We start from the raw sequence: 288,358 nt of genomic DNA, 5'->3' as shown, positions 1-288,358 counted from the left end.
TCCGGCAGCAGCGCGGTTAGGCGTGGCCGCACGTGCCTCCGCTGTAATTGCGCAGAGTATCATGCGGGGCGAGGCGAAGCGCTAAACTCTCGACTCCCGACCCGCACGGGAATGATACACGTGAGAGGTTTTTGCACTCACTATCAGACAGTTTACTACACTCTGGCAGTACTCGCGGCATTGTTTACACTACGGACGAATTTCCGCTGATAGTTACTGTCTGATAATTTCTTATGGGTACTTTGTGTAACTGTCTGAGAGTTATGCGAGAGCAGATGTCGGATGCGTTTACACACAGCACGCTGAGAATGTCTGTGACAGCTGCGAAAACACTCCCCGCGAGATTTTTCTGTCATTTTCCTTGCGTGAAGGAATAGGTTGAGATGTAAGAGCGTAGGGCTGCAGCTGCACACTTAATACTTTTAGGAGCAAAGAAAAACGTAAACGACCGTGTTCATGTTGGATAAGAAAGCGGATAGGCGCCGAGATTTTGGAGCATGCAAGAATCTCATTGCAGAGACTGCGATGAAAAATACACTTTATAACTGGATCCAAATGCCAGTCTAGGTAATATTATGCATAAAACCATTACGTTAAAGACAGACTGCTTGTGACACTAATATTTCTAACATCAGTTAGGTTTATTCTCTTTAATATTTGGTGAAATAACATTACACCAGATTTCATCTCGATAACAAAGACATTCAAAAGCCAAATAGAGCGGATATCTGATAAATGAAGCATTTTCAGACATGTGTTTATTTGAACGTTTCTACTTGTATTGAGTTAAGGGTCCACACGAAATTCCTGAAGGTCTGTTCTACGAAACCCAACATGATAATATAATAAATAAACGCCACGTCATATAAAATTATAGATACAGCTGTATTACTTGAAGTTAAACGGCGATTTTCCGAGTTCAAAACGATTGCTTCAAACTTAACTTCACTTGTTTCTCTATGTTAATTAACCTGTGTTATACAACAACTTTCCCTAACTACTTGAATTGTGGATATTCTGATAACTTTCCACCGGACGTTGTGGCCGAGAGGTTCTAGGCGCTTCAGTCCGAAACCACGCTGCTGCTACGGCCGTAGGTTCTAATCTTACCTCGGGCATGGATGTGTGTGACGTCCTTAGGTTACTTAGGTTTAAATAGTTCTAAGTCTAGGGGACTGATGACCTCAGATGTTAAGTCCCATAGTGCTTAGAGCCATTTTAACCACTTGATAAATTTCCTCTGTAGAGATATTAAAAACTGTAGCTATTCCAGCCAACAAATTTTGCTTCTGATCTCACTTCCTGTAGTCCAGTAACTGTACATTCCGTAACGCCTGCCTTTCCTCGTACAAACTAATTAAATGCCCAACTTCGTCCTGAGTACACTTGCTGGCAGCTTTCTTCATTAATGTTTCTGCCGACACATTGCTGACATTTACTCAATGTGCGTATCATCGCGACAGTAGTCTCAACTGTCCCAACAATGCCAGTGCACGTTTATAGAGCGGCTCATGGCGGTGTTGATGTGGTGAAGTGGGTAGCGCTCTAGACTTCAATTCATCCTTTCAAATTAACGTGGGATCGAGCTACTTCGGTGGCAATGTTTTGTTTGTTTCTTAATTGTGTATAATACATCTATGGTGTTTTTGTATGTTGCTTGCTGCATAGCACTGTCTAAATCTAGAACTTTCGAAATAGCCTAACTATTCGTGGTTTTCGTTTAGGAATTAAAAGGGAGATTTATTCGCTCAAAAACATGCCACGGCCACATATTATGGTTCGCACCACACAGTTTCGTGGATACTTTCATTTAATGTGTGCATGAGTACAGCAATATATATTGCCAAGATGTCGTAATGTACAACGTCTGAAATATGACACATACGCGTATCTGGGACGTAATATGACTGCTCAGCACTCTCCAAGTACTCTTAGCTCTTCCGACAATGCCGGTATGCTTTTTTTTTGCACAAGGGCAACAGTGATAAACTCTCAGGAGATGGAGGTTGCCGTCTACATGTGAGGTCTGAACTAGCAGAGCGCGACTATCTGACATCTTGCCCCACTCTCGGACACTGCTAGCGAGGTGACTCCCGGCGCTGTTTACACGACACGTATTACTCTCAAAAGCTCTCTTCAGAGTCCGTTGATTGCTGGTATCATCCTTTGTTCCAAACGATCTCACGCATTTTATCTGGGATAAATATCGAGAAACTTCACGGGCCAGTGGAGTAAGGGATACGACACCTGAGTGTTCGTTAAACCAGAAACGTATGCATGCAGTCGAGTGAACATGAGTATTATCGCCTCGCAAGAATGGGAGCATCCACAGCATACCCACCATGAAGTTGCACAAAAAGGGCAACACTTGATTACCGAGGCTGATGAAATAAACATCCTGGTTCATGTTCACGGTAGCCTCAATATGCGGACCTTTGTGATGGTACAGAAATCTTCCCCGAAACATCACAGAAAGAGCTCAGGCCTGAATTACACTCCCTACATACTGTCTTTTAAACGTCTCACTTGTCCTTCGGTGCACTCGAGTACCACTGCTTGTAAGCTGTCTTACATGACTACACGTGGTACACCATTCCTTGTATACACATTTGTCAATCCATGTTACTGCACATCTTCGTTCATGGTATGCTCTTGGGCACATCTTTAAACGATGGCTCCTTTCTGCCATTCTGTGAGGTCTCCACGGTTCCATACAACCAGCTGTCACATACACAGCACTTCATTGCCAACACTTTGTGGAGGGTCACATGCCAGCCTGGTAATATTTCTACACTATTTACAGGGGTCCAAAGTGACCAGTGCGCTATTTTAAGGGGTGACTTACATGTAGGTCATTAAGATACTGGACCAGCATTCTTCAGGATTGGACTTCAACTATCGCCAACCACAGACCCACATGTGCAGTTCCCGTGGCTTCTCTAAATCGCTGAATACCTGTGTAGTTTCTTTAAAAAGTCGCATACGAATTATTTCCCGAGTCCCAGCTTTTCTCTTATCGATATTTATATCGATGGGGAATTTTTTCACGATGTCGGTTTCCTGTTTACAACTACTTCGTCTGCTAATAGCCTCGTAGAGCTAGAGACGTCACTCATACACAGCAAACTTCAATCCAATATCGTATTTGTTCCTGTATTCAGTTTGCACTTTTTTTTTTTTTTTTTTTTTTTTTTTTTTTTTTTTTTTTTGTACGAAGCAAAGGATGGGACTGAATGGAATGCGTTCTGGTACTCGAGAGACAGGGGATCAAACTTACTTCCGCTGTTTCTTTCTGGGGCTTCTGAATAAACAGATTAATTTGGTTTTTGTACTATCTGTGCTTGCAGAGCCTGCCGGGGTTGCGGAGCGGTTCTAGGCGCTACAGTCTGGAACCGCGTAACCGCTACGGTCGCAGGTTCGAATCCTGCCTCGGGCATGGATGTGTGTGATGTCCTTAGGTTAGTTAGATTTAAGTAGTTCTAAGTTCTATGGGACTGATGACCTCAGAAGTTAAGTCCCATAGTGCACAGAGCCATTTGAACCTTTTTTTTTTTTGTGCCTGCAGAAACATAAATTCCTATGTCTGAATTATCAGAAAAGTCGTAGGCAATCGCGCCATAAGCTCCATTATTCTATGGAAATTCGATTATAGCGCGCATATCTTCAGCCCCTTCTGCAACTGCACTACAGCCTCTCCCCAAGTTAATTTATGGGAGGAATGTATTGCAAATTTGTATTTTGCTACACTTTTAATTATCCTTTCTTTATCTCATTTCTCAATGAAAATGTAAAGAAACTGTTGTATTAATTTGTAATGCGATTCCCGGAGTTAATTAATGGAAAAATTAATTATTTTGCGGAAGCAGATCAGTTTCAGTGGTGCAACGCGGAGGAGCTTAAAAAGATTACAGAGATAGTGAGTGGAGAAAGAGAATGCTCTAATAACGTGATAACATGGGAAAATCTCATCGGTTTTTAGAACATCACTGCTTTGCTACTGTTGCAATACTTCACCAATATTTTGTGAAGAAGATTAATTTCGAAAGTCGACGCAAAGATTATTTCATAAGATTAGAAGAATTTTGAAGAAAATAAGAACACATGAAGCCAAGAATTTCAAGAGGAAAGATTTTTCTCTTTTTTCAAGATTAAGTACAGAAGGCGTTGGTACGCAGAAGCTATTTCAGAAGCGCCCTTGAACAGTGTATGGACCAAAGGTAGCGATATCGAAACGTGGAACTAATAAAAGGGATGACTTGCCAGTAAACACAACATGACGCAGTAGTTCATTGTTACACTTAGAACTGTGTGTACGTTAACCAACATGACATAATCGAGTCCCGCATCCCGTTCGGAACAGTTCAAAACTTTTACAGTGTGTTCAGCCACGAGGCGGCGTGTCAGAGTAGTAACCGAAAATTATTTGCGTTTCGTTAGTTAATTTTCCTACTGACAAGATAGCATCCACCATTTTGCTGTGGTCTAGCGATTACTATAAAAGCAGTCGTACGATGGGAACCATGTGTATTCATGACTGCGAGCAAGACTCAAAATGAGACATATGAATGTTGTGGTGACTTCTACACCATCATCATCTTTGTTTAGCAATGTGCGAAAACAGAATTTTATTGAACTATTACATAAACGTGGACAAAGACATACGAACAGTATTTAGTATTTTTCTTAAGAAAAGTAACGGACAGAATTTCATTGTATGTCGTTACATTAGCAGCGTAAAACGCTCTATGTTTCACTCAGAATTTACAGTTATACCATTAATAAAAACTGTGAAAAAGTTAGAGTTTGAGTATAGAAATTACTAGACTAATAACCTTACAACAGCTGATATTTTGAAAACTCATTAAATACTTTCGAGAGTAATGAAAATAAAGGATCGACATACTTTTTCTAATAAAAAACGAGATTAAATGTAGACTTAACGCAATATACACCACAATGTAGCTAAGAATAGCATTCACTTATAGCTATTTTGCTTCAGTTATTATTCAGAAGTGATTTCAACAATCCTTACTAGATATTTATCATAACTTAGTCCACGTTATGTTTTGCACTTTCATACACAATCGATAATTGTTTAGTCGGCATCCTGTCAATAAATTCACATCAGTTAAAATGATGGCCTTTAAAAATTGCAGCAGCAGGAAGGAGAGCAAATAAATGCAATTTTACTTACTGAGCGTATACAGTATAGTGGAAAGATCACTTAATTTGTAGGTGACTTTAGGGTATAAAGGATGCGAAATTTGGTGTAAACGGAACCGCACCCTCAGGCAGCAACAACAGCATTAAGCCGACCTGGCATCGAGTCGAACACGGTAGATAATGGTATGTGTTATTCAGTGCTGCTGTAACTGTGTGCCAAAGTTCGACGGTCGTAGTAGTCTGTGAGCGGTGACGTGGCAGTTTTCTGGAAACCGAGGACGGGATGTTTGAGTGGGTGCTGGAGTACGTGCCGGTCAGGGCAACAATCGAACACCCTCAAAATCGAGCCAGGTCAGGACGGTGCAGGCACCATACTGTTTGCGGTAGTTTGTCGAAAAATCACGAAGGTAGGGTACGCACAGTAGCCTTGACTCGTCACAAATATACCAGCTGTTGTCCAAATTACCCGCTATGTGAGCCAGACATAGTCTTGTTGTGTAAACAATGGCGGCGTATATCATCATGCTAGGTTCTTGTCCCGTATGAGGGTGATCGACGTAATCTGTCAGATTTCGTTCTGCTCTGAGCTTCCACTCACAGATACGTTCGTCGTAGTGCTGTAAGTAGTACTGAGGCTCGCCTTAAAAGCGACGAGGTACTAGTCTAGGGTTCAGTGTTGTCGGTGGGCCACCACTATTGGCGCGCACCTGTCTCTGCTACCACTTCATGCGAAGCCGCAACAGAGGTCGCTCTGCTCAGTCTACGGTGCTCCGAAAGTCGTCGTACTATGCGTGTGGATGGTTCTGCTGCTGCAAACAAGCCAATTTCATGACTCAAGGTATGCGAAGTGGCCTTACGAACTTGCGCTGCCGAGGAAGGAATGTCTGTCCTCAAGCGCGGTAGTAGCGTGAGGCCGTTGAGATTCTGCGCGGCGGAGAGTACGTTTCCTCTGTAGCCAAATATGTCATATACGCATAACAGTTGTTGGATCCTCACCAATACGAGCAGTAATGTTGTGGAATGACAAACCGCAATGTCAATAGTCCACGATCCTGCAGCTGTCGAATTCTCATACACAATCCAGTCACGTCAATGTGACTCCGCCTACTAGCAGTGCAGGGGATATAAAGGTTGTTGGGGAGACGCCTGAAACAGTGCACTCCTTGAAGAATGAGATTTTCGCTCTCCAGCGGAGTGTGCGCTGATATGGAACTTCCTGGCAGATTAAAACTGTGTGCGGGACCGAGACTCGAACTCGGGACCTTTGCCTTTCGCGGGCAAGTGATCTACCATCTGAGCTACCCAAGCACGACTCACGCTCCGTCCTCACAACTTTACTTCTGCCAGTACCTCGTCTCCTACCTTCCAAACTTTACAGAAGCTCTCCTGCGAAACCTTGCAGAACTAGCACTCCTGAAAGAAAGGTTCGCTGGAGAGTTTCTGAAAAGTTTGGAAGGTAGGAGACGAGGTACTGGCATTAGTAAATTTGTGAGGACAGGGCGTGAGTCGTGCTTGGGTAGCTCAGATGGTAAGGCACTTGCCCGCGAAAGACAGAGGTCCCGAGTTCGAGTCTCGCTCCGGCACACAGTTTTAATCTGCCAGGAAGTTTTAGTGCACTCCTTGTTGTAATGAGAAAACAGAGCGATTTAGCTGACGTCCAAAAGGGCATGATCATTGGCTTTCAGACCAAGAGTGGAAGCATTTCCAAAACGGTTCAGTTTGTAAACTGTTCGTGTGTCAGCCGGCCGCGGTGGTCGTGCGGTTCTAGGCGCTCCAGTCCGGAGCCGCGCCGCTGCTACGGTCGCAGGTTCGAATCCTGCCTCGGGCATGGATGTGTGTGATGTCCTTAGGTTAGTTAGGTTTAATTAGTTCTAAGTTCTAGGGGACTGATGACCACAGCAGTTGAGTCCCATAGTGCTCAGAGCCATTTGAACCATTTTTGTTCGTGTGTCGCTATGGTTAAAGTATAGCGTGCGTGGCGAAATGGCGCTATCCAAAACCAGAGCCGAGCCAACTGTGGCGCACCACAAGCCACAGATAATAGGGGCGAACGACGGCTGTGGAGCTGAATCCGGACGAATAGCCGTGCAACTCTAGGGCAAATACCCGCTAAGATGAACCAAGGGGCTACCAGCAGTGCCTCCTCAACGACCTCTCAGTGAATGTTGCTGCGTGTGTGCCTCCGCAGCAGGCGCCTGGTTCACGCACCCGTGCTCACGGCTGTTCATCGGCGACGATAGCCGGAATTTGCACGCCAGTACCGCAGCTGGACGTCCACTGAATGGCGAAAGCTAGCCTTTTCAGACGAGTCACGTCTTATGCTCCATCAGACAAACGACCATTGGATCATCGGAAGGGTTCAGATCGGTGGAGGGAGGATTACGGCTAGGGGAATGTTTTCGTGGCATTCCCTGGGTGATCTCGTCATTCTGGAAGGCACAATGGATCACTGAAGTATCCATCTATTATAGGGGACGATGTCCACACCTAAAAGCAGTTAATTGTTGAATCTCTTCCTGCACTTGCAGCGGTCTGCGCTGCAAAAGATGGTTATTCAGGCTTTTGACAGCTGGTCACATTAACGTGCCTGGACACTGTATGTGCTGTTAGACGTTTCCTCTTCTTATACAGGGTGTTACAAAAAGGTACGGCCAAACTTTCAGGAAACATTCCTCACACACAAAGAAAGAAAATATGTTATGTGGACATGTGTCCGGAAACGCTTACTTTCCATGTTAGAGCTCATTTTATTACTTCTCTTCAAATCACTTTAATCATGGAATGGAAACACACAGCAACAGAACGTACCAGCGTGACTTCAAACATTTTGTTACAGGAAATGTTCAAAATGTCCTCCGTTAGCGAGGATACATGCATCCACCCTCCATCGCATGGAATCCCTGATGCGCTGATGCAGCCCTGGAGAATGACGTATTGTATCACAGCCGTCCACAATACGAGCACGAAGAGTCTCTACATTTGGGACCGGGGTTGCGTAGACAAGAGCTTTCAAATGACCCCATAAATGAAAGTCAAGAGGGTTGAGGTCAGGAGAGCGTGGAGGCCATGGAATTGGTCCGCCTCTACCAATCCATCGGTCACCGAATCTGTTGTTGAGAAGCGTACGAACACTTCGACTGAAATGTGCAGGAGCTCCACATGTTGTGTTGTACTTGTAAAGGCACATGTTCTAGCAGCGCAGGTAGAGTATCCCGTATGAAATCATGGCGGTGAAGCGAGGAAGTACAGTACATACTGACGAAACTAAAATGAGCTCTAACATGGAAAGTAAGCGTTTCCGGACACATGTCCACATAACATCTTTTCTTTATTTGTGTGTGAGGAATGTTTCCTGAAAGTTTGGCCGTACCTTTTTGTAACACCCTGTAGAGACAAATATGGTATTCTCACATACAACCACTATTCAAAAGCGATTTATGAATAAGAAAACCAATTTGAAGTTTTGCCTCGTATACAAAATGTAGATGACATTTCTGCTACCAACTACGTGCCGTTGCTAATCTTTTGCGTATCAAAGGATACAGCACACTTAATATCAATTTGATGTTTCTTGTATCCCGCTTTCATAGTGTTGCCATTTTAACGCCAGCATAGTAAAGTCTACTGTTAAGTAAAAATTTAGCTTCTCAACCATCTGGTAGCTCATTTCCTGTTCAGCTTGAATAAATCGATTATAAATGTGTAATTTTTAAAGAATTTTTACGTAACCGCACTGGAGCATAATCGTGACAAATCTTTCTCACACTTCGTGAAATAACACGTGCGGCTCGGCTCCAGCGAGGCGAACCTGGCATGAACGCGTCGCAGCGGACTGATCGCTGTTCGTTTTCCTTTTCACGGATGCGCGGACTTCAAAGCGCAGAGGCGGCTGCTCGCTACACGCCGCGCGGCGGGCCTCTGCCTCACGTAAGAGGCTTTCCGGGCGCTGCGGCGCTCGTCTCTCTCGCATCCCCCGCCGGCTGTGGCTGTCTGCTCTGCGCTCTGTGCTTAACGTTTACCTTCCCGGCGCGGTCGATCGTTTGGAGCTCTACTTGCCACAAAACCGAAGCAGATGGTTTTAGCGAAGTTACTGGAATTTCTCCACAGCCGATGATTGTACAACTCAGATTGTCGTCAGGAAAAGAATATCCACAGAAAATGCACTTGTGTTTCAGGTACTGACAGGACTAAAACGTAGAGTATGGCTGTCCACGTAAGAAATATGTTCTCCAAATGTAACATTGTTATTTAGTAATTATTGTAAAAGTTTAATTAGAAATGGGAAATTCACAGTTTATTGGTTTGTAGCTAAGAATATGAAACAAATCATTTACATACGCACTGAGTTTCGCCGTAACCTGATATTATTTATTATTACGAAACGTGTACAACCACGCAAAAGAAAGAACGAAGCCATCAGGCCTCTGGGAGGCTGAGCCTTTTCCGTTCTCCAGTTCGTCTGGTGTACACCTTTTCTACAGAGGAAAAGGTGCAGAAGGCAGACCCGACAGACAGCGCTGAGATAGGGCTAACAGGTGGTTTTGTCAAGTTCCCTTTAGGGGAACATGTTCTCTGTGGAAAAACGTCTACCGCAGACAAACTGAGCAGTGAGGGGTAGTCAGTCAACAGTAATAGTGAGAGGTCGTGTTTTAGAGTGCTCAGCAAGACAGTACTACTTTGTGCTAATATGAACACATATTATTAGAAGAATACGTCTGTTATTGCTTCTGCTTAATCAGTATTCTTTGATAATTATTAGTCGTGTTTGCAAGATTTACCAGTCTAAATTATTATGTTGCAAAGTCTGCACTAATCAGAGACGTGAGAATTTGCAAGAAAGTTTTGGCATCATATCCTCAAATACACTGATCGTTATATGGAAAGCTACAGACTGTTTTATTCTTGTAAAAGGAGAACCAGACTTAATTCAACACATACTCTGATCAAGCTTGTCTTTGGTCAATGTAAAGACAACGTAAAAGGAGAATCACGCTTAATTCAACACGTACTGGGATCAAATATGACTTTAGTCAACATGAAGATACTTATAAATATAGCTTGTAACTGTATGATTTCAATTACCCACTTCATTTTATTTAAATCATACATTAAAATTTGTCAGTGACGGGTGTAACACCTGTAACAGTAACTGAATGTTATAGTCAGATTTAATCAGAGTATTACACATCTTAGATGGCTCGCTTTGTTGCAATATCTGAGTAACCTTTATTTGCATGAAGTCATTTGAATAAAATTCATATATTCCTGAAGCTTTAACAATAAAGTTTGAACAGTGTATTAACTTTATGCAAATGAAGTACATTAAATTTAAATGTTTATTGAAAAGACAAAGTAACGAAAGGAAGTCGATAAATATCTTTTCACTTTCATTCTGGTTCTAAAAATCAAGTTTTAACTTTATTAAAACATAACTTAAAAAACTGTTCCAAATTGAATGAACACGTTTAACTTTAAATTTTCATTTCTTTAGAATGTGACGACGGTAAACAGCAAATAGCAGAGTTGAATTTTAGGAGAAATTTCTGAAAGTGACTTAAGTCACGCTTTCTGTTCCAGTGATGAATCAAGTTATATGGAAAACATAAGTTATCATAACGATAATCCATGGTAAGCAGTGAAGTGCTACGAATACTTTGTTGCTAAATACAATGATCCAGTAGTATGTTTACTAAACGCTTCCGAAGATCATCGAAATCTACATTAAAACTGAGTCAGGTAAATACGCGCTCATGATTATTCAATGAGTGCCTTATAGTTTAATGCAGTCTTTAAAGTATTAGTGTTGTTGCATGGATTCGCAAGTCCAAATTTAGACGCTACGGAAGTCGTAAGAAGGACACGCTGTTTCACAGACGCGACCAGATTCTCGAAAAAACAGACGTAAAGAGAAATTTGAGAATATGAAAGAGAGCGACAGGGTCGTTACAAGCTACTTTCCTTGATTTAGCAAAAGAATTTGATTGTGTGAATCATTCAATACTTTTTAACAGTTGAAAATTAAGTGATTAAGGAAGAAGCTCAACAATGGTCCCTATCTGGAAACCAGTGAACAGAAGGTTGTCCTTAAGAGGGAAAGGATTTGAATCTTACATGTGAGGGGAAGGGGTAACGGTGTTTACAGCATACAGATAAACCAAAATATTGTGACCATGTGCTTAATAGAGAATTCGTCTCCTTTCGAACGCAATGAAGCCCTGAGTCTGCGTGGCACAGGTTCGACAAATCTTTCGTAGGTTTCCGTAGGTATGTGTACGCAGAAGTATCACAGTACATGTAAAATACGGGCCGTTGGTTTTTGGGTACCGAGCTGGAGTCGGATAGCGTCGCAGATGTGTTCCAGCATTTTGAGATCAGGCGAATTTGGTGGCCGAGATATTAAACCGCAATCGCGATAGGCTACAATCCGACCTTTATCAAAGTCGGAAATGTGATGGTACGCATTTCTCCTCCTTACACGAGGCATCACAACAACGTTTCACCAGGCAACGCCGGTCAACTGTTGTTTGTGTATGAGAAATCGGTTACGCTCCTCAAATCACTGAACCAGGAATCAGGCCTTCTGACACGAGCAGTCAGTCTGCTGAAAGACATTCCTCATACCATAATACTATCCTTACCGGCCTGGTTTTGAAATGCAGTGCGTTTCTAGCAGCCGTTCGCATTGATGATGGTCTGTAAGGAGATGGCCATCGGCTAGTATAACAAGAGCAGGGGACACGTTTCCATTGATCCATGGCCCGACCTTGATGATTCCATGCTTACTGTAATTGCAACTGGCTACGTCATTGGGTCGACATAGGGACGTCAGCTGTGGAGCAACATGTTCAAGAAAGTGCGCCGAACAGTGTGCTCAGAAACATTTGTGCCTGCACAAGCACTGTAGTCTGTTGTCATAGTAATAATAATAATTTCGTGTGGTTCAAGAACCTGGTACAAGCCTTTAAATGGCACCCCACTTTGGCAACCTGCCCCAAGAATTGTACTGGGGGAAGGGGATCAACAGATTAACGTGGGATCGGAACCACGTGTTGCTCCTGGCGCCTCTGATTATCCCGTTTTAGAGGGCGGCCCAGTCTCCGACTTCCACGTTCTGTGATGGGGCGTGGACGATACCACCGCGCGGGTGTGAAAGTTGACAACGGAATTGCAAGTTTCCGTCAGACGCCGGTAGCTTTGGTGCGGGATCCAGCGGACCCACTGGAGCACGCCAACTGAGCCACGCCTCCAGCGGCTTGGTACAATGGGAGCCCTCTGCCGCCACAATATAGGACGACCGGAGGCAGCAAGACAGCCCACTTGCAAATTGAGCCTCTTTGCTACGACATGCTACTCAGACGCAGCCTGGTCGCAGCTCCGACTCCATCGTTCGTGCTTAGTCGAGGACCCTCATCCTTATTGACATTGTGATAGGCGGACTCCGTTTCTTGCTGCATTATTTGTAATGAGTCTTATTAAGCTTGAAGAAATACATGTTAAGTAAATCTTCTGTTTACTGCGATAACTTGTCGTAAATAATAGTGTGACAAACGTAGAACGTAACGTAAATAATCTAGCTAATAGGGTAGCCGTTAAACGTGGCTTTCAGAGAATAGTTGAAGGCGTAACTGCAACAAAATGCACTGCATACAGTTTCCGACTCAGTACTCTTGTAAAAGAGAAATTTCACTGTCTAATTGTGCTCAAACAGTCACTGAAGTCAACCATTTTAAATTATTAGGAAAATCAAATGTTCAAATGTGTGTGAAATCTTATGGGACTTAACTGCTAAGGTCATCAGTCCCTAAGCTTACACACTACTTAATCTAAATTATCCTAAGGACAAACACACACACCCATGCCCGAGGGAGGAGTCGAACCTCCGCCGGTACCAGCCGCACAGTCCATGACTGCAGTGCCCGAGACCGCTCGGCTAATCCCGCGCGGCTAAATTATTAGGACTGAGGGTTGATGAAAAGCTTTCTTGGAATTATCACATACAAAACCTTGCGCAAAAATTGAAGGCTATAATCTTCGCTATGAATATAATGTTCGTGGTGTCTTGCACCGATACGTGAAACTACTCTTTAGCTTAATTTAAATGTATTATCAAGTATGGTGTCATGCACTCGCCATCATGAAAAGACTGAACCCAGAAGAGCAAGGCGCAGTGCCATAATTTCTAGCAGATAGGTACATGGTACCACACATACAAAATGATCACACTCTCAACTCTGAAGGACCAACATGGCTATAAAACGTACAAAAGTCATGCTAGTATGCCATCGTTGTCAATACAACCGCCTAGACGTCGCCGCATGGGGTAGTACAGGTCTTGGATTTAGTCCTGTGATACTCCATCCCCTGCCACTTGCACCTAAGCGTGCAGAACCTACAGACTGCAGAGGGATGGTGGAGTCATGATGACGAGCTCCATCGTAACACACACATTCTCGATCGGGGAGAGATTGGGCGTTGCAGCTGGTCATGGCAGAGTATCCACAGATGCAAGGCACTCTCTGGAAGTGGTGAGTCTATAAGGACGTGAGTTGCTCTCCTGAAATACGACATGGGCGTGGGCGTTCATCAAGAGCTGAAATGTTCAATATGTGTGAATTTCTAAGGGACCAAACTGCTGAGGTCATCGGTCCCTAGACTTAAACACACTACTTAAACTAACTTAAAGTAACTTATGCTAAGAACATCACACACACACATACCCGAGGGAGGACTCGAACCTCCGGCGGGAGGGGCCGCCCAGTCAGTGACATGGCGCCTCTAACCGCGCGACCACCATCAAGAGCAGAGCTACCGCCGGTAGGACGTCATTCAGGTGCCGTGCGGCTATCACGGAGCCCGTTAGCAACGCTCTCCTGCCATTCTTCACTGCGCCTCCAGACAAGGGCCCAGTGGTCGTCGCCTCCAAGATAAAAGCGGAACTCGTCGCAAAAGATGATCCGCTGCCACACTGCAAGGCCTCACGTTCGTCGTTGCGACACCAGCCGAGTCGAAGGCGACGCTGCGTGGGTGTGGGTGACAGGTGTCGCAAAGGTAGACGTGCGGCGGCCCTTGCGTCTTGCTACCCCTGCTAATGGTACCAGCACTTACAGAACGTTGCATAGAATGCAGGACAGCCCCATAAATGGCTCTTATCGCTGCCGTTGGGTCTGCTCGCGCATGGCGGACAATCTATCTGTGCTCCCTCCTTGTGATACATGTCAGAAGTCCAGATCCTACGTATCGTGCCTTCCTGTACCCACTGCCACACAACGGGCAATGGCGGCGTCCGTACGACCAGTGTGGTGTACAGTACAACGATAGGAGCAGCCAGCCTCCCGCAGCGCCACGATGCCGCCCCTGTCGAACTCGTCTAGCTGGACAACCTACCATCGAACGTGTCTCCTGGGCATAGTGCGCGTCCAGGTGATGCTCCAGTGAGGCTCCCCGCTGTTGTACTGTTCAGCACGGCCATTTGGGGTCGCCATATAACAACCGGTGTACACGGCGTCAGGGTCCCACCCACGCTTGCCGAGTGTGCGGCGGACCGTGCAACACCAATCATTGACCAAGCTGACAGAGTGCAACATACACACCCAGTCTGTAGTAGATCGGTCGGGCCCTTCTGGGTGCAGCTATTTTTATAACGATCAATGTACACTCCTGGAAATTGAAATAAGAACACCGTGAATTCATTGTCCCAGGAAGGGGAAACTTTATTGACACATTCCTGGGGTCAGATACATCACATGATCACACTGACAGAACCACAGGCACATAGACACAGGCAACAGAGCATGCACAATGTCGGCACTAGTACAGTGTATATCCACCTTTCGCAGCAATGCAGGCTGCTATTCTCCCATGGAGACGATCGTAGAGATGCTGGATGTAGTCCTGTGGAACGGCTTGCCATGCCATTTCCACCTGGCGCCTCAGTTGGACCAGCGTTCGTGCTGGATGTGCAGACCGCGTGAGACGACGCTTCATCCAGTCCCAAACATGCTCAATGGGGGACAGATTCGGAGATCTTGCTGGCCAGGGTAGTTGACTTACACCTTCTAGAGCACGTTGGGTGGCACGGGATACATGCGGACGTGCATTGTCCTGTTGGATCAGCAAGTTCCCTTGCCGGTCTAGGAATGGTAGAACGATGGGTTCGATGACGGTTTGGATGTACCGTGCACTATTCAGTGTCCCCTCGACGATCACCAGTGGTGTACGGCCAGTGTAGGAGATCGCTCCCCACACCATGATGCCGGGTGTTGGCCCTGTGTGCCTCGGTCGTATGCAGTCCTGATTGTGGCGCTCACCTGCACGGCGCCAAACACGCATACGACCATCATTGGCACCAAAGCAGAAGCGATTCTCATCGCTGAAGACGACACGTCTCCATTCGTCCCTCCATTCACGCCTGTCGCGACACCACTGGAGGCGGGCTGCACGATGTTGGGGCGTGAGCGGAAGACGGCCTAACGGTGTGCGGGACCGTAGCCCAGCTTCATGGAGACGGTTGCGAATGGTCCTCGCCGATACCCCAGGAGCAACAGTGTCCCTAATTTGCTGGGAAGTGGCGGTGCGGTCCCCTACGGCACTGCGTAGGATCCTACCACCACCACCTAAAGAGAAGGCCGCGGCGCGCTCTTGTGACGTCACGCAAAGCGGGCCAGGGTTGGCTTGGCGCTGCGCTTAAAGAATCGAGACGCACGGCCTGCAAATCTTTGTCAAACGAGTTTACAGAACCTATTCCGTAAAAAATAATTAATTTCTGAAATACTTTTAGCTTTATATGGCAGCTTCATGATGAAGTGCCAATCATTTCGATAATGGTCATAACTATTGTGGTATTTCACAGATGAGTATCAAATTTGAGAACGTTGCCATCAAAAATAGGGGTCGCTATGAATTTGTGTTTGATGCATATTACACATTCTATTGCTGAGTATGAAATACAGATGAGGTTTTGAAATTTTCGTAAAACTTTGGATCAATATCTGCTTCCAATCTCGAAAAAATTGAGCGTCTGCAGCAACTTCACTTCCGATCGCAACGCGCGGGAATGAAATATTCATAACGCCTGTCATATCTCGTAAACCGCTGGAGATAACGAAACGAGATCTTGGCAAATGATACCACGCAAAGAGGAGAGTACTTTGCCGAATGGTTAAAATAGGTAACTTTATCAATCGCGATATAGCAGAAACTATAGTTCATAATTCTTTTTTACCGGTAATGTAATTGCATAAGACTTATCAGTAGCCAGTGAAAACGTATGAGTGCGGGATGTAAATAATATTGCGATATACATGATAAAACAAGGTACATTTGTGAAAAATGCACTGTAATAAAGTACATTCTTTCAGGACCAGACAACTATTATTTACACTCACTTGAAAAATTCTGCACTAATACAGTGTATAATATTAAATTCCTCTGCCTTCAGTATCCTAAATAAATATTGTGTAACTGTTTATACAGCTCCCTCAGGAAAGCTGAGTACATTCCCCAAGCAAACAATCACTTTTAACTCACCTCACCAAAACAATTATGCGTTGTTATTGTAATGTAAATTTTCTTTCCTGTAAAAATATGGCAATTTTGAGCATAAGTCAACAGTGAAAATCTACAAACCTTCAGCAGACATTTGCAGCAGTTGGAATGAGACAATGTGTCAAGCTAAAAACGTCAATAATAAATTTAACCTATTTCTATATTAATTTGTTCCATTGTTTGACACATCGAAAAATAACACAGATATGCTTCATACAGAGAGATCGCTTTTTAAACATGAAAACAGCAGTTTCAGCATTCCTTAGCACTCATGCTAACTAATGCGAGAGTGAAAAACAACACCCCCTCACAAATAGAGAATAAAACGTATCGGTAATGCGTAACAAAATACGAACTGCAGAGAAATTTAAACACGAATAAAAAGTAACACGAGCCACAAATTTATATTTCGTTTTCAAAATCAAAATAAAGCCACTAGATAACGAATACTAGGCCTATTTACTGCGAACTTTTGCTCACAATTTTAGTCAAATGTATCCAAAATGCAAGATATTCGACCAGAAAAAAATAATAATTGTACTAGGTATATAGTTTTTACATACCTTCGTGTGCTCAGTGGGTTGGAAATTGTCCCGATGAATCGCTGAAAGACATTTCCAACGCAAATTCGCATCTTTCGGAAAGGAAAACAACATTACTTTCGGTCGAGTTCCGTAATTCCCACGACACCTTGGCACACAACACTTGTAAACCATGTTCACAGTAGCTTCACTACACGTAAACACTGTAATCGCTAGTTTTAAGCACGAATATAGCACTCGATCCAACAAACGTGTAGATAAACAAACGCTTCGAAACACAACATGGTGGCCCGCTTGGAGTGACGTCACGACCTGCTATGAATTTCGCGCCGCGGCCTTGTCTCTAGGTGGTGGTGATCCTACGGTCTTGGCGTGCATCCGTGCGTCGCTGCGGTCCGGTCCCAGGTCGACGGGCACGTGCACCTTCCGCCGACCACTGGCGACAACATCGATGTACTGTGGAGACCTCACGCCCCACGTGTTGAGCAATTCGGCGGTACGTCCACCCGGCCTCCCGCATGCCCACTATACGCCCTCGCTCAAAGTCCGTCAGCTGCACATACGGTTCACGTCCACGCTGTCGCGGCATGCTACCAGTGTTAAAGACTGCGATGGAGCTCCGTATGCCACGGCAAACTGGCTGACACTGACGGCGGCGGTGCAAAAATGCTGCGCAGCTAGCGCCATTCGACGGCCAACACCGCGGTTCCTGGTGTGTCCGCTGTGCCGTGCGTGTGATCATTGCTTGTACAGCCCTCTCGCAGTGTCCGGAGCAAGTATGGTGGGTCTGACACACCGGTGTCAATGTGTTCTTTTTTCCATTTCCAGGAGTGTATTTTCTGCTAACTCTGTGCAGTCGCAAAGACTCAGTCCGGAAAGGGCACTCAGACGAATCTATGGTGAACTTCGTGTAAGCCGTTGTTCAGACGACTCGGAACTCTGCCATCCCTGTGCATCTATTCCATCATAGGATTTGTTGTTAACAATATTTACTCATTCAGACGAAACTGCATTACTCAATGAAAAATAAAAGGAAGGAAGATTTGCTTTTAGCAGAACACCTCTTTAGGCATTGTACAAGAATTATTTTTGAAAATATTGTTGGATAAAGTCAGTTATCACCATATAATATTTGAAACTAATTACGAAGCCGTCTAGATCGTGTGGGCTTTCCAATAACTACGCACCCTCCGACTAAGTGTTGCAATATTAAAAGTTTTGGCTGATTTCGTTGTCTAGGGGCTGCGATACGTAGTTGCCGCATTACAGGACAAATACTGCTGAGTCTACAGTATACGATAAGAACACACACAAAAATCGAATGGTCTAAGGTTTCTATCACTCGGAAATTGCGAATGATGAACGTAACGTATAAATTTATAGATGAAAGATTGCAATTAAATAAAATCTGAAGGTACTATCTTAACGACTTTAAATGATGAGTACGACAGTAGAAGTACTTTTGAGAACGCGGCATATTTCTGCAAAACACTTATTGGTGTCGATGGTCCAGCAATTAAATAAAATATGATTTAAATGTCAGGAAGTCATTTCTGAAGGTATTTGTATAGAGTGTAGCCATGCATGGAAGTGAAACGTGGACGATAAATAGTTTAGACAAGAAGAGAATAAAAGCTTTCGAAATGTGGTGCTACAGAAGAATGCTGAAGATTAGATGGGTAGATCACATAACTAATGAGGAGGTATCGAATAGAATTGGGGAGAAGAGGAGTTTGTGGCACAACTTAACTAGAAGAAGGGATCGGTTGGTAGGACATGTTCTGAGGCATCAAGGGATCACAAATTTAGCATTGGAGGGCAGCGTGGAGGGTAAAAATCGTTGAGGGAGACCAAGAGATGAATACACTAAGCAGATTCAGAAGGATGTAGGCTGCAGTAGGTACTGGGAGATGAAGAAGCTTCCACAGGATAGAGTAGCATGGAGAGCTGCATCAAATCAGTCTCAGGACTGAAGACCACAACAACAACAACAAGTTGAATAACAGGGAAACAATAGATCCCTACTTCACGTAATTAGTTATGAACAACAACATAGTTAGCGAGATATTCACTTCCCAACTCGTACTTCGTCTTCGCTGCAGAAACAACGGAAATCTCACAAGCACACAAGTCGGCACTCCGACGTATCTCTGTCTCTCGCGATCACGCGCAAACTGCACCACTCCAAGTCTTTCCCTGGACTTTCCGTCCTGTGCGACTGTCCCTCGCGCCGCACTGTTCCGAACTACCCCCGTGTCCTCTCTCCATTCACTTCGGTAGTCGCCTCCCTTAGTAACGAGCGCTGTGATTGCCTAACGCGCTCCCTCCATGCCTCCAAGCAAATGTACACTCACAAACGTATTGAAACACATTCGAAATACTGGAGTTACATTTAAATAAAATTAAACAAAAATTCCTACGGTAGGACCATAAACAGGCTCTAACACACATTATTAGATACATAAACAAATTAAATAAACATATATTGACGGAATAGAATAAAAGGTAGCCCAGTAGCCTAAAGTCTCTGTGCTTTCTAAAACACGGTAAATATTTAACCAATTTCTTCATGAATAGTATATATCGGATATAAACATAGACAGATGAATAAATTTATTTATAAGCATGCTGCTACCATTTTTTCGTGTAACTGTGAAGTACTTATGACCTGACGTGATCGATAGTAACTGGCCACTTTGACCTCCAATAACTCATGTACTATTTAAGTTACATGCCCATAATTTATACCAATTTAGGTTTACACTAATAGCTTTCTAAAGACACGTCGATCGACGAAATGAGAAGAAGCGTTTAGATTTTGGAAATTCGTTGCTCTGTGTTACTTGTATAATTTACCGTCAGATACTAAACTGTGAACTAATAAAGATATTGAAAATCTGATTACACCATCAGAATCGTCATGCAAATAATAGTAATGTACATGTTTCTTTTTGAGGTATCACGATTCATCTAGCTACTTTTAATTTCCATACGAACTGTGAAATGTTTGTCAATAAGGTTTCACAGAGTCCATTACCTTTGGCCCTCCCGGTGCACAGCGTCACCAAGGAATTCCGAGCCACTCGGCTGGACCGACCGTTGTGCGGCATAACGCGGCTGCTAAGCTAACGTTCGGGATCACGTGGCTGGTGCCGGCCGCGGCTTTGACGAGCGCCCTGTGCGGCCACTGCTCCCTCCGAACTTGGAATGTTTTCAGGGCGCGACGACTCGCCCGTTACCTCACAATTGCAAGGCACGTTTATTAAAAGGTGGCCAGTTTCAGCTGTAATATTTTACACAATAGAAATCAGAGGCATACATTTAGTCCTTATCTCACTAAAATATTTTGTGTATTCCTCTAATTTATATCCTACATTATATTACAGTTGAGGGTCTGAAGATGATCATGGTGGGATAGAAACCGGTCAGCGTTTGATAAATGTTCCTCGTGATCTGGACTGTTCCATAAAAAAAAATTCAAAAATTGCATAGAAACACGTGCGGTATTCAGCAGGTTTCACTCTCAAAAGGCTTGCAGGAGAACTGAAAAAATTGAGAGATACAGCAAAAGTCTTCAGATATAAGTTGAAAATTGTCTTTGTGGCACACTCCTATTCCGTACAGTAGCTGATAACTTTTTTCTTAAGCTGTTACCCATGGAGGTGGCGCAGTGCTTTCAGCTCACTGGATTCACATTCAGGAGGAAATCGGTTCAAATACGTCTCCAACCACCCATTTCATTGTTTCTCTAAATCACTCCAAGCAAATATCGGGATGCTTCATTTGAAACGGCACGGGTGATTTCCTTCCCTATCCTTTAAACTTTTTCATGAAGGTGTTATTTATTCGTATGTAAAAAGGTAGGAATAGTGGGAGTGTGGGAGTGGAAGGAGCTGGTTCTTTTACTTGGCAAATTTCACTTAATTATTTATTAATAGAAACCAAACCTGAACTTCACACATTGCAAGAGCGAATTCACGCTGGCTGATCGCAAAAATTGTCATCGAATGGATTTCTTACATTTGGCTGTAAGACAACAAATGTTTATTCTTGTACCAGATATAAAAATGTATGGTTGTAATCTCTCACGAACGTTATATTAAAACAACAAATAACAAACTCATATTATCAAAGCAGGTTGATACGCGAAAAGTAGTAAACTTAGTGCTAATGGCCAATATTAAAACTCAAAATATCAAGATAATTATTTCAGCAAATTCTTTAAAGTGAATATTCACTCAAAACTTTATACTAGATACACATGTAGGGTATATCAGCTCACTTGGGACACATCGAAATGCTTGCTAATTTTGGCGCAACTGGCGCACTGAATTTAACATATTCACAGAAAACTCTACACAAGAACATACATGACATGTACACCACTTAACTTGAAATACATGGAAATCTTTACGTTTCAATAAAGCATGATAATTCTTTGCTGCATTTAAGCACATGATTTCAGATATAAATAATACAACCCAGACTTAACACTAATTTTAGCAAACGGGAGAGAACGGGAACAAAACTTGACATGGTCTAACAGGCCCTCTAACTTACGAGTATAGGAGAGATCAACAGTTTAGCAAGACATTAACTCACGCGTGGTAGTGACAGAGAAGACCGCTAAAACCCTCAAAACACATAACGCCGTACGAATCACAATGCCAGAAAGAATAACATCGTTCATTCAAGTGATCGACCAGCAGCAGGCTCAGCGCAGCACCAGGATAACGTCCCCAGACACAGAAAAGCAAGCCGAAAGCTTATACCTGTTGTCAGTGAACACAGAGCGCTCAACTGGGCGCGGTATTCAGTACACGACATTGACGTAACGATAGGCGCAGCTTGTTTCCGGTGCCTGTTATTCCACAGCATCCACGCGCCCCCTGCGCAGAGAGGCAGACAAACAGCCTGCACCCGGCGCGCACAGCTCAGGTCAGACTTCGGCGCTCCGCAGTCGCAGCCACAACTTCAGTACGTACACGGGCCGCTGCCCAAGGCACTAAAACGGACCACGTGATTTCCCTCCTTACTCTTAGACAAATCCTTGACTGCAGAGGCGCACCAGTCAAAGCTCTTTGAATTCCGCCTCGGTCACAAATTATACCAGTGCTACAGTGTGCTCACAGCAAACCTCTCTCATATCGATTGCCAGAGACGTGCTGACACAGCTCAGAATACTGGCACAAATAACATTACGTATTTTATTAATTATTCAGTTCTTGTGTTTTTAATTATCTAGTCAGTATTCTGTAAACTATGTACTAACTCGTTCCACTGCCAGGCAGCTTTGGTTCGTATTGTTGCACGAAACCTGACAGACAAATAAAATAAAAATAAAAACAAATTAATCTTTTAGAAGCAACACCCGTTGGTATGTAGCAATAACAACAACAAACATTAAAAATGCACCAAAATTTCTGAAAGCAGGTATTGGACAAATAGTGGATATTAATAAATTTAAATACATTTGGGAGATAACCGAAGAAAATAGTTTGGAAAAGCTGTTATAGAGGAGAGGATAAATAAAATGGAAAGGACATGTGCTGCAAGTGAAGATCTTTACAATTATAAATGCCTGTTGATAAAGCAAAAGTAAGGCACTGCAGTGCGTCAATGAAGTCAGAATGTTTATAAATCTAGCATTAAACTATAATTTAGGTAAATTAGCGATACTATAAAGGCGAGCCATTAAGAAAATATTAGGCCCACAAATTACTAGAGAAGGTTGGAATTTACGAAGTAGCAACGAAATCTTTCGAAGCATACGAAAACTAATGAGAAAAAGAAGACCGCTGTCTTTCGGACATTTATGTCGAATGAAAGATGTAGATTCAAATGGTTCAAATGGCTCTGAGCACTATGCGACTTAACTTCTGAGGTCATCAGTCGCCTAGAACTTAGAACTAATTAAACCTAACTAACCTAAGGACATCACACACATCCATGCCCGAGGCAGGATTCGAACCTGCGACCGTAGCGGTCGCTCGGTTCCAGACTGTAGCGCCTAGAACCGCACGGCCACCCCGGCCGGCAATGTAGATTAAAGAAAAAAATCTTCAAATGGCTGTGGGATAAGAAGCCAACAAGTTGAATTCACTAAGTAAAAAAAAATTAGAAAAAATGCAAAAACCAATTCACACATAACTATTTAATGAAGAAGTATTGAATATAGAAGGTTTACAAGGTAGGAGAGTGGAAAAAGGTAGTCTAAAGTGGCCGAGACAGGAAGAAGAAACACAGTGAACAGATGAAAGAGTACTGGAAGGAAAGCAAAGAACAGCGAATAAGGTATTGGAAAGGGTTTGTGGACCTTAGTTGGATCATCCGGGCAGTAAGAAAAGGAACACATGCACACTTGCAGGGTAACACATCATATGGAGTACAGTAAACAGACATCCCCAGAATAGGCGTACCTGCCGGCCGGGGTGGCCGAGCGGTTCTAGGCGCTACAGTCTGAAACCGCGCGACCGCTACGGTCGCAGGTTCGAATCCTGCCTCGGGCATGGATGTGTGTGATGTCCTTATGTTAGTTAGGATTAAGTAGTTCTAAGTTCTAGGGGACTGATGACTACAGCAGTTAAGTCCCATAGTGGTCAGGGCCATTTGAACCAGCCATAGGCGTTCCTGCTTTGTACGCGCGTAAGGCCGATCAGCCTCCTAAAGGAACAGTGAGCCAACCGAGATTATAGTTTCTGATAAAGTTTATTAGACAGCTTTTTCCTTTCCGTATTCCCACTCTAGCTCATCTTACTCTTAGAAAATTACCTTTGTCGGCCTTAGCACATGGATAACGATATTCTCTTCTCAAGAAGGTTCAATAAAATAATCTTAAAAAGTAACGTTCTCCTTGAAAGCAAAGATCTTGAAAACCAAAATCTTTTTCCGAAACTAAAACTCTTGTAGAAAAAATATATCTTAGTCAAACCTAAAATCCTTTAGTAAGGTTAATCTCCTGGAAAACTAAAATATTTTTCCAAATTAACAACCTCGCAAATAAAAAGTCTTTTTGTAATCTAAAACTAAAGGCCAACACCAAATGGCAACTCCATATGCAATCAGCTCACTAATTGCTCGAACAGTCCACGGGTGTACCGCCGGTCCATAGTGTCCCATGAACTGTTCGAGCAAGAAATACGCCGTGAGAAACTGAAGAATCACAGCTCACTAATTATTTCGAACAGTTTGTCATGTTCTTTCTTTCCTAATTAATTCCGTTGTGTCAACGTATTTTCTTTATAATCGTCGTACATACCATCGAGTTTACAAGTATAGAGCGTACTACCACACAAATACGTGATTTCACCTCCGCTGTTTATGCTTGATTTGCAAGTATTTTTGTTTAGTTCAGTAAATATAAATGCTTGCGAACAAATAACAATATCTGTGATCAAACCAAGTCCCGAATCTTCAATATACGCAGCTTGACAAAAAGTGAAGCACCCATCAAGGGGAGGAGGAAGCGAAATGAAACTTCAAGGGTAGCGTGCGTATGTGATGTTATTTAGTGATTAAAAAATTGAGTTAAATTTACAAAGAACTTGGCAGTATGAGACGACTTATTGGTATGAATGTGCAAGATTTGATAAAGCTGTTGTATTCTCTCCTGATTTGAGCTGAGACACAACTGTTATAACTGGTCGTTGATATCCCAGATACTGCAATTGGGACGATTTTGACGTCTGGGCTGGTTTCACACGTGTTCTATCGGGGAGAGATCTTGGTGGCCACAGGGGTGCGTCAACATCACGCAGACAGTTCATAGTGACACGTGCCATGTGTGGAGGAACATTGTCCTGCTGAACAATGGCACAATGACATTTTCAAATGAAGGATAACACACAAGGATGTAGGTCGTACGTGACGTATGGTTGTGCCGCTCGAGTTCTCCCAATCGCTAACTGTCGCGACCAAACATCGTAACCGATGTCTCTTCCCACCATGACGCCAAAAGTACCACACTTGTGCCCTCCAAAGCGTTGGCAGAATGGGACCTCTCCCAAGGTTATGCCACTGTCGCCGACGTTGGTCACCCGGGAAGTGCAGAACCACGATTCATCGCTGAACACGAAGTAACGCCATTCATCAGCAGTCCATGCGTCCCGATCGAGGTACCACTCCTAACGCAGCTGTCTGTGTTTTGGTGTTAATGCCAGCCTACACATGGGACAGTAGTCCTACAGTCCAACTGTTGGTAGTCTCCAACCTAAGCTACGGGATGACACAGAATGTTGTAGCCAGTCCATTACTTGATTTTGGATGACAGTTGCAAATGTGAAAGATTACAATGTGCTTTGTGCACAATACGGCGATACTCCCTTGTTGTGGTCATATTTGCTCGACTGTAACCTTGACAACAAGTACGTGTGCTCTCACGCTCCCAGGCAGTTCCATGTAGGACCACTGTCACATCTGAACGCCCCACAAATGTGGATTGGACGATTTGACCAGCTGGCCTAATGGAGACCCAAAATTAGGTCCCTTTTCAAACTCTGGCAGATACTGATAACGCTGTCTCACACGGGTATGTGGGACCTCCGTGTTCTTCGCTGCAATCTTTCAACATTTCACGTTGTTATTCCTCCTTATATTCCGCACCAGACAATAAACACGAAGAGCACCACTGTACTCTGATGCCCACTGTCACAGAAAATCGCAATTCCAAATCGTCTGCATGCCAGCCGATGGAGAGTACATGTGCGAAGCTACACTGACATTCGATTGTGTCTTCTGGGTCTTCATTTCTTTTTGTCAAGCAGTGTAAGTATACTGTGGCACAACTATGTTGATTCCCTAGTGGCCCTAACATACGAATAAGTAAAGTAGAAACACGTGCAACACGGACTAAGATTCAGAACAAAAACTGTAAGACGTTTATAAATGTGATATATATGTGTTTGGCCCAGCACATTTAGACGTTCGTGCATTCGCTAATCTTAAGTAGCAATCAGTGTTACATTCTGTCCATTGAAAGTAACATTTATGCAGTCCCACACAAGACGTGAACCAGACGTTAGTACCTCTTGTAAAGCTGTGCCTATATTCCGCACCAGAGAGGTACCTCATGCGATTTATGGCCCTCGCAGCAAAGTAACAAATTGCAGCTGTACTCGTTGCCCTTAAAAGCTCGGATGGTCCGTTTGTCAGTCCGTGACTGAATACTTATGCAGAAACAGTGAGGCAAGAGGACGACCTTGGCGTGTTTACGTTGCTCTGAAAGGAGCGGCGAGTACACCAGAGCAGGACAGAGTGCCGGCGCTCGCCTGCTTCGTGTCGGCCATTCGAGACGAGTCAGCACGCCGCGGGCCCATCGCGCCGTACATCTCAACAGCCGCGCAGGCAGCGGCTCACGGCCGAGGCGGCCTGGATACGGCCGATGCCAGATAGCGACATGGAAAGTGTTTCTGCCTGCGCCCGCCCTGGACGCTCGAAATTCCCAGCCAACCACTCCACCCTGCTCCGCTCAGCACGGCACGTGGTGTAATTACCGCAACGTATCGCGCACTTACTGCTGCTATATGTGGCAGTCGCTGTCGCCACTCCGAGAGCTTTAAGCCGTGGCACATCCATAAACAGTACGTGTAGATTCTTATCCGGTCCCTCACTGTGACGTTTACCCCCACACTGGAAGTCAGAATACGTTTCTGGCTGTGTTTTCATGCCAACATGATTCGATCACTCGACAGTCCTCGGGTTGTAACAGGCACGTGGGCCTTATAGTTGTACAGTGTCATTCATGCATTCGCAAACGTGCAACAAATGTTCATTAGGAAAGAATAGAGATGCTGCTGTCTATACTGTCAAGCGCGGTCATTTGGGCTTTTCCGCAATTTGTTTCACCTAGTGAAACTTCCTTTTCTGTAGGGACTCCGAGACATGGCGTCTCACCAGGTTTCGAAGCTCAAATAGAAATTGCGAATAAGTTTTTAAAAACAGACACAAGTCGCAATTTGTATTTTTTATTTACCGGTTTTACTCTTCAAATGAACGAGATCATTGTCAGAACATACAGTTTAAAGTTGGCTGACAGCATTAAAGATTGCGTTTAAAGTTGGCTGACAGCTCTAATGATTAAATTGACTGTACCATAGTGCTTAAACTTACCTTTGAAGTACGTTTAAAGTACAGTAGTAAATTATGACATTGACAGCGCCAAAGATTTCATCAAGTGTCTGCTTGTAAGATTTTATCAGGGGCCTCACTTTTTTCATTTTCTCACTATGCAAATTTGTCCGTCTACGTCGTTTGTGTTTTGAATTTCGTGACTTCTTGGCTCACTTTCAACTTGAGTACTTTGTGGGTGAATTATAATTGGCCTTGTATATCTCCGTCTGTTACGCCAGCATCCTTTAGGTCTTTCGTCTTCCGTTATCCACTTCATGTTCCTAATGGTCTCTATGCACACCAATAGTTGTTTATGTAAGAATGCCTAGTCTCCAGGCGGTAACATTGAATAAAAACTTTTCAGGTTTCTTGCAGCACCAGTGATTAATATTCCGAGGGCTTTCGATCGAGCTCTCCTTCGCCATTATCAAGTGGTACGATTGCCAGGGGACTGCTAGTACGCCCTTAGGTACATTGGCTGCCGGCTGTAATGTCACTGGTATTCACCGTATAGCTGTATGTAGGCATAATTTGGCTCGGCGTTCGACGTGCCCGCTTTAACTCCGCGATTTCTGGAACCCATGTTCTGCTGAGCTACAGGCTGACGCCTCTATTAAGACTGTTATTGATCTTTGTTTTGATGCCTTCTTTAATTACACAGACCCAGAAGCCGTTAGTGCGAGGCACGACAGAGGTTTCGTCAGATTTGACCCGGTGACAGTTTTCTAAAGCAAGCTCGGCTAAAGCGGATTTCTCGTTGTAGCGTAAACGATTAAGCCTCTCATGCTTCTTCCTGCATTGTTCTACTGCTTGTCCGACGTAAGACTGGTCAAACTAGCATGGTATCTTGTAGGCCCCAGAAGTTATGAGATCTGCTGCATCTTTAACTGGTGTCAGTAATTACTGGATTTTTGTCGAAGGTCTGCTAATGGATTTGATCTTGTGTCTCTTCAGCAGGCCCCTTATTTTTTCCAACACGGAGCTACAGAATTCGAAAAAATAAGTTTCTTTTCCCGCTCGTCATCGATGGTCTTATTGAGGTTCTTGCTAGAGAGCTTCTGTCTTAAGAGCTTTTCGGTGAAAGATGGTATGATCACCTCCCTCACGCACTTACGCTACCTTTTGCTTTTACTCTACCGAAAAGATCCACAAGGATGGGACGCCCTTTTGCGTCATTGTGTCCACCATTGGCTCACCGATATACAGAGGGGCGAAATACTTCGCCATCTTCTCGCTCCACATGTGGGATGCTGTAAACATCAGCAGGCAACTAGCGCGAGTTTTGGTGTTCTCGTAAAGATAAGTCATTTTAGATTATAAAACATATAGATTAGCACTGATTACGTGGTAAATAAGTGTATTAGTGTGCTGTTTAAGTGTACCATTAAAGGTTTCATTTTTCTTTACGTAATATAGCAGAAAACGTGAAAAGACCGTACAGTCGTATTTTCTGTTTACGTTCTGCTGCAGCAAATCTATAGAATTTCGTTTAGTTGTTCCTTGCTCTCTCCAGCAATTTAACTTAGCGTACCTCTTCATTATTTAACTAGCATTTCCAGAAAGTAGCGTAAAGTTTAAGTTGTTGTTTCAGAAACTTTGCACTTTTGTTTTTGTTTACACACAGTTGCGTATAGGCTAAATTTGTGTAACCATATTTTCGTGTTTATCTGTAATTTAACTGACTTATTCTTAATAAACTATTACGTTTATCATGAGTGAAAAGTGCTTGACTTGCCGTAGAATTGTTAGGTCGAGGCTTTGGTGTAACGGGTGCTATAGTTTCTTCCATGTGGGTGACTGTAGTGGTGTGGGAATAGGGGAAGTAAATGAGACTCATCAGTGGTTTTGTAGGATTTGTAGTAGAGATAGGAAGATACTAGAACAGGAGGGGAAAATTGCCGCCCTTCAGGCTGAGTTAGACAAGGCCAGGGGAGATCTTGACAGGTTAAGGAGGGAGAAGGGTAAAGAGAGGTGGGAAGTGATAACAGGCAACAGGAAGAACAGACCTAGAACTTTGTCTGCGAGCTTCATGGTGAATGTGGAAAATAGATTTGACCTGTTGCTTCAGTTAGAAGCTGGTGAGCCTCAAGCAGTTGCAGGTGTAGACAGGGCACAACAAACTTTCAGCAGCAAATTGAAAAGTAAGAATGTAGGGAAATCAGTAAAGAGAAAGAAAGTGTTGTTGTTAGGTAGTTCCCATGGAAGAGGTGTTGGCCAACTTTTGCAGGATGAACTAGGATCAGATTACCAGGTCACCAATTTTTTTAAACCTAGTGCTGGTCTGGAGCAGGTGACAGAGGATTTAGGATCACTTTGCAAAGATTTCACTAAGGAAGACACCGTGGTTATAGTGGGTGGGGCAGGTAACAGTATTGACAGAGATCCTGGGTACAGTACAGAGTGTGACCTGGCGAAGATTGCATCAGCATCGAAGCATACTAGTGTTGAGTTTGTATCTGTTCTTGGGCGCCATGACCGACCTCATTTGAACTCTTCTGTCAAGAGAGTTAATTTGGGGCTGGAACGGCTGCTCATGTCGGGTACGGGGTCACACATTGGTGTGGTTCCTGTTGATTCTATCAATAGTTGGGATTATACTAAGCATGGCCTTCACCTCAACAGGAAGGGGAAGGGTAAATTGGCTGGGGAAATAGCAGGAAAGTTAAAGGGGGCAGGCACTCTCATGAGTGGTAAAATACCAGTGGTTATAGGATTCAGAAAAGACCCTTTTTTAGGGTAGGGAGGACAGAAAGAAAGCAAATTTTAAGAGAGGTTAGAACTGAGACAAACCTTCAGTTTGAGAAAGAAATCAAAAAACATAATTCCAGCTTATTACATCAGCATAAACAGCCATTGGTTAAGAATTTTCAACTGTCAGCAGATATTTTAACTCCACCCAATTTTAACTCAGTCAATGTGAAATGTCAGCTATCTTTATTGCATCAAAATATTCGAGGACTGAGAAATAAAATTAATGAATTAACTATCTGCATAGATGAATTAGAGTCTTCAAACCCAGCTGACATAATCTGCCTCTCTGAACATCATGTGACCACTGGTATAGAACTTTTAAGTGTTAGAGGGTTTAGGTTAGCATCTCACTTTTGTAGATCAGAAATGGAGAAAGGAGGAGTTGCCACATTCATCAGGAACTGTCATAAATTTAAGAACATATTCATAAATTTTGCCTAGAACAGCATATGGGAGCATGTGCAACAGAATTAGAATTTCACAAAAAATCCTTCATAATATTAAGTGTATATCGAGCACCTGCAGGTAACTTTAATCTGTTTGTAAACCACCTTGAAGCTGTACTGGCCCATTTAACAACCAAAAACAAAGAAATAGTGGTTGCTGGTGATTTCAATGTAGATTTCCTTAAAGACTCTCCCAATAAGAACTTATTTGAGTTAGTAACACTATCATTCAACTTAATTCCCACTGTAAAGTTCCCCACTAGGATAGCCATTTGCTCACAAACAGCCATTGATAATATCTTTATAGAAAAGTCCAATGAACAAAATTATATTACAAAACCAATAGTCAATGGCCTCTCAGAACATGACATGCAGTTCCTTCTGTTAAATGTTAATACTGAACAGGATATAAAATCTGTTAAATCTGAGCTCAAGAGGGTAATCAGTAAGCCAAAAATTGATTATTTTAGGACACTCCTCAGAGACATTCACTGGACTGATGTTTACAGTGCTCATGGCATGAATGAAAAATATAACATTTTCGCTAATAAAGTGCTTACCTTATTCGAACACTGCTTTCCCCCAAAACTTACCAAGGTTAGAGCAAAGTCTACAAAGAAGCCATGGATTACTCGAGGAAAAGGGGTATCTTGTAAAACAAAAAGAAAACTGTATCTGTCAATCCGAAACATTTCCAATGTTGATGCTATAGCACATTATAAGAAATACTGCAAAATATTAAAGACTGTAATACGGATGTCAAAGCAAATATATTACAAGGAAAAGATAGTCATATCAGATAACAAAATAAAGACAATATGGGATATAGTGAAGGAGGAGACCGGTAGAACCAGACATGAAGAGGAACAAATAGCATTAAGAGTAAATGATACATTGGTGACAGATGTGTATAGTGTTGCAGAACTTTTTAACAAGCATTTTATAACTGTTACTGAAAAGATGGGGTTGTCAGGTTCGGTAGATGCTGTTATGGATTACCTTAGACCAGACATTTCAAGTAACTTCCATAATATGAATTTGACCCTCACTACTCCAACAGAAATAATTTCCATCGTAAAATCTTTAAAATCAAAAACATCTAGTGGGTATGATTAAATATCAACAAAGTTAATTAAAGAATGTGATTCTGAGCTAAGTAACATATTAAGCTATCTGTGTAACCAGTCGTTTATCAGTGGAATATTTCCTGAATGGCTGAAATATGCTGAAGTTAAGCCACTGTTTAAGAAGGGAGATAAAGAAATATCATTAAATTTCCGTCCAATTTCACTGTTGCCAGCATTCTCAAAAATTTTCGAAAAAGTAATGTACAGTCGTCTTTATAACCATCTTATCTCAAATAACATACTGTCAAAGTCACAGTTTGGATTTCTAAAAGGTTCTGATATTGAGAAGGCTATCTACACTTACAGTGAAAATGTGCTTAATTCATTAGACAAAAAATTGCTGGCAACTGGTATATTTTGTGATCTGTCAAAGGCATTTGACTGTGTAAATCACAATATCCTTTTAAGTAAACTAGAATATTATAGTGTAACAGGAAATGCTGCAAAATGGTTCAAATCTTATATCTCTGGCAGGAAACAAACGGTGTTATTAGGAAAGAGACATGTATCAAGCTATCAGGCATCATCCAACTGGGAACTAATTACATGTGGGGTCCCACAAGGTTCCATTTTGGGGCCCTTACTTTTTCTTGTGTATATCAATGACCTTTCATCAGTAACATTACCAGATGCCAAGTTTGTTTTGTTTGTCGATGATACAAACATTGCAATAAATAGCAAATCAAGTGTAGTCTTAGAAAGATCAGCCAATAAAATATTTGTGGACATTAATCACTGGTTCCTAGCCAATTCTTTGTCACTAAACTTTGAAAAAACACACTACATGCAGTTCAGAACTTGTAAGGGGTGTCCCAAGAGTATATGTCTAACATACGATGACAAGAAGATAGAAGAAGTGGACAGTGTTAAATTCTTGGGATTACAGCTTGATAATAAATTCAACTGGGAGCAGCACACCACAGAACTGCTGAAGCATCTTAACAAATCTCTGTTTGCAATGCGAATTTTGTCAGACATAGGGGATATAAAAATGAAAAAGCTGGCATACTATGCTTACTTTCATTCCATAATGTCATATCGGATTATTTTTTGGGGTAATTCATCAAGCCAAGCTAAAGTTTTCCGGGCACAAAAACGTGCAGTAAGAGTTATATGTGGTGTGAACTCAAGAACATCCTGCAGAAGCCTGTTTAGGGAACTAGGGATACTAACTACTGCTTCCCAATATATTTATTCCTTAATGAAATTTGTCATTAAAAATATATCACTTTTTCAAACCAACAGCTCAATTCATGGAATCAATACTAGAAGTAAGAATAATCTTCACAAGGATTTAGTCACTTAGTCTTGTACAAAAAGGTGTGCATTATTCAGGAACACACATTTTCAATAACTTGCCAGCAGCCATAAAAAGCTTAACAACCAATGAAATTCAGATTAAGAAAAGCCTAAAGGATTTATTGGTGGCCAACTCCTTCTACTCCATTGATGAATTTCTTAGTAAAATCAACTGATTTGTATATAAGTACAACATAACTTCTGCACAATTTCAGTGCAGTAATGTGTTCATCGAAAATTTGTGTGTGTTTGTGTGTACCATTTCAGTGCAGTAATGTGTTCATCGAAAATTTGTGTGTGTGTGTGTGTACCATTTCAGTGCAGTAATGTGTTCATTGTAAATAAGTATTACAGTAGTTGTATTACATGTTTATTACCTTATAAATAAATAAAAAACTTTTTTATTTTAAATTCAGTGCATTAGTATTTGTAAAATGACTCTTAGTGTTCATTAAAAAATGACGATCATTCCCCTTGGGACCTGTGGAATGGTACATTAGCTTATTTGTTTTAGTTGTAAATATTTGTCATGTATTGTTGTTTTTCTGACATGTTCCACATCCTGGAGGACCTCCTCACTATGGATCAATTGGAATGAAAGTAAATCTAATCTAATCAAATCTAAAAAAAATTCGGCCGATTTCATCACCAGAATAACTGTCTTCGACTTTGCGAGGGTGACTGTTTAACTGGTAGCGCTGTTTATGAGTGTGCCTATCAAAGAGTCTTTGAGCCAGTATCCCAGCACTTTGTAAGTGACGTGGTCGAGCTATTTACGCACACTCTTACGTCTTCGTATTTTCTGTAAAACGGGCAGTATTACGGATAGACGGTTGGTTTCGCGATGCGAAGCCCGTCAGCCCCAACTGTGGGGAACCTTTTCGTGGACAACTCAGGTCAACACAGCATGGGTCCAGAGATCGCGGAGTTAAGGCGGGCACATCGAACGCCGAGTCAAAGTATACCTACATACGGCTATACGGTGAATACCAAACAGCCGGCAGCCAATGTACATAAGGGCACAGCAGCAGCCTTCTGGCAGTCATACCACTTGACAATGGCCAAGGAGAGCTTGATCGAAAGCTCTTGGAATTTTAACCACTTGACGCGGCTAGAAGCCCGAGAACGTTTTATTGGTTCAAATGGCTCTGAGCACTTTGGGACTTAACATCTGAGGTCATCAGTCCCCTAGAACTTAGAACTACTTAAACCTAACTAACCTAAGGACATCACACACATCGATGCCCGAGGCAGGATTCGAACCTGCGACCGTAGCGGTCGCGCGGTTCCAGACTGAAGTGCCCGGGACCGCTCTGCCACACCGGCCGGCTGAACGTTTTATTCAAAAGCTATGAAGTTTGTCTGATATGCGTAATTCTCTTGATATGCCGATAAAATTCAGCCGACTTTTTTTCATGTCGTGTACAATATTAGATTTCTGTTAGGCCTCTTATCTACTCCGCAATCTGTATCTTTCTTCTGTCTTAATGAGCCGCATGATTTTTCTGAACATTCTTCTTCCTACTTTCTTCATATTTTCTAGTGCACAGATGCGATCCATGACCAACGTTTTTGGTGCGTGTAAGGTCTCTGGCTTGATGACAGTGTTTAAAGTCTCACTTTTGCATTGCGTGATAGGCATGATTTATTTACAGATGTTTCCAGTTCCCCAGAATGCTGTAGTCATCTTTTTAATTTCTCTGTTAGTTAGCTTCTTTATCGATCCCATTAGCCTGTATCGTCTTTCCAAGATACTTGTATTTGTGAACTCTCCTGATCTCACCACATGTTGTAGTGATATTTTTGACAAGTATTCTGCTTTCTTGCGGCGAGATCTGTAGTCTGATCTTCTCAGCCTTCTCTTCCCGGACCTCAGTTTACTTTACTACAGTTTCTGCATTATTTATGAGTATTGCATCGTCAGCGAGTGCCAGTCAGTATCTAGTACTTCGATTTTCCTTCCTAGCCGGATTGATTTACAAAGTGCTTATATGTTCAGTTCTTTTATCATTCCCTGATAGCTTTAACAGTATATTGAATGACAGTGGCGAAATCTGTCGCCCTATCTCAGTTCTAATCTCGAAAAACTCTGATAAGCCTTCCATGAATTTAATTTTGGATTTAGTGTTTGTTAGTGTCTGTTTGATAATGTTGTTTTCTCGTCGGGGCTCCTCCCTTGCAATTCTTGGATCAGCGATAGTCTATCTGTAGAGTCCTTTGCCTTTCTGAAATCTACAAAGGTGCAAATGATCTCTCTCTACTTCTCATCGCTTGGTATCTAAGGAGTGCCTTTAAATTGAGCATCTGTTAAGAACGGTATCTTCACGATCTAACACCTGCTCGGTATTCACCTATCTTGTTTTCATGAGGGCTTCATTTCTCTCTTCAGACCGTGGTGTTGCAGCCTACTTGTTTGGCTTTTTTTTCTTGGTCAATTTGCCTTTTAAGAATTTTGGACCTGAAGATTCGCAGTTTTTCACATGTTATTGTGTAATTTTTGCTAATTTCATAATACCTTTGATGTCGGCAGTCAATTTCATCGTGTCTCCTTTGGCCTTACTTTTTTTGCCTCTGAGTCGCTATTGTTCGTCTACAAGTTTTGAAGCCAAAATTTTTCTTATGATTTTGCATTCCTTTCCTCCTTGTCTTCCAGTTCAAAATTGATGTTTCAGATCCACAGAGGCATGTTGGTTTATTTACTGCATTGTAATGTCATAGTTTTGTGTGCTTTGAGACACATTTCTTGTTGCAGATATTTTGGTTAAGTTGTTATGCAGTTTCCATCTTTTTGCATGTTGCTATTATTCTGCTAATAAATTTCAATAAGTGAATGTGTTACAGATAAAGAACGTTTCCTCATTGTTGCCTTTTCCAGTATTTCATGAGAAAGTTGGAGAAAAATTCAATAGCTTCTTGTAGTTATGAGTGATTTACAGACGTCCCTTACGGTCTGAGTGAAAAGTTGAAGCAGAGCATAAGGGACGTGTTGAATAGTGCACTTCCTTAACAGTCGTCAATATCCAACGTCACCATTCCATGAGGCGGCAGCATCTGTAGGTCATACTCTTCGCCTGACGTTTGACGTTTATCTTGCGACGCCGCCTGAAAAGTCTCGTTTATGCGTTTATAGTGTTTAGGAAAATTATGGAAAAATAAATTTGGTTGGATGGAAAAGGATTTGGACGACTACCGTATTTGGAAATGTATGTCCACTGTCTTACTTTGGTAACACTTCGAATGACACTCGAATCAAGAACCACCTAGAATACCTCAAACTCACTTGATATGACTCAGGATCGTAAGACGCAGGCTGTATAATTAGTGTCCTGCGTTTATAATACAAAAGTCACACTGTAATTCCATCCACAGTTTCCAAGTACAAATTCATATGATTATATTTTGTTCCTTCTGTCAGCAATAATCTCCCGATGTTTGGTCCGACCCAACCCACATTTTCTCTCGTAAGTCCCTGCAACTTCACAGCTAAATATGGCAGCTATGGTATGTGCAGAATAGATCTAATATCAGCTAAGAAACTATTGTCCAGTGCAGCATTTTCCATTGGATCGTACCGTGAGGTGAGAGAACGGTTCAAACTGTTTCACTAATTGCGAACTAGAGGGTCATCGCTTAAATCCTGCGCAGGCCCAAAGGTTTTGCTCTCGACCTCATTCCGCTAAAGCAGCTGCGTACTTGGCCGAGGTAGCTGTGCAAATGAGATCCCGGAAACAGACGTAACATGAGAAGGTCAGAGGTCGACCAAGGCGCCGCACTTGTCAACGAAGATTTTTTTTTCTTTTTGCTGCAAAAGTTATTAAAGAAGGAAGACCTATTTCTATACAGCCACGCGCCCCCACATACAAATGGGGGCATTAAGCAGTTTTCATCAGTCGTACGAAATCTTGCTTTGGTCTTCCGGCAGGGAATTCTCATCTACAGCTTTGGTTAATAAATTTCTAATGAATTAATTGGGGTTATTTAATTAACAACTATCTTTCTTGTACTTCGCGACAACGGGCTCTTCCTCTAGGAATATAGATATGGACGGGGCGGAATATCTTTAAGTAATCATGCAGATTTCCATAAATAGTGAATAACGTGGACCTCAAGTAAGTTTCACTGTCATCGGGTGTTACCTAAGAAAATGTTGCATAGAAGTGAAACAATTATGAGGTCGTACCGAAAAGTAATGCATCCAAATTTTGTTTTATGTGAGAACACTTAAAGCTCTTTAAATGAAACAAAGGTTATTAACAAACTGCCTATTGGCTTCTGTCTCGGGTTCTTCGGCCGACGTTCATCTAATGATTTTTCTGACGTTTCGCCAGCACGAGTGGCTGGCATTGTCAAAGCTTCACCCTCCATTGCCGGTGGTGAACTGGAGCCGAGCTCGCGGGCGCAGACTATATGTACCTGGCGCGCCAACGTCCGAGGGCTTCTCCGCGGTCATTTCCGGTGCGGTTCTCCTCTTGCTACCTGCGACGGTCGTTCGCTGCAGTACGGGAAGCCAGGATCCGTTGACCTTAAGGCTTTCCTCTTTCTTGTTCAAACTGTTCGCGTGTTTTTGTATTTCTACAGCTTCTCTGAACAAGCGCGTGTGATAGTGCTTCTCTACAGCCAGAACTTCCGTGTCGGCGAATTTTATTACGTGGTCGGTCTCATTCAGTGCGTGTTCTGCCACGGCCGATTTCTCCACCTGCCCCAACCTGCAATGTCGCTTATGCTCCTTGATCCTGGTGTTAATGGATCGTCCAGTCATCCCGACATAAACTTTTCCGCAGGTGCATGGTATGCGGTATATTCCCGACATTGCAAGTGGGTCTCTTTTCTCCTTCGCCGATCTAAGACACTCTTTGATCTTCCTTGTCGGTTTGAAGATCGTCTTTACGCCATGTTTGCGCAATATACGGCCGATTCTGTCCGTCACTCTGGGAATGTATGGCAGAAAGGCCGCACCCGACATTTCTTTTTCTGGTTCCTTACTTCGCCGAGTGTTTGGCTCAGTTACACTTCTAATATAATTTGTGGAGTACCCATTGCTCCTCAGGACTGCTTCCAGGTGTTGCATTTCTCGTTTGAGGTGTTGCGGCTCACATATTCGTCCTGCTCTCGTTACGAGCGTACTAATCATGCCCCTTTTCTGGCTCGGGTGGTGGTTTGACAGTTTGTGCAGGTATCGGTCCGTGTGAGTCGGTTTTCGATACACGCTGTGTCCCAGGTTTTCGCCGTCCCTTGTGACCAGCACATCTAGAAATGGCAGTTTCTTGTCCTTTTCTACTTCCATGGTAAATGTTATGTTGGCATGGAGGCTGTTCAAGTGTCTTAGGAAGTCACCGAGCTGTTCTTCACCATGGCTCCACACCACGAAAGTATCATCGACGTACCTGTACCACACCTTAGGTTTGCAAGTCGCCGAGTCCAGTGCCTGTGCTTCGAATTGTTCCATGAAGAAGTTGGCCACCACTGGACTGAGAGGACTACCCATGGCGACGCCTTCCAGCTGTTCGTAGAAGTCGCCATTCCACGTGAAATAGCTCGTGGTGAGACATGCATGGAAGAGCTTTCTGATGTCTAGCGGGAAAATGGAACCGATGTGCTCCAGAGCGTCACTGAGTGGCACTTTCGTAAATAACGAAACAACATCAAAGCTGACCAGGATGTCGTTTGGTGCAAGTTTCAGTTTCTTCAGCTTCTCAATGAAATGTCCGGAGTCCTTAATGTATGTGTCGGTCTTCCCCACGTGCGGTTGGAGCAGAGAGGCCAAGTGTTTTGCCAGCTTATATGTCGGTGATCCAGGAGCGCTAACGATCGGTCTCAGTGGAACGTTGTTCTTATGGATCTTGGGTAATCCATACAGCCGAGGTGGTAGGGCTTCTGTGTTGCGCAGGTTTCTCTGTATGTCCGCCGGCAGAGAAGACGCCTTGATCAATCGATTCGTATTCCGTGTGATACGTTGCGTCGGATCTGCGCTTAGTTTTCGGTACGTCGTCGGATCTAATAGGTCTCGGATCTTTTGCTCATAATCTTCGGTCTTCATTACGACGGTCGCATTCCCCTTATCGGCAGGCAGTACCAATATACTCTTGTCGGCGTTGAGATTCTTAATGGCTTGTACCTCTTCTTTCTTCAGGTTGCAAGCTGGCGGTTTTGCTCGGCGCAGTATCCTGGCTGTTTCCGTGCGTATTTCCTCTGCCCTTTCACAAGGAAGGGCACGAATGGCTGCTTCGGTGTTGGCAATGATGTCCTCCATAGGTATGGTTCTCGGGATGATAGCGAAATTCCCTCCTTTTTGAAGAACAGACACTTCCTCTTCGGTCAATTGTCGTTCAGTGAGGTTGGCCACTGTGTGTGACATGTCGGGAGTCGCCTTGTCGGTCTGCTTCCGGCATCTTTCAAACTTTTTCTTCTGTCGCTCGGTGCAGCGCTCGAGTTCGTTCTGCATGCTCCTGTGAGTGATGCTGTCGATCTTGTCCCAGTCGTCTCGATGCATTCTGCTACTTAGTTGATAGAAAATGTCCAGAAGTTCCTGATCCGTTCTTGCCAAGTCTCTCCGTGTTGTATGTATTCGCTCACGAAGAAAAGCTCGTTCCATTCTGTCGTAGATACGATGTGCTTGGGCGGTGGTGAATAGGCGCTTGCATCTCAAGAACTTCGGTGTAGCACATTCATCTCGGCACCGTGACAGAAAGGCGAGAGAGGACATCAGTCGCGCTTTCTTCTTCCGTCGTTGGTCAAGGCGTCGGTACAATCTGCAAATCTCCTCCCCGTAGAGGCGTAATACAAAATTGTTGAGGCTTTCGTGGCCACTTGTTGACAAACTGCCTATTGGCTTCTGTCTCGGGTTCTTCGGCCGACGTTCATCTAATGATTTTTCTGACGTTTCGCCAGCACGAGTGGCTGGCATTGTCAAAGCTTCACCCTCCATTGCCGGTGGTGAACTGGAGCCGAGCTTTTTTTTTTTTTTTATTTTTATTTTTTTTTTTTTTATTTTTTTTTTATACTATTCATTTCCGCTCCTGAAGGGAGGCGGATGGGCCGCTGGAGAGCTTGTTGCTCTATTGGGGCCAGAGATGAGGGTATTACATTTTTTCTTTTCTGTATTTATTTTGTACTTAATGCTAATTTACATACTAGTTACTGTTTTCCTAAAATAGAGTTTGGCAATTTACAATTGTTTTGTTATTTTACAGACTAATTACAATTTTTACAATTTTTAAGCTGTAGAAGTCAAATAGAATTAGAGATTTAGAGATGGAGCTAGTGGTAGAGATGAAAATAGAAATATAAAAACAAAAGTACAAGGGTACAAAAGTCAGGGCGACAGTGGAGTTAGGTTTATGTGCCGTTTTGTTGCTATCGATTCCGTAAGGTTTATGGTGGCGGGCGGTCGGGGTTCAACGCCTGGAGGTGTGGGGGGGTAGGAGTGTCGTTGTTCTGTATGTGTAATTGTCTTGCGTGTTCGTGTTGGTGTATAGTGTCAGGGAAGGTGTGGAGGGTGTTATTTATGATTGTTCTTGGTGGGTAGGTGTATTTGTGTTTGGGTTTGTTTCTGTGTCTGGGTCTGTGGGTGTATATTGTGTGTAGGTCAGGTCGGGAGGTGAGGGTGGTTTTCCCATAGCGGGCTCTAAGGATGGCTAATCTTGTTTGGACAGGGGTGATTTTTGCTTCCTCAAAGACCTCTTGTCTGGGGGTGGAGGGTGGGAGTCGTAGGATGCTGCGAAGTATTCGCCTTTCGGTGCGAAAGATACTTTCTGCTTGGGTCTTGGAGATGCAGGCGAGAGGCGCTGCCGCGTATTCAAATAGTGGACGGACGAAGGTTTTATAGGTATTTACAGCTGTCTTATCATTGCAGCCTGTAAATTTGCCTTGTACCCGTCGTATGAGGTGTTGTCGTTGACGGGCTTTATTCAGGGTCTCCTTGATGTGGTTGCTTAGGTTGAGATACTTGTCAAGGTGGACGCCTAGGTATTTGGCGTTGGAAGAGGGGAGGAGCTGGGTGCCCCACAGCGTGAGGGAGATGTGGTCGGGATTTTGGTTTGTTTTTTTGTGTATGTTGCGGTGTTTGAATAGGATAAGTTGGGTTTTGGTGGGGTTGGGTTTGATGCGCCATTGTCGCATCCAGTCTTCTAGTTTTGTCAGGTATGTCGCTGTCTGGTTGTTGATGGTGTTTATCGAGGGTCCCGAATTCCAGTATGCTGTGTCGTCTGCGTATAGTTGGAGTTGTTCGGTGGTTCTTGTCGGGGTGGGGATGTCAATGGTGTACAGGGAGTAGAGCAGGGGGGAGATAATCCCACCCTGGGCTACTCCTGCTTCGGGACGGAAAGGGGATGAGGTGGTTTGGTTGATGTGGATTTGGCAGCGTCTGTCGTTTAATAGGGTTTTGATTAGTCGTACTGTCTGCGGTGGGAAGCCTGTCTTAAGCAGCTTGTATAAAAGTCCGTCATGCCAGATTTTGTCGAATGCTCGCTCGATGTCCAGAAAGATAGCGAGCGTGCACTGTCCAAGGTTCTGGTGTCTTGTTATGTCTGATGTGAGTCGGAGAAGGGGATCATTGGTGGAGTGGAGTTTTCGGAAGCCGGACTGGAGGTGAGGGATGAGTTGGAGCTTGTCAGTAAAGTGTGTGAGTCTGTCTGTAATTATTCTTTCGAAGGTCTTGCGGAGGACGTCAAGGAGGGATATGGGGCGATAGGATTTGGGGTCTGATTTGGGTTTGCCTGGTTTGGGGATCATGACGACTTTAGCGGATTTCCACGCTGTGGGGATGGTGTTGTGGGAGAGGCAGAAGTTGAAAAGGAGGGACAGGAGGGGGATGATGGTGTTGAGGGGACAGTTGCGGAGGTGAAGACGCTGAATCCCGTTCTCACCAGGGGCTGAGTTTCTGCCTGAGAAGATGGCCTTTTTAATTTCTCTGTCGGTGATTACATTCTGCAGTTTAATTTCTTCTTCTGTGGGGGCGGTGGGGGAGACGAGTAGCAGGGGGAGTTCTGTGGTGACTGTGTGGTGGAATGGTTCGATAAATAGGGGGTCCTGTGGGAATTTGTGGGTGTCTTCTAGGATGGTTTTGAAGGCTTCTGCTACTTGGGTGGGGTCGGTGGTGGGGGAGTCGTCTACGTTTAGTTTGAATGTCCTGTCAGTGTTTTGTCCCGTGAGTGTCTTGAACTTGTTCCAAAATTTGCGTCCTTGTCTGTAGTCAAGTTTGGAGCAGGTTTCGTCCCATTGTTTTTGTCTGTGCTCAGAGGTGAGTCGCTTAATTTCGTTGTTTAGTCTGTTCCAGATTGTTTTAAGGTCGGGGTTTCTGTCTTTGTTGATTTCGCGGTAGAGTTTTCTTTTTTCTCGGATCAGTCTGAGTATTTCGGGGGGAAGGTGCGGTTTGAAGGAGGCGATGGTTTTGGTGGGGATGGCTGCGTCGATGGCTGTCTTGATGGTGTCAATTATTCTGTCATTGATGTGGTTAAGGTCGTCGGTGTCGGTAATGGTTAGTGGGGCCAGTAGGTTGTTGTTAATGGTCTCTTTGTACTTTGCCCAGTCAGCTTTGCTATAGAGTTTTATCGTTCGGGATGTTGAAGCTGGGGGAGGGGGGTTGATGGCAGTGGTGCTGAAAAGGATGGGTAGGTGGGGGCTGGTAAGGGTGTCACCTATTGAGTACTGGGTGATGGTATCAGAGAGGGAGGGGCTGTAGAGGATATGATCGGGGAGGGAGCAGCCGTTGTGTCCTATGAAGGTGAAGGTATTAATGGGAAGTCTTGTCGCGTTTTCGGTGGTGAGGAAGTCAAGTAGGTCGGTACCATTTTGGTTGTGTGTGGTGTCTCCTAGTAGTTCATGTCTTGCGTTCAGGTCGGTTAGGAGGAAGTATTCTTTAAAGGTTGTTAGGTAGCGGAGGAAGGATCTTGGAAGTGGTGTATTTGGTGGGTTGTATAGGCAGGCTATGATGAGGCGTCTACGTCTGGGGCGGGGTATGGATATCATGACTGCCTCTAGATGTTGATATTGAGGTGGGAGTGGGACTTCTTGGGAGGCAAGGGTAGTCTTGGTGTATATAGCAACACCGCCTCTGCCGTCAGGTCGGTGTTTGGTGTAGTGGTCGTAGTTGCGGTTGAGTCTCATATTGTCGGTAGGTTTGGTCCAGGTCTCTGCTAGTCCAAGGATGTCTATGTCGTTTCTGCAGAGGCAGTCGTTGAGGAGGGCTTTGCGTCTGTGGATGCCTTCTATGTTGACAAAAAGGAGGTTGGTGGGTTCTCTATTGGGGTGTACTGCCATGAATGGGATGGGGGGGGGATGAGGGTGTTGGTATGTGTGTTTAACTTCTCAGCGCTTGCGAATATGGTGTTTTGATTATTGTTGTTGTGACGTTATTGCCTGCTTGATTGTATTTGAGGTCTTTGAGGAAGAATTTTTGGGCCACCTGTCGGAGAGTAGATATTATCTCTCGCCGCCGGCCTTGGAAGAGGGAAGCAAGGGTGAAGGTGATGGACTTAAGGAAGTCCTCGATGAGAAGGTGAGGACCTTGGGTGGCGGGGGTGTCAGCGAGGTGGAGGGGGGCTTGGAGGTGGTCGCTTTCTGCCTGTTGGGGGCGGTTTTGGCATCGGAAGGAGCGGGAGGAGTGTGGGCCACCGCAGTTGGCGCAGGTGGGAGTGACGGTAGGGTCTAGTTCACAGGATGAGAGGGGGTGGTCCTTGCCACAGCGGCTACATTTGGGTGGTGAGGAGCATTGTTCGGTCCTGTGGTTAAATTGTTGGCATCTTTGGCACTGAATGGGTAGGGGACTGGGTGGGTTGGAGGGTTCTACTCTGTGGTGGGACAAGAAGATGTGAACTCCATGTTCAAGCATGAAGTCGATGTCCCTCTGATTATTCGAGATGACTCGAATCATGGGAGCCGAGCTCGCGGGCGCAGACTATATGTACCTGGCGCGCCAACGTCCGAGGGCTTCTCCGCGGTCATTTCCGGTGCGGTTCTCCTCTTGCTACCTGCGACGGTCGTTCGCTGCAGTACGGGAAGCCAGGATCCGTTGACCTTAAGGCTTTCCTCTTTCTTGTTCAAACTGTTCGCGTGTTTTTGTATTTCTACAGCTTCTCTGAACAAGCGCGTGTGATAGTGCTTCTCTACAGCCAGAACTTCCGTGTCGGCGAATTTTATTACGTGGTCGGTCTCATTCAGTGCGTGTTCTGCCACGGCCGATTTCTCCACCTGCCGGCGGACATACAGAGAAACCTGCGCAACACAGAAGCCCTACCACCTCGGCTGTATGGATTACCCAAGATCCATAAGAACAACGTTCCACTGAGACCGATCGTTAGCGCTCCTGGATCACCGACATATAAGCTGGCAAAACACTTGGCCTCTCTGCTCCAACCGCACGTGGGGAAGACCGACACATACATTAAGGACTCCGGACATTTCATTGAGAAGCTGAAGAAACTGAAACTTGCACCAAACGACATCCTGGTCAGCTTTGATGTTGTTTCGTTATTTACGAAAGTGCCACTCAGTGACGCTCTGGAGCACATCGGTTCCATTTTCCCGCTAGACATCAGAAAGCTCTTCCATGCATGTCTCACCACGAGCTATTTCACGTGGAATGGCGACTTCTACGAACAGCTGGAAGGCGTCGCCATGGGTAGTCCTCTCAGTCCAGTGGTGGCCAACTTCTTCATGGAACAATTCGAAGCACAGGCACTGGACTCGGCGACTTGCAAACCTAAGGTGTGGTACAGGTACGTCGATGATACTTTCGTGGTGTGGAGCCATGGTGAAGAACAGCTCGGTGACTTCCTAAGACACTTGAACAGCCTCCATGCCAACATAACATTTACCATGGAAGTAGAAAAGGACAAGAAACTGCCATTTCTAGATGTGCTGGTCACAAGGGACGGCGAAAACCTGGGACACAGCGTGTATCGAAAACCGACTCACACGGACCGATACCTGCACAAACTGTCAAACCACCACCCGAGCCAGAAAAGGGGCATGATTAGTACGCTCGTAACGAGAGCAGGACGAATATGTGAGCCGCAACACCTCAAACGAGAAATGCAACACCTGGAAGCAGTCCTGAGGAGCAATGGGTACTCCACAAATTATATTAGAAGTGTAACTGAGCCAAACACTCGGCGAAGTAAGGAACCAGAAAAAGAAATGTCGGGTGCGGCCTTTCTGCCATACATTCCCAGAGTGACGGACAGAATCGGCCGTATATTGCGCAAACATGGCGTAAAGACGATCTTCAAACCGACAAGGAAGATCAAAGAGTGTCTTAGATCGGCGAAGGAGAAAAGAGACCCACTTGCAATGTCGGGAATATACCGCATACCATGCACCTGCGGAAAAGTTTATGTCGGGATGACTGGACGATCCATTAACACCAGGATCAAGGAGCATAAGCGACATTGCAGGTTGGGGCAGGTGGAGAAATCGGCCGTGGCAGAACACGCACTGAATGAGACCGACCACGTAATAAAATTCGCCGACACGGAAGTTCTGGCTGTAGAGAAGCACTATCACACGCGCTTGTTCAGAGAAGCTGTAGAAATACAAAAACACGCGAACAGTTTGAACAAGAAAGAGGAAAGCCTTAAGGTCAACGGATCCTGGCTTCCCGTACTGCAGCGAACGACCGTCGCAGGTAGCAAGAGGAGAACCGCACCGGAAATGACCGCGGAGAAGCCCTCGGACGTTGGCGCGCCAGGTACATATAGTCTGCGCCCGCGAGCTCGGCTCCAGTTCACCACCGGCAATGGAGGGTGAAGCTTTGACAATGCCAGCCACTCGTGCTGGCGAAACGTCAGAAAAATCATTAGATGAACGTCGGCCGAAGAACCCGAGACAGAAGCCAATAGGCAGTTTGTCAACAAGTGGCCACGAAAGCCTCAACAATTTTGTAAAGGTTATTAACATCTTTATTCATCATGTCCACATATTCATTTCTCAACATAGACACCCTGGCAACAAACACATTGCTCCAAACGAGATACCAGTTTGTTGATATCGTTACCGTAGAATATTTAACTTCGTTGACGGATCCACAATCTCACCTCTGCGTGCACTGCTTCATCACTGTCAAACTGTAGTCCTGGAAGGTCGTCTTTAAGTTCTGAAAACAGATGAAAATCGGATAGGGCCAAGTCGGGACTGTATGGAGTACGATCGATGTCAATGAATCCAAGGAGGAGGAGGAGGATATTAGTGTTTAACGTCCCGTCGACAACGAGGTCATTAGAGACGGAGCGCAAGCTCGGATGAGGGAAGGATGGGGAAGGAAATCGGCCGTGCCCTTTCAAAGGAACCATCCCGGCATTTGCCTGAAGCGATTTAGGGAAATCACGGAAAACCTAAATCAGGATGGCCGGAGACGGGATTGAACCGTCGTCCTCCCGAATGCGAGTCCAGTGTGCTAACCACTGAATGAATCCAAGGCGTCGGGTTGTTGCAGATGTCGCAGCGCTCGTGTGCAGTTTGGCATTTTCATGCTGAAGGAGAGGGTGCTCCATGTGTGGACGAAATCTTCGAATTCCAAATTCGATCAGCACACCGGTTCTCATGCACGACCATAGTTGCGTTACACACCGCCAAGTTACACACTACAATTCGGAGCCGTGTAGCGGCAAAGGGCTGCATATATGAAACCCTGAAGACAAAGAAATAGAATGTTAATGACGTTCGTTTTATTTAAAAAGCTTGAAGATCTTTCACATAAAAAAATTCGGAGGCATTACTTTTCAGCACGCCCCCGTACATACAATACAAGGTAGATATTTCATTGTTTTCCTACCATGTAAGAGGTAGGTATCACTGCAGTGACAATCGCAGACTGTCTGCCGCTTGCCGACGACGTGGCAACTCGGAAGTCCTGTCATCCTCGTCTAATGGTCGGCACAATGTTGTTTAAAAGTAAAGTTCCGTGACTGAGCGGAACATCCTTTTCCCATTACGCAGAGGATGCAGGATATTTCAGCTCATCCACCATAATGAATATCATGAAATCTGACCTTCTGGTCGTGTAACTGACTTCAGAGAATATTGCTTTTAAGTGAAACTTATACTGATAATGAATTTTCGCTCTGCAGCGGAGTGTGCGCTGACATGAAACTTTCTGCCAGCTTAAAGCTGTGTGTCCGACTGGGACTCCAATGGTTACGGGTACGAGCCTTGGTGTGGCACACATTTCGACGAGACGAAGATCTTAATGATAAACAGTTGTAAGGAATTGTAAATGAGGTAGCTCTTTGGTGGCCGAAGAAGTTTTTTTAAATATACACTGAAGAGCCGAAGAAACTGGTACACCTGCCTAATATCGTTTAGGGCCCCCGCGAGCACGCAGAAGCACCGCAACACGATGTGGCATGGACTCGACTAATGTCTGAAGTAATCCCGGAGGGAACTGACACCATGAACCCTGCAGGGCTGTCCATAAATCCGTAAGAATACGAGGGAGGGAGGGAGGGGGGGGGGGCGTGGAGATCTCTTCTGAACAGCACGTTGCAAGGCATCCTAGATATAAGCAATAATTTTCATGTCTGCGAGTTTGGTGGCCAGCGGAAGTGTTAAAACTCAGAAGAGAGTTCCTGGATCCACTCTGTATCAATTCTGGACGTGTGGGGTGTCGCATTATTCTGCTTGAATTGCCCAGTTCCGTCGGAATGCACAATGACATGTATGGATGCAGGTGATCAGACTTACGTACGTGTCACTTCTCAGAGTCGTATCTAGACATGTCAGGAGTCCCATATCATTCCAGCTGCATCCGCCCCACACCATTACGCAGCCTCCACCGGCTTCAACAGTCCCCTGCTGACATGCAGGGTCCATGGATTCAAGAGATTGTCTACATACCCGTACACGCCCATCCGCTCGATAAAATAACGAGACTCGTCCGAGCAGGCAACATAATTTCAGTCATTAACAGTCCAATGTCGGTGTTGATGGGCCTAGGCGAGGCGTAAAGCTTTGTGTCGTACAATCATCAAGGGTACACGAGTACGTTCGGCTCCGAAAACCCATATGGATGACGTTTCATTAAATTGTTCGCATGCTGACACTTGTTGACGGCCCAGCATTGAAATCTGCAGCAATTTGCGGAAGGGTTGCAGTTCTGTCACGTTGAACGATTCTCTTCAGTCGTCGTTGGTCCTGTTCTTGCAGGATCTTTTCCCGACCGCGGCGAGGTTTGATATTTGACCGGATTCCTGATATTCACGGTACACACGTGAAATGGTCGTACGGGAAAATCCCCACTTCAACGCTACCTCGCAGATACTGTGCCCCATCGCCCGTGCACCGTACATAACACCACGTCCATACTCAGTTAAATCTTGACAACCTGCCACCGTAGCAGCAGCAACCGATCTAACAACTGCGCCAGACACATATATAAGTATATGCGTTGCCGACCGCAGCGCCGTATTCTGCCTGTTTTCTAACCAACTAGGGATATTAATACAGGAGCAAATAAAGAAAACTCTAGAAAAGGAAAGTTACTTACAACCAGAGACAACCAAAACTCATGGAAACAACATAGAAACTAAGTATAACAACAAAGTTGAACCATGGGGAGCGTCAATAAACAGAAATCCTCTGTTCCAGCAACAAAGTCAGCCACAAGTCCAACATGAGCACATGAGCAATATGATGAAACCAGAAATGAGATTAATGAGCTGGTACAGGAGAAGAGACGAGAGCAATAATAAACCCATAACGGGTACAAAAAAAGACGAAGAAATGCAAGCAGCAGAAAAAACAGTTTTACTATATATCGGTAACTTAAAGAGAACCACCATAACTGATACAGTAGTGAAATACCTCAGCCTGAACGGAATACTGGGACAGCTAGAATGTGAAGAACTGCGAACACTGGGTGACAAAAAAGCTTTCAAAGTAGCCACTCCGTTTGAAGATCTACAAATCACACAAGAACCAGAATTCTGGCCTTAAAACGTAAAAATACGTCGATTTCGTTTCCCAAGAAGATCAATGGAAGAGGAAGCAGAGCTCAACTAAACCAAGAAGAAAACCAGAAGAACAAGAAATAAAAGTCTTGTGGCATTTGGAGGGAATAAAAAATGCTCTTAATCTAATACCAACAGACATTCTGCAAAACTCGGATCTTGCAATTCTAACAGAAACCTTCCTGATAGACAACTGTCAACAGAAAGATTTCTACAATTTTCACCAAATGGCAAAGAATGGAGAAGAGGACTACCCATGGGAGGAATATCTATCCTACTGAAACCCTGGATGACCCCCACCAAAAAAATCATAAAACAACAAAATAGTATGCTAGCAGAAGCATCAAACATAAATATAATTGCACCCTATTTCCAGCCGCACACAAATGGAGTAGAAATAATTGACGAAATAGTCACACTCATCAAACAATGCGACAGCAAACCTACCATTATTGCAGGCGATCTCAACTGCAGAACAGACACGGAGAACTACAAAACAAGACTAGTCATTGAAATCCTAGAAGAAGACGGTCCACCCTACTGGACAATAGACATATACCTACATATATATGCCATAGTGGAAAAAGCACCACTGATATTGCATTAACAAAAGGAGAAATAAAAGGAAGAATTCAACCAATATGGCATGATTCCATCACTCCTACACGAAAGCACATTGCAATGCAGATAAAAATAAATAACATCGCCTCACCACCAGCAAGAAAGACCCAAAAACTCACACAAAGAAAAATAGAAAAGGAAAAAGTAAGAAACCAACAAGAACAAATAACACAAATAGGAACTGTAATAGGGGAAGGAGACCTTGAAAAAAACAACAGACAAAATAGAAGACCTCCTAAAAAATTCAGTGATACAAACAAACCCAAAAATAAGAACTGCATAAAGATGGTTTGATGCTGAATGCTATAGCAAAAGGAACACTTTCCTAGGAACGCTCCACAGATTAAGAAACCAGCACGACGAGGAAACATGCAAACTATACGCAGAATAGAGGAAAATCTACAAAAAGCTAATAGAAGACAAGAAAAAAGACTACACAGAGAGGCAAAAAGAGAAGCAGATGAAGTAGCGAAAGATCCATACATAGCAGTAAGAATCCAAACACCCCCAAAGAAGGAGAAACAACATCAAACAAAGGAAAAAGACAATGTATGGGAACCTCTAAATGAAGAAGATGTAAAAGAAGTAATAAAAACACTGAAGAATAAGAAAGCAGCAGAACCCGATAACATATATAATGAACATACAGAAGATGCGAAAGAGGCTCTCCAAAACACGTGTATCAAACTATTCAACAAATGCCTGGAACTTGGAAAAATTCCGACACAATGGAGGCACTCGATAACAAAAGTTCTCTACAAAGGTAGAGGAGACCCAAAGGACACAAACAAATACAGAGGCATAGCCATAGAAAATGCTCAGTTTAAGATGTTTTCAAAGATAATTACGCAAAAAATCAAAGCCTGCGTATACAGTCACCTCCCAGAACCACAAATGGACTTCAGATCTGGAAGATCAACGCTTACAGCAGTCAGACTTCTTCTAAACAACGTCGACGAAACGCTCTAAAAGAAACAAATGTACTACACAGTGTTCGCAGACTTTACCAAAGCCTTTGACCTACTTGAAGGAGATCTCATGGTCCGAAAACTGGAAAACACAATGAGAGAAGATAGCGTATGGGCAAGAATAATCAAGTCAATCCTCGAATACAACTTAGTCACAATATCAGACAACCTCTCTTTTTCGAACCTCGTTTTACAATCGGAGTCTTACAGGGTGACCCAATGAGCCATTTGCTTTACATTCTTGCCACTGAAGAAGTACTGCGAATTGGAGAAAATGAAGAAGATGTATACATATATGCATACGCTGACGTCATAGCCATAAGATCAACAGATACACAGAAGCTGCAGAAAATCATTGAGAAAATAGATAAATGGTGCAGTAAACACAAACTACACATAAACATAACGAAGACCGAAATGGTGATTTTCAGAAAAGGAGGCAAAACACTCAAGAATGCGGAAATGAACATGAGAGGACAAAAAATAAAAATCTCATCAGACTTTAAATATCTAGGGGTGATATTGCAACCAACAGCCAAATACTTCACAAAACAGACAACAGAACGTGCAGCCCAAGCGATAATAGCAATACAGAACATAAAAAACGTCCGCCTACTCAGTCTAGAAACGGTCATGAAATTATTCAACGCAAAAATCTTGCTAATCCTTGTCTATGGGACCACATGACAGAAAAAATCTAGAAACACTAGAAAGGTAAAATCAACTTACCTAAAAAGAACAGTAGGTCTCTCAAAGACAACAAGATCTAGACTAGCGTACCCGCTAGCGATAGAGACATACCTAGTTGAGGACATCAAACTTCGATATGCGATGCCATACTCCAGGGCTTCTAGAAATCAACTGAAGATCACGGAGGATACACGAGAAAAAGTATGGCCGGAGTTCTATGGTACCGAAGCAATGACGAACCGCTCATGGAATGAGCCAAACTTCGAACTGCGACATATCGTAATTAGATTATCTATTCACGGCTTTCATAATCTAATTTGCAAAAACAAAAATTATCACGACCCAACCACAACATGTGTGTGTGAACTGTGTAACGAAGCCTGTAAACGATACCACATAGAACTGTGCAGTGAAAGATTGAAATCTATAAATGAATATGCAAAAATGTAAAATGTTAAGCAAAGTAACTGTATGTGGCCATTTGGCTGCAGTTTTATTAAACAGTATCTCTGTTTTCTAAATACGCATGCCTATACCAGTTTCTTTGGCGCTTCAGTGTATGATGAGCGTGAAGTACTGTTCACAAGAAATTTTTTTTCAAAACAATTTCGACATTGTATGTTAATTCGTACTATGTCTGTTACACCCATTGTTATGGGAGAAGGAAACAGGTGTTAACATACACTTCTTAATTACGTATTCTGTAAGGAAATGTGATTCTGCCTTGAGCAAACACATTTTCCTTGTTTAGTACCCAAACATCTTTCAGAAAAGTTTCTCCTTCTTCAGTGGGTTGATTTATTCTCTGTTAAAAAGCAGATAAAGAATTTATGCAATGTAACACGTAACTGTAATAAAAATACTGACACAAATACTAGGAGGAAAAATAAATATACAGGGTGAATAGTATATAAACCGACAAACTCTGGGAGGTTGTAGGGGACATCAAAACAAATATTTTTCCCTATATCATTTTTTCCTACGAGGATTATTTAAACCGGTGGAGACCGTATTACGCTCTTCAGTTGTTAGAGGTCGTATTACGATCTTCAGTTGTTAGAGGGCTTATTACGCTCTTCAGTTGTAGGCAACTGCTGTCCACCAGTGTAGTAGTGCATTGTCTCTGTTTACTAATGGAGCGATACACCTGGACTGAGTACACTAATATGGTTGGTGCGTACTACGTAGCGCACCACAACGGACAAGCTGCACAGCGGGTTTATCAACAACAATATCCTAATAGCCGTTTCCCGCATCATACGATCTTTGCAGCTGTGTACCAACGTCTGCGTGAGACCGGGTCATTTAGCTGATTACCTGGACAGGGACGCCGTCTCACAGCAAGAACGCTGCAATTTGAGGAAGCTGTCTTGTAGCATGTGGAGCGGGATCCTTCAGTCAGCACTCATGCAATTGCACCTAACATGGGGACGAATCAGACGAATGTAAGAACAGTCCTTCGAGAGCAATTAATACGTCCATTTCACTTACAGCGTTTCCACAACCTGGAACCAGTTGATTATCCATCCAGATCAAAGTTTTCGCAGTGGTACCTGGAACAGTGTGAAATGCATCCTACATTTCCATTCTCTGTGTTCTTTACCGATGAAGCAACGTTCGGGTGTGGTGGAGTCTTCAACATGCACAGTTCGCATGTTTGGAGTGAGGATAACCCACATACCACAGTTACTAGCGCTCATCAAGTGCGATTCTTCGTTAATGTGTGGGTTTGTGTTGTTGGGGACTGTTTAATTGGGCCGTATCTGCTACCTAGGTCATTAAATGGGAGGCACTATTACAATTTTCTCGCCAGAGCATTGCCATAATTGCTGGCAAGACGTCCAGCTCCCTACAAGACAACGCATGTGGTTCCAACATGACGGGGCGCCGGCACGTTTCAGTCGTCGTGTGCGTCGATTCCTGGACCGACGGTTCCCAGAAACGTGGATTGGCAGAGGTGGTCCTGTACCATGGCCTGCTCGATTCCCAGATATGTCCCCTCTGGACATTTTTGTGTGGGGAGAGATGCGCAACCTTGTTTACGCAACTCCTGTTGCATCGGAAGAGGATCTGGTTGCCCGGATAGTAGCAGCAGCAGGAACAATTCAGGATACACCTGGGGTTTTTGCCCGTGTCAGGCAGAACATGATCCGACGGTGTAACCTTTGTTTACGTGTCAATGGAGGATTGTTTTGAAAATCTACTGTAATTGAAATTGGGTTGTGTTAATGTGTTGTCTCTTGGTCATAAAAATGGAAAAGTGTTGTTGGTTTAATTGCCGGCCGCGGTGGTCTAGCGGTTCTGGCGCTGCAGTCCGGAACCGCGGGACTGCTACGGTCGCAGGTTCGAATCCTGCCTCGGGCATGGGTGTGTGTGATGTCCTTAGGTTAGTTAGGTTTAAGTAGTTCTAAGTTCTAGGGGACTTATGACCTAAGATGTTGAGTCCCATAGTGCTCAGAGCCATTTGTTGGTTTAATTAATTTGCCGCCAGAGAAATCTTCCTCTAACGGTTTAAATGACATTAGGGAAAAATATTAGTTTTGATGTCCCCTACAACCTCCCAGAGATTGTCGGTTTAAATACTTTTCACCCTGTCTACCATAGTAATATGTACTGGTGTCACATGGCTGACCGATTTTAGCAGTAAAGCTATAATTATTGACTTCCTGTGTGTCATCTACAATTAATAATGTATATCGATGTTTTGTTACATAATTTGCCAACTTTTAGGCCTAATGTGAAATTATGTTAATTTGTGTAACGCATATTTTTTATTTTTCGTTTTATTTTATTATTATTTTATAAAGCACTTCTGTCACTATATTACATTGCATTACAAACAAAGATTTTACGCTTTGACTAGCGGTTTTTAGTCTACAGTACTAATTTTCGAACAATGTGTTGAAGTATAAGGTGATTTGAAGTAAGTTTTGTGAAATGGTGAGATTTTCGTAGATGCTTCTACTGTGGGCGGAAAGCATCGTTTTGTTTCTGGTAAGAAACAAAATGATTTTAGGCACAATTAAAGTGCACCATCGATAGAGCGATCTCAAATTAGTCTAGAGCCATATTAGTTTGCCTATATCTATTAACAGAAACTTTAAACCGCAGTGAATATCCAGTATTCCAGCAGCCACTGAGCAACGCTGCTGGAGTGCTGGTTAGTTTTTGTCTTCTGCTGTCCCTGTTAGTACAGATAGGTGAACGAATATCACTCTAGGCTAATTTGGGATCCTTCGGTCGAAGATGCAGGTTTAATTGAAAATCATTTACTTTGTAACTAGAATCAAACCGACACTTTCCGTTGGCGGTGGGCTTCGCACGAACGACGTGCTGAACAGTATTTATTTGCGTTGTCAGCGACACGCGGAAACGAAATTGCAAATATGTTCCGAAACGCCAAAAAGAGCACGACTGATGACTCTTAAGCCGTCGGCACACGGACCGGGCTTTTGAAAGTCGAGGTTCAGCGTGCCAAGTTCGACGTGTTGCTCAACGCTCAGAAAATTGGCGACTTGTGCATACGTTACGTGTCCGTCAACGTGGTACACACGATCCGATCGCAACGCGCTCCAGTTGCAGTTGTCTGCTATTATCTGGCTCGCAAAACAGACAGTTCACGAAATCAAATGGACGTGAAATTCTTACGTTAGCTCTATTAAAACTCACATTTCCTCCCTTGTCCATACTCTAGTCGCGTTGTTCTCTCCGTAGTATACGTAAATACGAACTTGAATATCCATGAACATGCTATAAAGCAGAAAGGAAAGAACCATGCGGTCAATAAGGACATCAGCTAATGAAACTTCCATTACAAATAGTGCGATACAAATTTGTAACAGTTCTCCACATAAGATATAAATTATTTCAACATTCTCATGTTTTAGTAAAGCCCTACGGTCATTCTGGCTTGATCACTGTTCCTATCCAGTAAAAGTATCTTAACAACAGCATTGTGTATAACCCGTTGCCAGCGATGTGCAAGTCGTAGGATACTCTTGCAAGGGAACCTCCCCATCGCACCCCCCTCAGATTTGGTTATAAATTGACACAATGGATAGGCCTTGAAAAACTGAACACAGATCAATCGAGAAAACAGGAAGAAGTTGTGTGGAACTATGAAAAAATAAGCAAAATATACACTCCTGGAAATGGAAAAAAGAACACATTGACGCCGGTGTGTCAGACCCACCATACTTGCTCCGGACACTGCGAGAGGGCTGTACAAGCAATGATCACACGCACGGCACAGCGGACACACCAGGAACCGCGGTGTTGGCCGTCGAATGGCGCTAGCTGCGCAGCATTTGTGCACCGCCGCCGTCAGTGTCAGCCAGTTTGCCGTGGCATACGGAGCTCCATCGCAGTCTTTAACACTGGTAGCATGCCGCGACAGCGTGGACGTGAACCGTATGTGCAGTTGACGGACTTTGAGCGAGGGCGTATAGTGGGCATGCGGGAGGCCGGGTGGACGTACCGCCGAATTGCTCAACACGTGGGGCGTGAGGTCTCCACAGTACATCGATGTTGTCGCCAGTGGTCGGCGGAAGGTGCACGTGCCCGTCGACCTGGGACCGGACCGCAGCGACGCACGGATGCACGCCAAGACCGTAGGATCCTACGCAGTGCCGTAGGGGACCGCACCGCCACTTCCCAGCAAATTAGGGACACTGTTGCTCCTGGGGTATCGGCGAGGACCATTCGCAACCGTCTCCATGAAGCTGGGCTACGGTCCCGCACACCGTTAGGCCGTCTTCCGCTCATGCCCCAACATCGTGCAGCCCGCCTCCAGTGGTGTCGCGACAGGCGTGAATGGAGGGACGAATGGAGACGTGTCGTCTTCAGCGATGAGAGTCGCTTCTGCCTTGGTGCCAATGATGGTCGTATGCGTGTTTGGCGCCGTGCAGGTGAGCGCCACAATCAGGACTGCATACCACCGAGGCACTTCAGGGCCAACACCCGGCATCATGGTGTGGGGAGCGATCTCCTACACTGGCCGTACACCACTGGTGATCGTCGAGGGGACACTGAATAGTGCACGGTACATCCAAACCGTCATCGAACCCATCGTTCTACCATTCCTAGACCGGCAAGGGAACTTGCTGTTCCAACAGGACAATGCACGTCCGCATGTATCCCGTGCCACCCAACGTGCTCTAGAAGGTGTAAGTCAACTACCCTGGCCAGCAAGTCTCCGGATCTGTCCCCCATTGAGCATGTTTGGGACTGGATGAAGCGTCGTCTCACGCGGTCTGCACGTCCAGCACGAACGCTGGTCCAACTGAGGCGCCAGGTGGAAATGGCATGGCAAGCCGTTCCACAGGACTACATCCAGCATCTCTACGATCGTCTCCATGGGAGAATAGCAGCCTGCATTGCTGCGAAAGGTGGATATACACTGTACTAGTGTCGACATTGTGCATGCTATGTTGCCTGTGTCTATGTGCCTGTGGTTCTGTCAGTGTGATCATGTGATGTATCTGACCCCAGGAATGTGTCAATAAAGTTTCCCCTTCCTGGGACAATGAATTCACGGTGTTCTTATTTCAATTTCCAGGAGTGTACAAACTGAGTAGTCCAAGTGTAAGATATGCAACACAAGGACGGTGTAAGCTGAAGCGCGCCGTGGTCCCGTGGTTAGAGTGAGTAACTGCGGGACGAGAGGTCCTTGGTTCGAGTCCCTCCCTCGAGTAAAAATTTTACTTACTTTATTTTCGCAAAGTTACGATCTGACCGTTCATTCATTGACGTCTCTGTTCACTGTAATAAGTTTAGTGTCTGTGTTTTGCGACCGCACCGCAAAACCGTGCGATTAGTAGACGAAAGGACGTGCCTCTCCAATAGGAACCGAAAACATTTGACCGCAAATTCATAGGTCAACCGATTCCTCCACAGGAAAACACGTCTGGAATATTCTATACGACACTGGTGACGGCATGTGCGTCACATTACAAGAATATGTTGTCGACCCACCTAACTTGCATACTTGGCGAATGGGTAAAAAGGAATCCTTCTACCTTGCCCGATTTAGGTTTTCTTGTGGATGTGATAATCACTCCCAAAAAAGTGATGAAAACATAAGAGTTTGTCACATAAACGGCAACAAATGAATGCAACAGTTTCACAGTCGCACAGTTTTCCCTGTGCTCTGTCAAAACATACGTTTTTAACGTTTTCAAGTTTTTCCGTGTGTAGACCGTCAAATCCTGCATGTGTCCAAGCAAATCTGAACGTGTCCTGGAATTTTGGAGAGCGAAGTTGATCATGTCTGAGTGCATGAACTTTGATAATTGTCTGAAAATAAAAAATTAAAACTTTTCACTCGAGGGAGGATTGAACCAGGGACCTTCCATTCCGTAGCTGCTTACGGTAACCACGGGACCACGGTGCTCCTCAGTGTACACGTACCTTGATGTGGCTTATGTTGCACACGAACTACTCAGTTTGTATATTTTGCTTATTTTTTTCATAGTTCCATACAACTTCTTCCCGTTTTCTCGATTGATCTGTGTTCAGTTTTTCATGGCCTATCCCTGTGCCAACTTATAACTAAATCTGAGGGGGGTGCGATGGGGAGGTTCCCATGTTAGCAGTGCCAGTTGTGTTGACAGTTCGAGCGGCGCGGTCTATTGCCCGACGAATTTGTAGCAGTTGTCAAGCGAATGCCTTGAGGAGTTTCCTTCAGTTTAGAAATCGAGTTCAACTTACGAGGGCTTAAGTCAGGGGAGTGCAGTAGGTGGTATAGCACTTAGCAACCCCATCAGTCAATCAAATCAGTAACAGCTTGCACTGTACGTGCTTGAGCATTGTCCTGCAAAATGATGATCAGTTCCTGCAGAAAGTGTCATCACTTCTGTCTTTATGCTGTTCATTTTTGGAACACAACCTACGACCGGCTTAGAGACAGAAGTGATGACACTTTCTGCAGGACCTGACCATCATTTTGCAAGGCAATGCTCAAGCACGTACAGTGCAAGCTGTTACTGATTGGTTTGACTGATTGGGCTGCTAAGTGCTATACCACCTACCGCACTCCCCTGGCTTAAGCCCTCGTGAGTTCAACTCAATTTCTAGATTGAAGCAAACAGCTCAAGGCATTCGTTTCAGAACTGCTACAAAATCGTTGGGCAATAGACCCCTCCGCTCGAACTGTTAACACAACTGGCATTGCTTAGAGTATCCTACGATAACCACATCGCTGGCAACGGGTTATACACAATGCTGGTGACTACTGTGAAGGTCAGTAAAACTTTGAAACACGTATTTGTTTTGTATGAGCTGTAAATAAATAATTGCCACTATTAAAGTTTCAACCTTCGTACAAAACCTAAAACAAGAAACAGTAAAAATTCCCATTGCAGGTAGTTTAAGCTGTCGAACTAACTTTCAATAACATCGAATATTATAGAATATACTTCTGTTAAACTAAAAAGGAAGCATCAGAACCTATTAGAAAACGCGGAGGTTAGCAAAAAAGTACGAGGGTTGGAACCGAAATAGTGGCAACTATTTATTCACAAACGATACAAAAGAGTTACTTGTTTGCACCTGTTACTGTCTTTAAAAGTAGTCACCAGCGTTGTATAGAACCCGTTGCCAGCGATGTGGAAGGCGTAGTATACCGTTAGCAGAGCCCTGTTGATGGTGCGAATGGAGCGGTCTAATGTTATGGTGATTCTCCTGTACGACTGTGATGGTGTTATCCTAACGCATTGCGTTCCTCCACGGCAGACCGTCAATGCACAGTGTTACTGTTCGTTTTTGGTGCATCACCTGCGACCAGCTTTGCGAACGAAGCGGCGACACTTTCTGTGCAACCCACCCATCATTTTGCACGACGATACGCGGGCCCATACAGCGCAAGCTGTAGCTGCTCTGTTTGGTCGATGGGACTGGGAAGTACTGTACCATCCCCCATATTCCCCAAACTGAAGTCCTTGTGACTTTGATTTGATTTCGAAGATGAACTTCGTGGCATTCGCTTCAGAACTGTTCGAGATTCGACAGACAGTAGACGGCTCCATTCGCACCATCAACAAAACAGGCTTTGCTAACGGTATACTACGCCTTCCACATCGCTGGCAACGGGTTGTACACAACGCTGGTAACTACTTTGAAGGACAGTAACAGGTGCAAACATGTGACTGTTTTGTATCGGTCGTGAATAAAGAGTAGCCACTATTTAAGTTCCAACCCTCGTATTTGGGTGTACTGAGCCACAAACCAGCAACCCATCACTTGTTACCTTACAATTCCGCGTCTCTACCCATTATGCTACGCCGGCCTACAATGTGCTACGACCATACTTTGTATTTTACAATAATACCGAAAGTTTTAATAGTAGATATGTTTTTAACTTACATTAAATCATTAAAAATGTACCAAGAACACTGCGTTTTGATGGAACGTCTATCTGCCATTGGAGGAGGAGGGGATTAGTGTCTAACGTCCTGTTGACATCGAGAGGTGATTAGAGACGGAGAACAAACGGTTATTAGGGAAGGATAGAGAAGGAAAGCGGCCATACCCCTTCGAAGGAACCATCCTGGCATTTGTTATAAGCGATTTAAGGAAGGCACGGCAAACCTAAATGAGGATAGTCGGTCGAGGGTTTGAATCGTCGTTCTCCCGAATGCGAATCCAGTACGCTTACCATTGCTCCACCCCACACGGTAGTGTGCCGTTGCCTTGAAACAACATACTTTCATACTATGCAGTTTGAAACATTCTTAACCACCAATATGACGTTTCCCGTTATTTTATGCAATAGTTCGTATAATTAACGACGAGTTTTCGAGAGATCCTCAATCTGGTGGCGTTTATAAACGCCATATGCTGTATACATATGGGCTTCAACTGAAAGCCAACATGTCGTCTCGCGATTCTGTTGGCACCTGCCTACATAGGGAAAAATGATCATCACGATAAAATAAGAGAAATCAGGGCTTGCACACAAAAATTTAAGTGCTCGTTTTTCCCGCGTGCCGTTCGAGAGTGGAACGGTAGAGAGACAGCTTGAAGGTGGTTCATTGAACCATCTGCTAGGCACTTTATTGTGAATACCAGAGTAATCACGTAGATGTAGATGTGTACTAAGGAAAGATGGCTTCATGTGACGAAGTGGCGTTCTTCCATGTTATTGGTCGACATTCATCCGCACGTTCAGAATATCTGGCATACTATATATTGCTCTGCGCGTTCGGAAGACTCTGCAACGTACTTTTTCCACGCTATGACACAAGAAACTGTGCACGCTAACGCTCAACATTCGAATGCATGGTACATGTGCCGACGGCGCTAAGAGGGACACACCATATAAGCCGACGCAGTAGCTGCTACAATCGTCCTATATTCTCGTCCGTGTCCTCTTGTTGCTAATAGACACCGAACATTCGTTGTTCTGTCGGTTGTGTGACGTCTTCTGTAAGATGGCCTACCAGTGGGCGATGGCGCTTTCTCGCGAACAGAGGTCGGTGTGGATGCCACGTGGCGTGTGCCCAGTCGAGCTGTCACTGTGACCGGTTGTGAGCTGCGCTGCAGTACTAATGGCTGTTTATTCAAGAGTACAAATAGCTGCTATACGTCGCACGTATCAGACAGCTGCTCGTCAACGTGCAGTTCGACGTCAGCTATCGTGTTGTGAACGGATATTATTCCGCAGGGGACCACTGGAATCACCACCAGAGTTTGTTTGGCGTGTGAATTTTGTTTCTTTCTCCCTAACGACGTTGGTTGTTAAGCTATCTCTTACTGACACTGTGGTATCAGCTGTATAAATATTTACTTCCTGGTCATTAGGTGACATTTATCTCCTATAATAAGGTAGAAAAACCAATTGGAATTAAATATTAGTTATGTCCGTACAATATTCGGAGTCACGTCATGTCTTACAAGAAAGTTGATCATGCATGGAACATATTAATGTAATATCGATGTTGTGTACGAGTACATTGACTGATCCATTGACTGATCAAAAAACCATCTTATACCTTCAGTCTTTATGTTATGTTTGTCCTTTCAATTTTTTTTCTTTTTTTTTTATCAAGAGCTGTTAAATTTTATATATTACTTTACAATTGCAAACTGCATTTCAGCCTTTTAAACAAAATTTAAAACAGCTGAATTCCAAACGTTTACTTTATGCATCTTTTTAAAGACTGTTTTAAGATCAGAAATTTTTTACAATTTAATAAATTTCAATTTGTTGCAAGATAAATTATTAATGTCATTACAGTTTAGTTAAATATCTGATTCTATTTTTTAAGCGATTGTGTAGGGGAATACAGGCACTGTAAATTTACAGCGGAAAAATGTTCCTACCGGCGCACGAAAAAGGATGTGATTGAAAAGTTGGGTATCAGCTGCCTCATTCTACCTTCCTCAACACTTTTAAAAATTTCCCCAGAAATTTTGGCCTGCGAACATATTCGTGCTCTTTTTAACATACAGTTCACCTGTCACTCCCACAAGCTCCCCTAACTCTAACTCGTTAACATCCACTAGTCCTTCGGTGTAAGTCGCTAATACCCATCCACTCCCACTTGCCCATTTCATTCATTCGTTCAGCGCAAGTCATTGTCATCATCTCTCTGTGTCTAACTGTCGCTGTCCCCTGTGTCACAGGCACAGTCTTCTTCATTTTGTCCTACTAACACTGTCTCTTCTTACTGTCACTATCTCTCTCTTCCTCGTTGTCAGCCGCGGGGGGTAGCCGCGCGGTCCAGGGGGCCTTGCCACGGTTCGCGCGGCTCTCCCCATGGAAGCTTCGAGCCCTCTCTCGGACATGGGTGTGTGGGTGTGTGTTTGTGTGTGTGTTTGTTTGTTTTGTCTTAGGGTAAGTTAATTTAAGTAGTGTCTAAGCCTAGGCACCGAGGACCTGAGCAGTTTGGTGCCATAGGAACTTACCACCACCTCGTTTTCACTGGCATACGCTCTATCTCTCATTATCACTACCTCTAACCGTCTTCCATTTTCTCCTTCTCTTTATTCGTGTCCCACTGGCAATGTCTCCTCTCTTTTCCTAGCGCTGTTCTGTCACTGTCAACTATGTTCCACTGCCACTGTGTCCCTCTCTTTTTCTCACACTGCCACAGTCTCCTCCACTCTTCCTATACGCAACCACTGTCTACTATCTTACCCTACTTATTATTTTTCCATCTCTTTCCCACTGCCCGAGTCTCCTTCTCACTCAGCATGAAAAACACGAACTAGTGGGTGTGAGCTACTTACAGTAGGGGAGCTAATGGAATGGCAGGCGAGTTGCATGTTTAAAAAAGCACCAGTATGTTCGCATGCCAATATTTTTGGAAAATTTTTTAAAGGTGGTGAGGAAGGAAGAAGAACGCAGCTGGTACCCCACTTCTTAGTCAGAGTCTTTTAATAAATAGGAGCATGTTCGACTTTTTCATGCTCCGATAGGAGGTTTTCTTCCGACGGTTCTCTTCTTTTCTTTGCTACAGCAGGACATGTCACATATGAATAATACTTTACGGGTCAGTAAAATTTTGATAGTTTCCTTACTTGAAATTGAAATAGCGAAGAGCTATATAATTGTACACTTCGGACCGGATATTATGGGTACAAAAATTTTGCACGTGCTTCATTACCACAAAACGTGTGATACCCAGAAAGGAATTATAACGGAGACACTTTACTGCATTTTCTCCGAGCTACGTCACTTTATAATCTACGTTTCCTCCTCACACCGAAATTTACGAGACTATTTTACGTGTAAAAGTAGGATATATTTGAAGTCTGTATCTCGCAAATGGATAAAGATATCAATAAGGTTTTAGAGGTTGTTGGATATCGGGATCTGAGGCATATCCACTCGATCCTATCTTTCTGTCACCAACAGAACACGAGGTATGATCCCCGGAAAAATACCGTTTTTATGCTCTGTGCTTGGAACGTATTAGGCATTGCGTGCTGTCGCATACTTACCGATTAATGATTGTCCTCCAAATTATACCTATTATTATAAAAATAGCAACTGGCAGCTGTCCTTTAAATATTGTAGGGCAGAAGTGGGGAAAACCAGTAAGATTGACTTCCCAAAAACGCATTTCACCTCTCTGTGTGCACATCACAGTGGCTTGCGGAGAACTTATGTAGATGCAGCAGGTAGCAGATGCCCGTCACAAGTGGCGTGTGAGGCGGAGAACTCCGCGCAGCCGAGGGGAAACTGCTCGAAGGTATTCGCGGCGAAAGAGAGCGACGGGCGGAAGCTGGCGGACTGGCAGAGCAGAGCGAAGGTCAGAAGTTGGCGGAAGACGGCTGGGCAGGCGGGCGCTAGCGCCGGCTGTATGAGGCAGCGTGGCGGCTGAGGAAAGGCGGAGGGATGAGTGAGCCGCTGCGGTGCGCGGGCAGCCGCCTCTCCACCTGCCAGGGGCCAACACTCACTCCTTCCAGCTCGATAGCCAAACCGGGCGGGACAGTAAACGGGAACGTGCGGAGCAGCTGACGAGCAGCAGCGGGAGGCGAGCTTCGCAGACAGAAGTGTGGGACGTTTGATAGGATGCGGCAAAGAGGGCGCTTCTTCCGAGAGACAAGCGCCTATCAATGATTCTCGGATTTATAGCCGTGTAAGACCCGTTTGTAAACTCAAGCTTTCAACGACCACATTTGTCGCCATCGTCAGAAGTTAACTGCCGCACTGTTAAGCTGTACGCTACTTTCGCATGTACACGTGTTTAAAAAAAAAATTCTGAACTGAGCAAATGCAATACATTCCTTCCACGACACGAGGAAGGGTATCATCGGTCATAAATTTTTGTTCTGTTCATTTCAGATCGATTTCAGCTATTATGTAGCTGTCTTCAGTGCTACATGAGTATAATAATATAATGAGAATCAGGCATTAAAATACAAGTGAAAACCATATCACAAATACATGAGCTTGTAAACTGTAAATTTACATACCATTATGTTCAAGTAATGATGGCTTATTGTAAATATAACAGCTCATGGTACTGTCTGACAGAGCAGATAACAAACATCAGCTAAACAGAGCATGTTGCTTAAGTTTCCATTCAGTTAACCTTGGCATGTGGCGTCAACAGTAACTAGTGCCTCTTCATTACTGTCATTTGTGTTCCACATTTAAAAAAATATGTAAAAGGTAAAATGTAATAAAAGTGCATAAAACTACAACGGTATCCTTAAACACTCAAATAAATTCAGTAATTATGTTGAAACAAGAGAGAAGAATCCACTTGTAGTGAAAACACTAAAAACATTTTTTTAAAACTAGAACCAATACTGCAATTAAAAACAAATAATAAATTATGAGTACATATATCATGCTGAATGCACAGTTATCTTCCAAACTAGCTTACATTATGAAAAGTAGTATGTATAGTAGTTAACTTTTCATAACATACACAAGTTTGAAAGAGATAATTATGTACTCAGCATCTGATATGTAACCGTAAAACACACACACACACACACACACACACACATATATATATATATATATATATATATATATATACAGGGTGAGTCACCTAACATTACCGCTGGATATATTTCGTAAACCACATCAAATACTGACGAATCGATTCCACACAGACCGAACGTGAGGAGAGGGGCTAGTATAACTGGTTAATACAAACCACAAAAAAATGCACGGAAGTATGTTTTTTAACACAAACCTACGTTTTTTTAAAAGGAACCCCGTTAGTTTTGTTAGCACATCTCAACATATAAACAAATACGTAATCAGTGCCATTTGTTGCATTGTAAAATGTTAATTACATCCGGAGATATGGTAACATAAAGTTGACGCTTGAGTACCACTCCTCCGCTGTTCGATCGTGTGTATCGGAGAGCACCGAATTACGTAGGAATCCAAAGGGAACGGTGATGGACCTTAGGTACAGAAGAGACTGGAACAGCACATTACGTCCACATGCTAACACCTTTTTATTGGTCTTTTTCACTGACGCCCATGTACATTACCATGAGGGGTGAGGTAAACGTACACACGTGGTTTCCGTTTTCAATTACGGAGTGGAATAGAGTGTGTCCCGACATGTCAGGCCAATAGATGTTCAATGTGGTGGCCATCATTTGCTGCACACAATTGCAATCTCTGGCGTAATGAATGTCGTACACGCCGCAGTACATCTGGTGTAACGTCGCCGCAGGCTGCCACAGTACGTTGTTTCATATCCTCTGGGGTTGTAGGCACATCACGGTACACATTCGCCTTTAACGTACCCCACAGAAAGAAGTCCAGAGGTGTAAGATCAGGAGAACGGGCTGGTCAATTTATGCGTCCTCCACGTCCTATGAAACGCCCGTCGAACATCCTGTCAAGGGTCAGCCTAGTGTTAATTGCGGAATGTGCAGGTGCACCATCATGCTGATACCACATACGTCGACGCGTTTCCAGTGGGACATTTTCGAGCAACGTTGGCAGATCATTCTGTAGAAACGCGATGTATGTCGCAGCTGTTTGGGCCCCTGCAATGAAGTGAGGACCAATGAGGTGGTCGCCAATGATTCCGCACCATACATTTACAGTCCACGGTCGCTGTCGCTCTACCTGTCTGAGCCAGCGAGGATTATCCACGGACCAGTAATGCATGTTTCGTAGATTCACTGCCCCGTGGTTTGTGAAACCCGCTTCATCGGTAAACAGGTAGAACTGCAACGCATTCTCTGTTTCTGCCCATTGACAGAATTGCACTCGATGATTAAAGTCATCACCATGTAATTGCTGATGTAGCGACACATGAAACGGGTGAAAGCGGTGACGATGCAGTATGCTCGCCGACCGTGGCCCGTGTTTGTTACAACACGCAACTGAACGTCGGAGGTTTCAAGCGTCAACTTTAGGTTACAATATCTCCGGATGTAATTAACATTTTACAATGCAACAAACGGCAATGATTACGTATTTGTTTATATGTTCAGATGTGCTAACAAAACTAACGTGGTTCCATTTAAAAAAACGTAGGTTTGTGTTAAAAAACATACTTCCGTGCATTTTTGTATGGTTTGTATTAAACAATTACACTAGCCCCTCTCCTCACGTTCGGTCTGTGGAATCGGTTCGTCATTATTTGATGAGGTTTACGAAATATATCCAGCGGTAACGTTAGGTGACTCACCCTGTATATATATAGTTTCATTTTTTAAAAAAAATATTTTTAGTATTTCCATTTACGCCACCTATAAGTGCATTCTCGCTTCTTGTTTTTAACATAATTACTGAATGTGTTTGAGTATTTAAGCATACCATTACAGTTTTATGCATTTTTATTAATTTGTACCTTTTAAATAATTTTTAAAATGTAGACCACAAGTGACAGTAATAAATATGGCGCTAGATACTATCGACGTCACATGTTGAGGTTAGCTGCATGGAGATTTAAGCAACAAGGACGGTTTAACTGGTGTTTGTTAGCTGTAATGTTAAGTAGTACCATGAGCTACTACACACCGTCGGAAAAAAACGCAACACCAAAAAATAATTAATGTGGAGTAATTAAATTTCAGAAATACATATGTCTAGACAACATATTAAATGAGTAACACTACAAGATCACAGCCTAATGTAAGCGCGAAACAAGCCATTCTACATGTGAACCGCTGGTACATTAATAACCGGTGTAACCGCCAGTGTGTTAAATGCAGGCTTGCAAACGTGCATACGTTGTGTCGTACAGGTGCCGGATGTCAGTTTGTGGGATGGAGTTCCTTGCCTGTTGCATTTTTGCTTTCTTTTTGCTAATGTTACTTTGCATCACCGCAGTTCTTTTTTATGTTTCATTCTGCTGTTAACGTTGCTTTATTAATTAGATTTTTTTGCTACGTTATTGCAATACTTTCGAGAATAGTTCTACATACTGGCTGTGAGGACATGTTATTTGTATGTGTCAAGGAGAATACGGAAAAAATTGAGCTTAAACTTCAAGTTGAGTATCTTTCATATGCAGCCGGTCGAATTAGATCAGGGAGATGTCATGAAGCCACGGAACTGCCATATGGTACTTGAGACGAAGGAACATTACTAGAAACTCTCATTCCGTTAAACAACTGACAGATCAGATTATTTCTCTGTCGTCTTTCAGTACCGAGCGCCAGCTACCGAGCTCTACATAGGGTAAGCTACCGTACCAGTTAAAATTGTATTTGACATTCTGGTCTCGACGGCTTCTTTTATGACACAAACGCAATAGGCAGATGCATGGGATCTTTGTTCCGTTTCATTAGACATAATCTTTTATTCGTTAATCATCGATGATGGCAACTTTATGAAGTTAAGTGAAGTTTTTTTGTATTAAATAATGTTTACTTGCTTTGTCACTGCATTTATAATCGGCACTCGTAGGTAGCACCAGCTAGGCTTCATCAAACAGTCGGAGCCATACTCAAGCATAGCTACATAACACATGACGAGGATCCATAATTACAAGGAGAGCTGGTGATACCTACACATGTTATGGGGCCGAAAAACTGTGCCATCCTCAGTTATTACTTTCAGCCGAACTCACAGACCCATTTGTTTATCGCAAAAAATGAGTACATTGATTTATTCACTTCATCATATCCCATAGGATCAATTACTGCTTTTAAGTATCTAAGAGTTTTTTTGTCTAGATCGATTTAACATGGGACGACCGAGTAAATGTAGAAAAATGTAGGAAAATCGACTACGAAATAAAATGGAGCATTTGCAGTTTATTGCACAATTTAACTGAACTGTTAATCTATTAAATTTACATATGGAGAAGTATATTTCTTAAAAAAATAATTTGAATAATGTAATTTAAAGCAGTAATATTCTCCATGCGTCAGCTAATTTATGTATAGCATGTCACTTAAGTGTTATCTAACAGTACGGAAAGCGTAAAAAGTCGAGGAGTAAGTGAGCAATATTGCTACAAACCTTTGAGAACAAACTGTCTTAGGTGATTACGCGCAACAGCAGGGTGGTCGTAGAATCGAGTTGGAGTCACATGTTTTGACAGAGGTTTCCCACCACAATGAAACACCCTTCAGCACTCGTGGATTGCGGGACATGCCACTTTGCTAACTTCAGGAGTTCAGATAGCTACAAATAACATTTTGGTAGTTTCTATCGTCTGAACCACTGAACGAATATAATTGTAGTCATACGCTACATTTAACTACACAGACCCATTTTTTATCGCAAAAAATGAGTAAATTGATTTATTCACTTCATCATATCCCATAGGATCAATTACTGCTTTTAAGTATCTAAGAGTTTTTTGTCTAGATCGATTTAACATGGGACGACCGAATAAATGTAGCCACGAGGAAGACAGATGCCAGATTCAGAGTCTTTGGAAGGATACCACAGAAGTGCAAATCACACAGGATAGAGGTATTTTATAAAATTCTTTTTCGACCCGTATTATGTGACGAGCTGACGTTCTTACCTTGTTGAGGGTACAAAAGCGATAGACTCTACTGAAAGAAGATGGAACTGTTGTTCACGACTTTATGTTCTTAATATGAGAATATCAGTGCAGTAGGAGGCGTAACAAGGAAGACGTGGGAAGACTTGGTGGTATAGCGGAGAGCGCAACAAATTCCCAGAGTCCGCGTCCAAAAAACGAGTCACAAGACGTACTACTTCCTCGAACATACTTCTGTAGGATGAGAATTTCCGGCTCACAGAGGGTAACGAGAGATTCTCTTCGCGCGTACCGTCGACAAATGGAACAGGAAGGTAGGTTGGGGAAATAATAGTGCACTATGCACCCTCTGCCCAGAGGCATACTAGGCTAGCTGGTCCATTGCATTTCGGACGGCAGCTCATAAACTCTGTTTCCTCTTCTTCTAATATTTCGGTCATACACCATTCGGTCAAATGTTTGAGTGAGCCGTCAGCCTGATGCTACATTACTCATTCCGTCATTTTAAACCACAGATACACAAGCGCCAGGGACGTTGGTTGGCGGTAAAGGCTAATCATAAACACAGTCTGTGACTAAGATATCGATCCGTGCCGGTATAGCGATGTCATTATTAGCTGCACATGGGGTAACTGGGACCCAGGCCAAATTTCAACCTTGCGTCTGCATCCTAACTGGAAAAACTATCATTTTTTTGTTTGATACCCATTGCTGTTTAGCCTGTTTGTCGAATAACAGCGATGCTCACAGAGCCAGAAACTTCACGCGTGCACGATGTACTGCACGCATGTGGTCTGAGGCTCGGCCTCTCTCTCGGCACGTCTCGGCTTTGCTCGGTCCATTTCGGAACTGTTCGGGACAGCGCGACATTTCATTTAGCAGTGCGATGCACCACTGTATCTCCCGTCATTTTGTGGTCGGCACGACTATCTTCAGTTCCGCAGAACCGTGGTGTGAGCGCTTTTTGCCCTTCGGTATTTATTACTGTTTCTGTTAGAAAGGAAGTTCGGCTGCCATTTGAAGAAGAACAGACAGTATAGCAATGTATAGTCCCAAATTTCAAAAATGAATGGGAATCACAGAAGGGAAGGATGAGGATTCTCAATATCTGTTATGCAGTTGCATAATTGACAGGTGCTGCAAGTTTGCTACAGGATGCTATTACAACACCACGCAGAAGAAATTTAAAGATTTAGTTGACGATGAAAGAGGAAAAAAATTACAAGTTTCGACAGGTGATTTGTGCGGGATTCAGTGATCTGTGGACTACGTCAAGAAGCATTTTGTGTTAAAGCAGCAGGCATGGAGCACATGATAAAGTTGGTGGTAATTATCTGAAGCCGCACGCATGATTACATTGTCAGTTGCAACAATCTTCGATGGAACTGAGTGAAAAGTATGGAGACGTTATATATTACTGCAAAGAATGCTGGTCGAACCAAGGTGCCTGCCTGGAAAGATTTCTCGAGTCATGACACACCATTATTGCCTTTCTGTAGTAAATAGGAAAGTAGGAACGATAATTAGAACATCAAGAATCTATTGCAGGCCTCTCGCTACTAAGACGTTGTAATGTGAGAAATAACTTATATCTCAATTGGTTGGGATGCATTTAAAAAGAAAAGCGTATTTTGGAAGAGAAACCATCTGACAAAAAAAGCCCATTTCTGCGATCAGACTGGAGATTTAAAAAACACGAATGTTGAAGAACTCCATATGGCATTGAAAGATTTACAGGAATTTCTTTCTAATCGTTTTGAGGACTGTCAGTCTTACAACTGTTTTTGCGCGGTTTTCGAGACTGTTTGCATTTCAGCTGAAAGCACCCCTGTACGCGTGGAGATGGAGCCGACTGATCTGCAATGCAAATCCTTTTTGATACAATTTTTTAAATGATAAAACTGTCCAGGAATTCTACGTTGTTTCCCTTGGGAAGAGTTCTCCCACCTCCATAATTAGCTTGCGAATGTGACAATGTATCCACATCATATTTACACGAAAGACTTTCGTCGATTATGAAAGTAATTGAGTAATAAATACATGGAAGCCCGAGTGACAAACACTCCAAAAATAATTAAATAATACTGAATTTTTTTTAATATCCGTAATCTGTGTTGTTGTGAAATTTGAAACCAGGCCGTATGCAAGACGTGCAGTGTTCCTTGCGCAACTGCATTGCCATCTGAATGTGGCGGTTTCCGTTTCCCCTCGTCCCACTCATACAGTGTGGCGCGTAAGTAGATGAAGTGTGCAGCCACGCCTCAAAACTCGACACCCAAGCAAGAGCACTCCCGCCGTGTACAATTCTTGGCCGTTCCTGGCCTAGAATGACGCTGTGAAAAACTGTATACACAGTGGGACAGAAAGCGTGCGTCAAGATATTTGTGGGTCTCTCCCAGAGAGAACTTGAAGGAATCGACAAGCGCATTCGGTATCTCCAGTACTATGGTCTGTTCAAAATTGCCACTCCGTCATGAACACGTCGTATCTTGTAGCATAACTGTCACATCCCACTCGGAATACACACGTATCTTACATTTCATTCGACTCGCTCAAATTCGCAAACTATTCAAGCTACAAAAATGGAACTGGCGTCAGTATCTTCTGGTACGACTGCACTTTTCATTTTAGTTTCATTTGCGGTAACAAATTTTTAAGATGTTTTACAGAAAGTTTACGAATGTGCATTGCTTGACGACGTTATCAGGTTGTCGATATGCAGGTTATGTTACTTTTTTGTTACTGAATGTAGGTGAACACAGCATGCAAATACATTCTTATGAATACATAATATTTTCTTCTGCTCCGATCCGGAACTCTGTCGCAGATTAAACTTCCTGAAAGACTAAAACTGCGTGCTAGACCCGAGAGTCGAACTCAGGACATTTGTCTTTCGCGGGCAAGTGCTCTACCGACTGAACTACCCAACCACAGCTCAAGAACCGTCCTCACAGCTTTATTTCCGACAGTACTTGGTCTCCTACCTTCCAAAATTCACAGAAGTTCTCCTGCGAAACTTGTTGGCCTATCACTCATGGAAGAACGGTCACTGCAGAGACGTGGCGTAGCCACAGACTGGGCTATGTTTCCGGAATGGAATGTTCCCTCTGCAGCGGAGTATGCACTGATATGATATTTCTTGCCTCTCCTCAGTACGAGTCTCTCCCTGGCACACAGTTTTTAACGTTCCAGGAAGTTTTATTCAGCGCACACTCCGCCGCAGAGTGAAAACTTCGTTCTATAATCCGTTGAGATCTGTAAATGTGGCGCATGATGCTGTACTCGCGCGTGGTAACCTCAGCTCAGAACGTTTGGTTTCACTGTGAGGACCAGAGTAGTAGGTTTATAATCAACATGGTAACAGCCTTCTTATTAATAGTGAAAACTTAACGAAAATGTAAACTGGTGTGCAGTTACACTTAATCGCACACGCCAAACATTCAGCGAAATCCGCCAGTGCATTGTGTGTGTGTGTGTGTGTGCGTGTGTGTGTGTGTGTGCGTGGTGTGACGGCGTGTAACGCAATGTTCCGAAAAAAGCGCATGTGCGCCCACCATAGCCTTTAGACAAAGTAATGACTAATAATTAAAATTCAGGCAATGTGATAGCATAGTCAGTACACACCGATCTATTATTTTCTTCGTTGTCAGTTTCATTTCGGATTTCTCTAATTTTCAATTGCGGCTTAACACGTTTATAAAAATTTTGAGTGAAAAGAGACATCATTATAATTACTCCTCTTGGCAAAAGACATCGTCTGTTCTGTATGTCACAGGGGGTAGATTGTGGTCGCTGACCCTCCACGCAAGTTGCAATCGGCCAATTTTTTGTGGTCAGGAGCCCACTAGTGGGTACGCCTGGAATGCCACAAAGCGTCGGACCGCTGCCACCTCAGTGCCCATTCAATTGGAGCTTCGATACGGACCAAGAGACGCAGCTTCTTCTCCGTAGCTGATGCGTTTTGCTACAGGCACTTGTCGCCTTGCATTTAGTAACTGTTTATCTGTTCAAAACCTTGATGAGAACTTGGCAATGTCACTCGCGTACGCACGCCACTTCGATCTCACTGCGAGCGTGACCTTCTCGCTCTGTGGCCACAGACTGAAGGAGGCAGCCACACTGTAAAGTGGAAAAATAGTAACATATTTAACAAGATAATGCACGATTGTTCTACTGAAATAACTCTCGTTGCTATCATACACGCTTAAAGTGGCACTGGTACTGCCTTTATTTAATGATGCGGCATTTCCTATAACGAAATTTTATAGCTTCATTTTTCCATGCTGTTATCATGATGGGCTGCTTATGATTAATGGCTTCAATCCATTATTCAGAGATGATTTACAAATGTCCGATAGTAACTCTTTCATTTAACTTCTGTGTATCTTATGCAGATTCTAACATCTGTGTTTCAGTGTTATTTGGTCCAACACATACAGAAATAATCGTTCATATTTTTTGTAGAGTTATTTAACACGGGTGGATGTGTGAATGCATCTTTCGAAACTATTGTCTTATATAGTGCAAATATGTTAAAGTATTGTGTGTAAAACTGGTTTGTGCGTAGGGAACGTAGAATAAACTAAATGAAAAACTTGGAGTGAAGTCCCTCCGCCGGCCGGGACAAAGTAATAACTAATAATTAAAATTCACGTATCTCGAATCGAGAGATTATATGGTTAGGATATTCAGCCGAGGGCATTCTTCAATAACGTTGCGCAATACTAATAAAGAGTACATGAACAGAAAATTTAGCTACAGTGCACAGAAACTAGACAACTCCAACCAAATTTACTTGCGCTATACAAACGCTAGTACGTTACTGCATGAAGGATGTACGAGGAAGTTCGCATAACCTGAATAGAGAGTACTAAACCACAGGATGCCGATCCAAATGGAAAAAGGGTGATGTCAGCGTGAAATCTTACCGTGTGGCCGAGCGGTTATAGGCGCTACAATCTGGAATCGCGCGATCGCTACGGTCGCATGTTCGAATCCTGCCTCGGGCATGGATGTGTGTGACGACCTTAGGTTAGTCAGGTTTAAGTAGTTCTAAGTTCTAGGGGACTGATCACTTTAGAAGTTAAGTCCCATAGTGCTCAGAGCCATTTGAACCATTTTGAAGTCCCTCCGCAGTGAAAAATTGTAGGTGGGCATGTAGGAGGTGGTTTTGTACGAAGTACTGAAAGAAGCCTTTATGGGACAGATAGTCGATGCCTAGAATGCACACAATTAACATCTTGAGTACTAAACCAGCAAGATCGGATTAATTACGACTCGGGTGAAATGAATATATATTGGCTGTTAGATAATGGAATTTATTGTTTTGCTCTGAATCATAAAATTCGGACACTAATAAGACAATTTACAGAGTAGTTTTACGTCGAGTCATGATCATGTATAACGACTTTGTACTTCTGACACCACCTTCGGTACAAGTAATGTATAGTATTGTATTTATTTGCATGGACAAGTGAGCTGTTTAATGTGCAAATAATAGGTGATCTAATTTCAAATTTGTGTTAAAAACACTGATTTATTCCTTGGTCATCTACCTAGATAGGTTCCTTTTTCTTAGTGATGCAGTAATTACGAGTTTCCGATTTCTAATAAACTACAGAATAATTATTGGTTTAAAGGTGTTTACTAACTTCCGTGGAGTAATAACTTTTTTAGGTGTTTAGTTAACCTTTTGCACGAAACGCTCCAAGAGGTCAACAAAGTAAGCAGTTAAAATATTTCAAAAGCATTAGTGTAAAAAAAAGGCCTAAGTGCTGTACTTAATTTTCTTTCTTATTAAAACCTTTGTTCAGTACCAAAGGTAACATTCAGATCATAAGAGGCAGTTACATGCAATACAGTTTAGAGACCAACACAATTATCATTTACATTGCATATTTGTAGTAATGCATTTATTTATTTATTTATTTGTGTTTACAAGCGCATCACATTCTAAGTTGGCGTGGCCGCTCGGGCCGCTCGGCCAGCCGAGGCCGGGCAGTAAACACGTCGTGGCGAACGTTAGCGTGACGAGAGCGCATGGTCCAGCCGCGTGGTTGGGAATTCCGCTGTGACGAGGACGGTGCTTTGTCTCGATGAAATTTCATGATAAATTTCTGTGATAATTATTAAACTACTGGTTCAGCCCTGCAGTAGGTGGTTGTTTATGCTTTTGACAGGTGGTCACATTAATGTGACTGGACAGTGTATTTTATGTTAGTACTATTGTTTGTTATGATCCGCCCGGATAGTCGTGCGTGTAAAAGCGAAGCTTCCGTGACGCGGAGGTGCGGCGGGCCCGGATCGAATCAGCCCGGCAGATTAACTGTGAAGTCGGTGTGCCGGCTAGCCTGGATGTGGTTTACAGGTGTTTTTCCACATCCCACTTGGTGAATACCGGACTGGTGCCCAAGTTCCGCCTCAGTTGCACGATTTGCAATCATTTAAAAAACTCCGCCCAGTTTCACAAGAATGAAACTGCACGCAAACAGCTGGGCTACACATATTCCGTCCCGGGATAAGGGGGGTGGTGACAGGAAGGGCATCTGGCCGCCCCTAAAATCTGCTCATAATCATGCCAACCTGCGCCGATGCGGGACTAAGACAAGAAAATGAAGATGAAATGGTTGAAATGTCTCTGAGCACTAACGGACTTAACATTTGTGGTCATCAGTCCCCTAGAACTTAGAACTACTTAAACCTAACTAACCTAAGGATATCACACACATCCATGCCCGAGACGGGATTCGAACCTGCGACCGGAGCGGTCACGCGATTCCAGACTGAAGTGCCTAGAACCGCACGGCCACAACGGCCGGCAAAATGAAGATGACTATTGTTTGTTGTGTGCTGGCTAGAGGACTGCCGTAGAGGCTCAGTCGAGAGAAATGGTTTACTCGTTAGATGGCTATTCCATCAACAATAATTATTGTTGATACTGCTCCAAACCATTCCGTTCTTGTTGGCAAGATGTCTACCATGGCAAAGCGAAATCGAGAGATGATTGACTTCAGGGTCGAAGTAAGTGACAAATTATGCCTTCCAGAATCACGAGATCACCCAGGGAATGCCACCAAAACATTCCCCATCAGATTTGTCTCCTCTGGCTGGATCATTCCTATGGTTGTTACGGGTGTTTGCTTTTACACGTTTCACGCTGTACTCCGCAGCGGCTATCTGTTCGAAGGAGCATAAAACGTGAATCTTCTGAAAGGACCACCTGTCGCCACTCAGAGGAGGTACATCTGCGATATCGGCGTGCATTCCAACCTTCGTCGCCGATGAACAGCACTGAGTGTGGGTGCATGAACCAGGCGTCTGCTGCGGAGGCCGGTAAGCAGCAACGTTCGCTGAACGGTCGTTGAGGAGACACTGTTGGTAGCCCCTTGGTTCATCTGGGCAGTCAGTTACTCAACAGTAGCACGTCTGTTCATCCGTACACATCTCGGCAGCCGTCTTTCACGCCTATCAGCTATGGCCTGTGGTGCGCCACAGTTGCCTCGGCGCCGGTTTTGGATAGAGCCATTTTGCCATGCACGATGTGCTTTAACCACGGCGGAATGTGAACAGTTACAAACTTTGGCGTTTCTGAAAAGTTTCCATCCTTGTTGCAAAGCTAATGATCAGGCCCTTTAGGCGTCAGGTAAATTGCTGCGCTTCCTCGTTACAACGACTGCACTGGTTTCACTGCCTCCCCCTCCCCCCACTCCCCCACCCCCGACACACTTTATATTCCCTCCATGGCTAGCGCTGCCACCTGCTGCCTGTGAGTGATTATTGCGCGTTGATTTCGAATATTTTCTCTGCCTCGTGATGACTGGCTGTTGTGTGCTGTCCTTAGATTAGTTAGGTTTATGTAGTTATAAGTTCTAGGGGACTGATGACCATAGATGTTAAGTCCCATAGTGCTCAGAGCCATTTCATTTCGAATATAGGAAGTGGTCATATTAAAGTGACTGGACTGCGATTAAGACCACATCTTACTAAATGGAAACAAAGCAAAACGTCAGTTTGCAACGAATGATCCCATAGGACAGCAAGCCATCTGAGACTGGAGCCTAGTGCAAGTGGGAACTGTTGCAGTGGTTAAGTGGGGACAGAGGTCAGACAGCCGTAGGTGAGTTCTGCGGCTATGTGACTCGCGGGATTGGTCTTTTTCGTGAGACTCACGTCACTAGTTCCTTCGTATCTATCAGACCTAATGTAATTTCGAGCAGAGTGCAGCCGGCTGTACGTGATGGAGAGCACTGCTTGATAGAGGCGCTGTCAGGGGTCTAAGTGTATATCAGCAGACTGGCTATGGTCTGTTGATGTGAAAAGTCAACTGTTGGATACGTTCAGCAATCATCTGTACGAGAAACGCTCCATGATATTACATTGGAGATGAAATGAAATGATCGGCCGCCGTATTGCAAGTCCTTTTTAGCTCTGAGCACTATGGGACTTAACATCTATGGTCATCAGTCCCCTAGAACTTAGAACTACTTAAACCTAACTAACCTAAGGACAGCACACAACACCCAGTCATCACGAGGCAGAGAAAATCCCTGACCCCGCCGGGAATCGAACCCGGGACCCCGTGCGCGGGAAGCGAGAACGCTACCGCAAGACCACGACCTGCGGACACATTGGAGATGATAATCTAATAGCTAATATCTATCCCTTCGCATCTCATGTGCAAAACTGGTGTCCCGCCAGCTCCAATTTGAGAAGAAGTGACCACGCACGGCAGTAAGTGCACAGCATTTCAGTCGAGAGCTGAAGATGATGGTTTGTGGCGTTCGCGTGCCATGGCTCCATCACTTTTCCCCTGGCACTAAACGTAGCAAGAGAGAGCAAGAGAGAGTGACGTCATAAGGGGTGTACGCCATCGACGTATAGCCGACTACAGCCAACTTTTGACAAATGAAGTATGTTTGTTTCTTAGCACTTCGTCGACGTCTAGCTCATTATAGACGGAACTCTATCTGAAATTGACAAACATAGAGGTGAGAATCCGCTTCGGCACTTTAGAAGGAACCCGAATGAAACTTGTGTGTATCCTCCGTATATCTATGCATTGAGCCGTGGTAAAAATTTGCTGTTTCGAAGAGCGCGCCGCAGCGCTTAGTGTAAAGCAGTCGCCCTCCGTTTCTGTCGGTGGCGCCGCTGTGGCTGTCGCAGCTTTGGTGTCTCCCTCTGGTGAGAAAGGGGAAAGGTAGCCCGTTCACGTGCATTTAAGGGGCGCTATGAGCTCGCTAGGCATCAATAAAGGGGAAAAAAACTTGTTTCTTTTCTTCTTCCGTACTTTAAAATAAAATTCTGTAGGCTGTAGAGCAGCGTACTAAGCTGCTGCCAGCCCGCCCCCTTCGGGGGGAATTGAAAATAAAAAAAAAAAAATAAAAAAAACTCGCTAGGCGGCGAGTCTGGTCAGTTGGTCAGCCGGGTCAGTGTGGGGCAGTCAGTGTCTGTCTGTCGTCCGGAGTGCCAGTATGTGTTAGGCCATCAATCTGCTCGAGTTTGTTCAGGCAATGGGCATTGGCGGTTGGATCGATCGGTTGGTTGGTCGCACACTAGGAGACAAGATGACTTGTCCGTCTTGAGCGTCGGCGCATGTGAGGTCGCCACGTCAGTCCAGTGGGCCGCGCCGTATAGCGAGGGGTAGTGGCTTCGCGGCCGACACGAGAGCAACAGGAGTCAACCCACGACATCGGTCTGGCCGGTGCGAGCTGCGACGCAGTGAGACGGGAGATCGGCGCGCCTTACTGAGTCCGTTGAAGCGTCTGGCAGCGGACGGTTCGGGAGAGCGTTTTGGGGGTGCTGCGCCAGGTCTTCGCCAGAAATCGCAGTTTATTAGAAGTTAAGGGATTCGTGATATGTTGTTTCATTTACTTGTTAAATTCTACTTGTTTTCTTGGTCAGTATCTCGTCCCCAGCTTGCTCGTCTGTCTCTAGTCCGCATTTGTTAGGCAGTTAGTGTCTGTCTGTCTGTCTGTCTGTCGGTCTGCTGTAAGTTAATAGCTGCCTCTGTCATGTTTATTGGATTCGGTGTTAACGAAATTATTGTTTAAGGTGTAAAGGCCGAATTCCTGAAATATGTTTTTATCTTGCCTATCATCTTGAGAGGAGGTATATGTGTAATGTAGAGCATGTTTGTACTTTTTATGTGAGACTGATTTTCATGGGTTTTTATTTAAATCGTCATTTTAGTATATAAATTTGCCACCCTTCCACCGTAAGAGTACTCTTTTTTTAAAAACAAGTTGCACTTTCGGTGGCAAGTAATTTTTTTTATGTGAGTGTTTTGTACCATTTCCATCCCTCCTACGGGGTGCATAGTTTATGTGTTTGTGTGAGTTGTTAAAATGTTTAGTTTAAAGTAATCTGGTGTGTTGCAGATTTGCACCAATGTAGACTTTCAGAGGTTGTTGTGAGCGGCCGTGACTACGGCCGAGTTACAAGGGAGCGGCAAGGTTCTCAGCCCGAAAGCTCATACTGTAAAAAAAAAAAGAACAAAAAAAAAAACAAAAAAAAACGAAGATGTTATTTTATTTCTGCCTCTGAATAAATTGTAACTTGATACTTAGAGGGTGCTTTCTGATTATAATTTTTAAATCTGTTTTTTTTTAAAGAAAGGTTTTTTAGGAATAAAATTTCCATTCGTTGAAAGAAATTTGTTTTCATCAGTTACTCACTGGCAACTACTTCCACGCTCACATAGTGTGATTAAATGTGTTAATGTTCTTGATGAAACTCTAGTAAATAAAGTTAATTCCTTAACAAAAGATTTTGAAAGTAAGTTCACGGTTCATGCATTTTATAAAGTCCCCAGTCACCTTTTTCTGTCTGCATATGAAGGCAGGCTGAGCAGCGACTGCAGGGATTTCACAAGGGAGGTTTTCTGTATAATTTATAAACATATCGTGCAAATTAGTTGAACTATGACGAATTAAAGTCCCCCCTTCCGCGTTTTTCTGTCTGTATAAAACCGCCACTCAAGAGAAGTCTTCTGGCCGTAGTGTTACCAGTGCGAAGCCGGGACAGGTTGCTAGTTTAAACTAAGTAAATACTTTTAGACTATCGAACGACATATTCGGCCCAAACAGGCACGCAGTACCTCAGAATGTCTGATACGAGAAACATGTAACGTCCATATTCAAGTTCTCGAAGTAATGAAGCCGTTACCTGCCTGTTGCTGCAGATTTCAGCAGTGGATTAAAGTAGTTGGGTGTAGTAGCTCGCAGTTTCAGACGTAGCACAAGGAGACGCATAAGAATAACTACCCTACGATATTAATGTTTGTCGATAAATCTTAACGAAAGGTAGTGGTCAAAGACGAAAACCAAATGGAATCCCCTTCAGCGCATAGAGAAGCGTTTCGTTACTCGTTGTTAAAGACGAGGACCAAACGGAATCTCCCTGAGCGCATAAAGAACAGTTTTGTGGCTTATGGTTAAAATATCATGCTTCAACAACACAAAAATGGCAGCCCAATGACAGCCGAGACCTGTCGAAGATGTACTGTACTGTATCACCAGTCGTACGCACGCTGGATCTAGCCAGCCGGCACGACAGTATCATCTTCCGTGCAATGCGTAAAGCATGAAATCCCGTACTGTCGCATGTAATTCATTTATGGCTATTTCTAATCAGAGACATTAAGTGCATCCAAGTTGTTCAGCAACAGTGTATATAGTGAGCTATCTGAAGGGGAATATTTTGTTGAATAAAAGGAGTAGAATGGTATCCAGATCCTTTTTTAGAATTATCTGTAAATCTATACAATGTAACATTCCATGATATCCACCGATGCTGTCTTCCTAATGAAGATGAAACCAGTCTGGTGATTAAATACATTCAGTTGCAGCATACAAAATACGTTTAAATTTATACATAATTCTGTCGTAAGTCCTGTTCAATTAAGACATTACCTTCTCCTTAGGTTTGTTTAAGCGCGCGTTAAATACGAACGTCAATGTCTGACAATGGTATATGAAGTGGAATACTCCATGGACTGGTGTATTTATGTTCAGTGTTAAATATGTACAGCCTGATGAAATCATCGAGTTACTTTGTGCTTCATGAGAAATACTACGAAATTCCACTTCAGACTACGGCGGCTCTCTAATAAATAAAAAACGGGTCAAGACTGCTGGTATTAGATAACAATTTGTAGCAATACTCATCTGTCTTTTGATGTTGAACAATGTATTAGACTATTACATACTCAATCAAGGCAATGGAAATGGGGTAACGGTTCGCTATAGATGTGTTCTTGCGCTCTGCCGGAAAATTACGTTTATGGTGTCGGGCGGAAGCAAACGAGACTGACGCTGTCAATTTGTGTCCCTATTATGTCCAGTTGGTTGAAAAGTAATGCAGTCTCTGATCGAAAGTATCCGGACGCCCTATGTGATGCGAAATCGAGCACTAGAGGTCACGAGAGGCGGACACGCCACTAGAATTAGGCTCTATCCTGCGGCAGTCCGATGGAAGGGTTTGGGTTTGATCATGAGTGGACAACGTTACCTCTACATCTGCATCTACATCTACATCCATACTCCGCAAGCCACCTGACGGTGTGTGGCGGAGGGTACCTTGAGTACTTCTATCGGTTCTCACTTCTATTCCAGTCTCGTATTGTTCGTGGAAAGAAAGATTGTCGGTATGCCTCTCTGTGGGCAATAATCTCTCTGATTTTATCCTCATGGTCTCTTCGCGAGATATACGTAGGAGGGAGCGATATACTGCTTGACTCCTCGGTGAAGGTATGTTCTCGAAGCTTCAACAAAAGCCAGTACCGAGCTACTGAGCGTCTCTCCTGCAGAGTCTTCCACTGGAGTTTATCTATTATCTCCGTAACGCTTTCGCGATTACTAAATGATCCTGTAACGAAGCGCTCTACTCTCCGTTGGATCTTCTCTATCTCTTCTATCAACCCTATCTGGTACGGACCCAACACTGCCGAGCAGTGTTCAAGCAGTGGGCGAACAAGCGTACTGTAACTACTTCCTTTGTTTTCAGATTGCATTTCCCTAGGATTCGTCAAGTGAATCTCAGTCTGGCATCTGCTTTACCGACGATCAACTTTATAAGATCATTCCATTTTAAATCACTCCTAATGCATACTCCCAGATAATTTATGGAATTAACTGCTACCATTTGCTGACCTGCTATATTGTAGCTAAATGATAAGGGATCTTCTTTCTATGTATTCGCAGCACATTACACTTGACTACATTGAGATTCAATTGCCATTCCCTACACCATGCGTCAATTCGCTGCAGATCCTCCTACATTTCAGTACAATTTTACATTGTTACAACCTCTCGATATACCACATCATCATCCGCAAAAAGCCTCAGTGAACTTCCGATGTCATCCACAAGGTCATTTATGTACACTCCTGGAAATGGAAAAAAGAACACATTGAAACCGGTGTGTCAGACCCACCATACTTGCTCCGGACACTGCGAGAGGGCTGTACAAGCAATGATCACACGCACGGCACAGCGGACACACCAGGAACCGCGGTGTTGGCCGTCGAATGGCGCTAGCTGCGCAGCATTTGTGCACCGCCGCCGTCAGTGTCAGCCAGTTTGCCGTGGCATACGGAGCTCCATCGCAGTCTTTAACACTGGTAGCATGCCGCGACAGCGTGGACGTGAACCGTATGTGCAGTTGACGGACTTTGAGCGAGGGCGTATAGTGGGCATGCGGGAGGCCGGGTGGACGTACCGCCGAATTGCTCAACACGTGGGGCGTGAGCCATCAGGTACTCTGAAATCTGCTTTTTGTCACTTTTCAAAAAAATGGTTCAAATGGCTCTGAGCACTATGGGACTCAACTGCTGAGGTCATTAGTCCCCTAGAACTTAGAACTAGTTAAACCTAACTAACCTAAGGACATCACAAACATCCATGCCCGAGGCAGGATTCGAACCTGCGACCGTAGCGGTCTTGCGGTTCCAGACTGCAGCGCCTTTAACCGCACGGCCACTTCGGCCGGCCCTTTGTCACTTTTGCTAAACAGAAAAATCTTCCTACCTTTTTTAATATTTCTATTTACGGCTGAAATCATCGATGCAGTAACCGCTTTATGATCGCTGGTTCCCTGTTCTGCGTTAACTGTTTCAAATAGTTCGGGTCTGTTTGTCGCCAGAAGGGCTAATATGTTATCGCCACGAGTCGGTTCTCTGTTTAACTGCTCAAGGTAGTTTTCAGATAAAGCACTTAAAAAAATTCACAGGATTCTTTGTCCCTGCCACCCGTTATGAACGTTTGAGTCTTCCAGTCTATATTCGGCAAATTAAAATCTCCACCCAGAACTATAACATGATGGAGAAATCTACCTGCCACCATGTGTAGCACAACAGTGAAGTAAGGAGGAGCTGGTGTTACAGTATGGGACTGTTTTTCGTGGTTGGGGTGCGGTCACATTATTGTGCTTAACAGGACTCTAAATGCGGAAGGATATGAATTAGCTATACAGAATTGTGTGCTGCGTACGGTAGAGGAACAGTTCAGACACGATGACTGTGTAGGTATGACAACGCATCTTATCACAAAGCGGCATCTGTGAGGCGACGGTTTGTGGACAGTAACATTCATAAGTGGACAGAGCTTCCAAGCATCCCGACCTGAACCCTATGAAAACCTCTGGGACGAGTTATAACGTCGACTTCACGCCGGACCCCGGCGTGGAACTCCACTATCTTCTCTGGTTTCCGCAGTTGAGGAAGAATCGGCTGCCATTCGTCAATGAAAGTGTCCCCAGTAGATTTCAAGCCGTCATAAAGGCGAAGGGCCCAATATTTATGTCCACTAATAGGTGTTCGGATACTTTTGATCAGACAATGCATGATAGTCAAACGTCTGTACTTGCACCATCCATTGCTTAAAACTTTCCAGCATGTCATTTTCCTGATGCTGGACAGAAGGTCCACCATATTTATCTTCCAGGAACGCAGGACGACAGGTGTGTAATAAACTTTTCAACCACTGCCAATGAGTTGATCGCAAAAAAAATTGTATCACATGAAGCAAAATGTTTGAGGTCTAGATACACGTGACGATTAATAGTTACTTAGTAAAACACTAAAGTTGGAAGACAAAGTTAGCTGGGACATCGCTGGGGGTAAGTTCAACCGCCAAAGTGAAAAGGATTTCCTATGTTCGTGCAGAATGGCATCTTCCTTCTTGGTGTGTGAGAGTTGTGCGTTAAGTCAGTGGGCGTGCGTATAGTGTGCTGTCACGTTTGTGTTGTGTGGTGATCAGGACGATGACGACGAGAAAACGGGGAGCGTGAAAGCCGGTGTCGGCACACAGCCTACTCCTCACCGAGACCAACAGGGAGATCGCCGGACTCAACGTTCCCATCAGACGGACGGGTGACCACCAAGAACGCCCCTAATAACACTGATTCAATCTTCAGGCCGTCAAGAGCGTCACGTGCTGTCACTCGTGGCCAGCGATAGATACCGGCCCTGTTGCGTGTGTCACAGCACGAAACACTACAGGTCTTACCAGTTCCAGCGACCGTCTCCAGCGGAGAGCGATTTACTATTCCAGACTAGTTTAATACTTCTGAATTGCGCATTTTTACACATGCACTTTCTCTGTAGGACACGACAAATTTAAGACCTTTAGTGGGTACCTTTTCAATGACCTATTGATTTCCTGTGGGCCCCAAACGGAACCGAGCGTTAGCGATGTATGTCGGGCAAGGAAATAGTCTAACGTCACAAGTTCGTTACGGGACCGGTACATGTGGTGGGTCGCGGCTCACTACGTGAGACGTCACAGAGCGGTTTGGATTAATCCAGGGCACTGGCACAAAGTTTGCATGTGTAAAAATGCGCAATTCAGAAGTATTAAACTAGTCTGGAATAGTAAATCGCTCTCCGCTGGAGACGGTCGCTGGAACTGGTAACTTTAGGCCTCCCTCTCTCCTCCCCTTGTATTGTATTGTATCGTATGTTAACCGGGGCCCTAGAAACGACCGAGAGGCTCTGTCCCCGCCGCACCCGCAGTGGTCCACAACCCCACGACGACTACCGCAGTCCACTTCACCTCACCGCCGCCCCACACCGAACCACTCTTTCAGGGTTATTGTGCGGTTCGGCCCCCGGTGGAGCCCCCCAGGGTACGTCTCACACCAGACGAGTGTAACCCCTATGTTTGCGTGGTAGAGTAATGGTGGTGTACGTGTACGTGGAGATCTTGTTTGGCCAGCAATCGCCGACATAGTGTAGCTGAGACAGAATAAGGGGAACCAGTCCGCATTCGCCGTGGCTGATGGAAAACCGCCTAAAACCCATCCTCGACACAAGTCCGCCGGCCGGATTCGTGCCGGGCACCAGACGCTCCTTCCCAATACGGAAAGCCGTGCGTTAGATCACACAGCTAACCGGGCGTCTCCTCCCCTTACTGGCCAAATACTTAAGATGAAAATTTCTTCCACCACCATGATTCGAACCGGCTTACCTCCGAGTCCAGCGCCACCGCTCTGGTGTGCGTTAGCGCAATCGGCTACGGAGATGGTTTTTTTTGTTTGTTTGGTGACGGGGCCACTGCCGCTTCTGTTTTTTCCGTCCTCGTGTTAATCACGTTCAGGCGAGTAGAAACCATAAAGAAACTACAACATAGTCTATGTTAATAAGGCGACTCTCTCAGATCTTCGCGTTACACAGACCAATGTGAACAAAGCGTGGTACCTACTGATTAAATTTACGCCAGTGTCGGTGACAGCTGTGCTACAGTGGAAGAGAAACACGCAGCGACCGCTATCGGCAGCGGCTCCGGATGGTGTGGGTCAATATCCCTCTCCCCATCCCGCCAGCGTGCGTGGCGGCGTGTAGGCGGCCACGCGCCGTCTGCGTTCTCCACGGCTCGCTGGTGCGTGCTTCAAGCGCATTTTCCCGCAATCACGAACGCGTAAGCTGCACACCACTTAAAAACTCAGACATTGATGACATTACTTGTAGTGAATGAACTGTAGCATCGGCAGAACGTTATTTGTGTTCCGAGCAAACAAAAGTGTTATCTTCGTACAAATGTGAAGTTATTATAACAAATAACGCGCCAGTCATCTCCTTTACTTTGTAATACACATATATGCAAAAGCGAGCACGCGCGCGCGCGCATGCACACACACACACACACACACACACACACACACACACACACACACACACACACACACACACACACACTCACACACACATTATTTCACTAGGTCATGTCGATCAAAACTACAATATAACAAAAATAAATAAATAAATAAAAATACAGAAGACAGGAAATTGAGAAGCGATACCGAAATATGCCAAAACTAAAAAAGGTATTAGAAAGAACAAGGAAAAAAGACACATTTTTGGACATTTCTACAGAATTAACGACAGTAAGCTAACAAAATCGATCTGGCACAAGAAACTAACGAGACGTTGGACCCGAGGTTGAAGAAGATTTAGCCGGCCTATGTGGCCGAGCGGTTCTAGGCGCTACAGTCTGGAGCCGCGCAACCGCTACGGTTGCAGGTTCGAATCCTGCCTCGGGCATGGATGTCTGTGATGTCCTTAGGTTAGTTAGGTTTAAGTAGTTCTAAGTTCTAGGGGACTGATGACCTCAGATGTTAAGTCCCATAGTGCTCAGAGCCATTTGAACCATTTGAAGAAGATTTAGAAATACGAAACAAAAAATCAGAAGAAGGAGCTGAAAGAAATTTTTCAGAAGGAAAGTCTTAAGATTTGGACCTCAAAATTCAACGATAAAACAGATATAAACGAAAAGAAAAAAAGAGACATAGTTAAAATATGAAATATAAGAGGCCATCAAAAGTTTCCGTAGGAGAGCGTTGTTACAGCGTATTATGCAACGTAAAGGCACTCTGAGGCGGGTATACAGGGTAACTTTTTCCACCATGTACAAACTCAAGAGATGTATCCATGAGAGAATACGGAACAAACAAGATCTAATGAACTTACGTCCGGAAACGTATGATTTTCACGCTAGAGATCATTTATTCACTCATAAATTGTTACAGAAACTGCGGTCTAATACGTGCTGCACCATGCAGCCACAGTTACAGTATGTGTTGCAAATTGTTTCCATATGCCTCAATACACACGCGTATGCGCCGTAACATGTTCTCTCTCAAACGTTCACATCGGCCAGGCTGCATCCGAACAGTGTCAAAGGCAGCACGAATACACCCATGCCACATTGTGCGTCCCCACACAACAACACTTTGACGTCCTAGACCTAGGTGCATTACGTGTTGCCACTTCTCGACATATGAGGGCATGTCCAGCACTGTGGAACGCGATCCTTTTGGTGGTCCAGGTGTTATGGTGCAGGGACGCATAATGTTGCATGGGTGTACTGATCTCCAAGTCTCTGAACACGGTATACTCACCAGCCAACGTTATTGTGACACTGTACTCGTTTTCGCATCGAACAAAGAAGTTGGAGAAGGTCTTGGAACGAGAGGACATTCAGCAATTGGGCTGAGCTGTCGGTTTCCCGAATTTAATCGCACCGAGCGTTTGTGGGATGTTTGGGGAGACGTATTGCACGCCCTCCACATGTACCAACAACGATCCAGCGGTTATCAGCTGCACTGTAGGAGAATGGAACGACCTGCCACAGGAACTTTGTACCAAGTTTGTGGCCAGTATGGCAGCACGTTCTGAAACGTGCGTTCGTAGTAACCACACACCCTATTAAGAACCGTGCCCCACCGCCTGTAATGATCAGCGCCCATCAACAATCGCGTGATTTCAGTGTAAGTGGCGTTTTTAATGGAAGTGTGATTTTTATTCGTCTCATTACTCATATATTTCAGTTACTTTCTCTACCATACTGTAGCAATTATTGTTATGTATGGTCAAGGTTTCATAGAGCTATGTTTAGTTAATTAGTTATATGTTCCTTACATCATTTGAACTATTCTTTTACCGAAATGATTTGGAATGAGTCTCTGTACAGGATACGTATACACGATTAGTGTGTTGGTTATCTTTTTGTCGATTATCAGTTTTTACATACAAATTCTTTATGGGGTAGAAGGAATTGACCAGGAGAAATTATTTTTGGTTAGAGTTAAAACTTGCTTTGTTACCTGTCGGATATATTATGGTTATTGAGGACATGATCAAATATTTTTGTTGCTGCATATTGTTCTCTGTTCTGACCCACTAGTAGCTTTAATAATGAGTAATAAAACTAATTTTCTCCTCTAGTGTTGTAAGTATTAATATAGCTATTCTTCTCAAATTGAGACGGATTATTTATCAGGAATTCCATTAATCTCATGCTGCGATGTTGCAGTTAAAATGCCCAACTCATTGAAGACACTGCATGGCGACGGCGGGTGAACACAAAGTATTATTCTTAATGCTCACTTTTGTGCAATCAATACTTTCTGTCTGTTATTAATTAATACAGATAATTTTTCCTAAGTGGAAATATGCTAAACTGCCAGAAGTTTGATTCGTTTGTTTCCAAGACTAGTGATTGAGCGAAGACCAGTAGTACCCGAACTTAAGCCGGCCGAAGTGGCCGTGCGGTTAAAGGCGCTGCAGTCTGGAACCGCAAGACCGCTACGGTCGCAGGTTCGAATCCTGCCTCGGGCATGGACGTTTGTGATGTCCTTAGGTTAGTTAGGTTTAACTAGTTCTAAGTTCTAGGGGACTAATGACCTCAGCAGTTGAGTCCCATAGTGCTCAGAGCCATTTAGTACCCGAACTTAAATGTTTGAGAAGCTCGGTAGTGTGCTTATTCCATTTCACGTTTTCATCAATATGTACACCCTAAAACTTGGAGTATTCTACACTATTTACCGACTCTCGTTCAGGTGTTACATCAGTTGTTGGCATAACTCTATTTGTTGTACAGAATCGAATATTCTGTGTGTTTTCTCAAATTTACGGATACCCATTTTAAGGAAACGATTAATAATTCTCTGTAAAACATTATTCACAGTCTCTCTTGTTGACTTCTCCGTAATGGTATTTATTATAACACTTGTATCGTCAGCAAAAATACCAATTCTGCTTCTCGAATTTTAAGTGGAAAGTCTTTCACATATAATATAAGGAATGGGTATGGACCGAAACTAAACGGTGTGGGACTTCCTTTATGATTTCTTTACAGTCACTAAAATTTCCTACCTTTCAAGCATTGTCTTAATTATTGAGCTCAACTTTTCCATTCTTTTCTATGTATGATACAAAACTGTTCCGTATAAAACTGTCAGTTCCAAGAGCGTAACATGATTTACACAAATAACTGCCTTGTAAAGACTACAGAAAATACCAGTTTGCGATATTTTATTATTTAAAGCTCCCAGTATTTGAGGGTGAAGATGTAAATAGCATTCTCTGTTGAGTAACCTTCCTGGAATTCAAATTGTGATACGGTAAGTAAAGTGTGGGCTACTCCTTAATACATTATTTTTTCGAATATCTTGCAAAAAGATGTCAGTAAGGAAATTGAACAATAATTATTTAAGTCTTTCTTGTCAACAGGCTTAGAAACTGCATATGTACTGAAGCACCAAAGAAACTGTTGTAGGCATGTGTACACAAATACAGAGATATGTAAACTGGGACTGCTACGGTCGCAGGTTCGAATCCTGCCTCGGGCATGGATGTATGTGATGTCCTTAGGTTAGTTAGGTTTAAGTAGTTCTAAGTCTAGGAGACTGATGATCACAGATGTTAACTCCCATAGTGCTCACAGCCATTTGAACCATTTTTTTGAACCATGTAAACTGTCAGAATACGGCTTTGCCGTCGGCATCGCCTAAATAGGACAAGAGGTTTCTCGCGCAGTTGTGAGATCGGTTACTGCTGCTACAATGGCAGGGTATCAAGACTTAAGTGAGTCTGAACGTGGAGTTATAGTCGGCGCACGACCGTTGGGACACAGCATATCCGAGATAGCGATGACGTCGGGATTTTCTCGTACGACCCATTTCACGAGTGTACCGTGAATATCAGGAATCCGGTAAAACATCAAATCTCCATCACTGCCACCAGAAAAACATCCTGCAAGAACGGGACCAACGACGACTGAAGAGAATCGTTCAACGTGACAGAAGTACAACCCTTCCGCAAATTGCTGCATATTTCAATGCTGGGACATCAACAAGTGTCAACTTGCGAACCATTCAACGCAACATCATCGATATGGGCTTTCGGAGTCGAAGGTCCACTCGTGTTCCATTGATGACTGCACAACACAAAGCTTTACGCCTCACCTGGGCCCGTCAACACCAGCATTGCGCTGTTGATGACTGGAAACATGTTACCTGGTCAGACGAGTCTCGTTTCAAATTGTATCGATGGGATGGACGTGTACGGGTATGGAGACAACCTCATGAATCCATGAACCCTACATGTCAGCAGGTGACTGTTGAAACTGGTGGAGACTTTGTAATGGAGCGGGGTGAGTGCAGTTGGAGTGATATGGGACCCCTGATACGTCTAGATACAACACTGACAGGTGACATGTACGTAAGCATCCTGTCTGATCGCTGGCATCCATTCATGTCCACTGTGCATTCCGATGGACCTGGCCAATTCCAGCAGGACACTGCGACATCACACTTGTCTAGTATTGCTGCAGAGTGGCTCCAGGAACACTCTTCTGAATTTAAACACTTCCGCTGGCCACCAAATTCTCCAGATATGAACATTATTGAACATATCTGAGATGCCTTGCAACATGCTATTCAGAAGATATCTCCAACCCCTCGTACTCTACGAATTTATGTACAGCCCAGTAGGACTCTTGTTGTCAGGACCCTCCAGCACTGCTTCAGACTTTAGTCGAGTCCATGCCACGTCGTGTTGCGGCACTTCTGCATGCTCTCGGGGGTCGTACATGATATTAGGCAGGTGTACCAGTTTCTTTAGCTGTTCAGTGTATTAACCTGTCTGGAAAAATTCCCTGTACCAGTGATGCATTACTTATGAAGTTAGAACAATTTCTCAGAATTCTGTTTGAAATTTCAACCAACAACACCATATGAGACTGTTTTTTAGAATTTTTTGAAATGCTATTAATTTCAGTGAAGGATTTTGACGCTAGTTTTTATTACTTAAAGTTTTGTGGAATGACATTTTTAATATATTCTCTTGCTATTTCAACTGACCCATTTAATCCCACTTTTGTTGCTATTAGTGATTGTTAAAAGTTCTTGCAATTTGTGAGTTACCAGTCATAACATTGTCATTTACTTTAATTATCATGGTTCAAAAATGGCTCTGAGCACTAAGGGACTTAACATCTGAGGCCATCAGTCCCCTAGAACTTAGAACTTCTTAAACCTAAGGACATCACACACATCCATGTCCGAGGCAGGATTCGAACCTGCGACCGTAGCAGTCGCGCGGGTCCAGACTGAAGGGCCTAGAACCGCTCGGTCACACCGGCCGGCCAATTATCTTGGTATTCCGTTCACAGACTTGCTGTCCTGTGTCTCCCTTAACAACATCCCATATCGTTTTAATCTCATTACCTGCCTTATCAGTTTTTACCAGGACGTATGCTTCTGGTCATTTCAATGACTTTCGTTAATATACGAGAATAACAGCATTCCTGCAGCATGCAAGTAATGTCTGATCTGGACGTATTTTGGTCTTTTTTAAAACTTCCCTCTTCCTCTTACGTGAGATTTTAATTCCCTTTGTTATCTAAGGCGTAGTTGTTTGTTGAATAACTTTTTAGAAAACTACTTTCAGTGACACATCATACGATAGTTACTTTCGTCCTTATTTTTTGCACACAAGTGTATCTGCATCTACTTAGATATGTTTTAACCTTTGTGCCATTCAATGTATCCCACCATTTCCCCCTCTATTCACACATTTGTTCCAGCTATTTTTCCACTTTGGTATGCGATTCTGCTAACTTCTTAATGTCAGTAACGAATTCGTAACCTCAATGCTGCTGCACAGACACTTTCGAGAAATATTTAGTTTTCGTTAACACGAAACTAATAAATGGACTGGGATCTGAAATTTTTTGTGACTGGAGGAGACTAGCCGTAATTATTGGCACAGTGCTTTCAAATTGGCAGTGTTAAGAATGGAGGAAGAATGTCACAGTTAAGGAACCATGAGCTCTCCTGCCACTGCAGCAGTCTGATAAATACGAATTCAGTCACTTAACATTTCAAGACGCTTGGGTAGTAATAAGGGTTGACTGTTTGACCTTGAGATAAAAGTTATAAATGGACAAGTTCATTGTAGCCACAATACACCGTGAACCTCACTTTCACACTGGACCAATACCGGCGTTATCCCCCTCCCCGACTGATGGTGTTCTTCGTAATCGTCATGTTTCTCAGTTTCTTCCAAATATTCCCTCGATGTGCCTTCAGTTCTTCGTTCATCAACAGAAAAACAAACATTGTAGCAACAACTCGGAGCATGTTTATTTTCTCAGTTAAAATATTATTACACAAAGAAGCTGGGATTTCAACCTCTTTTGCAAGTTTTCTTGCATAATACTATCGGCTTTCAATGGATCATTCATTTTATAAATGAGTGCGCCAACAGTTGACGTCGAAGTCTCACTGGTCCGGAGTACTCTTCAACTGACTGGCCACCATTTCCGAAACGGGAAGACGATTCGCAACAAGGCGTTTATCTTGGAGAACCATTTCTGTAAGCTTGATTCGACATTTTAAAAGTTTACATAAATGTTTTCCCACTTTCAAGATATGTCACTTCGCATAGCTGCTTATGTAGCTAAGACACTGCAGAAATGACAACGAATATTGTGCCGTCTTTCACTCAGATAGCTGTTCTAAAATTAAAGAAGATGCAAACAATGTGAATCAATGTGGTTAACTGTGCGTGTTTAACGCCACATCGTTATGGCGCTGCGTTACTTGCAGAAAACATGTCGCCTGAGCTACGTTCAGTCCTTGGATATATGACGTGTGCCTAAATGAAAAGCGGACTGCAGTTTATATATACAGAAATTTTAATAACAATATTACAATTGCAGTTCATGTGGAACAGTGCATCTGTACATAATTGCTGTTGACATACGCATACTGATCCCAGCATACAGGACGGGAATGGATGGATGAATTCAGCGTAGAACTTCTGGATTGCTGACAGATCCAGTTTGACACCGTGTCCTTCACTTTCTTCCCACAGATGAATCTTTGACCTTTCAGAGATTGTTTCAAGGGACCGAAGATATGCGAGATACATGGGGAAATATCGGGGCTGTAAGGTAGATGTTCCGGGACCTTCCATCGAAATTTTCGAAGGAACTCCACGGTCTTCTTGGAAATATGTGGCCTAGTGTTGTCTTGGAGAGACAGTATCGCATTCTAGAGATTGACCCTGCGCTTCTTCTTGATGACCTGTTCGAGACTCAGCAATGTGATGCAATACTGCTCAGCGTCAACCGTTGCACCTCTTGGTCGCCAGTCGATATACTGTGCACCATGCGAGACACTGTACTCCGTAAACCTCTTTCATCCTGCCATAAATTTGGGAAGCATGCTCCCCTTCTACGGGAAGAAATTAGACAGTCTCTCTTCTGGTTGATGGGGAGGGATCGGGAGGGAACCGTCATGTAACAAACTGCCGAGAAAAGTCTCCAGAAATGAGGAAATTTCTACGAAGCCGTTAGTTCCGCTTGTGCAACTCGAAATATCGCCAGATCTTAGCAAACATATACACTCACTGAACTTTCATACAATGTCGTTACAGCGAAGGTCTCCTTTTCAATTGGGTGTACCATATATATTATGTTATAGATGGATTCTGAGAACACTGTCTACGGTCGCAGGTCCGAATCCTGCCTCGGGCATGGATGTCCTTAGGTTAGTTAGGTTTAAGTAGTTCTAAGTTCTAGGGGACTGATGACCACAGATGTTAAGTCCCATAGTGCTCAGAGCCATTTGAACCATTTTTTGAGAACACTGTCTTCTCTTCGTTTCTTTCATGGAGTCCAGCTGAAAATGTAGAAGTAGAAATACGTCTCACTGACTCTTACTCTTGTAAACATTCTTATTCGGCTGTTATAAAACGACAGAGTTAGTGGAAAAACATTGCGAGACTCTTCCCAACATCAGTGAGACATAGAGACATAGGGAGTAGTGATACTAAGTTGAAATGATAAAAAGATCTGTAATGGGCTGAATTCAGCATGGAGAATGAACTGGAGTACGAAATACAATCTGCAAATCATTCAAACGTGTGAGTGCAGCAAAGTACAAGTTCAGCGTGTCCTGACTGCTGTCGACGTGAACAACACATTCCTTATGGCGGTAACTCCTATAGGTGAGCTTCCGGTACTGGACAGGTGCTATTGATCGCCTAATTACACGTGCTCCGAACTCCTGGGTCAACATTTATCTGTGGCGTTAACAACACGCCCACCTGGCACGTACTGGCGGCGAGTGCGGATCTCCGTGTGTAATTGCGTGTTACATCCTACCACAAGTGGATACATGGGAAGCCACTACAGACATCGCGTCTTTTCCACAATTACTTTTAAAATACTATTTTAGAAGCCCTAATACAAGACAAAATTTTAATCTCTGCATTGTTTTGATAATGGCATCTCAGAGGGCTGCTGCCACAATGTATGTTGTGTGAAGGGTACAGATATCCTCAGGCAGCAAGTTTTGATGTTGATAGTTCATACGCCAGCGCTTACTGATAGCTTGTAAATATCTTGATTGATAGCTTATAAATATCGCCAGTTAGAAACTAACCGTTGTCCTGTAACATTACTTAGAGAACCCATGAAATTTTGAAAGTTTTAAACCGACTTATGGCCTTTTCTTTAGGCAGAACCCTGTGATAACACTACCTAACTCTAAAGATTTAGTTGTCAAACCCTAGAAGCACAACATAGGCTTCACGGTTGCTTTTATGAAGGAAACTGGCTTTAATCTTACAAGAAGAACATTGGAAGTGCCAGAACGCGCTTTCTCAGAAACGTTGCTCATCGAACGCGTCAACATAAGCGAACACACATCTCGGCTTATTATTACGAGTAGCTGGTCGGCCGCTTCTGAGGAGACGACAATCAAAGTTTTCGACGTCATGTAGACGCCTTTTACCGCGCGCTGAGCTCACCCGAAGTGGTAACGTATTGGCTAGTGTCGCGGGCTCTCACTTTTGCGTCCCTCTGCTCAAATTACCCGACTGTTGTTTTGATTTATTTTATTTTTTTTCATTTATGCGCCGAAGTCTGTAGAAGGTTAGTACAGGCCTGTTTCTCCTCATGTTATGGGATACGAAATGGTAAAATTATGACTGGATTTCACAACAAGTGTCATACATTTATTATGCGATATATGTGTGTATGGTATTTTCAGGGATTGGAATCGTTTAAAGTCTCATATTCTAATATTTCATTTTTATATCAATTCTTATATTAATTCTTATGTTTTAGTCTTACGTTTATTCTTGAGGAAGATTTCTTGCGTTCCTTTGGATGATACCAATCGTAGAAACATTCGAAACATAGCATCGCGTGAAGGCAGGTTTGCCTCGTAGGCATTTCTTCGTATGAATCTCAATAGGGAAAGAAATGTCAACATTTCTGAAAATTTTACGCTTTGGCAATAATTTGGTGGCAAACCACGCATAACGGATCACTTTACCGAAAAACTGGTGCTTGCAATTGAGTTTGAACCAAGATACACTATAGGAATTTCATCGAAAGCATTTAAAACAATTTTCTCTCTTTTTTTTAATTCATTCACCAAACATACAATTAGTAGACGAGTAAAGACAAAATTATTTCAATGTACATTAGTAAAAATTTATGTAATAATATTCTACGAACTGAGGTATACAAATGGAAAACGAAAATAAAAATTATAATCAGGTTTCGAACACAGAACGGAAAAGAGAAAGGCGGAGACGTTACCACTGTGCCACCGGTTCGGTTGTATTATTAACTTACTAAAAGGTACATAAAATACGTCGAAAACTTTGACCATTGTTTTCTCAGAAACGGTCAAGTATCAACGGATATGTCGACACACGTGCTCGCGTATTTTTATCGTTCTTCCACTGAGTGTTGTGGGAAATCGTGTTATGGCATTTGCCGTGTTCTCCTCGTTAGCATGGAATTCCTCAAGGCTAAAGAATGATGAAAATAATTATCGATATAATGTAGGAGACTGATCTGAAGTAGTCACGGCTGGCGGAACTGCATTCAGTGACAAGCTGCTGCAGCAGTCTTACCGTTCAGCTGAAAACATTACTTAAGGTAAAGCAGTGTGTAATGGTACGGAGCGTGTCCATTTCTTCTGGCAAAGTAGCCGTTAAATGGGCAAAGCATCCTGCCTGGCAAATCCGGTAGTGAGCATGAGTAAGCAAAGCTACGTGGTTTCATGCTCACACAAAGAGAAAGTTTCATATAGTAAACAGATGAAAGCTTTTACTTTTGTAAAGCTAATCTACACCGTCCAGTCATGTTAATGTGACCTCCTGTTAAAAGTGCGGACCATTGTGAGACGCGCAGGAAAATGGTCAGTGAAGCTCTGGAAGGTACCGACACGGATGTGGAGCCATTCGGACACCAGCGCCGTGGCCAGCTGCACTAGGTTTCTCGGTTGAGGTTCCACGGCGCGAACAGCCGATCGAGGTGGTCCCACAGATTCTCGATTAGGTTTAAATCTGGGGAAGTTGTTGGCCAGGGGAGTGCGGTAAATTCGTCGTGGTGCTCTTCGAACCGTACACTGCGAGCTGTGTGACTCCTCGCACTGTCATGCTGGTAGGTGCCATCGTGACGAGGAGACCCAAACTGCATGTAGGGGTGGACATGCTCCCCATACTTGCTTTGATCCACTGTGCAGCAACGTTTGCTGAACGGTCGTCGAGAGCACACTGGTGACAGACCCTTGATTCATGTAGGTGATCAGTTTCTCCACAGTTCCACGTGTATTCGCCTGTAAATAACTCCACAGCCGTCGTTCCCCCCTGTAATCTATGGCCAGTGGTGTACCACAGCTGCCTTGGTGTCGGCTTTGGACAGAGTCATTTTGCCATGCGTGGTGCACTTTGACCACAGCAGCACGGGAACAATTTACAAACTTAACTGATTCGGAAATGCTTCCAGCCGTGGCCCGAAAGCAAATGATCGTGCCCTGTTGGACGACAGATAAATCTCTCCGTTTCCGCGTCACGACAACGTCTGCACTGTTTTCCGTGTCCCCCGACGCTCTTTATATACCCTCCACTGCTAGTGTGATCACTTGCCATCTGTGAGTGGTTATTGCACGTGGACCTTGAAAATAGACGGTAGCCACATTAAGGTAACTATTCAAATAATTTGATTGCATTTTAATCAACCCTAAATGAAACTGCAAACTGTCTCAAATGTTACACAAAACCAGTCAAATCCCTAATTTTACTCACAACGTATCATGTTGACTAATATATAACAGATGAGAGAGAGAAAGAAAGAGAGAGAGAGAGAGAGAGAGAGAGAGAGAGAGTTTATTCATGTGGGCTCGTGTTTCCAAACCTAATACAAAGAAATACTTTGTTCTATTCCGGTTTAAATAAACATGTGACGCGAGAAGTTGTGATGCAAGAAACATGATTCAAAAGCAATTTGTTAAGCAAGATATGTAAGTGAAACAAGGACGGAAAAATCCTTTTAAACCCATAGCGTGTAGCGATCTCACCCGAACTATGGAGCAGCATGATTTAACAGCAGACCAGCGTCCGTACCATACCAAAACTTAGTCCAGAATGGTATTTCCTCCGGCATGCCATACTCTTCCTAACAAATTCGTACTAAGTCTCTTACTAGCTCTCGCAGCGTAAATGTTCTTAAGCTGTGCGAGACATACCACGCGTGGCTATACAGAGACAATGCGGTAGTGAGACAGGCAGTGAAGGCTGTTAGAAATATGATACTTTGATAGAAAACCGGCCAGCGGAGCACTTGCGTGCTGATGAAACAAGTCTGCGAGGTTAGCTGATATGTTTCAGCAGGATGGATTTCAGAATACATAATCCATCAGCAGATGTATTTGTGAAACCAGTTACATGTATATCGAATCAATGAAGTACGTCCCTGCGTGGACCGCTAATAACAACCATCATCCTGTCATACCCATTTTCCACGTAGATAAAACAACGCAAAGTTATGCGAAAACTTTATTTACTTTGTATAACAGATTCGAAACCTATTTCAACCATGGGGCGTACAAATCACGCTTCACAGTCAGTCTGGGTTTCGTGCATCGTTTTATCTGAGTGGTAAAGTGTCATGACAGGATGCCGGTGGTTACAGGCTATACTTGCACGGACATACTTCACTGAATTGGAATGAAGGTGATTGGTTTCACAGATACATCTGATGATGGACTGTGCATTTCGAAATCGACCATGTATCTTGTATGAATAATCAACAACGATAAAGTGCAACCTGGGGAAGTCAATTATGTTTGACTCCATAAAATAAAAGATAAAATGTTTTGAGTAATCCATTATTCATTTGTTACTCCAAACTCCTGAAAAATACTTGTTATTGATGTCAATAATAATCAGAAAATATAGATACATTACTTTGTTTTAAGATCAGGTTGAAACTTGCTCAGCATTTGCAACACAGATAGCGTAATATGAAACGTTGCTTTTATTTGACTGAAACGAGTAATTTGTTGTATTATTTTTTGCCAGGACAAATTACTTAGTCCAATAAATAAATAATTAATTGTGATTTTGAGTTTTTTACGGCTCCTGCATCGTGTTTGGTCAAAGTTAAATGGGTATAAAGGGAAACACAAACGGTAGACGGTTGAGACAATAATAGAATCTTTTGAAACGTAGTGCTACATAAGGTTGCTGGAGATTATATGTGAAAGTTGTATAACTAAGAAAGAGGTACTGGATCTAAATGAGGAAAAAAGAAGAAAAAAGAACAACTTGAGTACATGAAGGGGGTTTGTCACAGGACATACTGTGAGGCATTAAGGGATCGTCAATCTGGTAATTGAGAAAATTGTGGCACATCGGTTATTACATTCTATATCTACATTTGTAATCTGCAAGCCACAATATGGTGCTTAGCGGAGGGTATCCAGTATAGCTACTAGTCATTGTCTTTCCTGTTCCATTCGCAAATGAGGGAGGGAAAAGCCTCCGGACGAGCCCTAATTTGTCGGATCTTATCTTCGTGGTCCTTACGCGAGATGTATGTTGACGGTAGTAGAATCGTTTTGCAGTCAGCTTCAAATGGCGATTCTCTAAATTTTCTCAGCAGTGTTCCTCTGAAAGAACGCCGCGTTCCATCCACAATTCTGATTTAAGTTCCCGAAACATTTCCTTAATACGTATGTGTTGTTCGAACCTGCCGGTAACAAATCTAGCAGCCTGCCTCTAAATTGCTTCGAAGTTTTCTTTCGATCCGACCTGATACCGATCCCAAATACTCGTGCAGTACTCAGGAATAGGTCACACTGCCGTCCTATAAGCGGTCTCCTTTACAGAAAGACCACATTTTCCCAAAATTCTCACAGTAAACCGAAGGCAACAATTCGTCTTCCATACCAAAATACTCACAATCTTGTTCATTTCATTCAGCTTTGCAACGTTACGCCCAGGTACTTAATCGACGGGAATACATAATCGACGTGACTGTATCAAGCAGGACACTGCTAATGCTGTATACGAACACCATGGATTTGCTTTACTCACTCATTCGCATTAACCAACATTTTTCTACACTTAGAACTAGCTGCGATTCATCACACCAACTACAAATTTTGTCTAAGACGTCTTGTATCGCTGGCCGGGGTGGCCGAGCGGTTCTAGGCGCTACAGTCTGGAACCGATCGACCGCTACGGTCGCAGGTTCGAATCCTGCCTCGGGCATGGATGTGTGTGATGTACTTAGGTTAGTTAGGTTTAAGTAGCTCTAAGTTCTAGGGGACTGATGACCTCAGAAGTTAAGTCCCATAGTGCTCAGAGCCACTTGTTCCATTTGAACCTCTTGTACCCTCCTACAGTCACTCAACTTCGACACCTTCCTGTACACCTCAGCACCATCAGAAAACACCACCAGATTATTTATGTATGTAGAAAATAACAGCGGTCTTATCACACTTTCTTGAGTTACTCTTGACGACACCCTTGTCTCTGATGAACACTTGCTGTTGAGGGCAACGTATTGCGTTCCATTACTTAAGGAGTCTTCGAGCCACTCCCATTTTTCTGGGAGCGTTTCCTATATGCTCGTATCTTAGTCAACAGTCTGCAGAGGGGCACTGTGTCAAACGTTTTTCGGAAATCTAGAAATATGGAATCTGCCTGTTGTCCTTCATCCATAGCTCGCAGTATACCGTGTGAGAGAAAGGCAATCTGAGTTTCACACGAGCGGTGCTTTCTAAAACCATGCTGATTAGCGGACAGAAGCTTTTTCGTCTCAAGGAAATTCATGATACTCGAACTGAGAATATGTTCAAGAGCTCTGCAACAAATCGATGTTAAGGATATTGGTCTGTAATTTATCGGGTTCGCTCTTTTACCCTTCTTAAATATGGGAGTCACTTGCGCTTTGCTCCAGTCACTTGAGACTTTGCGCTGCGCGAGAGATTCACGAGAAATGCAAGCTAAGTAGGGGCCAAATGCCGTTAAGTACACTTTGTAAAATAAAATAGGGATTCCATCCCGATATAGTGACATTTGTTCTGTTTCTCTATGCCACGGATGGTTATTACTACATCGTCCATAACGGACTCTGTGCGATGGTCAAACGCCGGTATGATGGTACGATTTTCCTGCGTTAAGACGAAATTTCGTTTGGCTATCCTCTACAGCAATACAAGAATGGTATTGAAGCTTTAGAAACACTTAACGATTTTACGTAGGGACAGGATTTTCTCGGATTACGTTTGTGTATATCGAGGATCAACTGCCAATCGCTGCAACAAACGTCGCTCCTCAGCAGGTCTTCTTGCATAACGCTATATTTTGCTAATGTTGCGATATCTCCTGATACAACAGTGTCACCCACGAACAGCGTCAAGGAACTGTCGACGCTATCCACTACGTCATCTATACATATTGTGAAAAGTAACGTTCCTGTTAGAAATTCTTCAATTCAGTCTCAAAGCTGATCTGGTATTTAGTTCGGTCTTACTTTATTAATTAGGTGACAACGCGGAATGTGTCGAACGCCTTCTGGAACTGAAGGAACGCTGTATCAAAAACCGACGTCAGCTTTATTGGCCTCTAGTTTTGTGCGTCTCCTTGACTCCCCTTCTTGGAAACGAAACTGACCTGCGCATTTTTTAAGCACTCGGAACGCTTCGTTCCTCCAGAGACCTACGCTGCAATGATGCTAGATTCAGTTTCGTTCGTATATTCGATTTACAATTATAGTGCTATCGCCGCGCAGGGTAGCCGCGCGACCTGAGGTCCTTGCCACGGTTCTCGCGGCTGGCCCCGTTGGAGATTCGTGTCCTCCCTCGGGCATAGGCGTGTGTGTTGTCCTTAGCGTAAGATAATGTAAGTTAGATTAAGTAGGAAATGGGACCTGGATAAACTGAAAGAACCAGAGGTTGTACAGAGTTTCAGGGAGAGCATAAGGGAACAATTGACAGAAATGGGGGAAAGAAATACAGTAGAAGAAGAATGGGTAGCTTTGAGGAATGAAGTAGTGAAGGCAGCTGAGGATCAAGTAGGTAAAAAGACGAGGGCTAGTAGAAATCCTTGGGTAACGGAAGAAATATTGAATTTAATTGATGAAAGGAGAAAATATAAAAATTCAGTAAATGAAGCAGGCAAAAAGGAATACAAACGTCTCAAAAATGAGATCGACAGGAAGTGCAAAATGGCTAAGCAGGGATGGCTAGAGGACAAATGTAAGGATGTAGAGGCTTATCTCACTAGGGGTAAGATAGATACTGCCTACAGGAGAATTAAAGAGACCTTTGAAGAAAAGAGAACCACTTGTATGAATATCAAGAGCTCAGATGGAAACTCAGTTCTAAGCAAAGAAGGGAAAGCAGAAAGGTGGAAAGAGTATATAGAGGGTCTATACAAGGGCGATGTACTTGAAGACAATATTATGGAAATGGAAGAGGATGTAGATGAAGATGAAATGGGAGATAGAATACTGCGTGAAGAGTTTGACAGAGCACTGAAAGACCTGAGTCGAAACAAGCCCCCGGGAGTAGACAACATTCCATCAGAACTACTGACAGCCTTGGGAGAGCCAGTCCTGACAAAACTCTACCATCTGGTGAGCAAGATGTATGAGACAGGCGAAATACCCTCAGACTTCAAGAAGAATAGAATAATTCCAATCCCTAAGAAAACAGGTGCTGACAGATGTGAAAATTACCGAACTATCAGTTTAATAAGTCACGGATGGAAAATACTAACGCATTCTTTAGAGGAAAAACTGGTAGAAGCCGACCTCGGGGAAGATCAGTTTGGATTCCGTAGAAATGTTGGAACACGTGAGGCAATACTGACCCTACGACTTATCTTAGAAGCTAGATTAAGGAAAGGCAAACCTACATTTCTAGCATTTGTAGACTTAGAGAAAGCTTTTGACAATGTTGACTGGAATACTCTCTTTCAAATTCTGAAAGTGGCAGGAGTAAAATACAGGGAGCGAAAGGCTATTTACAATTTGTACAGAAACCAGATGGGAGTTATAAGAGTCTAGGGGCATGAAAGGGAAGCAATGGGTGGGAAGGGAGTGAGACAGGGTTGTAGCCTATCCCCGATGTTATTCAATCTGTATATTGAGCAAGCAGTGAAGGAAACAAAAGAAAAATTTGGAGTAGGTATTACAATTCATGGAGAAGAAGTAAAAACTTTGAGGTTCGCCGATGACATTTTAATTCTGTCAGAGACAGCAAAGGACTTGGAAGAGCAGTTGAACGGAATTGATAGTGTCTTGAAAGGTGGATATAAGATGAACATCAATAAAAGCAGAACGAGAATAATGGAATGTAGTCGAATTAAGACGGGTGACTCTGAGGGAATTAGATTAGGAAATGAGACACTTGAAGTAGTAAATGAGTTTTGCTATTTGGGGAGCAAAATAACTGATGATGGTCGAAGTAGAGAGGATATACAAGGTAGGCTGGCAATGGGAAGGAAAGCGTTTCTGAAGAAGAGAAATTTGTTAACATCGAGTATAGATTTAAGTGTCAGAAAGTCGTTTCTGAAAGTATTTGTATGGAGCGTAGCCATGTATGGAAGTGAAACATGGACGATAAATAGTTTGGACAATAAGAGAATAGAAGCTTTCGAAATGTGGTGCTACAGAAGAATGCTGAAGATTAGATGGGTAGATCACACAACTAATGAGGAGGTATCGAATAGGATTGGGGAGAAGAGAAGTTTGTGGCACAACTTGACTAGAAGAAGGGATCGATTGGTAGGACATGTTCTGAGGCATCAAGGGATCACTAATTTAGTATTGGAGGGCAGCGTGGAGGGTAAAAATCGTAGAGGGAGACCAAGAGATGAATACACTAAACAGATTCAGAAGGATGTAGGTTGCAGTAGGTACTGGGAGATGAAGAAGCTTGCACAGGACAGAGTAGCATGGAGAGCTGCATCAAACCAGTCTCAGGACTGAAGACCACAACAACAACAAGAAGTAGTGTGTAAGCAAAGGGATCGATGACCTCAGCAGTTTGGTCCCATAGGAACTTACAACAAAAAGAAAGTAGTGTTATCCCATCAGATTCAACATCCCGGCTGGCAACAGGGCACCGTCCAGGAAGCTTCCAAAGGTATTCTTGTGTGAGGGGAGTTTACCTGTGACGAAACAAGCCCCTTCATAAGCCTGGCATGGTATCTGACACCGAGCAGTTTAAGAACATTTTGTACAGCCACGTGGATTCGTTACATCACCTGCTGGTGATCTGTACCTTTAACAAGACAGCGCACCACCCCTTTGCTTCCGATCTGTGTCAGAACAGTCTGAGGTGTGCTGTGTGTACTCGGGGGAGACTGTACGGCTCCTACGTGGTGCCTCAGTCTGAACGTCAGGGCGCATCTTGGACTCGATCCGATCGATCAATCTGCTTGAGTAGAGGGGTGGTGGCTGAGGCGTCGTGGACGACTGTACAACGTTCTCGGTGGCCCTCACTGCCTACTCCACAATGGGGTTTTAAAGACATTAGGAGGAGAGGGCGGGTTTACGCATTACTAAGTAAGGGGGTAATTCCGTGATAAATGAACAGAGTGACACACAAGGGAGCCTTTCCACCTGCACTTATAAAGCTTATATATATATATATATATATATATATATATATATATATATATATATATATATATCAGTCGCACTTTATTTTCAACTTCACTCTTCACGTATGAGCCCTACTGCAGCACGCCACGTACAACAAAGGTCATTTCAGACTTTCCTTTCGGTTTTTCTTTGAGACCATATCTTTTCGTTCTCTCAGAACTGGATGTTTTCGCATCCTGAAACCAAATGATTCCGGTTTTCTTGGGTTTTCTACGCATCCAGCTCTACAATCGTGCATTATCTTGTTAAATATGTTACTATTATTCCACTTTACACCTACCCCTTAGTGTCTTCCTTGCTTCTTTCAGGTTTTCTGCACCGCTGCAATTTTCTCATTCTAGCTTCACTGCGAGTTTCTTAGGACTTCACGACTTTCTTTATGTAATCGAACTGGTTTCGTTCTTACAATATGCCCATCGAATTTTAGCCTGCGTTTCCTATTTTAATTTTTATTGTAATCGTATTGAAAATTAAACCTTTAGAATAGCGCATTATAATTTATGTGGCGTCTGCGTATGTATTGTTCTCTTTTCCCTGCAGTCGTCTTCTAATGGTCTTAAAGTGTTGTGCCTTTTTTTTTTAAAAAAAAATTCTGGATTTGTGACCGCATTGTCAATATACTAACAAAAACACCCTGAAGAAGGTCATTTGCAACAGTGGCCGAAACGTCGGTAATTTTACATATTGACAATGCGGTCTCAAATCCAGAATAATTTTGTTGACTGAGAAAATAGCCGCAGAAGCCTAAGCACACACTACATCACACAGTTTGTTTACGGTGTGCTATCGATGGAAAAAATAACTGTCGGAGTGCCTGATTGTTTAAATTTTTCCTAACAACGCAGCAGGCTTTAGGAAAACATCGTTAACGATGGATGAAAGTAAGTGTTGTCCAAGTTGAAACCGTTTATGTGTTTAGCGTTTATTGATTTAACGATTTTGGTCCTGTTACACTATGAATCACAAGTTAGACGTTGCTTGAACACCAGTGTAAAGCGGTTCATGAACTAACACTTCACTCCGTTATTACAGCTCTCTCTACGGCCCTGAATATAATTTGTTAGTCGTCCGAATAACTGCGGAATGTGACAGCGCGAGACGTAATAGAGTAAAAAGGAAAGAAGCAGTCAAGATTTAAAGTTTTGATCTCGAAAGGCGACCGTTTCGTAGTCAGAGCACCGTCGCAGAACTGCACCGCGCTCAGGCTGTCACTTGTTGATTCACAGACAGTCAGCCGCGAGTAGGATTTTCCGCGAGAGTTATGCATCTTTACAAAACCAGGTGATGCTGGTTCATGTTACTGCGAGGCCAAAGCTTTGTCTGGAGCCGCCCGATGAGAACTCTAGTTGGTGGAGTTCGCTTTAGTTCCATCATGCTTTGAAACACAAAGGCACTGTCCTCTTTCGTCGTGACTCTTGTCTTATCCTTCGGCACGGCGGGCACGCAGTAGTTAGCAGTATTTCAGACATTTATCTTGTGTCTGATAAGGAGGCATTCGACCAGCAACCTTCTGTATAATGGTGACATTGCAGCAAGTAGAAAGAATTTCAATTGCATTCATATGATAGGGAACCACAATAAAAATAGAGTTAGATAAAATTGTTTCTTTTTCGCATTGTCTTCTGCATGCGGACTTCCCGTGCAGAACACCGTGTATTAGTTATAGTTTTTAATTGCTTCAAAACACGTTGTGATGGGAATCTGTCTGCGTGTTAGGCACCTGTCAATTCAAGGGACTTACATACGGCTTCCCTCACTTGCGACTATGTTGTCAAGCGATCTGTAACGCTATTTCTTTAGTAATTCTAAGATATGTTGCTCGGAAAGGATGGCAGACGTTCCGTCTCGATGTTTGTACACAGTCACCATGACGATACCGTGTATCTAATTTGCTTGTAAATTATATTAGGTCCCTCATATGTTTCCACTTCACGAGTACATTTACTTAGATCATTTTGCTGTAATTACCAATTTCACCACATTTACCTTGCTTAGATGTTTCAATCTTTAAGCTTGGTTTCATGGAGAAATGTGTTTCTTACACTTACGTTGCATTTGATTACGCGTTGCGTTAAACACGCGTACCACATTACAATTATTTTCTTTTGTGAGAAAGTTTCAGCACTGCACGTAAGTTGACGCTAATTCGGTTTTCTGAGATCCTCTTCTGCTGAGACGATATAATTGCTGATCTTCACATTCACCATCCAAGCTCAGTACCTTCAGGTTATTAACGTATGTAAAAGACGATAAAAGCATTTGTCCTTGCACAAATCTGACCTGCAAGGTGCGATTTATAATACAGGGTGGTGCATAAAGAACGTGTGAATTCCAAACCACTATGAGTAGTTTTATTTGATCAAATATAAAATCTATTTAGACCAATAAAACCTGTAATTAACCAATTTGACGCCCTTTTTCGTGGACACACACTAAAAGTCTTCCTTTACAGTTCTGCATAACATCTGTGAAAGTGTCATGTGAAATAGCAGCACCTTGTTCACATATTGCAGCCCTCACATCGTTGAGTGAACGGGGTTTGCGACAGTAAACATTGTATTTAAAATGACTCCATAAGAAGAAGTCGCAAACCGTCTGATCTGGTGTCCGGAGAGCGTGCAGGCCAGTGGAGATCGCGGAAACGTGAGAAGAAGTGTTGATGATGTATTACCCGTGTGGGCTGTGGCTCTACCTCTTTGGAACCACATTTCTGCCATGTTGATCCCCAAAGTCTCATGTGTGGCCCCAGAGAATTGTGTAGCATTGCAAATAACGTTGTGAGTTTACTGTTACACCAGCACCGCCAACTTAAAAAAAAAAAAGAAACCCAACGATCCCCACTTCGGAAAATCCATACAACAAGGTCACTTTAGCAATGTATAGTGGTATAGTGGTTTATGATGTAATTCTTCTAGGCTGTATGCTGCCCAGTAGCGTCAGTTTTGCTTATTTACAAAACCGTCAATGTGAAAGTGAGCTTCACTGCTCCTCATTAACAACATCAGCCTCAAGTACACCAAGAATTCTCTCACAAAACAGTCTCTGTTCGTCAAAATCAAGCTTTTGAGGATGGCATTGCAGCTCGCAGTTGATGATGCGCTGTAGCGAGGAACGAGGTATGCACAAAGTCTGAGCACGCCGCCTAGTGGGGCAATGGGGACTCTGAAGAACAGATGCTCTTACTACGTCGACATTTTCTGGAGTTCGCGTCGTACGAGGACGACCAGTCGACTTTTTCTTCGTAACTGATCCAGTAATGTGGAAAGAGTTCACCCAACGAAGTACTGTGTTGCGACCACGTATCGAATCATTGCGCTCAACATTGATCTGCGTACAGAAAAGCTGCTGAACGGTGATAACAGATTCATTATTTTTGAAATAATATTCAGCAGTAAAAACAGGATGCTGAACGTGTAGTGTAGCCTGAACAGCGAAGTGCCAAAGCCAGGTTGTTACCACCTAATGCAACCAAAAGGGAAGGTTGTCGCTGCGGGCCGCATCGACGAATGAGCGACACTGGCGTAGCCATGCGCAGAATCGTTTCGCTACGACGCCGCAACCGCTCTTCCTCTATCGGCCGAGCGCAGGACCGTGCAGCCCAGTCAGGGATCCTTGACTGAGACGGCAGCATGGTCTTCTAGTAGGCCAGCTACGTGATCACTGTATTAGTCAAAACTCTAGGTGAAAGTTATTGTTAAATTTGCTCTGAGTGAGAGGTTTGTACTTGATACGTTAATGTTCAGAGGACGTTCAATAAGTAATGGAACACTTTCTTTTCTCGGCTAGTTTCGGCTGAAAAAAATGTAGAATTTGTTGTGGGACACTGTGGGATATTCCCGTTCCAGCCTCTATAGCTTCATTAAGTTCCGATAGGTGGCGGCGCTATACGTAGTATTATTCAGAATGTCGTCCACAACGAAGGTGCGTTCCAAGCAGAGAGCTCTCCTTGAGGTCCTTTTGGCGGAAAATCAGAGCATCACAGACATTCATAGGCGCTTGCAGAATGTCTATGGACAGCTATAAATGAACAAAAGCACGGCGAGTCATCATCGCAAAAGGATCGTGTAAAACTGTGCGATCCCTCGCATGCCGGTCGGCCGCACACAGCTGTGACTCCTGAGGTGTTGCAACGTGTGGACACTCATTCGAGGTAATCACAATCAAACACCTCGCTGCAGTACTGGACGTTTTTCTTGGTGGTGCTGACACACTCATCCACCAATTTGGTTACCCAAATGTGAGTGCACACTGGGTACCGTGGCGCCTAACAGAACACTGTTGTATACGTTGTCTGGCTTCATGTTGTTGGGAGCCATTAAGGACACTCCAAGTTAGGAAATCAGAGACACAATGCAGAGAACAGGCAAAAGAGGTAGCGTTTAGGTGGTTGTTGTTGTTGTGGTCTTCAGTCCTGAGACTGGTTTGATGCAGCTCTCCATGCTACCCTATCCTCTGCAAGCTTCTTCATCTCCTAGTACCTACTGCAGCCTACATCCTTCTGAATCTGCTTAGTGTATTCATCTCTTGGTCTCCCTCTACGATTTTTACCCTCCACGCTGCCCTCCAATGCTAAATTTGTATCCCTTGATGCATCAGAACATGTCCTGCCAACCGGTCCCTTCTTCTTGTCAAGTTGTGGCACAAACTCCTCTTCTCCCCAATTCTATTCAATACCTCCTGATTAGTTATGTGATCTACCCACCTAATCTTCAGCGTTCTTCTGTAGCACCGCATTTCGAAAGCTTCTATTCTCCTCTTATCCAAACTATTTATCGTCCATGTTTCAATTCCATACATGGCTACATTCCATACAAATACTTTCAGAAACAACTTCCTGACACTTAAATCTATACTCGATGTTAACAAATTTCTCTTCTTCAGAAACGCTTTCCTTGCCATTGCCAGTCTACATTCTTCTACCAGTTTTTCCATTCGTCTGTAAATAATTCGTGCTAGTATTTTGCAGCTGTGACTTATTAAACTGATAGTTCGGTAATTTTCACATCTCTCAACACCTGCTTTCTTTGGAATTGTAATTATTATATTCTTCTTGAAGTCTGAGGGTATTTCGCTTGTCTCATACATCTTGCTCACCAGATGGTAGAGTTTTGTCAGGACTGGCTCTCCCAAGGCCGTCAAGAGCTCTAATGGAATGTTGTCTACTCCCGGAGCCTTGTTTCGACTCAAGTCTTTCAGTGCTCTGTCAAACTTTTCACGCAGTATCGTATCTCCCATTTCATCTTCATCTACATTCTCTTCCATTTCCATAATATTGTCTTCAAGTACATCGCCCTTGTATAGACCCTCTATATACTCCTTCCACCTTTCTGCTTTCCCTTCTTTGCTTAGAACTGGGTTTCCATCTGAGCTCTTGATATTCATACAAGTCGTTCTCTTCTCTCCAAAGGTCTCTTTAATTTTCCTGTAGGCAGTATCTATCTTACCCCTAGTGAGATAAGCCTCTACATCCTTACATTTGTCCTCTAGCCATCCCTGCTTAGCCATTTTGCACTTCCTGTCGATCTCATTTTTGAGACGTTTGTATTCCTTTTTGCCTGATTTGTTTACTGCATTTTTATATTTTCTCCTTTCATCAATGAAATTCAATATTTCTTGTTATCCAAGGATTTCTACTATACCTCGTCTTTTTACCTACTTGATCCTCTGCTGCCTTCACCACTCCATCCCTCAAACCTACCCATTCTTCTTCTACTGTATTTCTTTCCCCCATTTCTGTCAATTGTTCCCTTATGCTCTCCCTGAAACGCTGTACAACCTCTGGTTTAGTCAGTTTATCCAGGTCCCATCTCCTTAAATTCCCACCTTTTCGCAGTTTCTTCAGTTTTAATCTACACTTCATAACCAATAGATTGTGGTCAGAGTCCACATCTGCCCCTGGAAATGTCTTACAATTTAAAACCTGGTTCCTAAATCTCTCTCTTACCATCATATAATCTATCTGATACCTTCTAGTATCTCCAGGATTCTTACATGTATACAACCTTCTTTCGTGATTCTTGAACCAAGTGTTAGCTATGATTAAGTTATGATCAGTACAAAATTCTACCAGATGGCTTCCTCTTTCATTTCTTACCCCCAATCCATATTCACCTACTATGTTTCCTTCTCTCCCTTTTCCTACTCTCGAATTCCAGTCACCCATGACTATTAAATTTTCGTCTCCCTTCACTACCTGAATAATTTCTTTTATCTCATCATACATTTCATCAATTTCTTCATCATCTGCAGAGCTAGTTGGCATATAAAATTGTACTACTGTAGTAGGCGTGGGCTTCGTGTCTATCTTGGCCACAATAATGCGGTCACTATGCTGTTTGTAGTAGCTTACCCACACTACTACTTTTTTATTCATTATTAAACCTACTCCTGCATTACCCCTATTTGATTTTGTATTTATGACCCTGTATTCACCTGACCAAAAGTCTTGTTCCTCCTGCCTCCGAAATTGACTAATTCCCACTATATCTAACTTTAACCTATCCATTTCCGTTTTTAAATTTTCTAACCTACCTGGCCGATTAAGGGATCTGACATTCCACGCTTCGATCCGTAGAACGCCAGTTTTCTTTCTCCTGATAGAGAAGTCCTCCTGAGTAGTCCCCGCCCGGAGATCCGAATGGGGGACTATTTTCCATCCGGAATATTTTACCCAAGACGACGCCATCATCATTTAAGTATACAGTAAAGCTGCATGCCCTCGGGAAAAATTAGGGCTGTAGTTTCCCCTTGCTTTCAGCCGTTCGCAGTACCAGCACAGCAAGGCCGTTTTGGTTAGTGTTACAAGGCCAGATCAGTCAATCATCCAGACTGTTTCCCCTGCAACTACTGAAAAGGCTGCTGCCCCTCTTCAGGAACCACACGTTTGCCTGGCCTCTCAACAGATACCCCTCCGTTGTGATTGTACCTTTGGTACGGCCATCTGTATCGCTGAGGCACGCAAGCCTCCCCACCAACGGCAAGGTCCATGGTTTCTGGGGAGGCGGGGGGGGGGGGTGTTTAGGTTACCGGAGCTAAATACTAACACGAGAGCTATGCAAATTGTGGACGCTCTGAGCAGCTGTCTCGTGAGAGAAGATTTGCTTCAGAGAGTGAGCTGGTAAAACTCCATCCACCGCCTAGACGCTGTTGTAAGATGTCAAGTAGAAAATGGCCACGAAAAGGTATTTCTTAGCGGAGGCAGCAAGCTTCATACTTGTTCCTGAAAACTACAACGTCAGTGCATTTACAAAGATTAGAGTGCTACTACGCCACCGCCCACCCACAAAAGGACGGAGAGCAGAGCCAAGTGGCGTAAAACGCTGTTGTTGCTGGCCACAATAGGAGTGACAGTGACGTTTAGCGTTCAGATAGCGACCTTGGATTTTCTTAATGTAAAATCCAGAAGCACGCCTGTCTAGGAGGTGCAGAACGACTTGTCAGATTGGCCGAAGCTTGTTAAGTACCGGTGAATTGGTGGGTCGACTGTGCGAAGGGAGAAGTATTGGGCCTGCACGATTCCTTAACAACCCATCTCTTTGTATTCAGGGGAGTTCTTAGTCAGATTGCTGGGGCGCCGATTCCCTGTCACTCGTAGGTGACCTCGGTAGGCACCGACATGTTTGTTTTTCTCACTTAGAAAACTGCTCTCAAGTTTGTAGTTAACGTGCTGCTAATGTTCGCTACTTCCACCTCACCCCCGTGGCTTCAGTTACTGACTTCTGTTGTGCAACCAATTGCCTCCTTTGCTTTTCTAATGTTAGAATTAATTTTCAGTGCAGTAGTCAGTCTGAACGCAAATAAGCAGTGTTAATCATACCCCTGAGTTTCACGAATCTCCTGCTGCAAGCATCTTGTCGTGTCCCAGAATCCGCACCTGCCGTAGGTGCCCTGAGGTAGTGTTTGGCGCTGATTCAAGTCATCAACCTGCCTTCACTGGGAATTTGTCTTCCTTCATTTGCTCCTCACCGCTCGGAATTTGCAGACTGACCTCACAGCTCCTGTCTTCCCTCTATCCTGTGTTAGGACACGACAAGACAATAAAGAGCAACGAGTCTAGCTCAATGAAGGTGTGCTCTGCGGGAACAGGTCAACCAGCGGAGTGGCACCATGCGGTCACGCAGGCCCTACCAGTAAGGTGGCGTGAGGCCGTCTTCATTTTGCACTGATCTACTGCCTAGGGGTGTATTTCAGAGCACGAATCGTGTTCATAACTTGGTTCGAACAGTCGACTATAGTTATGAAAGACATGTCAGCTACAATGTCAGCCGCAGTGGACGCTTTTTCCTGTAGTGCAGCTCTCCTAAGGGCCCTTATAAACGTGGCATGAGCAGTACTGTCGTCACAGTGCCTCGCGGCAGCGAATCCCGCAGCCATCGGCGAGGTGCCGGGATTGTCCAGTAATGCGGTTGCGCGTCCCACAGATAGGCACAGTGCGCGCCGCTTGGCAGCCAGAGGCGTCGTCCGGATCGATGCAAACCAATTCCACTTCTGCCGCGGACGGACGCCACAGGTCACGCTTGAATTCTGAGGCAGGGGGGCCTACTTGCCGCCAGCCGGGAACTGCGAGGCGAAGTCTACCCGCAGCTTGACAGGGAGCAGCTACACACTCGACCCTACCGTGCTGCAAAGCGCACACGCCGGCCGCTGTGGCTGAGAGGTTCTAGGCGCTACAGTTTGGAACCGCGAGACCGCTACGGTCGCAGGTTCGAATCCCGCCTCGGGCATGGTTGTGTGTGATGTCCTTAGGTTAGTTATGTTTAAGTACACTCCTGGAAATTGAAATAAGAACACCGTGAATTCATTGTCCCAGGAAGGGGAAACTTTATTGACACATTCCTGGGGTCAGATACATCACATGATCACACTGACAGAACCACAGCCACATAGACACAGGCAACAGAGCATGCACAATGTCGGCACTAGTACAGTGTATATCCACCTTTCGCAGCAATGCAGGCTGCTATTCTCCCATGGAGACGATCGTAGAGATGCTGGATGTAGTCCTGTGGAACGGCTTGCCATGCCATTTCCACCTGGCGCCTCAGTTGGACCAGCGTTCGTGCTGGACGTGCAAACCGCGTGAGACGACGCTTCATCCAGTCCCAAACATGCTCAATGGGGGACAGATCCGGAGATCTTGCTGGCCAGGTTAGTTGACTTACACCTTCTAGAGCACGTTGGGTGGCACGGGATACATGCGGACGTGCATTGTCCTGTTGGAACAGCAAGTTCCCTTGCCGGTCTAGGAATGGTAGAACGATGGGTTCGATGACGGTTTGGATGTACCGTGCACTATTCAGTGTCCCCTCGACGATCACCAGTGGTGTACGGCCAGTGTAGGAGATCGCTCCCCACACCATGATGCCGGGTGTTGGCCCTGTGTGCCTCGGTCGTATGCAGTCCTGATTGTGGCGCTCACCTGCACGGCGCCAAACACGCATACGACCATCATTGGCACCAAGGCAGAAGCGACTCTCATCGCTGAAGACGACACGTCTCCATTCGTCCCTCCATTCACGCCTGTCGCGACACCACTGGAGGCGGGCTGCACGATGTTGGGACGTGAGCGGAAGACGGCCTAACGGTGTGCGGGACCGTAGCCCAGCTTCATGGAGACGGTTGCGAATGGTCCTCGCCGATACCCCAGGAGCAACAATGTCCCTAATTTGCTGGGAAGTGGCGGTGCGGTCCCCTACGGCACTGCGTAGGATCCTACGGTCTTGGCGTGCATCCGTGCGTCGCTGCGGTCCGGTCCCAGGTCGACGGGCACGTGCACCTTCCGCCGACCACTGGCGAAAACATCGATGTACTGTGGAGACCTCACGCCCCACGTGTTGAGCAATTCGGCGGTACGTCCACCCGGCCTCCCGCACGCCCTCTATACGCCCTCGCTCAAAGTCCGTCAACTGCACATACGGTTCACGTCCACGCTGTCGCGGCATGCTACCAGTGTTAAAGACTGCGATGGAGCTCCGTATGCCACGGCAAACTGGCTGACACTGACGGCGGCGGTGCACAAATGCTGCGCAGCTAGCGCCATTCGACGGCCAACACCGCGGTTCCTGGTGTGTCCGCTGTGCCGTTCGTGTGATCATTGCTTGTACAGCCCTCTCGCAGTGTCCGGAGCAAGTATGGTGGGTCTGACACACCGGTGTCAATGTGTTCTTTTTTCCATTTCCAGGAGTGTAGTTCTAAGTTCTAGGGGACTGATGACCTCAGAAGTTAAGTCCCATAGTGCTCAGAGCCATTTTTTTTTTTTGCAAAGTGCACGACTCACATTGACGCTCAACTGAGAACTGAGAATCGTGCAGCCTTAAGAGGGTGTGCTATGTTCTACGACTATTTCTCTCTTTCCAGTACTTTCTTAGTATGAAATCCAAATACTACAACAATTCTACATAATTGATAGCACAAGTGATGTACATAAAATGTTCAAACTCCTTCCGTCTGGAGCTCCGTTATGCATAAATCATATGTTTCTTCTGATTATTAATCTTCTGTTGTATCACCACAATACTCTCAAATGGATCAGGCTCGTATATACTATATACCAATAAGGGGTGCTAAACTCCTCAGCACGCAGGCATTTAGAGATATCGTGTGTAATTGGACAGGCGACGTGAGTAAAATTCGTACAGAACCCTCTCTGCAGAACAGCAACTACAGCATGGGAATCAGAATATTAGTGTACATCCCTAGCGCCGATCAGTACAGGTTTACCGATTACGTGGAACTCGTTCTGTTCCTTCACGAGATGTCGAATGCAGTGGTTATAGTACCCTCCTACTTCCTGTCAGTATCAAATTAAATCAGACACAATGTTGCAGGCAGGATTGGTTAAAGACAGAAGAAGAGGTAAGAGATGCGTAGAGAGAGGTCATCGAGTTTCGAAGTAGAGGGCAGAGTGATACATTTTTGAATCTCCGATTTAATGCTACGAATGTGAGAATACTTTGTGACTTCCACCTACACAGGGGGAGACAGCGAAATCGCTATAAAGTGTTCCGGCTAAGGAATGTAGTTTTCGCACCTTTTTCTGATTATAGCTATTTCTTACATTAAGAAACAGTATTAGTGTCATGTGATGTAGGCAGTGTAACTTGGTTCACAATATGTCCACATGTATGTGATCCTTGTATAATAATGGAGGGGTTGGTTTGGTATTAATACAGAAATGGAGAATCGCGCTGCAATGTCATTAGCTGATAGCATCACGAGATCGACGCGATGAGACCTTCTGTTCGTGACAACAAGTTAAGAGTGGTGATCTGGACCTTGAGTAATTGAATAAAATGTTTTGAAATTATAAAAAATCTGGTAAAACTACGAAAGTGGGAAATAAGTAAAATTGATGAAATATGACAATGCGGAGGGATGAGGGTGCTTACATGTTCGCCTCGGTGTATGAAAATCATTCCATTCCTGCACTGATGGTGCGTACTATCCATGCTCTATGGGCTTAAGTCCGGCAGAATATCCCCTTGTTCCACATGCAGTTCTGCATTGTAAGTCACAAAAATGAAAGAAAGTGTCCAAAGACTTGGGGGTCAGGATGACTACCACGTAGGACACCGAAACAGTGATCACATACTTGGACGCAATATGCACCACCGATATGAGCAATCAGCGCTTTGGGTCTCTTCAAAACAACGAGACATCTGCTACCCCATCACTGTGGAAGATGAGATTAAATGTGGAGATCATCACCTTTGGATAGCTGTTTGGAAACGCTCCACAATGCCGCAAGCCCCTCCACATTTTTGTCAATAAGAAACAGCACATCTGTCTTTTACTTCAACTCTTCTGTGTGTTGTGGAAGCAGCATAGTTTACACGATGAGATGTTCAACTATCTGTGAGAGTCAGTGGACCAAAATGTGTTGATGTCAGTTTAGTATCTGACACAGACCTCAAAGTCATGGTAGAAAAACAGAATGTATGGATGTGTACACAGCTGTAGTCATACACTTCTTCGATGTGTTACAGCAAGAAACAATGTATCAAACCGCTTATGAAACAATAACACAAAAAAATGGCTCTGAGCACTATGGGACTCAACTGCTGAGGTCATTAGTCCCCTAGAACTTAGAACTAGTTAAACCTAACTAACCTAAGGACATCACAAACATCCATGCCCGAGGCAGGATTCGAACCTGCGACCGTAGCGAAACAATAACACAAAAACCCTCTATTGTGACTGATAGTCTGGGGGATATGGTCTCCTCCAGCACAGGAAACAAAACTTCATGCAGGTCTTCGGAAGTGACTTTGATTACTAGTCGCCTGCTCCAGTGGACCAATACATGCATATTTGATGGCATCACCACATATGGTCAACGTTAACACGCAGATGGTATTTGCTTCCGATGTATCGGAAGAGAGAGATGCAGAAAAATCTTATTGCATTCTCTACCAGGTGACGTTAGCGAAGTTTTTATAGTTCATAGTTTTACTCTCTTGGATGCTTCAAAAATAACGAAGAGAGAGGGAGGGAGAGAGATGCTGTTCTGCCAATGAAGACTTATGCACTATGAGCAAAATAGCACAGATAAAGATTAAAAGGAAAGAAGGGTTTATATTTAAAATGAAATCCAAGGAAAATTAGAAACAAAAAAATGGTTCAAATGGCTCTGAGCACTATGGGACATCTGTGGTCATCAGTCCCCTAGAACTTAGAACTACTTAAACCTAACCAACCTAAGGACATCACACACATCCATGCCCGAGGCAGGATTCGAACCTGCGACCGTAGCGGTCACGCGGTTCCAGAATGAAGCGCCTAGAACCGCACGGCCGGCAATGAGAAACAGATATAACGAATGCAATAATGGTGACGAAAAAACAGGATGATAAAGCAGTAGGAACTAAATCGAAATTAATTCATAAAATTAATTAAAATATATGAACAAAGATTTCAAGTGGGAAGAAAACGATAGGAAGAAAAATGAGAGCAAATGAAAAAGTTCATATGGTGATTAAAATGATGTGACAAAGGAATGGAAATAAAAAATTACATTTAAATCAGTTAATAAAATAAAAGTGACTATCAAAGTGATTTCAATAAAGATTTACAAAACCATTGCACCTGATGAGATTCGAACCCACAGTCTCCTAGATGTGAAACTATTACCCTATTTACTATACCACATAAGCATTCTATATAAAACGACTTTATAATGCTCTTAAGCATCACACAAAATTCCATTTTTTTTTCGTGGATTACTCGTTATCGAGGGTCCATCAGGGTGAATGGTTGAAGCTTGTGACGCCTGGAATCTTAACCCACGTAACGATACAGATGTTTTCAAGAAGTCGATCCTCCCTCTGGGGACCTCTCCTTGTCAATATGTGTTGGGCAGCCTTCGTGATCACGTGTTTGCGAGTCTTCTCCTATTTTTATGCGGAAATTTGAGAACATTCAATATGCAAAGTGACTGGTTGACTGCTTATACTGCTATTCTACACATTTTCCGTCTTTATTTGGTTGAGAGAACATCGATTGTGATGTGTTGTTTGCATCGAGATGGCGAAACATAGACGGAAGAGACATTTGCTAGGTCTCTATACATGAGAAACAAATATATTTACGAGTATTAAAAGCTTTGTTGACTTTGTAAAGTACAAGGATCATCTGGAATCTGTTATATCATTGACATCAGCATTCGTTAAAAAGTATGAGTGGAACTACCAGTTTTTTATATTTTCGGGGTTTCATGTAAAAATCTTCGCAAACGAGATAGGTTTCCAGAATGTCGCACTAATAACATCGTTTAGCTTTCGGCTTTCTAGATATATTATTTCCACCTTTATCTTCGTATTTATACTTTGCCAGTCACGTAAGTGGTATGATACTGTGGCAGGCCAATGTCAAAATACTGAAACGTCCCCTTAGAAAACCTAAACAGCCTACTTACAATACATGTAATTCCGGAGATTTTCATACGCTAGTCGATGATTTCAGCATACAAGTGTCACAAATACGTCGTTTTTTAGCGTGTAAATTCAGATACTGTAGTTGATATCGGTTTCGAGATCAGTAAATTAATTCGTGATCGACAAAGCATTTCTCAGCTACAAAGCACAGAAAGTAAATTTTCTTGTATTCCCAGAGTATGGAGATGGTCGCAGCTCGTTGCAGAAAGCACGGCGGCAAGCAGGCCAGACCGGAAACAGTACCGTTAGCAGACGCCTTTGTGCCAGGGCAACAAGCCCAGCCTTTGTACACCAGTTTGGAGAATGGCTGCTGTCCGCGGCGGTCGCTCTGACCGCGCATCAGGTGTGTGATGCAGCAGTTGGCTCATGACCGTTGGCCGCCGTGGATGACTGACCGACTGACCTTCTAGGGAACATCTAGTGCTGCTACTATATACAGTGCTTGTGCTTATGTTTTAGGGCTCTATGTGTCTTTGCCGTATATGTCGACAGCTATATGCAGGATGCAGAAGTGATGATTTCCTACGGTGCAAGATACGAACTGTGTTTAATACAACGATATGGTGTGGTGGTACAATCATTTGTGGCTACCCTGGTTGGAGATCGGTTTCAGACTGAAGAATTCAAGTTTTCCTTGACAGTAGCAGAGCAGTGTAATTGACGAAGTGTCTTTAGCGATAGTTTCCGTATTTCATGATCTGTAGACCACTTTTGCAGGGCTTAATTGTCAGTGAAATATGACTGCTTTATGTTTTTGGACCTGCAAAAAATAGTTTTCCGTTGAAATTCTCGTAATTTGTCTGTCTCTAGAATGGGACAGTGTTCCCACATCATGAGTTGCAATTTGGGGTGTAAATTCAGTAAGAACCAATTAGAATGCTCCATTCACAGGAAGTTCTATGACATCAGAATGTCACAAGTCATCGTCTGTGGGGTGCATAGGAGTCTCTCAGACTGGTTCGAAGAAGACAATGGTGGAACAAGGTACCTGCAGAAAGTTCTGTGATGCCAGAGAGTAAAGTGATGTCTTCTTTCTTCGAATGTTCAGAGACAAATAAAAGCAGACCAGCCTCCTCTGGTTTAGACAGGTCGGATGCTATACCACACCCTCCATTGCGGCTTTAGAGCATCTCCAGACCAGTAGATGTAGGACATCGAAAATTCACCGAAAATCTCAGACCTTTTTGGTCTGTAGGACAGTGCTTATAAACCTGTCTGTGTGTTCTTCACGATCTGCTGTGGGTTTCGAAACATATCATGAACTTTTAGGTACAGAATTGTTATGATCTTCCTATCTGTACTTAGACACTAGTGTGCTTCGAAAAGTAAGGAAAATAAAAAATAAGTGCCATAACATCCCTGACATCCATGACTCCAGCAGCATAAATCAAACTGTCTTGGCTCCTCAGCGTTTCTGAAAAGTGATGAACACCACAGCAGCTGCAGGACACAGAAACTTTTTCTCTCTGACAGTGCCTTCACACAAGCTGCTGAAACCTGAAAAGTAATGAGCATCTTATTTAGAGTTACAGAAATATTTATTTATCTGTTTCGAGTTGTGGGTGAAGGAGGCACTCCATGTAGAATTTCAGTCTAATGATACTAGTTTCGACTGTTATGGTGAATTTTTTTCCAGCAGGGTAACACCAGTTGTGTGACATCATCAATTTCAAGGTCTATCGTGATTTCAAAAATAAATAAAATGTGTAAAATCCTTCCCTGCAAATTGTTTAAATAAACAATATTCTACACTTCCATGGTTCCTGCTAACTGTTCAAACAAACAATATCCCTACACATGGTTTAAACAATATTCCAGTGCCTTAAATTGCTTAGTGCAATGTGCTTGACGATATATTAGTCCTCTGTTGTGAGATACTCCCCATCCAACAGTCCAACACTGAAACACTGACTGAGCGATTTTTCCAGCCGCTTCCAGGTATGGGTGAGGGTTTGGTGGGGGTTGGGTGACATCACTGGAAAGACGGGCGGAGTTAGGTTACTGTAGGTAGTTCAACTGCCCTATTTTCCCGCTAAAATCTGAAATTCCTGCTGTATTTTTCTGGGTGAGGGGAGAGGAAGTGATTTCCCAGAGGGGTGGTGGGGGAAGGGGGCACGTGCCCACTGGCAAAACCCTTGACATCATCAGGGGTCAGTGACATCAACTGACCAATTAATTAATTTGCATAATTAATTTAATATCAAATTGATATAAAAAGAGCACTCGTACCACCTTTATTCCACTACTAACGTCATATCGATAACCAGATCTTCTCTGGAGTTCAGGCTCAAGTAATAAAAGATAGGGAAGGAGTTGGCCGCATCTTTTTCGAAGGAAATATCCCAGTATTCATACTAATTCATTTAGTCCAGTGCCTAGGAAATGAAATATGCATGCCAAAAGATGTCTATGTGACAAAAAGGAAAAACTATTATTTTAGGGAAGGTGGAACTAAAAAAAAATTATTCAAGTTGGTAGCAATGTAGTTATCTATGAAACTTGAATAAATCATTTTCAACCCCATCAGTAATATGTGGCATTGTTTCTCTGCTTATCATACAGTTTCTTCATAGTGATGAGATTTTTGTCCCTTAGGAAAAGTGAAATGTTCATTAAACATTTGAAATTCCATGACTATAGGTAGGGTCTTTGGAAAGTTATCAATTCGTGAAGAATTTCATGAAGAACTAAGTTTTCCTCTTACAAAAGGAACAGATACCCACCCGAACAGTCGTGCATGTTAAGGTGTCGCTTACGAGACGGGAAAATGTGATGGCCTCAGGTCGAATCCGGCCAGCGGACAGTGTCGACGGTCGGCGTGCCGGCCAGCTTGGATGTGGTTTCCAGATGGTTTACCATATCCCACTAGGTGAATACTGGACTGATACCCATGTCCCTCCTCTTGTTACACGACCTGCACACATTCAAAAAATTTTCACTCACTTTCATATGAATACAATCACATGCAGACACATATTCCGTCTTTGGGGGCTACAGGCTGGCGAAACGCCACGCCGTAAACTAACCATGCCAAATACATGAATAACGATGTCGACCCTGTGACGATGTGGGACAAAGGGACAAAGAAAAGAAGACGAAAGAAATGATGAAATTAGCAAAATCTGTAGCACAACAAAGGCGAGGAAGATACAACTATGGCAGAATTGTGACAATGATATGAATAGGAAGTAAGAAATAAATTCAGAATCTCAATGGAATTTGTAATTTGACGAATCGAAGAGATATCAAGTACTAGCACCAATATACTGTTATATCTACGTAAATAGGGGTATGAAACTTATGAATAACGTAGAGGGAAATTCCGTCTAATATTCGCAGATAAGATTGTGTGCAAAGCTTCCCAAAAAAAGTATAGTCGATGTTGGACGCAGAGGTAGGAACATTAGCGCGAATTCAAAATAACGATTTTGCACAGAATAGATTTTAAATTTGAAAACAATGTTATGAAACACTAAGAGAAAAAAAATTGATGACGTCTTAGATTTCATAAAAATGAGCTCATGGCCTAATAGAAAGATTCTTCATTTAACATACATTATCATACACCATATTATGATTGATACAATCGGACAAATCTTCAGACTGACATTGATGTGTTGGACATCTGAAGACTGTGGGATAAGTAACAGACAAGGAGTGGATTGTTGTAGATTCCCTTCATCTCTATTTTGGGGAGAGCCTAGATCAGACTTGTGTCAAAAACCAAAGGGCTAAGTAGAAACTGATTAGCTGTTGTTCACGACAATGCAATATTTTTACGATAATGTAACGGCATACATACACACGTGTTATGAGAAGACTTATTTGTTGACTGATATTGGTACCTCTTCTAAACCATTAGTAAGAGAATACTTCCGTAATATTAGATAATATTAAAAAATTATAGGACTAAGAAGCCAAAAAACAACACTTACACACTGAAAGTAGCAATGAACGACTGAAATATCTAAAATAAAAATAATCCGTTAATCATAGCAAAAATTAAACACAATGTAGAAATTATGTTTCTAATGATATTAGGAGAAATAAAAAAAAGATAGGATATGTTAAAAAAAATCTTGGGGCTAGAGAAAACGGAACTGGTGGCACAGGTGAAATGAAGGACTCTAAAAGAAAGAAGAAAAAGAAAGATTTGCCGATAGTATACGAAAAGGTGATCTAGATTATTTGACCAAGTAATGTGGATGTACGACAGTAGGTCCACCAAATAAATTACCCTTATCAGAAACAAACGTACTATGCACTTTTATGACTATATTACGTTTTCCCAAAAATTGGCCACTCCCAATGCTTTTTTCTGAGCAAGAGGTTGGACATAGTGACACTCAAGCACATGATGAACAGTTTGGTCTTCTCTGCAGTCACACTGAGTATCTTGATTAGTGAAGCCCCATCTCACCAAATTAATCTGCCAGCTCCAGATCTCAGTCTATTCAGTAACTTCCAAGACTTCCATTCCTCATCATAGCCAGGAGGTAGAGTTTCTGAAACTCTTTCCCAGCCCGGGTGAAGGCAGGTCGTACCCTTCCATACTTGAAACAAGCTTCTTCAGCAGTGGTTCTAAGTGCTGTCGATATTCTGACGAGGCTACTCCTTGACTTTAGTCAATGTGGGTACGGTTCATGCCCATACAGAGGATACGTTCTCTCCTGCTCCACTTTATTTATTACCTAATTCTTTTCGAACAGGGTGTGGTGCTGTTACTGCGAGGTGCTAACGCCATTCGAGTGGAGTGCATTTCAAGCAACTTTTGCGATTCTGCAGGTGTCGCTGAGAGCTATGTCCACCTGTTTGTCATGTGTTGAATTATACCGAAAAGGACATGTATACTCTGCCGCAGAATAGCACAGTGCCATTGCAGAGGTTCATAGAGTTTTAGATTGATCCCCCCTGTGATCTGCCAGGTTTCCATAGAAGATTGTTCCTGGTGGAAACCTTAGACTTGCAGTTCATGCAATGCTTCTTCAAAGTAAGAGATCTATCAAGTGTCACTCGTCCATGTTTTAGGATCTAACTGTGTTCCAGTTCGACACTTGACCACACTATCTTAAATTTGTGACTAGTTTCTGTTGTGACTGAAAATTCGCAATTTTTCACAACACGCCTTTTATTGATGTAAGTTCACAAGATGGATAACTGAAGATACAAACGAAAGGTAACAATAACGAAAAAAGTCTCCTAATTGAGGCAAACAGAAGTTAACTTCTTATTTTCCACAAAGGTTCGTGGTAACACACTCACACACTAGTAACAGTCCAATTCTGAGACGAAGACGTAATCTTCGACGATTGCAGTACACGAGGTCGGCATCTGGCGGAACTAAACTTCAGGCCTGGTTCCAGCCCCTAAATAGCTGTCTCCAGCCAATCATATTTTGGCGTAGTGGTACTTCCTGCAGGCTGTGGCTTGAGCTCCCCCTGCAGGAAGTATTGCTCGGAATGTCTGTTTCCATTATTTTGAGTGTAAATAGTCGGTGTTTACCATGGTGCTTTTGGGTACACATTTGGACATGCACAACCTCGTCCTCTTTGGTGTTATATGGGCTACTGGCCCTCAGGGGCTACCTTGGCTCCGGTATAATACCCCTCCCCCCCCTGGAAAAGCTGGTTCGGCACAGGTGACTGCAGGGGAGAGAGTACCAATATAGCCTATAGCCTGGTGCTATAGGCTGATCTGCATCTAAGTCCTCCTGAAGGAGGCAGTGGAACCCGACCACCAGAGTGTAGGCTGCCACCTTCCGCACGAGGCGGCTGGAACGCTACAGCGGTGGTGGTTGCAAGGCGACCTCGGGCTGGACAACTGGCATGGGGACGTCTACGTCGTCAAACCGAGGCGGCGCCGAAGAGGGACTGGGAAGTGGGTTCAGGGGAAGGTCCTGGAGCTGTCCCGGGTCCAGAGTATGCAGCGGTGGGGGACTAGCACCCGGCGTCTGGTGGTTATCTCTGGGAAGATCAGCCACCAACTGAGGAGAGGGCATCAACATAGGCCCCAAGGAAGGGACCTGCGATTGGAGACAGAGAGAGAGGAGCCGGCATTTGGGGCTGTGGCTTCTCGATGAAATGAGGACATAGTTGGTTGTGGTGACGCGAAACCACACTGTCGTCCAGACATACGTCGAACAGTTGTCATCCATGGGGCTGGAGAATGACCCCTGGAAGCCAGCTGGGCCAGTGCCCAAAACCGCGAGCCCAAACCTTCGAGCTGGATGAATATCGGTAAGCACCTGGCAGGGCGCTAGGTCTGACCTGGGGCAGGAGGAGATGGAGGAGGGTCCAAGGCTGGTGACGATGGAGCAGTTTGGCTGGACTCTTGTCACCCACCGGCAGAGCCCTGTAGGTACTGAGAAATAACGTAAGAGCTTTTTCTGAGGTATGGTCCTCCATGTACTTCCTCATCTGAGTTTTAAAAGTGTGAACAAGGTGCCCTGCCTCTCCATTGGTTTGGGGATGGAAAGGAGGGGTAAAGACATGGTGGAGACCATTATCGTGACAGAATTTGGCAAACTCTTGACTGTAAAATTGTGGGCCATTGTCTGATACCAAGGCGATGGGAAGGCCTGCAATGGAAAATATTTTTGACAGGGCCATGATGGTATTCTCTGTGGTGATAGAGGAGCATCGCATAATGAAAGAAGTGGGAGTAGGCATCCATGATGAGTAACCAATAAGTGCTGAGGAAGGGTCCCACAAAATCCATATGGATGTGTTCCCATGGGAGGAAAGTGGCCAGCCGGGATTGGAAGGACCGGCGCAGTGTGGGAAGCGCCAAGATACACTGCTGACAACCCCAAACCATGTGCTCCACGTCTGCTGTAATGCCTACCCAGAAGACATGGCGACGTGTGAGGGTTTTCATCCAGAAAATATCCCTTGACCTTGATGTAAGACGTGGAGAATCCGGGACCGCAGGGAAGCTAGAACGATGACTCGTGGAGAGGCGTCATTTTCTTCATGGATGAGCACCCCATTGATGGCCACCAGTTGATGGTGGATGGAGAAGAAGAATCGGAGGTCAGCCTGGACAATAGGTGGAGGAAGCATTGGACACCCACGGAGAACACAGTGCAGTGGAGGAGCTTATCAGCGGTCGTCGCTGAGGCCACCCTCTCAGCTGTGACTGAGAATGCAGCCAACACATCCTGTGTGTCGTCATCAACCCGAAAAATTAAGAGGTACAACGAATCCAATGACGAATCCTGGCTGGAGGGGAGCCGAGACAAGGCATCAGCATTGAAATGCTGGGAGGTGGGCCGGAAATGAATGGTGTACCTAAAATGTGAAAGGAATAGTGCCCACCGCTCCAGGCGGTGGGGAGTCTACGTGGGTAACTGGGCTGATTGGGAAAATAAGGCTGGCCGCGATGGTCTCGCGGCTCTAGGCGCTCAGTCCGGAACCGCGCGACTGCTACGGTCGCAGGTTCGAATCCTGCCTCGGGCATGGATGTGTGTGATGTCCTCAGGTTAGTCAGGTTTAAGTAGTTCTAAGTTCTAGGGGACTGATGACCACAGATGTTAAGTCCCATAGTGCTCAGAGCCATTTGAACCAATTTTTTGGGGAAAATAAGGCCATGAACAGCTCATGGTCAGTGATTATGCGAAAAGACCTACTGTAAATATATGGGAGGAATTTGGCACAGCAAACATAGTGGCTAGGGTCCCTTCTCAATTTGAGAATATTTGAATTGGGCCTTGGTAAGGGATTTACATATGTACGCCACCGGTCGTGCCGATCCATCGGGTAACTGGCGTAAAAGGACAGCTCCTATAACATATTCTGAGGTGTCTGTAGCCAAGAGGAGAGTAAGAGAGGGGTTATACGGCATGAGACACTCCACAGAGAGCAACCTCCGCTTTAAGGTGTGGAAAGCTGATTCAAAAGGCATGGACTAATGGAAAGGCATGTTCTTTCGGCATAAGTGATGGAGGGGCGCCGTAATGTGGGCGGCGGAGGGAATGAACTTTCGATAGTAAGCAATTTTACCCAGGAAAGATTGCAATTGGTGGACGTCGCGCAGATGGGGAAGAGTCGTTATTGCGGCAATGTGGGAGGAGGTAGGCGATATACCATCGTGGGAAATGACATTACCCAGTTAGTAAATAGCAGGTTGAAAAAAGGAGCATTTAGCAAAGTTGCATTTTAGGCCCGCAGTCCACAAGTGCAGGCACAATTGTCGCAGATGACTCTTCTTGTTGAAGAGGATGCTGGAGGGCGTGGGGAACCTGCCAGAAGTACTTCGGGTGGGCAGACGGTTTCAGCTGGAGCGACACATGAAAATCTTGAGCACAGCCGACGCCCAGTGAGAAGAGCTCCTGGAATTCAGAGCACAGGGTATCGACTGCTGGGAACGTAATCTGGGAAGACACCAGATGAACACTGTCGTCGATGGCGAAGCCAAAAACCCAGAAGGCATCCAACCCAAAGTGATCCGCCGTGGCTGCATTGTTGACCAAAAGGATGGTAACTTCCCGGCGACTGCTTGCTTATTATACGCAAGGAGGCGCGGAGGTGTGGGCGCCAGTGGGGGGCGCTCCAATCTTCGCATAAGAAGAATAGTTGATCAGGGAACCGCTGCTCCAGTATCCACCCGCATCTGCATCAGCCGACCGTTGAGCTGAACGTCGATCATCAGCTTGGAAGATTCCGAAGATTGCACCTGGTTGACATCCATGGGTATAGGCCTCCGACGGTTATTGGCTGTAAGAGGAGGGGGCTGCCGAGATCGGCAGATCGATCTGACATGTCCGTTACGGGTACACACTGCACAAAACGCCCACCTGTCAGGGCAGTCTTCCTGTGGATGGTTCTTAAAGCATCCCGGGGAAGGAAGGCAGCAGGAGGGGCTGGCGGCGTTGGCAAGGGCGTGGGGGCCTCTGTGCACTGACAGGCTGCACCAGACCCGCGGAGCCATCCGAGGGCGCAAATTCCTGTACAGGGCGGCTGCCCTGACGACGTTGTGCAGAACGGTATGGCCTGCGCCGGTCATCGGAACGGACGGCGGCAACATCTTGCACCTCTGCCAGTGACGCAACAGGCTCCGAGGCGTCGTGGTCATGGAGGGCCGCCACTTCCGCCCAGGATTCCAAACGCTTGTCGACCACCATAGAGACTTCGTACTTGAATGCTGGTCCATAGTGGGATTGTCTAGTCTGAGGGCGTCGCGCCGAAAATCCGCGTCAGGGGCTGTCTGGATGATGTGGTCGCGGACCATCTTGTCCGCGTAGTATTCTTTGGAACCTTGTATGTTGAAGTGACATTTCCAGCTGAGACCTTGCAGTTTCGCTGCCCACTGGCGATAGGACTGGCCAGCCTTCTTGCGACACTGGTTAATTCGACACGGGCAACCAATACGTGGAACCGTCGTTGATAGTAAGCTGCGAGAGCCTCACAAATCTGGGAGAAAGTCAAAGAATCCGGAGGTCGAGGTTGGACATACACGTTGGACTGGTTCCAGGACAAAAAGGGGGAACGACGAGCAGCCTCGTGGACAGCCAGCTGGATTTGAAAATGCTGCTGGAGCCGCTTCTCATGTGTTTCCCAGTCTTCAGCATCCTCGTTGAAAGCGGGAAGTGGCAGGGGCGGCGGAACCGGGCGGTTTAGCAAGAGTTCCGTAAATAAACGTTCTTGCGTTCCCTGAGAGTATTTGCAAAACTGTTGAAAACCTTGAGTAAGTCGTGGACACTTTGGACCAGCTGCTGAAGGACAACTTCCGCCATGAGGAAGACACATACAGGCACCAACTCGTCGTCACTTGCGTTGTGACTGACAATTCGCAATTTTTCACAACACCACTTTTACTGATGTTAGTTCACAAGGTGGATGACTGAACATACAAAAGAAAGGTAACAATAACGAAAAAGTCTCCTAATTAAGGCAAACTAAAATTAACTACTTATTTTCCAAAAAATGGTTCAAATGGCTCTGAGCACTATGGGACTCAACTGCTGTGGTCATAAGTCCCCTAGAACTTAGAACTACTTAAACCTAACTAACCTAAGGACATCACACACATCCATTCCCGAGGCAGGATTCGAACCTGCGACCGTAGCAGTCGCACGGTTCCGGACTGCGCGCCTAGAACCGCGAGACCACCACGGCCGGCAACTACTTATTTTCCACAGAGGTTTCGTGGTAACACACCCACACACTAGCAACAGTCCAATTCTGAGGCGAAGACGTAATCTTCGACGGTTGCAGTACCCGAGGTCGGCATCTGGCGTGAACTGAACTTCAAGCCTGGTTCTAGCCCCTAAATAGCTGTCTCCAGCCAATCAAATTTCTGCGTAGTGATACTTCCTGCAGGCCGTGGCTTGAGCTCCCCCTGCACTAAGTAGTGCTCGGAATGTCTGTTTCCATTTTCTTGTGTGTAAATAGTCGGGGTTTACCATGGTGCTTTCGGGTACGGCTGTGGGTATGGACAACGTCGCCGTCTGTGGTGTTATATGGGTTGCCGGTCCTCAGGGGCTACCTTCGCTCCGGTATAACAGCTTCCCTGTTTTCAAATGAGAAACACACACATGTGTTTTTGTTGGATTTGATTTAAGTTGGTTTGCGTTTTATCATCTCAAAAGTCTGATTCAGAATCTGTACTCTGGATGGCTAGAGGAAGGTTGTCGATATTCAAGAAGCTCCTGCTATTCGATGCTGTGGGTTGGTAATTCGTGTTTGTATTGAACAGAATTGGCGCCAGCACACTTCCCTGCGGGAGGCCCATAGTCTCCATCTACTACGCTGTTATTGGAAGTCGACTAAGCGCCTAAGATTCTGATTTTGGAAAAAGAGTGCCTTTAAGCCTAGTAAGGCTAATATCCTTGGACAGGCTGTAGACCTTGGCTAGTAGTAGCTGGTGACTGATAGCGTCAATCACTGCTGATAAGTCGACAAATGCCTCTCCAGTCGCCTTACGAGCTTGAAATCGGTCTTCTGTAAACTATCTAAGGTTGAGCAAATGTCCAGTACGGCAGGTAGCGTTGATTTCAAATAACACACATCACGCAGGAAAATGACTTCTTTCAAGAAATTTATAATGCCTGTGTGAGAAGAAAAGTTTATTGAGATGGCTTGTTTCGCCTCGAAGGCCATTTGCCACACCCTAAGCGCACCGTCTTATTTTGTCACACGTCCTTCAGAAAACTTTTTATTGCTTCAATAAGTATTAGTCCTTCCATTCATCCTTCCCTTGGTATATCACGTCCATCTCTCTTCGTAAGGACCACTCTCCAAGTAATTTTTCCATCGTCTCCTCCAGTAACTACCTCATGCTTACACTTTTTAATCTAGTTCCTCTTCTTCTCTTAAAATCTGTCATCCTACTTTTATACTGTCGAACCGTCCAGAAGCATCACTAAAGTTTATTTTGTACCCCACTTTTCCTTTTTTTGAAGGACACACACTTCTGATCAATAGGTGACAGTTATCGACACAAACGAGTTGGAGATATGAACTTTATATCTTCCCTGTTGTTACCATTCCATCGGAATTTCGCTGTTTTGTTGCGACTTTTGTTAGTCCCACTTAATGTAGCACATCTTTTTCTATTGTTCCGCTAGCAGTTACAGAGATCCACATCTAACTGAACTTCGTTGTTTTTTTCGTGTTCGTTATTATGGCTTTATCCAGAGTCCCAATTCATCGTACCGTGGTGCTGTCTTCTGCGTTGTCCAGCATTTAACGACAGTGGCGCGGATATGGAAGCGATGTGTTTTTTTTTTTTTTTTTTTTTTTTTTTTTTTTTTTTTTTTTTTAGGATGACCATACCCTACGCAAGGAATGGGCAACATTTGGTGGATCGCAGGCCTCATCCACATACTCGCAGGCCGCCTCGCCACGTGACGCGACAGCAGCGCTTCTAGTTCATAAAGTTAAAACTACAGAGTCTGTGACGTTAATGTTTATGGGATACAGCACCGATATGAATGGAAATCCATTCCTGACACACCAAGCCAATAAACTGTTCCCCAAAAAACCCTTTTTTGAGACTACATTCATTTTATGTTCACCTACCTTCAAATGTTTACACTTATTTATACGTCGTGAACATTGTTTCTTAACATACGACGTTTTACAAAAGCTGCCTTTAAGACATCTGTAGCAACATTCTGTAGTCCCGTTTATAAAGAAACAATGTTCACTGCATGCAAATAATGTAAACATCTTAAGATGGGACGCCAGGCATCTTGAAGTGTCATCTTGGGAAGATAAACAGCTATAAAGGCGACTGGTTGCAACTAATTCGTTATAAATTACCTTTAATTCCAGCTGTTGCAGTGTTCTTTAAAATTCACAACGGACACGAATCATTTAATAATGTTAACACGAGAAGGTAGAGAAAAACAAAGTAGGATAAAGAAATAGGCTGTACCAGTCGACAAGCAATTAGGAGTAATTATGCCATTTTTGGCCAGAGGCAGGTCATTTGAGTGCTTGTAGATATTAACACACAAAATTTCCAACACTATTCTTATCCAAAACTACTTTTGATGACTGATCGCATAGGCATGAGTTTTTTTCTGTAACTCTGAATAAATTAAATCATCATAGCTATTTAGACTTTTAAAATCTTTTATATACGCTCTCACATGCTAAATATGTATTGGTAAAACTGAGAATATTTTGTCGTTATCAATATTCTTCATTAAAATTTCTGTTATCGACGATACGAAGATACCCTCAGACGGTCATCATATTGACGGTTTGACAATAACATGCAACGCGTGATGGCCCTTCAACTTCCGTGTGACACCTCTACCATATTTCTTCCCGCGCGCCTGTGAGGCACTGAGCTGTTCCCCCACTCTCTGCACACACTTGACCACATGGTTCGTAACTTCGCGCTCAGGCTGGAAACGTGTTTCTCTTTATTCTTTAAATCCAACGACGGCGAAATGGGATTGTGCGTGCATGGAATAAGCAAAACTTTCACTGATCTGCATCATCAGCTGCACACTCTAGGCCAGCCGAGCGTTGGCGGAAACAACCGAAAATGCGTCCTCGACGAAGTGCAATGCGCGCACCTCGCGATCTGTACCACAAATTTCCTCCGTGGGCTGGACAGCCGGATGAGGCCCGCGGGCCGCTGGTTGGCCACCTGTTCGCAGTAGCCCCACGCGAGTTGTGCCTGAGTGGATGGGCATATGACTCACTAGGCTGTGCAGGATTATACAATCATATCAAGTAGCTTGAGTCCAGAGATAAGCTTGTTTATAGCAGGACATGTACCCCCACAGACAGTGCCATCACGTCTGGAGCACCACAGTTTGTTAGCACAATGATCCTTGACGCAGCATACACATGCGGGCAGCCAGTGTTGCGTGGAAGGAGAACACTGCATATAGAAGTGATACCTTCGTCATCTTTTCAGGGGAGTCCCGTTCTGCATACAGCATTATGATGGACGGATCCGTGAGTGGAGGTTCTGAGGAGAACAGCCATTGCCAGATGGTGCACAATACGATCGCCCCTGGTTCGCATAGGTGGAATTTGGGAAGCAGCTGTTATATTTCTGGCTGTGAAGGCCGGTGGATATCCAGTGTTTTCGAGGTCTCTGTGGCGTTATCTTTCAACAAGGTACATACGACCACGTATTTCCGTTGCAGCCCTAACTATTTAGGTACAGACGTTATTAACTGTTGCCCTCACCAGCATATCATTCAGTTCTGTCACCCACCGAAAAAGTTTCGTAACGATCTGGTGAGAGACTGCACGCCAACACTCACCAGTCAATAGATTGAGGAATTCTGGAATACAGTTTTTGCAGCATGGAATAACGCAGCCATATCTGTCATCCAAGCTCAATTCGACTCGATGCCCAAGCGAGTTAGAGCAATAGTTATTAGCAGAGATGGCAGCTCGATGTATTTTGCATTATGTACACACCGAAACCACATACATATTTAAAGATTTAATTACACTTTGAGACAAAAGAAATACGGACTACAAAGAAGTTATGCAAATTGCTCACAAACTAATATTCATGCGGGTATCGACGGAGAATGCAAAATTGTAAACTTGGCGGCCAATAGATGAATGTGTGACGCTGCAGCGCAATTTCACCGTGCAGCTGGCAAGGACAGTAAACAGGGCACGTGTCCATACCAGGACATAAAGCCTTCGCCAATTTTCATCCCGTGTACTCAGTTGGACAGTAACTGTGCCTCGCAGACAGGCGAGTGAAAATTATGCACAAATGTCATTTGAGAGAGGACGTGCAGTTGGGCGCAAAGAAGCCAGTTGATGTAATTGCCGAATCGCTCGAAATGTTGGGAGGCATAGCTGAACTACGTCGAACTAGGCATCAAGAAGGAAGCGATCAACCTAGAGAGAAGACAGACAGTGAGGACCGAATAATTGTCAGAGAGGCACTCAGAGCCCCGGATTCATTATTACCATCGCTCCGGCGTAAAAGTACCACTAACAGCGGCTCACAGAAATGGGGGTCAGCTCACGGTGTCACTGGCGCCGCCTACCATTCACCTCTGCCATCCAACTAGCCCGTCTGCAGTTGTGTCGGGCACACTTGGTGTAGAATATCATGGACTGACGTAGAACTGTTTTCAGTGATGAGTCCCGCTTCGAACTGAGCCACAATGAGCAGCGAAGACGTGTCTAGAGGCACCCAGGACAGCGGTGGGCTACCAACAACCAGTAGTGATGGTCTGGGATTCCATTTCTTTTCACAGCAAGACCCCTTTGATTGTCTTCCGTGGCATCCTTACAGCACAGTGATACATCGACGTTATTTGCGCTTCGTCTTGTTGCCCTTCGTGGCAAGCCACCTCTTGTTTGTAGAGGCTCTACCTTGACTTGCTAAACTCTACCTTGGCCAGCAAGGTCGTCAGATCTCTCCCCAACTGAGAACGATGGAGAATTATGGGCAGTGCCCTCCAACCATTTCAGGGTTCTGAAGATCTAACGCGCCAGTTGGATAGAATTTTGGGCTATATTCCTCAGTAGGACAGTCAACAACTTTTTCAGTCAATGCCAAACAGAATAACTGTTTGCGTAAGGGCCAGAGGTGGAACTATGCATTTTGACATGCTCGATTTGTGGAGCTCTCTATTGAACAAACCATCCAATTTTTCTGAGTCTTAAGTCATTTGTTCGTCTCTCGATGTACCTCAAATCTATCGATTCCCGTACCATTGGGATAATTCTTTTATGGTTGCGATTTTTTTTTCCTCAAGGTGTAATAAAGGGTGGTTCAGAATTATGTTACCATTCAAAAGAACCAAACATGCGGAGTATTCAACGTTGTAACAGTAACTGGTAACGTAATTGTTAATATAATTTCGAGTCATCCTGTATTTTTTTCCTCCTATACTGTACACACACAATATTTGGTTGTTTGATCTCCTTTCAGGTGTTACAATTTTAATGATCAGCAGTTAATTTACTTTTCATTGTTTATTTCTACACCTTGCCTTGTACATTCTTCAGTACCTTCTCCAAATGTACTTAAGACAACATGGTCTTCTGTGTACAACGATTGGTGTACAGTGTGACCCAAAAGTTCGTTAACATTTGAAAGTGCACTAACTCATGGACTAATATAGGTAGGGAGATACTAATTGATACTGAAATGACAGGGTTTTATCTAAACCAAAATAGAGTGAAAAGAATGGGCAACAGATGGCGCTGGACAGCAATACGTCATTGACGCCGGATGACAATCGTGTATGAGATGAGTTATACTGTCTCTAATGACCACGTTCTCGACTGGACGTTGAACACTAATCTCCTTCTCCTCCTCAAATGATCTGTAGTGAGAAAGCAAATCAGATAATCGCTACCCAGGTTGATAAAACCCTGCTGAAAGGTACGACTTTAATGATGCTCCACCTCTTATTGATAAGCTTGTGAATTAGCCCTCTCACGCACCGTTTGGTGAGGATCGCTTGCTGGGCCGCCATGTCTGGCGTGCTTGCCCTTCTACGTCCCCAGACCTCAATCCATGTGATTATTGTTGTGGCGTTACCTGAAGCCTTAAGTATATCACGATTGTCCGACTTAAGTAGGAGTGCTAGAAGACAACATCCTACGTTAAATTCTCACCAGACCTACTGATACGCTGTACAGTGCTGTTCACAACATTGTCCCTCGACTACAGATATTCTTGATGAATGACGGGCGAGGTTCTGGCGCTACAGTCTGGAACCGCGCGACCGCTACGGTCGCAGGTTCGAATCCTGCCTCGGGCATGGATGTGTGTGTTGTCCTTAGGTTAGTTAGGTTTAAGTAGTTCTAAGTTCTAGGGGACTTATGACCTCAGCAGTTGAGTCCCATAGTGCTCAGAGCCATTTTTGACGGGCGACATGATGAGTATTTGTTACGAAGAATATCGTATTTTGCAAAAAATCAGTTATTATGCTAATTATTATTTTTGTGTCATATGAAGCGCCATATGATGGCCATTTTGTGCACTTTCTTTGATTTCAATAAATCCACATGTCTTTTCAAGCATGTGTGTAAATTTTTACATCTCTACCTGGACTATTTCGTGACTTACAGAAGTTTCTCCACGTTGAACATTCACATGTATACACTACCTAGACTAGTGTTTCACTGTTTAGTTAATAAGTATTTGAATAATTTTTTATATGCATCAGTATACAGCCACAATTTTATTTTGTCAAATACTACCGGTTTCGGTATCGAGTATTGTCATCAGGCCAACCTACAGTGAAGGACATTGCTCCAGCAAGGCCCAAAAGTAGTACCTGGTACGAAAGCCGGTAGTCAGGCGAAAAAATGAAGGTGCAGCTCTAAAGCGAATATATTTTTAATGTATAATCCCTAAACGGCCTGCATCGAAAGCGGAAGAAATAAAGCCTGATCATTAGGCCAGTGAGTCTTACAGCTCAGTCATTCAGTCTGGAAGAAATTCAGTCTCCCATATATGGCGATTAAATTACGAAGAACTAGGGTTACAATAGAAGCCTTCATCTGCTTGCAGCTAGTTCAGTTAACATCATCTGGGCACCTACTGTGAGAGGAACGCAGGCGTATTCGGTTTGTGGCAGAGGGAGAGAAGGGCTGAGAGAGAAATGTCGATAACCGCTGACCTGTTGCTGTATCACGTTGTTTCAATAGAGGCATTCGGGCGTTGCGGATTTCCCCAAAGGCGCCCGGTTATTAAATATTTGCGCTGCGAATATTAGTCCTCTGGTCGACGACCACTATTAAATACTTCCCACTGACCTTTTGCTGCAGGTTTTTGAAGCGTAATCGACACTGGAGCTCCAGACAGAGTTCAAGCGTGCGGATGATTTGATTTCCCCCACATTGACACCCCACAGAGCAGGTTTTCGTAAGCCAGTCCCCATGAAATTCACCTTTATTGCAAATTATAATTACTTTATCGGTAACTACTAAATAGACAAGCTGGTCCAACTTTCATACAGAAAACAAGCACTAGCAGATTCATAACAGTGATTTTTTTCCACTGTGTACAAACTCAAGGGATTGATCGATGATAGGGTATCGAACAGAAAAGGTCTAAGGAATGTATGTCTGGAAATGTATGGCTTCCATGCTAGAGACCATTTATTCAATTATGCTTTCTTACACAGACTGCTGTTCAAAATGGTTCAAATGGCTCTGAGCACTATGGGACTTAACATCTGAGGTAATCAGTCCCCTAGAACTTAGAACTGTTTGAACCTAACTAACCTAAGGACATCACACACATCCATGCCCAAGGCAGGATTTGAACATGCAACCATAGCAGAAATGCGGTTCTGGACTGAAGTGCCTCAACCACCACAGCCAGCATGGAGTGCTGTCTAATAAGCGCTAAGTATAGGGGCAAGGCCAGTTCTGACCCACTCTGCATTGGTGCTAGATGTATCCAAGGTGGCAGTGATGACGTCATCCAAAATGGCGGCGTGTAGACTTGGAAAAACCACATGATGTCATCCAAGATGACGGCCATGATGTCATTCAAGATGGCGGGTTTTGGCAGGAAGTTTGAATTTTGATGGCAAGATAGGTCAAATGGACTATCTCCAGTAACCAAATCCCCCTCCCCACCCCTCCTCCAGAAAATGGCGGCAAGTTCAAATTCCATCAGGACAATGCAACAAACCTCTACTAAGAAAATGGCGGGAAGATAGGCCAATTGGGCTATCTCCATTAATGTAAGTCATCCGACCGCCACCTCTTCCTAGGGACTGGTGGGAAAAGGACTCAGCCTGTGCTGGAAACAAGTTTTTATTTAAGCAATTAGAGGCAGTAACACCACCCGATATGTTCACCATGCGGTCCCGACTCCAACTGATGTAGTACACAGTACTACCCCCGCCAGAGAGCGCTCTTATCCATGATGTAATCCAAGATGGCCACCATGATGTGACTGATGACGCAAGTACTGTTATCCAAGATGAAGGGAAACAGTGTGTTTGCCATGAGGTCTGGGCCTAGTACAGAGTACCACCACCAGAGAGCACTATCATCCCTCTCATCTGTTCGACCGCTTTCTCTCTCCCACAATTCTAACGGGACACATCTGACATTTATAGCCTGTGCACGTGTGTATACTGACATCACAGTGTCTACCCCACACATGCATACTAATGTCCCAGATCATGTTCTAGAAATCTGCTAGTGATTCTAAGGGAACATGTGTGACATGTAGCTGACACATCACACATCTAACAAAGTTATCAAGTCACATCATTATGTAAAAATAAGAACCAAGTCGAACTCTCGGAATTTCTATAGTATCCCACAAATACTTAACCTGCTGTTCTGCTCCATGTCACCCACTCACACACATCTACCCCCTAGCTATTATACCGCTAACACCACGTTGATATAAAAAATTTATCCAAATTAATTAAATCGATATTTTTCACATGTATGGGGTAGCTTTTTAATTTGCAGCATCCTATTAGTCGGTGAAATCGATCGAATACAGTTTAAACAAAAGATCGCTAATAAAAAACACATCCTGCCACATGATGCCCGACGCCATCAAATTCGTCCAACTTCCTTATGTTGTAAACGACTTTTATTTAAAATCATCTAAAATCAGGTCACAGAGTGACATCATGGATAACTGTACTTTGTGGTGATATTATTGTTGTCTGCCAGAGGCAGTGGATAGAACGTCTTAATGTGAATTTAGAACCTGACACAGACCTAGAGGTCGTGGCAGAAAAAAAAAGTTTGGCAGTGTACAATGATTGTTAGAGCAAAAAAAAAAAAAATGCTTCAGACAACGAGACAGGGCCATAGGGGGGCGTCTCTTGTGACTTACAGTATAGTCCGCAGGATACAATCATCTGCCTAGAGTACAGTTGATGGAACTTTAAACTGGTCTGTGCAGTTCATAAATACCTGTATATTTAATAGGATCGTCACATGTGCTCTATGCCTGCATGCATGTTGTATTTGTTTTCGATACTCGCCGGCCGCGGTGGTCTAGCGGTTCTAGGCGCTCAGTCCGGAGCCGCGCGACTGCTACGGTCGCAGGTTCGAATCGTGCCTCGGGCATGGGTGTGTGTGATGTCCTTAGGTTAGTTAGGTATAAGTAGTTCTAAGTTCTAGGGGACTGATGACCACAGATGTTAAGTCCCATAGTGCTCAGAGCCATTTGAACCATTTTTCGATACATGGGAGGAGGAAGATTCGGTAAAAATCTTATCAAGTTCTCTTTCGGATGAAGTTAGTTGAGCTTTTATAGTTCATAATTTTTCTCTCATGGATGGTACAGAATAACAACGATAGCATGTTGGGGAGATAGATGTGAATGGACGTAGATATGTAGTACTTGTATGTAGTTTGGGGGTGGACTACAGTGCACTAGCAAAAATCCTCGTCCTTCTCTTAATTCCTGCTTCCATCAAATGGCCAAAACACAGTCCTGTCACAGCTTAGCCTGTTTCTACAGGGGTTGCAGAAGGTTGTAGATATAGCTTTCTCCCACTTCTAGTTAATTCCGACTTAAATTGGAACAATCACATGTGCAAAGCTACAGCTACAGTAGCGTAGAGTCTAAGGGGTAGTTGCAAAATGCATAGGGGCAACCTAAAACCATGTTTGAATTTTATAGCAGATAAGTTCGAGGAAGGTGGCTCGTTTCGAGATATGAAAGTGCCAGAAATATGATTCACTAGTGACTGTAATCATTAGAGGACTTCTCCATAGGATCCAGTGCAGGTATGTGGTTCAATGGAAAGACTCGATTCTAAATCATACACATCATTTCTAGGAGATAGCGTAGCACTAGAGGTCTGAAAAGCTAGTGTACATTTCTTACGACCTCAATCAGCACACCATCTACTACTGTTTGTGATCCTCCTCAATAAGTCATCGCCTATAACTCAGTGGCTATAGCGCTGAACCTGCAACATGGTATCGAGACAGAATACGTTACAAATACTGGAGAAATATCTAGTGGTGGTGGCGCGGGGGGGTTGCAAATAGCGGTTTCATACCACGTTCCTTAGCCAAATCACTTCCAAAATTGATTGATTTTATGACGAGGTTGCATTGTGGGTTACATGTAACCGAACTGCCGGTCTGATAATATATGCTCTTACAATCACCGTCTCGATATTAGTCTGGAAAAACCACGCGATTTGTAGGTAATTCCATATGTGGATTTATAAAGCTGGTATAGCTTTTAACATGGATACTTGAGTGCACATGTAGAACCAAGACCGCTTTAATGTCTGGCGGTTTGTAAGACGATTAAACCACTTTACTAAGACATGGTGGTAGCACATGCAAGAAAAAGTTATGAGACATGTCCACCCATTGTTGATTTTCGGTCAGAATTAATTCGTATCGCCAGCGATCAGTTATTGACGAAGTATTATACTTAGTAGTCTGGAGTGCATGATAGGTTCGCCTTGAGCAGCAGGCTTATAAAGTATGTGTCTGTGTTCTGACATGTGCAAAGGAAATGACTATGTCCATTTGTAATTATGTGATGGATTTGATATCGAGTACTATGATAGCAAAGGGAATAGTATGTCAAATCATAAGAATGGTACTGATATTTCTATTTCCAGAGTATTTCCGATACTTTGCTCATTGTTGAATGTCGTTCGGCTGAGACTGCGATCATAATATTTTGTTGTAAGTTCAGGGATAAAATATATATGTGAGAGATTTCTTAGGGTGATGATTCTACCTGTGCGTGCTTGGCGTGCAGTGCTGGTGACCTGTGCGGAACTGATTCACGTTTATCATTAACAGTGGGCTCTGAATGGAGAGACCTGTTGGATCACAGGAATGTAGATGTCTTAACCGGCTTGTCCTCTAGACGACCGAATGGCGAACTAAAACTTAGCATGTGTCAGATAGCTTTCATGATCATGTGGCAATTTGAGAAGATTCAATATGGACATGTGTTGTGCTGGGCCATTATTCAAAAAATGGTTAAAATGGCTCTGAGCACTATGGGACTTAACTTCTGTGGTCATCAGTCCCCTAGAACTTAGAACTACTTAAACCTAACTAACCTAAGGACATCACACACATCCATGCCCGAAGCAGGATTCGAACCTGCGACCGTAGCGGTCACGCGGTTCCAGACTGAAGCGCCTTTAACCGCACGGCCACACCGGCCGGCTGGGCCATTATTCCCACCCATGTAAATGTTGACTGCTTCTTCACATTTCGCGTCTTTATTTAGTTGAGAGAACACCGACTGTGGTGTATGCATCTAGCAAGTAAAAGACACTTTTGCTGGTTCTCTAAACATGAGAAACACGTTGTTTGACTCTATAAATTATAGGGATTATTTGCAGTCTGTTACATCACCAACATCGGTATTCGCGAGTGGAAATATCAGTTTACTCTATTTTTCTTATGTCGAGTTTATTTCACATAAAGGTCTTCACAGATGGGATAAGTTTCTTGTTACTCTGTGGTTTACAGCATGCTCCACCTAGCTAAAGTTTCGGGTTTCTAGAGAAATAATTTCCACTCTATATTTTCGGAATTATGTTGCGCGAGCGATCTGTAGGATACTGCTGTGTGCTTGATACCGAAAAGTACCGTGAAAATGGTGTGATGTTCTAGCAAGCCATGCAAAATTATATATGTTCTTATATTCCTAGAGTTTGGAGATGGGTGCAGAAAAGCGAGCAAGCAAGCAAGCAGGTCCGGACCAGAAACAGTAAAGTGTTTGTGCCGAGGGGAAACGAGCCCGAATTTGTAGAACAGTTCTAAGAGCGACTTCGGTCTGCTGAGGGTGCTCCGGTCGTGCTTTGAGAGTGGATGACTTGTGACCGTCAGCTGGGGGAAAATAGCTAGTGCTGTGATGAGGAGTATATATGGTGCTGTCCGACTTTGTAGTACATGTACCATTGACGTAAAATGGGTGACACTGGCTGCATCAGTAATTCAGCGGGTAAATTCGATAAGATCCAATCATAATGCTCAGTTCATTCGCACAACATCCCTTGTGCTAGGATATAGGAGTCTCTACATAGCGGTGAAAACGTTTGCGCATGTTGAAAGCAGGAATGCTAGTGCGTGATGGATGTAGTGCACATTAGGACCGCAAAGAAGAATACATTCGGCGTTATTCCGCGCTATTTTCGTAAACCGGTTCTGTAAGGGCTAGAATTTCCGTGCATACAAGCTGAGACATGAAGAAAGCGAATGTTAACTAAGAAGGTAATCTCAAAAGTAAGTTCTCCTATTTTTTACAAGTACATAGATCTGTTTATTTCTACAATGGTTTACATCAGTTTACAGCTTGAACATTTAGCTACTTTTCGACATAATCACTATTTATGTCGATGCATTTTTGTGGATGCTGTGGCAGTTTTTGTATGCCCATGTCATACCAGCTCGCCGCCATGCTGTTCAGAAAGTTATGAACCTCTTCTTTCACCTCGTCGTCGGAGTTGAATCGCTGGGACCACAGTTAACGCTGACAGGTACTGTGAGATTCTGAAAAAACTCAAACATGCAATTCAGAACTGGAGAAGAGGAATGTTGAGCAAGGGCATACACATTCTCCATGACAATGCTTGTCGACACATCGCTTGGCAAACCGTTGCTGTCCTGCAACAGTTTCAGTGGAACATAATCCCCTACCCACCCTATTGTCCTGATTTGGCGCCCAGTGACTATCACCTGTTCTCTAGGTTAAAAGAACATTTGGCCGCAAAGCGATTCAGCTCTGATGACGAGGTGAAAGAAGAGGTTCATAACTTTCTGAACAACTTGGCGGCGAGCTGGTATGACATGTGCATACAAAAACTGCCTCAGCGTCTACAAACATGCTTTGACAGAAATGGTGATTATGTCGAAAAATAGCTAAATGTTCAAGCTGTAGACTGATGTAAACCAATGTAGAAATAAACAGGTCTATGTGCTTATAAAAAAATAGGAGACCTTACTTTTGGGATTACCTTCATATTTCTGGGACACTATACAGTTCCCAAGAGGTCGACTTGGCTATTATTTTACATTGCCATGTGACATCAAAATAACATTGAGAACCTTTTAGATAATGATTCACCATACAGACAGCTCCCAGCGAGGTGTCAGTCACGCTGGGACAGGTACGCATGGCTGGATGCAACTCTTCTGTTAGGATCGCTAGGGAGAAAGCAGCCTGTGCCATTCTGGAACAGATTTCTATAGTGCGGTCTGTGACTTCAATATCCACAGGTATAACATCAGCAATCGTAAACACACATGCTGCCTGGAGGCGTTTCGTGTATGGGATATTTGTGAGTGAGCCTTGGAGTTCCGTGGCGAGGTGGACAGGGGTGTGTGCGACCGGTGTCATGTGACCGACGAGGATGTGACGACAGAGGAGGAGATGCTGTGGAATCGGGCCACTGCGTGCAGCCTTGTAGCTGCAGCCCGAATCTGTTAGTCTGAGGGAGGGCGGCCCATGGACACCAGAGTGATGCTGTGGTTCCCACGGCTGGGGTGGAGTCGGGGCCGTGGGCCATGGCAGCAGTGTCGGCTGCAGTGGGCGCGGCGGTGGCATCTGGCATCGAATGGTGGGATGTGTTTTTTATTAGCAATCTTTTGTTTAAACTGTATTCGATCGATTTCACTGACCAATAGGATGCTGCAAATTTAAAAAACTACCCCATACATGTGAAAAATATCGATTTAATTAATTTGGATAATTTTTTTTATATCAACGTGGTGTTAGCGGTATAATAGTTAAGGGGAGGGTGTGTGTGTGTGGGTGACATGGAGGAGAACAGCAGGTTAAGTGCAGAACAGTAGGTAAGAATCTGTGGGACACTATAGAATTTCTGACTTGGTTCTTATTTTTACATAGTGATGTGTCTTGAGAACTTTGTTAGATGCACGATGTGTCAGCTAACTGTCACACATGTTCTGTTAGTCACTAGGATATTTCTAGAACACGATATGGGACATCAGTATGCGTGTGCGAGCTAGACACTGTGACGTCAGTATGCGCGCACGGGGGCTACACACATAAGACGTGTCCTGTTAGATCTGTGGGAGAGATAAAGTGGCTGGACTGATGAGAGGGATGATAGCACTCTCTGGTGGTGGTTCTCTGTACTAGGCCTAGACCTCGTGTCAGTCACACTGTTTTCCTCAACCCTGGATTACGTTACTTGCTTCATCAGATGATGACATGGCGGCCATCTTGGATTACGTCACAGATGAGAGCGCCCTCTGGTGGCAGTACTGTGTATTAGGTCAGTTGGAGTCTGTACCTCATGGGAAACACACTGGATGGTGGTACTGCCTCTAATTGTTTAAATAAAGACTGGTGCATGCAAAATAATAAAGATTACGCCCAGCACAGCCCAAGACCCTTTCCTGCCAATCGCTAGGAAGAGGTGGCTGTTGGATGACTTAGGTTAGTGGAGGTAGCCCAATTGACCTATCTTCCCGCCATTTTCTCAGGTTAGTAGAGGTGTGTTGCATTGTCCTGATGGAATTTGAACTTGCCACCATTTTCTGGGGTGGGGAGGGGAGGGGAGGGGGGTTGGGTTAGTGGAGGTAGCCCAATTGACCTATCTTCCAGCCAAAATTCAAACCTCCTGCCAAAGTCCCCCATCTCGAATGACATCATGGCCGCCATCTTGGATGATTTCATAGCCGCCATCTCTGATACATGTGGCAACAATGCAGAACGGGAAAGAACTGGTCTTGTCCCAATACTGCGCTACACCATGGAGCCACATTTACAGAATCCATGACTTCCTCCTAGAGTGTGATACTGTTCCTTATACGTAATGCCCTAGCACCCTCTTCTGCCATAGTAATTGGTAATGCTGTGTCCGATTCACTTCTTTTGCCGACTCACCTTGAGGTGGATGTGCTACAGCGTTGCACACAATGGTTCTGTACTCGAATGTAGAGCTTGCCGACATGATATTTACTAATGGAAAGACAAATGGCAAGGCACGGTGGGCAGCAAGGTCGTATCAGGAGACCTATCCGCGCCGACAACAACCACAGTATTCAATGTTTGCAACAGCATTTCGCTGTTTGTCGGAGACATGGGCGTTTCCAGAAGTAGGAAATCATGAGAGATGTACCCGAAATGTTCGGACACCAGACGTGGAGGAAAATGTGGTTAACACTGTGGAAGGCGACTGCTGTATCTACCAGGCAGCTGGCCCGCCAGTCCACGGTAAGCCAGACGACCGTTTGAAATATTCTCCATGAGAATTATTACTACCCTTACCACTTACAGCATGCGTAGAGATTACTAGCGACAGAGTTTCTACATCAGGAGCAGTTTTTTGGCCAGGCAGCCACGCTTCTGGGATTTGTGACACCCATCCTATTCACAGATGAGGCCATGTTTATGCGGAGTGGTATTTCAGCTTTCATAACAGTCATCTGTGGGATGGTATGCAGAACCCCCATGTGATGGTGAATCATCAGCATCGGTGCAGCCAGAATGTGTTGGCCAGGATAATTGGCGACAGTATTTTGGGACCAGTCTTCCTTCCACGTCGCCTAACCGGTCGGAACTATGGGCGTTTGTTGCAGGTGACATTGTGTCCCTTGATGAAAGATGTGCCATTGATGATTCGAAGGTTTATGTGGCCTTTACGTGATGGTGTTCGAGCCCACTTTGCTGTTAACTGCCGGACGCATTTCAATAGTGTGTTGCCTGGTCGATGGATCGGACGATGCGTCCAGTTGCATGGCCTGCATGTTCACTGGATCTCAACCTGTGTGGTTTCTGGTTATGGGAACATCTCAAAAGTATCGTGCATGCAGAGCCAATTCCAAATGTGGAGACAATGGAGCAGCATATTCATGCTGCCTTTGACACTGTTCGGATGCAGCTTGATCGATGCGAACATGTGAGACAGAACATGCTACGGCGCGCCCACGCATGCGTTGAGGCACATGGAAGCCATTTTCAACACATACTGTAACTGTCGCTGAATGATACAGCACATATTACACTGCAGTCTCTACAACTGAATGAATAGTCTCTACAACTGAATGAATGGTCTCTAACATGGAAACCATGATTTCTGGGCATAAGTTCATTAGATCTTTTTCGTTCCGTATCCTGTCTTCGATCAATCCCTAGAGTTTGTACACATCGGAAAATATCACCCTGTAGTTCGAACATGAACGTGTCTTCAAATATGATGACTTTCACAGTCCCGAATAAAAACTCCAAATGGTAAAGAAAGTGTTTTCGGCCTGCTCATACAGCCTTACTAGCAGTGAGCCAACTTGCGAGACGCGCAGGTGAACCAGACATGGACTGAATCCGCACTGTGAATGAACAACCATTTGGCTGGTACACCAGCCTGCTTGGTGTGGGTTTTCGTGCTCATTTAGATAAATTGTGGGCTGGTTCCCTATTCCTCTCTCAGAAAATACGATGCGCAGACGGATAAAGTACGATAACACACATTAAAGGATTATATGATTCACAGACAGATAGTGGAAACGATTCTCTCCCGCAGGTTCCCGACGCCTATAGCAAGTGGAGTACCAGTCTACGACGTTATTAGGGTGGTACACAAGTATGTAGCGTTTTTCCAGAAGTTTAATACACTACTGGCCATTAAAATTGCTACACCATGAAGATGACGTGCTACAGACACGAAATTTAACCAACAGGAAGAAGATGCTGTGATATGCAAATGATTAGCTTTCTAGAGCATTCACACAAGGTTGGCGCCGGTGGTGACAACTACAACGTGCTGAGATGAGGAAAGTTTCCAACCGATTTCTCATACACAAACAGCAGTTTACCGGCGTTGCCTGGCGAAACGTTGTTGTGATGTCTCGTGTAAGGAGGAGAAATGCGTACCATCACGTTTCCGACTTTGATAAAGGACGGATTGTAACCTGTCGCGATTGCGGTTTATCGTATCGCGACATTGCTGCTCGCGTTGGTCGAGATCCAATGACTGTTAGCAGAATATGGAATCGGTGGATTCAGGAGGGTAATACGGAACGCCGTGCTGGATCCCAATGGCCTCGTATCACTAGCAGCCGAGATGACAGGCATCTTATCCGCGTGGCTGTAACGGATCGTGCATCCACGTCTCGATTCCTAAGTCAGCAGATGGGGACGTTTGCAAGACAACAACCATTTGCACGAACAGTTCGACAACGTTTGCAGGAGCATGGACTATCAGCTCGGAGACCATGGCTGCGGTTACTCTTGACACTGCATCACAGACAGGAGGGCCTGCGATGGTGTACTCAACGACGAACCTGGGTGCAGGAATGGCAAAACGTCGTTTTTTCGGATGAATCCAGGTTCTGTTTACAGCATCATGATGGTCGCATCCGTGTCTGGCGACATCGCGGTGAACGCACATTGGAAGCGTGTATTCGTCATAGTCACTGGTGTATCACCCGGCGTGATGGTATGGCGTGCCATTGGTTACACGTCTCGGTCACCTCTTGTTCGCATTGACGGCACTTTGAACAGTGGACGTTACATTTTAGATGTGTTACGACCTGTGGCTCTACCCTTCATTCGATCCCTGTGAAAACCTACATTTCAGCAGGATAATGCACGACCGCGTGTTGCAGTTCCTGTACGGGCCTTTCTGGATACAGAAAATGTCCGACTGCTGCCCTGGCCAGCACATTCTCCAGGTCTCTCACCAACTGAAAACGTCTGGTCAATGGTGGCCGAGCAACTGACTCGTCACAATACGCCAGTCACTACTCTTGATGAACTGTGGTATCGTGTTGAAGCTGCATGGGCAGCTGTACCTGTACACACCATTCAAGCTCTCTTTGACTCAATGCCCAGGCGTATCAGGGCCGTTATTACGGCCAGAGGTGGTTGTTCTAGGTACTGATTTCTCAGGATCTATGCGTGAAAATGTAATCACATGTCAGTTCTAGTATAATATATTGTCCAATGAATACCCGTTTATCATCTGCTTTTATTCTGTGTAGCAATTTTAATGGCCAGTAGTGTAAACACAACAGATACACGTAACAGTGATTTCAGTCATGAATAATACAAACATCAAAAAAGTTTTTCGTCACCTCGGTTCCGAGAGTTCCGGAACCTGTACAGAAAATTTTAATAGAGATCAACATTAACATCATTTCCGCCCTTTTTATTGATCATGAAAACCACACATTGTATGTTGTACCACCATACAACGAGACCTTCAGAGTTGGTGGCCCAGGTTGCTGTACACACTGGTACTAACACCCAGTAGCACGTTCTCTTCCATTGACGCATACCTGTATTCGTCATGGCATACTATCCACAAGTTCATCAAGGCACTGTTGGTCCAGATTGTCCCACTCCTCAACGCCGATTCTGCGCAGATCCCTCAGAGTGGTTGGTGGGTCACGTCGTTCCTAAATAACGTTTTTCAATCTGTCCCAGACAGGTTCGATAGGGTTCATGTCTGTGGAACATGCTGGCCACTCTAGTCGAGCTATGTCGTTATTCTGAAGGAAGTCATTCACAAGATGTGCGCGATAGGGGCGCGAATTGTCGTTCATGAAGACGAATGCCTCACCAATTTGCTTCCTATATGGTTGCACTATCGGTAGGAGGATGGCATTCACGTACCATGACAACAGCGGGGAACCTCCACCTTGCTGCACTCGCTGGACAGTGTGTCTAAGGCGTTTAGCCTGACCAGGTTGCCTCCAGACACGTTTCCGACGATTGTCTGGTTGAAGGCATATGCGACATTCACCAGTGAAGAGAACATGATGCCAATCCTGAACGGTCCATTTGGCATGTTGTTGGGCTCATCTGTACCGCACTGCATGGTGTCGTGGTTGCAAAGGTGGACCTCGCCAAGGACATCGGGAGTGAAGTTGCGCGTCTTGCAACCTATTGTGCACAGTTTGAGTCGCAACACCACGTCTTGTGGATGCACGAAAATCATTATTCAACATGGTGGCGTTGCTGTCAGGGTTCCTCTGAGCCATAATCCGTAGGCAGCGGTCATCCACTGCAGTAGTAGCCCTTGGGTGGCCTGAGTCAGGCATGTCATCCACAGTTCCTGTCTCTGTATCTCTTCCATATCCAAACAACTCCGAGACGCCTGGACAGTTCACTTGTTGAGAGCCCTTCGTGTCACAACGTAACAATGCGGACGCGATCGAACCGCGGTGTTGACAGTCTAGGCAATGTTGAACTACAGACAACACGAGCCGTGTACCTCCTTCCTGGTGGAATAAATGGAACTGATCGGCTGTCGGACCCCCTCCGTCTAATAGGCCTTGCATGGTTGTATACATCTCTGGGCGGGTTTAGTGATATCTCTGAACAGTCAAAGGGACTGTGTCTGTGATACAAAATCAACAGTCAACATCAAGAGTTCTGGGAACCGGGGTGATGAAAAACTTTGTTTGATGTGTGTATTTTGTCGTTCACTACTTACAACAGTCTGTCTACGCTGGGGTAACTTTCCGATTCCGCGACTGTTGAAACCACGTGGATTTGAGGCTAAGAACTCTTCGATCGAGGGGGATGGGGGCGGTGTGTTCGGAGCGCATTTTCATCCGGAAAGAAAGTGCCTTGAAGGTTATTCGATACAGAGCGCAAAAGGTGAAAATCTGAGGACACAAGTTTAGGTGAATAAGATGCGTGCGGTATGACTTCACAATCCAACTCCGCCATTGTGTTTTTTGTGAGTCCGACAGAATGCTCGCGGGCGTGTTCGTGGAGTAGATTCACTTCACGCAGTCTTCCTAGTCGTTACTCTTGGACTGCAAGACTTCTCAGTTGTTGAAAATGCATGTCAGCAGTAATGGTTACACCTCGGGGAAGCAGTTCGAAGTGCACCACACCGTCGCTGTTCCACAATACGCATAACATCACGCTGGTCTTTGTATGGAGAGTTGCTACTTTGTTTGGGCTCAACCATTCCTTTCTTTTTCTTATGTTAGCTTAAAGACATCATTTCTCGTCACCCCTAACGCTACAGAATAGGAATGGTCGGACTTATTCACAAGTCAGTTGATGACGGGCAAGCAGAGATGCACATACGGCCGCACCCTGTTTTTGTGATTTTGGTTTAGAGCAAGCGGTTCCCGTACGTCTGAATTGTGTGTTCCCCATGGAACGCAAATGTAGCACGATGGTGGAATGATCACAGTTCATCACATTATTTTGCCGTTTCTCGAGTACACTGAAGTGGATCATTGTGTCTTCCTGAAAGTGTAGGGTGACTAACGACAAAACGATCCTTTTTCAAACGAGAAAATCATTTTCTTGCCGTGCTCTTTCCAGTAGCATTATCCCCATACACAGCACAAATGTTTATGGCTGCCTCCGCTGGTGTCACCCCTCTGCAGAGCTCAAACAGAAGAATATGTCGGAAATGTTCTGATTTCTCCACTTGGTACTCCGTTTCCTAGCGTTCACAGCACCGCTCACTATCTCCAGATGACAAATAAACAATACGTAAATTCAAATGCCAACAGTAAATTACAAATAAAAAATGAGGATAGGTAAATAAACCCACAGCAACCGGAATACCAGCATTAAAAAAATGCTGCGAATTTATACACTAGCCGAAGAAAATAAATTAACCAAATCACGAAGACAGTAGACTGTGTAAGACGGGATACTCACTGGGAAGTGTAGTACCACATTAGGTGTTTCAGTACGTTGACAAAGCTACTTAGAAGTGAAAAATTCCGTTCAGATAAATGAAGCGCAACAAAAAACTCTGTTTCGAAAGTTAATACATACCTGTAGGCATAATTTTTAGTTATATTACGTAGTGGTGGTGTAACTATTTTTGAAAACTTCGAGGAATGATAGATTAAATAGAAAAGAAGTCCTACAAACTTGAAAGCTTAGGTCGGAAACGCTTGGTTATTTCTGTGGCTTTCACACATGTTAGAAGTTAACAAAAACTGGAAGATAGGCGTTCATCCATGTGAGTCGCTGAAAGGAACTTTTTCATGTGAACAGTTGGATAGGTGGTAAACATAATTGTTTCACTGGCTTTTAATGCATCTATCCAATGTAAAGTAAAGGAACCTAGATATTCTGCAAAGAGCGTTTCCTACATTATTAGAAAATATTGCATTGCATGTCAGTGCACGGATGTGGTTTCAGCATGATGGCGCTCCAGACCACTAAGTATCACCGTTAATCACCTGCGTGCATCATTCCGTGATGTATGTGTTGAAAGACAGACCCGTTGATTGACAACCAGTATCACCATATTTGGTGATACTGGTTGTCAATCAACGGGTCTGTCTGACGCCAGTGGACAATGTGGTGTAGTGGGGGGAAGAGGGGCGGGAGGAGAAATCGTATAAAGAAGCGCTATTGCATGTGAAACCGATGGAGACAGTCTCATCTACCTCCTACTGGTTTATATATCTTTGCACCTAAGTAACATTATCGTGATACAGAGTGAGGAAGTAAAGTTGAATAGGAATGGAAACTAGAAGAATCAGTGTATTAATTTCACAAGTCTGAAAGAAAAATTTATATCCTTCTAGTTCGCCATTATCAGGATCGGAGTTTAGACCTCTATGAAAGTTCCGGCTTCTTACTGGTCCCGCTGTCTTTTCGAGTGGCGTCTCTGCCTTCGTCAACGTATTGGTGTATAATACAAAGCTGTATTCTGTGCTGTATATTCAGATTTTGAATGCAACTTCTATAAACAATTGTCTCTGTAGTTTATTGTTATATCAGCGATACTCTGAAGTCCTAGCTTCCTCGTATTTCTTCACTCCCTTTGTGGTCAAGAAGGAACTTCATTTCGTTACATCTACTTATTTCCTTCGTCAAATATTGATGTCCAGTTATCATTCAAGATACTAGTCTTGACTGAAAGTCGTGGATAATTTTTGTGGGTTTTCTTAGGATACACCTAAATAATATGATAGGGTCCACTTCTTCCCTCAGCTTGTCAGTTGGGTAACTGTGTAATGTGGATTCTTGTTGGCTGGCTGTGGCTGGCTAGTGTTGCAGTTGTGAGGCTGTGGATTATTACAGACATGGGAAGGAGGAAGAGAAGGAGCCTGATGCGAAGGTATTGTCTACTAATCTTGAATAGTCGTCAAGTTAGTGAACCAGTGAATCACCATCAACAGTGTCGCATTTCCTCAGACCATGAGAAAGTGAGGAAATGTTTGAGATTTAACCCAGGATATAGTCGCACAGTTCAGGGAGTGTTAACGTATGACGCCACATCTATTGCCCTTGCCGGCCACTTTAATTCATGAGAAGGGTGAGGATCGATTGCCACTTGGTAAAGCACCACGTCACCAGATTACGTTAGCTGTCTCACCTGTAATGTATTCTGCAAACAAATGGCGAGCAGGCGAGACCACATTCTATCCAGCTGCGCCACAAGGAACACGGGTGGTTGTAATTAAACTTTCCTTATTTAACACTTGATAACACTGTAACTAATTACCATACGAGGACCAAACTTGGTAGCATTTATGTCAAGGACATGGGAAACAGAAATAATGCAGAACCAGTTCAACTGAAACACTTTTAATGTGCTGGTACGGTACATCATACCATTTAATAACGGTACCATTACCGTTACAAAAGGGACTCAATATGGCGCCCATAAGGGAATAACAGAGAGTGCTTACACTTATTAAGCTATGAAATGTAACTGGAGAATAAGGGAATTATGTGTAAAGGAAATGATATTCTGTACTTTTGTTTCTGTCTCGGTTTTCCCACAGCTTGCATTACTGACAAGTTGCCAATTACTTATGTCTAATTACTTGTATCCAATTACTTAGGTCCATGTATTATTTTATTATCGTTCATTTTGACTGTGTTTTATTATCAACCATTTAGACAATTTTACTAAAGTTTTGCCAACAGCAGTAATTTAGTATTTGTATCAACCTAGTGTTTCCATGTGTCTCTGCGTTACTAGAATGATGAGGATAATTATTTTTGTGGGATTTCTAGTATGTTAGAATAAGTTCCCGAGTATTGCCAATTATTTAAGTGTTTAGTAGTAATGATGTCTTAGGTAAGAAATTATCTTGGAAGGGTAATTTAAGATGTAACCATGTTTTATTTCATTTGTATTTGAATGTTTATCTGGAGGGACATACCACGTGCCTACCCCCGTGACAGGTAACGTAAACAGAGCGAATAACGCCCACAGAACGAGCAAGCTTTGGCCATATACCTAGTCTGTTGGATGAACAAGAGAACCATAGGGCACGTACCTGACGTGACGCGACTGGCAATCGCATGGACCCTTAAAGTCGTTCCTTCCCATTTCGGTTTCGCGGCCTAGACCATCCTACCTACTTTCATCTGTCAACTTTCAACAGAAGAACGCCTTTTGGAGTTTATTATTCGGGCGTATTCCAACACAGAACTATTCAGTTCCGGTGAAATAACACAGTTACCCATTGCCACTCCATCTGGTGAAGTATGTAGGTAACAGGCATAAGCGCACCAGATCGCAGATATGTGGTGGGTTCCGATCCTGTAGAATGCTCATAGTCTCCTCAATAGGTACGTTAGTGAAGAGAGACGAACAGTTAGATGGAGTGGCAATGGATTCCCCGCTCTCCCCTGTAGCTGCGGACATCTTCATGGAAGCCTTTGAGCAAACGGTCCTAGCTTCTGCTCCGTTACTTCCCAGTTGTTGGCTACGATATGTGGACGACACATTCGTTATCTGGCCTCACGGTGAAGCGGAACTGAACATGGACATCCACGAATAGCCTCTATCCTTCCATCTTCCTTTACGTCATGACTAACCATTTATAGTGGAGGGCCAATTAAAAGTTTTACAACAGTGACGTCGGACATCGACAGTCTGTAATAAACAGAAGCACCTATCCCCATGCAAAAAAAGTCGTGCCCTGAGGAAGGCCGTTGCGATTCGGCCGAAACGTTGGTTTTAGCTTATTATTGTTGTTAGTTTTTAGCAATGACGCGGATTAATACCCAGAAGAATTTTAATCACTATGATGTAGACTCGTCCGTCCGAAAATGAACTTTCTTCTCCTGCCCGTCCGACTGCTCTGGATTATGAATATATGACATTGTGTATTGATTTATTCAGCGCTTAAATGAGAGGTCTCAAGTTCAAAGAGCCGCTGGACGAGTTTATGTCTGCACACACACACACACACACACACACACACACACACACACACACACACACACACACACCAAGGTCAGTGCAGTGTCCCAGTGCTGGGAAATAATGCAGTTACGATCATGCACACAGCGGGTGATACATATCAAGCCGAGGCGTGCATGCCGGTGTAATCTATCAATAAAGCTTGTTGATCAATTCCTGTCTCAGTTCCGTGTTAGCGTTGACTATTGCATCAATATGAAGGGACAATTTGACTTTAGAAGCAATGATGGCGTTGGTAAGAGCGCTAGTTTATCGGACGTTGTCGACTTAGTTCTGAGCATGACATTACCACTCGTCATTGGTCAGACCATGGCTTCTCTCATAGCTGATTTATAGGAAGACGGCTGTGATCTTGATTACATACTGAGATTGACATTTCTCAACTCAAAATTCCTGGAATTTTACACCGATTGTATTACTTCTACTTCAGATAATTTTTTATGCTTGCATGTTATACTTATGATACCTGCTTGTTCTAGATAAGTTTTATGAAGACATAGGAGGAGAATTAAATGATGAATAGGGAAATAATGCAGTCGTAAAAACTGAATTGGAGAAAAAAGTAGCGGAATATTCGCGTCACGTATCAGACGATGAAGGCGAGAGGATGATATCACTTATTGTCGGTGAACAAGAACATAAACATCAGAAATTATTATTATTAATGATGGATGAATATGTCTATTGAGTGCGTGTGAGTGATACTAATCGATTCCGCAGCTCCTTGTTCCTCCCCCTACTGCTGTGTAACTAAATAAATAATAAAAGTTCCAGTATAAGAGCAGTGATATTTAGGATCACGAACATTGTTTTAATCGTTAGTTCGACATCTAACGCCCCGGAAAGATATAAATTAGAGCACAGCATAGTGTATGCCACGAGGTACCATTGGAAGTTTTCACTCTTGTAGCTCACGTGTCTGTTCCCAACGCAGACATGCAGCTTTGCTTTTGCAGTCCTATTCTCTTGTGCTCCCTCCAAACTTCTGATCTGATCCTCGGGTCTCTTTGCCAGCTGAACGTCTCTCCACGATGCGCAGAACCGCGGCACTCAACAAGACGCCAAAAAGGCGAGCAGCTCTAACCCCTACTGACCTACAGCCAATTGTCGGCAGTCGGCGATAACGTTTTTTTTTTTCCTTCGGCAGCTAGACATTATTTGATCAGCTACCGCATATCTACTCTCTCAGCCATAGTCCATTTGAGAAAACAAAAAATAAATAATATCATACAGAAATTTGACATGTAATTGCACATGGCCATTACGACCTTTCCAAAAATAAGGAACTAAACTTACTAAGAAATATCAAAAAAGTGAGGATAAACTTCCTCTCATACTACATAAATGTGTCAGTATGAGTTACTACTAGTTAACATTACGCGAAAGGATTTGACGACCAAGAGTGAAATTTTTATTAGTTCTTTTATTTTTCGTTCCACCAGTCTTCATTTCTTCTGGGTTTAGAACTTGTGAACAGGGAAGCTTATAAGCATTGCAGCTAAACTTCCGCACGAGTGGCGATACGCGTATAGGCACTTTGGAGCTGTAGCATCCTCCCCCCCTCCCTCCCCCACATTGTCACTTGGTATTATTGGTAAGTCGTTTTCTTTCTTTCTACGAGAGGGCATTCAAATGAAACCCGGTCACTAGTGTAAAGTAACGGTAACAATTCTATTAACTCAAAAATGTAGTTATACACAGTACACATACTCAAAAATAGTAGCCAAAACTGTTGGCACAATAATTCCGTTGCTACACTAGCCGGTCGATTCCTTCCTTGAAGAAAGCCTGGACCCAGTCACACGCTTCGTCGTCCGTTGCGAATCGATGTCCGCGAATAACTTGTTTTAGAGGTCCAAACACATGAAAGTCACACGGTGAAAAGTCGGGACTGTACGGTGGATGTTCCAGCGTTTCCCACCGAAACTGCTGCAGTGTTGTCTTCACCACACTGGCCATGTGTGGGCGGGCTTATCGCGTGGGAGGATAACGCCATTCGATAACATGCCTCGGTTTTTCGATTTGATGGTTCGCCTAAGGTTCTGTAAAGTGGCTTGATAACGCTGGTCATTGATGGTGGTTCCCCGTTCCAGGAACTCGACAAGCAGCGGGACCTTGTGGTAAAAAAAGGAGGACATCGTGAACTTACCAGATCTGGTGTGCACGGCCTTTGATTTCTTTGGAGGTGTTGAAGTCGCATATTTCCAATGCTTGCTCTGACGCTTGCTTTCCGGTTGAAAATGGTGACTCCATGTTTCGTCACCTGTGACAATAGGCGACAGAAAGCCGTATTCCTCCTCATGATAACGTTGCAGATGACTCAAAGACAGCGCCATTCGAGTATTGCGTTGTTCGGCGGTCAGTTGGTGGGGAGCACACTGCGCACAGAGTTTTCGAAAGTTCAAATGTTGATGCATTATGGTGTGGGAGGTGCCACACTAATACCCAGTAACCGATGGATCTCGTCCTTGGTTCAAATGGCTCTGAACACTATGGGACTTAACATCTGAGATCATCAGTCCCAGATGGTTCAAATGGCTCTGAGCACTATGGCACTTAACATCTATGGTCATCAGTCCCCTAGAACTTAGAACTAGTTAAAACTAACTAATCTAAGGACAGCACACAACACCCAGTCATCACGAGGCAGAGAAAATCCCTGACCCCGCCGGGAATCGAACCCGGGAACCCGGGCGTGGGAAGCAAGAACGCTACCGCACGACCACGAGCTGCGGACTCATCAGTCCCCTAGAACTTAGAACTACTTAAACCTAACTAACCTAAGGACAGAATACACATCCATGACCGAGGCAGGGTTCGAACCTGCGACCGTAGCGGTCGTGCGGTTCCAGACTGTAGCGCCTAGAACCGCTGGGCCACCCTGGCCGGCCTCGTCCTTGGTAATTCTGCCGTTATCCAAGAGTAAAGCACTCACTTCCGCAACCATTACCGGTGTGATGACACGATGAGCCTGTCCAGGACAAGCATCGTATTCCAGTGACTCGCGCATATACTTGTACAATATGTAGTCTGTGAAAACCCAGCTGAAGTCCGCAGGACAGAACAGCTAGTTGGAATTGTGGAAAGGGGCCAAAAGGGGGCTATCAGTTACACTCAAACACATATAACTTTATTTAGTTGTCCAAACAATACAGCAAAAGTTTTTGAACTTAGTTATCGGCTGAATAGGCCACACTATTTTATGCCTTAAGGGCACAACCACTTAAATTTATAAAACGGCTGAAGGCCATTAACTTAAAATTCAGTTTCAAAACAGAATATTTAGAAGGCAGAAGGCCTCACGTAAGTAAGTTCTATAACTTGGCTGAAGGCCCAACAAATCTAACACTTGAAAAGCAAACAAATTTAATTTAAAGACGGCTGAAGTCCCATGATTTAAGACTACAGGTAAAATTAATTTAAAAAAACACAAGGCAGAAGGCCTTATCTTCAATTAGGCTGAAAGTCCCACACAGTCTGATACTTGAAAGACAAGAACTTTAATTTAAAAACGGCTGAAGTAGGCAGAAGGCCCAAAGCTTTATCTTTAAATAATATTTTACACAGTCTGAAGGCCCAAACAATCTAAGATTTAACAAGTAAGGTATTTAAATTTTAGAGCGCCTGAAGGCCCATTATTTAAAAACACAAGCACAATAAATTTTCAAAAGGCAGAAGGCACAAAGCTTTATCCAAGAAAATATTTTAATTGAGTCTGAAGGCCCAAACAATGCAAGACTTGACAAGTAAGGAACTTTCAATTCCCATTATTTAAAACCCAACTAAAGGCGTACAAATTCAAACCATCGGCTATACGCCATTAAAATACACCAATAAGAAAAGTCAGTACAGCCAGCAGCGATCAGAAGTTTCCAGGGGTCGGTCTGCACTTGAAATATTAACGTTCGCTTAGGGGAGACAGGTAGTCGGCCCAACTGTGTCCAATCCGCCGGCAACCCAACCCAGAGACTGTCAACGGACCCACCGACAAGACAACTTGCTTTCCACCCAACCAGTGCGCAAGGAACTCCAAAGCCAAAACGTAAAAGGTCTAGTCGCCCACAACCAAGTATGCATAAGCTGTCAAAACTACACACACGTGTTGGACAGCGACAACACAGTGAGGAAAGGACACTACCTGAAGTTTACGTCAGCGGCCAGTTCAGGTAACCGGAACGCTAACGGCCACAAGGCAGAAAGTTCCGCTGGTGCACTTCAAATAACCAAAATACAGTTAAACTCCACTGGATGGTGGCCAAACTTTCGCCAACTCAAACACTCACTGGTGCTCACAGGAATACCCCCAACAGCCAACCATGAAAACCAACGGCAAAATGTGAACAGTCTGGCTTCGGTAATTAAATCACCACTCAACTTTGATGTCCTGGGTCGGTGAGCCACGAACCCTGTAGCCATCGGAACAGCTCCCACACACTCTGACACCGCATAGAGACCGCCAGCAGGCCCAGCCCACTGTGCCGAGCGGAAATTTCCTGGCTGATCCACACCAACCGACTGACTCCTCAGAGCCAGTACGCCGACAACATTCAAAATAACTTGTCAATCAAAATCACACAAACTACACCCAGTTTCACGAACACTTGCACGAGGAACTAGATAATGCTAACAGCACTGACTGTACAATAACGGGCGAGTCATGGCAGTCCGGACGTCACTGCTGCCGCGGCCCGACTGAACTTGTGCCGCGTGCCAACTCAAACACAGCTGCTGGCACCTCCCAACTCACTGCAGATCCGAACTAACTCCGAACACACAACAACCGGGAAATAATAGCAGTCAGCAAAGATAATACGCCACGGCTTATATCGATAAGCACCGCTGCTGCCACTCACAGGCAGGCAAGGCGACAATTCAGTGACACCAGTAATTGAGATAAAAATAACAGTAAAAACAGGATGTCAAATGAAATATGGTACGAACACGAGCCACGCATGGCTCAGTCTGTAAGCTTAATTTTAGCAGCCACTACTCAGTTTAAGAAAAAGTTACAAAAATCTTCACACGGATCTATGCGCTTCACAGTTTAGTGTTGTGGTTTTTTGCTGTTGTGCGCATGCGCATATGGTAACTTCGTACTGGCGCTGCTAGGGAGAGCGAGCACCATCGTTCCTGCAGTGTCGACCCTGGTACTGGTGCTGGGTGGGAGGTAAATTTTTTTTACTCATTTATTACGGTTAAAAACCGTGTACCATATTCTTGAATGCCATAAAGTGTAGAATTCGATTACTGTCTTGCTTTCAGCTATACTACTTGCATCACTTTTTTATTCGTTTATTTCAAATGGCTCTGAGCACTATTGGACTTAACATCTATGGTCATCAGTCCCCTAGAACTTAGAACTACTTAAACCTAACTACCCTAAGGACATCACACAACACCCAGTCGTTTATTTCACATAGTACTTTAACCATGTCCTTGTATCATCAACAAATGAGTCATGTGACTGCAGGTGAACTACAACATGTTTTCAATACTGTCCCTCCATAAGAGAGAGGTCGTTCTACATCTGATATTCTAATGTATCAGACAGGCATAAGCAACAATAAGAAATTTATTTGTAGCTTTAATTCTGAATGATTTTCGTGTTTATTGTTTTGGGTTGATATATTGTGGGCAAAAAACGGTTTTAGGAATATAAACAAAATGAAAGAATAAACTGATAAGCATTAAAAGTCTGAGAAGCCAGCTGATAATATACTTTCACGGTCGATTTTAAGAAGTGTAAGCGTTAAGGGCAAAGAGCAAAATATAGAGGTCAAAAAGAACTGTGAAATTTTTTTCCAGGCTAATAGACTACATTTTCTTTTGTAGGAGCCTCGGAACTCCCTTGCGTGGGCGCTATGAGAAAGACGATTCACTAAATCCATTTTTATTTCGAGGATTAGTAATTTTTGTATCCAAATTAGGTACAGATTTGGAGAATCATTGCAGTCTTCAAAGGCTGGATTCAGAATAAGATACTTGACTACTTGCTATAAATATACAATGAGGAGATAAGGATGGGAATTAGAAAAGCTTCCTTTGCAGCTGTCATGATTGATGACCAACAGATGTTTCGGAATAAAGTCAAATGACCCATGTTCTCCGATACATATTGAATTGAGAGAATGGAGTGATGTATGAGTACTTTTGGGATTAAACTGCCGATGGAATTTAAAAACGCATTTTCGAAAACAGGTCGTAGTACTTCAATGATATGGATGAAAACTGATAGCTCTGCCATTTCATGGTGTCAATGTCATGACATTTCATTAACTGATATGCACATCAAATTAATTTAATAATGCGAAATTCTTCATGTAACACAGGAAAAGCAATAAATTTTGGTCTCTTTATTCCGACATTCTTCTCAACATCAATGTAAAGTGTTTTCACATTCTGAAGAAGCATATGTATTTCTTCATTTCACATCCATCCTTCACAAGGTAGAATTTCAACATGTGGACCATAAATAGAGTTCATGGAAATTTGCAACCATTAAAAAACTGCCTGGCTGAAATTCAGCCAACATCAAATGCAGATAGAATCATAGCACAAGAAACAGGGATTTTAAGATACTTGTATCTGGATGATGATAATCTCAGTTTTTGTTAGAGCTTTTTCCTCAGATTAAATCTCACTCTGAAATACTTAACACCCAAATGCAATCTCGAGGAATTAGTGTGTTTCACGTTAACAAAAATAGAACAAATTTAAAAACTTCTATTTTAGAATTAAAAAACTCAAAGTACTGTATTCTGGAAGGACAGTCATGACCAAAACCAAGAAAGCGCATGATTGTATATCGGACATTTATTCTTCCACTACACACTTACAAGTTGCTAAATTCTCCAACAAGGTATGTTTCACTACTCTGAAGAGCGAACATACTATAGAAGAGATAGTACTGGCTACTAAAGCGTATCTCATGAATGGAAAGAAGAACATATCGCTGACTCTATTGTAGGTTTCTGATATTCATTAATACTGAGAATTAATTGAGCTGCTCAAATTTATCTAGGAAAATAATCTAGATGATGTTCTTAGTGCAATTACAAAACTGATAAAAATTCTGTTGACAATTCTCATGACCACATAACAGGCAGAATGCTGTTCATCGGAACTGAAAAGAATAAAAACTTTTCCAAGAAGCTCCGTCAATTCAGAAAGACTAAAAGTGTTCGCAGTGCTTTCAATAAAGAAAAGTTTCAGCGGTTACTATGCAGAGATCAAGGACAAAATATTGATATTTTCATGCAAAGTAAAAGAAGAAGGATTGATTTTAGTTTTAAATGAACCGATCAAGCTTGAACTGTAACAATTTCAGTTAAAGTAAGCAAAATGATTGATTTTTGTTCTTTTAGGACTTCGTTAACTTTCTGAATGATTTTTAGACATATTTATTTCCTTTCACACAGTTTTAAAAGAAATGCTAAAAATTTTCTGTAGCAATACCCCCTCTAATTTTAGCTACGAGCTGTCACTGTTCTACACTGCACTTTCAGTGGAACTAGATTGCTTTAATTAAGTGTGGAGTAAATCGTTACATCACAATCATACATGTTCTTATACAGGGAATGAGACAAATTTTTTACATTTCCAGATCATGATTTCCATTACCAAGGAGCTGAAATGAGTGTATAACGAGTTAACAGCCAATGACACTCAAGCCTGTATGGATGGTGCACTATTCATGTTTACATTACAGAATGAGTTATTACAGCAAACAGGTAACAGTTAACTTGGCAAAGCAAAGAGTACAATGTGCATTTCAGTCTGTGTAGTCAGACTGTACGAATGGATCAAACAACAGCATGTACTACATAGAAAGTTGTAGTACCCTTCACCTAAACATATCTTTAAGCAACACGGCGATAGTGTTTAAAGAGAACATTCATGCTGCCAGCTACGTTACCCAATGCTGTCTGCAGGCAGTCCATGTGTTGCAGTAGCGTGTGAGAGCACTCACCTGTATGCAGAAAAGGTAGAGCATTAGTATGGGTACTGACTGAAAATTGAAAAAAAAAAAGACACAAATATGTTTCCATGCTCTATACACTATAAGCATCAATACTATCGTCAACAACACACACACATACACACACACACACACACACACACACACACACACACACACACAGACAGGTGCGCGCAAGTGCACATACATGGGTCCCAGAATAGAGAAATAGTTTATGTAATACTTAGGTTGATTATATAAGCTGTTTCTACATCCGTGTTATCTACCAACTTCCTTTAATAGCAGTGAGTCTTTCTAATCTCTTCAACAAGATCAGCAAGTGGAGGATGCAAATGACATTGAGTTTAATGTAGGTAAAGGCACTTTTTTAGTGTTCAGTCTTCCAACTGGTTTCATGCTATCTGATATGTCTTCCTACTTTGTGGTACAAAATAATATGTTTTACATAGTTTAATGTATCTCAGCACCTACAATTTTCAATTTCCATTTACTGTTCCTTCCAGTGTCAAGATAACTGCCCCCACCTATCTTATCTAATGTAAACGTAAGATGTATACTCTTCTTTTAAGTTTTCCAGAGAGATCTTCCCATACCTAATCAGCTACTAATTCATGTGTACTTACACTGTTACACACCACTGCTACACAGCATAAATGTATTAGAGACAAATGTAAACACTTGCTCAAAGTATTCTCCAGGCGGCACCACGAGAGGGCAAGCCAGGCCAACATCCTCTGTCGTAATCAAAATGACAAAGAGGCACAAAGCAGACATTACAGAAAAGGGAACAAATCTGAAAGACTGCGTCACCTCACGTGAGAAAGAAGCCTGAATTATAAACTCAGCAGCATGACCTGAGCAAAAGCCATAACGTCATTGTAACAGTTCAGACTAATTTCGTAACAGAGAGTGAAAGTTTCAGTAGAACACTTATCAGCCTGCTGATGCGACATAAAAGCAACAAGCTGAAGCTCTGAAAGCCATTCATCTGAAATAGAGAGTGGTAAGGACCACTGATGAATCTGAAAAGTAGGCCACACTCGCTCATAGTCAGCCCAACATAAAGTCACTGCCTCAAACCAGGAGTAATAAATACTCAGGCTTCCAACCCTCTGTGTTAAAACATTACGTCGTGGTGCACCTGCTACAATACCAAGCCTGTGACATGCTGCTACTGTTCGCCAAGATAACTTTCGTCTCCAGTCTGGTCTACCAGACTCTGCACTGTGATCTGCCGACCTCTAAACCGCTGATGAAAAGACTTGAAGGCTTCTACCGTTGGCCTGCTGAACCGAACTGATGGTGTTTGATGCACTATACACCTGTCGCATCGAAGAAGAAATTTCTGAGGATGTACGTTTGGAGCACAAGATTATATGGTAGTAAAACATGGTGAGATAATCTGAACAGAAGAGAATCGACAAATTAGAGATGAGGTCCTACAGACGAATGTTGAAAATTTGGTGGATAGATAAGGTAGGGATGAGGAGGTTCTGTGTAGAATCAGAGAGGAAATGAATATATGTGAAACACTGACAAGGAGAAGGGACAGGTTGATAGGACACCTGTTAAGACATCAGGGAATGACTTCCATGGTACAAGAAGGAACCATAGAGAGCAAAAACTGTAGAGGAAGACAGAAATTGGAATCCATCCAGTAAATAATTATGTAGATTTCAAGTACTACTCTGAGATGAAGAGGTTGGCACAGGAGAGGAATTCGTGGCGGACCGTATCCAACCAGTCAGAAGACTGATGACTCAAAAGAAAACCTGTCACAGTATTCGGGATTGGACTAATCACTAGTGCCTCTGACTGATACCTGTAGCCTGTCATCGATATCCTCGGCCTTTTGGCACAATGGCTATGCTGTGAACCATCTTCATAACATGTAGAGCTGCTGTGATTGCTCTGGTAATTTGCAGTCTTCGTCCCAGTCTGCTTTGCTTGCTTGTCGTATGGGCTATGCCGTTCCCCTCCTAGGCTTACCGTTCGCACGACACCGCGATTATGTGAGCCGCACGCCGGGGTTTGCTGAGACACCATCAGAAACTTCCGAAGCCACGGCACTTCTCCGCCGCCTGCCTGTCCGCCAGCACAGAGGAGAATATACGATTGTAAACTTTAATGAATAAATCCTTGTCCTACTAACATCGTGCCATTAGCGCACAGTGCGCTAACTGGCCCGCAGCACTGCACTCACCACTTCATCATCTCAATAGCGGTAGAGGTCTCAACCCAGGTCACTACAATATCAACGTCCTAAGTCCAACTTGGTCACCAGAAGAAGTGGTGTGTGAATCGAGGTCTCTTCTGTGACCTGTGGCGAATGTGGAGTGTGAAACGCTGCGGATGGTGGGGGAGGGGGAGGGGACGATGGAAGGACAACTGAGCAGACATCGATCCTGTAGTGGATAAATAATCATATTTACCTTTACATGTGGTGCAACATTAAATTTAGACTAGGAAAACAAGTGTTTATCATGATCAAAAATCTATTTACTTGTTTCTTTTGTGAAATTTTCTGTATTTTTTGATCCAACTTACTGGATTATTTTCACAGAACTGCTTGATAAATTCTTAAATGCCACTTTTAAACCAATTTTTCAGCCACTGTGTGCGTTTATAGCACTCACATGAAGGACATTTGCGGTGCCTTCTGAAAAGTTGGATTTCTAAACATGCCCTGGACACCTTTTGTTGATTGACAAGAGAGGCCTATACTCACACTTGAGGACTTGTTTTTACAACCTATTGTCTTCCGGCCAACAAGAATTTGAAAAATATCGTTCTTTTTTTATTCTTTTCATTGGTGTATTTTATTGTTTCAAAGGTGGACATAATGTCACACTAAGAGCTCACAATCATGGTGACACTTTTAATACAATTATTTTCTGCTACTGATACCAGTTACTTTATTATTATATTAGATTTGGCAGTAGCCATCTTCAGATCAATATTTTCCCACTGCTCAGTATATAATGTACAGAAAAACTTAAAAGATACATTCCATATTGAAAATTAAGAAAAACTGATTTGAAGATGCCTAACACCAAACACTGAAGATTAGATGGATAGACTACATAACCAACGAGGAGGTAATGAATAGAATTGGGGAGAAGAGAAATTTGTGGCACAACTTGGCTAGAAGAAGGGATCGGTTGGTAGGACATGCTCTGAGGTATCAAGGGATCACCAATGTAGCACTGCAGGGCAGCATGGAGGGTAAAATTCGTTGAGGGAGCTCAAGAGATGAATACACTAAAATTATAGCTAAAACATAAATTTTTGACATTCCGTTAAATTTCAATGTAGTTCAAAGTTAATCTTCTCTACAAATAATATATCAGTACAAATCGTGACAAGATATATAAATGCTATCAGAAAAACTTTAAAACACTTTGAAACTTTTCTGTTTAAATAGTAACCAAAAAATTATATCATAGCAGATTCAAATACATTAGAATCATATTAAATCAAATTTGAAGTAACTGTATAAAAGTTTAACAGAAAGTGAATAGAGTTTTGTGAACTCATACTTGATTAGTCTTTGTTTCCTATGACCAGCAGTTATATGTTATAAACCTAATAAATCATCATATCTAATATAAGTAGTTATTGATCTATATTACAATGTTCTCCAAAAACTAATATCAATTTCTTTTTTCCAAATAGTAAAAGTGTTTAGAATATCATCTTTCTAAGTTGTGTACAAATGAAACAGTGCATTAAGTTCTTACATTATTATGCGTCTACACAAGAATACTTGAAATTACCCATACAAGGACATGAGAACAACTAAACGCTCGAACAGGCCAACACCATTGAGGTGGCAGTGTACATCAACAAGCCGAAATGGTGTTTGTCGATAGCCAAACACATGGAAATGCCAGAATGAGATTTTCACTCTGCAGCGGAGTGTGCGCTGATATGAAACTTCCTGGCAGATTAAAACTGTGTGCCCGACCGAGACTCGAACTCGGGACCTTTGCCTTTCACGGGCAAGTGCTCTACCATCTGAGCTACTGAAGCACGACTCACGCCCGCTTCTCACAGCTTTACTTCTGCCAGTATCTCATCTCCTACCTTCCAAACTTTACAGAAGCTCTCCTGCGAACCTTGCAGAACTAGCACTCCTGAAAGAAAGGATACTGCGGAGACATTGATTAGCCACACCCTGGGGTATGTTTCCAGAATGAGATTTTCACTCTGCAGCGGAGTGTGCGCGGATATGGAACTTCCTGGCAGATTAAAACTGGCAGAAGTAAAGCTGTGAGGACCGGGCGTGAGTCGTGCTCCGGTAGCTCACATGGTAGAGCACTTGCCTGCGAAAGGCAAAGGTCCCGAGTTCGAGTCTCGGTCGGGCACATAGTTTTAATCTACCAGGAAGTTTCATATCAGCGCACACTCCGCTGCAGAGTGAAAATCTCATTCTGGATACATCCTCCAGGCTGTGGGTAAGCCATGTCTCCGCAGTATCCTTTCTTTCAGGAGTGCTAGTTCTGCAAGGTTCGCAGGAGAGCTTCTGTAAAGTTTGGAAGGCAGGAGACGAGATACTGGCAGAAGTACAGCTGTGAGGACCTGGCGTGAGTCGTGCTTCGGTAGCTCAGATGGTAGAGCACTTGCCCGCGAAAGGCAAAGGTCCCGAGTTCGAGTCTCGGTCGGGCACACAGTTTTAATCTGCCAGGAAGTTACACGGAAATGGTCGAGAGGCAGCATATCTGTACCAAAACAAGTACTCTCACAAATACAACTACATCACACATTTCAAGCCCTTTTGGGGCATTTGTGTGATGACGGGTCCTTTGAGACAGACGGATTTGCATTTGGAGGATAAAATTCTGTCTCTCGACCATTTCGATCAGCTTGGATGTACAGAAACACCACCTTGGCTGTACACAAACACCACCTTGGCCTGTTCCTGATATGAATAGAGAACCATTTTGCTGCTTACGGTACACTGTGTCAATCACACAGTGAAAAGTTAATATTAATGAATGGAACATCTGTTTATGCCTCCACAGGCCACTTTCTAAACACCCCTCCTGTGTAGTAAGAGTCATCTTTGTATTTTCAAATGGGAACCTCTTATTTTTACTGCATATTCTTATTCTACACCAAAAATATGCACGATTTACTCAAACTATTGTTTTCCACTCATGGTAGATGACACTTTAATAGATAAATATCAAGTAAACCTGTTTTTGCAATTAAGGACCAACACTTTTGATTCTACATTCAATTTACAAGGTAAATGGAAAGCTTTATGATCTAACACTTGACATATGTCAGTTCGAAACTTAAAGTTGCAAGTTTGATTCTACAATACAATATGAGTAGGCATTTCAAGGTCGGGTTAGAAAATATGTTTAACAAGATCCACATACTATGATGTGGATGTAACAGTTCCTAAAGGTCGCTTGATTTCAGTGATCCTCTTTGCCTGTCATCATTGGGGTTCTTGACTTCTGTAAGTATCCATGCCTGATGCACCTGTCACTATCACTTCATGGACATTTTACCTTATTACAGTGGTTATGGTTTGTATTCTGACTGTATCTGCATAGCAACCAAGGTGAGAGTTAAGATTGTTAGATGGAAACACATACAGAAATCAGTCACCCAGCTAGTGGGATTCAAGGGCAGTCTCTAAATAATGTTATGAATGAAACAAACACAACACTGGTGTAATATTCTGGAATACTTATTATTTGTACCTGATGATGGCATAATAGCTGAAAACTGGTTCATCTAACCAATAATAAATAATACACAATATTACACGAGTGTTGTGCGTATTTCATTCATAATGTATAAAACATTTTTCCAAGAACTGACCAAAGAGTCAGTCAATGGAATCTAAATAATGTTTTAGTGTACAGCATCTGTTATGTATGGCATATTTCTTGACTACCTGATAGCGTAATAATTACTACCACTATCTGTCAAATACATAACAAATAAGTAGGTGCACACAATAGTGTAGTTATGATCCATAACTCTTCATAAATTTCCCTGTGGCTATCGTTACCATGCTCGTTTTTACTGGGTTTTCCCTGGTTTGAAGATGTCTCTGGATTACAGTCTGCTCTTTAAATTAGAGCATACATATGGTAATATTCTTAAAGTGCTAAATGTACAACAAGTATAAATAGTGCAGCCAGAGGTAAAATAACAATTGGGAAAATAAAATATTCTTTTAGTTGCATTCAGTACTATCAGTCTAAATATCTTCACTCTAGATTATATTAATTTTAGAGTGCTGTTTCCCTGTAAATGGTAAGAATGTGACCCAGTGAATTTAATTTCTTTTATTTTCACATCTACATTTTATTTCACAGAAATATCAGTAGCATGTAATAAATAAACCAAGATATTTTTATTTCATGTATTAAATGTTTTGTTTCAATTAGGTTGCAACAGTACCTTCAGCTTTATAAGAAATCAATTATCCATTACTTTGGTTTCCCATGACCTTATGAGTTCAGCTTCTCTACCTTCAAAAGTGATACTCCCCAAAATTCTCCGCTCTGCCATATGGGTTGATCCAGAGATTGATGCAGGTACTGAAGACGTTTCTGATCCCACAAAATGACTGAATCTGTAGTTGGTTTACAGATACCTCTTACACATTAATTGTTGCATGTCGTGATAGCCAAGTTGAATTTCCAGACTGACATTTACAATTTTTTTTACAATGTATTCAATTAATTTCCAAATTCCCAAAAAGAAACTACGCTTACTCATGAGTAAAAAGTTATCTATTTTGAGAAAAGGCTGAAATTTTAATGACCAAGGAAGATGTACACTCCTGGAAATTGAAATAAGAACACCGTGAATTCATTGTCCCAGGAAGGGGAAACTTTATTGACACATTCCTGGGGTCAGATACATCACATGATCACACTGACAGAACCACAGGCACATAGACACAGGCAACAGAGCATGCACAATGTCGGCACTAGTACAGTGTATATCCACCTTTCGCAGCAATGCAGGCTGCTATTCTCCTATGGAGACGATCGTAGAGATGCTGGATGTAGTCCTGTGGAACGGCTTGCCATGCCATTTCCACCTGGCGCCTCAGTTGGACCAGCGTTCGTGCTGGACGTGCAGACCACGTGAGACGACGCTTCATCCAGTCCCAAACATGCTCAATGGGGGACAGATCCGGAGATCTTGCTGGCCAGGGTAGTTGACTTACACCTTCTAGAGCACGTTGGGTGGCACAGGATACATGCGGACGTGCATTGTCCTGTTGGAACAGCAAGTTCCCTTACCGGTCTAGGAATGGTAGAACGATGGGTTCGATGACGGTTTGGATGTACCGTGCACTATTCAGTGTCCCCTCGACGATCACCAGTGGTCTACGGCCAGTGTAGGAGATTGCTCCCCACACCATGGTGCCGGGTGTTGGCCCTGTGTGCCTCGGTCGTATGCAGTCCTGATGTGGCGCTCACCTGCACGGCGCCAAACACGCATACGACCATCATTGGCACCAAGGCAGAAGCGACTCTCATCGCTGAAGACGACACGTCTCCATTCGTCCCTCCATTCACGCCTGTCGCGACACCACTGGAGGCGGGCTGCACGATGTTGGGGCGTGAGCGGAAGACGGCCTAACGGTGTGCGGGACCGTAGCCCAGCTTCATGGAGACGGTTGCGAATGGTCCTCGCCGATACCCCTGGAGCAACAGTGTCCCTAATTTGCTGGGAAGTGGCGGTGCGGTCCCCTACGGCACTGCGTAGGATCCTACGGTCTTGGCGTGCATCCGTGCGTCGCTGCGGTCCGGTCCCAGGTCGACGGGCACGTGCACCTTCCGCCGACCACTGGCGACAACATCGATGTACTGTGGAGACCTCACGCCCCACGTGTTGAGCAATTCGGCGGTACGTCCACCCGGCCTCCCGCATGCCCACTATACGCCCTCGCTCAAAGTCCGTCAACTGCACATACGGTTCACGTCCACGCTGTCGCGGCATGCTACCAGTGTTAAAGACTGCGATGGAGCTCCGTATGCCACGGCAAACTGGCTGACACTGACGGCGGCGGTGCACAAATGCTGCGCAGCTAGCGCCATTCGACGGCCAACACCGCGGTTCCTGGTGTGTCCGCTGTGCCGTGCGTGTGATCATTGCTTGTACAGCCCTCACGCAGTGTCCGGAGCAAGTATGGTGGGTCTGACACACCGGTGTCAATGTGTTCTTTTTTCCATTTCCAGGAGTGTATATTGGGTTCTAGGTCCGTGTTTGGGCACTGAAAAATCAACTCAAATATATAAAACATACGGTACACTTGCTGTGGTGGGAACATCTTCAAAAATACTGTCATATTTTAAAGGTACCAACCTAAGTGACAGAATGTTTAATAGCCAGTAAATAAACAACTGCTACACATGTTATAGTTCAAAATCAGATATACTAGTCAGAAAATTGTTCATCTAAGTTAGTTTAGCCCTTTGCAACATAAAACAAGAGTGAAACTATCATTGTTAATGTGTCTGAGCAACTGTCATATCAGCAGCTTTGCAAAAATGTAAATGAAATAAAGTCTGTTTTAATACTAGTAGATTCTTTCAACAAGAAAGAAAACAAAATCATGCCGATTATTATGTGTACAAATATCGTGTGAAATGAAACCTTGCAACTTTTGTCATCTCCTAGTCAAACTGCAAAAAAGTTGATAATACAGTCAAATTCAATTATAACAACGCACTCCAGAAATAGTATATTCAATTCTGTAGAGACAGTTGCAATACTAATTATCGGAGTGCCTACTGTAAATGTTTTCTCTTCTACGTGTGACTGAAAAAGTAGTAGTAAGATATTGGTAAAATTTAAGAATGAACTTTTCTCTCTGCAGTGGAGTGTGCATTGATATTCTGTAGTGGAGTGTGGCTTTGATATGAAGCTTCCTGGCAGATTAAAACTTTGTGCTGGACTAATACTCAACCTCAGATCCTTTGAAAAGTTCTCAAGTTTGAGTCTTGGTTGGGCACACAGTTCTGATCTATCGGGAAGTTTCACTGTTAACACTGTTTCTAGTGTTCACATTTTACAGAACCTCCTTCAAACTGCAGTTAACAACATTATACCTGTTCCATTAGTAGTTTTAGTGGCAGAAAATTACAAATATTTTTACATTTAAGTGGTTTGAGATACTATAATAAACATATCCTATGAACTGTAAAACAGGTTTAATATGGTAACATTCACATTTATTTGGTAATTCCAGCCACAGATAGATAACTCAGAGTATATGAAGGGCTGATTTCATATAAATAATGTGCAGTAATGATAAAACAGTTTTTGGATAGCAATTTTAGTAAAATGTAAGAGTATGTCTGGTTTGTGTGATGGTCACTTAAACTGTCCAAATAAGAGATCTTCATTACACAAGATCCAAAAGTGACATCTTTAAATGTGGCCAGTGAAATAAGAAGCTGGTTTTATAATAAATTTAAGCTTCAAGAAGTAAAAAAATGAAACAGAAGATTCTAAAATAATGCTAGTCATAATACCAATATAATAAAAATTGAACTTATGTACACTGGAAGCAAGAGTCATATGGTCTAAAATTTGAAGTACAAGTGCAAAAATTAACCTAACTATTGCAAATCAATTAGATAATGTACACCAACTGTATGATGAAGTAATGACTGGAAAGTCTTTTTGTGAAGAAACTGTTACATGTAGAAAATTACAAGTTGTAAAGAACAATGACTGCAGTTCCACTGGTATCAAAGAATGGATATCATTGTTCAGGCTTCTTGACACTACAAAGTATCCCAGGTACATTTTTACCATTCCAAAGCCTAATGAATGTCATATGACATGAAGAAGGAAGGAAAATCAGGGTTTAACATCTCCATCATGGCAATCTTTAGCGATAGAGCACAAGCTCACATTGAGGAAAGGAATTGGCTGTATGCATTTCAAAGGCACCATTATTACCACTTGCATTAAGCGATTTATTTGAATCACAGAAAACTTAGTCCAGATCATCACAAGGGAATCTAAATTGTCCTCCTCCCAAATACAAGTCAATTACCTTACCACTGTGTCATATTAATCCGTTAAATGGTCTGAAGACAGGAACAGAATGGTTGAGTCAAATGTAATAGCTACATTATGATGCAAAAATTAACCAGACCTAGTTTATCGACAGCCTTAAAAATAACAAGGAATTATGGTAAAAATTAAGAGCTTCTTACTAATAACATATCTTCAGCTGAGCAGTTAACGAAGACCTTTAAGTTATATTTTGTTAACAACATATTTAGGTGACCTTTTAAACTGTCAGTACTTATTTTAAGAAATTTTTTCTGTTGTGGGTATTTTATGAAAAATGTGACAGTGTGGAAGCAAAAGAGTACTATAGTCGAGATGGCATAAGAAGTTTCTTGACAGCTCATAACACTGTTCGCAATTTTCAACTGTGAAACGCTAACGGCTGCTAGCAAAACGGTAGCCGCCTATAAAGCTATGAAAACACTGTGGCGTTGCCACTGAGACGTTTACAAAATGCGGCTACGTCACTTTTCGAGGTAGGCCCGCAAAGCTGAGCACCCAGCCCATGGCAGCTATAAGGGATCGACTTAGACTGATTCAGTTGTAGTTAAACCTGCCTATTTCTTTTTATCTTCGTATTACCAACTAGGGTCACGTAATAGCTTCAGATCCCATATTTCTTTGTTGTTTCGTGTTTCTTTCAGAACTTCTTCCTTCGTTTTCTTTTCCTTTCTTCTATCCACGTTGTTCCTGAATTCTTACTTCCTCCACCTTTAAAACCTTATAAATGTAGCATTTTATTCTTAAAAAGATTACTTTCTTTCATTTCCGTTTCTATCACATTGCTTCTTTCTACTCCATCTATGAATATTGGTTTCCTTAGCTTGTTTTCATTCATTCAGCTGTGGAGTCCAAAGAAGATTAGCCTTTGCTCAGCTGTTACTTCTGATATTTCCATTAGATTTTAATAGATCTTCTTGTTACTTCTCATTATCCAAACGTGTGTTTGTATTTCACCCATTATTTATCTAAAAACTTGTCTTTCAAGTACCTCTATTATTGTTCAAAAATGGTTCAAATGGCTCTGAGCACTATGGGACTTAACATCTGAGGTCATCAGTGCCCCTAGAACTTAGAACTACTTAAACATAACTAACCTAAGGACATCTCACACATCAATGCCCCATGCAGGATTCGAACCTGCGACTGTCGCGGTCGTGACTTTTCCAGACTGTAGCGCCTAGAACCGCCCGGCCACTCAGGCCGGCCCTGTATTATGACTGGCCCATAAACTTTCTGGTCTTACCGTTTAGTGTGACGTTTGAGTTTCGTTTTCCTGGTTGTGGATCTTTTGTCAAACCATATGTTGTTTCCCTTTTAAATTTATTTCTCTAAGGTATTTAAATTCACTGACTCGCTCGATTTCACTTATTCCTTTTTCTTTGTAGTTTAGTGCATTTTTTAAAATCTGTCACGAATTTTGTTTTTTCAGCTAACATTTTGAGACCAGTTCAGTTCGCTATTCTTGTCAGAAGATTTTTTGAGTGACTGCTTCTGCGAGACTTTCCGGAAGTTTTGGAAAATAATTTGTGAAAGTCAGGCACCTTACCTAATTCCATCTGATTTACTACCCAGAATTCTTGGATCAGTTTTGTGACTTTTAGCTCTAAATTCCAGATCCTTCGCCATTTGTGCTACAGCGAAATTAAACAGTAAAGACGATAAACTGTCCCCTTGTCTAACACCAGTTTTTATTTCAAATATGTGACATATTTCTTCCATAAATTAACGATCATATTTGCTAAGCTTCCACATATAATACTTGCTAATTTTGCCTTAGCGTCAAATTCCTCAATTGTTTCATCTACAGTTTCTCTGTAGAATCAAATGATTTACTGAAATTAGTTACTATTATAGGTTTTCTGGTTAACATTCTGTTGTGAATAATTAATTTCAAGTTAAAATTTGTTCTGTGTAAGACCTTTCCTTGCGGAAAGCTCCCGGAAATTCTCCCAGGTCTTTCTCTATAGTTCTCCAACTCTTTCCACAAGAACTGTTTATAAGGTTTTGTATGTTTGTGGTAGAAGTGACAGTTGTTGACTTTTGTAATCTATTATTATTTTTTGTTGTTACTCTTTTATCTCTTTCTTGTAAACTGAAAATTACGTTCAGATTTTGATAGTTATAAAACTGTTCCATGACTAAGGTTTGAGTGTAAGTAGAAATAGCGCGTCACCTCAAGACAACGTGTATTAAATCATAATGATCGTATTTACATAGCCAGCTTTGAGAGGATACTTTCATATGCAGACAGAGCCGTTTTGGTCGGCTGTTCGACATGGGCCGGAGGGACGTATGCACGCCGGAGAACTCGTAGTAAACAAGGGCTGCGAGCCGGCAGTGGCGGCGCAGGCTGTTTGCACCAGCTGTCGACCCCAGATATCGACCGTGGCCGCCGCCTGACGTCACGGCCGACGCGGTCGGCCGGCGAGGCGCCTTTTCCAAATACCATGCGCTGCTGCGACGTGACGGAACGGCGCAGGAGAGGGCGGGTGGGGAGCAACTACGTACTGGCTACTCTTCCACCTGTTGGCAGCCGTTCTGTGCATACCGACAGCATACGCTCACATCACTTACTGCGCTGCACTAGTCATACGATAGCGATTTGTACACATGTAAATGGGGGGGGGGGGGGGGGGTGGTACCACATACACAAGGTATAAAAGGACAATGCATTGGCGGAGCCGTGATCTGTACACAGGTATTACATGTGGGAAGATTTCCGACGTGATTGTGGCCACACGAAGGGAATCGACAGAATTTCAACGTGGAATGGTAGCTGAAGCTAGATGCATTAGATTAGATTAGATTAGATCAATACTTGTTCCATAGATCATGAATACGACACTTCATAATGATGTGGAACGTGTCAGGTTAATAAAAGATGTCCGTACAAGATATATTGCATGACACAAATGTGTAAGTTTTTTTTGTTTTTTTGCGCTTAATTTATATCTAAAAATTCAGCCAATGAGTAGAAGGAGTTGTCATCTAGAAATTCTTCTAATTTATTTTTAAATGTTAGTTGGCTATCTGTCAGGCTTTTGATGCTGTTTGGTAGGTGACCAAAGACTTTTGTGGCAGCATAATTGACCCCTTTCTGTGCCAAAGTCAGATTTAACCCCGCATAGTGAAGATCATCCTTTCTCCTGGTGTTATAGCTATGCACACTGCTATTACTTTTAAACTGGGTTGGATTATTAACAACAAATTTCATAAGTGCATATATATACTGTGAGGATCCCTAGATCCTTAAATAGATGTCTGCAGGATGACCGTGGGTGGGCTCCAGCAATTATTCTGATTACACGTTTTTGAGCAATGAATACTTTTCTACTCGAAGATGAATTGCCCCAGAATATGATGCCATACGAAAGCAGTGAATGAAAGTAGGCATAGTAAGCTAATTTACTGAGATTCTTATCACCAAAATTTACAATAGCCCTAATAGCACCGAGCGAGGTGGCGCAGTGGTTAGACACTGGACTCGCATTCGGGAGGACGACGGTTCAATCCCGCGTCCGGCCATCCTGAATTAGGTTTTCCGTGATTTCCCTAAATCGCTCCAGGCAAATGCCGGGATGGTTCCTTTCAAAGGGCACGGCCGCCTTCCTTCCCCGTCCTTCCCTAATCCGATGAGACCGATGACCTCGCTGTCTGGTCTCCTTCCCCAAACCAACCAACCAACCCTAATAGCATACGTAGCTGAACTCAGATGTTTCAGCAGACCATCAGTGTGCTGCTTCCAGTTTAACCTCTCATCAATGGACACACCTAAAAATTTTGAAAATTCTACCTTAGCTACAGACTTCTGTTCAAAGTCTATATTTATTGCTAGAGTTGTGCCATTTACTGTACGGAACTGTATATACTGTGTTTTATCAAAATTTAAAGAGAGTCCGTTTGCTGAGAACCACTTAATAATTTTGTGAGAAACATCATTTACAATTACATCACTTAGTTCTTGGTTTTTGGATGTTACTACGATACTTGTATCATCAGCAAAAAGAACTAACTTTGCATCTTCATCAATGTGGAATGGTAAGTCATTAATGTATATCAAGAACAGTAAAGGACCTAAGACCGAACCCTGTGGGACCCCATACTTGATAGCCCCCCCAGTTTGAGGAATCAGCTGTTGTTTTAACATTACATGAACCACTTATTTCAACTTTCTGCATTCTTCCAGTTAAGTATGAATTAAACCATTTGTGCACTGCCCCCTCAAACCATAATGATTTAGCTTACCTAAAAGAATTCCATGATTTACACACTCAAAGGCCTTTGAGAGATCACAAAAAATACCAATGGCTGATGTCCGGTTATTCAGAGCATTTAATATTTGATCAGTGAAAGCGTATATAGCATTTTCTGTTGAAAAGCCTTTCTGAAAACCAAACTGACATTTTGTTAGTACTTTATTTTCATAAATATGGGAGGCTACTCTTGAATACATTACTTTCTCAAAAATTTTTGATAGAGCTGTCAGAAGAGAGATTGGGCGGTAGGTGTTGACATCCGACATGTCCCCCTTTTTATGCAATGGTTTTACAATGGCATATTTCAGTCTATCGTGGAAAACACCCTGCTCCAAAGAGCTATTACATACGTGGCTGAGAATCCTACTTATCTGTGGGGAACAAGCTTTAAGTACCTTGCTGGAAATGCCGCATGAGACAATTCAATTTGTAAACCGTTAGAGAATTCAATATTCCGAGCTCCACAGTGTCAAGGATGTGCTCAGAATACCAAATTTCAAGCATTACCTCTCAACATGGACAACGTAGTGGCCGTCGGTCTTCACATAACGACCGAGAGCAGCGACGTTTGCATAGATCAGCCAGTGCTAACATGCAAGCAACACTGCGTGAAATAACAGCAGATATCAACGTGGGACGTTCGACGAACGTATCCGTTAGGAGAGAGAGGCGAAATTTGGCGTTAATGGGCTATGGCAGCAGATGATCGAAGCGATTGCCTTTGCTGAAAGCACGACATCACCTGCAGCGCCTCTCCTGGGCTCGTGAGGATATCGATTGGACGCTAGATGACTGGGAAATCGTGGCCTGGCCAGATGAGTCCCGATTTCAGCTGGCAAGAGCTGATGGCAGGGTTCGAGTGTGGCGCAGGTTGCCAAGAAGAAACCGTCAAAGCTGGTGGCGGTTTCATAATGGTGTGAGCTGTGTTTACATCGAGTGTACTAGGTCGTCTAGTCCAACCGAACTGATCATTGACGGGAAATGGTTATGTTCAGGTACTTGGAATCCATTTGCTGCCGTTCATCTACTTGAAGTTCCCAAGCAATATTGGAATTTTTACGTATGACAATACGCCATGCCGCTGGGTACAACTGTTCGAGGCTGGACTGATGAACGTTCTGGACAATTCGAACGTATGATTTGGCCACCGAGATCGCCCGACATGAATCCCATCGACCATTTATGGGAAATAAACGAGAGTTCAGTCGATGCAAAAATCCTCCACTGGGAGCACTTTTGGAATGATGGACAGCTATAGAAGTAGCATGGCTGTGTTTCTGCAGGGGACTTCCAGCGACTTGTTGGGTCCACGTCACGTTGAGCTGCTTCACTACGCCGGGGAAAAAGAGGTCCGACACGTTATTAGGGAGTATCCCGTGGTTTTTGTCACCTCAGTGTAGAAGTCAGTGGATAACCAGCCTGGGATAAAACAACTTTTTTTGTGTCACTGACAAATCTTAGTTCTTGTGGCCTTACACCTCTGATTTATATCAAAGGTAGTAATTTTAGAATTCTCCTCCTTCACGCACACACACTCACACACACACACACACACACACACACACGCAAACGCAGCGTCTCCAGGAATAATTTCCTTGGGCACCTATGGCTGCGCACAATTTTAAGCGTGAGTTTGTCTCTAACTATCCAAGACAGCAACAAGCAGCATGATGAAAACGACGCTTTCTATTCAGGACCAGTTTATTTAGCACCTGCTTAGGCCGTAGCACTTATGAAATATGGGGCTTCTCTACGTCAATAAGCACGCATATTTTTTAGTTTATTTTGTTACTTCCATACGAAATGTAAAGACAACGTTATTTTATTTCGTTTTTTAACGTTTTATTTCGTTTTTTAAGCGCTAAGGGATGCGACGCAGCTTGACTTTTGAGCAGTTATGTAGACAGACATAACACTATTCAAGATACTAAAACTACCGGCCTCAGTTAATACTTAATTAGCGTCATTCGTGTAGTAAGAAACCGTAGTCCTTGACGATGATGACGGAGGCAGTCAAAGAAATCTTGGAATTTTGTCCGAGTTTGACGCACCAAGTTAACCGAGAGCTTTTTATCCAACTGAAGAGCGTTTTTGTGAGGAATGAATCTCTCCATTATGAAACTGAAATAACGTTTTCAAATTACTATCTACTCAAGCCATGTGCACACTGTCCTAGTGACCAAGCTACCCTTTTTCTTACTTTCACCACTTGGGAAGAATGAAAGGTAACGGCTGTTCCAGATTTTTACCAGTCCTGGAATTACCGGCAAGCGTACCTGAATGGGTTGGACGTTAAGACATCACTGATAGCTTGAAAGAAATAATGTTTAACGTGATAGACAAACATACTGTAAAGTTGCAGTGTGCCTAACTCAAAATTAGTAAAAGGAACATAAAATAGGATCGCAGAAATAGTAAGCTAAATTACCGCTAACCATAATTCGAACGAACAGCTGTCAGGCTTTCGCAGTATCCTGGCTGTTTCGATTGTTTCGCTGAGCGGCCATCGCCATTTGGTGCTAGGACATATCTGTTACGGCTAAAGTACAGAAATCAGCTATTCTGGATATTATCTAGGTAATGTGCTGATTAACTAGTGAGAGCCAATAAAGTGCCGAAAATGGTTTCATTTCTCAAAATTACTAAGGTAAGCTGCAAATTACCTAGATAATATGTAAATTACGTATTAGGCTTTCGTTAAATGAAAATAAGATCTTTGCTGGAACAACAGCAACGTTTCTATGAGCTTAAATTAACATAAAATAATTTATTTATTTTTCGATATGTAAAGAATCAATTTAATACAATCAACAAATTAATTGAAAGTCAATCATCAATCAATTTAAAAAATTATGATACAAAGCAAAGGGCTTAAAATATTATTACATTTAAGGAAATAAATTGGCAAAACATATGATAAAATAATGCTTACTTATTAGCGTAATCTAAATATTAGTGACACTTTTAATAATATAAGAACTAGTTTTTGGGACAAACACACCTGTTTGTGATACATTTAGATTTGACGTCACATTTTGTGAAACCCTGCACACTACCATAAAATACCCGTTTGAGCACCAAGTTTATAAAAGCCATCCTCTATTTTACGAAGAACCACAGCTAAAAACGAGCAGGCATCAGCTTTTTGCTCTGTCTACTTCGGGTACCTTAATTCTCACAGTAACATCTTCAGCGTGCTTTGCGTCAGAAACTGCTAACATTTTCTTCCTTGCTTTTATAAACCTTTCTTGGCGTCATCACGCTGTATTATCTGATCCAAATACTTTTCATAGATGTTGGACGAGGCATTCTTACCATACCCTTTACCTATGGGATCTGCTTTACCACAAATCACGTGAATAAACGTACCACGCGATTTACACTCGTGAGCACCTGTGCTGCTCCTGAGCAAAAAATACTGACCATATCTTTTATAGTACTTTTTTCAGGCTCTGTACGAAAATGTGATGGCGATTCTGCTGAGGTTGAGGGCAACTCAGTGATGACTTCTTCAACCTGCGGAGGTGATTCGCAGGAGGAATAGGATTGCTGAATGTAATCGTATCATCAGTCTACGGCGTAGAACGCAGTTTAAGATTACTATCGATAAACTCTTATTTCTATAGGTGATTCCGTAGAAGCAGGGGATAACGGAATATTCTCTTGAGTAAGATTTGATTATGATCCCATAACAGCCTCTTGTGAATCTTCTAATTTTTTAACGTCTTCATCAGTATTTCTCGAATGTAATACACTTTATAGTTCAAGAGAAGAAGACGATCCCAGTATTCCCACTATTGCGAGACATCCGAACATAGCTTCGTATGGACTTCTTGTAACTGCAGAATGATATGCACGATTCTTCATGAGCTGAACAAATCTTACCTCTTGACTCTGCCTGTAATTTTTTTTTATCAGCCATCCAAGTAGTATGCATGTTTTCAGTGTCTTGATTCGCTCGTTCCACACTTCCTCGACTTTAGCTGTGTCTACTTTTGCCATTAACCGTTTTGATTTCAGGTCATAACTTTGTTACACATTCTAAGATTTTATTATAAAATCTTCGTCAGTTATCAGAATGCAAGGTACTCGGAGCGCCAAAAAGGAGAAAAATGTCAAGCACGTTAGAAGCTGCTTCACCCGACCGTATTGATGTGTGTAGCTTCAATGCAAAAAAAAAAAAATTGTTAAGTGTTCTTGGTATACGAGAAGAAATTTAACCTTCCGTCTGGTTGAGACTGGTAATCGATGATATCCTCCTGGCATCTGCTGTTCAACTGCTATGAAGTAATTGGCTTTACTGCAGTCCATTTCTTCACTCTTTTTTTTGTTGGAAAGGTTTGCATAAATACAAAAACACTTTATTTGGACTTGGGTTACGTTTTTGTAAAGTGCATTTAATTGCTTGATCATTCTGTCTCTTCTACCGTGGTCAACTGACAAATGAGTAGAATACAACTGGTCAAACAGTTCTTCGGCATCGACAAAGTTTTTCACATTTTCTAGGCATGTGATGACAGCTCAGTGGGTTTTTCACAGCACTGTACATACTTTTGCATTACTCGATAATCTCTAGACGATTCTTTCTTCTTGAAAACTTCTGTTCGCTTTACATCTAGGATTACAGAATCGTAATTTCGATCTGTCATTAAAACTCCACCTTATTTTGAATCTTCGCTAAAGAAGCTTGTGAACAATCTTTTCTTCATTTTACTCAGGAATTCGGTTCTTGCTTGCATACTAGGTACTAAATTTACCAGCTTTAAAAAGAAATCACGACACAAATTCACGCTCTGGCAGCTGACGCAAATTATGAGAAATAAAAACAACCGCTGACGACAAGTGGTTTGCTGAACCAAACTAAAAATGATGTGAGAGGGGAAAGAGTAGGGAAAGGAAATGAGAGAAACAGACTTTTGAACTTTAACGATACGGAAGCCGTTAATGTGCATATTATCTGGGTAAAATGCGCAAAACTCTTTATTCCGCCCGTTAACGGAGCAAATCAGTTAATCTGCAGATCAGCTAGGTAATGTGCACAGTAGGGTCCTTCGAACTTTATCGATGACATATCGACAAACGATATTTAGAATGGCATTGTTACCAGCATAAAGTAAAGTCTCCCTCGATAATATTCCGGCCTAAGTTCACGTTAATACACAGAAGACCACGATGGAACAATACATGCAAATAAAACGTTTGTTCAAAGTTGTGATGCGTGAAGAGAGGTTTAATAAAACTGAATTATGTTGAATGTATTCTTAAAACGCTTGAGAATACACACAATTTTATGTTTATGATATTATATCCGGTACTTCGAAAATGTTGCTCAGTGATGCATACATACAATCCTAAACAATGCCATTACTTTAAATTCAAAACTTCTATCACTTAACTTTCTCTCGGGGAAAAATGGGCATTGTGGCTCGGGGTCCGTGACAATGCAGAGCCCGCAGCGTGTGCCAAATGGATAAACCACCTATGGGTCAACTAGCAATACAGTAAAACTATACAGTTTATCCGTTTGCTTAAATCGATCTAAATACTACTAATTACAACAAAAAAGCTTATAATACTAATTAATAACAAGATACAAATGAAAATCTTGTTCATTACTTCGGAAACCTGCATACAATAAATTCTTCAGAAATCTCCGCAGGCGATGCCGCAGCCAGGACGCTTGCTTTGGGGACGCGTTATTATTAAGAGCGAAAAAGTGAGCAAGCGTCGAAGAAACTGGAAGAGGTAGTGCTAAACAGGATGGAGAAGAGGTAGTAGTGGTAGTAAAATAAATAGAAGGCAAAGACCCAGGATACGTTAAAATGGGAAGACACGGAGATGTATGGACAATAATGGTAAGAAGATTCGAATTGGACAGTGCTGTGCAACAGTTCCATAATATCTACCTGTATTTTGCGTTTGATGTTTTCTTTTTTCGGTTTTTGAGTACTTGACAATGAGTAATGAAAATGCAACGTGACAATGTTTTCAGTTTGTACCGTCCAACAAAGAATTTTTCAAATTTGTAGCTTTTTACTTAAAAATTATTCCATTCCATTGTAACATGGTACTACAGCAGTCAGTTTCGAATTATTGCAACCAACAACAGTCTTGGTTGCGAAATTATTTAATGTCAATGAGACGTTTCACCCTTTTGGGGCATCATCAGCTGATGTAAAAGTAGTTGGATATAAAACCCATTCGTCATATAGCCATATAAAACGAAAAATGGACGCAACAGTAACTGGATGTGTAATGCACCCGTCATAAAAACACATAAAATGCGAGGTGGACTTTCACCACACCAGCTGACACCGCCATAGTTGTACAAAAAGAGGGCCACGCTTATAAAACGCGGTATGGGTACTTGCGTGCACGCCAAAAGGACGTTGTGCTGCGTGCGGCTCATACCGCCTTTATTTTTGTATTACGACGGCGGTGTTAGCTGGCGTGTTCAAGGTCCACCTTGCATTTTATGTGTTTCTATGACAGACGGATTACATATCGATTTACTATTGCGTCAATTTGCGTTTTATATGGCTATATGACGAATGGGTTTTATATCCAGATACTTTAACACAATCCGATGACGCCCAAAAGGGTGGCACGCGTCACAGACATTAAATAATCGCCACCAAGACTGCTTGTATTTTGAAGCCTTTTTACTTCATTGCAAGATCAATAAATGAATACATAGTTTGAATAGCTGTGCGCGTTGAACGTTATGTAGAGGTGTGGTGATGGTGGTGGCGGCGGCGGCGGCGGGTGGGGGCGGAGGGAGGGGGCATACTAAAAGTTTTCCGTGGACGCTAGCTAGTCCCACCATATCTGCGCCATTGCCTACGTGTCTTGCTAATAGTGTTACAGATATCGAGTGTGGAGTTACTGAGCCTATCTTTTTGAAGTCGAAGTAACAATCCCTGTCCCCTGAGAATGAATAGGATAAAGTTCCCAGAATGAGATTTTCACTCTGCAGCGGAGTGTGCGCTGATATGAAACTTCCTGGCAGATTAAAACTGTGTGCCCGACCGAGACTCGAACTCGGGACCTTTGCCTTTCGCGGGCAAGTGCTCTACCAACTGAGCTACCGAAGCACGACTCACGTCCGGTACTCACAGCTTTACTTCTGCCAGTACCTCGTCTCCTACCTTCCAAACTTTACAGAAGCTCTCCTGCGCCTTGGTTCGCAGGAGAGCTTCTGTAAAGTTTGGAAGGTAGGAGACGAGGTACTGGCAGAAGTAAAGCTGTGAGTACCGGACGTGAGTTGTGCTTCGGTAGCTCAGTTGGTAGAGCACTTGCCCGCGAAAGGCAAAGGTCCCGAGTTCGAGTCTCGGTCGGGCACACAGTTTTAATCTGCCAGGAAGTTTCATAGGATAAAGTTATTAGAAACATTGTTTTTACATTTGTTGTTGGTCTCGTTTTTGTCACACGGTCCAGAATTAAACAAAACTTGTTTCGAGAGACTCTTTGTAAGTTTTATACATTGTCAGATTAATTACTTTTCAGTTTCATCTCAACCATATTACTTCCCATTCCTCTGCAAATTCCTTTCGAATATCCCGTTTCTAGGCTACTATTCTATTCGTGTCGGAATAGTTTATTGTCCGATTTTCACTTTTATGCGAGGTTATACTCCAGACAAACACCTCCAGAAAAGACTTCCCAGCACTCATGTAGATATATGTCCGCCGCGATGTCTAATATGATCATTCAGTGCACAGCACTGATTGCCCGACCTCGTGCGGGACTTCGCGTGATGCGACGAGCAAACAGAGGAAAAAGGTCTAGGGGACGCTACTTTGGTTATGTGTGGCAATTAGGAATTTGGTTTGAGGTGGGAAGGCGTGTTTGGGTAATTCGTGTAAGTACGTCTAATCGCTGAGGTAGATGGTTAACGCATCTGCCTAGTAAGAGGAAGACCCAGGTTCGAAGTTCGGCCTTGGTACAAATATTCATTAGTCGCCAATAAATTGTTTCACCATCCGAATGCGACAGAGATCGGAATTTCTCCTTTCTACACTTAAATTTATTTTCCATGTTAATGAACGTTTCTTTTTCAGAAACTCTTTTCTTGATATCGCCAGTCAGCATTTTATATCCTGTCAACTTCAACCATCATCAGTTATTTTTCTGTGGAAATAGCAAAACTCATCCACTGCTCTCAGTATCTCATTTGCTCATCTAATCGCCTAGTATCTCCTGATATAATTCGATTGCATGACATTACCGTCGTTTCACCGTTGTTCATCTTATAAACTTTTTTCAAGACAGTATCCATCAGTTCAACTGTCTTCCAAGGCCTTTGCTGTTTCTGGCGGAATTACAATGCCACTAGCAAACCCCGAAGTTTTTATTTGTTCTTCCTGAATTTTAATTCCCTTTCCAAATACGTACGTGGTTTCCATAAAGTCTGCCCAATGTAAAGATTGAATAACCTCGCGAAAAGACTAAAATCCTGTCTCACTCAGCGACTGCTTTCCGTACAAGTACTTCGCCTGTTAATAACTGTAGCCTGATTCCGTACAGGTTATTGATAATCTAATGCTCCCTGTACTTTATCCATGCTGCCTTAAGAATTTCAAAACAATGTATTCGAGTTAACATTGTCAAAAGTTTTCTCTAAATATATAAATGCTGTAAACATAGGTTTGCCCATCTTCAACCTGTCTTATAAGTTGTGGGATCCGTACTGCCTCGCTTATTTCTCCATTCCTAGAGAACCCAAACCCATCGTGCTCGTGGTTGCTCTCTACCAGTTTTTCCATTCTTCTGCAATCAGCTCATAGTGCGTGTTAGGATTTTGCAACCACGACTTATTAAATTTATGATTCGCATTACACGTGTGGCGTCTGTTCTTCGGATATCTCCGAAAGGACAGACACCACACATAGGTTTGCCCATCTTCAACCTGTCTTATAAGTTGTGGGATCCGTACTTCCTCGCTTATTTCTCCATTCCTAGAGAACCCAAACCCATCGTGCTCGTGGTTGCTCTCTACCAGTTTTTCCATTCTTCTGCAATCAGCTCATAGTGCGTGTTAGGATTTTGCAACCACGACTTATTAAATTTATGATTCGCATTACACGTGTGGCGTCTGTTCTTCCGGATATCTCCGAAAGGACAGACACCACACATATAATAATATAAACACCTGACCGGGAGTAATGATGCTTTCAGTAGCTATGCACACTACATCCGAACTCTTAGGTGAATCAGAAGAAGGTGAGAGCAGTAAGGGTAGTGGGCAATGGATGCTACACGTGTAGTGTGCGACGAGATGATAAATTGGGTTGGAAGAGAAGCGTGTTCCGATAACCGAAACAGTTAAAGCGATCGCTCGAATAAAATGGCACAATTTTGGACTTGCCGGGATTTGATTTATTTCAAAACCCGATTGAGGGTGAAGTCTGCGTTTCTCTTATTTTGCGGGTGTTAAATTTATGGTTCGTTAATATTGATACCCGTCAAAATCTGCTTTCTGTGGAACTGGAATTATTGTATTCTTCTTAACGTCTGAGGGTATTTCGCTTCAATCATAAATATCTTGTACAACAGATGGGATAGTTTCGCCGTCGTGGTCCTCTCAAGTATCTCACTGATTCAGCATGGAAATCGTCTATTGCAGTTGCCTTGTTTCGACGTAAATCTTTCAGTGTTCTGTTAAATTCTTCTCTCAATCTCCCATCTCATCTACACCTACTTCCTGTTCCCCTTTCCATTGTTACTTAACGCAGGCAAGCGGTTTATGTGCAGTAGCATTTTGATGACGTGATGTGTCAAAGCAGTCAGGTCCTGCAAACGTGATTGTTGACCCGTGAGGCTTCTCAAAGAAAGGAGATAAGTTGCGTAATAATTGCATCACTGGATCAGGGGTTGTGGTTTTATCGAGGTCTTGTTACATAGGCTCTGACAGTGATGCACCATCAACATTTCTTTCCAAGGATTTATCATTATAGTCACTGTTCCTATCTGTATTATCCATCCACCTCTTACGATTTCTACCTAGGTTTCTCTTTCCAGTTGATCGATAATTCATTCTATCAGTTTTATCCTTGCATGTCATTCTATTTTCTTCTATCTTGACTAACAAGATTTTTAAATATGATATTGTTGTTTTCTTCCTTGTTTTATCCATTTTCTTACAGCCATGACATACCTAATGAATTTCATCTGTGTTGCCTGATAATTAATAATGAAATAAATTCATCTGCTCGAGTTCTTCCAAGGAGTGGCCCTGCTGTGATATTGTTAGCTGGATTATTGGGGGAGTTGCCGACAGGAAAGGCTGTGTAATCACACGCAGCTCGACGCCGGTGTCTTGTGGATCAGAGGGCGGCGCCCTGCGGCAGAGGCCCTCAGCCGGCGGCAACTGCAAATAAGGGGGAAGGGCCAGAGTGGCGAGGAACAGGCTGCCGGGTAGCGCCCAGGGCTGCTCTGTCCACACGACCCGGCCTCCAGCTCCCGGGGAGACAACTTCTTGTCCCAGCAAGCGTCGCCATCGCGCACTGCAGGGAAGCTGCCCGTGGTATCGCAAATGTTGTAGTTCCGGAAGACAGAGGCGTACTCCAGAAAGCACACAATGGTGTATACCAGATTAGGCATCATTACCATCCTCCCCGTCCCCTCCCCCTCTTTCTTGTCCCAATCAGCAATGATATACGAGTGTTATTAGAAAGACTTGAGGTAAATTTCCATAGGAGGTCTAATTTCTCTGGATTTTACGCCATAATCATTTACTAAGACTCTGAAATATGTCATATTTCAGAAATACTAGGTAGAGAGGTATAAATCGACACACATGCTTGCAATGACATGGTGTTTTATTAGAACCAAAAAATACAGAAGTTCAAAAAATGTCCGACAGATGACGCTTCATCTGATCAGAATAGCAATAATTAGCATAACAAAGTAAGACAAAGCAAAGATGATAGGAAATGCTCAATATGTCCACCATCATTCCTCAACAATAGCTGTAGTCGAGGAATAATGTTGTGAACAGCACTGTAAAGCATGTCCGGAGTTATGGTGAGGCATTGGCGTCGGATGTTGTCTTCCAGCATCCCTAGAGATGTCGGTCGATCACGACACACTTGCGACTTCAGGTCTGGGGACCTGGGAGGCCAAGCATGACGAAAGTGGCGGCTGAGCACACGCTCATCACCAAACGACGCGCGCAAGAGATCTTTCACGCGTCTAGCAATACTTTGCTTTTTTTTTTTGTTCTAATAAAACCCCATGTCATATCAAGCATGTGTGTCAATTTTTGCCTTTCTATCAACATTATTCCGTAGTTTATTAAGTTTTCAAATTTATACTGACTTTTTGATCACCAAGTATATTCACTGCCTGTTTCGATCACCTAATGAACTTCAGGTATGATACCTTCATTTACATCACTTGTGTGGCAAAATTATTACTGTGGCGTCAAATAAAATAAAAGGCATCTACGTCACAGTCTTCAATAGCAAAATACATTACACACTCACTACAAAATGAACTGATATACGGGACTTGAAAGAAGGTTGTGTACGTGCAAGAGACCTGGGGACATACGAATGGTCACATAACGATAAGGGACACATTTCGGAACCAGACTGTAAACGGTACCACATTGCCAGTGGCAAGTGGGCTCTGATCACAATTTATTGGTAATGAACTATAGATTGAAACTGAAGAAACTGCAAAAAGATAGGAAATTAAGAAGACAGAACCCGGGTAATTTGAAAGAGCAAGAGGTTGCTTAGAGTTCCAGAGCGAGCGTTAGGCAAAGGTTGACAGAAACTGGAGAAATGAACACACTAGAAGACGAAGACGTTAGCTCTCGGAGATGAAACAGTGAAGGCAGCAGAAGATCGAATAGGTAAAATTACCAGTAGAAATCCTTCGATGTCACAGGAGATATTGAACTTAACTGATGAAAGGAGAAAAAATAAAAATACAGCGAATGAAGCAGGCGAAAGGGGAAACAAGCATAAAAAAATTCATTATTGTTTACATAAAGTGCAAAATGGATAAGTAGACAAATGTAAGGATATAGCAGCATATACAATTAGGGGAAAGATAGATACCACCTGTGGGAATGTTAAAGAGACATTTCCAGAAAAGAAAAGCAGATTTATGAATATCAGAAACTGGGATAAAACTATTACTAAGCAAAGAAGGGATAGCCGAAAGGTGGAAGGTGTATGTAGAGAAGCTATACAAGGGAAAGGCAATATTATAGTAAGGCAAGAGCACACAACGTCGATGATATAACACGGCGAGAAGAATTTGACAGAGCACTGAAATACCTAAGTGGAAACAAGGCCTCTGCAGTACACGATATGCCCTCAGAACACCTGATATCCTTGGGAGAAGCAGCCACAACAAAACTATTCCAGCTGGTGAGCAACATGTATGAGACAAGCGAACGAGCCTCAGACTTCAAGAAGAATGTAACAGTTCAAATTATAAAGAAAACGTGTGGCGGCAAGTGTGCATATTAACGAACTTACAGTTTAATAAGTCATGGTTGCAAAATATTAGCACGAATTTTTTATAGAAGAAATGAAAAACTGGTAGAAACCGACTTCTGGAAAGGTCAGTTTGGATTTTGCAAAAACACGCGAAGCAATACTGGCCCTACCACTTGTCTTAGAAGATAGGTTAAGTAAAGACAAACCCACTTTTAAAGCTTTCGTAGATTAGGAGAACGCTCTTGGTAATATCGACTAGAATACACTCTTGGCAATTCCGAAGGTAGCAGGTGTAAAATATAGGCAGCCAAATATTATGTACATCTTTTACAGAAACCAGACAGTTATAAGAGTTGAAAGGCATGAAAGGGAAGCAGTCGTTGAGAAGGGAGAGAGACAGGATTTTAGCCTAAAAATGGTTCAAATGGCTCTGAGCACTATGGGACTTAACATCTGTGGTCATCAGTCCCCTAGAACTTAGAACTACTTAAACATAACTAACCTAAGGACGTCACACACATCCATGCCCGAGGCAGGATTCGAACCTGCGACCGTAGCAGTCGCGCGGTTCCGGACTGAGCGCCTAGAACCGCGAGACCACCGCAGCCGGCTTTTAGCCTAATCCCTATGTTATTCAATCTATGCAATGAGGGAGTAATTGAAGTGGCGGAGAAGAAATAAAAACTCTGAGTTTTGCCGATGACATTGTAATTCCTTTAGAGGAAGCGTATGATTTGGAAGAGCAGTTGAACAGAATGGATAGTATCTTGAAACGAGCATATAAGATGAACACCAGCAAAAATAAGAGAAGAGCAATGGAATGTAATATAATCAAATCTGGCGATGCTGAGGGAACTAGATCATGAAAAGAGGCATTGAAAATGGTAGATGAGTTTTGCTATTTGGCCTGAAGACTGCTTTGATGCAGTTCTCCATTTTACTCTATCCTCTGAAAGCTTCTTCATCGCCGAATAACTACAGCAACCAACGTCCTTCTGAACGTGCTTACTGGATTCGTCTCTTGGTTTCCCTCTTCGACCCCCCCCCCCCTCCCCCCAGCTTCCCCCAGCCCCACCCTTCGAATCGTCCTGTGCTAAATTTGAGTTCCTTTGATGATGTCTCAGAGTAGCCTATATCCTATCAACCGATCCTTTCTTTCAGTCGTGTCGCAAATTTTTTGTCTCCTCAATTCTATTCAGTATCATCAGTTACGGGATCTCCCCCTCTAAGCTTTAGAATTCTTCTGTGTGTGTGTGTGCATGACATGACGCCTCAAACCACGCGGCCACTGGGCGCGGCAGAATTCTTCTTTAGCCCTACATTTCAAAAGCGTTTATTCTTCTTGTCGAAACTGTTTATCATCAATGTTTCACTTTCATACTTGGCTACACTCCAGACAAATACCTTCACAAATGACTTCGTAACACGTAAATCTTTATTCGATATTAATAAATTTCTCTTCTTCAGAAATACCTCTCTTGCCACTGTCAGTGTGCATTTTATATCCTCTCTACTCCGGCCATCAGCAGTTACTTTGCTGCCCAGACAGTAAAACTCTCATTTCCTAATGTAATTCCCTCAGCATCGTCTGACTTAATTCGACTACATTCCATTTCCTTGTTTTGTTTTCGTTGATGTTCATTTACGTATATTCTCCTTTCAAAACGCTGCCGATTCCGCTGAACTGCTCTTTAAACTCCTTTGTTGTCTTAGACAGAATTACAATGCCATCGGCAAATCTCAAATTCGTATTCCATACTTTTCTTTGGCTTCCTCTACTGCATGCTCAATGTACAGATTGCGGGGTCATTCTACAACTTTGTCTCATTCCCTTCTCATGACTCTTTCATGACCCTCGACTGTTGTACCTCCCTTCTGGTTTCTGTACAATATGTAAACAGCCTTTCACTCCCCGTATTTTACCACTGATATCTTTAGAACTTTAAAGCGTGTATTCCAGTCGACACTTTCGGAAGCTTTCTCTAAGTCTACAATTGCTATAAACGTAGGTCTGCCTTTCCTTGTCTTCTAAGACGAGTCGATGGCCAGTATTGCCTCTCGTGTTCCTAAATTTCTGCGGAATACAAACTGATCTTCCACAAAGTCAGCTTCTACTAGTTTTTTCCATTCTTATTTAAAGAATTCGTGTTAGTATTTTGAAATCATTACTTATTAACCTGATAGCTCGGTAATATTTAAACCTGTCAACACGTGCTTTCTATGGAACTGGAATTATTACATTCTTTTTGAAGTCTAATGGTATTTCGCCTATCTTGTACACCTTATCAGACGGAATAGTTTCATCGTGACTGGCTCTCCAAAGGCTATCAGTAGTTCTGACGGAATGTCGTGTACTTCAGGTGTCTTATTTCGACTTAGGTCATTTAGTGCTCTGTGAAATTCCCGCAACAGTATCACATTTCGCAACTCATCTCCATCGTACGGAAACGTGGCCACCCTATAAGACTTCAGATAAATGTGTGCTGTTCCTATATTGTTTTTTCTTGTTTCGTAAGTTTGTGAGTAAATATTTGACCGTCTCTCTGTTTTTATTCACAGATATTTTACACATGTCGTAGTTGAACACTGTTAGCGATTTCCCTCTTTTTTAGTGTTTAATCCTGATATATCCTGCTATGAAGTGAAGAAGTTATCATAAATTCCTAGATTTAATCAACTAACTCTGTAACTGCACGAGGGCGGAACGTATGTCTCCGATTAAGTGGCAAATACAAAAATTTTTATCCACAGACATAGCTCTCAAAGATTTTTACACACTCCGGCTGATTAGAAGTAGATATGGCACCACGGATTTCTCGACATGTATGTGTTTTAATTTGTGTGTTTTGCTTTCGCATCCGGCTTAGAACGCTATCTGGCCCTGAAGTAAAGATCAGGAGGGAAGAGATAGGTTATAGAAAGGTTTAGCTCACACACAGTATCTCGTGTCCGTTCCGAATTTTTCCGTGTTGTCATATCTAAAGAAGTAATACGAAGTTGACGTGTTGTAAGATGGAGAGGTTACGTCCCGTGATCGATCTGATACGTTTCGAGATAAGTAGACCAAATATTGGTTCGTTGCTGTATCATGCTCTTTCTTTGTACATAACGCCAAACTGTTCATCACATACACTGATCGAAGCCGTTTACAAAGAACAAATTGTTGTTTCACTCTCCTTGTGCAGGTCGAAATAACATACCAAGACGCCACGCCCACATCCCATGCCCCAATTGTACTCAAACATGGAATGTTCTTCATTATGTGAGAAATATTTTTATAACAGATAAGTTAGGTTATTGGGTGTGGAAACCTCCTGAAAACTGTCTCATTTTATCATGTTAGTATATAACCACATTCACACGCCACGCATCTTCGTAATGTGGAAAGCAGCCTTTGACACTTTATAAAACCTAAACCATTTTATTCCTTTTGCAAAACGAAAAAATTGCTTCCGGATTACCGCAAATTATTTGTGAGAGTAGCTTTCAGCAGGCCTTTCCATCTTCAGCCAACCTTTTCCCGGTATGAAACAGCGCCCTCGTGTTCTTTTATAGACAAACATTTCGGCCATTTGCAACAGTGGGCGATTCATTTGTCTGTAAAACAACTTGACGACGAGGTAACTTACCACGAAAATTTTAATTAAATTGAATAAATTGCGTTTTCTAAAGCGAGTCTTTCACTGTTAGGTACGGAAACTTAAGGAAGTGCTAGCGAGATCTGCATTTTGTTCCCTACAAAACGCGAATTAGTAAGAGACTAGAGTATATGACTACCGAAAACAGACAACGCTAATCGAGAAACAAATACGTGACTATAGTGTGCATAGTAGACTGAAATATCACACGTTAAATGCATGAGCAAGCGAGACACTCAGGTGACACTCCTGTGATGATTCCACGAATCCTGTACACATCCTCGAGGCACGCGTGGACGGGATGTGTTGAACACGAGCAAATGATAACATGATAAAAGAAACAACCAGGCGATGATGCTTCAAACAGTTGTTAATGAAACAAAATTTCTTCCATACGGCACACCTGAAGAACGGGATCTAAATTCTTTTACCGTGAAAATCTTTGATGGATCCAGCAAGAAAAAAAATGTTGTTCAATATAGCTTTTTTCGTTAAGTCACTAATGAAGAGCTATTCCACTCAACAGCGAGGGATAATTACCCAAGGAATAACGCACAACTCTTTTACTGATTCCACTCTGAATAAAAGAAGGCGAATGGTCTTTAAACTAAGATCCTCTTCTTGATACGCCGAACAGCTTGCAGCCGTAAATACGAGAAATTTGAGTGGCTTACTGCAGCTTTATCCTAAAGTACTCGTTAATTTATGCAAAAATTCCGAAGCATTGATCTATTTCGCAGGAACATCACAAAAGGAAAGACCACCTTCTCAGTTTCATCCCGATATTTGTCTAATGTTATTTTAAAATGGGTCTTACAAATCGACGATAGGAATTGTCGGCGCTCGTTTTTTCCCCAAATAACAGCCTAGACAGATGTCGTATCTCCAAAACAAAAGAGAGAACGAAAATATCTGGTAGCTACATTAAACTTGTAATAATTTTTACGATAACTGCAGATATTCGGACAGAAGCATTAATTCTTGGGCGCTACTGGAATTCTAATGTAGTTGCTGGTGCCTTGACCAAGATTACATAGGAAGAGGCCACAAGCAAATCTGTTTCGTTGCTCACGATAGTTTCACAGAAAAGTTGGTTCTAGTACAGATAAAACCCTTTTTTGTCACTTTATAGTCAGTCCTTGCTTTCAATCATTTGGCACTGCATAAACTGCCTGTATTGTGGGAGGGTGAAGCATTTTTCCTTGTTGAATCGTCTGCTTATTCCTAATCAATTACGACTGAGGCAATCGTCGAAAACCCCAAATTAGAGATGGGCACTTGTCAAAAGAAAATGGTAAGTCCGAAGAAAATACAGTGAACATTTATTTGCTACGTGTATAAAACAGGACTGCTATATTTTGATCATCATTTGTCGACCGCTTTTTCTAACTGCTTTTACTGTACAGTGCACAATACAATTAAAGGACCACTTTTCCGAAACCCTGTAATTGCCTCCCACTGCGACGAAGAAGATTTAAATGTGTCTCAGTGGTGCCTACAACATTCCTCTCTATTAATGCAAAAGCATGGCGCCCTGAGGCGACTCTCTCGGGGTCGACGACGGTTCAGACAGCAAGGTGACGACGCACTTGAAAAAAGAAAAAGGCTTCAGATCTGAAGTTCATGTGGCTTGTAAGGTGGATTAAAATGTCACATTGGCACCAAATTTCTCTACTGTTCTGCCCGACTCCACTGAACGTGTTACAAGATGGGAAGGTGGCCAGAACCTCGAGCCTGTCTTACCCACATGTCACCCCTACTTTCGACGACCCTGCGTTCGGAACTGCAACGTTCAGCTTTAAACTCACGCAGTTTTCTTAAAAGTGACCGAAAAATCATGTCGGACACACTGTCGCTCATAAACAACAAGACTCAGGGAGTGGCTTAAGGGGCGTCAATGAAACCATCCCTTCTTGGGGCCTTGATTCCGACACTTTTCTTGAGTGAAAGCTACAATTCGCAGTGTGATGAGCCATAGGACGACGTTCTTGACAACCCTTGACACTGCTCTTGCCCCCGGACATTTCAACCCTTCTCTACGGTCGTGGTTGGGCTGTATCCCCACTGAACATTATCTCACACCTTTGGATGCAGCGCGACAACAGTTTTTCCTCTCGTGTACGGAATGGAGCCTCTAGGGACCATTCAGAACCATTTGACGAAATCCGAACATGATCCGAAGCAGAAAAAGGGTGTTCACGCTTTTTCAACCCTTCTGTTTGGCGCCTTCCGTGGCGTGATTTCGGGGAGGGTGGGGGAAGGGCGAGCGACATTGACACACGCGTGAATAAAGCGGTGAAGGGTCCTTCTAACACCCCCTCAGTTTGGCAACATCCTCAGTGGCACCCGCATACCTTTACTGAGAATTTTGAAAATGTACCTGTATGGATACAACCTGAAAAGTAGTTCTAGGCGCCCGCAGACACGCAACTGGAATCGGACGGATGTCAAGGAGTTGCCTGTTTGCAAGCGTCTAGGTCTTCGTTACAGATTGTCTCTGTAGTGGCTCATTTTTAAAATTCTCAATAAAGATAGAGCCTGTATTAGCGACATACCTAAGTACTTCAAAATGACTCCTGTATACTCTTAGGTGGTGACTAATATTTTATATGGGTAGTGTGTTTCATTTTCTTCCAGAATTAACTGAAACATAAATGAAATCCATCTATTGTAAGGTGGCCATATGTGTGGAAACCTTTGAAGTGACCTCTCATTTCTAACAAATTAAAAATATTTAAGAAATTTATGGAGGTAAATGGGTAGTTAAATTCACATTCAACTCAGTCTAAATTTTATGTATTGTGTTAATAAGAAAAAGTACCAGTGTAAAAAGGAAGTGGTTTTGAAGAATATTGTATTCAGAAGCAAACCACATAAAGGCATGTGGTGTAATCAGTGAATGGCTAAAGCGCTGGAAGAGACGCTAGGATAGCGACTCAGAGGGGCAGAAAACATCCAGTGTTGGACGTAACAGTGGACGACAGCGAATTATAAGGGAGTGCGACGCAAATACTGAGAGAGTTAACAGTGTTACTGAGGTCAGAAGATCGGGGTGACATAACGAAATAGTGACGATAGTCAAATAATGCGGTGAGATCAATGGCAATCTTAAATGGTAACAACTGGCACCGATAAAACAAATAGAAAATAAGACGTTAATACTCAAGAGGAATCATTGTAGATTTGTAATTTCATTTAATCATTTACTTACGAAACAATGTCAAGAAAATATCGATACACTCAAGAGGAGCTCACCATCATCTTGAAGGTGACACAGAGCACATTACGCTTGAATAGTAGAATACTTCTTCAGAACAGATGATATATCAGAACACTGATTGCCGATAAGGAGTCGGGAAATTTAACGTTCAAGATTAAAGTTCGTATGTTGCAGATTCTCTCACTAAGATATCACTGCAGTCAGATTACTCCATATGAACAGATGAAAAAAATCCATTGTGCAAATAAATATTAAAAAACTAACGCTTAGCCGGCCGATGTGGCCGAGCAGTTCTAGGCGCTTCAGTCTGGAACCGCGCGACCGCTACGGTCGCAGGTTCGAATCCTGCCTCGGGCGTGGATGTGTGTGATGTTCTTAGGTTAGTTAGGTTTAAGCAGTTCTAAGTTCTAGGGGACTGATGACCTCAGATGTTAAGTCCCATAGTGCTCAGAGCCATTTGAACCATTTGAACTAACGCTTAAGTGTTTATAAACAGGGAAAACACAACGGTAGTCATATTATCGTTTGCTCAACATGCCGGGATTTTATCAGGCGCAAACAATATACACAGTTATAACGAAAGAACACGTTATACCAGAAGTATTATTAGCGTCGCTATAATGAAATACACTGCTGGAAAAAAAAATAGTTAATACACCTGAAAAGACGAAGTCGACTTTGATCCGAGGGCAGCATATGCAACCTGTGGGATAGTAGATGAATTTATAATGGTTTGAGCGTCGTCCCCGTGTGAAGCAAGCAGGAAACCATGCCACGGAGACGCAATCCCAGTTCCTACAGCCAAATGAGCGGGTTTGAAAGTGGTCAAATTGTTGCCTTCCAAGTGACGGGATGGTCCCTCCGAGTAATTGGCACAGAAGCCGAAAGCGCTGCATCAACTGTACAATTATGCTGGTATCACTGGTCACGTGAACATTCTCGCATCCGTAGGCGAAGTTCTGGACGTCCGCGTAGCACAGGCGCCCGCCAGGATCGTCGTATTGTAAGGATAGCCATGGCAGATTATACTGCTACCACAGCACAGGAAATCACTTGGAAGATGGAATGGCGCGCTGGTCTCCAGTGATGAAACCATATTCTGCCTGCACGCGAAGTGGTAGTTGTTCGTGCGTAACACATAATCCTGCTACGTACTGTCTCGAACAGTGCATTTGTTCAAGACATATTGGCCCCACCTCCGGGCCTTATGTTATTGATAGACCCATTCGTTTTCCGTTCTTGCAACGGGATAATGCTCGTCCACACACTGCCTGGGAAACCCAACGTGCTCGGCAAACGTGTAGGAACTTTCCTGGTCAGCACGATCTCCGGACATGCCTCCAATAGAGCACGTCTGGGATATGACGGGCCTCGTCAGCTGACAACTCTTACAGAACTACGTGAACAGGTCGAGCTGGCGTAGCATGACGTATCCCAGGACAATATTCGCTATCTGTACGATCGACTGCATTCCAGAATCTGTGGTGGCTACATCAGGTACTAATACGGTGGTTCAGCATGAGTCGAAACCTGGTACCCCAGAACCGCTTGTACTATTGATCTGTAAATGTAATCAATTCATGTACACCATACGCACTGTTGCAACAATAAATCTTGAGTGAAGTTGAAACCTCTAAAATGGTTGACTAATTTTTTTCCGGTGGTGTTTTATTTGAATACATGCGCAGAAAAACGAGCTAACCCTGAAATATAAAAGCTTAGAGATAGGTGTTGCCATCTGTTGCTGGGTACGTGAACTATCAAAACTGAAATTGGTCTCATCCCAAAATTTCACATTGGGATATTTAGGGATAAGACCAATATCAATTTTGATAGGTCCCGTACCCTGCAACAGATGGCAACACTTATCTCTAAGCTTTTACATTTGAGGACTAGCTTGTTTTTCCGTGCGTATCTTCACTTATTGTCTCTTGCGCGGCTATACGATAGCATTTCGCAAGTTAGAGATGCGTTTGTATGTTATACTGACTTGGATAAATAAATTGAGTAACCTGCAGGGACTGGTGGCACAGCTTGCCTTGATCTGGCCAGTTCCTTTATTACGTACATAAAGACTACGATGTTGTTTTAATCACTTGCTGCGGCGCGCCATTGGCGTGCTTGCCAGAGTGGGGCAGTAAAGTTGAAGCAGGTTGGCCGATGTTCCAGAAAAACTCGCCGGCGAACCTGTGGCCTGTGAGAACGGCACGGCGGCGCGCTACTTCACATTACAGCACTCAGCGAGATGAAGTCCTGAGGTCACGAGCTGCGCCCAGCCGGCCGGGAATAGGGAACGAGGTCGCTCAAGCGGCGGTCACCTTCTCAGGCAGTCAGAGCGAATGCGACCTGACGACTGTTCGATGCTTTGCCTCACCTGTTCACATACCTCAGCGAGGCCATGTTGGTAAACTTGGCGGACCAACGTATTGTTTGCATGAGAATAGTTCTTCTGCGTCTGTTACTAAATCTAAAATCGCTTTTTGATTGAGCGAATGTATTTTATTCTGCCACCGTATCTAGTAAGTTACCTGTAACCAGCTCCTGTAGCTTACTGTCCAACGCGCTTTCTTGCGAGAGAGGGACACGAACCAGACCAGGATGGAATCCGCGCGGGTGGTGGTGGTGGTGGTGGGGGGGGGGGGTTTGACTTCCGTTGATATGGTACACAGAGTCATTTTAGGTGGTTTTCCACGCTCGTTTAGGCAAATGTAACAATGGTGCCCAAGCTCCACATCAGAAAATACAGTTTAAAAACAACTGAAATATCATAAACAGAGCTGTATAACTACTTGGGCTGCGGTAGACTGCCATAAGTAAGTGTAGACTACGGTGGTTTTCCTAGCAGCTTTGGTCAGTTAAGGCCGTACCCGCGTTAGCTGTATGTTGGATGTGTTGCATACCTATCGCGTGTTGCCTCGTAACGATCGCTTTCTTTACGTATGTGATCAGTGTCTTACCACATTTCCCTAAAAACCGGAGGCGGTAAACTGTCTAGAAACTGAGTGAGGATATATAAAGGGCTGGGTAATCTACGGAACATTTTTGTTCAACATAGTCATCCTCCTGTCTGTTACTTAAAAATAAACAGTATTTATAGAAAAACTGAAATTGTCAATGTTTAATTCAGGTTTTATTCGAAAATAGTTGATTTTTAGTGTGAAACAAAGCGATTTGTAGTAAAAATGAAGAAAACAATTCAGATTCATCACATAGCGCTAGAAAACCCAGTTTCCTCGACAAAAAGGTAAAATTAATAGAAAAAAAACACAAAACGAAAATATATCTAATATGGTTTCAATACTTCGTCGAACTTATATAAAACATGTTTCTGTTATTCCTAAAAAAACTTTTGCATTTATCAACAACAACAGGAAACTCTTGCGTTTGATCATGGCGAAGAAAGTTCTATTGAGTACAAAATAAAGACAAAAATTGAATATTTTTATGTTTGTGCATGTAAACTGTATTTGGATCAAAAGTCCTTGTTTCGGTTTCATAAAAATACAGATGTCACGCGATCAACTAATTTTTCATACGTACAAAAAATGTTCAAATGTGTGAGAATTCCTAAGGGACCAAACTGCTGAGGTCATCGGCCCCTAGACTTACATACTACTTAAACTAACTTATGCTAATAACAACACGCACTCATAAAAATTGTTTTTATGTCGACTTACACAAGATTTTTGCACGTCAAAATATTATCATTATGCTTATTCTATGATATAAACAAATCATTTGACGTGTCGATAAAAACACTTTCTTAGAGTGTTTGTAACTTTATAGAATTGTTGATTCGGCACATTAGCGATTTGTTTTTTAGTTTATGCTGAAATATGTAGAAACCTGTACCAAGTAGTTCAAGGAATGAATATAAAGGTACAGCACATAGCTTGCATGGAGATAAATTACAAAGGGCTTGCGATAAGGATTGATCTGAGGTCCTATGCTGCCTACTCCGGATGTCATTATTATAGTTAATAAAGGAAACACAGAAGAATTATCAAATAAAATAGCAGACGCTTTTGTAAGAGATAAGAGCTGTTTACACAGTGAACTTACTTCGACAACATAATGCTACAGATAAAACTTGTTTACCGATTTGAATCAATGAAAAAGGTAAAAAAAATTAGATTTTTTGGGGTTCATATGGATTAAGACTTCAACTGCAAAAATACCAAGTACAGCGAATATGCCCAGGTGCATCAAGGGCAACTAAATCAGTATTTTACCATATTTGCTTATTTTCATTGTTGAGCGTCCTAATAAACAATATTTTCACTTCTGAAAAACTGTCTTCTGTACAAAAGAAAGTAATTAGAGCTATTTATGAAATTAATAAGGGTGCATATTGTATATATTTTAACAGTTACGAATATGTACTGTAAGCTGAAAGCACGTTTATCCTTTAACGAATTTGTTGTCAGTATCCCATTCTTGTTAGGTAAGAAAAGTAAATATTTAAAGATAGATCTAAAGTCTGCTGAATCTTTGTCTCAAAAAGGCTATGAATAACACTCCTTTAAACTTCTAAAAATTGAGTATGAAAATGGAATGTCTGAAAGCAAGTAGTAATTTGCTGAAATGTGGAATACAGTTTTTTTCTTTTTCACAAAATTATATCACAGATGACTTGTAACAGTGCTTTCGTTCAGATTCTGATTCTGAAATGAAATGTCCTCTGGAACTGTGCAGATTCATTGTTGACGGCATTAGCTTTGCAAAACGTATATCAATTCCTTAGATTCCATTGGTTTCTCCCTCTTTTACAGGGAATAGACACAAAGTGATTCTCCTCAGTTCAGTACATAGAAAGTTTGTTTTTATAGACAAGAACGTTTCGTGTCAACGGACGAGGCTAGAAAAATACATCCGAAAGTAATTGATTCATTTCCCTTAAAGAAGTTATAGCTATGCCAACAGCATTTTGAACAACTAAAGAATGGTTTATTGTATTTCAATCTCTTTTTGTTTAGAAATAGAGATTTGTAAACACATGCTGTAAAACGCTACTGCCTTCACTTTTATTGAATCGTGTATGCTTAATACATAAAATAGTTTGTGGAACTAGCCATTTCTAGCTTCTTGTAAATATATGATACACAAATCAAAAGTATATTTTCTGTAGTTTCCACATGCTGACCAACCAAAAAGGTGAATAATGCTGTCGTTAATGCTATCATATCCTGCAGCAATGATTACGTACACATTAAAAATTATCAAATAAAATAGTAGACGCTTTTGTAAAAGATATTAGCTGTTTACAGCAGTGAACTTTCTTCGACGTTGTAACGCCACAGATAAAAGTTATTTACCGACGTTTCATACTGGATGTTACATGCAAGAAAATGACATTAAAATTTTAGTTTTCGTCTTCGCGATAGTGGTAATGTTTGACAATACTGACCATAATATTTTATAGAAAGAGACAGAATCATTAGGAGTAAGGGGAGTAGCTGGCGATTTGTTTTGAGTGTATGTAAGAAAAAGGCTTCAGAGGGTGGAGATAATACAGGGTACAAACAAGAAGAAAATACTTGATGAAACATTCGTCTGTCCAAAATACATACATGTAGCACTGTCTCTTAGGGCCACTGTTGTTCCTGGTAAACATCAATGGCTTACCAGAAAATTTTAGGCACAGGAAAAAAATTCTCGTTGTTAAAGATAGTACCGCCGCAAAACAGATATAACATCAGAATTCCGGGCGCAGTACTAAACTGAAACCCACCAAGATGTTTGCAGTTGTCCAATATTTAGTAGACTAACATTAAATACTTCAGAAAAACTGCCTGTTACACAAAAGAAGGTAATTAGAGCTATTTATGAAGTTAACTAGGGTGCATATCGTAGGTATCTGTTTGTAACAGTTATGAACATGCACTGCAAGCACAAAACACGTATATCCTTCTATCTAATGTGTAAATGTGTGCAAATTACTTGTGATGAGACTTAAATGAGCAACACAAATTTTTGAATTATCACCTACACTGTGCATGTACGCATAGAAAAGCGTTGCACACAGTGTATAAATCTTTATGAAAGCAAAACAGTAAGTAACTGTGTGAAATTGTTAAAATTTAATTATGTTCTGTTGTTATATTAATAAAGCAATGTCGTTGTAAAATGGTCTGAGGATGAATAAAGAACTAACTAACCTGTACAGAAGAACATCAAAACTCCTGCACAGTGTCGCATTTAGTGGCAGAGCTGGGAACATGAGCTGTTTTTAGCTCCAGTCAACATAAGGACTCCTCAGCGTCATGGGCAGACTGAGCAGATAAATCCGTCATGTATGTTTGTGATCGCGAGATTACACTGCTTGTAATATCTGTAGGCAGATCAGGTGCACTGACACCTCCTATCTTATCGAAGACGCCTACTTATTTTCAGCCAATATCATTCTCAGACACGAAACAGCTGTTGTCAGTAAAAGCAGTGTTTGTGACAAAAGCAGGGGGCACCGGCAGTTGACTTTCATTAATGAAAGCGAACGAGTAGACATAGTGCATTGTTTTTGCAATGTTCGTAATTTCGTGTTCTGTTACTTTCATACAGATCGTGTATGGAAGCATGTTCACTAGACCAGTAAAAGAAATTCACGTACCTGTTTTTTGAGGAAAGATTATCGTGTAGAAAAGAAAATTTGATCAGTTTCTTAGTACACTCAGATCACATAAATCATGGGATACGTCCTAATATCGTGTTGGAGATCCTTTCGCTCAGCGCATGGCAGGAGCTCGACATGGAATAGACTCAACAACTCATGAGCCAACTTGTTGCTAAGATGGAAAGCACTTTTTTCCGATTTTTGAGGATTAGGTTTGAGGCACCATTTCATGGTGCATTTGTGCATTATTTCTAGGTCTTCTGTAAGATGGTCACTTCCATCCTCCAATGTTTTATGATGAGTTGCCTGTGCCATATCGTCAGCATAGATAAATGTCATTGATGTTGTACGTGGTACATCATTCGTATATACATATTAAAAAGAAGTGGTGTCACGATTGACTCCTGCGGCGGGCCATTTTCGAGAGTAAGTGTAGAACGGAATCTTTGATTAACATATACTGTAATTCTTCTGTTTCTAAACATTTTCTGGATTATCCAGTGATCATTTTACATTGTAAACCATCCTCTTTTTGTTGTTTGTATATCATCCCCTTTTTCGAGACCGTGTCATACGCCGAAGATAAATCTATAAATGCACATTCCACGAATTACTGAGAAGGAGTGCACCGAGATCAGCTGATTTGAAGAGCTCCATACACACGCACAAAAAAAAGGATCCATTGAGAAGTCACATCCTGAGTTATGAGGGAATTGTCAGTTTGCTAATGGAGGAAAGTGAGGGGTAAAAATGTTAGAGGGAGAGCCATGCTTAACTTTAGTAAGATGGATGAAAACTGCACAAGTTATATGGAGAATAAGTTATATGGAGATGAAGAGGCTCCCATAAGATAGTCTTAAGTGGAGAGCTCCAGCGCAACAGTCTTCGGACTAAACAAGAGAATGCATCAAAAAGAGATAACACAGATTGTCTAGGATTTAACAGCATAACGTGAGCCGGCTGTAAGTTAGGGGGGGGGGGGGGGGGAGGGGGGCCAGCTGCGCCGAAAATAACTAAGAATTATACCCATTGTGTTAGATGTTAATCCTATCTTGATTTAGATTTTCCGTCAGTGCCAAGACGGTTCCTAAGTTTACCCAGACTTGGTTCCTGGGGCTATTTTTATCGAATTGAAGTAGCACTGAAGAAATCGATGCCTTTAGGAGGTTAAATACAAGCTACCGTCGGTAGTAAAATGCATGAATACAGTCACACTGAAATGTATTAATGTAGTTAAAAAATCTTAGTCATGGCAATATTCAATATTCATCTATGATTCGCCTGTGTGGAGTGCACTCCATATACCCATGCATTTTGCTATTCATGGCTTTTTCAATGAGGCAGGATGTTTTAATTTTATATTTTGATTTCACACTAATACCGATTCAAAAAAAAAAAAAAAATGGTTCAAGTGGCTCTGAGCACTATGGGTCTTAACTTCCCAGAACTTAGAACTACTTAAACCTAACTAACCTAAGGACATCACACACTTCCATGCCGGAGGCAGGATTCGAACCTGCGACAGTAGCGATCGCGCGGTTCCAGAGTGTAGCTCTTAGAACCGCTCGGCCACCCCGGCCGGCAATACCGATTCCTTAGGCACATATGTAAATAATTTTCGAGTACATGATGGTGATCGTTTGATGGAAACTGGTAAGTAATCTTGGTTTATTTCGTCAGCAGGTCTTGGTGAGACTCCCTTTAATTACTTAGGAGCTGTGGGAAATCACACAACACACAAAAAGAGGAGGTGTAAGACTTTGGTGGGATCTTTCATTTTAGAAGCATGCTCAGGCTCTGGAACACATAACTGTAGTTCATATCTTGCTATACTTACATAACAGAAACGTGATAAAATATTTCTGAACATGTCCTTCATGTTACTGATTTTGGCACCAGTCTCCTATTCTTAGGTTAAAAGTAACTTTTTGTCTCACGAGTTGCTCCATGTTTCAACAGTTTTTGAGATTTTGTGTAGTCGTTTCTGTACTTATTCACCGTGATGGAACTGTGTGTAATTCCAAGGTGTGCTATCTTCATTTGTCTTCACATTACTCTTCGCAACACTAGAAGCGTGTTTATTAAAATCATGTACAAGCTATGTGTGTTTGCCGTCTGTAGCATTGGCAACTGCCGCGGAGAATTCTTTCGCGTTTTTTTTTTTTTTTTTTTTTTTTCTGGTGGCCGTACGCAGTTAGAGGACCAAGACTAATTGGTCTATAACAGGCAGTCTGATCTGAACGAAGGACCTCTCTCTAAAACCCGTGCGGACCCTTAAAAACGGGTTGTGTGCTAAGCGACCAGGGATAAGACAGCTGTCTTCCCCCTACGGGGAGCGGGCCGTGCGAACAGCCACGCTGTGCCGATGTTTACTGGGCAACGCGTGCGCTCTTTCCTCGGAGAGGAGCAGCGAGCGTTAATTACTAATCTGAGCGCCAATATTTGCGGAGGTCGCTGATCAGGGAAGAGGTTGCCGGGCTCGCGAGAACTACTCGCCGCCGACCGTAAGCATCGCACCGGGCTCAAATATTGGCCGACGACGAGCCCAGGGACGCGGCTGCAAGTGGTGGCCAGAGCTCTCGCTCAGGCGCATACGCACACGCACACACACACACACACACACACCAACAATTAACACGCACCGTTCTGTACTACCTCCCTCCGGAGCACTTCGCGCTCACAGCAGAAACTACCGACGCCTCTGGGCAATGCACGAGGCTATTCCTGATGTTTCTGATAATTACAATCTCATCGTCAATTTGAGCGTTGCACAGAGCCGTGACGCCTAACTGATTTCATTTCTTCGGCAAGTTCCCACCATTTAGTGAGCTAAACGGTACATGCGTTTTCCTAATGTATCTTTATGAAACACATAAATTGGCAGACTAATATGAAATTAATAATATCACCAGTTTACCTAAAAGTACTTATGTCCATTCAAGTAACATGAAACAGTTGTTGAATCGTAAGTACAGTGTGGCTGTACAGATTTACAAGAACAATTATTTGGTACTTAAACAAAGAAACATGAGGAGACACTACGATAAAATTAATAAGTAATGTTAAAGTATAGTATAAGCCCACAAAAGTTCTCAGAAGATCAAAATCAATTGCAAAATGATTTAGGCAAGATATCTGTATGGTGCGACAAGTGGCAACGACCTTAAATAATGAAAAGTGTGAGATCACTCACATGAGTAAAGGAATCCGTTAAATTTCGGTTATACGATAAATCACACAAATGTAAAGGCTGTCAAATCAACTAAATAGCTAGGAATTAAAATTCAGTTGAAATAATCGCATAGATAATGTTGTGAGGAAGGCTAACCAAAGGCTGCCTTTTATTGGTTCAGATGGCTCTGAGCACTATGGGACTCAACAGCTGAGGTCATCGGTCCCATAGAACTTAGGACTACTTAAACCTAACTAACCTAAAGACATCACAACATCCATGCCCGAGGCAAGATTCGAACCTGCGACCGTAGCAGTCACGCGGTTCCGGACTGAAGTGCCTAGAACCGCACAGCCACCGCGGCCGGCTGCCTTTTATCGACAGAACATTTACAAGGGAAACTCTCCATCGCAACCCCTCCCCCCTCAGATTTAGTAAAGTCGCCAAGTGGATAGCCCATGAACAACTGAGCACAGATCAAGCATGAAATCAGGAAGATGTACGGAACTGTGAAAAAAGAAGCAAAATAGAAACAGCCAACGCTCCAAGCTCAAGGGGAATCCGTGTTCAGATCTTCCCCGTGCTAATTTTTTACACAGAATTATGAACTTTCCGTCCGGTAATTGACGTGTCTGTCCTTCTTCTGTAGTCTTGGCAATTATCATGCTACACACTGCTTATAGAATATGAGTCGTGTGGTAGGAATATACTTTCGTCGCAAGTAAATGTGATGAATAGTGAGGGCATGCGAGATCCCGCATAGACCTCTCACAGAAATGAGAACAAGTACACGGGTGTGAACTGCGTTACAACAAAGAAATTTACTAGTCGAAACTCCCAAAACAGAACCAAGAGTCATAAAATGTGTCAGTTGTATAGAACAAACAGGAGGTACGTACCCAGAACGAAATTTTCGCTGTGCAGTAGAGTGTGCACTGATATGAAACTTCCTGGACAGAGACTCGAACTCAGGACCTTTGTCTTTCTCAAGCATGTACTCTACCGAATGAGCTGCCCAAGAATGACTCACAACTTGTCCCCACAGCTGTACTTCTGCCAGTACGTTATCTGCTTCCTCTCAAACTTCACAGAAGCGGAGGCATGGCATAGCCACAGCCCGGAAGATGTTTCCAGAATGAATTTTTTATCCAGCAGCGGAGTGTGCACTGATGTGAAACTTCCTGGCAGATAAAAACTGTGCCTGATCGAGACTCGAACTCGGGAGGACCGTTCCGAACGTCTCGCTGTTGCAAACGGACGTTACACCGCGACACAACATCTTAGACCGTTCACTGTTTTTATTCTGCTTATCTTTTCTCATTACAGTACACCTTCTCCCTGTTTCCACTCTTGATCTGTGTTCAGCTTTTGACGGATCTCCACTGGGCCATCTTACGACTAAATCTGCGGGCTGTGTGTTTGGGAGTTCCTCTTGTTAGAAGATGCAACAGGTCTGCTAAAGAGACTGCCTACACGACTTGTCCGTGCTCTGCTAGAGTACTGTTGTACAGTACGGGTCAGTAGTTGGGATTGATTGTGGACACCCAGAAAGTTCGACCAGGGCAGTTCATTTTGTGTTATCGCAGAACAGGGGAGTGACATAGATATGATACGTGAATTGGGATGGCAGTCATTAAAAAATAGGGGTTTTTCGATGCAACGAGATCTTTTCACGAAATTTCAGTTTCCGACGTTCACCTCCAAATGCGAAGATATTTAGCTGACACGCACCTAAAAAGGGAGAAATGATCGTGAAGAGGTTGAAAAAAATCAGATAACTAGCCCTTGACCTAGGTTTCGATATTTGTAAGTATATCTTCTTCAGAAGGAGTGCGCCCTATAAATGTATATAAACGGTTACAAAATAGTTTTGCATACATGACAAAATACTAATAACAGAAAAATATTTGTGAGGTATGCGTACTCATTTGTTACGTCACATTGTGATAAAATACATTAACTGAAGCCGAGCGGCTGTTGTCATACACAAAACTGATATAAAGCCGGCCGTAGTGGCCGAGCGGTTCTAGGCGCTTCGGTCCGGAACCGCTCTGCTACTACGGTCGCAGGTTCGAATCCTGCCTCGGCATGGCTGTGTGTGATGTCCTTAGGCTAGTTAGGTTTAAGTAAATCTAAGTCTCTGGGATTGATGACCTCAGATGTTAAGTCCCATAGTGCTTAGAGCCAAACTGATATAAAAACGAGAAACATCACATGCCATGGCTTAATTCAGCAGCCAGATTACATTCAGCGTACGTCAGAACAAATGCACAAATGTATTCGCCCTCTGGTATGGACTCTTATCTACATAAAATTATAACAGGAATAAAAGAATAAAATATATGGATAACTTAAGTATTCACCATGACAGAGACAAAAGCTAACTGTTCGGAGGTACAGGCTCAACCCGATAAGGAAAAATTGTGATACAGAGGGCGCTAAATACATACGCCTAAGAACTATGCCTTACTTGTGTCAAGTAACCGCATTTTATATTAAAGTAAGAACAAGTATTTCTTGTAGAAGGCTACTAATAATGCAATAAATTTACAGGTACAAATTACGCATAAAACCTCTTATACATTTGCTTACAGAGTGAAACTGTACGCAAATTTAACGTGCAGAAGCTAGAATTCTATTTACAAAGGACCACTGTTACAAATGCATGGGGAAGTAGAGCAGATATGAGCTAAAACAACATCACTAAAAAGAGAAACTTTCACCTAACATTAAGGAAGCTTTAGCGACAAGGAAAAATTGGAAAGCAGTGTGCGCTATATACATGCGCGTAAGCACTTCGTCTTGCTAGTGTTAAGTAAGGTAATTTTACATTAAAGTGTCCGCCCTATTAGCTGAACGGTCAGCGCGTTGGAATGCCACGCACCGGGGCCGGTGTTCGATTCCCGACTGGGGTGTGAGAATTTCTCCCCTTAGGGACTGGGTGCTGTGCTGTCCTAACATCATTTCCTTACCACTGTCGACCCGCAAGTCGCCCCATGTGGCGTCGCACTCAGTAAGACTTGCACTTGGCGGCCGACTTCCCGCCTCGGAACGCCCGGCCACTGACGCCATATGATCGTTTCCACTTTTTTTTACATTAACGTACAGTGACAATCTCAATAATTTTAGAGGTATACAGTAAATAGAAGATTATCTGTGGAACATTTATGTAGCAGAGTTTTCTTGCACGTAAATTTTGTGTGCAGAAGATAAGAATTCTATTGCAAAATATTACTTCTGTTACAAAAAGATGGGGGAAAAAGTAAAATTACATCCCAACATAAAAACCCTCTTCAAATTTATACAGCTGCTGAATCACAGCCATGTTTAAGATATTAAAAACGATCGCTGTAATAAAATAAAAGAAATCAGAGCTTGCATGAAAAGATATGAGTGTTCGTTTTCTCCGCGCGCTCTTAGAGCGAGGGTGGGACAGGAACGGTGTGCAACTGGTTCGATGACCCCTCTTCCGGGCACTTACGTGTGAATTGCAGAGTATTCACGGGGACAGAAGGTGCTGAATGAAATATAACTAACACAGTAAGGAGGAGTGATGACATGTCGAGGTCGTGGGTATTAAGTAAACGTGAATGTGTTGGCAAAGGCCGGGTTCAAATAAACTGAAACCTATTGTCAAATGTCGCCGTCAGCTCAGACGGCAGATACGACAGTATCGCTGCTTTCGCTCGTCTAATATTTGCGTGACTGCTTTGTCTCATTTTGCATGTATTATTTCCGCTAACGTGCGCACTCGCATATGATCTGACCGCCTGAGTGGGCTCGCATATATTGGTTTTCTTCCATTTCTTACTTAACACGAGACTTATGTAGTAGTACAGTGCAGTTAACGATGGTACTGAGAGTTAATGATTGTTAAATAATGACGACCCGGCATTAACAACGTTACAACGAATTAGCTGCTACTGTTCTGCAGCTGCTCTTGCACTGTTAATGACTGTTGCCAACGTATTATTTTATTACGTGAAAATCATATAGGATATCACTTACTTTTAACTACGGTGATGTTTCGAACAAGCGGTTTTATTGCAGTGCTGATGATGGGACGGTTATCTTTTCTTCTTTCATATTCTCAACGTTACCACCGAAAACAACAAATGCAAATACACTGAAGAGCCACAGAATCTGATACACCTGCATGACATCGTGTAGGTCGCCGCCAGCACGCAGAAGTGCCGCAGCACGACTTGACATGGACTCGACTAATGTCTGCAGTATTGCTGGAAGGAACTGACACCATGAATCCTCCAGGGCTGTCCATAAATCCGTAGGAGTACAAGGGGGCTGAACAACACGTTACAAGACATCCCAGACATGCTCAATAATGTTCACGCCTGCGGAGTTTGGCGGCCAGCGGAAGTGATTAAAGTCAGAAGAATGTTTCTGGTGCCACTCTGTAGCAATTCTGGACGTTTGGGTTGTCGCATTGTCGGGCTGGAATTGCCCAAGCCCGTCGGAATGCACAGTGCAATGGACATGAACAGATGCAGGATTCTTACGTACGTGTCACCTGTCAGAACCGTATCTAGACCTATAAGGAGTCCCACAGCACTCCAACTAGACACACCCTACACCAATACAGAGCCGCCACCAGCTTGAACAGTCCCCTGCTCACATGCAGGGTCCATGGATTCATGAGGTTGTCGCCATACCTGTACACGTCCATCCACTCGATACGATTTGAAACGAGACACGTCCAAGCAGGCAACATGTTTCCAGTCATCAACAGTCCAATGTCGGTGTTGACGGACCCAGGTGAGGCGTAAAGCTTTGTATCGTGCAGTCATCAATGGTATACGAGTGGCCTACGCCTCCGAAAGTCCATATCAATGATGTTTCGTCGAAAGTTTCGCACGCTGACACTTGTTGATGGCCCAGCACTGAAATCTGCAGCAATTTGCGGAGGGGTTGCGCTTCTGTCACGTTGAACGATTCTCTTCAGTCGTCATTGGTCCCGTTCTTCCGGGATATTTTTTCGGCCGCAGCGATGTCGGAGATTGATATTCACGGAACACTCGTGAAATGGTCGTACGGGAAAATCCCCACTTCATCGGTACCTAAGAGGTGCTGTGCCCCATCGTTCGTGCGCAGACTCTAACACCACGTTCAAACTCACTTAGATCTTGCTAACCTGCCATTGTAGCAGTAGCTGCCGATCTAACTACTGCGCCAGACACTTGTTTTATATATTCGTTGCCGACCGCAGCGCCGTAATCTGCTTGTTTACATATCTCGTATTTGAGTACACATGCCTATACCAGTTTCTTTGGCGCTTCAGTGTAGATAAACACTTTGCCAATTAATAGCCATCCAATCTATCTTTTATTTGGCGATTAATGTGGCGCCAGTGGCATACTTGCATTTCTTGCACCTTGAAATATGCTTTCTTCTGCTACTTAACTTTGGTGAGACATTCCGAGCTTCGGTGGCGAGTTTGTAAAATTAAACTGATTACTGAGCAAAGGGGCTCCCGTATTTGTCTGTTGCGACAAGTGAATTTAACTGCACTATTAACAGTGCCACAGCCATTCCGTAACAAGGCTCTGAATATAGAGCCCACTTTAATAGGCACTATTCTTAAAGTACTTCGCTCTTCGATAGCATTGGTAGCTTGTTGCAAATAATTCATTTTAATTTTTCAATTATAATTTATTTTACCAGGAGATATAAAAATATTTCGTCCAAAATATAATAGAGTAAGCAAGGCTCTAACTACAGAAGGAAGGGAAAGGTAAGAGAAAAAGTTTCTTTGTGTGAATTTCTTAAAACAAGAAAAACTCAAAATGCAGTTTAACTACGTTAACAAAATTAAAATTAGCAATTGAAATTTTAATTGAAGAAAGGAAGTGTAACTGAATGAACATTAAATTAAAATTATTACTTTAAACATAAAACAATTGTCTTTGAAAAGCCTTTGTTTCATTCGCAAATATCTGAACCACCCGTTTAGGTTAACAGATTACATGATCTTAAATTGAAATCTAGCTAATCCTCTTGTGTTGACTATATTGACAAGAAGAAAGGAAAGAAATGAAGGTTATAACTAAGTCAGTAACTGATTACAGAGGAGCTACAAGTCCAGAAAAAATGAAGCAGTTTTAGAGAATATAGTGTAATAATTGTCTCGTTCGAGAGACTGGATTAAGTTCCGTATTAATGGTAATTGCAAAAAGCGTTCCACGACTCCGAGATAGGGGAATTGTCACCGTAAGAAAAGTGCTGTTTCCCTCTCAAATCATATCTTAGATAAGCACATGAAATATATCGGTATAAACTGTATACATTCTGTAACAAAAAAAAATGGATTATTATTCAAATCTTCCTTTGTAGTAGAAAAGTGAGCTTAAGTGGAAGTCTGCAAAACGGCCACTTTGCCCGGTACCTAGCCAGAGGAACGGAAAAATAACTCAGATATAGTGGAATCTGGTTTTATATGGCATATGTTTCGATGTCTCTTCGTGAGTTTTATCATCTAATCCTTGTCTGCCTTCTTTTTGTCTTCAGTAGATGAGCTTGGTAGATTATTCCATTCAGCAAGCTGAAATGCAAAGTGGCGTCAGTCAGTTATTGCTATGCCACAATATCTTCCTTTCATGCCAAAAATGTAGTTGAGCAGTTGTTCCACTTGTACTCAGTTGAATGCACATCTGAAGTTCGCATCGCTAGGCAGTTAGGCGGCTGGGGAAATTCTACCAGACTCTGAGTATGGTCCCGGCTAGCCGCGTGGTGTAGTGCGCTTCTTCCCGAGAGGGAAGGCGGGTCTGTCTGTCCCCGGCACGAATCCACCCGGCGGATTAGTGCCAAGGTCCGGTGTGCCGCCCAGCCTGTGGATGGGTTTTAAAGTGGTTTTCCGTCTGACCCGCCTCAGTTACACTATGTCGGCGATTGCTGCGCAGACACTGTCTCCACGTACGCGTACACCATAATTACCCTACCACTGAAACATTTGGGGTTACACTCGTCTGGTATGTGACGTTCCCGCGAGGATCCACTGGGGGTTGAACCGCACAATAACCCTGGGTTCGGAGTGGGGCGGCGGTGGGGTGGGTGGACTGCTGTGGTGGGGTTGTGAAACACTGAAGGCTACAGTGGGACGAACCCTCTCCGTCGTTTCTAGATCCCCGATTCAGTACACACACACACACACACACACACACACACACACACTAAACAATAGTCTTCGCGAACCCAACGAATCCATATTCCCGTCACACTAGTGGGATCCCGACCAACGCGATCATCAGTATCGCAGAACGATAAACCGTAGTGTGGATAGCCCTACTATACCGCCAGTGTAGAATTACGACACGCACTGCTAGACGTTTCTCCTTTCTATACGAAGCTTAATAGGATTTTCCCTCAAACAGTGTACATTAAAATGCGATTTCTTAATGCCCATTACCTTTATTTACAAACAGACTGTAAATGGCGTTACTTCTACCAACCTTGTGCGGTATTGTTGAGGCACTAATCAGTCGGTATATCCACGTATGTTGCACACTTCAAGCCTATCTGACTTTTTTGGATACTCCCTTCAGGGTGTTGCGATTGTAATGTCCCGTAGTCTGCTAATAACACCATTACCCATTTTATAACCTGCATATTTTTTGGCGGATTTCTTACGTGAAGGAGATGTACAGTCCAGTCACATTAATGCGATCACCTGCCGGAAGCCTGAATAAGCGATACATACTCTAGTGCCATGGCCAGCGGCGCTGGGTTTGGAAGTAGGAAGGAGGAGGGAGATTACAGTACCCTGTACCACTACCAGTCGCTCCCTTTCCTACTCCACTCACAAATACAAATACTACCCATATGTATCCCTATGAGCGCTAATTTCCCATATCCTACATTCGTGGTCCTTATGCGAAATGTACGTTGGTGGCAACAGAATCCTACCGCGGTCAGCTTGAAATGCTAGTTCTTAATAGTGTTCCTCGAAAAGAACATCGTCTTCCCTCAGGGACTCCCATTCAAGTTCTCGAATCATACACCCACTAATTTGGCGGGAGGCAATAGGAACACTTCTATAGGGCTGTATTTTGAGGGGAACCTAGGTCTGAAGACTCGTATACCTTTGGGATGTAGCGGTCAGTATTTTGTTATTGCTCACTGCGTCAGCCTTTTCGGGATATTTCGAAAGCACATCTCAGAATGTTTCAATTTGCAGGAGGAATGAGGGGAATCATATAACACAGCGACATTTAATCACCCAGTCCTTCTTGGGAGGATAGGACTCTTCTGCGACTCTGGAATCATTAACACGTGTCTGACATGGCGATTGGTTCAGTCTTGACGCGCGGACGGAGGTTTGCGCCTTGATGACAGCTGTTCACATGCAGTCCGGGTTCGGAGAAGAGTGAGAGACATCCTGTTACGCACGTAGACCGCCAGTCCTGAGCACGATTAATTCGGGAGCAGTATACCAGAATTCTGTCACTTACTTCCACCAGCATGACAAGGCAACTGAGAGACAGAACTCAAATACCGTTGGACGTCTTCAGATATTTTGCGACGGTTACCAACTATTTTGGTATCAGATGAAGTGTTTATTTAGCCTGTGGGAAGCCTCCAGAGATGTCATGGAAGCATCTGTAATGGTTAATTGGCGAGTGTAACCCGGCTGCAGGAAAAAATATCACTCACCAAGAAAAGGGGCTCTCATGATCAAATTAACTAATTAGCCGATCAATGTGATATCAGTGACGTGCCGCTGGGCGTTTGAATGCAAGGGTGAGAGTGCTACTAATATGATTCGAAAGTTGGAGCGTTAATCAGATTTTTTTGTACAATAGCGATCTCACTGTTGAAAAATCACGAGAGGAGGAGATGTACTTCTCCTGGAGATATGGGAAGATTTCAACCTGATTATATCACGATCAGACAGAGATTCCAATGTAGATATAGTCCCCGAACACAATTCAGAGACTAGTCTGTAAGAATCAATGTGGCATACTTAGATATTGAGGACTGACGAGACGAGTTTGAAGTTCTCTGAGGCTACAGATACTGTGATAACGGATACCACATTAGGAGTTCGGTTGAAGAGGAATGGAAATCTCTAAAAAGGGCAATAGTGTAAGTTGGGCAGAAAAACGCAAGTACATTGAAGGAAACTGAGGAGAAATCTTGGCTAAAAGCAGAAATACTTCAGATGACTTATGAAAGAAGGAAGTACATAAATGATCAGAAAAAGATGCAAATACAGAAATGTAAGTCACTTAGGACTTAAGTTAATAGGAAGTGCAGGGAAGATAAGGTCAAAATGCTGAAAGAAAAATGTAAAGAAATCGAAAAAGAAACAGAAATGTTCTTCGGAAGGACAAATTTAGTTTACAGAAAAATCGAAACAGCCTTCATTGAAATTAAAAGCAAGAGCGTCAACATTTAGAGTGCAGTGGGAATTCCACTATTAAACGCAAGGCAGAGAGCAGATAGATGGAAATAGTATCCTGAAGAACTCTAGAGAGGGGAGGACATGATGACGTGACTGAAGAAATACTGGGAATCGATATGGAAGACATGGAGGTTCCAGTATCAGTAAGAGTTTACAAGAGGTAAGTGCGCGAACTATCACACAATCGAGTTAACGACTCATGCATCCAAGTTGCTCACCAGAATAATATACAGAAGAATGGAACACAGAACTAAGAATCTGTTAGATGACGAACAATTTGCTTTAGGAAAGGTAAGAGCACCAGAGGGGCAGTTCTGATTTTACACTTCGTAATCGAAGCAAGACTGAAGTAAAATTAAAAAAAAACTTTAGTAGGAGTTGCCAACCTGGAAAGAGCGATCGACAATGTAAAATGGTACATGATGTTCGAAATAGTGAGAAAAATGGGAGTAAGGTATAAGGAAAGACGGACAATGTACAATCTGTACAGGAAAGAAGAGGGAACAATAAGACAGAACATCAAGAACGAAGTACCTGGATTCAAAAGGGTGTAAGGAAGGCATGTAGTCTTTCGCCCCTACTGTTCACTCTATATATCAAAGAAGCCATGACGGAAATAGCAGGAAGTGGGTTTAATACTCAGAGTGAAAGGATATTAATGATACGATTCGCTGACGTATTCGCTCTCCTCGGTGAAAGCGAAGCAGCATTTCAGGACATGTGGAATGGAATGAACAGTGTAATCAGTACAGAATATGAACTGAGAGTAAAGGGAATAAAGACGAAAGTAATGAATACAGCAATAAACATCATATTTGGGGACACGGAGTAAATGAAGTTCAGGTGTTCTCCTATCTTGAAAACAAAAGAACACATTATAAAGCAAGCAGAACATAAAAAGCAGATTAAGGCAAGCAAATACGGCATTTACGGTTAAGAGAAGTCTGCTAGTATGAAACTTCACTCTTAATCTAAGGAATAAAATTCTGAGAACGCACGTTTCGAGCACAGCATGACACTGAATCATGGACTGTGGAAAAATGGAAAAAAAGAGAAGCGAACCGTTAGAGATGTGGTGCTGTAAAATGATGTTTAAAATTAAACCGACTGATAAGGAATGAGGAGGTTCTTTGCAGATCGGCGAAGAAAGGAACATATGGAAAACAATGACAAGAAAAAGGCACAGGATGATAGGACACCTGTTAAGACATCAGGGAATAGCTTTCATGGTAAGAGAGGAAATTGTAGAGGCCAGAAGCTGGAAGGGAAGACAGTGGTTAGAATATATGAGCAAATAACTGAGGACGTATGTTGCCAGTGCTACTGTCAGATGAAGAGGCTGGCACAAAAGAAAAATTGTGGCAGGCCTTATCGATCTAGGCAGAAGACAAATGATTCAAAAAAAAGTCTGCACCATATTGCAAAAGAACAGTTGAACATTATTATTTTCATTTTTAACTCTGTCATTCAGAAGAACTGCTGCAGTGACTGGGAAGACTTGGGAGTGTCGTCGATCCAAAATAATTCAGTATACTGTATAAGCAGAGTTAGCGTTTAGAGTCAGCTGTTAGCTTAATACTGATCAAAGCAGTGATGCTATGTAGGCCATTTGTGATAGTCTGAAACAGCCACTGCGTCGACGCGAGCTATAAACGTAGGTAAACGTGCTCTCGTGACCCGGTGTTATATGTTTCAAGTTTATATTAAATCAGTGTCGAGTGCATGAGTGGCGTTGGCAGTTGCCCTTGAGCGTAAAAGGTAATGCTCTGTGTTTGTGCAACTTGAGATGTAGGCTTCTAACTGCCATCATATCACTGCAGTAAGGATGCAACCATGCGCGTGAGAGGTTCTCTTTTCCTAATGGTGAGGACGGGCATGGCAAGGGAACGTGCTGATGTAAAGCAGCGTCTGCAGAAGTCATGTTGGATGTTTTGTTGGCCCTCAGCATGTTCTGGGGATTTGTCATTTCAGGGGGCGTTTAACATTCGACCGCGAGTACGTTTTCATGTAGGGCAATGAGCCGATTGAGTCTAGTGGAAGCAGTCAGAGTATGAGGGAAGTCACTACGTGTAACAGTAATGAATGTAAAATTTAACATTATCATAGATAATCAGCAAATTAGAGGAAAGTATATGAGAAGAAAAACGTTGATTAATAATATGGATGACAATATTGTGGTCAGGAGTTGATAGTAAATGCTATTGTACACGATTTTTCAATTAAATTTACTTTTCTTTCGATGGGGAACGGCCGAAAACGACACTGACCACCGACTCAATAAAAATGGCACACGAGTGTGAACTTGAGCCGTTAAAGTTGAAATGTTTGTCATGTACACTGATGGGAAAAAAATCGCAACATCAAAAAATAATTAATGTAGATTAATGATATTTGAGGAGTTCGTTTGTGTAGATAACATATTGAACCGATTAACATTGCAAGATCACAGGTCAGTGTACACTTGAGATATTGCATATGTGAAATGCTGGTACGTTAATAACCAGTGTAACAGCAAGAATGCTAAATGCAAGCATGCGAACGTGGATGCATCGTGTTGTACCCGTGCCGGATGTCAGTTGGTGCGATGGAGTTCCATTCCTGTTGCCTTCGGTTGGTCAATACAGGAAGGTTAATGCTGTTTGTTGAGGACGCTGGTCTTGTCGTCTGATGATGTCCTGTATGTTGTCGACTGGAGACAGACCTGCATTAAATGTATTCGCAGTTACGAAATGGACAAGCATCAGCTGTAGAATGGAGTGACGATAGCGAAAATTTGTGCCGGACTGGGACTCGAACCCGTATCTCCGGCTTGTCGCGAGTGGTCGCGTTACCATTTGGCTATCCGCGTACGACTCACGACCAGACCAAAACTTCCATATGCTGTCAACCATGTTTCTACATCCTGTATTTGTACATCAATTCCATATATTACAGTGCAGGTGAGACATTTTAGTTGAAAGTAACTTGCCCGATGTCGGCGAATAAATATGATATTGCAGTGTCTGCGTTATTCTGAATTACGTTGAAAAGTTCCTTTGGACATGCATGCATGTCCGAAAGAATAAGCACTGCGGCGACTACAGCCGTTATGAAGTACGTTAAATGTATTCGCAGTTGCGATTATGGACCACGATCAGCTGTAGAATGGAACGACGACAGTGAAAAACTGTGCTGGACCGGGACTCGACACCTCCTGGACGCACGACCATCACTGGCACCGTGGCAGAGTTAACTTTCATCAGAAAACACAACAGACCTCCACTCTGCCCTCCAGTGAGCTCTCGCTTGACACGACTGAAATCGCAAATGGCGGTGGTTTGGGGTCAGTGGAATGCACGCTACAAGGTGCGTCGCTCGAAGCTGTCCTCGAAGTGTCGATTTGTAACAGTTCGTTGTGTCAATGTGGTGCCAAATGCCGCTCCGTTGTTGTTGTTGTTGTGGTCTTCAGTCCTGAGACTGGTTTGATGCAGCTCTCCATGCTACTCTATCCTGTGCAAGCTTCTTCATCTCCCAGTACCTACTGCAACGTACATCCTTCTGAATCTGCTTATTGTATTCATCTCTTGGTCTCCCTCTACGATTTTTACCCACCACGCTGCCCTCCAATGCTAAATTGGTGATCCCTTGATGCCTCAAAACATGTCCTACCAACCGATCCCTTCTTCTAGTCAAGTTGTGCCACAAACTTCTCTTCTCCCCAATCCTATTCAATACCTCCTCATTAGTTACGTGATCTACCCATCTAATCTTCAGCATTCTTCTGTAGCACCACATTTCGAAAGCTTCTATTCTCTTCTTGTCCAAACTGGTTATCGTCCATGTTTCACTTCCATACATGGCTACACTCCATACAAATACTTTCAGAAACGACTTCCTGACACTTAAATCTATACTAGATGTTAACAAATTTCTCTTCTTCAGAAACGATTTCCTTGCCATTGCCAGTCTACATTTTATATCCTCTCTACTTCGACCATCATCAGTTATTTTACTCCCTAAATAGCAAAACTCCTTTACTACTTTAAGTGTCTCATTTCCTAATCTAATCCCCTCAGCATCACCCGATTTAATTTGACTACATTCCATTATCCTCGTTTTGCTTTTGTTGATGTTCATCTTATATCCTCCTTTCAAGACACTGTCCATTCCGCTCAACTGCTCTTCCAAGTCCTTTGCTGTCTCTGAGAGAATTACAATGTCATCGGCGAACCTCAAAGTTTTTATTTCTTCTCCATGAATTTTAATACCTACTCCGAATTTTTCTTTTGTTTCCTTTACTGCTTGCTCAATATACAGATTGAATAACATCGGGGAGAGGCTACAACCCTGTCTCACTCCTTTCCCAACCACTGCTTCCATTTCATGCCCCTCGACTCTTATAACTGCCATCTGGTTTCTGTACAAATTGTAAATAGCCTTTCGCTCCTTGTATTTTACCCCTGCCACCTTCAGAATTTGAAAGAGAGTATTCCAGTTAACATTGTCAAAAGCTTTCTCTAAGTCTACAAATGCTAGAAACGTAGGTTTGCCTTTTCTTAATCTTTCTTCTAAGATAAGTCGTAAGGTTAGTATTGCCTAACGTGTTCCAACATTTCTACGGAATCCAAACTGATCTTCCCAGAGGTCCGCTTCTACCAGTTTTTCCATTCGTCTGTAAATAATTCGCGTTAGTATTTTGCAGCTGTGACTTATTAAACTGATAGTTCGGTAATTTTCACATCTGTCAACACCTGCTTTCTTTGGGATTGGAATTATTCTATTCTTCTTGAAGTCTGTGGGTATTTCGCCTGTTTCATACATCTTGCTCACCAGATGGTAGAGTTTTGTCATGACTGGCTCTCCCAAGACCATCAGTAGTTCTAATGGAATGTTGTCTACTCCCGGGGCCTTGTTTCGACTCAGGTCTTTCAGTGCTCTGTCAAACTCTTCACGCAGTATCTTATCTCCCATTTCATCTTCATCTACATCCTCTTCCATTTCCATAATATTGTCCTCAAGTACATCGCCCTTGTATAAACCCTCTATATACTCCTTCCACCTTTCTGCCTTCCCTTCTTTGCTTAGAACTCGGTTTCCATCTGAGCTCTTGATATTCATACAAGTGGCTCTCTTTTCTCCAAAGGTCTCGCTAATTTTCCTGTAGGCTGTATCTATCTTACCTCTAGTGAGATAAGCCTCTACATCCTTACATTTGTCCTCTAGCCATCCCTGCTTAGCCATTTTGCACTTCCTGTCGATCTCATTTTTGAGACGTTTGTATTCCTTTTTGCCTGCTTCATTTACTGCATTTTTATATTTTCTCCTTTCATCAATTAAATTCAATATTTCTTCTGTTACCCAAGGATTTCTACTAGCCCTCGTCTTTTTACCTACTTGATCCTCTGCTGCCTTCACTACTTCATCCCTCAGAGCTACCCATTCTTCTTCTACTGTATTTCTTTCCCCCATTCCTGTCAATTGTTCCCTTATGCTCTCCCTGAAACTCTCTACAGCCTCTGGTTCTTTCAGTTTGTCCAGGTCCCATCTCCTTAAATTCCCACCTTTTTGCAGTTTCTTCAGTTTCAATCTGCAGTTCATAACCAATAGATTGTGGTCAGAATCCACATCTGCCCCTGGAAATGTCTTACAATTTAAAACCTGGTTCCTAAATCTCTGTCTTACCATTATATAATCTATCTGATACCTTTTAGTATCTCCAGGATTCTTCCAGGTATACAACCTTCTTTTATGATTCTTGAACCAAGTGTTAGCTATGATTAAGTTATGCTCTGTGCAAAATTCTACAAGGCGGCTTCCTCTTTCATTTCTTCCCCCCAATCCATATTCACCTACAATGTTTCCTTCTCTCCCTTTTCCTACTGACGAATTCCAGTCACCCATGACTATTAAATTTTCGTCTCCCTTCACTACCTGAATAATTTCTTTTATCTCATCATACATTTCATCAATCTCTTCGTCATCTGCGGAACTAGTCGTCATATAAACTTGTACTACTGTAGTAGGAATGGGCTTTGTGTCTATCTTGGCCACAATAATGCGTTCACTATGCTGTTTGTAGTAGCTAACCCGCACTTCTATTTTTTTATTCATTATTAAACCTACTCCTGCATTACCCATATTTGATTTTGTATTTATAACCCTGCAATCACCTGACCAAAAGTCTTGTTCCTCCTGCCACCGAACTTCACTAATTCCCACTATATCTAACTTTAACCTATCCATTTCCCTTTTTAAATTTTCTAACCTACCTGCCCGATTAAGGGATCTGACATTCCACGCTCCGATCCGTAGAATGCCAGTTTTCTTTCTCCTGATAACGACGTCCTCTTGAGTAGTCCCCTCCCGGAGATCCGAATGGGGGACTATTTTACCTCCGGAATATTTTACCCAAGAGGACGCCATCATCATTTAATCATACAGTAAAGCTGCATGTCCTCGGGAAAAATTACGGCTGTAGTTTCCCCTTGCTTTCAGCCGTTCGCAGTACCAGCACAGCAAGGCCGTTTTGGTTAATGTTACAAGGCCAGATCAGTCAATCATCCAGACTGTTGCCCCTGCAACTACTGAAAAGGCTGCTGCCCCTCTTCAGGAACTACATGTTTGTCTGGCCTCTCAACAGATACCCCTCCGTTGTGGTTGCACCTGCGGTACGGCCATCTGTATCGCTGAGGCACGCAAGCCTCCCCACCAACGGCAAGATCCATGGATTTTTTTTTTTTTAATGCCGCTCAAAAAAAAATTTTTGCTGCAGATGCAGAACGATGTGCCAGAGCCCTATGCCGAACGTGATGCTCTTTCTTCTCGGCAGCGCCACGTGGTCGTCCGGAAGCCGGTCTCCTTGCGCCTGTACTTACCACAGCTGTCAGCAATCATGTACAGTGGCTAAATTCCTGCCTTGTCGTAGCCCTGTTACACAACCTCGTCAAATCTCAGTGAGGTGTTGATAATGGCACATTTGTTGCCTTAAAGGCGTTCTTGACTGACATCGACACACTACGTTCATTCTCAAAGGTATCTAACGCTCACGATCGTTACTGCGTGTGTTTAAAGCAAACCTGACTTGTTTCCTCATAGTGGTGCTACTAAGGGTCGTACTCCTCCTTGGCGTTAGTGTACATATTTAGTTATTTTGCTCGTTTCTCAATAACTGACTATGAACCATGTGCATACTATTATCTATTTGAACTGAAATGAATACTAATAACCAAGAGCCCCTAAATAGGGACGTAGAATGGGTTTGTTTGCAGCTCTCACTGAGGAATACAACAGTCCATCAGTTGGCAATTGTTTTGGTAATTTGCGGTAAGTACTATGGGACCAAACTGCTGAGGTCATCGGTCCCTAAGCTTACAGACTACTTAGTCTAAGTTAAACTAACTTACACTACAGACGACACACACACCCATGCCCGAGGGAGGACTCGAACCTCCGACGGGAAGACCCACGCGAACCGTGACAAGACGCCTAGACCACGCGGCTATCCTGCGCGGCATTTGGCAATTCAGGTAGGTCCTTTGAAGCAATAGTTATTTCACGATAGAAAACGGACCGTGGAGTGAGAAACAACGTTTCTAAAGTAAGATCGAAGGAAATTGTGGCAGACATAGATTACAAATTGATCCAATATTTTAACTTGCGTCAAACAGGTGCAGTATTTTTCAGTAACGATCAATAGCCGCATATTCACACAACAAAAACAAAATCAGACACTAACACAGCCTTTATACTTACTGAACAAAAAAGCGGGAATGTATGATGTTTTAGAAAATCGTGGGAAAATAGCATTTCAGCGGATCGGTTTACGTACTCGTGGCTGTCAATCAATTGCTTCGTGTTGGATTTCCTGTTCGCTTCTTATCTGCTGTATCTTGACGATGTTAATCCCTTAAGGAACGAGTCAGCTTTGCTGGTGACGCACTCACTCTTTTGTGGAAATGGCAGCACCTACGAGGAAATATGGAAATACTCTCGTGAGCAACTAAACTATGCGATCTGCTTTGATGAACAGAGAACTTTACTGTGGCCACGGCGAATGGAGCAGTTTAGAGCATCAGGGATATCTTGAGATCTTGTGAACAGCCATTGGCGTGAAAGGTGAGCGCAGCAGGGACGTGGAGTGTGATGTACGCGGTTCAATAAAAACAGCCGTCGCCAGAGGCAGCTGTCTTGGTGAAACAGGTTAGTATACGCCTGTAGCATGGGATGCATACGTCAAAGAGCCACACTAGGTGATAGGCGATCATTTCGCTTCCCCAACGATTTGGCAAACGGTGGAAGTTTTGCTGAGTGTGAGCGTAATCACTGAATGAAAGATGTAGTTTCTGACCGAAAGCAGACAGCACAAACATGTGCTTTTCACTGGTTGTCCGTACAGGGAATGACCTGTTGACACCAGTAATCATGAGTTATATTCTTACAGAAATAAATCTTTTAAATTAATTACTTTTTTCAGTCTCCAATCTGCCTATCACAATACCAGTTTAATTATTAAACCATACAGATACCTAGCATCAGTTGAGTTCCATACTTCCAGGATTTAAATTAATCAAGAGATAAGTGTAAACACCTCCGGCATGAACTACAACCTCCACACACATCTGCATCACACTCCGCAAGCGCTCGCGCCGACTGAACAATCCCGTGACGAAGGGCGCCGCTCTCAGTTGGGTCTTCTCTCACTCTCTGTCTTACCTGATAAAGGATCCCATATTGATTAACAATACTCAATAATCGGTCGAACAAGCGCCTTATAAGCCACTTCCGTCATGGATGAGTTACATTCCCTTAAGACTCTTCCTATGAATCTGAGTCTGGCATCTGCTTTTCCTACTATTTATTTTAGGTGGTCATTCCACTTAAGGTTGCTCTGGATAGTTGCTCCAAGATTTTACGGTAGACACTGTTTCCAGCAATTTATAATCAATAGTGTAGTTGTACAGCAATAGTGTATTTGTACAGCAAAGAATTTCTTTTTTTATGTATGCATTTATTTACGTTCAGGGCCACCTGCAAGAGCCTGCAGTACTCATCTGTCCTCTGCAGGTTATTCTGCTAATCGATAATGCCTTTTGGCGTTGCTATCTTTTTGTAGACTTCCGCATCATCTGCGAACCGTCTTAAAGAGCTTCCGACGCTTTCTACTAGGTTATTTATTTACACTGTTAACAGTAACGATCCCATCAAATTACCCTTACATCTGTCGATTTTATTCCATTAAGAGCGACGAGTTCTGTCTTCAAGGAAGTCTTGAATCCAGTTGCAAATCTGTTCCGACACACGATTAACTTTTTTTTTCGCCAAACAGAAGTACAGCAGTGCGAGACGGTGTCAGATTCCTCTGGGTTAAACAGCCTGTTAGACCGGCGGGGTATTCGACGTCTTGTAAAATCAGAGAAGAGAGAAAATCGCAACTGGTCGGACCATACTACATGCCTACTGTCGAATTTCGATGTTGTCTGGTGTTCTGCTGTCATGCAGATTGATGTGTCGCTGTGAGAGCAGTTGGTTTCATTTAAGCGGGACAGGAACTTTCTATTTTCCTATGGTAATATTATACCAAACTGGTTCTTAGACAGTTTTTAGTAACTGGTACGTGCTGCTGTAGAGCGTAAAACGTGTTGTATTTGGGCCTTAACCACAACCTTTGGCCGTGCGGTCAGAGGCGTCTTGTCACATTTCGCGCGGCTCCCTCCGTCGGAGGCTCGAGTTCTCCCTCGTCATGGGTGTGTGTGTGTTGTCCTTAGCGTAAGTCAGTTTAAGTTAGATTAAGTAGTGCGTAAGCCTAGAGACCGATAACCTCAGTAGTTTGGTGCCATAGTCCTTACCACAAATGTCCAGTTTTCTTCCACAACCTTTAGACAGTCAATGAATTGAACTAAATGTTCTCAGCCGTCTTTTAACTAGGAACTGAGTTGCTGAAGAAAATAATACTCTACTAGTCGACATAGGGCTGATCACTAGATGCAAAGTAGGGTATGGGAGCCAGTAAAACCATTGTCAACAACGACAGACTGTGGGAAGTTGTCGAAGAGGACTGGTGGATAAATCAGTGGGCCCTGTTCGTGACGGGACGGTGTGCTCGTCTGAGCCACACGGAGTACGTGTTTTTGGAGCCGCGCAACCTGCAGAGCACAGCCGCGGCGGAACCAGTTCCCTGTGCGGCAGCTCGGCTCTTGTCTTCAGGTGACTCTGGGGCAGCGCGGGCTCGGCTTTGTGACTGACGTTTCCGTAACATCCTGTGGGGACTTGTTCTACAGAAGCTTCGCACCACTGGCATTTCCCATGATATCTCCCGACAGAACGTATCACTTCCATTACTTTGTGCGAGGATCATCACTGGGTACAAAAGTAGCACGTAAATTTTCCTTGTTTGTAATCTGCAATATTCTCATGACATGAGTATCAAAAGGTCCAGAAAGGTAGAGAAAGCCACGATTTGCTAGATACGCTATGTTAATTGGTTCGTTTCGTGCCCTTAGGATTACGACCATTTTTTTTTTAAATTGTACTCCTGCTAGCTGACCGTCTTTTTGCAGTCTTATTGTAGACCCTGATAAATGTTCATCTTCGAACATTTTCCTTATTACAGTTACTCTAGTAATTCCTGGTTTCTTTCATCCATCTAATTTCTGTTACGCAAGTTGCGTTCCATACCCTATTGCTCAACGTATCGTCGGTTCTCATGAAGATACCTTATAAACATAGTATTCTCTTCCGTACCACGTTTGAAGTTGGTTCTACTGTGTCCTACAATTCCTGCCCTTATCTGTAGCTGTGTGCTGGACCATTTCTCGAATCCGTACCTTTGCCTTTTGCGGGCAAGTGGTGTACCGTCTGATCTCTCCAGGCTCTACACACAATCCAACTTCGCTACTTTAGTTGCGCCACCACCTCCTCCGTCTTCCCCACACCACACAACTATTCCAGCATGCTCTGCGGCACTAGCACCCCTGGAACAAAGGGGAGGTTGGACAAGGATAGTGATTAGTAACGAAAACATCATCGATCCAGAGTTTGAATCGCGCCACTGCTTAAATTTTGAATAAAAATCATCAGCAATGGCTGGCGAAGACTTCCGGCGTTAGAAGTCACCCTCATTCAGTCAATGGCGTTATCAAAGAGGACAGACATAGGATTAGGGCACTCTCTTCGCCTTGGGGTCGAAACTGCCGCTAAAGGCGTAAGAATCAGGAATGATCAACGGCATGAGGATGAAGAAGGCAATGGAAACCACTGCATTAAAGACACATAACGTGTATCCACGGAACAAGTGACCTGTAATTGAAAAGTGTCAATGATGGTCTCTCTATTCGCAAAGGATTCGGGAAGAGCCTCCCATTCGGAAACTCGGGAGAGTACTGCCAATGGGAAGGTGACCATGAGAAAAAGACTGAATAACCAGAGAAAGGATAAAATTCTAAAAGTGGGACGTGGAATGTCAGAACTTTGGACATCGTAAGGAAACTAGAAAACCTGAAAAGGGAGATGCGAAGAGTAAATGTAGATATAGTGAAGTGAAATGCAAACAAGGAAAGGATTTCTTGTCTGATAAGCAGAGGGTAATGTCGAAAGCAGCAGAAGATGTGTAACGGGAGTAGTACTTGTTATGAATAGGAAGATAGGACAGAGAATGTGGTAATATGAATAGTTCAGTGATAGAGTTGTTATCATCAGATTCTACAGCAAACCAACACCGACAACGACAGCTCATGTATACATGCCGACGTCGCAAGCTGAAGATGAAGAGATGGAGAAAGTGTATGAGCAAACTGAACGGGTAATTCAATGCGTATCGGAAGATGACAATGTTATACTCATCGGGGACTGAAATGCAGCTGTAGGGAAAGGAATAGAAGAAACGGTTACGGGAGGATATGGGATTTGTGTTACGAATGATTGAGGAAATAGTCTGAGTTCTGCAGTAAATAACAGCTAGTAATAGCGAATACTCTGTTGAAGAATCACAACAGGAGGAGGTACATTCAGGGAAGGACGGGAGGTACTCAAAGATTTCGGTTAGATAACGTCATGGTGAGACAGAGATTCCGGAATCAGATACTGGTTGGTAAAGCGTACCCAGGAGCGGATATAGATTCAGATCACAAATGATGAAGAGTAGGCTAAAGCTTAAGACATTAGTTAGGAAGAATCAATGCGCAAAGAAGTGGGATACGGAAGTGCTAAGATAGGAAGAGATGTGTTTCAAGTTCTCTGAGGCTATAGAATCTGCGATAGTGAATAACTCAGTAATCAGTTCAGTTTAAGAGAAATGTACATCTGCAAAAACGTCAGTCACAGAAGTTGGAGAGGAAAACGCAGGTACAAGGATGGTAACAGCGAAGAAACGATGGGTAACAAAAGAAATGCTGCAGCTGATCGATGAAAGAAGGAAGTACAAGAATGTTGCTGGAAATTTAGGAATAAATAAATACAAGTCACTTAGCAATTAACTAATAACAAGTGCAGGGAAGCTAAGGCGAAATGGGTGCATGAAAATAAACGATTGTCGGTAGGATTGATTCAGCATACAGAAAAGACAAAACAACCTTCAACGAAATTAAAAGGAAGGGTGGTAACATTAGGAGTGCAATGGGAATTCTACTGTTAAATGCACATGAGGAAGCAGGCAGGTAAAAAGAGAACATTGAAGACCTTTGTGAGGGAGAAGACTTGTCTGATGACGTGATGGAAGAAGAAACAGGAGTCGTTGGGGAAGAGATAGGGGATCCAGTAGTAGAATCAGAATTCAAAAGAGCTTTAGAAGACTTAAAATCCAATAAGGCAAGTGGGATAGATAACTTTCAACACAGTTTCTAAAATCGTTAGGGGTAGCGGCAACAAAACGACTATTCACAGTGGAGTATAGAATGTGAATCTGGTGGCATAACATCTGACTTTCAGAATATCGTCATCCATTAGGTTCTGATGATTGACAAGAGCCGACAAGTGCGAGAATTATCGCATCATCAGCTTAACAGCTCATACATCCAAGTTGCTGACAAGAATAATATACAGAAGAATGGAAAAGAAATTTGAGGGTGAATTAGATGAGAATCGGTTTGACTTTGGGAAAGTTAAAGGCACCAGAGGGGCAATTCTGACGTTGCACTTGATAATGGAAGCAAGACTAAAGAAAAAACAAGACACTTTTGTAGAATTTGTCGACCTGGAAAAAGCGTTCGACAAACTCAAATTGTCCAAGATGTTCGAATTTCTGAGAAAAATAGGTGTAAGCTATAGCGAGAGACCAATAATAAGCATTATGTATAAGAACCCGTGGTCTTGGGGTAGCGTCTTTGATTCATAATCGTCTTCGGTCCCGGGTTCGAATCCCGCCGCTGCTTAAATTGTGATTAATAATCAGCATAGGCGGCAGAAGACTTCTGGCATAGGAAGTCACCTTCATTCTGCCAACTGCCTTGTCAAAGATGGCGGAGGAGCGGACAGAGATTCAAGGCACTCTTTTGTCCTGGGGTGGGGAAACTGCCCCTCAAGGCCCCCTCAAGATCAACGGCATAAGGATGCAGAAGGCAGCGGAAACCACTGCATTAAAGACACGTAACATGTATCCACAGGACTGTAATTGAAGAAGTGTCGTGATGATTTCTCCTTTAGCAAAAGATTCCGGAATAGTCGCCCATTCGAATTTACGGAACTGCCAAGGGATAGGTTACCAAGAGAAAAAGATTGAATAATCAAAAATAATAACATTCTAAGAGTCGGAGCGAGGAATGTCAGAAGCTTGAACATGGTAGGGAAACTATAAAATCTGAAAATGGAATAGCAAAGGCTCAGTCTAGATATAGTAGGGGTCAGTGTAGTGAAGTGGAAAGAAGACAAGGATTTCTGGTCAGATGAGTATAGGGTAATATCAACAGCAGCAGAAAATGGAATAACGGGAGTAGAATTCATTATAAATAGGAAGGTAGGGCAGAGAGTGTGTTACTGTGAACAGTTCAGTGATAGGATTATTCTTATCAGAATCGACAGCAAACCAATACCGACAACGATAGTTCAGGTATACAAATCGACTAGCAAGGTGAAGATGAAGGGATAGAGAAATTGTATGAGGACATTGAAAGGGTAATACAGTATATAAAGGGAGATGAAAATCTAATAGTCATGGGAGCCTGGAATGCAGTTGCAGGGGAAGGAGTAGAAGAAAATGTTACACGAGAATATGGGCTTGGGACAAGAAATGAACGAGGAGAAAGATTAATTGAGTTCTGTAATGAACTTCAGCTAGTAATAGTGAATACTCTGTTCAGGAATCACAAGAGCAGGAGGTATACTTGAAAAAGGCCGGGTGATACGGAAAGATTTCAGTTAGATTACATCTTGGTCAGACAGAGATTCCGAAATCAGATACTGAATTGTAAGACGTACCTAGGAGCAGATATAGACTCAGATCACAACATAGTAGTGACGAAGAGTAGGCTCAAGGTTCAGACATTAGACAGGAAGAATCAATACGCAAACAAATGAGATACGGAAGTTCTAAGCAATGACGAGATATGCTTGAAGTTCTCTAATGCTATAGATACAGCAATAAGGAATGGCTCAGCAGGCAGTACAGTTGAAGAGGAATGGACATCCCTAAAAGGGTGATAAAAGAAGTTGGCAAGGAAGACATAGGTACAAAGAAGGTAACTGCGAAGAAACCATGGGTAACAATAGAAATAATTCAATTGATTGATGAAAGGAAAAAGTACAAAAATGTTCCGGGAGACTCAGGAATACAGAAATACAAGTCGCTGAGGAATGAAATAAATACGAAGTGCAGGGAAGCTAACATCAAATGGCTGCATGAGAAATGTGAAGAAATCGAAAAAGAAATGATTATTGGTAGGACTGACTCAGCATACAGGAAAACCAAGACAACCTTCTGTGACATTAAAAGCAAGGGTGATAACATTAAGAGCGCAACGGGAATTCCACTGTTAAACGCAGAGGAGAGAGCGGATAGGTGGAAAGAATACATTGAAAGCCTCTATGAGGGGGAAGATTTGTCTGGTGTGATAGAAGAAGAATCAGGAGTCGATTTAGAAGAGATAGGGGACTCGGTATTAGAATCAGGATTTAAAAGAGCTATGGAGGACTTAAGATCAAATAAGGCGGAAGGAGTAGATAACATTCCATCAGAATTTGTAAAATCGTTGGGGGAAGTGGCAACAAAACGATTATTCACGTTGGTGTGCAGAATGTATGAATCTGGTGACATACCATCTGACTTTCGGAAAAACATCATCCACGCAATTCCGAAGACGGCAAGAGCTGACATGTGCGAGAATTATCGCACAATCAGCTTAACAGCTCATGGATCCAAGTTGCTGACAAGAATAATATACCGAAGAATGGAAAAGAAAATTGAGGATGCGTTAGATGATGATCAGTTTGGCTTTACGAAAGGTAAAGACACGAAAGAGGCAAATATGACGTTGCGGTTAATAATGGAGGCAAGACTAAATACAAATCAAGGCACGTTCATAGGATTTGTCGACCAGAAAAAAGCGTTCGACAATGTAAAATGGGGCAAGATGTTCGAAAATAGCGGTAAGCTATAGGGGGAGACGGGTCATATACAATATGTACAACATTCAAGAGGGAATAATAAGAGTGGACGACCAAGGACTAAGTGCTCATATTGAAAAGGGTGTAAGACAAGGGTGTACTCCTTCGCCCCTATTGTTCAATGTGTACATCAAGGAAGCAATGATGGAAATAAAAGAAAGGTTCATGAGTGGAATTAAAATACAAGGTGAAAGGATAGCAATGATACGATTCGCTGATGACATTGCTATCCTGAGTGAAAGTGAAGAAGAATTACATGATCTGCTGAATGGAATAAACAATCTAATGAGTACAGAGTATGGATTGAGAGTAACTCGAAGAAAGACGAAGGTAATGAGAAGTAGAAATGAGAACAGCGATAAACTTAATATTGGGATCGATGGTCTCGAAGTAGATGAAGTTAAGGAATTCTGCTACCTAGGAAGTAAAATAACGAGTGACGGACGGAGCAAGAAGGACATCAGAAGCAGACTAGCAATGCCAAGAAGGGCATTCCTGGCCAAGACAAATCTACAAATATTAAATATCGGTCTTAATTTGAGGAAGAAATTTCTGAGAATGTACGTCTGGAGTACAGTATTGTATGGTAGTGAAACATGGACTGTGGGAAAATTGGAACACAAGAGACTCGAATCATTTGAGATGTGGTGTTACAGACGAATTTTGAAAATAAGGTGGACTGATAAGATAAGGAATGAGGAACTTCTGTGCAGAATCGGAGAGGAAAGGAATATGTGGAAAACACTGATAAGGAGAAGGGACAGGATGATAGGACATCTGCTAAGACATGAGGCAATGACTTCCATGCTACTAGATGGAGCTGTAAAAGGCCGTAATTGGAGGCATAAATTTCTGAGAATGTACGTTTGATCATAGCCTTATATGCTATAGGAACGTGGACTGTGGGAAAACCGGAAAATCTGTGCATCTGAGACAAGTTGCTATAGCAGAATTATGAAAATCAGGTGGACTGATAAGGTGAGGAATGAGAAGTTTCTCCGGAGAATGGGCCAGGAAAGAAAAACATGAAAAACACTGACACCAAGAAGGGACATGAGGTAGGATACTATTAAGACATCAGGGAGTAACTTCGATGGTACTAGACGGAGCTGTAGAGGGTAAAACAGTAGAGTGAGGCAGTTATTGGGACACATGCAGCAAATAGAGGGCGTAGGTTGCAAGTGCTACTCTGAGATGAGGATGTTGGCGCATGAGAGGAGTTCGTAGCTGGCCGCATGAAGCCAATCAAAAGACGATGACTCACAAAAAAAAAGAAAAAAAAAACTAGCACAGTTGAAGCTGTGAAGGCGGGTCGTGTATCGTGCTTGGAATGCTCAGTGTAGGTACAGACATTTCTCGCAAAAGGCAATGGTCTGGATCCTAGAGCTGATCCAGCACACAGCTTTAATCTGTCATGAAGTTTCGTAGAAGCGCACATTCCGATGAATAGTAAAATATTGACTCTGGTACGCATCAAAAGTTCGTCTTGCTTTTTCGTGCCAAAAAGGTACATTTAAATGTTTCGTTTCTTCTTCTTCAAGTTGACAGGTCCTCTTGCCAAAGGTGACAGATTCCGTTGAATATAATACTATGTTTCTTGCTGCCGACACATACTGTCGCCCTCATGAATTCCTCGGTAGGTTGTTCTTCCCATACTCTTCCCATACTCTGTGCAGTCAAAGCACTCAGTCAACGCTTGGATTTGGGGAAGATCGCCCCACCTCAGTCGGAGTGTCGACAATGAGGGCACGCCAATTCCAGTCTAGTATCGAACATCTTCGAGTAAATTACCTCAGACTCGCCCCTGTCCGAGATATCTCCCACAACGCAGAATATTTCTCGTCGGAATGGATAATTAATCCTCCGACAATCCATTCGTGTCAGTTACAAACAATTCATCGTCATCACATACCCTGCACAGCAGAGGTCACTTTTTCGAAATCCCGAAATTGTCTGTAATTGGGATGGAGAAGCTTGAAATATGGCTCAGAGGCGCCTACAACCTTCCTCTGTAGTGCTGCGAAAGCATGATGCCTTGCAACGATACCCTCGGGCTCGGCAAAGCTACAGACAGCAAGGTGTCGACACATGCAAAAGATAAGGCAGACTTCCGAAGTTCATGTGAACTGTAAGGTGGGTTAATGGTGCACATCGGCACCAAAGTTCACCACAGTTCTTCTCCAACGCTATCGTGAATGTGTCACTCGATGAGTAGGTCGCCACAGCCCCTCTTACCCACATTTGACTCCTTCGTTTGTCACCCCTGCGATGGAGGTCACAACCGTGACACCTAGCATTCAACTCGCACAGGTTTCTTTTGAAGCGCTGAGTAAAACATTTCAGTCACACCACGGGGTCTGAAATCGACACGAAAACGCCTCAAGAGGTGGCATAAACGGCGTGAATTGAACCATCCCTTCCCTATGGCGTTCATTTCCACGATTGCGTCCTAGAAAACTACAGCTTACAGTGTGATGTACAACAGGACGACGTCCTTGACAATTTTTGCCACACCTGACGTCCCTCGGATGATTCAACGCTTTTCTAAGGATATTGTGGAGCTGCAACAACACTGAAAGTGACCACAACTCTTTGGTGTGTATCGTGACTCCAGGTTTTGCTTTGATATACAACGGGGAACCGGTAGGGACCGTTCAAAACCATTCGACGAAATCTGAACGTGATCCAAGGCAAAAAAAGGTTTTCATACTTTTTCGTCCGTCCTTTTTCGCCCCATCCTATGGAATGTGTACAGGGTGATACGATATTGAAATACACGTGGATAAAACAGCAAAGTGTGCCTCTAAGACCAACCCCCCCCCCCTCCCCAGTTCGGCTACACTATCGGTGCCACCATCATATCTTCATTCAATACTTTAAAAATGTCTCTACACGGGGCCGCTCCTCTACCAGTCTCTACCCGCCGGCCAGATAGACAACCTTTTCGACATCCTTCTGATTTAGCATGTGGACAGCAGTCACTAGTGTGCCGTAGGTTGCCTGTCTCGCCTACGGGTAACGATCGGTGAATACGTTTTTCGGTACAGAGGAATTTTTAAGTGCCAACGCAGCTGCAGTAGCAGCACCAAGGGAACTGCCGAATAGTGGCCTCTTTGTGGGATCCTTTGCCATTTCTTTCACCTGCATGTCAGCGCCGCAACGCTCCATGCAAACTCCACAAGAGAGCGCGAAAAAGGAAGGATGAAAAAGCGTGATCTGTTTTGCTTCAGATCACGTTCAAATTTCGTTAAATGGGTTTGAACGGACCCTAGGGGTTCCACGCTGTATACCAAAGCAAAACTTGTTGTGGTCACACTACATTGCAAAGGTGTGAGGTCAAGTTCAATGGGGTTGCAGACCGGTGATGTCGTTAGTTGAATCGCCTGGGAAGTGTCAGCAACTGCAAAATTTGTCAACGAAGTCGTCCTGTTGTACATCGCATTGCGAACTCTCGTTTTCGAACGCGAAATGTGTGGAACTCAACGCTCCTAGGGAAGGGAAGGTATAATTCACGCCCTTTATGAAACCTCCTGAGGCCTTTTGGTATCTGTTCTGAACGGAGGTGTGTCTGAAATGTTTCCATCGGCAACTCATGCAAATCCCGTACGATTTCCAAGCTGGATGTCGCAGTTCTGACCGTCACAGAGGCGTCAAACGAAGGGTAGAAATATGGGTAAGAGGGGATGTGACGACCTTCCCATAGTGTGATACGTCCTCAGTGATGTCGGGAAGAATTTTGGTGGAATTTGATGCCAATGTGACTTCATTAACTCACCTTACAGCTTACATGGACTTCCGAGTTCTAGCCTATAATTCGCACGTGTCGAGTCTTGTTGTTTGCAGCTTCGCCGAGTCAGAGAGTGATGAAAGTTTTGCGTCATAATGGTAGACGATTACGGGTATCGATAAAGTGATCCTTTACCATTAACTGCATTGCGTACAGTAGCAGCTTCTGTTTGCTTCTGACTTACCATTATCCAGTTCTTGATATTCAGCCAGTCTCATTCCTAGACTTCTCTCATTGACAACTTCTTTCTTACAATCTTTAGCCTTTAGGAGTCCATTTCCAAATCCGCTTTGGCCGGCTGTCACTGTCTGTTCTTTATAGATCAGTGAGTCAGAACAGCTGCTTTACATCTAATGTTTGAATAATCGCCTTGTTAGCTCCCATCTTTTCTCGTATCTTACTATTCTTCATCTCGTTTATTCTCGAAGTGCCTCAGCTTCATCTCCAAAAATTATGTCCTATGCCAATCGTTTCTCTTTCTCTGTCACTTATTAAAACCTCACATCCCTATACCATATGCAGCAATACTCTCAATAACGGTCATAACGATTTACTTTACATGCGAACATTCAGGATTAGCCTAGACCGCGGCTGTTACGAGTATCAAATGAAAATACAAATCGCTGCAACCGGGAATATTTATTATTCTTCCCATTACGCGTGGCTATACATTTCAGTTGCATTCATATCACATATTATTATTTCAGATGAAGCAAATGAGTTATCTAATTACTCATCTTTATTCTCTTAACTGGGTAAGCTATGATTCAGCTACTGGATGACAACTTTACTCCCAAGCATTTGTAAGAATAAGAACCTTTGACTTTAGCCAGTAGAATTTCTATAATTTCTACGTTTCTTGATCCTGCTAGATGTTCAGTTTCCTGCGTGTTGATCATCAGTCCCCATCCATCGCATTCTTCTGCTTCTCTAATTTGTACTTTGCTTCGTCCTTATCTCTGGCTAAGGTAATAACATCATCAGCATCGAGTGTGTGAAATCTTATGGGACTTAACTTCTACGGTCATCAGTCCCTAAGCTTACACACTACTTAACCTAAATTATCCTAAGGACAAACACACACACACATGACCGAGGGAGGACTCGAACCTCCGCCGGGACCATCGCACAGTCCATGACTGCAGCCGTTAGACCGCTCGGCTAATCTCGCGCGGCATCAGCATCGAGAAGGGTGTACAAATTTTTACATTACTTACAAAACAATGGAAAACTTGATAGAAGCCGACACTGGGGAAGATAAACTGAGATCCAGGAAATATGTAAGAATAATCAAAATGGTTCAAATGGCTCTGAGCACTATGGGACGTAATATCTATGGTCATCAGTCCTCTAGAACTTAGAACTACTGAAACCTAACTAACCTAAGGACATCGCACAACACCCAGTCATGACGAGGCAGAGAAAATCCCTGATCCCGCCGGGAATCGAACCCGGGAACCCGGGCGCGGGAAGCGAGAACGCTACCGCACGACAACGAGCTGCGGACATGTAAGAATACTCCAGGCAATGATGAAACTACGACGTAACCTAGCAGACAGACTGTAAAACGTATTTATAGCACTTATAGATACACAGAAAGCTTTTAACAATGTTGAGTGGAATACACAATTTGAAATTTCAAAGAAGGAAAAGTTTCCTACAACTTGTACGAAAGAAACAAAAGTGCAATTACAAGATTCAAAGGTCATGAATGGGGATGGGGGTGACAGTTTAGAAAATGGTTCAAATGGCTCTGAGCACTATGGGACTTAACAGCTGAGGTCATCAGCCCCTAGAACTTACTACTTAAATCTAACTAACCTAAGGACATCACACACATCCATGCCCGAGCCAGGATTCGAGCCTGCGACCGTAGCGGTCACGCGGTTCCAGACTGAAGCGCCTAGAACCGCTCGGCCACAGCGGCCGGCGACAATTTAGAGGGAAGCGCGGAAGGGTTGTAGCTTATCACCCATGTCATTTAATATGTACACTGAATAAGCTGTGAAAGTAACCAAAGATAAATTTGGAAAGAAAATGAGAGTTGAAAGGAAAGAAATTAAAACTCTGAGGTTTGTCGGTGACTGTCAGAGACAGAATTTGGTATATAAGTTTAATGAAATGGATTGTTTCTTGTCTTAAAATAGGGGTTGTAAGATGAATATCAACAAAAGGAAAACAAGGGGAATGGAGTGGAGTGGAATTAAATCAGATTATGCTGAGGGAATTAGATTAGTGAATGAAACAATAAACGTAACAAATTTTCACTATTTCTTCAGCATTTGGCAATGGCCGATATAGAGAGTATATAAAACGCAGGCTGGCAGCAACAAGAAAAGAGGTCCTGAAAAAGAATGATATGTTAACTCTGAATATGAATTTAAATACTGAAAAACCTTCTCTGAAAATACTTATCAGGATCTAGCCTCATATGGAAGTGAAACGTGGACGATAAGCAGTATACAGAAAAGAGAATACAGGATTTTGAGATGTGCTACAGAGGAATGTTGTAGATTAGATGAGTATATTGAATCAGTAATGAAGAGGTGGATTGAGTATGAAAAAAATTTGTGGAACAGCTTGTCTAAAAGCAGAGAACGGTTGATAGCACACACCCTTAGACATACTTTGTAACGGAGGGAAGCAGACGGTGAAGGCGTAAAGAGGGAGATGAGGGCTCGAAAATAGCAAGCAGTTTCAAGTAGATGTAGATTTCAATTGAAATAGTTCAGGGAGAAGAGCCTTGTACAAGTCAGACTAGCGCGGGGGGCAGCATCAAATCAGTATTCCGACTTAGACCGCAGAACAGGTACTACCATCCGCAGTGCTTTTTGTCTCCATCCTTAAGGATTTAATCTAACCAGAGTATCATATACGCAACGAGCCAAAGATTTTCGTCCTATTTCTCAGGGCTACATTATATGCTAAGATCTAACTAATGATGTTCCAGTACAGTGTGCTTCCCAACCACTTAATAGAAACCGACGTTCAATGTTTCACAAGCAGTTTCACTAGCCTATTGAATACCACACGAGAGTACTAGCCGACATGAAACGGAGCCGTTTAACGTAAGGCTGCAGATTATAAGTCTGTTCATTCTGAGTTAGACGTTCATCATTTTCTTCTTGTAATCTTCAAACAAGCACTCGTATCACTAAAACTAATAATGTTCCTCAGAAAGGAACAATAATAACAATACTAACAACAGTAATCATCATTTTGATACATCCGTGGCGAGAAATAATCAAGATACATTAAGGAATCGCGATGAAGTTATCATTTATTTATTTATACTTTCACGTGCGTATCGGGGTGAATTCATACTACACTATACCTGCAATGAGTAAGCGTACACTGTATTTGTGATACACGCATGAACGTATACATAAAGAAATGTGCATTTCGTCACGACTCATGTGCATTGTACAGGGTGCGGCGCTTAAATCCGGACAAATGAAACTTTCTTTTAAAAGCCAATTTATTGAAACAAAATACAACAAAATAGAAACAGAAATGAAAATATTTGTACATATAAGTAGTGGTATCTTTCAGGTAACATTACTCAATGTAACCCCCTTCAGCCGCAATGACCGCCCCCAATCTTCTCGCGAATCGATCGCACGCACTCTTTAAAAAAAGCGCTGTCCATATCCGTGAATGCTGCTGCGATAGAAGTGCTCAGAGATGCGATATTAGAGTATCAAGTCTTATTGGTAATTCTTTCGACTACGCTCCAAACATAGTAGTCATGGGGGTTCAAATCCGGGCTACCCGGGGCCAGAACTCCTTTGACCAGAACATGTCAACGTTATCCGGGACCCAGTTTTGGACTAAATGGCTCGTATGAGGTCATCCTCTGCCATCTGCCGCATTCTTCGCTCGCTGAAATTCAATACTGACGTCAGTTTTCTCACAGATTGTCCCAGGTCCTCCGAAATCAGCGCCTGAGCCTATTCGATGACTGCCACAGCTCGTGACACGCGTTTCCTCGAATGAAGTTTCCTCACCGGGTTAGCGGAACCTTTCCCAGACTTCTCCGAGGCATTATACTTGGTCACAGTACCGTAAACAGTTGTTCTCAGGTACCGGAAATTCGAACTGTTTCAGTGGACGAACTCCCAGTGCGAAGATTTTCGATACCTGCAGTTCTTCGGTTGTACTCCGCACTTGTCGGTAACATCTCGGCCATTCTGAGGTTTTTACTGTTTACTAGATACCATGGCTTTGAAGAACGCCAATCGCGACCTCCATTGTAGCTACGATATGGCTGGGAATTCAAACTGAAATTTTTCCGGATTTAAGGGCCGCACCCTTCACATGCCCGTGACGTCGCAATAGGAAATACCTGTTTTGAATGATAGAAACAGTATTTCCGATACGCGTGTGAATGCAGGTAGTAGGGTAGTGGCGGCGTCACTCCACTTCTGATATCAAATTGGCATGCAAATTAATTAAATTGATCAGTTGATCACCCACGCCCCCCCCCCCACCACCACGCCCACCCCCACCCCCAGATGACGTCACGTGTTTTTCTCATCTTGCGCGTGTGCCCCAGCCTCATCCAGCCCCTCCCCCTCCCTCATCCCTCCTACTTCACCAACCTACCCTGTTGGCGGAAATTTCGAATTTTCGCGGGAACTTCGAATTTTGAGCTGTGCTGATGTCTCGCAAAACCCCCCATCTAGGAACTGACGGGCAATTAAAGTTGGAAGTGCCGTTTCCGGGACTCCTAGGCGGAAAGTTCAAGTGCACCCACCTCACGCAATTAAACCATCAGAGGCGCTTGACATTCATTGGAAATTAAAAATTGCAGTGTCCATTCAGGGACTCGAACCCTGAGAACCCTGATTCTACTGGATAGAAAGCCCAAGTGCACCCTCTCTCCCCCAACACATGGAATCTGTCCAGATACGGGAGAGGAAGCTCCCAACAGCTATTCGAAGGTGATTACACGTACAGTTAATCTCGTCTTCCCATCGACATGGTAGCGGATGTCTCGGTGCTCCGTTTCGAAAAGCACTGTTCCTTCATTATGCAGTCATGTACGTGATTCCTGTTCCAGTGCTGCAATCGCTGGAAGGTACTGTTCACAACATGCGTGAGGTATCACAAATAAAAAGAGGTACTGTTATCTCATTTATTTATTTACACGTCAAGTTCCGTAGGACCAAATTGAGGAGCAAATCTCAAACGTATGGAACATGTCAGTACATGTAATTACAACATAAAAGTAATAACAGATAAAAATGTTTATGAACCCAAAAAAAGTCAATCCATAAGTTTAAGTAAACGCAGTCAACAATACAACAAGAATCAGCTTAACTTTTCAAGGAACTCAACAGAATAGAAGGAGTGACTCACGAGGAAACTCTTCACTTTCGATTTGAAAGCGCGTGGATTGCTGCTAGGATTTTTTAATTCGTGCGGTAGCTTATTGAAGATGGATGCAACAGTACACCAAACACCTTATTGCACAAGAGTTAAGGAAGTCCAATCCAAAACCAGGCTTGATTTCTAGCGAGTATTAACTGAGTGAAAGGTGCTTATTCTTGGGAATAAGCTAATATTGTTAACAATAAATGACAGTAAGAAATATATATATTGGTGAAAAAAAATTTGAAAATAGAAACATGTGTAGGGCATTGCAGCATATGGAAATAGGACGAGTCTGTAGCAATGAGTAACGCTTCCAAACAACTGTATTAAGGTGATGACCTCTACATTTAATCCCATGGAAGTGGAAATGAGCGTTTGGCGTCTTTGGCCGGGAGGCCCCTCGAGAGGCAGGTCCGGCCACCATGGTGCAGGTCTTATTACATTCGACGCCACATTGGGCTACCTGCGCGCCAGATGGGGATGAAATGATGATAAAGACAGCACAACATCCAGCCCCTGAGCGGAGAAAATCCCCGACCCAGCCGGGAATCGAACCCGAGCCCGTAGGACAGCAAACCATCACGCTGACCACTCAGCTATCGGGGCGGACATTTAATCCCATGTTCGACAGTAACAAGCAGCACATATGCAGCATTCCGCCAAGGCTCCCTCCATCTCAACGGAGTGGTGTCCGCCAATCATTGGGTGGCAATCAACAGTATACCCAGTGGACAGTCGGGATGGGAAAAATACCAGTGATTTGGGGCGATGTTTTGTAATACACACCGCAGTTGATAGCGAGATCAATTATACTCAGAAGTCGGAAAGGGCAATATCTACCGCTTTCTGCAACCTGTGTAGAAACAGAGTGAGCTGAGTTAATGCTATAGGACCATTTTTTGACCACTCGGTGGAAATAGGAACATGTTGTTGCTCCGCCACCTGTGGGCGATGTGTAAGGTGAGTGCCAAACGAAACTTGCTTCTGCAACACGATGTAGTATGAAAGACAGTACAAACAGTTACGGAGGTTCAAATGGTTCAAATGGCTCTGAGCACTATGGGACTCAACTGCTGAGGTCATTAGTCCCCTAGAACTTAGAACTAGTTAAACCTAACTAACCTAAGGACATCACAAACATCCATGCCCGAGGCAGGATTCGAACCTGCGACCGTAGCGGTCTTGCGGTTCCAGACTGCAGCGCCTTTAACCGCACGGCCACTTCGGCCGGCAGTTACGGAGGTGATTCTTATCGTGAAAATTAGGAAGACTCAACATCATACATGTACTGTAGTCCGAAACAGATCCGCATCCCTCAAAGTCCATTCACACCTACTAGCGAAACATACTATCTTCGTTATTCTGTACTATCCAACAGTGAAAAATTACGAACCACAAAAGCTCTGTTAATTTTATCCGACAGATTTTTATTGCATCTCTGTTTTCCGATATATCGAAAATGAATATCATCTACGTGCCGGCATCGAGCATATGCTGCGATCCTATTAAATATACAGGTATTTATCCATTGGAGCAGGTGGCCAGTGATCGACATCGCTTGCACAGACCAGTGTAAAGTTTCATCGCCTGTACTGTATGAGAACCTTCTCCCACAGGTTATCAGTTGCAGGAGAGGGTCCCTGTTTCATAGTTTGATACACTGCTTTTCCTGCTGTAACACCCTTTGCACACTGCCATACATTTTGTTTTTTCCCGCCACGACTTCGACGTCTGTGTCACATTCTAAACTGATATTAACATGTTCAGTCCATTGACTCCCCCAGAAAACTAGACATCGCTCGCTGTAAATCGTGTTGGTGTTGCTCATCCCACAACACACCCACACACTGGGTGATTGAAATAATAGACAGTCACAACATAAGAAAAACTGAAGAGTTTCGAGGCATTGTGGAGTGTTTCCAGACTGCTGTCGAAAGTGACTGACGACCTCTACATTGAAACTCATCATTCACAGTGACGAGATAGCTGATGGCGCTGTGTTCCGTTTGATTGATTCCTCATATTGATGCCATACGCAAGATCACAGTTTCGGTGTTAACCATCCCCGGACGGTGTTGCCTCCTCCACCAAGACTCTTTCTCCATCTCAAACAAGCGATGTCAGTGATTCATTATGAGGTAATCAACAGCATACCAGTGAACTGTTGGGATGGAAAAGACGCCGTCGATGAACTGTAATAATACGCATCATAGTTGATAGTGCGATAAATTTTAGTAATTTTATCGTAATTTCAACACCGACCAATGACGCGGCAGCCTGCTTACCAGTTTCTGTATCATCGCTAAACAGCCCCTCCAGTACTTTTTGAGTACCATCGCGAATGTAAGTAAATGACTGTGCAGTACGTTCATTCACTGTTAATTCTCGAACATATACACCAAAGTATACCAGACAGCGACCTACGTATTTCTAATACTTCGATCATAGTGCGTAACTTACGATCTTTCTGTATCTGGATGGGAGTCATAGGGCATTCTCGCATTCTTAGGATAAAGTTAGAGACCGAAAAATCTCCTCGCATTGTCTTTGACCAACGTTCCACGCAGCTGGCCAGAAATAGAGCGCTACATTCGATGTTTCGTGTAGGAACAATGCGAACCGAGGCTTTAAGTGCTGTCCCGCAACCATCCAAGAGCACAAGCTTTCTCCAGATGCGCGAATGTCGAGGAGGTTAGCACCCCTTATCGGTATACAGTAGATATGAAACTGTTGTTAAGAACAAGAAACGGATAGTTTTTATGCATGATGGAGCTCCAGACGGACGGGGTTTGTTGCGTTTTACGTAAATCAACTTCGCTAACAATTCTAAAGTATTGCTCTAGTGTCTGAGGCCATTACCAAGAAGGCGCTGGTAAGAGAGAACATAAACACATGCACTCCTAAGGCTACAATGCTCTGCACTTAATACACGCTATAATGTTAGATCGTTGTGGTTTCCGATCTGTTAGTCGTGTGGAATGCAACGGTTTTTCTATCCCAATGTAAGAAATATATTCCCAGCGCATGACATACATTCATCTTGCAGGTTTCTCCACGATAAACTATGGTCATAAACTGTAAAATGAAAAACTACTTCCTTAAAACGTCCATTCCTTGAGATACATGTACAATATAGCTTTCCAGAAGTGTATAGCCTTCACTGTTCACATACGATAACGGTTCAGAAATTATACTATGCTCGAATTAGTCCTATATAAAGCGATCGTTAGTAACGTAAGAAGCCTCTTACAACGAAAGAGACAAACGCGTAGCAGCGGTGTTTGACATGCGAAATTACATATCATTCCGCCACTAACTCCGTAAGCAGGATGTCTGTCAAGCAGATGTATTGACGGGGATTGTAGTACCTCAGAAATATCTGTCACTAACTTAGAATCACCGTAGTTATGAAACTGAAGACTCGATTTTATGCCCAAGATGCTGCAGGGGAATGGAATGCCTCGCATAAATCTTCATTCGTCTAGAGAAAAGTGTCGAAATAGGATGTAAGAAGGTCTTCGATATAGCGCTCTCCGACTTCCGTACAGATCAGATTTAAATTGGGACGATCACATAGACAAAACTGCAGGGAGGGCAGGGCAGACACTTAGGAGCAGAGGGATTGTTTAAAAACTACGCTGGATCTCTTGGAGTATGGGATCATTAGCAGATAGGTTCGAAAAAAAAGGTGACTCGTTTCGAGGTACAGGAGTAGCACGAATATCATTCACCAGTGGCTGTAATCATTAACAGACGTCTCTACAGGATACAACGCAAATATGTGGTTGAAGGGATAGACTTGATTCCAAATTGCGGACAGCATTTCTGACTGAAAGCATAACACTACCAACGACCCGTGTGGGCCTATGTAGACACAAGACCGCTTTTTATGCAGGGTGATAGGAACATAGGCGTTATGGTCGTGTTTTTAATAGCGCGGTCCTTACGCGAAGTATATGTTGTGGGCTGTGGTCAGCATCAGATGTCATTTCCTCGAAAAGAACATCATGTTCCCTCCATGTATTCCCAGTTGTCCTACTTGGCGAATGTAATCAGACTGCTGAAAAGAAAAAGTTAACCATGCAAAGGTGACTCTCATGATCAGTCTAATTAATTAGCCTGTCAAATTGATATCAATGATGTGCCGCCTGGAGGGTGGAAGAGTTGGCTAGGGCACCACAAAATGATTCTTGATAAGCGTTTCTTGTTTCTTCCTTGTGGCGATATGTTTTAACGAAATTTCAATCTCCCACGTTCACAGGGCGAGATAGGCTCTCACGATCTGTTCCGTATAAGCTAGTATGATATAGCATCACATTGGTAAAAGGGGACCTGTCATAGTGTACAAAACAGCTACGTTCTCTTGAATTGTAGCATGCTGTTGTCGAATGAAAAACGATTGTGTTTCTTCCGACATGTGATCCAATGGCATGAAAGACTGTATTCTCTAATGTTATTTCACGTGCATGACAGTTTATGTACAGATAATGAACACAAGAGACGCTCTCAGGTCGTGCAATTGGCTCAACAAGCTGAAAGAAAGTGCTTAATATACACACATAAAAAAGGTTTTGCATCACTCAGTTTCCCAGAACTTCTGCTGATATACGTTGACTGTGGATACTGTAGGACAGACACAGTCCCTTTGACTGTTCAGATATGTCACTAAAAGCGCCCAAAGATGTAAACAACCATGTATGATCAGCGCCTATTAAACGTAGGGATCCGACAGTCGATCAGTTCGTCATATCACCAGGCAGGAGGTACACGGCTCATGTTGTCTACAGTTCAATAATGCCTAGAGGGTCAATACCGCGTTCGATCGCGTCCACATTGTTATTTTGCCCAGGAAGTCTCTCGACAAGGGAGTTTGTTCAGACATGGAGCAGATACAGAGAGACAGGAACTGTCGATGACATGTCTCGCTCAGGCCCCGGAAGAACCTTGATAGCAACGCCACAATGTTGAATAATGCTTTTCGTGCAGCCACAGGATATCGTGCTATGACTCAAACTGTGGCAACAGGCTGCATGATGCGCAACCTCACTCCCGACGTCCATGGCGAGGTCCATCTTTGCAACATATCGGCAGCATATTGGCGAGGCATTCGTCTTCATGGACGACAATTTGCACCCCCATCGTGCACATCTTGTGAATGACTTCTCTCAGGATAGCGACATCGCTCTAATACAGTGGCCAGCATGTTCTCCAGACATGAACCTTGTGCCAGGCATAGATTGAAAAGGGCAGTTTATGGACGCCGTGGCCCACCAATCACTCTGAGGGATATACGCCGAATGGCTGTTGAGGATTGGGACAATCTGGACCAACAGTGCCATGACGAATACAGGCATGAATCAATGCAAGAGGACTTGCTACTAGGTGTAGAGGTACCGGTGTGTCGAGCATTCTGGACCACCACCTCTGAAGGTCTAGCTGTATGGTGGTACAATATGTAATGTGTGGTTTTCATGAGCATCAAAAAGGGCGGAAATAATGTTTATGTTGATCTATATTCCAATTTTCTATACAGCTTCTGTTTTTTCTTTGGAGTTCATATTCTCGCTTTTTCTGTACTCCGATGACGTTTTAGAGGTAACTAAAACATTCTGTGGTGATCGGTAATTTCGCAGCAAAACAGTCGAATTAAAGTGTTTTCGACTGCAGAACGAGAGGCCTATTGGAGGCGTTGGCGGCCTGACTAGACTGTGTCAGGTCGCCACAGCAGGTACGCTCCCTAACCATTAGGGGCGCCTGCATCACTATACCTTAGACAAACAATTTACGCTTGAGGTGGTCATCCTTTTACGTCCTATTGTGTTGGCGTAGGAGCCTCGCCTTAAGGCGGCGGCCAGACGGTGGAAAGCCGAGTGCTGCGAACTGTCTGGTCCATTCTCTGTATGGGTGGGGTTATGCAACTACATTTCTCTTTTGTGCTAAGGGGCGCCACGTCAAGGTATGCCACGTGTAACGTGAGAGACCGCAGAGGGTAGCGGGACGCCTGTTGCAGCCAGCGGCCTTAGAGCAGTGGTAGTGGGAAAGCGAGATGATCCGCGGAGCATCTGCCCATTTCAGGAAGCATGTGTCCCTCCTCCCCCCCCCCCCGCCCCCAGTAGGTGGATGGAAGGAGGTGGGGGGGGGGGTAGGGAGGGAGGGAGTTTGTGGGCGCCTATTGAGGAAAACTCACGTTCAACTAACGCCCCCTTTGCATTCATTTAGGGTGACGATGTACCCAAGTGCATGTGCTGCATTATGACCCGTTTATTACGAGTGCTGTCTTTTTCACGACAATTAGAACTGTGACGCATTTTTTTCTATCATTTGTGACAGCGTGTATTGGCTTCGATTACCCGAGATGTAGATGATTTTTGAGCAGGCATCTATAGCGAACTCTGGCGTCAAACAGCGATAGATACTGTATGCTCACAGGGAATACACTTTTTAAACTCCTCTCTGTCAAACACCAGCATCTCGTCAGTTGGACGTATTTCAGACCAAAGAGAATAAAGATAGTACCTTACACCACTACTTTTTTCCCGCCAGCTTGTATTTCTATGTTAAAGTTTGAGTATGTCTATCACTAGTTTCTAGTGGTATAGCGAAAGTTTTTCCCAGTATGATATCACCAATTGTATGGCATCGTCAGTTTTTGAGTTGTATTCCGATTTTATGCCGTCCTTGTGTAGTGCTATGCATATGTTTGTGTAATTAGGCTCAATCTTGATGATTAATTACGTAATTAGGACCAATCTTTGAGTCAGTTTCCGACCAAAATAAATAAATTACACTAATCTAACCTTCCTCTCCCACATCTGGATAGTTGCCACATGTTTGGGGGGGGGGGGGGGAGAGGGTGTTGCACTTGGGCTTTCCATTCAGCAGAATCAGAGTTCGAGTGCCAGAAAGGGCGCCGCCATTTCTAATTTCCCGTGAATACGAAGTGCCTCTAGTAGTTTAACTGTGTTACAGGGGTGCACTTGGGCTTTCCGCCCAGGAGGACCAGGGTTCAAGTCCCGGAAAGAGAATTGCCAGTTTTAATTGCCCACCAATTCCCGGGTGGAGGTGGGGTGCGACATCAGCAGAACCCTGGGACAAAGAAATTCCCGCCAAAATTCGAATTTCCCGCCAAAATTCTAAATTCTCGCCAAAATTCGAAATCCTTGCCAAAATTCAAAATCCCGCCAAAATTCTAAATTTCCGCCAACAGGGTAGTTTGGGAAGGAGTTCCAGCGAGGGAGAGGGGAGGGGAAGGAGGGCGCTGGGGCACACACGCAGGCTGAGAAAAGCACATGACATTATACGGGGTGGGCGTGGTCGGGGGCTTGGGCAGACGGAGGTGGGTGTGATTAATTGATCAATTTAATTAATTTGCATATCAATTTGATATCAAAAGTGGCGTGACGCCGCCACTACCCTACTACTAAAGCGTCAATTAAGAAACCTTCGTTTCTTCGCGATTAGCACAAGAGTACGTCACTCACTGATGTTAATAGTGGATTTCTTGATTTTGTTTATTCTCAATCTTTATCCTATAGTTTGTTTTATTTTGTGTGAAAGCTACACGAGAACGTGGGTATTTGTCCTATGACTGTTTTTCCAGTAGAGCTTTTGGTGATAAAGCGTGTTTATGTGCGCCTATGTTCAAGTGTTTGGCAGTTGAATTTGTCCAGCATCTTTCTGTTATATGGTGTCATTCGGTTGCGTGACGGAGTGGCATGGTGTCAGTGCACTGTTCTGTTAAGCGTTGCTGGCTTTCCAGGCATCGGAACCGCTACTTCTCGGTCGAGTAGCTCCTCAGTTGGCATCATAAGGCTGAGTAGACCCCAATCCAGTTCTGCCACCAAGGGAAACACGCTGGCAGCACCAGAAAATGAAACTGGGTCCTCCGCATGATGCTGCAAATTTGTAAGTCGATCTGGTGATTCGAACAGTTTTACCAGTATTCATGAACAACATAAGTGTGTTTTACAACTGAATAACGGTCGCCCATATTCCACCGCGGTAACCCAGCATGCTCTATAGAGTATCGACATGTTGCCTTGGCCTACTGATGACCAGATCTATCTTCAGTGTCTCCAATGAACACATATGGGACATCACTGGACGAAAACCACAAACCATGGCCCCACGCTCTGGTGTAATGTTTTAGGAAAGAATCGTACGAGTGTTGTGTTACCAATCTCCTTTGTAAATTGACAGTATTTTCCCAGTATGCTATTTCACCGACGACTCAGTCTCTCATCGTTCCGTTTTATATCACTACAAACTGTTACACGGAGCTATTTGTTTGAGTTTAACGACACCATCGGTGACTAATTAAACTTTTGTTCACACGTTTCTAGGTTTTTAGAGTTTTTTGAAGTATACCAATTTATATTTCTTAAGTTTTAAAGCAAGTTGCCAACTTCCCACCACTTCAGAATCATATCAAGAGCTGACTGAATATTTGTACAATTACTTCAGATAGTACATTATGCACTGACAGAAAAAAAATCGCAGCACCAAAAAATAATTAATGTAGAGTAGTCAAATTTAGGGTTTTTTTTTTTTTTTTTTTGCTATCGTTTCGGCCTGCTATGGACCACGAACATTTTTATCTCTTCCCTGATTGTGTTTTCCTCTTTTGCCAGTAGATTTTCATTTTGGCTGACTGTGCTTCTTTTCTCTGTTTTGACCATTTGCAGAAAGGACGTGGAACCGGCGTAGTAAACGAAATAAGGTTTTTAGTAATTTTGACTTTTCTCTGAAAACTTCTCGATCGTGAATGTCATCAAATGAAATTTCAGCTTCCTGTAAATCCTTTATCTTAACTTGCACATTTTGAACACGATTTTGTTTTTGCAATTGATGAATGTATGCGATGATTCATTCTTTCCAGATGACCAAAAAACATCATTCTCCGCTTTCTCATGCTGGTAACAATGTCTGCTGTATCTTCGTATAATTCACAGTTTTGTCTTCGGCGGAAATCTCCGTTTTCTTTGATAGGGCCAAGGATTTTCCTCAAAATTTTCCGGCCTTTTATTTCAAATTTTCGTAGTGGTCCTTTCTTCGTCATGTTTAAACATTCTGATGCATACAAAGCTGGCGGTCTAATTACGGTGTTATAATGACAAAGTTTTAGGTTTAAAGACAGGCTTTTCCTTTTGTATAAGACTTTGCACAGAAGAAAAGCACCTTCTAGTTTAGAACACCTACTTTCTACAGCTGCATTTTCTGAACCGTCAGGTGTAGTTATTTCTCCAAGATATTTAAATTTCTTCGACTGCTTGATTTTCTCTTGTTGTATTTCAAAATGAGGAGGAGCGTGTTTGATGTTTGTGATGAATTCAGCTTTGTTAAATGATATTTTTAGGCCAGTCTTAGCAGCAATTGATTGTAGGCTGGACACCTGAACCTTAGCTTCGTCGATATTATTTGCAATGGGTGCCAGATCATCAGCAAAAGCCAAACAGTTTCCACTGAGGCCATTTCTTTTGTGTCCAATTTGAATCCCATAACCTGGCGGTACGGTTGTTTTCCACTATCTTTTCCAGGACTCAGTTGAAAAGCAATGGAGAGAGCAGGTCACCTTGTCTCACCCCTGTACAGATTTCAAATGGTTCTGATAGTTCGTCTCTGAACTTGACCTTTGACTCTGTGTTATTTAAAGTGGCGCTTATCAGATTGATTGTTTTCCTATCCACACCAAATTCGGCAAGGGTGTTCTTTATTGTTTCCCGATCAATTGAGTCATACGCTTTTTGAAAGTCGACAAAGGTCACAACAAAAGGTTTTTGATCTTGATTTGGCGTATGATATAACAGATTTCTGGTTATGGATCTGCTCTGCACAGGATCTTGATGTCCTGAAACCAGCTTGATATTCGCTCAGTTGTTGATCTAAGACTGATTCAGTTCGGTTCAACAACAGTCTCGAAAAGATCGTGTACGTCGTTGGTAGCAAAGAGATTCCTCGGTAATTATTCAGATCACTCTTATCGCTTTTTTTATGTAGTGGGTCCAAACTGGAGGTAGAGTTTCAGTTTCCCAAATCTTCACTATGATATCATGGAGATGTTTTATTGTATCATGATCTGTGTATTTCTACATTTAAGCCAAGAAATTTCGGGAATACATTTGTCTAAGTACCATATTTATGTGATAAATATTGCAAGATAACAGGTTGATGCACGCGCAAGATAAGCCCACAACAAATGTAAAATTCTGGTACATTAATAACTGTGTAACCGCTAGAATGTTGATACAAGCATGCAAACGTGCTTAGATTGCGTTGTACAGGTGCAAGGTGTCAATTTGTGCGATGGAGTTCCATGCCTGCTGCACTTGGTCGGTCAATGCAGGGACGATTAACGCTGTTCGTGGTTTGTGGTTGTCGTCCAATGATGTCCCATATGTGTTCATTGGAGACAATAGTCTTCCCTCTCTGTAGTGGCCGTCTGGGTTCCGGTATTCTTGCGACTGTACATTCTGTCGAGCACTGCAGCCATCAGTCGTGTGTACAGTAAGTACATTCCTGCCAAGTCTTTCTGCAGTATCACAGAAGGAATATCCAGCTTCCAGCTTCTCGTAGCCTTATTACACGACCTCGTTCAAACTCACATGTTGATAAAGACGTCTTTTTGGCCTTAAAGTCATTCTTGCCTAACACCAACTCACCACATCCAATATCAGAGGTACTCATAATTAACGCTCACAACCGTTACAGCGTGTATTTAGTGCAAACATAATTTGCATACTCATAGTGGCGCATAGTCCTCCTGCTACCATGCAGCTAGAGTGCTGATTGTGAGAAGTGTAACTTCCCTCAGCTTGGAAGCGCTACGAAGGAGGGGCTCCTGCTTCATAGATTTTCTGGCTGATGAGTAAATTTTTTGACCTTAAAGTTTTTTGTTGTTATAGCTGTAGATCGAGTTAAGGCGCTGATGATGGTGATTATGAAAGAGTGGTTAACTGATGTCTTACACATATATAATAATCTTTTGCTACTTATTTGTGGGCTTGTGTGGAATCCACTTCGTTTTGCTATCTCATTGGAGCTAGACGGCCTAGGCGGGATCAGTTGCCGTAGGTATCACATCGAACAAGACCAACAAGAAATGCCCCACATTCTAAAGGACTGTGATCATCCTGAATACGTCTGAATGGTGCCTCCCTTGTCCTTACCCTGGGGAAGAGTATCGAAACGAATGGCAACGAGATTCTCGCGTTCGCGATGGTCAAAAAAGGGAAAAAAACTATGGATGACCAGACCTGGATGATTCAGTCTGGTACGATCAAAGTAAAACTGTGTGAAAATTGAACCCATTTGTTCAAATAAATGAACACAAAACTCTTATATCCGTAACTGATTTACATCAGTGAACTAATTCTATTTGAATAACTATAAGTAGATAAAATACTAAAAAGAATTTATTTTTGTGAATAATTCATTGATTGTTCATACATTTAAGTTCAAACTGTTTATATATTTAAACAGAATTTATTTTCGTCGCAGTATTATTTATTGACAATGAATTTACTTTTTTGAAGATTCTATTCTCTGAAAAGGAAGTTACCCTAGGTGTTAATAAAATAACACGTTGTTCCTCGAAAATTTCTGTGTTATGCCCAAGTAACCCAGTCCATATCAGTCTATGCCAGTGCACCCCTACAGTATGCCAGCTAACACTACACGTGCAGTTAGTTGGCATAGTTCCAACATTACAGAAAAAGCGTTCTGGGGTTACCTAAACATGTATTAAATTAATGGATCTTATAGGATTTTGTAGTCAATTAGTTAAGCTATCCATCCCATTTAAAAGAACCTTTTGACAAAAAAGGAAAAATAAAAAATAAAAATCCATGACAACAAGATCCAGTCTTCCTTACCATTAATATTGTCTTCCTTGTGAGTAATGTACAACACGAACAATACAGTTCGCAACACACTTCCCTTGTGCACGCCTGAGATGCCAGTTCTGTCAATGACTCTCGATCCAATTTAACATGCTGCGTTCTCCCTGCCAAGAAACCATCTAATCACAAAATTGTTTGATATTCCATATAATTTTCCTTTCGTTAGTAAACGTTACATTGGTACTGAGTCAAGTGCTCTTCGAAAATAGCAGAATAAAGCAGAATGAAAAATGCTCCTATCGTAGTGCAAAGAAAGGAGAATTTGTCCTGGGCAAAGTTAGGGATCTAAAAAAAAGGAACTAGCTTTTTGACTTCTCTGCCAACTCTAAAAACACTTAAATCAAAACATCTTGACATATCTGCTCGTTTTTATTTGTTACTTCTAGTATCAATGTTAAGTAAAGTAACATGACACATGGTGTCATGTCGCATAACATGACACGTGCCATCATGTCATTCAACATGGCATTTGTCATGACGGGCAATGTGACACAATGTGTCATGCATCTCCACTTGGGATACTTCCTGTTATAGATATTTTCTACCGCAGATGCTTCCCATCCCTTAATAATACATAAATTAGTGTCTATTTGTTCTTAACTCGTAAAAAGTTTTAATATATCAAGATATTTTGATTTAAATGTCTTCGCAGCTGCCAGATTGGTCAAAAAGTTAGTTTACTTCTTTTACATCCTTAACTCTGCCCGGGACATATTAGCAATTTTTGTGCTACGATAGAAGCATTTTTCATTCTGGTTTGCAACTTTCACTGTACCATAATTTTGCCATCGGGAACCGATGTAGATTTTTGTAGACTGGGACGACGTCCTATCCAGTATAAGATTTTTATTGTCTTTCGAATCAAGTTGCTTACATCGTCGCAACGGATAAAGCTTTTTGTGCAACAGGAAGAATTTTAATTACATGTATTCGTCTACCTTTTCACAAAATTTGAAACGATTCGTTCAAGTTTGTAACGCATAAGTGGCGTGCGTACAGAAACTCAGAGGTGGCGTGTTTTTTGCACTAAAACTGAATCGAAGCGATTGTTTCAAATACTTATCTTAGACCAAGATCCGATACACCAAATTTGAACCTGCAGTCTCGTCCCAGTCCGGAGTTATTTAAGGGTGACTGTATTTGCATACAAAATCTGAACCAGGGTGGTTGTTTTCGTATGTAAAATCCGTACGTTGAACATAAAAATGGTGCCATTAGCTGAGCATTAATTTCAACCCAATTAAAATCTTTTGCTGAAGGAATTAATCGATTCTCACAATTTTCCTAGTCCCCAGAGTCGTTCAGACCTTGTTTAATATACTGTAACATAGCTACAGTAAGACAGATGTTCCTACGGCTATACAAATTCCCGCTTGTCCGTGCTAAAGCAAAAACCTTTCACCCCATGTTTCTAACTCAAATAGGAACCGAGCACCAAGACCCCCCCAAACAGTGATTCTGCGCGCGACCTCTTTATATATATTTGTGACAGCGCTTCCGTACTGTAATTATACTACATTTACCTCACTTGCTTGATTCATGGGCTGCAGGACGTCATGGCCTAGCGATGGCCGAATGCCTCTGTGCCTCCCGGACTAGCGAGATACGCAAGAAGAAGAAGCCTAAGCGCGATCATCACCAAGAAAAGGTGAAACACACACTGATTGTGTCAAGTTAATATAGAAGGTTACAATGGAGCGGAAGGAGATCTACTGTCCAAAATCATGAACGACAATAAAGTGGATGTCCTTGCATTGCAAGAAACCCACCTAAGGGATGACAACATCTCCAAGATCAAAGTACATGGCTTCACGACTGTTGCCTATGCTGGGCACGAAAAACATGGCATAGCCACCCTGGTAAGGAACAACCAGTTGAGCAACACATCAAAAATAAAGAGTAGCCACGACTTCACTGTGGGAATCAAGGTGAACGACATGACGATATTTAATGTGTACAAGCCACCCTCCAGCTCTTGGTCTCCATCCATGCTCCCTGTGACACTCCACCCCTCTGTCTACATAGGAGTCTTTAACTCTCATCACTTCAAGTGTGGATGTAACAGGAACAACAGTGATGGCGTCTGTCTGGCAGACTGGGCTGAAACCAACGACTACTACCTTCTGTACTATGCCAAAGATAAGCCCACTTTTCACTCGTGTGCATGGAAGACCAAAACTACTCCCGACTTATGTTTCGCCTGCCTAGAAGCCAACACTGCTCAGTTTTAATAAAAATAGGCCTACAGCTACAAATTGTAACGAGCCCTCCTATCCCACATCGGAATCTGAGAAAATCCAACTGGGAAGCATATCGAGAAAGCGTGGAGAAAACGATAATGAGAATACCACCTACTGCTGCAAACTATGCACGCTTCTGTAACTTACTCATCCACGCAGCTCATAAAAATATCCCCCGAGGAGCGAGAAAATACCACATCCCATGCTGGTCTGAAGAATCCAGCAACCTACAGGAAGAATTTAACAGAACAGAAGATGAGGGCACTGCCCACGCTCTTACCGACCTACTGGACGATGAACGAAAACAAAGATGGCACAAACTGGTGGAACAAATGGACTTCACACATTCAAGCCGTAAAAGCTGGAGTCTCATGAGAAAGCTGGGAGGAGCCAACCACAGGAAGCCAGCAGAGGCCAGTATCCACCCAAACAAAATCAGCAAGAAACTCAGGGATAACGCCAAAATAACAGTGACTCCTGAGCAAAGAAAAAACATAAAAGCTCATATGGCTGTGGCACTGCAGGAATGTGAAGAAAAAGCCGACATATTCACGGCAGCAGTCGGAGAAGAAGTGAAGATTGCACTCCAACACACATGGGCAGGGAAGGCAGCTGGACCAGACAATATCCTCCCTGAATTTTTTAAAAATCTTGGACCAAAAGTGTTGAAATGGCTGTGCCAACTATTCACGAGAATAATGGAAACCTGTGAAATCCCCAGAGAATGGAAAACAGCCAAAATTATTGCCATACTTAAACCAGGGAAGAGTGGAACTGACGCAGGGAACTTCAGGCCAATCTCATTACTGTGCATAACCTACAAACTGTTTAAAAGGATACTGTTGGAAAGACTTTAACCAGTACTGGAGGAACAATTACCAGTGGAGCAAGCAGGTTTTAGACAAGGAAGAAGCTGCTGCGACCAGGTGCTGGCACTTACCACACACATTGAACGAGGCTTTCAGGAAAAGAAGAAAACAGGGATAGTCCTCATTGACCTGACATCAGTGTACGACACTGTATGGCTAAATGGTCTTATGTTAAAACTGGCAAAGATAGTCAAATGCAAAACAACGTTGAAGCTCATGAACAACATCCTGAGCGAAAGGAAGTTCAGGGCCAAATTAAATGGTGAAACCAGCAAGTGCTATACCCTAAAAAATGGTCTTCCGGAAGGATCAGTCTTAGCTCCCTGGCTCTTCAACATCTATATAGCAGATTTGCCTGATCTGCACTCACGTAAATTTGCCTACGCAGATGACGTAGCTATTACAGTTCAAAGTAACTCGTTTGATAACCTGGAATCAACACTAAACCAAGATCTAGCTACACTGAAAAAATACTGTGACACATGGCATCTAAAAATCAAAGTGACAGAAACAGTAAACACAGTCATGCATCTAAACAAAAAGGAAGCGGGAAGGGAACTGCGCCTGGTTATAAATGGTAAAGCTGTCAGCCACGAGAATTTCCCAAAATATCTCGGTATTAAGCTAGATCGCAGCATGACTTTCAGACAACACCTAACTGATATTGCCCAAAAGCTAAAGGCGAGAAATAACCTGCTCAACAGACTGGCAGGCACCATTTGGGGTTGTGATGCTGACACTCTACTAATTGCTGCACTGGCATCTACATCTACATGATTACTCTGCAATTCACATTTAAGTGCTTGGCAGAGGGTTCATCGAACCACAATCATAGTATCTCTCTACCATTCCACTCCCGAACAGCGCACGGGAAAAACAAACACCTAAACCTTTCTCTTCGAGCTATGATTTCTCTTATTTTATTTTGATGATCATTCCTATGTAGGGTTGGCTCAACAAAATATTTTCGCATTCGGAAGAGAAAGTTGGTGACTGAAATTTCGTAAATAGATCTCGCCGCGACGAAAAACGTCTTTGCTTTAATGACTTCCATCCCAACTCGCGTATCATATCTGCCGCACTCTCTCCCATATTACGTGATAATACAACACGAGCTGCCCTTTTTTGCACCCTTTCGATGTCCTCCGTCAATCCCACCTGGTAAGGATCCCACACCGCGCAGCAATATTCTAACAGAGGACGAACGAGTGTTGTGTAAGCTGTCTCTTTAGTGGACTTGTTGCATCTTCTAAGTGTCCTGCCAATGAAACGCAACCTTTGGCTCGCCTTCCCCACAATATTATCTATGTGGTCTTTCCAACTGAAGTTGTTCGTAATTTTAACACCCAGGTACTTAGTTGAATTGACAGCCTTGAGAATTGTACTATTTATCGAGTAATCGAATTCCAACGGATTTCTTTTGGTATATAACGCTGCAGAATACTGCGCCCCAGTCTGGAGCAGAAGCCCGCACGCCAAAAAGTGGATGTACAACTAAATGCCACTCTGAGAACCGTCATCGGCACTCTCAGGCCAACCCCCATTGAGTGGCTTCCGGTGCTGGAAAACATCGCTCTTGCTTCCATACGCAGAGAGAAAGCAACCTAGGACATAGTAGAAAAAATTTAAGCAAACGCAAGGCTACCCATACGTGCCGACTTGGGAGGACCCACGAGACTCAAGTCCAGGAAACCTATCGTCTGGAGAAGAACACTGGGCACAGAGGGTCTCGATGCTGAATGAATGAATGAATGCATGGTAGGGTCTGAGGCGTCGTGGAAAACCATCACGTAATCCACGACCCAACCAAAAGGGTTGAAGGCTTCAATCTCAACAGGAAACACTGGTCGGCTCTAAACAGGTTTCGCACGGGAGTTGGAAGATGCAGACAGCAAACAACCAAATGGGGCTATACAGACGATTCGTGTTGTGACTCTGGCGAGGTACAAATAATGGACCATCTTCACGTTTGTAACATTCATGGTTTCAGAGACGGCTCTCTGATGTCGCTCCACAAGTTAAAGGACAATGCCAGGAAATGGCTCCATAATCTTAATGTTACCGTGTAATTAATTGTCTTCAATTTATGTAATTTTTGTTCCATTTAATTTAATTATGTAGTTTCTCTGACATAATTGTAATGTAATAACTGATATAATTTGTTTCCACATTGTAAGTCCCAAACGTTTATTGTGATTTATATTAATCTTATCTGTTCTTTGTAAAATGTATCTGGCAGATCGAACGAGAAATAAATAGGACGTTATGTGAGAAAAGCGCAAGTTGGGCTTGGCGTTCACAAGCTGGTCCTGTAGCAGCAGAGGGTTCTTTTTATGTCAGCCGTCCCTACAAGAGCGGCCGCCGTGTTTTCGCCGTGGCCCACATCGATATCGCCGGCCCAGACTCGGCCAGGACACACCTGTACCCATAGAGACGCGAGGCGCCAGCTGGCGGCCCCCGGAGGGCAGGCTACCCAGCAGTGCACAGCTCGATTTATTGCGCTGCTCCGCGCTGCCTACCGCCTCGTCCTTGCCCGCTGTTCGCCCCTCCCCTCTTCTCTCTCTCTCTCTCTCTCCCACTCTCTTCTCCTCTTTGCCCACTACTTCCTTGCAAACTCCCCCTCTCCCCCCCCCCCCCCCACACACTCCCACTCGCGTAGAGTCTGGCTCCTCGCGGCCGCCTTGGGCGGCGGCAGAAATATGAGAGACAGCTGAGCGGGACGGCGTCCCATTGGCGGCCAGGGCGCCGGCCGTTTAATTCACCCCCAACTCGCCTCTTATGGGAAATAAACGGCCGCGAAATACCACTGCCAGCGGGGCGGCATAGTCGCGCGCGTATCTGCTCGCCTGCTGTTGCAAAGTCTGTGCGCGTAATGGAATACCGTGACAGTGACGGTGGGTCCGCGTTCTCAGTTCAGTCTCCACTCTACTAACAAAACTAGGCCCTCCAACTAAGTCATTTCTAAAGCTGTAACAAATTTCGTCCACAAGGACGGCACCATAAAAACTACAACTGATGATCTATACATATTATTAATTAGAGTCCTCCCACCACAGTTTCTGTTTGTAACAAGTCTCAGGTTTTCACTACTAGATAGACTGCTTCACGAGGAACGTTCGTGTGTACATATTTATTACTGGTAATTAATGATGAGTGTATAATATGTATACACATATCTATTCCATTTGAAATGAGAGCTCGTGGTAATGACGGAAGCAACGAGCTGGTCAGCTACAGAGGAGGTGGCACCTGGCGAGAAAAGGAGTGAAGCAAACATCTGCCGAAACTCGAGAGAGCAGCGTAGCCATGTGGTCTACCGGTAAAGTGCGTTTCTGGAAAGGGCAAGGAATCGCGGGATCGTATCCTAGTAGACACGCCTACTTTTCACCTCTCACTAATGTGGAGATTCATCGAAAACTTAAGGTCTTCTTTCCCTGTTTCAATAACTGAGGTGAGTTTGGGATACGCAAGTCGAAGTGAGAGATTGTGCCAACCCATTTAATCACTCGAATTTGTTATTACCTGAATATGTACATCAATACGCGTCCTCTCCTGCAAATATTATAAAGTCCCCCACCGCAGATATCTGTCTGTATATGAAGGCTCATCTCATTCATTACTATAGGTATTTAGATGTGATTTTCGCTTAGAGATAAACGAGAAGTATTTGTGTATATAATTTATAAATATATCATGTAAATTAGCTGAAGTATGGCGAATTAAATTCCTCTGCTGCATCTTTTTGTCTGCGTGTGAAAGCTAATTTTACAAACTACTTTAGGTATTTTGATAAGTTTTTCAGTAATTCATAGACTGATTGAGGAGGGAGGTTTGTGTATATAATTTATTACCGCTACACCAGACGAGTCGTTCGACTGTAGAGATACCAGGTATAAGGTGTATAAGTGCTGATGTTTCTATTCATGACTGTGATCAGCGTACTGAACAACATTACATCAGTATTTACTTCATCTGCAGACTAATAATTGTCGCTTTTACGAGTAGTATGTTTTTAGGTTGGTTAGTACCTGCAAACAGAGGTGGCACAAGCAAGCCATTAATGTTTATCTTCCCCTGCGCCACAGATCACATATTGACGAGGGTACACATGGACGCAAATCGGATGGTCTATCCCGACAACCGTAACCCATTTCACGAAACAGTTACAACTGAGCAGAAAAATCATGTAGTAAATTTTGTGATGTGTTTCCGCGAAGACCTTTAGACCCAGGGGAAAAACACATTGAAGTGGGTACATATTAAGGTACCAGTCATCACAATATCAGTGCCTTTATCCTAACAGTCTATATGGTGGTACTACTGAAAGCCGTGGCGTGTCGCAAGTTTAATAGTTAAATATAAATAAAACAGTTTTTTTGCATCAGTTTTTGTTTTATTGTACCAATATTCGTTTCGAGGGCTACAACGTGATTTACAGGTGGACAGCTATGTATTTACGTTCGTGGTTTTAGCACTGAGCAAAAAGACCTGCTGTTGCGTGCAACAACACAATCCTCTCATCTAGTTATTAAAGTACGTTAAAAAATCTAGGTACTTGCTTTCTGTTCGTTGGGTGTTCTGTGCTGGGGAGGTCGAGTGCCGGGAGCAGCAGCTAGCGGTGCCACATGCCGATCAAAGGCACCGCAGACTCTCTGAAACGACCGGTCTGAAGGTCAAACATTCGGCACGTGAGTTTCCGCGAGCAGTAAGAACAAAGATTCTCCCAGGGAGAGGCTAGCAAAGGCGTACCGAATACCGTCATAGCGAATCACAGAATACACTAATTACAATAATACACCAATAATTAAACAAATGTTTGGAATAGAGACAGAGAGAGAGAACACCTTAAGACAGATACAAGTCTGACTGACACAAGGAAACAAGACAGAGTGAGAGGATGGTCCACTTCTTTAGAAGTGCTCACCTAGCAGAATGTGCCACCTGCCCTGGATCCTCTCTTACTCTCCAGGGAGACAGTACACAGTTCACTTCTAACGGAGGGCCGAAGAACCCGATTTGGTAACACGAAGGAAAGGTAAGGAGGATTAGAGTTTGACGCCTCGCCGACAGCAAGGTCATTAGAGAAGGAGCACATGCCCCGATTATTAAAGGATATCGAAGGAAATCGGCCGTTCCCTTTTCAAAGGAACTGCCCCAGATTTTGCCTGGAGCAATTTAGAGAAATCACGGAATACTTAAGTGTAGACGACCGGATGGGGATTTGAACTGTCACTCTCCCAAACGCTAGTCCAGTGTGCTAACCATGTACAGTGTCACCGACCGTGTCGTGTTGGATATTTCGATTCCCGTCATATCACCGTGGCTATACTTGGATGGGTGACCGACCGCGTGCTGTTGGCAGTTTCTCCCTTTGCCTTCACGGCAGAGAGAACAGGAAGTTTGGTAATTATGGTAACAGTGTCTGTATCTTCACAATAAAATGACTTTTAGGCAAGCATGTACGTCTGAAGGAACAGATCCTGTCATCGACGTTTACATCTGTGGTAAACATTAAGAAATAGATTAATGTATAGTCACTACGCATGGACGGCAGCTGTCTGCAAAATAAAAATTGTACCGGACCGGGACTCGAACATGGATTTCGTGCTTATCGTAAGTGGATCGCCTTAACCACTTCAGGTATTCGAGCACGCCTCTAGGACTGATCCAAACTTCCATATGTCACTTGGTTACAACACTTACGTTCGCACACTTGGTGATTCCCGCACAGTGAGACGAATATTACATCGGCATTTTAGCCCATCGATGCTTGATACATCATCACGGTTGTGAGTACGTGACATGTGGAACTTTGGAGCAGTCCTGGAGGCGAGCTCGGGTAGCCGAAGTGGTTAAAGCGACATTTCGTGGTAAGCGGGAAACCCGAGTTCGAGTCCCGGTCTGGCATAAATTTCCGTGTGGCGCAAACTGCTGATTTTAATGCACAGTCGCAGAATGCGAATCTATGTCGTAAGAAGGACGGTTGGCATAAAGTCTTTGTTCACCTGTTTTTGCACGATCTCCTGAGTTCAGTTCCAAACCTGACCGCGGTGTTACAGGCAGCGAAAGCATCCGACACTGTTGATGGCGATCCATCCGTCGGAAGGGGATGTCTGTTAAGCTCGGCGGCCCTCTTGTTACTCAGTTACATTTAAACAATACACAACGCTCTCACTTCACGGACAAAAGGTGGCTACCGGCGCGACGGACTGAAGACACCTTTCCAATTCAAGACGCTAAATCTGACCTTCGGGATCTGCCAGCCGTTCGTCATATGTCTTTATTTTCCTTTTTCCATATCCAGTGTGTTAACCGCTGAGCCACTTCTCTCCGTTTGGTAACTGGTAGCGCTGCTGAAAATCGTTCCTCCCGGGGAATTCAAAGCACATTTGTTTTCGTTACAATTGTGAATTTTTTGTGTTATAGAATTACTGTCATGTGCTAAGACAAGCAACATATTAAACGTGCTAACATTTGAAATGTTATGCTGATGATTTTTTAAAAGCGCCAGAAACGTGGGTGTAATAAACTTTGCCAGCCTCGATGGCCGGTCGGTTCCAGGCGCTAAAGTCTGAACCGCGCGACCGCTACGGTCGCAGGTTCGAATCCTGCCTCGGGCATGGATGTGTGTGATGTCCTTAGGTTAGTTAGGTTTAAGTAGTTCTAAATTCTAGGGGACTGACGACCTCAAAAGTTAGTCCCATAGCGCTCAGAGCCATTTGAACCATTCTTTTGTAATAAACTTTAATGTAGAGCTGACTCTCCTGGTGATCCGTTGATAATATGAACTGTAATGTGGTTGTCATGTTTTGAGCCAATTTCATCTCCTTGCGAGTCAGCCGTTGCGTTCTAGGGCCAACCTAAGTACAGGTAGATGCACACAACCCACGTTAGTTAAGACTATTAAAAGGCCTTTGTGCGCTGCACTGACACATAATGCTCAACCTGAAAATGATGATGTGAACTACAGAAGATTGTACTGGTACAATAAAGTAACTGACGCAGAAAACAATTAGTTTACATGAAATCATTTCTATAGTTCTAGTGCAAAGTGTTCTAACTTTTTTTACGTATATAGCGTCTTAGTTTGCTTGTATGCACTGTGTGCGTAAGTAACGTCATGGAGCAATGTCTATCGGACGCAGGAAAGCAACGACACAAGTAAGAAGTCTGAAACAAGATGAAAATGAAAGAGAAAGATGCCAAATGTACCTGTTTGGCGCTGTTCGCCGTGGCTTCCATTTGTTGTCCTACATACATCTGAACGATATTCTACTTCTTCAAGCACACGTGTAACGACATCTGATGTACCAGAGTGAAGAGCGTCTGTGATTCTCTGTTTTAAATAACTGTTGTCGTTCATGCAGTCAGTGTACACACATTTTACTTAACACCAGAAGTAAAAGTCTGATAGCGTTAGGTCCGGGGATCGTGGTGAACATGACTTAAAACCAACACTTCCAATCCACCGCTGGGGAAATTTTTTTATCCAGAAACTCTCGAACTTTATTGGCTTGGTGTGCAGAAGTAATATATTGTTGAAAGATGACGGCTTCTGCAAATTGTGGCTCTGCATACAATTGTAACACTTCAAAGTAGTTGTCTGACGTCACAGTCCTATAACTATATCATGAATCAGGGCACAGCACACGTTCACCTTAGCGCTGATACGTTCGTGCTCAGTGTAGGCACGAGGATTTTCAGAAGCCCATACTCTGACACTATAGCGTTAAACATGACCTCAGAAATGAAGTGTCACTTCATCGCTAAACACAGTCTTCTTGATAAATTGTTCATCATAGTCGATCTCATTAAGCATATCTGGAACAAACTCGAATCGTTTGGGTCCATCAGTCGGTTTTATAGCGAGCGATAACTGCACTTTGTAATCCGAAAGACGGAGAGGTTTCTTTAAAAGCCTTATGAACTGCAGTCCTTTTTAGGCCTAATTCTCGAACTCACGAACTCACCAATTTTTTACGTTCATTACTTGGCTGTACCATATAGCTTCTACAGACTCGTCACTTACCGAAGTTCTATCAGAACAGGGTTTGTCCAGCACTCTGCTGGCATCCTCGAACTGCTTATCCCACCGACCAATTTTATTTTTAAGTGGTGGCTCTTCGTTGTACACTCGACGATAGTCACATTCAACATTGGTCACCGATTCGAATTTAGCAACCCACAGAAAACACTTTACTTTCCTCTATATCGTCACATTCCGACTGACGTGGCCTGGTCGCTGCTTTTACACGGTTGGTTGTGTTGCGTCACCTACCTACGCGCACTCCAATGGACAGCATACTACAGAAACTTTTGGCGATAATTTCCAATGTATGGCGAGTTTCAGCGTTTCATTTCCGTTCTGCAAGCCACACAACTTTCATAACCGCACAATGACTTTACGGACGCATTATGTTTTCATTCACGACGTTTCGACAACTGTCGTCATCAGATCAAAACTTAAAGCTTTTTAAACAACACTCAGGGCTATCAAACGCGTAAATATAACTAGTTAATGAGCTGGAGCGGTTGCGCAGGCGGCTGCAGGCGAACAGAGCGCCTTTGGCGGACCGCATATCCAGCTGCTCGCGGGGCGCCATTCCGCTATTTTGAGGAACGCCGCGTCTCAGATGGGGTGCAGAGGCGGCCACCGTCTCGGGTTTCATAAGGCCAGACCAGATTCTGGCTCTGTCCTTCTCATTTTTATGTACACCTCTCTCGGTTTCACGTAGCACAAAGAGCATCATAAAGGAGTGACGTGCAAGAATACCACCTCCCCTGATGGTGGCAGACTCCGAGGGTAGTGGGCAGTCTCTCAGGCTGTGGGCCTCGCATAATGAGTTTATGGACCTGAAATCCATTCAGTGGGACTTCAATGTCCGAGAATAATTCCACTGACACGTGAATATAGATATTTCCGTCATTTACTGAGACTATCAATTTACGTGTTTGTCTGTTACAGTTGATAAGGTGCTACATCATCATGTATACTATTATGTTTAGAAATCGATATTTTCAGATCGTGTAATACTACTAATAATAAAAGGTAAGAAAAATGGAAAGGTTGATGATTCATGTAAAATACGTGGTGCTCAGAAACTGTCTGTAAAGCTTGTAAGGATATTACAGGTGGCGCTGAGAAATATTTCGTAAGAAAAAAATTCCAAACGTTATCCCGTTTCCGAGTTAATTAGCATTGAATTTACACCCTCAGGCCGCTCTCTGATTCAAACGGTCCGCCAGTGACGGTGTCCCCAAACGTGTTCTTCGTCTGGTCTCCTAAACCGAACAACAGAGTAATAGAAAAACTGGACTTGGGATGGTAGTAAGGATCGAACCCGAGCCAAATGCTCAGCAGTCTCGGTATCATCTACGTCTTGAGAACAACTTACACTAATTTTAACTGCGGGCCGCTTGAATATGTGCTCGCAACGTCCTGTTGTGAGCGTATTTAACTCGGAGGAAACAAAAATTTGGAGTAGCAATTAAAATCCATAGAAAAGAAATTAAAACTTAGAGGTTCGCCGATGACATTGTAATTCTGTCAGAGACAGCAAAGGACCTGGAAGATCAGTTGAACGGAATGGACAGTGTCTTGAAAGGAGGATATAAGATGAAAATAAAAAAAAAGCAAAACGAGGATAATGGAATGTAGTCGAATTAAATCAGGTGATGCTGAGGGAATTAGATTAGGAAATGAGACACTTAAAGTAGTGGATGAGTTTTGCTATTGGGGAGCAAAATAAATGATGATGGTCGAAGTAGAGAGGATATAAAATGTAGACTAGCTATGGTAACGAAAGCGTTTCTGAAGAAGAGAAATTTGTTAACATCAAGTGTAGATTTACTTGTCAGGAAGTCGTTTCTGAAAGTATTTGTATGGAGTGTAGCCCTGTATGGAAGTGAAACATGGACGATAACTAGTTTAGACTAGAAGTGAATAAAAATGTTCAAATGTGTGTGAAATCTTATGGGACTCAACTGCTAAGGTCATCAGTCCCTAAGCTTACACACTACTTAACCTAAATTATCCTATGGACAAACACACACACCCATGCCCGAGGGAGGACTCGAACCTCCGCCGGGAACAGCCGCACAGTCCACGACTGCAATGCCCCTGACCGCTCGGGTAATCCCGCGCGGCAAGAAGAGAACAGAAGCTTTCGAAATGTGGTTCTACAGAAGAATGCTGAATATTAGATGGGTAGATCACGTAACTAATGAGGAGGTACTGAATAGAATTGCGGAGAAGAGAAATTTGTGGTACAACCTGACTAGAAGAAGGGATCGGTTGATAGGACGTGTTCTGAGGCATCAAGGGATCACCAATTTAGTACTGGAGGGCAGTGTGAAGGCTAAAAATCATAGAGAGAGACCAAGAGATGAATAGACTAAGCAGATTCAGAAGGATGTAGTTTGCAGTAGGTACTTGGAGATGAAGAAGCTTGCATAGGATAGAGTAGCATGGAGAGCTGTATCAACCCAGTCACTGGACTGAAGAGCACAACAATAACATTTAGTTCGGAAACTGCGCAAAGTATTGAATTTTTTCTAAACACTTACTTATCAACACAACCTATCCCGCAACACCCTTAGAAGCTTTTGAGACTATTTCTGACCACCCTGTGTAAAGTAAAGTCTTAGAATTACACACCTGTAAAGGGTGAACCAGAACGCCACGGGTTAACTCTTATAGGTGGTAATATGGACCATAACAAGATAAAAAGTCTAATAAATATTAGTTCCCTAATTGCGCACCTTAAGAGCTAAGAGCACTAGTACATCTTAGATACTGTGAGACATATATCTTCTACCGAATAAGTGCTCATAGCTCTTGAGGTGTGGATTATAGAGTTCATGTTTACTGGACATTTTTGTTGTTCTGGTCCATACTACCTCCTCCCAAACTGTGGAAAACAAAGAGTTTACAGCAGAAGAGATGTATGCCACAGTACCGAAGATGATGCAGTGCTCGTAGCTCTTACGGAGCCCATGTCTAGAAGATCTTTTTTTCTTGTTTTGATTCATACTACCAGCTCTTCAAGTTTGTGGGTAGAGTTGTTGTTCACTGTGTATAATTTGCATACTCTACTATAAAAAATGTTGCACCACGATGGAATTACCCAACTGATTTGGAAATCGGTAGATATGATGTACATGTGCAACGATCAAAAGATTACAATTTCAAAAAGATTGCATGGTTTATTGAAGGTAGAGAGCTTCACAAACTGAGAAAACCAAAATGCCTTGGTCTACTAGCCTTTATGTAATCTGTTATTCGGCTTGGAATAGATTGATAGGGTTACTGGATGTCCTCCTGAGGGATAACGTGCCACATTCCGTCCAGTTGGTGCGTTAGATCGTCAAAATTTGGAGCTGGTTCGAGACGCTTGCTCATAATGCTCCAAACTTCTGAACTGGGGAAAGATCCGACGGCCTTGTGTACAAGGTAGGCTTTGGTAAGCACAAAGACAAGCAGTAGAAACTCTTGTCGTGTGGAAGTCAGCATTATCTTGCTGAAATGTAAGGCTAAGATGGCTAGCCATGAAGGGCAATAAAACGGAGTTTAGAATATCGTCCACGTACCGCTGAGCTGTAAGGGTGCCACGAATTACAACCAGACCACCTTTCCTAGTTGTCGGGCCGTATTGTGGGCGACATTCAGGTTGGTATCCGACTGCTGTCCGGAGCGTCTCCAAACATGTCTTTGACCTTTAGGTGTCACTGACTGGAGTAGATTTGTCTTCAGTGATGAGTCCCGCTTCGAACTGAGTCATGATGACCACCAAAAACGTGTCTGTACACCTCCCAGATAGCGGTAGCCAAGAGAGATGGTCTGGGGTGCCATTTCACTTCATAGCAGCACTCCTGTCGTTGTCACATGCGACATCCTTACAGCACAGCGGTACTTTGACAATATTCTACGCCCTGTTTTATTGCCCTTCATAACAACCCATCCCGGGCTTGCAACTCAGCAAGACAATGTCCACCCGCTCAAATTGGAGAGAATTAAATACGATATCCTCCAGGATAACATCCAACAACTATGTCAATCAATGCGAAGCCGAACAACTGGTTGCCAGAGGGGGACCAACACGTTACTGAATCATTCAATTTTTGAAGCTCTTTTCCGTGAATAAATCATCCAATTTTTTTGAAATTGTAATTATTTGTTTGTCTGTGTGTGTACATCATATCTACCGATTTCCGTGCCATACGAATAATTCCTTCGTGTTGCATTTTTTTTTTTTTTTGTTTTACTTTTACACGTTCTAACCAAAATTTTAATCAGTGAGACTCCATCAGAACAAGTTACGGGTTTGAATTACTTAGGAATTTATTTCAGTTATAAATATAAAAGGATTTTAAAAACAAATTACCCATGATGAAGCATACATGTGGTACAATCAATCAATAGAGGACTAGAAACTAAAACCAGAATAGAAACACGATTGAAGTTCTAAAAAGTAAAATGTATATTAATAAGCATCGTTTAAGTTTAACTCAAGTTGGGATTTCATAATTCACCAGCAGAAATCCTGGCAATGTATCACCTAAGACTAGCACCGCAAATCCGCGGAAATGGAAAGTGTTATTGACGTGCGGTTTTCACAGAATGGGTCGGTAGTTACGGGCAAGTGATGTTAGACAAGAAACAGATGGTAATAATACTTAGAAAGTGTACTTTTGTGGAAACATACGCTTTCTTAAAATGGGCCAAAGCCTATTTACACTAATAAACTAAAAGCAGGGCAGATTAGAACGTCAGTGGTGTTTGTTTGCGGTACTGTTATCCTGTTACGGATTTTTATAAGTGCGGTATCACATATATGTGCCTTGACAGTAATTAATGATCGTTCATTATAGTTGCACTCTTCGCCCGGCCTCTTGCGAGAATCGGCATGAGACAGCTCACGTAAAGCGGGAAATTCGGATTCGAGTCCAAGTCCGGCACAAATTTTGACTTCTCGCCACAGAATTTAAGACTGGATTCTGGCTAATGTCGTAATTTCAGTTTCTTCATTGTGAAAGTTATTTTCCCTGACTCGATCGCCGTTCGTTCATAAGCACTGAAATGTCTGCCTGGTTTTTACTCAAAACTGAATGTACTGTCCTGTGTTATAAAAAAGTTGAAGTGAAATTACTGTTGCGAACAGCGCGTCTCAGTGCGCAGATTTACTTAAAGATAAAACTAACTGCCGTTCGCTGTGCAGGATATTAAATAAAAACTGCTACTCAAAAACCACTACCAAAATCAGACTGTACGCTGCTCAAAAAAATTGAAACACTGAAATCATGAAACACTGAAATCATGAAACACACATTGTTCACTGGCTTATTAAAATCTAAATTACAATGGAAATGCTTACAACCTGCGCAATGGAAACGTGAAAAAAATTTCTGACTTGAAATGAAAATACTGAACCGTTCATTGTAAAGACAATGCCGTATTTTAAAGTCTTCATTCACAAGAACGTAAAAGTTACAGAAAACCAACAATTTTACTTTCTTTACAAAAGTCTGACAAGGCAATGCTTTTACGGCTATGCAAATTGAAATGAATTAAACTGAAATGACCTAAACTGAGGAGGGGTGGTGGATTGTTCTGTTGCAAGAATCGCTAAGATTATCAGTACGCTCCAGCAAAAATTATTACGTTAAAAACATACCCATAATGCAGATCCATTCTCTCTCTTCCATAAACACTGAGTCTGTACGTCCTTACATTAGATTAATAATTCCTAACAATTTTCTTCGGAGAAATCCTCCTCCAGTATCCATTACGCTAAAAGTTCTGCTAGCATACTCCACGTCCGACACTCGTCTCGATTCCGCTCTACAGATGAGCCAAACACAAAGTTCAGAGATACTACTGTTAATGACGTAAGTCGATTATTGCACAGATGAAACACGCGACTGCTTCGCTCTCTTAATATGACATTTGCACTTGTTCTGAAACTATCCTCAAATAAATGTCCAGTCCACCTATATATGTTCACCTTTCAATTGTTACTGTTGAGTGAACTTTCTCACGTGTTGTCACTGACGTACTCTTCGGAGACTCTGTCCAATGTCACATAAAAAGTGTAAAGTTCTATTAAACATCAAAGTCAGTGTCCTAATTCAGCAGCTATAAGTGTTTAAATCTAATTGGGTACGTCATTAAATTTATAGCAGTGTCTGGTATAGCTTATGTACATGATGTTTCAATATGTTTGTGTGAAATGTCTACAGTTGATGAATCACGTCGTGGGGAACAACTTTTGTTAGAGACGATAGAATCACGTCGTGGGGAAAAAGTTTTGTTATAGACGAAAGTTCGCTTAGAAAGCTCCTTGCGTATAAAGATCTTTACACTGACCCAGAAAGTTAATCAAGAGCCGGACATTAATTTAAGACCCCAGCTGTAATGATTGTGCACAATGGAGTGGATAACGCGAAGAATGTACAGCCGTATCTGTAAACCCTACAGTGGATAATTACAGAGGAATAAATTTGATATGAAAGGAAGTTGTTAAAAGAAACAAACTTTGGATTAACACATTAATTATTCAATTGAGACACAAATTAAACAAATCTGGTTCTGAAAGAATATCAGTTGATCTTACAATATCCCATACGTGAATTTTGCCAAGTATACTTATTGGTTTTCAGCGTTATTCGAACGAACAAGGAAACATGCTCCTTGATGCAACTGACGTTCTGAAAATTACTGACGAACTTTTATCTGAGCGAATACGGTGACTGTTTGCCTGATAGTTATTGAGAAACTCATGCAACTGCTGAAGCAATGCTGGGTTTGTGACAGATGATCGCAATGACTTGAACAAAAGCGGATCAAAGATTGTCCTACGATGCCGCTGCTGCTAATTATGCCCACCGTAATTAATCGGCATGAGACGTGCAGAACGCTGCCGCCGTGCATGTGGCTCTGCGGTACAGGACGAGGGTGGAGCTTCCGTCGACACGAACACTGGAGCCCCTCTCGTCTGCTGACATGCGCACCGAAAGTGCACACGGCTCTCCGTCTCCGAACGAGCGCTACAGAGCCGCACACCTCCCCGTCTCCCAGCGAACTCCGAGATTTTTAAACTGAGTCGTACAGCCTGCTCTTCCTTCCCGCCAAACAAGACATGTCTTCCAATTGCAGAAACTGAAAATTCAGTTAGTCCTTCATGCACAAAAATTCCTGCCAAGAAAAACAACCTGCGTTAAAACGCCATACACTTTTCTATTCGCCCTTCTTCTTCCAAAAAGTTGCCGCTTGTATTCTCGTCAGAAACATTTTTACGAATCGTACGTTGTCGGGCCCAGTAACCAGCCTCGCATCAAAGGTCTTCTGAAAGTAAAAAAAAAAAAAAAAATCTGCTCCCGTGACTAGGTGTGTCCGATTCGCTTTCTAATGGGGCCCCCAGTAGGTGATCACCCGCAGCGGATGGTCCTGCAGCTCCGAGTACGTGCGCTGGCAAGCGCGACAACGGCACCTCCCATCCGTCGTCAAAGTGATGTTGTGCAGCGTCGTCACCAGTCCGATGCTCCGTCGAAGAAGAAGTTGCGTTATGTTGGACACCTTGGGCTTGTTGTACACTACGGGTAGCATTTTCATACTGGCTTCTTGTGAATCCCAGAGCGGGACGCAAGTTGTACGCCATCCTGAAATGTCCAACACATAATACAACCTTGCCAAAGATTGCCACCTAAAGTGTAAACAATAATCATACTGACATGTACAATGCCAACGTTCTTTCTCTTTAGACAACTTGTGAACAAGCCTATAATTTTTTCTACCCTGATTAGGAGACCTCACTGGACGTGAGGCCATTTCCTAGGTCGGCCTACGGCTGTGTGTCTGAGCAGGACTTTGAGGTTTTTATTTACTGTGGTTCTAATAATTATACCACAAAGGCCGACAACGACCTTGTCTAAAATCGTAATACCTATGAGCGCACCTAATGCCGTTAGGCATAAACACAAATTCCCTATACGCTTCCCTAAATTGACCAATCAGTTGTTGCAAATTAGGTTTGTAATACCACAATTCCTCTAAGACAATAACAGCAGCAGAATAATTAATTTTGTTTCCATAAAATGTAATTGCTAGTTCATCGATGCGTTGCTGACTGGTAGGAACAAGGAAGGCCAGGCGTAGATCGTCCGGAAAATTTCTTATATAGTCCCAGTTGCCATAAAAAAATTCCAACGCAGACATTAGCTGTAAACAATAACCTTTATTTAGAATGTTACCGTACCCTTTCTTTTACAAAATGTCATGTACACTCTATTCCTTACAACATATGTAACATATTTCACCTCACTTTGAACAACATCATTTTTGGCAGGTTCATCTCCAGCAATTTCAAGTCCAATATAAAACGGATTAATACCTTGAAACAATTTATTTTTTGCTTTACATTGTGTTTCCAAATCGGTCCACGACTTGACCTTACTTATGTCTGCACTTGTCTCAGGCTTTGAATACGTTACAAACTTAAATCGATTTTTTCTACTATATTTACGCCCTTTCTTTAGGAAAGCGTAATATTGTTATCCTAGAACACGAGAAAGTGCCGGCGTCCCTCTGGCTTCAGCTTAGCTCCGGGCAGTGCTCGGTCGTAAACGCAAACTAGCTAATACTCCCTCTCCCCCAACCGCGTGCCTGCCCAGTTTGGCGACTTTCATGGAGTCAACACCAGAGGTTGCCCACATGTTCCGTCCCCATACTCCAGATGCCCGATTTCTGGCCTTTTTTCATCTACATTGTTTACAAAACTTCACTTGCACTCTTCATTGTGTGCTCACCATGCGTATGTTTACAGCCTCAAGTGTTGCCAACTATCGCTGTGTGATTATCTTCCGTCTTTTGTTTGTGTTATATATTTATTCGTTCTGGATATATCTGTGTGTGACTTGTCGAACCAGCCTCGATCTATAGGGGTAATAAAAATGATGAAATTTCTGTTAGTCGTGGAAAAATAGGACGTTTCAGTTTAGCGTCCTTTCAACACCGTGGGCATTGGAGAGAGAGCACTTCATTAGTCGCACAAGACCAAGAAATGAAACTGGCTGTCCCCTTGTTAAATGAACGATTACTACTTCATTCGTATGATGTGATTAAACCATTAAAAATGAAAATCAGAATGGCTGGGCGCTGGTATGGACGCCACTTGGTAGGCTCCAGGCAGCCGAGCCGAGAAACCAGAGAAAAAGACAGAATAATTTGATAAATGCAGTGGCCTGGTGGAGGGCGGGTAAGCATTCCAGTTGGTGACAACAGTGATGCATCAGCCGCAGCTCGCGGCCTGCCCAAACAGGCGAACCTGTCCAGGAAAGAGCGTGAGAGAAGCGGGGCCATTAGTCACCGCTGCACATGCGCTGCCTTGCCGGCCATGCTGCAGCCATTCATCTCGCCCGCTCTGCTCTGCTCGAGCGGTCCCGCTACCACGGATGCGCAGGTCGCTACTCTGCTGCATGCAGCAGGTCACGTGCTGCAAAATACGTGCCTGAGAGAGGCCACCATAAGTACAGAGTGAGTCGAGTTGAAAGGTACAAGATTTGAGAGGTGACAGTATTAGTTATTCTAAACAAAAGCTTCATATGGATACAGGGTCGTTTCCACCAATTAGACAAAACTAGGTGGCCGCCTAGGACAGCAACATTTTAGCGATGGCAAATGGCGTAAAAAAATAATTTCAAATCAGACAGAGAAAAAACTGAGCAGATGAGGAGAAAAAATGAAAGGAGGAAAAATTAAAACATCGAATAGTTTTTAAAAGCATACGCAATAATTAAAGTCTTTACTTACTTCGATGAAACAAAGCACGCTGCACCTACCTACCTCAAAATTGATGCAGTCGCTACTGAGTAGGAAATTGCGCTGGCTTGCCAAAGATTTTTGGAAATTTGTGGTAAGTTCCTATGGGACCAAGATCCTGAAGTCATCGGTGCCTAGACTTACACACTACTTAATCTAACTTAAACAAATTTACGCTAAGGACAACACAAACCCGTGCCCGAGGGAGGACTTGAACCTCCGACAGGGGGAGCTGGGCGAACTGTGGCAAGGCAGCTATCCTGCACGGCTGCCAAAAATTACCAAAGGATTTATGAACTCTGTCATGATTGTCCTGTAAACACGCGGTGAATCTGAGTGACACTTTTTATGTGCAATAAGTATAAAATAAGAATAGAAATACTATCTTTGTCAGTATTACTTCCAACAACTTTCAAATTTTATTCATTGGAGGCAGCTATATTTTGATTGCGCACTGAAATTTTATTGTGGTTCTGGACCAGTACAAGAAAAGAATCAGAAGCCAGTCACTTATTGTATAGATGAAGGAATATTCCAAGCACAGTAACTTTGCTTGAAGAAACAGTTTAATGAAGACCTAAACTTTTTTTGCTTAGGGATTAACGACCACCATGAGCAACTCAGTGGGCTGTAAACAGTCGCCCATCCCTAACTTAGGACAACTGACTCCAGGGAAGGTAAAGAACCAGTGCCTTTAGACGAACACAACAGCTATGCCTCACCGAGACAATTGCTTAAATCACTGCACTGTAAAGTGTCGGCATTTTACGGACCTTACATGAGCTTGGTCCGTAACAACAGTACAATACTATGTGACATCCTCAGAAAATAATAATTATATCAATAAAAAGAAATTGCAGTAATCTCATGTACCAAAACTAACAAAACAATATCTACCAATATAAGGACAGGGCATGCATAAGTAAGTTAAAGTGAAACGTATTTTGGAGACGAACCGAGCAGGTGGTTAATGGCATTGGAAAACCCCACTTAAGAAGAGAAGGGCGAGCTTCAGCGCAGAAAGGGATAGGGCCAAAACAATACATTGTTCCTTTTAATGTAAATATGGTCGGGACTGAGAGTAAGTGGCTGGATGGCTTTAACAGGGCTAGGTGGCGACCCGGCAAGAAAAATAAAATTCACCTCGAACAAGACGGCGATGGCTGAAGCCATACGGGGTGATGCAGATGCAACATGGTGGGGAGATCCCCATTCTATAAAAACATTTTGAAAACGAAAATTCTAAGAGAATCTCTCTCATCTTGAGGCAGACCGCACAAGTGTGTGGAAAATAGCAAAGACATTGACAGCTTTGCTTCTGCAAAGTGTGGATGATATGCTTCACGTATTGTGGTGACAGATAGCAAAGAGGTAGTTAATTATACCTTTGGGAATTTTTGCAGGCAAAGAAACTGTGCACGTTGCTCCAACCCTTAGCAAGTGTGCAATAGCCATTATTTTGACTAGGGAAAAATTAACATTCTACAGAATGCAGGAAAATTGAGATTGAGTGAATTCAATCAAGGCCAGAGTAGTGAATTATCGTTTCAGATCCAGCACGGTGACAACACCGTTGCAGATCCCGCTTGATAAAGTACCATCACACATTAGGCCACAGTAAATGTTGAGTCGAGATTTTGCTCATTCCAACTTGCATACTCTTTGACCATTGAACATCAAAAGCTAGGATACTAACCTACCCTCACATTGAGTACATGAGAGTTTTCATTGGTTTAAGAAGTTAAATTATTCTCGACCAACTCAGTACATTGACCAACTACGCCATCGTAAATGTAATTTTGCTGATGAAGAATTTTAATCATTCTTTCCTGTGATAAATTTTTTCATATATAGAGATAACTAATTTAATAATCGCCAATTCAATATGTCCAAGAGTTAAATATTTTGTTATTGAGTGTTGGAAGAAACTGAACATGGTTGCTGTGTGTCGATTGAACCCTGAAAGCACAGTGATAAATTATATGTAGAATCAAAAAGGGTATAGCTGTTTTATCTTACTAGAATACATCCCAAACTTTCACTTTTATTAATTCACTCATTCCAGTTATGTGACACCAGCATTTCTGATTATTTTTTTATGATCTGCACCTAATATTAGCTACCTTGCAGGGCCAGGTTCATATTTATATAGAATGTCTATTTGACACCCTGGGCTTGAGGAGACAGTTCAGATGTTTCGTCCATTTGCTTCACAGCGCCATCAGGGCAGCTAATAACAGTTGTAGAAGTCTCAATGGAGAATGTAACAAGGCATCTTTATTTATTAAATTGCACAAAAGTGGACGATGAAAATTATGAGACTGATTCGTCATTCTAAGAATGTTTCAACTAAAACAGAAACGAAATAAGACAAAGATGATGTAGTCTGGCGCTTTGGCATGTCTCCCATCAATGTAGCATAATTCCGAAACTCAAGAAAAAATTCATTCACACCAGAAAATAGGTCTACATCTTTATTAGTCCAATTCCTTGCAGTTAAATAAAATAATTAATTGATGCCTAATTTGGTTGCACTGATATATTCAGTTAACTTCTAGTTTACAATGTTCATCATATTCTACGTATTTCACTTATTTTGGATTTTTTTTAAAAAACTGAGGACAAAAAATGAGAAACTGAAGACATTGGTAGTTCTCAATAAGTTTTAAAGGAATTCAGAAGTAATGATTAAAAGTATAATGGGAGATTTGTATTGTTGTGTCGTGGCATGTCGGCAGTAGTGCTGGAGAGGTGCGACATCGGGGAAACCAATGGTAGTAAAAAGGAGGGGACGTCATTTTTTACTTCTCGTCTAGGGCAGCGACACACCTAGCATCGGCCCTGTGTGGATATACACCGATCAGCCAGAACATAACGACCACTGACCTACTATGTACATAAACCCGTCCCCTGGTGAGGAATGACTGCTAGTCAGACACGGTGCATGTAGTATGAGTGAGCATGCTGTCTATGTGTATGATCCATTTCATAATGATTGAGCCGTGACATCAAGCTCATATTCTGGTCACATTGCATTACCAACATCGATATGTTACACCTTCCTGGCATCGTAGAAATGTCTACTTTTATGTAGTGTATGAATATTACATCGTAGTGGAACTGGAGGCGACAGACGCGGTAATTTTTAAGAGAAATCGTGGTTTTTCTAGCTTTTTTCGGCGAGTGTCAACTTTAAGGACGCATAAAAATCCGAAGAAGAATTTACTTTGCACAGTTTAAAGGTAAAACCTTGTTCCATTTACAAACAGATTTTCGCTATTTTCTGAATACTCGTTTCATCGCTGTAACGTCAAACGCAAGGCGCTGCGGTTGAGCTTACCGTTGTAGCTATTGCACCGAAGGCGCTGGTGTTGAACTTTTGTTGGTTACATCATATATCTTTACTAATGAATACTCCTCGTGTTTGTTAGTTAATTTATAAACCAATTGTATTAGTAGCTGCAATATATACGAGACTGTGGTGGAACGCCACCACTGTTTTAATGCTTCATAAGCGCCTGTTCGTCATCGAAGAACGGTGACTTTATAGTCGCATTCCAGTACAGCAGTGCCGCGTTCCGTTTTTTTTTTTTTTTTTTTTTTTTGTTGCAATAGAGGAAAATAATATGGGTTCAAAAAATGGTTCAAATGGCTCTGAGCACTATGGGGCCTGAGCACTATCTGAGGTCATCAGTCCCCTAGAACTTAGAACTACTTAAGGACATCACACACATCCATGCCCGAGGCAGGATTCGAACCTGCGACCGTAGCGGTCGCGTGTTCCAGACTGAAGCGCCTAGAACCGCTCAGCTACAATGGCCGGCAATAATATGGGAAATTGCAAATAAAATGTAGATATGCAAGCAGCTCACAATAAATGAACATCTGTACAGCACATTTCAACAGTAAATGGAAAAGTCAATTAGTTCCAATAAGTTTTGCAGTCAATAATGATGACTGAAATAAAACCTACCTTCATCGCTTTCGCTGCTGGATGATGTTTCGCTGCTGCTATTGCAGTCGTCTACTTGGATCAGAAACGGTTCTACTGCTGTGTCAAGACAGTGGGCTCCTTGTGCATAACCGTTTTCAAGTTTGTGTACATGACGCTAAATTGCTCCAGATACTTTAGGGAACACTTTCCATAGAGGAGCGACACTATCGTAAAGTACCGAGCGAGGTGGCGCAGTGGTTAGCACACTGGACTCGCATTCGGGAGGACGACGGTTCAATCCCGTCTCCGGCCATCCTGATTTAGGTTTTCCGTGATTTCCCTAAATCGTTTCAGGCAAATGCCGGGATGGTTCCTTTGAAAAGGGCACGGCCGATTTCCTTCCCAATCCTTCCCTAACCCGAGCTTGCGCTCCGTCTCTAATGACCTTATTGTCGACGGGACGTTAAACACTAACCACCACCACCACCACCACCTATCGTAAAGTATTATTTTAAAAATCTTATTCTCCTTTGCTACATTGTTCTTGACAAATGCCCAAATAATTTTAATGGTGTTCAATTCCCGGTGCGCTACAGGCGATCACAGAAGTTTAATTTCCGTTTCCACTTATTGCATTGTAGTACTTTCCAAAAGGTATTGCTGCACGCTGAAGTGCGGTGGTGCGTGTTCCAATAGGCCAGCTTTAGTAAATTTCTCATCTGATGTGGCAATAGATGGGATCTCCATATTATTTCTATCCATCTACTCAATAATAGGGTTCTTTCTCCATTTCGTAGATGGATTTCGTGATACTGGATTTATCATCATGTGATATACAGCCGTATCTAAAACAATCGCAAATATATATGATAATTTTTCGAGATTGTTCCTAAATCAGTCTTAGTAGTGTCTGGCATTAATTTCAGACATAATCTGCACCTTTTTTTTGCATATTAAACCATAACTAAGCGTTTTGAACGAACCCATCTTCGTTCCCAAGGTGGCACATTACACTCCTTTTTCCAGAACCTGACAGTGGTTGAATACCTCCCTTCTAGCCATTCCACTCTTGAACGCTTCCTCTGTGATAATCGTATACGTTTTCTGATGCGTAAGGCATTTTTTTGTTCGGCAACCAAACTTTCTCGAAGGATTTGCACCACATCAACTCTCATCAGTGCAATAAATAGTCCATCCAGCGTTGCGCAAGTGCCTTATTTCCCGCAAGAAGTGGTTTCTTTTTCTTGCTACTTCGTTATTTTCCATCAGCTCACATTTTTTGTTGAACTTTTCGTTCTTGAAGCCCAATTTTCGAATAGCACACGAAGGGGTTGTTTCACTCATATCAGGAAATATCTTCCACTCCCCTATTCAACTTTTCCAACACGGCTGCCACTGCTGGAAATTGTTTTTCCGCATAGAAGTCATGGATTTTTCTTCTTACGACTCTCTGTGTAAACTCGCCTAATATAAACTTCTATTGCCTGCCAGAACTCCTTTTTGCTGATACAAGACAAGAAGTTTCACTACATTCTGTCGAAATTCACTTCGCCGTACTTTCACAAATAATTCAGAAGTTCTCTTTACTGACTTTGATACGGAACTGTTCTTTTTCGGCCTCTAAGTAAGCAAGTGCACTGATCACCATAGACTTTTCACAACACCTTAAATGATGCATTGTTTCACCCAAGTACAAGGAAACTTCATTGAAGAGCCAAAGAAACTGCTGCACGTGCATAATATTGTGTAAGACCACGCGAGCACGCAGAAGTGCCGCAACACGACGTGGCATGGACTCGACTAATGTCTGAAGTACTGCTGGAGGCAATTGACTCCAAGAATCCTGCAGGGGCGTCCATAAATCCGGAAGAGTACTAGAGAGTGGAGATCTGTTCTGAACAGCACGTTGCAAGGCATCCCAGATATGCTCAATAATGTTCATGTCTGGGGAATTTGGCGGCCAGCGGAAGTGTTTAAACTCAGATGAGTGTTCCTGGAGCCACTCTGTAGCAATTCTGCACGTGTGGGGTGTCGCATTGTCCTGATGGGATTGCCCAAGACCGTCAGAAGGTGCAATGGACATGAATTGTTGCAGGTGATCAGGCGGGACTATCAGAGTCGTATGTAGACGTAACAGGGGTTCCATATCACTCCAACTGCACACGCCCCACTCCATTACAGAGCCTCCATCAACTTGAAGAGTCCCTGCTGATATGCAAGATCCATGGATTCATGAAGTTGTCTCCAACGCCGTAAACGACTATCAGCTCGATACATTTTGAAACGAGACTCGTCCGACCAAGCAACATGTTTTCAGTCATCAACAGTCCAATGTCAGTGATGAACGTCCCAGGTGAGGCTTAAAGCTTTGTGTCGTGCGGTCATCAAGGGTGCCAGAGTGGGCCTTCGGCTCTGAAAGGCCATGTTGATCATGTTTCGTTGAATTGTTCGCACGCTGACACTTTTTGATGGCCCAGCATTGAAATTTGCAACAATTTGCTAAGGGTTGCACTTTTGTCACGTTGAACGATTCTCTTCAGTCGTCGTTGGTCCCGTTCTTGCAGGATCCTTTTTCCTGCCGGAGCGATTTCGGAGAGTTGATGTTTTGCCGGATTCCCGATATTCACTGTACACTCATGAAATGGTCGTACGGGAACATCCCCACTTCATCGCTACCTCAGAGATACTTTGTCCCATCGCTCGTGCGCCGACTACAGCACCACGTTCAAGCTCACTTAAATGTTGATAACCTGCCAGTGTAGCAGCAGTAACCGATATAACAACTGCGCCAGTCACTTGTTGTCTTATATTGGCGTTGCCGACAGTAGCGCCGTATTCTGCCTTTTCACATTGTATTTGAATACGCATGCCTATACCAGTTTCTTTGCGCTTTAGTGTAATTACGTTACGAGCGCTGCCTCACACGAAAAAACAACAACGAATGAGAGCATGACTGTTTCCTACCTGATGGGAAGTCGCGATGTAAACACTGCAACAATGAAGTGGAAATACTGTTCAGAGGTCCGGCAATATAGCACACGCGAGCACGCGACTTATAGAGAAGCAAAAGCAAACAAATCAAAGATGTGATATTGGCACTTTATGGAGATGCGTAAAAACAAACAGCTGTGAAAGGCAACAACATAGTTTGCATTTACAGTTTCCGTCTTGTTTATGCATCACTATGAGACAAACTGCAGCAATCTACGCCTGCCATTATTAAGTGAAAATGACTAATTGGAAAGCAAAACAATTCGTGTGGAAGTTGAGTATGGCTGTATCTTAAAACAGTGCAAAAGGAAATTTTTCCCCTAATTGCGGTCTGACTTGTATGACTCCTCACATTCGACACTCGCCAAAAAATGCTCGAAAAAACATGCTTTCTCTTGAATATTATTGCGTATGCCACCAGATTTTCAACTAAAATGTAATATTCATACACCAGATAAACATTGCACGACTCTGGCAAGGTATAACACATCGATGTACGTCATGCGATGCGACCAGAATATGAGCTCAAAGTCAGGGCACAATCATTGTGAAATAGATAATAGAATGGGGAAGGCACGGGACCCATCTGAGTTTGACCGAGGGTGGATGCGATGGTCCGGAGGTTCGGCGGGGTGTTCGAGGAGTGCTGTGGTGAGTGTCTTCAACACGTGGCGAAACCAAGGCGAAATCACGTCCAGACGCCGTGGGTTGGGCGCCCACACCTCATTACAGATGAGGGACTTCGTAGTCTGGGGAGACTTGTAAAACAGGGCAGGCTGCAGACTGTGGCGGAACTAACCTCAGACTTTAATGTTGGGCAGAGTACAAATGTGCCTGAACACACAGTGCACCGAACACTCCTAACTGTGGGCCTTTGCAGCCGACACCCAAGCATATGCCAATGCTAACACCAATACATCGGCAACTATGGTCGAAATGGGCACGTGGGCATCGGCACTGGACGTTGGGACAATGGCAGACTGTTGAATAGTCTGATGAATCCAGATACTTCATCATGCAGATGGGAGGGCGCAAATTCGTTGCCTTCCATGGGAAGAGCTCCTTGTCACCTGTACTGCGGGATGGAGACAACCCGGTGACGGCTCCATTGTGCTCTGGAGAACATTTGCATGGGCATCCTTGGGTTCAGTGAAGCTCGTGGAAGGCACCATGACTGCCAAGGAGTATTGTATATTGGTTGCAGACCACGTTACCCCTTCATGACGATAATGTTTCCTGACGGCTGTGGCATTTTTCAGCAAGATATTGGGGCATTTCACAAGGATGGGAGTGTGATGGAGTGGTTTGAAAAACACAGCGGCGAATTCCAGTTGGTGTGCTGCCCCCAACTCGCCAAATCTGAACTCGATCGAACGCGTCTGGGATGCGACTGAACGTGGCACCAGAGCTCATCGCCTGCTCCTCGGAATTTACGGGAATTATGTGACTCGTGTGTGCAGATGTTGTGCCATTTCTCTCCAGCGACCTACCAAGGCCTCATTACTTCCATGTCACCACGGTCGCCGCTGCTATCGGCGCCAAAGGTGAATATACCGGCTATTAGGTAGGTGGTCGTAATGTTGTGGCTGATCAGTGTATGCCCTATTCCGAATGGTTTCCGAGAATGAAATTTAATGTTCTTTGTTGCTTCTTTTCTGTATTATTCAAGCACTGGCATTGTTCACAACGTACACAGTAGTGTAGAGGAGGCTGAGACGAACAATTTGATGCATGACACTTGTGGTCTGTCAAGTTGGGAAATTATCTCAAATTGCCCCACAAAAACTCTTTAAGCCAAGATGCATGCGCGACGAGCAAGATTTTTGAAATTCTCGTGCTGTCTTTGCGCAAATTATTAGTCCTAGTGACAAAATGAATAGGACCTTCTTTTGTTGGACATTTACCATAGTTTGATTTTGTACTGTGATACGTTTTCCCTGGAGGGTGTGTTTTTCGAGCTACTCCAGAAAAAAGTACAAAATTGATATTAAATGTGTTCTATCTCGGAAAGTATTCTCAAGGGCTCATATTTCCATATGAAGTTAAAACACCCCTCGCGGGTTAGGCGGTACGTACCGAGGCCATGACGAACTAGGCTCCCGCCAAGGGCGCAGACACAGATGGAACGCAAAAGTTGCCAAAAAAGAAAAACGATATCAGAATTAACCGGCGGAGGTACGTGATTTCTCTTTCCCTACGTGTTCCTATCTGCCTGCGAGAAGCCTTCCTTCGGCCCGAGACTGTAAACGCACGCTGTTTGTCAAAGTACCATTTGGCGTAAGTAGCATTAAAGAGAAATGACTTCTACCGAACAGGCGTCTGATGGGTTGTCTGTCAACAGTGCACTCTATTCATACAGCTTCCTCCTGCTCAGCTAGTACAAGTTCAACAACGCAGTTTTAGCTCCTACTCCTATGGTACTTTAGAATCTGAAAGACCGGCAAGTGAGTGATGAACTGAATATTCTTTCTGGCCTAACGCTTCTGATTTTTGCCGGATTCTGCTAACTGAAGACTAGAGTGAAACAGATTAAGCTAGAGTGCTTCAAGGCATTTGATACAATGGAAAAATGGAAATGAGCATTTGGCGTCATTGACCGGGAGGTCCCGTACGGGGCAGGTCCGGCCGCCTTGGTGGAGGTCTTATTACATTCGACGCTACACGGGGCGACCTGCAAGCCAGATGGGGATGAAATGATAACACAATGACAACACAATACCCAGTCCCTGAGCGGAGATAATCCCCGTCTCAGCAGGGAATCGAACCCGGACCCCTTAGGACGGCAGTCCGTCACGCTGACCATTCAGCTATCGGGGCGGACATTTGATACAATAATAGTGAACTGAGAAACAGATCTCACATATAACGTACCACTTCACTTAAATTTCCTGACAGCAACGCCTTACATGAGAGCTCTGCACTTACTTTGGAAAAAAGTGCATCTTATTTTGGGGCCAAATATAGCAGAAATATCGACACATCTCAGCCAGTTAACGAAAAGCGGTTTTCAAATGCAAGCAGAAAGAGCTGCTGAAGACCACCGACACAACTTCCTACTTCATTGTATATATATTACAGTATGATTTACTACATACCTATTAAAAAACTGAAATAGCTTTGAAGATATTTAGCCACATGGAATACATTATCAATTTCCATCACATTAATATCGATAAAAAAACTACTTCAGGTCAAGTGCAGATGAAGCAGACTGTCAAATTCAGCTGTCTTGCCGATAGCATGTAACACAGATGCTAAATCTCACTTCAGTGACATAATCAATCAGTTTATTCAGCTCGGGTAACACAGCCACAAAATTATTGAAGGGCAGTTGTAGTTTCCACATTATGTGACCACCTGTCAAAGCCTGAATAACGAGCTTTTGCAGCACGGACCGAGATTTTGGAAGATACCGAGAAGGATGTAGAGCCGTGGCAACTCCAGTTTCGTGGCCAGCTGCACTAGGTTTATCGGTTTCGGACCCATGGGTTCGTACAGCCTGATCGAAGTGATCCCACAAATTATCGACTGCGTTTTAATCCGAGGTGTCTGGTGACCAGGAGAGTACGGTAAACTCACTCTGGTGCTCTTCGAACCGGCTGTGTGACACGTTGCATTGTCGTGCTGGTAGATGCCATCGCGCTGAGGAAAAACAGGTAGTGTGTAGGGGTGGGCATGATTCCCACAGACAGATGAACGTTTATGTTGCCTTGTGTTGTGCATTTCAGAACGACGAGATCGCCTGCGGAATGCCACCAAAACATTCCCAAAACATAACGCTCCCTCATCCGGCCTAGATCCTTTGGACGACTGTTGCAGGTGTTTGCTTTCAGACGTTACACTCCGTCCACGCCGACGGCCATATGTCCGATAGAGCGTAAAACGTGATTCATCTGAAAGGCCACCAGTCAGTGGACATCCAGTTGAATGTAGTACTGGCGTGCAAATTTCAGCCTTCGCTTCAGATGAGCAGCGGTCAGTATTGGTGCGTGAACCATTCGCCTGCTGCAGTCTCATACGCAGAAACGTTCGCTTAACGCTCGTTGACGGGACACCGTTGGTGGCCCCATGGTTCTTGTATGCGATCAGTTGCTTGACAGTTGCATCTCTATCCGCCCCTACAAATGTCCACAGCTGTCGTTCACTTCACTCCCGTCATCTATGGACCAGTGGCACACCACAGTGCCTTGGCAGCGGTTTTGAACAGTGCGATTTGCCATACACGGTGTATTTTAACTATGGCAGTACACGCGAACAGTTTACAAACTTAGCTGTTTCGGAATCGCTTCCACCCTTGACCCGAAAGTCGATGATCATGCCCTTTTGGACGTCAGACAAATCGCTCGATATCCTCAATACGAGAATTAATGCACTGTTATCTTGCGTACCCCCCCCCCCTCCAACTCCCCGGACACCTTACACTGCTAGTGCAGCTACCTGCCGTCTGTGAGTAATTACTGCACGTTGACATCTAACACAGGCGCTGGTGACATTAATGTGAGTGGACCGTGTGCAATTACTTTGATTTACATCACTATCAGTTGATTTAGGCCGTTAGCGATTTCGAAGTGAATAGTGTTACGCTCTTAAAGACACGGGCGGGAACAAAACTCTTTAACTACTGTGGCAAACAAATAAAACTCATCGCTCTACTCGCGTGGAACATCGTTCTGCTCATGTTAATTCGACACTGGGAATTTGCAAGTAAACAGTTATTCAAAGAGATACTGACAGAGAGTTACCGAATCCCCGGGACTTATTGATAGGCGTAATCAGCTGGGTGTTGGTGACTGGCAGTATATCTTGGAACAATTGTTTACTGGCAAATGATCAGCGTAGAATTAATCCGAGGAGAACGTTGTTACGTGCGAGTAGTGCAGTGAGGTTTACTTTTTTGTAAGTGTGCCACTGCTGCGGTAGTTACTTTAACATACTTACAAGCATAGAGCGTGGTGCTCACCCGTTTCTTTAAGAATGTAGCAGTATTCACTTCCAAATAGTTAACGGCCAAAATCAGCAGACAATGATGCAAATAACACAGATTATGTGACAACTAAGGAGGGAAACGGAATTGCCATTCAATAATCAATGACTTTTATTTGGTAAACGCAAGGAAATGAAAAATTAAATTATAATAAAAACACAAGTGTTGGAAAAGATTTTGTTCTGAACATTTAATTGTAGCGTCTTTCCTTTTATTTACAGTTGATAATATTTCTGCACTATTAATAATTTATGAGGAGGAACTATGTTCTGCCACAACCAATAAGACTTCTTTATTATTTCAGTGTTGCAGAAAGTTTATAGAATATGTAATTTGTTTACTACATTGTTAAACTTCGCCTGTGGTATGCAATATTTCCTATCCTTGCAGCTTATTTAGGTAATATCTTCAAATGCCTACTAACAGATTACAAAATGTTCTTAATCTCTGTAGAAAAAATGCAGAACGGTAGTTTTTCTGGTCGTGGAGGGGGGAGGGGGGCTGCAGCTCTGGAAATTCCGCCAGGGGCCCAAGATCATACCAGTAGGGTTCTGGTTGCAGAGTTATAGGAGGAGCGAGCTGTGACCGTGGGACGTGTCACCAGCATGTCGCCAGTATGGCCAGCCATTACTGCCACTACATGAATCCTGATGATACCCTGCTTGTTTATTCAAACAACTCCTCATCTGGCCTTACGGGATTGAGTGCGCCGCACAACAGACCTCCCTACCTGACAAAAAGTATCTAAGGAGGTACCGGAAATGGGAACCCGGGTCCCTGTATACCGAAGGTAGCGATGTCAAAAATAGAGCTTTGGAGATTGACAGCTGCCTAATTATGACACCGATTTTATTTCCCTTTTTTTCTTTTAATGAATCGACATTTTATGTGGCATTGGATAGAGCCTTCGAAGAGGACTTGACCGCTACTACATGTGTGGAACTTGATCACATAGTAAGAAGACAACACATTGCAAACCACAGTCCCACCGACACCGAAATAAGTCCTGCAAACGTCAGCTGTACTGTACAAAATCAAAACAAACACGTAACTCAAGTACCAGTCGATCAAAATATTGTTGAATTTGGGTAGTGAGGGCGATTCTGTCGGCTTATTGCGAGTTAGAGCTTTATCGGGGTTGACGGTATACGCACAGCTGACCCGAAAGCCACTACTGCATTTGTTTGCTGTAATGTTACCACATGCTTCCGATAATGGGTAAGTGCAATAATATCGTGGTTGACTAGTGTGGTTCACGTATTCTGTGCGTTTTAAGTCCATCAGTCTATGCAATGGTATTGTAACGATAAGGCAACTTGATCGTGAAGATATTTCGCAATGTACGACACGGGATTTTCAAGAATAGTACCATTTGTTCCCGTTCCATTGATGGGCCTCTAAACAGCCAAACGTAGGTACAGTTTTTAACAGATGTGATGCCGCAGATATTGGAAGACATCCCACTGAACATAAGGCAATGCAAGTGCTACCAACATGGTGCATATCCCATCCATTCTGCACAGATGATCTTCTGACACATCCATTTCGCTGCGTCGCGCGAATTCACCCCACTCAAATACTACGGCCAGAATACACACACTCTTGGCAATGAACGGCACATGAGACAGAACGTGCTGCGAAGATTTACTCGGAAACGTTTATAGGCGGCCCGGGATTCATTCTTTGCGCTTCCACAGCAATCCAGTCGATCTAAATGTCTCCAGCCTCGCTTCAACCCGCAGCACAGGATTAAACCTCTCACTACTCTAATATCAATAATCAAAGCTCTGTAGCCATCTAGCTGCTTTCAGAAAGATTTCGAGCCCCGGCGGCTAGACTGGAATGAGATCACCATCAACACTTCATACACTGCCCCCAGGTGGCTCCTAACATTTTCTGCAGATAATCTACACTGCTACAAAATAGGAATACGCTTCTAAGACAGTACGAGAGAAAAACCACCAGACCCAAATTAGCAAGAAAACAGATGAAATCGATTGGTACTAGTTCATCCAAGTTTGTCACTTCTGTTCATCATCACCTCCAGGTATCTAATGCTTCTATGTCCTACAGAACAATTTACACGTTCACCAGCCCGTAACACTCGCCGAGAAAGACAGAAAAGTGTTCTTTCGAAAGCTGAGGTTTTCCTCGCTGGAGAAGTATCCCCGCTTACCTCAAACGATCACAGAATGTCGACTTTTGAAATTATTACCACTTTAACAAATAAACTGCACCCCCACCAGTGGATACACCACTTCAACGTCGCATGAGGACTACTAGCGAATATCTCGTTTTTTCCAAAACCAAACCACTTCACAAAATTATTTAATATTTAGGCATTTTCATTGCCTGTTCCCGCTTACAATATTACCGTAAAGTGCTGCTCTCAGCCACGACTTTCAGAAGCCTCTCTGCAGCGGGTGCTAGAAAACACTACTTAATAAGTAGCGTTTCGTGGCATAGTTTCAGTCTACATTAAACCGTTTGTCATATCAGTTGTTTCAGCTCCTTCGTGACGCTCTCCCATGGGCCCAACAAAGCTGTGACAATCTGTGATTCCCTTCTTTGTAAATGTCCAATATCCCTTTTAGTTCAGTTTCGTATGGGTCCCACAAACTACAGCAGTATTCTACGAGAGTCACTCGATTGTCTTGTAAGCATTTTCCTTTGTACACTAATTGTATGTACTTTTAATGCTAGAAGGAGGTAGGGCAACGCGTTATATTTGTCAATCAATGCGGAAGTTGGTACAAGGACAATCTAGACTTCGTATCAGACTTGGCGCGGAATGTGCTGTTGGCACCAAATAATTTGCTGTGGCAAAACTGACAGCACGTATGGATATAAGCAAGAAAGGGGAGAAAACACATCTCGACAATCATATAACAACGTCAATTTGTTTGACGATTTAAATACGATTCTCTTATTGCTTCCTAGGACATAAAGATCATCAAAACCAGAGCAGCCACTACCTCCAATTTACACACCACAGGTAGCCTAGGAATTAATAAGAATATTAACCAAGTGTACATATCACAGAATACATCTTCAATGAACAGGGTTTGAGTAAGTGGATTATGTACGTACGCAGAGCGATCGGAACAATTCGTAGAAAAATTAGATGTCTAGACACACTGGAAAGGGAATTATCGTTACCTAAAGATTGAGCAGTCAGAGTTAATAAGGAAAGGAAAGATGGCAACCAACGGCAATATTAACTCCTATGCCCAGCGGAGCACATGTATGATAAATCAAAAATCATTCCGATTTAACTCCAAAGATTGCATCTAACTACTTCTACTATTTCGGGACACGAAAGTATGGAGTCCAGTACTGTACAAACTCCTCGTTTTTACATCTACATCTGTATCTACAACTATGTCTGCATTTATATGATAACTCTGTGCAATTAAATGCCTGGCAGGGGGTTCATCTAAACGCCTTCAAGCTGTTTCTTCACCATTCCACTCTCTAAAAACAACGCGCGAAAAAAAATGAACACATAATTCTTTCCGTGTGAGTTATGATATCTCTTATGATGATCATTTCTTCCTACGGAGGTCGCACAAGAAAAATATTTTACCATTCAGAGGAGGAAGTTGATGGTTGAAATTTCATAAGGATATCCAGGTGCAACGAGAAACGCCTTTGTTTTAATGGTTGCCACCGCCATTCGCCATAGACCCGTGGAACTTTCTCCCCTATTTCGCGATTTCATAAAACGAACTGCCATTCTTTAAACTTTTTAGATGTCCTCCGTCAATCCTATTTGATGGGGATCTCGTACCCCGCAGTAATACTCCAGAAGAGGACGGACAAGCGTATTGCAGACAGTCTCTTTGGTAGACCTGTCCCATTTTCTAAATGTTCTGCCAATAAATCGCAGTTTTTGGTTCACTTTCCCCACAACATTGTCCGTGTAATCGTTCAGCTTAAGTTATTCGTAATTGTAATCCCTAAGCATTTAATTGAATTAAGAGCTTTTAGATTTGTGTGATTTACAGTGTAACTGAAATTTAGCGGATTCCTTTTAGTAATCATGTGGATGACCTTACACTTTTTATTATTTAGAGTCAATTTCCCCTTTTCACGCCATGAGGATTTCTAGCCTGTATCATTTTGCAATTGATCTTGATCATCCGCTGACTTTAAAAGACAATGAATGACGCCATCGTCTGCAAACAATCTAAGAAGGCTGTTCAGATTGTCTCTTATATTTTTTGTATAGATCAGGAACAGCAGTGGGTCTATAAAGCCATACATTGCTTCTGTTTTACTTGACGACTTTCCGTCAGTTACTACCAACTGTTACTTTTCTCACTGGAAATCACGTATCCAGTCGCTCAAGTGAGACGATATTCCACAGACACGCAATTTCATTAGAAGTCGCTTGTGAGGTATGGTGTGAAAAGCCTTCCGGAAATTTAGAAATATGAAATCAATTCGACATCCTCTGTAGATAGCACTCATTACTTACAGATGAAGGATTTTACATCCTCCATCCGAGTTTTCAGTAATGGCATCACATCCTGAGAACGCACTTGATGTGCGCCCAGTGACCCAAGCCACGAGACATTCTCTTTTATAACTTCTATCCTAGATTAATGACGTAAGAAGTCATCCTCTCCGCCGGGACCCGGTGCTAACAGAACTGCAGAGTCGTCAGAGATTGTTTGTTTCCACAGGGATCACGGTGGTGGAGCTCCTCTCGGAGGTTACAGGAAAAAAAAAGAAAAAGGTGAGGGCAAAGGATGGAAAATGCGTTCCTTATGGCGCAGGCAAATCTAGAGCTGGCTTGCATTGTGGACAGTGAATATAAATTGTAAAGTAAGACAGAGACTGTGAAATATGCCTTAGATTTTAATGATGTGGCGATGAGAGAAGGCTATGCTGGAGTTTCTTGCTTAAAACCTAAAAATAGCTTGCAGTCTCGAAAAGTGTTGATACTAGAATCGAAGAACGATTTATGTGTTTGAATGCTACAATTAAAGCACACTGCTGACCACTGAAAATGAAACACTGTGGAGGTAGTATACAACAAACGTAGAATTGACATAAAGTGTACTGGATGCTTAGACACGCAAATGATTAGTATTCAGCGTAATCGCCGGCCGTTGTGGCCGAGCGGTTCTAGGCGCTTCAGTCCGGAACCGCGCGACTGCTACGGCCGCAGGCTCGAATCCTGCCTCGGGCATTGATGTGTATGATGTCCTTAGGTTAGTTAGGTTTAAGTAGTTCTAAATTCTAGGGGACTGATGACCTCAGATGTTCCGTAGTGATCAGAGCCATTCGGCGTAATCGCACAAAGTAGGTAGCACAAAGTAGGTACAGCACCATTTACATTCTGTGCATACCAAGCAGCAGGTTTTCCGTTCAGAAATTGCCTTTGAATGTCTACGTGAAGAAACTGTGTCATGCCTTGTGTAAAAAGAAGAAACGTCTACCAGCGCGTCTCAGAAATCGATAGCGGCTGGATCATGGCGTATCGATATGGCGTTATACCATTCTGCGATACTGATGATGGCGTTGGTCGTAGTCCCATGACTGTTATGCGATTACGGAATCGATGGCTAAGAAGAGCCATACTCAACGCCACGCAGGATCTCAACGGCCCTAGATGTTTAGTGCCCGAGAGGTCAGTGATGTTCGTGACTGAAATTCCTAGGCATTTAGTCGAGCTGACAGCGTTTAGTTTGTGTATGTAACCGAAATTAAGCGCATTCCTTTCA

Source organism: Schistocerca nitens, chromosome 4 (assembly GCF_023898315.1).
Source record: "Schistocerca nitens isolate TAMUIC-IGC-003100 chromosome 4, iqSchNite1.1, whole genome shotgun sequence".
NCBI lineage: Eukaryota > Metazoa > Arthropoda > Insecta > Orthoptera > Acrididae > Schistocerca > Schistocerca nitens.
The sequence above is the reverse complement of the archived record's forward strand: the minus strand, read 5'-3'. Positions refer to the sequence as shown.